This window comes from Anser cygnoides, chromosome 1, assembly GCF_040182565.1.
Source record: "Anser cygnoides isolate HZ-2024a breed goose chromosome 1, Taihu_goose_T2T_genome, whole genome shotgun sequence".
Classification (NCBI taxonomy): Eukaryota; Metazoa; Chordata; class Aves; order Anseriformes; family Anatidae; genus Anser; species Anser cygnoides.
In genome coordinates this window covers 100517192-100737768 of record NC_089873.1, presented here as the reverse complement: position 1 = coordinate 100737768, position 220577 = coordinate 100517192, and the positions used below count along the sequence as shown (strand labels likewise).

Below are 220577 nucleotides of genomic sequence, written 5' to 3'. Positions count from 1 at the left end.
TCCCTGGTAGGAAGGATGTCACAGAAGTACTGAGTATGAAAATGATACTATGTTTTTCATGTTTTCATTCTATCTGCTCTTCTATCCTGACACATCTCTGATACCCTCTCTTTACCAAACCTCAATTTTCCTTTCTTTCTGCCACCTTTGCAATAACTGCCTTTTTAAGAGTAAGTGAAAGTCGTCATGAGATCGTAGAAGGCGGTTATTCATGCCCACCACGTTGACTGGAAACAGGTCTCTCTCCTACTTAAGAACACTGTAATTTGTTAGGATAAACAGGGAAAAATCCTCCCTTTGTCTTGATCATCTAATGTCACAATTCTGTCATGTCACAATTCATGACTGAAACTCAGAGTTATGGCTTTCTTGTGTTAGTACAGTGAAAGATGGCCCATACTGAGTTTCCTTTCTCTCCTACCTTGGCCTCCTTTTGGCTTAATGTTGTGTTTATACTCCACATATCCTCAGCATGTTGGTATGTCGGTTACAGATGAAGATAATAACTTGGCTGGGGTTTAATAGTCATGCATATACAACTTAAAAGTGGTAATGCTCTTTAAGTGGCCTCCAGGGTCTTTATGTGATTCCATTATCAGATCCAAGGTGTGCTGCTAAAAGCTGGAAACTGTAGCACAATGGAAAACCACTTTGGTGTTCATACTTAGGAGCATTTCACCTTGTGGTCAGTTCACATGTGCTTCCTTCGGCACTTTTCTGGTGTTTTTTAAGACAAGGAAATAGCAGCAGTCTATATGGAGCAGCTACAATTTGTTCCTACCTCCTCTTTTCACCTAGCTGTTTACAGCTGCCCTTGCCTACTGACTGTTTTATAGGCAGCGATGAATTTTCCATGCTCCTCTAACGATTTGTATAGCTTTCCGCCCCCATTAACCATCTGCTGTTTTTCACACCCATGGCATTTTCACCAGGGCTGTTGCAAAATAGCTAGTGCCCACTTAATAGGCAGATTAAAGGTGATTTGGAGCATATTGTGAAAACAGAACTCGGCTTCATCGGCTTTGAGGTGGCGCCTGTCCCTGTAGCTCACAGATGGCTCAGAGTCATAAAACCTGAACCGTTTTTCTTAGGACTCAGTCTGCACGTTTTTCAGACCCGAGTCCAGTCATTTTAAGAAATTATTTGGCACAATGAAGTGCAAATCTGCCTCCAGAGCGTTTGCAAAGAAAGAAAAAAATGATCTTGGCACTGTGCATCTTACTGTGTATATTTTTCCCTTGAAAGACCTTGCTTTAATTATTTTATTTTTTTTTACCCAAGTCTTGCAAATCTGAGTGGCAAGACAGATCTGCATTGTGCTGCAAAGATCCTGCATTTTTCCAATGAGTCTTGAGTTGTGGCAACTTACCAATTTCTTTTTGCTGCAGACTGTTAGAAGTAACATTCTCATGGGGGAAAAAAGATCAAATCATGGAAGTGGTCAGTATATCCATTTGTAGTAAGGTATTTAATTTTTATATGCAAAAATTTGCATAAACCAACGGAACTGTTTTTGTTTTAGGCTGAGATAAATACTGTCATCCCATAATTAAGGGTGCATACAATGTATTCATCTCAGAGAGGCCCAGGGAAGCAGTTTCAGTATGTCTTAACAATGAGTCTGTTCTAAAAACCTTACCCCGTGCGGTCACTGCAGAATTAAAACTTCTGATGAAAGCTTGATGCTTTGCTTAAACTATTTCACACCATCTGCAGGCTTAGAAAGCGAGTCTCCATAGGGAAGTGTATTAGAGTAATTATGTGAGGGTTGTTGTTACTGTTGTAACTCCCTGTGTGATGCTAATGTTAGACTGACACAGTTATTGTCACTAAAGCTCGTATGCAGCACTTAGGCCACTCGTTTATTATTAGCTACACCTCTTCTGAAAGCATCATGTATTCCTTTGCTGACGCTGTGATTAGAGGTCTTCAGGGCCAGGTTCTGCCAAGCTGATGTCTCACCATGGACAGGTCATTCTGCTTACCTGTTGTCATTTGGCCAAGCCAGAGTTTGAAGCAATTACCAAGGCAGTGAAAGGTGAAGTATTTGGTGGCTCCTTCTCTTCCTGTTGTATTTTGTGCTTGCTTATTAACCAGATCCTGTTGGGAATAGGAAGTGGCAAGAAGTTGTGGACAGAGTCAAGAACGTCAGCTTTGTACAGGCAATTGAGCCAACATGAATTTGCCACGTATGCTTGAAGCTGAGCTCTTCTCTTCCTGCAGTCTCCTTTCAAGATCTTAGAGAGAAAACAGAGCTTCCGAGTCTTTCTGGCATCTTTTCTTCCACTGCAGTAGCCTAAAACCTTGTTTTTTCTGTCATATATGCCTCCACCTCATCTTTTTGCTGAATTAGGCCTTCTCTCTAGTCTGTCCCTGAGCACTTATGTGGCTGCAGTGCTGCAAAGGATTAGCATCCAACTGCTGAGACCAGACACTCCATGTGAAATTAATTTAGATGGCTCTGCTATTCAACGAGCTGATATCAGCCCTTCTCCTTTGTCAAACTGAAAAACAAGAGCAAAAGGAGTTATCCCCTTTCCTTGGCCTCTCTGGGATGAATCTCCTATTACATCTGTGACCAAGCAATAGAAGTAATAGTCCCAATCTGAAACTTGTTTGCACCTCTAAGTATATTACAGACATTCCTGAATATGTTGATTCTGGCTGAAGAAGAACTGATCCTAGTGGCTTCTGTTAGCAAGTATAGTCTTGGGAGAAGGGATGTGGTTCAACTGCAGTTGGGGGAGAAGGGTACAGAGCTCTCTACCTGAAACAGCTCAGTGTGCTCTCCAGTGCCAAGGAGGACAAACACTAATCCTAGCCTGTACTCCTACAGCAACTGGCCTACTGCATTTTCTTCTGTTGTCCACAGGAAAGGAATCAATCCCAAGCTAAAGGGGTGAATGACTGACCAACAGCCTCTGCGCTTAACTGAGGATGGGGATGAGCTAAAGCGGCTCTGAGCTGGAGCAGCGAGAGGCAAGCAAGCATGCTACAGGGTGATGCTTCCTTCCAAACTTGAATGAGAGAGAGGTGTTTTATGCCTCTGTATTGGTATACAGAGCCCTCCTAGCTTGTATGCTTAAAACAGGAGCAAAGGGTGTGGGTTGGTGGGAGGGTGTTCCTCCTCCAGTCCCAGAGGTGGCAGAGTCCTTGCCGCTGGAAGAAGGGTGGAAGTGCTCCATAAAGGTTAAGGATGGCAGAGATTGAAATGCTACAGCCCCAGGCCTTTTGCAGGATGGAGTCCGACTCCTTTGGATACCAGGTGGCTTTCTGATGAGCATTCAACTACTTGACTCTAAAATCCCTGTAAAATATTTTAAATGACAAAACCATTCACAATATGTATAACTGGAAAAAGTGCCAAGATTCCTAATGCAGTTTAGACATAGCTATGGGGGAGGTGGCTGTGCTTGGAAGGACATTATGTACGAAAACGAGGGGAAGGGGATTGTATCAGATGATCCACAGCAGCCTGTCTGCCAGCACAGCATCTGTTTTTAATTGGCTAATCAGATCCTGTTTGAAGCCTTTCTCAGCTGTGCTTCCCTTGAAAACCAGATTCCTTGTCCAGATGAGGCAGGACTGTTTGTGATTACAGTGCGGTTGGAACAAGAGCAGCAAGGCTCAAAACATATTGTGTGCTCAACACTTTCACCAAAATTTCATGAGAACCTCTTACTCTAGCAGAGATGTAGGAAGCAGAGTCTCTTCTTCATTCCTTCGGTCTATCAGAGGAGTCTGTCCTATGCTTTTTGGGGTTGGGGAGGAAAAGGAAGATAAATAAAGGTCTATCGCTGTGCTGTGAAGGGTGGACCATCTGAGGCATCAAGCCTCAGTTCAGCATCCTCTAATACTGGTGCTTCTGGGTGGAGACATTTGTAGGAATGAGATCTGGCTCTGTAGCCCGGAAGTCAGCAGTGGCACAAGTAGCCTGGGCCAGGCCTTGGAGAAGTCATCTGCCTAGGTTTGAGAGGAGAAGGGACTGTACCTGGACTAGACACGCAAGCCAGCATCCACACCGAATGTGTACTGTCTACCACATTAGTCATTGTGGCCCTGACTCATCTCTGCCTGCTGCTTGCAGTTGAGCTGCTATCTGCATATGTCATTTTCAGATCACCCATCAAGGGAGCTGTGGGAAAATATGAAGCGAAGAGCTTAATCTCAGTCCTTTGGAAAGATCCTGTAACTCACTGAGAACACGAACAGCAAATGCTTAAGAGAAAGGGTCAGCATGATTATTTTGCTCTTGCTTGTTTGCTGTTTTTTTTTTCCAGAAAGCAATGAAAAACAATTTTTGAGTAGTCGATAAGGAAAATGACTGATTTAATCATTGAACCTTCAATAAAGACCTGGGATGATACACTCAGCATCCCTGCTGGGACCAGCTGTGTGACCCATCACAGGGTTGCACACACACTCTGTGCTGTGCATACCTACAGCAGCAGAGACCCTGCATTGTGCATCTTTTCCTCGTAGACACATGTGCCTGGTACCTTCAGGCAAGGGGGCTTCCTGCATGACTGGAATGCTTTGCCTGGGAGGCTACTGAACTACTTCATTGACAGGATCATTCACAACTGAGTCTTGCTCACAGGACTGCTTTGGTTTCTCTTGTGGCGTCAGGAATGCTAACAAACTCACCTACATAAAGCGACACTGCACAAAACCAGGCGGATGTATCAGTAGGATGGTGTCCTGTTCTGGGGCCGGGTGCACATCCTGCAGAGCACGCTAAGTGTTGTCCATTGGGTTTACCATGTTTATTTCCTAGAAAGAAGTAGTTACAAGCTCTATTCCTCATCCCCACCAGAATGTTTGCAACAACAAAAGAGCACGTAACTTACATGGTTTAAAAGGTTAATATCAGCAGTTGGCTCACATAGCGACTTGGACACACTTTAGCCATTGCTAATACTTTGGCAGAAGAAGCCGTATTTACATGATCTGAATAGGTTTGCTTATTCACAAGCAAGATGTTACCCTGTCTGCCCAGGAAGGGCATTTCAAAGGTGTCTTTGCTTGCTGAAGGCTAACAAATTCTGTCACGAGAACAGGGAAGGTGCATTGTGGCCCCTTGACTGAATTTGTACTGCAAGAAAAGGAAATGCCTGCCTGGCATTTGTTAGCTCTGCTGATTCTCCAGCTCACTGATCCAATGGTAAACTCTTCACTGGATCTTGGTGAGGTGAGTTTCTACTGGAGCAGTGAGCTGGTCTGACTGCTGGCTACCATGTACCTGCTGGACTGAACATGGGAAATGGCAAAGGAACCATTCAGGGCAGGTGGGTTCATAGTGAATGGACCTCTTCTTCTCTTTAGCAGCCAGCAGTAACAACAGGCTCAGCATAACCAGACTCTGCTCTCAGTCTCATACATCCTGTGTGGATTCAGGAGTTCCTAAAAGTCTTCATGACACCCCCAGTAAGCTGCAGGGGCCCAGAGATAAGCCACTAAACAGGAGATCCCAAAAGAGAATAACTGAGCCAGCCTGGCAAGTGCTAACCCAAGCACAGAAGAGCAGAGGAAAAAAAAAAAATCAGACCCCAAGGCCACTTGAATCTGTTGCTATCAGCCTGTAATGAGACCAGTCCATCAAAACCTTTGAGTCTGCAGGGGGGGGAAAACTAACAGAAAACTGCTGGGCATAGCTGCAGCTCTCCAGATCTCCCTGGTCATGCTCTGCATTGCTTTCTGTTCCCAGAGAACTTCAGAAAGCTCCTAAAAATGCCTTTCAGTGTCATTCTGAGCTCGCAGGAAAAAGCCTCTCTGGCTTGTTATCAAAATGCCTCCAGAAGGCCTTGCACGTGGTATGAAAGGTGAACCTGGTGAAAAGTTACTGAGCAAAGACCAGCTGGTGATTAACAGCACGGGCAGGATGGTAACGTTACACAAATTAAGAAGTTTTAGAAGTGTAGAGACATAAGAAAGACCGCTGAGCAGAAGAGCTGCTCTGTTACAAGAACAGACAAGAGCATTGTAGACCTGGATTTCAAAAACGCAAACATGTTTTACTGTAATGGTAGGACAGCTGTATTGGCAGAGCCAAATTAAATAGTTACATTAGAGGGAAATACTGCTTGTCCTGTTTCAGAAACGTTTGTTTGCACTTGAGAATCTCTTTGAACTTAACTTTGTTATAGCGGTATAATGAAGCATTTTCAACGGACTGATCCGGGAATTTAAATATAAATAAAATAAAAAGTACAACCCAACAGTTTACAACCCCAAAGCAAAACACATAGAAATGTTCTGCAGTCTGGCTAGCGTGGTAGCAGCCATCAGCAGGATTTATGTGCCCGCCGGGGACAGCTAAGCCCAGGGGTACAGGATGGGCACTCAGTACACAGAGAAGATGGGGGGATTTATGCAGATGGAGTGGCCCTGAGCAAGATGCCCTTTCAGACATTTCCGGAGCCACTGATGCAGCTAGGCAAATTCTCTGCTGCATCACATTTAAATGTTTCACTCTATGCTCCGTGATCATCATTGTTATCATCAGCAAGCAAAACCAGTTAAATAGTCATTACAGAAGCAACGGTGAAGGAAATATTTGACAACTCGCAGTGAGCTTTCGAATCCAGTGACTAAAAACAGACTCTGGGGTTGCCCCCTGCGAAATCCCCTCCTACCCCATCCTCTGGTGGCACATTTCCAAGGGGACTCAAAGTGTGACAGACCCAACAGCGGGGCTGGAAAGGTATTGCTTGGTGTTTGCTGTTGGATGCAAGTTATTTTACTAATCCATGTGGGCAGTGAGCATTAGAACTAGAAACAGTCCTTAGACCTGTGGAAAATATTACATTGCAGAGCCGGTAGCAAGGTTTTCTCCTTAATGAAGGACTCCTTCATTAGCCTGGACTTGGGCACACGCACTGCCCGAAGCAATGCTCATCGGCTGTCCCACGGAAATACGCTGCAGCTCTGGAGCACCAAGCAAGGACAACATGGGCAGCAGACCACTCCAGCGGCATCCCATGCCACAGCACGGCTTGGTGTAGTCTGAATCCATCGTCATTAAATTAAGCATGCTGACTCCAGACACTTCTCAAGGTTTGGGTTTGATCATTTTTGGTGGGGAGGAACAAAGCTGTTTAGGAGCCCCCTGGATCCATCAAGCACCCTCTGACATGCCAGAGGGTCCACGAGCTGCCCCTTGTGGGAGTGATGGGGCCATGCCCATGGCATTACTGCACCTCTGGGAGCTCACGCTGCTCCACACCCTCCATTTCAAGCTCCCAGCACCCTGCAGAGTCTGAACAGCACAGGGTTTGCTGTGCCTGGCAAATCCCAAGAGAGGAGCAGCTCCCAGACGGCAGTAGAGGCATGTGCGCACAAAGCCAGAGAGAAAGTCTTTTCTCTTGGCACCGTAACAAGCCCTAACGAGAAGCAGCCCACCCAAGCGTTTGAAGAATGAACTCACCAGGAGACTCCTCGGCTCTGATCAGCCTCCAACCATCTCATCCGCTTGTGAGAAATAATAAGCCAGGGCATACGAGTTACTTTCATACACGCAGTTGAGTAACCTCACACAGGGCTCCTGGGAGGAGAGGACGGGACAATGGGGGGGCTGCTCCCCCAGGACCAGGCAGTTCAGCAAGGAGCCTGGAGGGCCCACAGAAACCCTCTCTGTCCCTTTGGGAAGATGTGGGAGTGGGGTAGGGACAAGGCGACAGTGTGCTCCACTTCCCAGGGCCCAAAAGTCTATTATTTTTAACATGGACACAGGTTAAAACCTTCATGAACTCGGTTTATTGTCACAAGGCGCAGAGGAGGGCACAGCAATCTGCAGGCTCAGTGAGTGGCTTTACTCTGCTGCTCCAGCAAAGCAAGCTGATCATGTCACAACAGCAAAAGAGAAAACTTTCTCCTCCCAGACCCTTGCTGTTCCCCACCAACAACAACCTCGGCTGGCTGGGCCTGCTGCTGCGTCCCACGGAGGACATGCGCCTGCCCCTCGTTGTGGGCAGCTGCCTGAGACCACTCCGAAAACGAGCTGGAAAGCCCAGGGTCACTACCTCTTTGCCAAGAAATTGCCACCAAACCATTTGTTTACCCAAAGTGCTATAAAGACACCAGTTAGAGCGAGTGGCAGCTCAGTGAAAGGAGAACTGTTACGGTAAGCATACACAGTTCCCAAATTCAGTCCTTCATCCCTCCCATGGCACCGAGCGGCCTGAGCTTCAAGAGCTGTCGTGCCTGCTTGGGATGTGCTTTGCACCATGGTGCTGCTGTTCCCCGAGGTCCCTCTGCTGATGGGGGACCTGGCCCGAGCTCCCACCTGACCGCAGACCAACATTTTTGGCACAAGAAGGGAGAGCCAGGCTCCCCACAAACCACATCCAAAGCGGCCCACTGGAGCACAAGCACCGGCGTTGTTTGATGCACACAGAACACAGATGCCTTGCATTTAATCCCCTTGTAGCATTCCTTCCAGAAATTTTCCAGAGATTCCTCTGTGCTCCACCATGAGGATACAACAAAAGCTGTCAAGCAGGAATGCACGCAGCAAAGGAAAGCTGGCGAGGGAAAGACTGGCTGTGCCACCTGAAAGCGAGCATCCCTCTCCCCAGTGCTGCCCCAGCACTCCCAGGCATGCAAAGCCATTGGCCAAGCAGGCAGAAGGGTTTCAAAGCAAGTTTCCATCCTTCCCAAGCTACAAATCATAACAGCTCAGCCTCAGCGTCCTCCCTGGGGAGAAAAAAAGGCTTGTGCTGTGGGGTGAGACTCAGCTTTTCAAAACATTGCTCCCAGGGGCAAAGGTGGCGATTGCCGCTGCTTTGTGATATATTTGCTGTAGGACTTTTGCTTTCTGGTCCATAAAAAAAAGCAAAAGTAACCAAGAAGAGTCTTACTGTTGTTCTGTTGTTGCTGTTGTTGCTGTTTTCTCATGGATTTGATTTTTGAGTCCTGAATCAGGTTCTCTTTGCATGACCTGCTTTCCCTAACATTTCAGTCCTCAGCCCTGTTTTCTGCCGGAAGATGGCTAGATAAGGCTAATTAGAGATGGAAACTTTCTCCATTTCTAACAGAAACAGCTAACGATCTTTGACTTTTCACATAAAACACCTTCTTCCGACAACTCGTCAGACATCTGGAGACAAACAGCTGCTAGGAGGAACCAACACAAAACACATATGTTTTGAATACTTCAACTGACTGAAATGTTTTTGCCTCTTGGTCACCCCTGTTTTCCCCTCTTGGTTAGGCCATGTCAGATCCATGTTCTACATGGCCACTTCTGGTCAAAGTCTTCCAGGAAAAAAGAGCAAAGAGACCTAGTTTCCTACCCAAAAAAAAAAAAAAAAGTAATTCTCCCCCCCCTCCTCATAAGCAAGGACAGAAATCCACCTCTCTGTTTTAATGCTGCTCTTAAGAGAAAAGGGACATTTTCAAGTTGTAGATGGAATGAAACAAGGTAATTTATGCTGATGTTTTTGAAAGACTTTAGGACACTGTCTCAGCAAAATGCAGCCCCAGCAGGCTCGTGCCCTACCTGGGAAACCGCAGTATGTGGGCAGCAAAGCAAGGTGAGGCCGAGGCACATTTCCCACACCACGCTGTCGCTGACTACAGCCAGGGGAAGCTCCACCAGCTCACCAGCCCAAAGGGATCTTCAGCTCAGTCAGTCCGAAAGGATCTAGAAGGGAATGAGCTGGCATTCACCTGGATTTTTCAAAGGATTTTATTAAGGTCTGTTGGAAGATAATTCACAGACAGTGTATGGATACAGCGTTGTGTTTTTTTTTTCTTTCTAGCCTTTCTGCCCAACAGTGTTTAACCTCAAGATTATTACAATAGATATTGAAATGCCTAGCTGTTAAACTGCCACACCTTCCCTGCTGCTACAAAGCCACAGAGGCTTCATATGCTTGTTCTTGAACTGCATGTGTTTAAGGAAGAGCAGAGCCCCGCACGTCCTGCCCCACACGGCGCCAGTGGAGCAGTGCTGCTGCTGACCAGAGCCCGGCAAAGCAGCAGGAGCAAGGCCAGGACCGTGTGGTCAGCCTTCCAGGGCAGAAGATTAGCCAAGACTGAAGATGGGGCTGACTTGGGCTGAGCTGACAAATGGTCTCAAGCACAGAAGGAGTCACACAGTGCTTGGGAGCCTGATGAGGGACTCGGCCTGCCATGAGAGTACTGCATGCGGTTCCTCTCCAACAGCACAGCTTCTCCCAGGCTCACACAGCAACTCAGTAGAGCCCCTTATTTTATTTTGTCTCTCTTGCATGACGAGCAGATGACACAGATGACAGCTGCCTTGCAGAGCCTCTCTTGACCAGCCATCAAGGTCTCCTCAGGATCCTTCCCTCCAGAACAAGGCCTCAACCTACCATCCACAGTGCGCCTTCCTCCAGGGACTGCACTCACCCATTTTTCAGCTCAGCCACTGATAAGGACCGTGAATAGCTTTGAAACTCCCCAAGCTGGTCCTAGGACCCACGGCAGAGTCCTGTGCCAAGCTGACACAGGCTGCCCTGCAGCCCACAGAGATTGCCACTGGGTCTGCTCACATCCACACATCACCCCTCCATGGAAAGGAACATCCCCACCTGCTCATCACAGAGTGCTCGCATGGAGCTCTGCTCAAGCATGAGGGGCAGCAGGACACCCCAAAGTCATTCAGGAGCATGGTCCCACCAAACAGCTCTCCACCGATGGTTTTCACCATCCACCACTGAGCTGCTGGTTTGCGCCTCCTGGGCATCCCAAGCACACAAAGGTGGCCCCAACACCCTGCACAGACGTGACGGAGAGGAGGAGGAGGAGGAGGAGGACTGAAGCAGCTCACAGAAAGGGGGCACCTTGTTCCTGAAGCCCAGGAAACACCTGGCTCAGATTCTGGGAGCCCGAGTGTCCTGTGCATGCAGTGGGATACGGCTGGTTTCTCTCTTCTTTTCTCCCTCCCCTGTTCAGTACATTATTGCCACCTGGCATGCTAATAAAGGTTTTGTGTAGGCTGCACCTGGCTCTCTGGCTTTTGTCCCCTTTTGTGTGCTCTTTCAGAACTGCTGTTCTGAGTCAGAAAGGACACCAAGAGGGAGGCTATTTCCAGCCACCAGCCCTGCTGCACCATCCTGTGTCAGAAACAGCCAGTTCCTGTCCATCCTGGCTAAAACTCGAACAAAGCCACTCAGAATCCTTCAACAGCTGACATCCCTGTAGCATCCCAGCTTCAGTGTAACCAGGAAGCCTCCATTACTAAATGCTTACCCTTTGGGCTCCAGCTCCCCAGGAGACTTGGCCCCTCTTCAGGGCCGTGGCTTGGTCACATTGGCCCTGGTACTTGCCAGCCCATGTGGTCCAGCAAATGTGATCCCTTGGACAGACAGGACCTGCAACTCGCTTCACGCTCTGCAGCTTCATGTCCTGAATGATAAAGGAAGAAAATCAAATCAGAACTGCATGTTGTGTCTTTGCAGGGATCATTTCCTGACACTATCAATGCTCTGGAGGTCCCTACTTGAACACTAGCCAGCTTTTGCCTACATGCAGCCCTAGGACAGCCCCAAACGTGGCCCTAGGGTCAGAGGTTCCCCGTCTCATTTCCTTGGTACTTGTCTGCCTCACCCCAAGCTATGTCCAAGCCTGCAGAGAGCCTCCACCTCCCAGGGACTCTGCTAGCGGCATCTGGACATGCCACCATGCAGGGCACTGTACGACTCCTGCCCTGCACAGCAACAAGGCTGCCCGTGACGTGCTGCTTTCTTGTAGGTTGTCTAATTTGGGCCCTGGGGCAGGCACCAAATTCATTACTGAGAAGCCAAGGTAGGAGGAAGTGAAAGCCACAAGGGCCATGACACCTGTTCTGCCTCTTTGTTTCTCTTGTCTCTCTCTCTCAGGAAACCTTGAGTTTCTATATTTGAGCACTGATTACATCCTGAGTTCGTCCTTATCCTTGTTTGTGAAGTTTGACTGAATTCACACACTCCTGTGTACATAACAAGCTGCCCCAAGGCTGCCAGGGTGTTTGCACACCTGGCCAGGCTCCCCCAGGCCACAGGGACACACACCCCTGGGTAGGAGGCATGCAAGGCAAACACTGGGCTCTGCAATGCTGACATGCAAGCAGACACGTGAAGCCAGAAGGGATCTGCTGGCAGCACAGGCTGGGCATAGGAATGGCACAGGCACATTATTTTGGCCCCCACACTGCTCTGCTTCTGCTTTGTCACTGTGCCAAAGGGTCCCATGCACTTGCTCTGCCACCACGCTTCACATCCCACCCCTCTCTCTGCTGCTCCCAGGCCTTCTGTTTACAGGAGGACACGGTCCTAATGCAGAGCATCCAGAATCACACAGGTTCTTCCCAGCAGATGACAAAGAGTTTAAAAGAAGGGACAGGTGCCAGAGGAAAGTGAGGACGGAGCATGGGAAGAGGTGCCCAAGGATGCAAGATATAGGTCCTTGCCCTGGAGAGTGGAGCAAGAAAAGGCAGGAAAGCTGCAGGGGGGGATTTTCAGCTGACCACAAAGAGGAAAAGGCTTAAAGTCAGCCCAGCCTCGGAGCAGCTCCTACAAAGGGGTGTGAGGGGAAAGTTCCTGGGGAAAGTCTTGGCGGTACAGGTAAAGGGTATAATGGTTGGGGGTCTGTGGGAGAGAGTGGAGAAGAAAGCTCCTCCTCCTCCCCCCCTTCAATAGTATACCACTGAGAGTTTTTCCTTTTTCCTTTTTTCTTTTTTTTTTTTTTTTTAATTAAAAGGACATTTAATTATCACATGAGCTGAAGGTTACTCAAAGAATCACAGAATGGCTGATGTTGACAGGAAACGCTGGAGGTCATCCAGTCCAGCCCCCTGCTCAAGCAGGGCCACCTAGCGCAGGCTGCCCACTCACACCCACTTAGGATTTCATGCCAGCCCCCAGCCCACTCACCTTTTTTTCTCCCCAGTCACAGGGGGCACACTGGAGAGAGGCAGACAGGGTGGGCAGCTGGATCCTCTTTGACCAGGTGCACCTGGTCAAAGGCACGTGTCCCAGACAGAGCTTCCAAGGGCAGCAGAAGGAAGGTCGCCACTGTGTCCTGCTCCTTCTTCCCATTGACATTTCCGTGGTCAGGCTGAGCTAGTCCTGATCTCTCTGTCCTTAGTGACGTGTTCTCCCTTCTGAGATTTCCTGTCCTTTGCACACAAGTATCACACTCATCCATACAGAGGCCTATGTAAGAACCCATACTGCATGGCCTGCCCAACTTTTCTCTACTCCATGTCAAACAGACAAGAAGCTCCTTGTTAAAAGTGCTGCCCGAATGCTGCTCCGAGCTAATATGTGGTCTTCAGCCCAGAGAGCAAGCATGCTGAAACAAGGCTGGGAGCTCACACTGTAACACCAGAAGAGAAGGGAGAATCTACAGAAGGGAAAATCTGCTATTCAAACCCAACACCCAGGTGAGTGTGGCCTTTAAAATGCTCTCAGTTGTCTGGAAACAACTCCCTAGCAGCTTTTGGCTAGCACGCACTGCTGGGAGCAGAGGTGGGAAGCCACTCTTCTCATATTTGACCTGCTATGGTCTACTCTTGAATTATCTTTTCTGTGCAGCTGTCTCCTAAACAGGATTTGCCTTAAGACTTCCTTATGCTTGTCTGTGCTTCTTGAGGCGGAAGCACAGGAATCTGTGCAAGCCCACGCTGCAGCAAGGAGTGTTTCGTAGCAGTTAGCTGGAAGGGACACAACACCGTGTGACTATTTCAGTTTTCATTTCCTTCTCTTTACAGGTCTCCACTAACAAAAAAACGGGGTTAAAACTCTTTCTCCCCCCGCGCTGAAAGGCAAATCAATTGACCCTCAGCAGACCCTCGCAGCGAAACGAGAGCGCCTCAGAGCACCATGCCCAGCCCCCGCGGCCCGCCCGCGCTCTCGCTCAGCCCAGAGCGGCGGGGCGGGACGACGACAAAATGGCGGCCGCCCACGGCGCCCGGCCCGGGACCGGGATGGGACGGGGCCGGGACGGGGCCGGCGCTGTCCGCGGTGCTGAGCGGGGTTTCTGGCCTTGGGGGGCTGGATTAACGAGGTGGGGATGAAGTGTAGAAGCAAATTGCGACTGAACGTTGGAAATCGGGTTTAGGGCATGGAATCGTGGAATTGTAGAATAGCCCGAGGTGGAAGGGACCCACAAGGGTCATCGAGTCCAACTCCTGGAACCACACTGGTCTACCCAAAAATTCAGACCATATGACCAAGAGCACAGTCCAAACCCTTCTTAAACTCCGACAGGCTTGGTGCCGTGACTATGTCCCTGGGGAGCCTGTTCCAGTGTATGACAACCCTCTCAGTGAAGAACCTTTTCCTGATACCCAGTCTGAACTGCCACTGATGCATGAGTTTCTCCACCCTGTACCAGCTCTGAGGTACCATCACCTTACAGCCCTACAGATAGAAAATAACTAACACCCAGTCATCTGTGTGCTTCACAACATAATCCACGTTCCAAAACAAATTTCCTAAATGCTGCAGGAGAGGGCCTCTTGCTGAACTTCACAGCAGCCTGAAGTCTGGGGGAAGCAGAGAGGCTGAGGAGTTTCAGAGAACGACTTCTGTAAGTACACACAGATAACTGTCCTTTCAGCAAGCCTGCCTCTACACAGACACTATGAGAGTCCCTCCAAGCTGTCTCTGACCTGAAATTAATACAAATCATAAAATGAGACTCAATGCAGAGGTGGCCCATTTATCACTGGCCCAAACAGGCACATGCAGCTGCTGAACAGGTGTGTGATACATACAAAATATGGCAAGAAGCAACAGAAAATGACTGAGGGATTTACTCAAAGAACACAGCAAGCATGCACAAGTAGAACAAGTCAGTGCTCATTCATTCAGACAAATAATTAGAGACAGAACAGAAAGGGGAATGACTTGTCTGAGCCTAAATACAGGCATTGAAATACCTGCTTCTTTTCTCTCTCTTAATTGTAGAGCCTGTGTTTCTCTAAAATGAGAAATAAAAACCAAAAGCTTTCTTCATTAGCAATATTTATTTAGGGTGAGCTGAACTGGTTTGCAGATAACATGAACTATCCTAGAAAATTTCAGAGAATAAAGGTAATTGGCTAAATTGGGCAGGAATTAAATAAAAAGATATATATCCACTTTTGCAGACAGGATCGGGGTCTGAACATTAGTCATCAGTAACATTGCCTTGTTTTCTCTTTAAAAAGCCTACATCAACAGTGATTTTTAGTACCCACAGCACTGAACACATAGTCAGGAAGAAATCTTTTGAAGATTTTGAAGTCAGGAAGAAACTTTTGAAGGCAAAAGGTTCAAGAACAAATTACGTCATGTGTATTTCCTAATGGGAACATTGCCCTCGCAGTATTGAGTTACTTTCTTCCAAGTACTACGCAGCCAATCTGAAATACAGGTAGTTTGTATTTGAAGCATTTACAAAGACCCTTGGCTCACAATTTTATTTTTTTAATAGGTTTTGCATGGCCCAAATCCATTTTATTTCTCAAGAGAACACCAAGTGTGTAAAATGAAATCTCTCTCTTGTACCAGCCTCATTGCTCAGTGCACACTACATCAACCACCTTTCCCCTATGTGGATCAGGGAAAACAGGAAATGAGAAGAGGCAAAAAGGTGACATCAGAAGACTAGGGTTCAAACAGTCCACCACAGTTTTAAGCTTTGAGGCCAAGAAAGCTGAAAGTCAAGAAACTCCAGTAACACTCTCCACCTCCTAGCATACATCATGACTCTCATTTTCCTTTTCCTAGCACCAAAACCTTGTTGTAGGGGAAAAAAAAAAAAAAAAAAAACTTAGATATAAAAATGGTTCTAGAAACCTCCTCTGTAAAGCTGCACTCACTTAAAGGTGTCGGTGTGAAATTGTTTTAAGGAGCACATACCCATTTTTTTATACTGTGTAATAAGCAGAAAGCATGCACAATCACCTTTTCATTGTCATAAAGGAAGATGACTTCTTTGGCCATGTGAATTTGCCAAGCTATCCCGATTACAAGCCACATTCAAAAACAGAATGGTCATAACTGGGCAACAAACACTACATGAACACCATTCTCATGTGAAAGTCTGGCCTCCATCAAGACACTTGTGAGGGGGCTCAGATGTCATCTTTTCATTCAGGAGGGTCCATCTGAAAGACTTTCATTCTGTATTGTCCGTCAGGATGGTTTTTGGAGGGTAGGGTGAGGACACCTATGTCTTTCCATGAAGATCGGGTGGCTGATCTCCTGAGTACTATTGTCCCACTGTCAGAGAAATTATTTTTTGTCTCCACAAAAGCCTGCTGCCCTTAGAGTGGCTCTAAGGAAGGGAAAAGCTGCCTTGCACTCAGCAGAGGCACCGTGCACCTTGTGGTGATCACTGGGACTGGTGATGCACTCTGTTGTTGAATGCATCCTAACTGCCACTGCTGAGTGGGACAGGAGTAAATGTGGAGCAGGCTACTGTGGGCAAGCCCCTATGGCCAAGAAAGACTATGTGAGGGTTCTCAGAGCTGACACCAGGCTTCCAGCCATACAAGGTGTATGATCTCAGATTTGAGTGGACTGACAGGATTGTTTACGAGTGCAAACTGGGGCGGGATGGGGGCTTACGCATTTGCTAGCTGAAACTGGAGAAGGCCATTTGTATGTAGTTACCTGATCCCTCAAGCTGGTGCCACAAAATGAAGGGACATAACTCGTATCATCTCTCCGTAGCCTACTTCCAGTTTCTCTCGTGTGACTTAAGCGAGTGGGGATGGCTCTGTTGCTCTGTAGTCACAGCAATACCTCAATACCTGCAGCTGCTAATCAGAACCTGTATTACCCTATTCTCTGCAATGACACAGCAAACTCATTGCCCTCACCCACAAAAAAAACATCCTGAAAAAGCCCGTGTACTCCCTTACATGGACAAGACATTTATTCACTAACCTGTAAAACTGGAGTCAGAAATGAGGATTTATGTGGCTCTTCCTAGATCCCCTCTTAGAGTACTGGAATAGAGGCCATATACTTTCATTCTTCTGGAGTTTACCTTGTACTCCAAGATTTAACATTAACATCGGCAGACCAGAATGCTCTCCAGCCAACTCCTATCGCAAGCTGCTGTTTTCTAACAATCTCCCCCCATTACTAATGGGCTGAAGAGCAGTTTGTCATTGAAGCAGAGCACCTTCCCTTCCAAACATTTGTCAGAAAAAAATATTAAACACTTCCATTTTTTGAATCTCTATTAACAGACTTACCCCCAAACAATAAAAGGGTGCGTGCCTTCAGTACAGTAAGTTTTGTTCCAAAAATGAAATATCTTTCTATTATCTTCAAGGAAAATTCCTCTTTAGTGTGGAAATATAGCTATTTGGCTATCTAATATGTTATTCCTAAAGAATTTTCCCCATTTGAAAGCTTATTTTTTCTCCACAAAGTTTTCTTCCCATCTGTTTTACTCACAATTTCCTCCTGTTGGGATATTAGGCTTCTAGAAACATGCCACAACATATCAAATCACGTTTTCACATCCTAAACTTGGAAATGTGTTTCCAAACCAATTTCCAGACCCCTGCACCCCTGCTCTCTGAACCAGTCTCGTTTGCACAGTCCCCAGCCACTTCTCAGCACTGACTGAGTAGAGAGACTGTCAGACTTGTTTTAGAGAACAAGTCTTATGAGGAGCAGCTGAGGGAGATGGGGTTGTTTAGCTTGGAGAAAAGGAGGCTCAGGAGAGACCTTACTGTACTTTACAATTACCTTAAAGGAGGTTGTAGTGAGGTGGGGATCAGGCTCTTCTCCGAAGCACCAAGTGATGGCCTCAAGTTGCACCAAGGGAGGTTTAGGTTGGGTGTTAGGAGAAATTTCTTTACTGAAAGGGTTGTGCAGCATTGGAACAGGCTCCCCAGGGAAGTGGTTGAGTCACCATCCCTAGAGGTCTTCAAGAAACGTGTAGATGTAGAACTTAGTAGCATGGTTTAGTGGTGGACTTGTCAGTACTTGGTTAAAGGTTGGACTAGATGATCTTAGAGGTCTTTTCCAACCTGAATGATTCTGTGATTCTATGACTGGTTTTCTCTTGCTGGCTCCAAGATGTTCTGGAGTCATTTTGTCTAACTTGGGAACAGGGAAGTCCTTGAATCCACAGGACTGACAGTGATTTCACTCGGACCATAGCTAATAGGTGAAAATGGCTAGGAGAATGGGTTAAACATAATTGAAAGATGTGAATCTTTCCCCTTTGACAAAGCTATGGTCTCTGAGTCAGACTTAGCCCCTGAACACTGCTGCTGTCGTCACAGCAGGGCTTCCTGGCACATACACAGAAGTGAAGGGAAAAAAAAAAAAAAAAAAGCAGAAACAAGCAGGTCACCAGACTTTAGGGAAGAGTGGATGTCAGACAGTGCAAAGGCATCTCTTCCCTGAATGGGACTTCTCCGCCCTGTTCCCTGCAGACCTTTGGCTGAAATGGCTCCTAACACCCAGCTTGACATGAAATGGAGGAGACTCAAGCAATCTGCAAGAACGGACCATGAGACAGAAATAAATGCCTTCAGTGGGCTTGAAAGAAAATTCCTGGTGTTTTTGTCTGATTTCTGACTGCTTGAGATAAGATTCTTCTTGACCCTTGTCAGCGTAGATTTCTGAGACAGTCACTCCAGGATTTCTTTATAGCCACTGGAGACAAATTGGCATTTTAGAGGCTGAGTTTGGACCCCAGCTAACCTGAAGCCAAAGCCTCAGAGAGCAAAATGCCCCAGACAGGCTCTGCAGCCCGGCTGCCTGTTCTCACAGTGACTCCCCGGGCTCAGGACACATGCTGCGTGAAACGCTATAAGCAACTTATTTTAGGTGGCTGCACATCAGGAAGCCTTGGCCAAAATAAACGCCAAGGTTTGTTCCAATGCATCTATTTTAGAAAAGAATTTTTATAAATGATCTTTCCTGAAAGAAAAATATTGTTGCAAGCCTGTGCAATATTTCACCCTGATTTTTCAAAGAAAATTTGATCTTCACTCTGGAGCATAAGTAATACATTAGCCTGAATACCAGTCAGAGCTACATTTTGCTGTCCTTATCACCTACGACAGGAATATCGAAGTAACATCTGGGAGCAAGGCTACAACTGGTACCTACCTGAAGAAAAATTAAAGTAGCAAGTATGTAATAAAACTAAGATTTTTGTTCTTTAAAGATATCTTCAGTAATAGATTCCTCTGACCTTTAAAACAGTTTTTTAAAGTTTCTTTATGACATTTATATGGCAGTTACACCTTATTTTTAAGTTCTTTAGTTCTCTGCTGCTCTATACTGCGAGAATGAAGATTCGGTTAAAGTCTAGATAATTTGCCAGCACTCTGGCATGTCTGGATTCTCAAGAATCCATCGCTACGGAAATAAAAAGGAAATTAAACCACTAGAAAAATAAAAAAAGTATGTTAGGTTGCTATGGAGCCTGATTAACAAGAGCAAGGAAATGTGAAGGTAAGATTTTACTTTATGCTTAATTCGCTTCATTATGCAGTGGCTATGGCAGGAGATTCAAGGGCCCCGTGCCACCGCTCTGCACTCACCTGAGTGCCAGGTCCTCTCCAAAACCCACCAAGCACCCAGGTCACCTCCTCAGGAACCAGACCGAGCGCTGCCAGCTGCCAGATTCCAGGCAGCTCTGGGCACCTGAACCTTACATTTATTTTTGCAGGTTTAGCCATTTATTCAGACTGTTTCAAACAGCTCCGTAAGCCAGTACAATTACATCGCAGCCTATTTTTGATCTATTACAACTGCAGCAATGGAAGGCCTCCTCTGAGATGGCCCCTCACACAAATTACACATCGTAATTTATTAAGCATGCCTGGAACAGCCTTGGGAATCATAAAGAAATTAAACTGCTTTTCTGCAGTTTTCCACTATTCAAGTACAGACTAATATAATGACTTACCACAGGACTACTACTTTTCAATGAAGTCTGTGATCTAGAGTTTTTGTCAGCAATGGATGTGCACTATTTGATAACAAGCAGGTATTATAATACTGCAAGAAAAGTCAAAAGATCTGAGATGGACTGTAGCTCCTTTCACTGCTCATTCTTTATGAGCAATAAGTCAGGCAGTGTGGGCCTTCAAAGTAAAAGCAGGTGTTCTGGAATTTAAAGTCATAACTTTACAAGCAGTTTCGCAGCTAAGGACAAGACCACTTCCATCAAATACAACATTGTTAGTTAAAGAACTCTCATTTCTGAATTACGTTTTTTTTTATTAAGTAAATGCATGTTTTCAACTGATATTTCAGTGAATCTGGAATTCCAACAGTTAAAACAAAAAATCAGGTTCTAGTCACACAAAACAAAAAGCTGAGAATACCAAAGGGCAGAGATGACAGCATAACTGCTGAGAACAGCCAGGTTTGTAACACATGATAGCAGAGCAGTGTGTTAATCACCATGATTTTATATTATTATTGAGTATTGCAAGAAGTTACAAATCAGGAGGGTCTACAATGAATACCTGCATGTGAACATGGGCACAATGTGGGCCCCAGCGAGTCTCACTGGCATGTTGCTTCCACTGCAAAAGTCAGATGTGTCTGTAAGAACATGTATCATGCAGCTCTACCTCAAAACTACAATTCCCCAATTCATCTCTGTGCTTTAAATTACCATATACTTCTATTCTATTTCTGAAATGAATGAAACAAATGTCCCAGTAATTTCACCCTTCCCTCTCTGCCCCATCAATATGCAGGGCTTCCAAAATATCCACTCCTGGCCCTGTCAGCAAGCCACTGGGTTACCTAACAGTGCTGCTTCCCCTCCTCAGGGCTCGTTTTTTGTCTGTGAAATGGTAGTAAACAGGAATCCTCCTGTCACAGAAGTGCTGCGAGGAAGGAAGCTAACGGCTGGTGTAAAGTGTCTATATGCTCAGCTAGAGTATCGCTCCCTGTTCAAAGCTTCCTCCCATCCAAAACAGACACCATTTTTTTTTTTTACAAGCAGACAAGTATTCCTCTGGAGTAACTCCATGAATTTGATCCCGAAGGCGCAGCCCCATCTGCATGCATTGCTTCCTTGGGTTGAGCAGAGCTGCAGAGACACCTTCCAGGGCAGCTGGCAAGGCAGGAGCCCCGGGCACGTCAATCTGCCAGGCTGTTAGCAAATCCATCCTGCTTTTTGATGAAGTCCCTTAAGAGCAGGATAGTGGGACTGACGGCAGGCTCTCTTCCCAAAAATAGCTTACTTTCCCCTGGTCTTGAGGAAAGCTGCCTGGGAGGAGAAAGCAGAAGGCGGCTCGTGAAGTCTATAAAAGCTACATCAGCCCTGGCAGTTATTCAGTACTACACAGCATTTGGGGAGCCCCAGATGAACAGTAAAACAGCCCGGCAGATGACATGATGACTAACAGATGTAACAGCAACAGCAGTTCAGTCATGTTGCTAACTCCTGCCCCTGGGATACTCATCACCGCAGTATTTTAGATGTAGGGGTGCAGAGGAAAGGACTGAGGAACTGCTGTTAAGCACAGTGGCAGAATATAGGCTTTGTCTGCTGTCTGTACATTGTATTTGAAAAAATAAATAAAAAATCCCAAAATAACCTGCATTCTGTACCTTTGTGGACGTTGTGCTGACATTGTTTTTAAACCACCTGCAGGTTTCAAAGTGCCCACAACAACCTCAGGTACTCTTCAGTATGCAAGAACAACTCAAAACTGTGACTGCTTCTGTCATTTGCAGGCATTACACAACACTTGTAAGTCGGTGAGCTCGTGAACAATGAAGTCGAGTTGCTCTGTCCATCTACTTTGTCAGTGTTTGACCACAGGATTCAGACAAAATGTTTTTCTAATACCACCGAATGCAAAACGCTACATCTGGAAACCAGGAACACAGATGTTGTCAATACCAGATGGGAGATGGAGCTTTGAAGAGCAGCAGATGGACTCTGAACTCGCTGCAAATAACTGCCAGTAAGAGCACTCAGCATGCCATAATGCTATGGTAAAAACAGCAAGCACAACTTGGGGACACAAGCATCAAGAAGCTGAGAAGTAATCTTAGCACTATATCTTTTCTGTGGCTACGTGGAGCACTGGGCTAGCCAACTGGTGCTGGTTCATTAGATACACAGGAACAGAGTTCCCAAAGAAAAGGTTTCCAGCTTCCAAATCCAATACATACAATATCAGGCTTCAAGGGCTCATTTTCCTCAGTTCATCCACGAGCTGAAAGGGATTAGTGGATAGCATGAGACAGACTGGAACTTTTCAGCCTTGTTGATAAGGATGCAGCAATACCCAGGTCAAAGATTCTCGAGAATCCATCGCTACAGAAACAACATAATTCTCAGTAAGGACTACAACCAAATATTAGAACAGGTTCTCAGAGCACACGATAAATTTAAGGAAAGCACTTTAGAAAGATTGAATAACTTTCCAGGAGTTACACTGAGATATAGCTTTCAGAGTAAGTAATTCAGATAAGAGATATATAGGGGGTGGAGAAGGGAATTGCTGCAGGTGGCAGGTTGATTTCGAAGTGAGAAGAGTGCCCACAGTGAGACTGATTCGTGGGTGCAATTCACATGTTTCACATCCGACATGCTCAGGAGACTTGCCTTGCAGTTTGAAGGCAGCAACCGAAGCAGAAGGCTCACATCGCAACCGTTCTCTTGTAAGGAAGACAATTTTCACTCTGCCTGGCATACAACCAGTATAATCTGTAGGTTTCACCATTTTCTGAAGCAGTTTTGCTGTCCAAGCACCATATGAGTCCGATAAAGAATAAAGCTAACATGTTTTGGGGATAGAAGTGAAAGGGCACCAAGTGTCCCCTGCACCACTTAGCACCCATGGAGACTCAGTACAGCATTTTGCTGGATTAACCAGCCTAAGTAACTGGTTCCTGCTGGTTTACCAACCCCCTCAACTGAGAGCAAATGTGGTAATGCTGCAGCGGACAGTATAGCTTTCCTTAATTTACATAAACGAACTACCAGCTTCGGATCTAGCAGCTGCTTTGCACATGGTTCTTGGCAAGACTCTGTTTTTCCAGCACGATGACTCAACTCCTTCCTACTAGGAAAATTACTAAGGTTTGGGAGGTTAACTACTCCCTTCACTAGGCAGTCTTGCCTATAGGATACAGAGCTTATCTTTTTATCACTGAACCAAACCCGACAGATTACAGCACTGCTACTACAGCAAAACATGTCTGGTATGTCTAACACCCACACTCAAGTGGTGCATTGCATCCTTTGATATATCTCCCTCTTTAATGTCTGGATAAGTGCAAACCCTGTTTTATTGCTGAAGACAACAACTACCCCTATTCAGTGTATTAATGCACTAAATATAGTAAATATGTTGCAAGCAATGTTCAAAATAAGCAGGCACACAGTCTCTGTTTCTCCTACAGAAGCATCTGCTCTGTCTGCATGAGGGCACATTGAACACTGACTTCAAAATATTAAAACCAACAGGAGCCACCATCACAGAAGGCAGGCAGGAAATAATTACATCTGCCAGAACAGCGGTGACAATTTGGAGTACCAGTCCTCTCATTCCTCCTGCTCCCCATCACAAAACCGAGCTCATCTTGCCCAGCATGGATAAGACCGGGTTCTGGCAGTACCACCAAACAGGATGCTTGTTTTCACTAACTATGTGGCAGCAATAGACTAGAGCGACTCACTTCTTCATTTACTCTCACAGTTTTGACCGTGCTGGAAGTTCCTTATGGAACTGAAAGCATGCATACAGCCACTTGCCTAACCATGGCCATCTTGCTGTCGCGCTGTCTGACCCTGCATATTTAAGCCTGGTATTCTAGAAACCTAAGGGATGTTACCCAAAATAACTCTGAAACTTTTACGACAAGATAAATTGAGGAGTTGAGGTAAGGGAGTTTCAGGTGACAAACAGATGGCTTGTGTCATCCAGCTTTTGTGCAGCTGCATTACCAGTTCTCCATTTACGTCCATAGGGAAGCAACTACACCTTGAAAGGGGACTACACAGGCTTCATGATTGCCTTTGTAAGATCTCAGTGCTCCTGCTAGCCTCTGCAGAAGTTCCCCCTGCAGTTGTTACAGGGTCCTGAAGGGTGGACTTCTGAGCTCTGGGAGGGATTAGAAGGGGGCATGCTTTTTATAGTACATTTATTTTTGATTCTAGAGCAGGAAATATACTGCCACACATCCCTATCTTTTATTTAGCTTTGACCTGCTCAGCCTACATTGATGATTAAGTTCTAGCAGTTCACGGCTTACAGAAGCATCAAATCTTAGGACACAGTAAAAGCACAAAGACTTTCAGCTTGTAGGTATCTTAAAATGTACTTGACGACTTCATTTCTCACCTCCCTGACTCAAACTGAGGTACAGAGGGGCCACTGGAGCCCCTGACTTGGAGTAGCATTAAGTTGAAGCACAGCACAGAACACACACAGCCTCTAGCTCAGAGGGTTGTTGCTGACAGGCCTAGGAACATGCTTCCACATGTTTCAGTCTCAGACCAGTGGGAGAGGACAAGTGCTTCTTTAAAAAAGATCACTGTAATCTAAGTGAAAGATGAATCACTTACCTGTCTCATTTAACTGACTCATCCTCAGCCAGTTAAGAGGCAGATCTGTACAGTAGTGATAAAAAAATTCTTGAGGAAGATCTAAAAACCAAACATTACTGTGTACCCCACCACTATTTCTTCCCCTCCACCAGTGTATTTACACACACCACTCAATAAGCTCCGAAGACTTCCAGTCAGCACTACTTAGGTGCAAGAATAACTCGAGGCAAGCAATGTTTAGCATAAGTTTATTTGTACAGGAATTGCAGTATCATTACGGTCCAAAACCCAGTTTCCAAGGGTGACAAGTGAATACCACAGTGCAGAACAGTAGATAAAGTTGTTGTGACCAATCTCACATCCGGGCTCGTCACAAATCCAAGTACTTCTAGTATCTTGTTCTGCCAGCTTAAAGGGAAAACTCACTTTTTCGAACAAGCATGAGATTTTCCAAGAGCTGACTTCTAATAGTAAAAAAAAAAAAAAGAAATAAACATAGAAAAAAGCCTTCAAATTTCAACAAAAAGTGCAGTTTTAATCAGAAAGAAAGACAGACAAGCCCAATGCAGATACTCCAGTGAGTGGCCTTCTCTTCCAATGAAGGAGAAAAACTGGAGTGCTCCAACCATTCCCACAAAAGCTTCTACAACTATAGCCCGGCATCCCACCTTATAACAAGTTTCAATGAAATTAAAGAGCACATATGAAACACTTCACCATATTTAACAAATCATTGACAGCAATGGTTTGAGTAAGACTTAGATGCAAAAGCTGTAAGTATCACTATCCATTTGGCTCTCCCAATGCCCAAATTAGACCAATTTGCCAGTAACGATGGCCATCTTATTGCTTATTTCTTTGCCTAACAATTATGGCACTCTGATTCAACAAGTTTAATAAGAGGGACAGCAAACAAGTCCTATCAGTACACTGAATTGAAGCAATTTGCCCAAGTTATTTTCTAAGAGGCCTTTTCCCAACCAATCACACAGTAAGAGATCACTACAAACATTTGCAGTAATTCTAGCAATCAGAAACCCACAACATCTAGGCACAAAATATACCAAGTGCTTAATTCTACAGCTCAGTCACAAAAAATGTGGGGTTTTAAGTCTCAAAAAAATCTCTAGGTACATGGACTAGATTTAAATACTATCTTCTGCTTTGTAGAAGAGATATTCATGTTAAAGCAAAAGGTGAAGAACTTTTGAAAAATGGTTACTCAAAAGCAGCCTCCAGCTTAGTGACTAACTCAACAAGCTGAGGACAAGCACAGCAACAGTTAAGTCTTGAGCTGGGGGAGCATAAGACATGCTTTACTTTGTAGCTTTCCAGAATGACTGTGGATCAGCATAGGGATTTCAGGGAAGTGACTAAAACCCACCCTACTAGTAGGTCTCCTTGGTAGCATCTTTATCAAATATAAGATTTCATCTATCTTACAAATGAGCAAAAATATTAATAAACTGTACGTTAAGGAGGACTTGGTGATGAATATTCAAAACAGATGCTTAACCTCAGACTGACGTAGCCCCGCAGAGTTTAAGCTACAGGAAGAAGAGAGCTATTTTAAACCATATGGTCTAGTTTCCTAGAAGCCTAGTCCTTAGGAATGATGCACAGATACAAGTCTTGCAGTCCAGTATCGCTGTAACTTTGCTTTGATGCTGCTGCCTTGAGGGAATGCATTTGGGTAATAGCCTGAAGTGTAGCAGCCTGTCTCAAACCTCCACTTGATACAGAAGCAAGCAGAGGAGAGTGCAGGTTTGCATCACTTAGCACTAAAGGGAGACTGAATCATGCAGGCAGCCTAAACTTGGCCTAAGGTCATTACTTTAACCTAGCACTTATTCTCATGTTACTCCCAGCTACAGGGCCCCCACAAACCTGACTCCAAACCAACTAGCACGCACCAGATTAAGCTGCTGCTACCTGTGACATCAGGCTGCCAGGACAGCTTGAAGTCAGAAAGGGGTAGACTGCTGGCAGCACCATGATGAAAAGCTATTCAGTATTTCAGCTCCACCTAGACCACCAAGCCAGGCTTGTTTTGAAGGCAATGAGACCCAACATTGTCCCAGCAATCCCTTATATATTAGTGCCAATGCAGTAGGTAATGTGCAACTTCAGGCTACAGTTTAGCTACTCAAGACGTTAACAATCCAGACTAAAAAGCATCAATTATTTGTTATCCCAGAGCAATTTAAGATGCAGACAAGGAACACAACAGTCCTGCAAAGCTTAAACCAAGGAAGTCAGACATTCAGAGAACAGCCATTCAACTTTTAAGAAAGCTTCCTTAGAATCCTCTGTTACAAGTTACATTAGCAGAAGCACAAATACTTTTGGCAGGAAGCTTGAGTTCTCCATAGCTCTGCCCCAGCATAAATCCAGGAGAGCTTTTTCTAGCACTTTCTTTTCCATTAGATACATCTGGCCTGATGCAGAGCAGCCAAGGTATTCAAAGACTAGTAAGAAATAAGTCAGCTTGCTTCAAGCTAATGAGGACTCCCTCCTGAGCATGGACTACTTCCACATGAGCTGATGCACAGAAAGTTCCTAAAGATAAGCTGTGAGATCCTGTAAGACATGAGTGTAAGCTATTTGAATCGAAAAATCAAACACGTACCTCTAGGCACTGGTTTACTTCTGCAGTGGGCATAGCTTTTTTTAAAGCCAACTGAAGCTATTTAAGAGATGAGAGCAACTAAACTCTTAAAAAGACTTCCTCCCTTCTGGTGATACTCTGTACTGGTCCAAGTATTGCTCCTCATGCAGAAGTTACTCATTCTGGCAGTAAGCTTGTCTAAGTTTGACACACATGACAACACCAGCAATGTTAGTTTTTTTTAAAAAGCCTTCCAACTAGTGTCTTGGGTGAGATGTACCTTGCCTGTATGCTACTCCAAGTCCAAGCCACAGTTTATATAAAAGAATAGATTTACTTTTAAATTCAACTACTTTGGCAGACTATTCAAGAGCCTTCAATAATAGAAAAGCCACCAAACTGTCTATTTGCTACTGAAGATGTTTACAAGACTGTTCAAGAAATTACCCTAAAGCATACCTGGCTACAGCCTGCTTCCTCAATTGCATCCCTCCCTGCCTTCTTAAGCTAAATGAAGGAAACAGTAGCTCTGCTGCTGTACTAATGTGGTCTTCATGAATCAGTTATGTTGCAAATTGTCCCACTTTTCATAACTAGAAGTCTTTGGTCCTACCAAGAATAAGCAGTTTTTCACTGCCAGGTAAGTGCTGCACTGCTACTGTTTTCTACTTCTATTATCAGCTATAGGAGTTTCATCTGCTTTCTGCTTTACCTTCTACACATAAATCATTTGTTTGATTCAGCACTTTGACTTCTAGCTGTCTGCATGAGCTTGTGAGACCAAAGAAGGGTTAGCAATTAAGTATCCTTAAACATTGCACCAGTACATATTAAGTATCTCAACAGTTTGCCTTTCTAGTTCTATACCTCTTTCTGTTTCTAGTACTTCTCTGGTTAAGCAAAGGAACCTCAAGATCATTTACTATATGTATTTTTTTATTGCAGTTCAGTGAAAAAGTCTTCCAGTCAGTTTCTAGTACTGCTGCATACAGAACCGTGGAACTCTCAACCATCCTTATAAAGCACAGGAGCATCAAAGCAGGAAGTTCAGCACATACCCTTTAAGAAGGTCAGCCTCCAAGGGAGTACACACTCTTTCAGAGGCTATTCTGAAAACAGGGGTAGACTTTCACTACACACAGCCTCTGTGGAAAGCTCTGCTTAGGGTTTATATACATGAAGCGAAGGTTAAGACTGCTAAAGACAAAGATCTTGACTTTAACCTCCCAAAATACTATCTCATACAGTGACCAAGTGATAGTGATAAGCCAGTAAGCTTAACCCTTAAGAAGAGATAAAGGCAAGCCTTCAGGACCTCCTGAATTTGTACAAGAAAAAAAATCCTTAGGAGGCACTTCAGGAATTTATACTGTGACAGACGTGCACATCAGACTACAAGTTAGTGGTTTGTTTTTGTTTTTTTTTTTTTTTTTTTGCCTGCTGTGGACCCATGAGGAAGAAAGTTAAGTCACACTTCAGTGTAAGAGCTGCGCTACTTTCCAACTGTGCTAACAACTGTTTTGAAAGATACAAAGACTTTATCTTAAGCCTATACTTAATAGTATTTTCCCATCTTCACCATTCAAACAGCGGTTCCAATTTAAGGTTTTAATGCCTTATTCCAAGGACTTAGTAATTTTTTAAATCAGGTTTTGGTACATGTTTAGACAAGCCACCTTCCATCCCTTTTTGTACTCAGGAAAAGTTTAGCCAGCTCATGCTTTAGGGACAGATTTACTAATTCATCTTCAACTTCCAAGATGTTATCTTGAACTTGAGGCAGGACCACACACACCCATGTACTACAGGAAAGAACCTTTAGGCCCTCTACAAGAGGGACAATATCCATACCGTTATCAGTTCTACACAGCCAGAAAGTAGAAGCAGCCCAAGCATGACACAAGCCCACTCTTGCACAATTAGTTCAATAGAAAGCTGACTAAAAATTGAACTGAGGAAGTATAAAGTAATGAGATTAGGCAATAGAAAGCAGAGTTTTGGATCAACTTCTGCTCTGCACAAGACATTTTCCAGTCTTTGCTCTATTAACTAACCCAGTTTACTGAATACTCCACTTAGATGACATGTTAACAGCTATTTCCAAGACTGGTACCTAGTTTTGTAACTGTTCCTCTAACATTTGGCTGCTGGTTCTCTTCTCCCAGTGAGGAGGTAATAAGGCTTCTTGGCATTTGTAGAGATATACTGAAAAGGTTCTTCACACATCACCTGGCTGTGTATTCCTACCGCACACCAGGAAATGGATAGTCCAACAGTCATATTTATTAGAAAGCCTCCAACCGGCAGTCATTACTTGTATATATACACTCGGCAACTTGGCTTTTAGTAGCCTCCACTCAAGAACGCTGGAGTGGAACGATCAATTGCAAGGCAACCAAGTCGGGTAGGACTGGCTATATGGCACGGGAGCATTCGCAAGGTAGTAGTTGCTGAAGTTCACATCACTAACATAAGGTGCTGGCTGGTAATAACAGGTAACAGTAGTGGCATTAGGGATGATGTTCTGTTCTGCCAGTACTCTGAGTGCCAGCAGAGAAATCAAGTTGAGAGTCTGCCTTCGCTCATGCCCCATGAGACACACAGTGCTCTCATTCACCACTCTGCGCAGAATCATGAGGTAGTCATATTTGCTCCTCTCTTCTTTGGAGAAGTGGTTCTGGAGGTAGGTCTCTAGTTTGCGCTGCTGATCCAGGATGTCTGGGAAGTCTATGAAGAATCGGGAGCACATGTAGCGCTCCAATGTTTTGATCTCATCTTTATCCATGGGCCTGAAGTCTCGCACTAAGAGGTTACTATACTTCAGAAGTCCACCACCTCGGATCTCTTCAGGATTTTTGGTAGCTATCAGCTTGTTCTGGAGGTGATCAAAAGCCGCTTCGAAGTCTCCATACATACTCTCCCCAATCACAGTTGGATGGAAGTGCTCTGACATGGGGTTTTCTGAGTAGTCATAGTAGAAAAGCAGGGAATCCAGTATGATTTGGAAAGAGTCCACACTGAACTCGAACTGTCGTCTTATACAGTCCACAAACTTCAGCTCCACGTTCCTACCATGTTTGTTGGAAAGTGATATCAAGCTCCAACGGTCCGATTCTGTTGACACTTTAACTAGCTTCTGGATGTAGGCTTCCTTCAGTGTTACTGGACTGATTTTTAGCTTGCTTACTCCTTCTGGTAAGAAATTCAAGAGGGAGCGCAACACCACATCTCGAACTAACTGAAACTCTGCCTCACTTGGAAGAGAAACTTGAAAAATGAGATCCAGGTCTTTGCATCCCAGACCATTATCCTTGACCAGGACGTGGCCAGCTGCAGAGCCATTCAGACGGACATCATGTACTGCAATGCCTGCTTCATTCAGCCTACTCCGAACAGTCTGAACAATGTCCTTCAGAGTTATCTTCAGCGTCGGGAAGTTACCTCGTCCATGGATTGGGACCACCTCTGTAAGAACCTCATGCAGACGGCTGACCTGCTCCCAGTTCAGTACGCTGCATGACATGCAGTCTGTATTACTTCCTTTGCTTGCCATGTTAAGGTTTTTCTTCTCCAAAGAAACTGTAAGGAGGTGGGGGAGGAAAAAAAAACATAAGTTAGACTTTTGGTTTGCACTTCCTAAATATACATCCTATGCTCTGCTTGCTGTCTACATATAGAACCTAAAGAGAAATAATTCTACCGACTAATGATTATCAGCAAGCCTTTCACCTGAAATGATCCTCTATTTCCCTACTTGTTCAGGCAAAAAATTTAGTTGTCTGTGTCCTTCTTGGTGATGGAGAGTTAAGTACTGCAACACAGCAGTACATTTCAAAGGGAACTTTTTAATGAATAATACAAATAAGCTTTGCCCAAGTTTCCAAGATCTGCAGTACCAGCTGAAGCCAGTGAGAACCATAAGCACAGAACACTTTCAAAAGCTAACATTGAACTTGTTTCATTATAGGTAAAGCTCAAACTTCTCTTGAACTAACACAACAGTGGAAAACACTCAGGTGTTTTAGTTCCAGGGCTTATAGATCCAATTCACTGAGAGCACTTCAGTTATGCTAGAGACACAAGATAGTTTTTCACAGAAGTTTTTTTTTTGCTTTCTTAGCCATCCAGTATCTCCCTCTTACAGGCTAAGGAAGAAGTCCACCTTGCTCCTGCAAAAACTATAGAACTTCAGCATCTTGGACAGAATTTCAGCTATAAAGCCAGATAACAGAACTTTTAAATTTGCATTCCAGTCTGTAAGCTATTCTTTTTCAGATACACTACATAATCAAATTACCTTTTGGGCAATATTCCTACTTTCCCTGACCTTTTACTCATTTATGGAGGGAAAACAAGCTCACAAGAGCTGGCATATATTCAGATGGGATTAAGGCACACATGTCAGCTTTACACTAAGGACTTAAGAACCTCAATGACCAGATTTTGTCACAGCCTAGTCCAAGCTTTAGCACTTTAAGGGGAGCTGTCACAGCTCTTGTAATGGTTGAGCAGATATTCTCTTGTACTTCAGTGGCTTGTTTTGAAGTATGTCAGTACTTCTGTAAGCTCTACAGTCATGCAACTCCAACTGGAGTTAATACACTTTCCTGTTTTAAGTGTTCCAGCTTTCTATTGTGGCCAGGTGCTCCCTGACAGCTACAGACTGAGGTCTCACCTTCATCTGCCCCAAGTACTTGTGAAGGCTGCACTGGCAGCTGCCAAGGTCAGACTACTCAGACTTAGCGCGGTTAACTCTTGCCTACCATGAACTGTTTAAAAAACAACCATACTGTTTCCCAACATGAATCAGCACTGCTTACGGAACACTTTAAGCAAGATTCAAGCAGCAGCTATTGTTATCTCTTGCTTGTCACCCTCCACCTTTTAACTCCCAAGAAGCTCATTTGATCTGTCACCTCTAAGAACACAGTCAAATCCTAAAGCAGACAAACAGCAATGTAAAAGTGCTCCGGGGGAAGCAGTTTCTGTCCTTGGGCATAAGCGGCTGCATATCATATCAGCTTCAGTAGCCATGAAACAAACTTGTGATTCATAAAATAATTAATCCAGGACAAAGCAAGGGTTTCTTCAAACTCAGTACTTAAAGCTCCAACACAGCATAACTCCAGAGGCATCAAGGCTGACAGGAGTTGCCCTCAAGGACTTCAGGCATATTAAAATACACTTTCACCTTAAAACACTATCTTCATCAAAAACTTCTGCTCGCTACACAACATGGGAGTCTCTCATGACTTCTGGCTCACGCTGCAAGTGCACAGGCTCCTCCTTTCCATCTGTGGGCTCCTTAGCAGCTAAGGCAAGGCACACAGCACACCAAGCAACCAGAGAGGACTCCTCCAGCAGAAGCTTTCCACCCCACCGCCCGCGCTTGGTTCTGCTTGAGCGTTTTTGTGCAGGGGCATTGCGTGCATTGCCGTCCTTGCCAGCACCTGCTAGGGAAGATTTCACCTCCACAGTTCAGGGGAGAGTTTAATTATTGGGCTACCAGCCTAGGAAACCTCTCACTCCGGAATCGCTCGCATGCTTTTGCCTACTCTGCGAGATTTAAGTTACTGACAACAGGAGCGAGCGGCTGCCTGCAGCCCCGCCACCGGCTGCGCTCCCCGAGCCTTTATTAGCAAAGAAATAATGAACAGGCCTGCCCCAGAGGCTCGCACAGCCTCGCCCGGCGGCCGCAGCGAGGAGCTCCGCGCTCCTCCCGCCCCGTCCCGGCCCCGCTCACCTCAGCCCGGCCCCGCCGCGCCGCCCGGCCCCGCTCCCGCGCACGCCTCCCTGCCCCCTTCGCCCGCCCTTTATGGCCGCGCCGCCGCCCCGCCTCCGCTCCTCCTCCGCCCTGAGGGGCGGCACGGCGGCTTCCAGCCGCACACGGGCACACGGACGGACACATGGACGCGGTGCCGAGCCCGAAGAGAGGGGGACCGGCTGCCTCAGCCACGGGGAGCCCAACGCCCCAGCGGCTGTCCTGAGGAGACCCCCTGGGCAAACGCCGCCCCCGGTGCGGGCAGGGCGAGGAGCGAGCCCCCGGCGTGAGGGGAGCCGCGGGGCGCTGGTTTAATCGCTTTGAACGCTGAATATGGGGTGGTTTTCCAGCGCCGGGTGGGTTAATGGGGTTTGGTTTATGTTCAACAGCCCGCACACAGGAGGGAAAGTGACTGGAAAACACGGTCGGGAGTTAGGGAACAAAAACTGCACTTGCTGGTGGAAACCCTCAATATTTGGGCAAAAGAGGTGAAAAGGGATCTGGGATGTTTGCTGTGCACCTAGCAGTGCCACAGCAGTGTTTGCAAAGCATTGGGAAAAACACATCTGGGGTGCTCTTCTGTCATACACGCCAAGGAAAGATGAATTCAAACCTGAGCGCATGCAGAGAGCTGATCTTGTGAGAGGAGACTGAAAAGCTCCTCTTTTCTCAGCAAACAGAAACAGGCTTTCAGCCACCAAAACAAAAGCTGGGCAGGAATATGGGTGGGTTTATTTTGTTTTTGTATTTTTCTCTGTGGGCACACTTGGCATAAGTAACAGGAAACAAGAAGAGCTATTTGAATTAAAGGATAACATCGATTCGAGAATAACAATCAAGACAGCTTATCATCTTTTTGTCTGATGACATCGTCATCCCTTCAGACTATTGCAGTAGAGAGGAAGGGGAGTAAAACTAACTCATTTTAAGATGCGGCTAGATAACAAAATCCATAATACAGTTGTCTGTGGAGTTACAGGGTTGAACTTCTGAATCCAGGACATCTTTTTCAACATTTTTTTTCCTGTGCTTCTGAAACAAGAAAGAGAAATAGGGAACTCAAAAAGGAGTAATAGCAGAAATGACGGAGGCGTAACCACCGGTAAGGAAGTGTCTCACTTGGAGGTTAAAATACTGAATGGTCTCCCCTTTTAAAAAGGTGTTTTCAGCAGTACTTCTGCCTCAAATGCCACTGTCTATTTTGGATGGTATATTTTCTGTTCCCTCTTGGGCAAACAGCAATTACATGTTGAAAAAATATTGTTTGTAATACTTATTTGATATCAATAAAGGCAAAGACACTTGTAGTACAATGATACTACAGATGTTAAAATACTGATAAAAGGTTCGTACTTTATTGTTTAGAAGTTCTTGTTTCACAAAAACGTAAAAACAAAGAGGTGTCTCAACCATATCTTAGACATTGAGTATGCTTCAGTGGAAGTGCAGAGCTCTTTGTAGTGAATTTAAACCTCCTGACAATACGCCTGCTCTTGTCAATTGCTATCCATTGATCATACAGGAAGGCCAGGGGGACTGGATTTTGAAACGCTGTTTAAAACCTGCTGGGGCAGACTCTTGTGTAGGTTGCAGGAGGCGCAAGGAATGCATCTTTGAGTAATGGATGTCTAGGGGAACGAGCCCATTTACCCCTGGCAGGAGCCAGCCTTCTGTTATCCATCTGCATCTGTGCGGTGGATTACGTGAGGATGGAAAACATGGGAACGCACAGCCCACTGGCAAGACGAGATTAAAAAGCACGGGCTATCGCACGAGTGCTGTGGCTGCTGAGGGAGTTCTGACCCCGTCCCAGAGCACAGCCATAGTGCCTGACATTTAGGCAGGACTGACTTTCCCACTGTCAGCTCTAACACCAAGCCTAGGGAGAAGTGACAGGAGACAATCGCAGTCTCAGCAAACCCTCCTTTCTTTGAGAACAACTGGGGGACAGATTCTTGTTGAGAGGCACCATCTCCCTCTGCTCCTGGACAATCACCCTCTTGCCCTTCTCCCACAGCTGCTCTGTCCCTCATCTCTGCCTGCAACCCCAGTGCCTCCCCACAGCTATGCTTGCTCCTCTCCTGTCCGTAGCTTCCCTGTGGTGGGTTCCCCTTTGGGACACACTCTGTGGGAACCATTTCAAAGAGTTTTCAGAGAGGATGGGGAAGGAAGAAAGACCAAATGGGTGCTGAGACATTATTGTAACAGAGGGAAAAAAAAAAAAAAGTCTGGAAACCACCAAAAAAGAGGTAAGTATGAAGTTTTATAAACACGGAGCAACTTGTTCATTTTAATCTAGTAAATAGGGCAGCAAATTTGGCAGATGAAATGCACTTAAAAACTTGTAAGTCAGCTCAGTGACCTGGCACTGTCAGATTAGTTTCCCTTCGTGATGCATTGCCGAATGTAATATGTCACTATAAATCTTGCCAGCTGCAACTGTTAAAGCCATAAAGTGAAGTAGGGTTATTAATACACACTAGTAAAAGCTGTCATGCTCTATTCTGTAATTGAGCATCAAATCTGCAGTTGGAAAACATTCCGTTTTGTTTGACATGTGGGGTAACTGTATGTCTGCAGATACTGAGAGCATGGAGACAGGTAAGAACATCCCACTCATGTGGGGTTATTGTGAAATCCTTCTTCAGAGTAACAGAAGCGAGCTCCTCTCTGTGTTAGTAGCTGCCTTTACAAGTCTTTGAGGTTTCCTGTGGGGAGACGCAGCAATCTTTCCTCCTGATGAACAAAAATAGACATGTAAAGTCCTGTATAGACCCACAGGGTCTAATGCTGGGAACAGTAGTGTTTCAGAAATCTGAGGTTAAATTTGCCACTAAAAGCACAGCAACAGCTGAAAGGTTGTCCAAGGAATGAGATGCTACTGTGTAGGGCTCTCCAGCTCCCACCAAGTTCCCAAGCTCAGCAAAAGCTGAGAGGCACTTCTCCAAGAGGCAAGAAATGCCACCAGGGTGCTTCACCAGCAGGACTCATGCAAAGCATGACCTTCAAGTGCCTGCTACATTGAGACCTGAGGACACAGAAACTGAGTCATTGTCTCTCACAAATGTTTCAAGATGTGTTCCCACCTGTTGGCCCTTTCACACACAGCTTTGCTGTGTGCCATCTGTGGGCTACAGACTCTTCTTCTCATGAACTGTCTTGTGTATACTCAAAAATCTGCTTAAAAGCTTGAACGAACAGAGATACTTTTAAGCATGGTGACAAAGTACACTGGCCACATACTTCTGGTTGGGCAGAGACACCTGTGCCTTAATTTGAGCCCCCGGCACTTTTGCTTCTGCAGTAGACCCAGTTTTGCTGATCCGGTTGTGAGGCTCTGGAGTGGGAAGCCCAGGGAAGCCCAGCATTTTCCTTCCCAGCAGTGTTGAGATTTCTCCCACGTCAGCCCTCCCTCGCGATGCATGCTGAGATGGAATGCACTTGCTGGAGCGAGTGGGCAGTGGTCCGTCATCTGAGTTGTTTTTCCTTGCACCTGAGCTTGCCCCAGCTACTTAATTAGTCACACGGTTTCCCAGAACCCGGGGGAGAATGAACTGTTAAAAATTTCGGTGGCGTAGGAGAAGACAAAAGCTGAAGAGGGGGAGGAGAAGGGGGGGTTTGCAAATCAAACTGAAAAAAATATTTACTCTATTTTGGGAGTTGTGAGCAAACTCAGGATACATCACCATATGCTCAAGCTGCAGGTGGCAGACAGCAAAGGGGAGTTCACAGAAACAGTGAAGCTGTTTAGGGAGTGCAGCCTCAGTCGTGTGAAGCTCTTGCACACGAATTTTGTACTTTCCCTCACCACAGATTTTCACTTTGAAATTACAGCTTTTTCACATTCCTTCATCATCCATGGCTCTGGGAGCTGATGTACAGGAGTGTAGTGGTCACACCACACCTGTACCAACCCCACAGGCATCAAACAGCAGTCTTCTGCATGTGAGCCCAGTCTGTTGCTTCTGTCACTGTAAAAACAAATGCTACTGGTCACCCCTACAATTTGAAGGCTAACAGACATGATTAACTATCTCTTAGTACTCATACAATACTGACATAAAACTCACAGCCCCTTCAATAACATGTACTTGCCTGCAGACTTTATTCAAATCCCTCAAGAGCTGGATAATCCAGTGTTTTGCCATAGTAGTTTGTTGCAACTGTTAGTTACTTTCACAAATAAAGGTCCACAAAGTTTGATCTGGTTTTAATTTTCACCTATCTTTATTTTCAGTATGCTTTTTTTTTTCCATGCTAGGTTATAGGGTCTTTTATTGAAAAGTTGTCTGAATTCTTTCTTTCTTTCTTTCGTTCTTTCGTTCTTTCGTTCTTTATTTTTCCAACAAACCCTTTTCTTCTAGCTGGTGGTAACTGGAAAAGGAGGTTTTGTGCATAATGTAGTTATGTAGTTTAAAATAATCTAAATTACAGCTATCAAAGACTCTCCTAACCCATGCTCAGAGGTCAGGTTTATGCCACTGGGCAGTGAGGCAGCTCAGGGAACTGACCCAGCTGAAAACTGATCCAGCCAAAGAGGTCAAATTCAGCTGGGCTAGCCTGCTAACAGGGCCACCACGCAATCACGTGGGCACCAGCACAAGCATGGGAGGTGAGGCAGGTTGACAGCAAACTTTAAGCTGCCATGGACTTGCACTCTGAGAAGCCTTTGGGCTTACCTAAAGTACAGACACATCTTGGTCTACTCCATGGGCCACCAGCGCTGTGCAGGGAAACTCTACAGCCCTGGAAGCTGCTGTGTCCCAGCACAAGGCTGACAACCAGTGCATGATCCCCACTGGCATGGGTCAGGGAGTCCTTGAAGAGCATGTGGGTGGGTAGCATCTCTGTCAGGATTTCTGCTGTGGCCTGTCCTGCAGCGTGACAGCTGCTCCTCCAAGCCCCAGCTCCATCCATGTCTCTTGGTGGATGGGGATAACAATCTCCCTTCCCACCAGGTTTAATCTCACCCTATCAGGTCTGAGGTGACTGCCAGACTCACCCCCTCCGTGGCCAGCTGGCATCCTACAATGATCTGAGGGGCCCCTGCAGACTGTTTTTGCAGCAGTTCAGCCTACAGCTGTCTCATACAGAGCTGTGCAAGAACAATCCTCCCAGTGACAGATAATCGGGGCTTTCAGGCTCTCTTATCTCATACAGGGCAGGTAGGGTAAGGTTTCACATCTCACTCTGGGAAGACAGCATTACCATACCTCTTTCTAATGAAACCCAACATTTTTCTTCTGTTTAGAAACTTGCCAAGCAGTCTATGGGCCTTTCTGACTATGCTGGGAAAAACTTGCAGCTACATGCGAGAGATCACTTTAGACAAAGTTTGAGGAAGTAAAGTATCGGGATCTTTTGAGATAAGGAAAGGTTAAGGCTGTAGATGTGTTGCATGGTAATGTTTTCCACAGGTGTTCTGCTAAGACAGTGCATCTTCCTCTGTGGGAGTAAAAGTGAGTGCTCTGTCTCCTTTCATCATACGGCAGGTCTGAACCCTATGCAGGGCAGAAAAAAGTAGCTGCACCAAGATTTCTGCATTGCTCCATAATCTTCCATGGCTTAACTTGCAATAAATCTTGGAATCAAGGAAGACATGTTGCCTCTGTCTACACTGTATCAGATTTCAGCACCAAATGCAAGTCATGGCCTGGTTAACAGTAAGAGATCAGAACAGAAATCTGGAGTTAGTTAGAACTCTCTTGCAGTTTAAAATCTACTTGTTGCATGAGAACCAGCACAAAACAGATAAGCGTGACAGGTTTCAAGCTGGGACAGGCGTTTGATTTTTAGTGGCAAGAAGCTACTCAGAGGTTTTATGCAAGGCCCATGAGGAATTACTTGGTCTGGATTCAGTTTTAGGTTACAGTGAGAAGCATATTCAGTCCATAAGGTGTGTAACAAAAATGTTTACAGGAATGCAAAATCTGTGACAGTAAAAAGGTGCTTATAGTTTGAGTCCCGAATGAGAAGCCTCAGTCTAGAAAGAGTTAAAGCTAACTGCTGGTAGTTTTATTCTGTAAGTCAATTTTACTCCTGCTTATGTGGATGTGATTGTGTAACAGATTTTACAAGTGCACTGATTTTGTTTCCCAGCAGATTTTCTCTGTGGCTGATTTCCTGTAGAAGAACTCAGCTCAGATAAAGAACCCTGCTCACTGTGAGTGCCCTACAAAAGTAACGCACAGGGAATGAAGGGCCCTCACAGCCCTACGGTTTGTTTTAATCTCCAAGCCAGCAATTCACAAACACAAACCTACATACCAGTGTTGGTTCCAGAGGCTTCCTAGATAAATACTCCTCCAGGTCTCCTTTCCTCACTGAATGTAATGGTTATATCACAGGACTACTTTGAGGCAGGATAGCAGAAATCTTAAAAAGTGTAGGTGCTAGGCTTTCCTGCAGTGACTGATCTCACCTTTAATCCGTTTGTCCACTCAGACCCCATTGTTTCAGCAATGTATCAGGAGTTTTATTAATGATGCCTGTTTTCTGAGTATTTGTAAGACCACAATACTTGATGCTTTCATGGTTTTCTCTGTAACTGGAATTCCAGAGCTGGAATGTTCACAGCCTCATCGTAGCACTTGAAAGGCTGGCAGCACTGAACATGTGCCATTTACTACTTCTCGCCTTACAACGCCTTATAAATACAGGTTTAAAAAAAGGGGGGGGGGGGGGGGACCTGGGGTAGAAGAAGGAGTGCCTCCTATGCTTCCCAATGCCACTCTGTGCCAAAACCCCTTTGGGCAGAAAGGGAAAATGCTATCTGTGGAAAACCTCTACCAAACTCTGTGCATGCCTTCTTTATCAGAAACCATCCTAGGCATACGGAGACCATTTACGCTACCACCACGGCAAAAAGAACCACAGCCAAACACCGAAGCGCGCCGCGGTCTCCGACAGCTGCCAGCCGCCCCTCACACACCCGCACAGGCCCCACCCCGCCCCCCTCCGCCATTTTGTGGGCGGCCGCCGGCGGATGCCGCCATCTTGTGGGCGGCGCCGGGCCGCGGCCATGGCGGGCGCTGCGGGGGAGCCCGATGTCGGCGGCATGGTGGCGGTGTCGGCGGGGCTCTACGTGGGCGGCGCGGAGTCGTGCTCGTCCCCGGCGTCGCTGGCGGCCGCGGGGGTGGTGGCGGTGCTCACAGTGGACGCGGAGGAGCCGCCGGCGGTGCCGGGGGTGCGGACCCTGCACGTCCGTGCGCGGGACGAGCCCGGCGCCGACCTGCTGAGCCGCCTGGACGAGTGCGCCGCCTTCATCGGCGCGGCGCGGGCGGGCGGCGGGGCCGCCCTCGTCCGCTGGTGAGGGCCGGGGCCGGGGGCTCGGCGGCGGGGCTGGCAGCCCCGGGCGGCGCCGAGGGCCGGCCTCGCCTCGTCCCGCGCCTTCCCTTGCAGCCAGGCCGGGGTGAGCCGCAGCGTGGCCGTGGTGACCGCCTACCTCATGAAGACGCAGGGGCTCGGCTGGGAGGAGGCGTACGCTGCTGTCAGGGCTGCCAAGCCCGATGCCGAGTGAGTGCCCGGCCGTAAGGGCGGAGTGAGGGGCGCTGCCCCCCGCCCGGCCTCAGCCCGCGCCCCTCTCTCTCACCGCAGGGTGAACCCGGGCTTCCAGGGGCAGCTGAAGCTCTACGAGGCCATGGGCTGCACGGTGGACAGCGGCAGCGCCCTGTACAAGCGGTACCGCCTGCAGATGCTCAGGGAGAGGTACCCCGGTGAGTGGGGGAGCCGGGGGGGCTGTGGGAGCGCCGCCCCTGCCAGTGGCGCTCGAGCTGGAGGTGAAACTTGCCGCTGTGGTCTCCCAAAGGCCTGGGTGGCTGATGCCGGGTGATCACAGCATCATACGGTTTTTCTGCTCTCTGCTTTTTTGCCCCACGGACCGCACCAGGCATCCGGGTGGGTCTTTCTGATGTGTGGTTACTTTAAGTTACCGTTGTTAGCAGTTTTAAGTCATGTGCCCCCATCTGTGGTTTCTGAACTGTGTTGCTGTGGTTTGTGACTGTCTTTAACTAGCTGTGCATCAGGAAGATCTCATGTGTCTTGTGTGCTGTAGGAGGGCAGCATATGAGTATGGTGGTGGGACACGGTTCAGAGATCATTTAAAAAAAAAACCACACTAATTTCAGAGCCTGTTTGATGTCTTTCTGCATGGACAGCAAACCAGTGGATGTCCTTCCATAGAACATCTCAGGTGGGACGAGCATCTGTCCTTAAATGCACACAAGCACATCAGAATTACGCCACTTTACAGACTCAGCTCAGTGTTTGTTGACTGTGAGTACTGCGCTCAAAGTAGCTGGGCATAGTAGTTTGTCTGGCCTTGAGTTGGCCAGACAAACGTTCATATCATATTGTCTCATCAGTGGGAGAAAACAGGGTATTTGAGGTGTGTCTGAGAAATGAATCTGTGATGAACTGTTCTCTAACAATTCCTCCTATGCTTTTATTTCCTGTTTAAATGAGAACGCAGAGCAAAAGGCAACTAATTTACCTTTGTTAAGGCCACATTATAGATTCCATTTCACTGTGCTAAGTGAATCCCAGTCTGACTGTGGTGGGATGAGGCTGTTTTAGTTTGAGCTTACCTAATGGAATGGTTGAGTGAACAAAGTAATGTGAAGAAAGTAGCTTTTACATACGGTGACTGGGGCAGAGGCATAGTGCTCTCTTCTCCCACTGTAATGCGTATCATGGCTTTATTGATCTGATTCGCAACTTAATATTGTCTGCTTTGCAGAACTTCAAGACTTACCTCGAGAAGTCTTCGCTGATGATCCAACCAATATGTGTCAAACACTGAACACAGAGGTTCTCTACAGATGCAGGAAATGCAGGTATTGAACCATTCATATTTCCCACAACATAGCATTTTGAAATGATCTCAAAAGGAAAATAGCCTGTGTAAATCAGTGGGTATGTCATTATTGTTAGAACAGGGATAAGATCTTGCGTAAATTTCCATATAGCATATGCCACAGAAATTAAACAGAAGTAAATTGTGAAATACAAAACTTGAAGTTGAACAGCACTTGTGCAGCCTAGCTCATCACATTGTACGGGAAGGTATAATTCTGCTTGGCTTTGTGAAGTTGCTTGCTCTGAAACTGTAATTTCTAGTTTGTTTTTGAAAATCATGTTCTCCAGAAAAAGACTTGACTCAATTTTAACTACTTTTTATGGATTATAAAGTAAAATACAAAGTCCTGCTGCTTCTTAGATGTAGATTTTTTTCAAGCATATGAGCTTAGATTTTAAATTTCAGTAGGTGGGAACTATTTTAAAAAAGATATATGTCGGAAACAGCATATAGCTGAAAACTACACAAATTGTAAGTTTTGCTAAGAAGCAGACCTAAACAGAGTCAGTACCTCCTGACTTTTCAGACTAAATGAAAAGAATGTAGGATATGTAATCCTATTTATTTACATATTGTCAAAAGGTTTGTGTACCTGTGCTCCACTGTCTGTAAGTTTCCCCAGTAAAAACAAGCATTTTACTTTTTCTTGCTTTTTCCCCCCTTCTGTCGTGGAGGACAGGCGCTCTCTATTCCGTAGTTCCAGCATTTTGTCCCATGTGGAAGGAGATGGACCAACAGCCTTTGTTCACAAGAGAATAACGGAGTCAGCGCAACTTTGTGGTGGTGGCCCTGATAAGTGTACCTCTTACTTCATTGAGCCCGTGCAGTGGATGGAGCCAGCGTTACTAGGAGTCATGGAAGGACAGGTGAATGTGCTTTATTTTTGTTTGTTTTTTGCCAAGACAAAACAAACTTGCTATTCCCTCATGTGAAGGTCCCCACCCACTGTCCTAGGTCTCCCAGCCTCTCCTGAATCAATTTTGCAGATTACAGACAGATTCTCAAATGTGAAATATCCTTTTATAAGGAAATGAGCTAGAGATCTTGTTGGCCTGAGAACACTAGCAAGGGTGTTGGACAAGGATATTCTGGTGTTTGCTTTTAGTATGAGAACGGGTTTGTGAGACTTACAAAGCCTGCTGTGGTCTCAGGCTGACTGAGGCTTTCTGATGTCCAAGAGACTGGCATAACTCCTGGAACCAAACCAGGTCTGATTAGCTGCATTTCCACGCCATCCCTTCTGCCAGCACAGCTGTCTCCTGCGCCCTAGGGCATGGCAAGCACCAGCCTATTTAGCTTTCTTTTTTTGCCTGTTTTTCAGACTGTTTTTCTGTGAAATGATACATGGGAAGGAGCTGGCTTAGTGCAGGTTGCCATAACTTAATGTACCACAGAATTACATTTTACATAGAACTACATCTGAATGCAGCTTATAACAGTTCATTTGTTTTTCTTGCAGCTTCTGTGTCCCAAATGCACATCTAAGCTGGGCTCCTTTAGCTGGCGGGGTGAGCAGTGTTCTTGTGGCCGCTGGGTGACTCCTGCCTTCCAGATTCACAAAAGTAGAGTGGATGAAGTGAGAACGCTGCCAGTTGGTAACCTCCTCACTGCTAAAACCTGAACTCATCATGCCTCTTGATGGACTTCTAAACAACCACAGAGAAATGCTGGGTAGCCTGGGATTGCCGGAACTGAGGTTGTGACTCGCACCCCCTTTGTAATACAATGGAATTACTTGAACCTCCTCAATTCTCACTTTCAGTATCTCTAATACATGATGTATATGCATGTGTATATATGTGTGTGTGTATATATATATATGTATATATATGTATAAAGGCAAAGCATGTCCCTTAAAGAGGTGTTGCAGAGTGGTCAAAGATGTACAGAAATGTGCATGTGAGTGAGAATATACTATTTACAGAAGGTCTCAAATCCTTATATAGGAAGAACATTACCACGTTAGTTTAAGGGTGTGGACAATAGCGCTACTAATCTGATACAGGAGTTCAGAACAATTTACCTAAAACAGGCATCTCAGATTTTAAGAGGGATATATTCCACAACATGATGTACAAGGCATGGAGATACTTCAAGGCTTAGTAATGGTGCCAATGTTAAGGCACTTCACAAGGTGTTGCATTAGCATGTGTCACAGCAAGATCACAGTTATACTTCTATTACAATAAAGCACATACACTGCAACATGACACTTTTCAGATGATGTCTGAGGAGATTGTGTAAGCTACTGGAGTGGGGGAACTGAGTAAAGTGCCCCTGCTAAGTTTATTCCAAGTTGATTTAGAAAGACCCCAAAAGTAAGATTTTTAAAGGAAGGTGTATGCTTTGCTTATGGTATGCTGTGAACACCACTGTGGCACAGCTTTGGTTTGACATCAGAAAATGGGATGGGTAGGAGCTACATTAAATCCATTTTATTCTCATTGACTTCAACAATTTTTTAATCTTTTTTTACACAATTTCCAGCAACATACATTATGAAATATACAAGATAAAGTAGGCGGCTGGGTTCTGCCCATCATTTCATTCCTCCCACTTCTGTGGAGGGAAGACTTGCAGTACACAGTGAACATCAGAATCTCAACACTGAAAACTGAGACACAAAACAAAAAAAAGACAAAAATATATATGAAACTGTTTGAACTGGTCACACGTCAGGGCCAGGTACAGCACAATAAATATTAGAACTGCATTATCTTAGACATCTTCTGTAAAGTTTATAACATCCTCTATTTAAAGAGATAAGAACATCTGTTTTCTAGCATGAAATGCTACATAGTACAGTGCTGAAGGGTATGAACAACGAGGAATCCAGCAAGAGCTTGAGTGGTGACTACTCATTCACACATGCTCATTGTTAAAATAAGCAGCACTCATTGAAAGTTTAGTGAACTGTAAACCTAACCATTCACTACCAGAATACCAGCTGTAGTAGTAGTTTATTTTTGGAGAACCAAGAATAGTAAATCCATTTAAGTTTCGGCTGGGCTTTCCATGGCAAACAGCGAGCTGATACCGTAATGGAAGTGGCAGCATTTGGTCCTTAGCTCCAAGATCCCTTTGCACCATTACTATTCAAAGCTGGCAGCTGGTGGAAAAACACTTCAGTGCAGAATGAACGTTTACACAACCATGCCACTACCAGTGTCATCCACAACAGTTACTGTTTCGTGACCATAACAAGTCAGCAGATGCCAGCCTGGCACAGTGTTGCACGACAAAGAAGTGTTAGATGCTATGTGACACAAGTGAGAGTTCAAAGACTGGAGAAGATGACAGCATCTTTTTCCTCTCTCTGCAGCAATGATAGGAGTGCTGGCACTTGAAGTTCGACAGGAAGGCTGCTCTATGCTCACTCCTCATCTCAAACTAGTTTTGCCAATAAGCAAGCCCAAGACAAAGCAATTTCAGCTGCTTGACAGACTGTGCTTCCAGAGCATAGTGCAGAAGTCACCAGTTTCTCTTGCATCATAATCAAGAAGGCAGAAGTAAATACGCTTTGTACTGTTGACCTTCCTCCTCCTTACCCCCTATCCCCAGAAGCTTAACATCATATAATATTTTTATGCAAGAACTGAGGACCTGTGCCACTGCCAAACAGGCCAAGTTGGCAGAGGTGGAGCGGGAAGGTTAAGCACATGCTTTTCTTTTCCTAAAGACGACCTGGACACTGCACTGGAGGCAAGTGTTGGTAGAGAGCACCACCTAGGAAGGACTGTATTCCTGGTCCACACGTGGAATCACCACAGCCTGTTATGGCCAGTAGTACGAAGCAGCAGTAACACGCTTCACAAACTAAAGCAGCTGAGTGTTGTGAAATTTTATGGGGTGAGTGGGATGCAAGAAGGCAAAAATCTGCTGGAAACTGAGCACCTATGGCTTTGACTTTAGCTGATGCTCAGTCCAACAGTCCCATCTGTATTAAGTAGGAAAATAAAATTGTTTCTCCAGTGTACAAAAGCATACTGGCTACTTGTACACGCTCATCTTCTAGTCAGTCCTTTCTTGGAGAGAGCCAGAACTACCACAATTCGATAGCGACAGGCTCAGTTGAAGGTCGCAGAAAGGACAGGGTAGTGAAGAACTTTGGTCATCACAGTATGGTCAAAAATTCTGTTTAAGAATAGGGAGTTTCATAATAGTCACTTAGCAAAGTGCTAGACCTAAATGCCCTTACCACTGCCAGCTCAGACCGTACCACATGACTGCATTAAGATCTACACCTCCTCTGCCAGTGCAGCTCAGTTGGTTGGGTCCCAAGGCCAGAGACTGCTTACCAAGAGAGCTGGGAGAGGGCAAGCTGAATTTTTTCCCGCCCTAGAAGTGTACAACAGCATTTCTTCACTCAGCCGGGCCCATTCGCACGTCACTCACCATTTCAGACACACAAAGCAATGCTGAACACAAACTAAGAGGAATGTTTTGTAAAGACACTGAGTATGAACAGGGAAACATAGGGCTATTTATCAACTCAAGTACTGTTGCATCATTCTTGTAAGGTAGGGAAGCAGAGGAGTTGAGATGAGGAATTCAGAGGACAAAACGGAGTGGTCGCAGAGGCCGAGTCTAGTCTTCCAGACTGCGAAACGCATTCTGCATATCCTCAAACAGTTGAGCATAGTCTGCCTTGATTTTTGCTTCACCATCTTTGACAGGGTCCTGGAAAACAACATAGTGGATGAACAGATCAGTCCTGAAAAGCCTCCGGTACTCAAGACAACCCTGCTTTGCCAGTGCTATAGTTTCTTGACCTCAGCATTAACACCTGCTAACTACAGAGCAGGCATTTATAGCTCTGTGTCTGCTTTCTGTCAGTCCTTTGTCTCAGCAACAGCCACAAGATTTAAATCTCATCCACTTTCCACATTCAGCGAGCAGGCAGAGTGGATACTGAACAGAGAATTACTTGCATGAGCAGTGCTTACTTTACCTACTGAAAAGGAACTGATTTGGAGAGGATCCAATAACACTTAGCGTCTTTTTTAATACTGTGTGATCCAAGAGCTGCAGTAATTCATACCAGCTCCTGTCCCGAGAGCAAATGGAGTAAGGTTCTTGTTACTCAGAGAAATGCTCTGCTGTATTTTTTGGGGTGCATTCCTTGTAAATGCAAGAGTTACTTTGCTATCACTCAGATGTTGATCAGTTAATTAAAATGGCCTTGTGAAATCATAACAAGCTCAAGGACATCTTTGAACAGCTGCATGTTCCTCAGAATACCTTTCATGAAGGACAAGGGCAAATACTGTAACAATCAGCCTTGTTCTGAGGCTGCAAGGCCTTCCCTGTAAGAAGCAACAGCGGTCAAGCTATGAAATCTGTTAAATGTCTTCACCATTCTCTTCTCAGCATTATGTTCCTCTAGGTCAACTCAGCTATTGGTAAACACAGAGCACTTACAGCTACGGATTGCATTACCTATCGCTCCAAAGTACACAGACAGCAGGACATTTAAATTCACATGCCTTTTAGGCTGTTGCTCAGGAAACACATTTTTTCTTTCATAACTATTACTGTATTAGAGGGCCACCTCCACATAACATTTTAATTCTACAAATTGCATTTTTCAGTCATGCCTATCCACTGCTATGCTGTATGCCAGGTGTCTTCTAGTGGCCGGGGTTTGTAAATGAAAGTATTACTTCCCCTATTTCCACATAACCAGCTCTCAAGCAAGCTCACATGCCCAAGTGTATCTTGTTACGTTCTTGATGTTTTCAGAATATATACCAGGGATCTGCTTGTTGCAGAAACAAGCCAGTACCCTGCAGGAATAGAACACTGGCAACACAAGAATGCTCAACTTTAAACATAATTTTATTTCATGGCATTAATTCTTGAAAGATTTGTGATACTGGCTCATAAGAGTTTTAAAATAAGCATCACATTTTTTACAGAATATTGCTTAGCTACTTCAACATCAGACAGCGCCACAGGTTACTGTCCTAGCAGTAAATGCTACTACCAGCATGCTATGCATGAGTTTTAAGAGAGGAGTAGGAACGCTGCACTATAAAGGATGGATACCGAAGTTACTCAGAGGGTAACCCAGTGAGTAGACCTATATCTAAGACAACCAATGACCACGTTCGAGTAAACAGCTTTTAGAGGCCCTGGTAACTCCCGATAAGGAGTGCAAGCCAGTTCCTAACAAACATACCTTGAATTTCATGGAGGTAAGTCTGTAGAGGATTTCACTCATGTTCTCTCGGATGATGGACCACGTGATCTTATTGTCACTCTGGGCTGTGGTTTCTACAGCACGGCGTGCCATGTCATAAAACGCAATCATATTGGAAAGCATTCCCACTGTTTTATAGAAAGGGCAGAATCTGATGGAACAGAAGAAGATTCATCAGGCATCTTGGAACAACTAACAGGACTAGCCTTTGCTCCTGCCTTCACAACAACTCTGAATTCTCACCTGAAATAACAGCCTGCACTACTCCACAGCTTTCTGATACATGCTGTCAAAGGAGACAGTGAACCTATGATTCACCTATTCAAAAATGTGGGACCTATTAGAGGCAAAGGCAATCATCCTAAAGTGAGGTTTCCAGAACACCCAAACACTGAACAAAACAGGAGAACAGTAACCATCACCGTACAAGTCTCACATTCAATCCTTCTTCCTGTTTTGTCCATTATGGGATTAGGCTTTCTGCAAGCAGCCTGGGAGAACCCGACAGTTCCGCAAGTTTCTTTGCTCACAGGAACGGGAGTATTTTTATGATAAGAACAATCCAGAGGCTCCACGCACAGAAAATTCCTTTTTTAATGGACAGATGACTGCCACAGAAGGTACCTCATTATTATTTATACAATACATCATGGTAACTCCTGTGCCTCCCTGTCACACACAAGCATACCTTGCCTTAGCAACATAACCAAAAGGCACACACCATTACAGAACGTGTCTAAGTTTTTAGTGATTTACAAGAGAGCTATGTAGCCATTCAGATCTCACCTGTCATAAGGCGTATAACCATTCTGTTGCAAGAAGTCATCTTTTATCAGCTTGGCAACCTCCAATGTAATTTTGTCTGTTTCTGCCAAAGAAGCCTAGAAAGTAAGGTCCACTGTTAGTTTAGTACTCAACTCCATTCAAATCACAGAATAGTTTGGGCTGGAAGGGACCTTAAAGACCATCTAGTTCTAACCCCCTGCCATGGGCACAGACTTCCACTAGACCAGGCCAAATCCCCATCCAACCTGATCTTGGACACTTCCAGGGATGGGGCACCCACAGCTTCTCCGGGCAACCTGTTCTAGTGCCTCACCACCCTCACAGGAAAGAATTTCTTCCTAACATCTAATCTAAACCTGCCTTCTTAGTTTAAAGAGTTTAAAGCATAGTATGTCCTGGCCAAGAACCATTATCTTTCAGTACCTTCTTTCCTTTGGATGTTTCTCACTTCCTGCTACAGAAGAGCCAATTCACTTAATAGCCCAATGGGCCAAAAAGTCAGTAATTCTACTCTAAGCCTACCTGATCATAAACAATGAAAAGGAAGTTTCCTTTAAGGTAGGAAAGAGCCACCAAAGAAAACACACATGGTGCTGCTATGAGATACATTGAAACATTACCTTCCTACATGAAGAAGTAAAATTATTCGCCCTTCCCTAAAATTCTGATATCCATGGAAGAAAAGCTAGATCTGAGCATTTTAGATCAGTAAGTAATATTAAGGATTTGATATGAGCCTCCACAGCTAACCATGGGCTTTCCCTTTGTGGCATTCAAGAAAAATAAAGAAGTTGATGACAACAGTATGTCGTACTGTGCAGGACAGACACAACCCTGCTGCACAGTTATTACTGTTAGGGCACTCTTCTCTACTAGTCCGAGTACTTCTGTGGTGGGAACAATACCCACAGTTACAACCACTGGACTCGGTATCACTTCCGTGCCAAGGAACTGATTCTATCCTGTTCTGTAAAGTAGTCTTTTAGAACATATTTTTGTAAATAAGAAACTGCAGAAGGCCCTTTCCTTCAAAGGCATATCTAAAGAAGAGAGCTCTGCTAGGCAAGATCTAGTGAAAAGCCTCATCTTAGCTGGGCTAGAACAGTAGTGAACAGGGCTAGCACCAGGACCAAACTTTCTTCAAACAATGGTAGTTACAACATGTTACCAAGCATTACCGGTACCTTGTAAATCAGCATAACTCACCTAAACATCATGGAATTAAATTACTCTCAAGTATGTGCTGGGTACCTTTCAATTATCATATTTACAGTGCTAAGCTAAAACCATTTTCAGTAAGGTCCCTTTTGAGAGCTCTCAGGGGAAATTTTGCTGTCCAAGTTCAGCACTCCATCCAAAATAGTGAAGTGAAGAAAGGAAATTAAAGAATGCCTGTAAAATGGAGCCATATGTAACGTCACAGGTTTCCATAAAGAAACTAGATAATCGCCAGTTTTAGAAAACGCAGACCACTTCTGTTTCTGCATACCAACTTGTAAATACCAGCACCTCTCGTCTGCTGCTGGCAATATGGTTTCTGAGAAATTGTAACTCTTCAGGCTACTAAAAATAAAGATCAGTCTGCATCATCTCTCTTACAAGGTCTACTTCCAGCAGAGTACTATTGCAGTTTGCAACAAAGGGGACTTTAGCAGGACTTAAACACTGGAGCGAAGTTTCTTAACTCCACCTATTAGATGCCCTGCAATTTAATTTACATGAGAAAAGTAGCCTCAAGCCAAGGTTTACCAAATCTAAAAAAGTGTTTGTCATTAGAAGTCAAATAACATACAAGAAAGCTTCACTAAAGCACAGTTAAATGGAGGAGGAGCCTGGCATCTCCCAGTGAACATTTGCCTTTTTTTCACAATGCAGTATCCATCAAGTTTAGTCTAGGATATGGTCAAAAGCCTGTGCTTGCAGTAATGAAATGGAGGACAGCTCACAGACCTCCTATTTCCTCACAGCTGGTTACTCACCTTCCCCACAAGCTGCACAATCTCCGCAAGGTCCTCCTCTTCTTGCAGGATCTCTTTTGCCTTCGTCCTGAGAGGGACAAACTCTGTAAAATGCTTGTCATAGTACTCATCCAGAGCACGTGTGTATTTGCTGTAACTGATCAGCCAGTTGACAGAGGGGAAGTGTTTGCGTTGTGCCAGCTTCTTATCCAGGCCCCAGAAAACCTGCCAGAACCAAACAGATCAACTAGTCTTCCGAATCGAAAGCAAAACAAAATAACTGAAAGCAAAATGAAAACACACACATAAAAAACACAATATAACAAGCAAGTCTGAGCAAACAACACAGCAAAGGCTATCACAAAGAAGCCTGAGAAAGAAAAAGAAAACCTGATTTATGCTAATTTAACTATAGTAGTGTCTTTCAACTATGTATCTCAAAAAATGATGAACTCCTTTAAGCTGAATTTAGCTTGAGACTCCTCATAAGGGAGAATAAGCAGTAACAAAGACAATGTCAATAGTGGAGTCTAGTTAAGCAGAGCCCTATTTAACTCAGCTCCTTTTCCCAAAACAGGGATGGGCAATCAGTTGCAAGATATTCTTCTCCCAGTCACCTGCTCTGAGGATTTTTTCCTGGTTTCGATGTACCTATTAGAAGTGCTTCACTTTCCATCCTAGCCAAGAGTGGCCACACTTCAAGCGCAGCTCAAAGGGATGCAATCAGGAAGCACATGGATATTCCTGAGCAGTCACTGTTGGCAGGAATTGGCACCTCTTCTTCCTCTTCCAAAGGCTTCTCAAACACATCAGTTCAGAGACCATCTCATAAGGTCACCTTTTAACTCTGTTAGAACATTTTCCAAAGCACCCTACAAAAAGTTGCCTGTATCAAATCAAAGCTCTCACACAGCCACTGGCACAAACGTACTGAAGCACAACGATTTTGAGTCTGACAGTATGGGCAAAAGAGCTGCAGCTTGAGGGACATACCTGCACAATGCCCAAAGTAGCTGATGTGACAGGATCTGAGAAGTCACCACCTGGGGGAGAGACACTGAGCAGGAAGACAGAAGGAAAAGTAATCAGAATCACTGTCACGGTTTAAGCTGAAGTACCAAACGTGACTATACAGGTCAGTGATCACAGAAACAAGAAAGGCTAACACCATTTCACATAAATAATAGGTCGCAAGCTTCTGCTGCGGTGATAGTAGCAGCATGCCTACACAGGGGTGATATCAAGGGTACCATGAACTATAGTTATTTCAGTAACTGATTGGCAATATCAAGGTATGATTTTAGTCACTTTAGCTTCAGGTAGTAACTCCAGCTTGGATTACCAAACCGACCTCAACAGGAACAGATTCAATAGGTGTGCCGATAGGGCAGCTTGAAACACAGTGAAAAGATTATTTTACAGAAAATATCCCACTTTGAAATTATTTCAGGTAAATATCACGTATTTATCTATGCTATTACCAATTCAATTTCATTTGGGCTTGACATGCCTTCCCAAACAGGTAAAAATCTTCCAAACTCAAAAGCAGATGCATTTGTGCACTTATGTTGTATACAGCAGAACCAAGCAGAGCAAATAAAGGACTTCGGAGTAGTTGCAGATGCTAGAGGCTCTCCTGAAGACCCCATGAGGAAAAGCCATTTTACCCACAGTACATTATACAAATAAATACAGCCTACAAAAGGTGTCTGCCTCGTGTATAAGTTTCTAGTTCATACCACTGCAAGCCACCTATGACATTTTATCAAAAAAGAAAGTGGTGATGGCCCATTTTCTCTTCTCTCACCCTGAAAATTTCAAGTGCCTCTGGACTTGCTTTTTCGTGTTTTGGTCATTCTTTCAGTACAATGCAGTAACTGGTGAGAAGGGATTCAGTACTGTCACCACAGCCTAGGGTACACAGGAATGCTTTTCAAAGTTCTCATCTAACACTTCAGCTGAAAATTTCCATGTTCTACATGATGTCTGGGCACCACATACTTTTCGCAGCCCATCACAGCTTGAGATATGCTGTTCCGTGTATTTCTACTCTTCAGCAAGAGAATCATAATGAATTACGTCCCCGCACCGCTGCTCTAAATACCCCTTCTTTTCTTTTCTGAGCGTGGTTTGACATACTTTGCAGTGACAGTGCTAATGACACTCTTCCTGGAGCCACTTACTCTGACTGCTGTGACTGTGATTCCACACCTCACAGAACTAGCGTCCACATTCATTCTTTCTGCCCCTATGCACAATTTAGCGTTACTTAAGGCTGAACAGAGACTAAGCATCTATTTACATATCTGTAGTTCTGCAGCTGCACAGAGCAACAAGGCCTTCTTCTTTGAAAGTACTTTGACTTGCGAAGATATACGGGAAGAACTGCAGCCAGTGCAAAGCAAAGAAATGCAACACTCACGCTCCGACAATGCTGACGCTGCCTTCCCTTTCAGGATTTCCCAGACACTTCACTCTGCCAGCTCGCTCATAGAAAGAGGCTAGACGTGCACCAAGGTAGGCTGGATAACCACTGTCTGCAAGTATCAACACAAAGGAATCAAGTCAAAGGCTCTGAGTTTAAAGGATGTATTTACAAGACTGGATTGAGAAAAGGACTACTCACCAGCTGGCATTTCAGCCAGTCGTCCCGAAATTTCTCTGAGGGCCTCAGCCCATCGGGAGGTAGAGTCTGCCATCATACTGACATGGTAGCCCATGTCTCGGAAATACTCAGACAGGGTGATTCCTAGAACAAAGACAACAGCACGCTGCAGGATACAGTTCAGAAAGGAATTCTACCCTCATGTGTTGTCACTAAGGGGCAAACAAGATAAATAATTTAAGTTTACACTCTCATGTCAACAGAGACTGAAAGTCTTTCTTCCCACAAGATCATGTCCATGCTGCCTTTTTTTTTTTTTTATTTCATTTCACTCTCCCCATTTTTGCTTACAAACCTCTCCAGCCCATCTTACATTTCTGTGCATTTTTTTGAGGAGACAGGGCAATACCATTGACAGTATTCTTTGCCTCACTGAAACCATGAACACAGCCTCTTCTTACTGTAAAATGTCTCCTTCCTTTCTAAGCTACCAGAATACAAATGTCAGAAAAGACGTTTTATCTGACAAATTTTAATTAAAAAATATTAAAAAAACAAACCTCTAAGAGGCTGCAAAGGAAAGCAGGCGACTCAGAGAGCCCTATTCCTGCCCACTGAGTAGCTGTACTTGTCAGTAAAAAGCTATTCATGAAGAATGTAAGCTTACATAGTACGTGGGGCAAAACTAGATGAGACCTGGTGGGGTAAGTTCAGCTTATAAGCAAGAATTAATGTGTGGAGATCATAGTTATATACAAGCAAGTCAAATTCAATTGTGATACTAGGACTTTACACAGACAAGGCCTGAAAGAGTTGATTTCTGTAATTAAGCATGTTTCATGGTACCAACCATCTCAGGAACGGAAAATACTAGAGCACAATAGCTTGCTCTACACACAGAACTTTTTTCAGCCTTCTGCAAATCTCACCAGTGTAGATAGAGGCCTCTCTGGCAGCCACAGGCATGTTGGAGGTATTTGCTACCAGAGCTGTTCTCTTCATGATGCTTTCTACCTTGCCATCAACTTCCATTGTTAACTAAAATGCAAGGGGAAAAATAAGACAAAACGATAACTTTAGCTAATTATTTAATCTGTAGTACTCACCTTATATGAGGACACTGTCCTCACAGCCAGTCTAACGAAAGCAGTGACTAGATATAAGATTTCAGGATGCTATGCAGTTTTGCCATCCAGATTACACACAACTTAGCCCTAAATTACACACCTCAGCCTCATTTCACCTTCTGCAAGCGCCAATCCCTATTAAACCCACTTCTTACCACAAACAAATGAGTAATGACAAATCCACTGCATCAGGAAGTACATTATCTTCTTTCAGCCTCACTTTACTAGGCCAGAAGAGGCAAATATCTTGTCCTCCCCTCCTAAGTCTATGACGAAACAGAGTGTTTTTTCTCGCACCTATACCAATCTGAGATCATTTTTGACAACTGGACATAAACCCACATACATATCTCAGATGAAGTCTCACAAGCATGTGAACAATAGAATGCACATCCTGACATTCATGCAGAATTCTTTAAAATATCCTGGGATCTACCTTTTTCATGGCCACTCCAGCTTGGCATCATCATCTTGCAATTGACACAAGCAAGACTTCTACCCCTTACTTCTAACAGTGGAGTTTCAACCTAACAGTTCAGACTATCTGCTCTTTCCCTTATTTTACAGAAGGCTGTGCCACAACTAATCCACTAACATATAACAACAGGCAGGGCAGAACCTGTTGCATCTTTTTTTTTTTTTTTTTTTTAAAGTAGGCATTTTCTACTGTGTCCTTTAAATACAAATGCTGCATTTGCTATATGTGCTAAAGCTAGAAAAGTTAGAGAAAACACCAATAAAAGGTAATATCTTTATAAATTATACCCAGGCAATTCATGTTGGCTTTATTCTAAACAAGTTAAAAAGTACATTCAAATACTAGCCCAGATGTTTCTTGAGGGGCCACTGAAGTCATTCCTGAATGAGCCAAAAGTAATTTATGCTACTACAGTCAGAACTTACAGCCAGGAAGATCTTTTCAAGTCACTATACCAATAAGAAATTTTACTCAGTTACAATACAGCATAATAGCAAGTCTTTCCAAAATGGTTTACTCTCCATGAATTCTCCATACTAACCTCAGGGAAATCTCTCAGTACTTCAGACATTTCATTTCCTCGTTCTCCACAGCCTACATAAATGATGACATCACTGTTGGAGTACTTTGAGAGAGACTGTGAAATTACAGTCTTCCCACAGCCGAATGCCCCGGGAATCGCTGTTGTACCCCCTTGTACACACCTGAGTAAAGAAAAGGGACTCTGATTTGCAAGGAACTCAAAAACAGCTCTCTCCCATCTCAGAATATACTTTCTAATAAAGCTGTCTAATTAAAAGCAGAACGACAGGAGTAACATTCTCTGTTCTAGGTGAGAAGCACAGAGGTATTTCACTAAACCAGAAGACTGAGGGAATAAACTACACTTTTCCTTCTACTGCCCTTGAATTATGTGAGTTATGCTGGTACAACAGCTATGCTTTCAGGCTTGAAACATGGTTGTTTTCACAGCTGGAAGCACTGACGGAATGCAAACGTCAAGAAAAGAATATCAACTGCACTTAAGTGCGCATTATAAGAATAAGCAGCACAATATTTTAGGACCAAAAGTTACCAAATTCAGTGCCTTGGAAGTTAGCCATTTAAAAAGGCATTTTGAGTTACAATTCTGTGTGACAGTTTTCGTAAGTAGTGATTCTAGAAATGCACAACCTCAAGACCACGGAAACAGATCCTACTCATGTGCTCAAATGGAGATATCCAAGCTTGAAAGCTATAGCCTTTCTGTAGATTTGGCATGATTAAATTTAGACTTGTCAATTCTTTACTGGATTAATGCACAAGAACTATCTTGTCAAACTAACTTTTTAACCTTTTTCCACTAACAGATTCTCCTGGCAGATATAGATATATTATCAATCAATATTATCAGCTAGATGTGGGTGTTTTGTTTTTTTTTTTTTTTTTTTTAGATTTATGCTGAGGTACAAAGTGAAGGTTTGGCGTCCGTTTGCCCTTTAAAAAATTAACACCACCCTCTCCCCTAAAAGAGATTTCTTACATACTAGAAAATCAAGGGTAATACTTACGGGAAGAGGGCATCCAGCACTCGTTGGCCAGTTAACAAAGGATGATTTGCTGGTAACTTTTCAGTAACAGGACGGACTTGACGTACAGGCCAGACCTGGACCATAGTGAACTTCTCCTTCACACCTTCAAACTCCAGCTCTAAGACAACATCCTAACAAAGAGCACCAGACATCTGAAGTAAGCAAACAGTTGCACACTGGATCAGCATGCAAATTTTCATCTCAGATCCTCTGTGCTGCTAGGTCTTCGACACAACTTCAACACCCTATCATCCCTTCCAGGGGAACGCACTTTCACATATTTAGAACACTACTAGGAAAAAAAATACAAGATGGAGCTTCAACTAAAAATATGCATTTAAAGAGGAAGTGAACTTTTCATATTCATAGGATACTGTAGATCCCTAGAGGATAGCAAACATGGCATACTTAAATGCCACTGGTAAGTCATAAACAGAGAAAGTAACTGTACAACCATGAAAACCCTGCTGGCAGGGTAGCAGATGTGATTGTCAACTCTGACATTCTGTTGCATGAAAGGCTTTGTAGCTTCATACAGAACAGAAAGGGTACATCAACCCTATGAAAGAGATATGGAATATCCTGATAACTGCTGTTTGGGAGACTTACTGAAGTGTCATAGTTTCCCGGTGGAGCAATGTATGTAACTGTACCCCTGTTCCGTGGGGGCAGCATGATTTTGTGCTTGATAAGGGAATTTTCATTCACTATGCCATAAATATCTCCACCCGTGATGTGGCTGCCAACCTGAAATCAGAACAAGTCTATTAGTCATAAGCGAGAACTCTAGTTAAAAAAAAATGCTGACAAAGAATCATATAACCATAGCTATTAAGTCTAGCACCATGATTACTTCTTTTGTAAATGCATTGCTACAGCACAGTAGCCCATTTACATAACTCATTACTCTAACATCACAATGCTAGCAATACTACGTGTGTTCAGAAGCATTTCAAGGCTTGGACTGAATCAATTACTGACTGGTGCAAGGAATTCTCCTTGTTCCTTTTATACCTCTCAGCTTAATGTGCTAAGTAGAGGAAGGACAGCATATACTAACCTGAAGGACTGGAATAAAAATAATAATAATAAAAAAAAAGCAGATGCCAAGGGCTAAAGCTATGATATTTTCCACTTCTAAGGCTACCTTCACTGTGATCAAAATGTGTGCTGTTGTTATTCTTTTTGCCGAGGTAGCACCTGCTGGTGTTTAGTGCAATTCCACTAGGCTCTTTATAGTACTGCAAACACATTAAACCTTTGAAAGTTTTCCATATGCAGCAACAACACACAGTAAGTCACACAGAGTAAGTTTTCATGATCCTTGTCTAGTCCTCACTCTCATATATCACTAACACCTCCTCGCACCCCTTTTCATGAACTTAATTCATTGTAACCACAGTTACCAGCAGTCACAGACTTCACAGTCTGCTGAGGCTCTATACTCCAAGAGCAGAGGAGCAAGAGAGGACGACAGGCTTACCAGAACCTACCCGCAAATTTCTAGAAGGTGTGAAGTCCCATTTGACATCTCGGCTCAAAGCTGACACATTGACACCTCTAGGGATATAGATACTTTTGGTCAGAGTGCTGATGTCTGACAGAGGCCTCTGGATACCATCAAAAATAGCTCCCATAATGCCAGGTCCCAGTTCCACTGAGAGGGGTTTGCCAGTACGCAGTACAGGATCTCCTACAGAGACACCAGCTGAAGATTTGCTGAGGAAAAGTTCATCCAGGCAAAGGACAGGGAAGAAGGCATCACATTCACATCATCATACTCTTAAATCATCTTTCTAACTTTAATGCGATACTTTTGTTAGTATGTTATGTATCATCATTTGAGAAGCGTGTAGACTTTATACTAAACTCAAGCTGAAAGTGCTAAAGCAACAAAGTTGCCCATCCTCCAGAGAGGCAAAGCGGGGAGTATATATTCTGCTTTATGATCAATGGTTCAAATCAACTACATGCATGAATTTAGCAGAGTACAAGGCAGCACGATGGCAACGCATCACGCATTTCTTAAGTCTTCAAACCTGCTTTCTAGGTTTATTGGTAAAGCCAGACGATGCCGTGAAAATATATAATTTTTTGCTTCATAATTTGTTATAAACACAGCACAACTGTTTTGACTGTGAGCGTTGCAGAGCTTTTTTGTCAGGAGTCTTATTTTAAAGAGCATTTGTCTTAGATTAGCATTTCCCTCATCTCTAAAATTGAGCTGTCTAGTCTATGCACCACCTGAGCTCCAAAGATGCAAAAGGCCAGCAGGGCCTTCACAAAAGGCCCTACTAGAATATAAGAGAAAACCCCAAAAGCCTATGTAAGACTTGAGAGTAAATGCAAATTGAGTTCAGAAAGCCTTCATTATCCTCTCATAAGAGATCTAAGAATAAGATATACTTAAAACACTGGATTTGTTCAATGTATTGATGGAAGGGTACTAAATATTACAATGATGAGACAACTAAAATCACAAATTATTAGGTACAGACACAATCTAGTAACCAGTTTACCATCCAACTCCCCAAAACAAAACTTTGGGAGTCAGCACAGGCTTTTTCCTGGCCTTTACACATAGGCAGAGCCAACTCTTCAGTTTAAAAGACTTAGAAAAAAAATCTCTGGCTTCAAGTTTAATGAATTGCTCTGATGTTCTCTTTTACACTTGCAACAGGAAATCCACTTTAAGACTAGATTTTAGAATACAGGCTGTGTCTTGGCTGGACACAGATTCTGCAAGCACAATACAGAAGCAAAAAAAAAGAATTTATCACATCTGTTGGAATAGTTCGTCCAGAAGAAATCCTGCCCACTTTACATTTCCTTCTGAAGTGTGATAGAAGAATTTTCAAAAGCAAAGAAAAAAATATGACAAATACTACTGCTTGGTAGTCTTGCCAATCGTGGTTGACATTTGTCCAACAACTTTGTTAGCAAGGAGCTGTAACACTTGAATTCACGTGAACTTAAATATATATTACTTGGTTTTCATGTAAAACAACAACAAAAAATTATTTGTCACACAGCCAAGCAAGGTAAGATTGACCTTGGAAGTGTCAGAATTTACAAAAGATGTGGCAGAACAGATGCTGCTGCCTGCCGGCATTGGAAGTACCAAGCGCTGGTCCCAGCCAGCTTTGTTCATTGCCTTTACCATAACCACCGCTGTGTTCTGGACTGAACAGTCTGGCTGCTCCAAAGGGATCAGTGAAAAGGATACACGTTTCTTCATATACCTGGACGGTTGCCAAATCACCTTCCAGTCGGATAATTTCCCCTACCAGTTCACTGTGGCCTACTCGTACCAGTTCATACATAGCAGCACCTGCCATGTTGCAAGCGGTGACCACTGTAGAAGACAGACACACATGTGAATATTTTTCCTATAGTTCAGCAAATTAGCTCATCAGAAGCCAGTAAGAATTGGACAGGATAAGCCTGGTATTCACCCAAATCAGAAGCACATCCTTGATTTAACAACGGGATAACTTGGCTGCCACAAGTCCTGATATTTTTAGTTTAAAAGCAAAAAAAAAAAAAAGGCTTTCTTTTACACACACTGTTCCTTTATGTTCATAAGACAATACTATCAGAACATAGTACACAGACAAATCCTCTGGTATATCCTGACAGATGGTGAACGTTAAGGGTTTTGGAGGTACCGTGGACTTTGCAGACATCATATTAAATAGTCACTTCTCCGTTTAAGTTAGCTGGGCCACTTCCCCATCTGATTAAATTAAAACATACAAGAAAATGTCAAAAGGTCACCTGACACTTTGTAGTTACAGCAAGATGTGGCTGGGAACTCGCATTTTCAAGTTTATAAATTTCTGTTTAACTCGGTAGTGTTTCTCAGTAACAAACTACTTCCATACATAGATCAATTTTGCGGTATTTACTAAAAGCAATGCATATCTTTATGTCTGAAGTGGCAGACATTTGCACAAGTTTAGGGAAACACTATTCTGATATTTTATTTTGTAGAAAAGGGATGTGTATTTCAAGGCATTTAAGTTAACCTTCTACAGATGAAGTCTACTTGTTTTGGACCTGCAGCCTTCTACCATGTTGACTTCGATTTTAACAGGTTGCACATGGACTACTACATGAGGTGTTGCTGCTTTAGGACAAAATTTATCAAGTCTTTTATAGCATCCCTTCTGCAGTTAAGGAACTGGCATTTTTCTTTAGGTAGGTACAAGCCATGGAAGTTTCTCAAAGCAGCTCCACTAACAAAAATACATGCCCTTCTTCTGTTCTCACATTAATATCCTTTCCTTCATCTCTTGAAAACAGTGCAGGAGGGAGAGGAAAAGCCAGTACAGTCTGGATATAATTCAAAAGCTGTTAATATCAGAACCCATATAAACCATTTAAGGTGATAAAACAGGAGGAGCAGTCATCCTTCTCCCAGCTGTAATACTACCACGTACTGCCACCCTCCCTGACACCCGCAGCACACACACTGTGCAGTAACACAGGACAGCCTGACAATGGCAGAGAATTGAATATTACAGAGTCCAAAGGGTCAAATGGGTTTGGGTCTGGAACACAAGCCCTGTGAGGAACAGCTGAGGGATCTGGGGTCGTTTAGTCTGGAGAAGAGGAGGCTCAGGGAAGACCTTCTTGCTCTCTGCAACTACCTGAAAGGAAGATGTGGGGAGCTGGGGGTCAGCCTCTTCTCACAGGTAACTAGTGATAGGACTAGAGGGAATGGCCTCAAGTTGTTCCAGGGGAGGTTTGCATTGGAAATTTGGAGACATTTCTTCTCAGAAAGAGCAGTCAGGCATTTGACTGGTTGCCCAGAGAAGTGGTGTTGTCACCATCCCTGGGGGTGTTCAAGGAAAGGTTGGGCCTGGTGCTTAGGGACATGGTTTAATGGGTGACATTGGTTATAGGGGGATGGTTGGACCAGATGATCTTGGAGTTCTTTTCCAACCTTTATGATTCTGTGATTCAGTGAGAACAGACTAAGCATCACATACGTTTATAGAGAAGCTTAATGCAGTTTCCTGAACAAGTGGCTTTATCTCACTGAGAATGCTTGCTAACTTTTTTTTTTTTTTAAATATTATTCCTCAGCCTGCTTACTGGTCATTATATCTTTAAATAAAACTAATTAGCATTAAACCTTGTTAGTATATTTCTTAATCTTTTATCAGAGTAAAAGGCAGCAATCCTTCTTAAAAATGAAAAAAAAATCCCACCCAGAACTTTATTATACTTCTTCCAAGCTAACAAGTAATAATACTTCTCGATTAATAATAAACTAGATGAAACAGAAGCTATGATTTTCCTTACAAAATACCTACCAGGTCCTGAGACTCCATGGACATAGCCAACAAAAGCCTCTCTGTCCTCATCACGGATTTTGGGTAGCTTGGAGAAGTCCATTTTGTCTATTTAACTGTACAGAAGGAAAAAGAGAAAAAAGTCATTTCTAAACAACACAAGCATATGCAGGAAGTTCATCCTCTCCCTCCCCTCTGCACTCTTTTTTTCCATTTAGAAAAAACACTGAATAATTCTGAACTCATACAGCCCGAAGCACCTTAACCGCTCTGATTTTAAAGCAATAAAACGTTAAAAAGTAACTCATTTAAGCAAACAAGAACTAGCTTCCACTATTGCAGAAACACATGGCGGAACATCACTCCCCAATATGCTCCACAGAAGAGACACGCTCCAAAAATACCCTAAAACTGCTGGTCTTCTTTCAAGCCAAGGAACAAGATATTTAAACAGTGGAGAACCTCTTCTGCCATCCACATCTCATCTAGCCGCCTTCAAAACACAGAGTTTTCCATGACTGAGTGATTTCTAGTCTACTGTATACAGAATGTTCTGGTGCTGCTTTACCACCACTGTTCTTTAAAAAGCAATAATTCAAATATTAGTTGTGGAAATTCAATTTTTGCTATCTCAGATTGCTGAATCAGAGTGTTCAGAGTAAAAAAAAAAAAAAAATTTAAAAATTGACAAGCACCAGCACTCAAACGTGAAAGTCTGTTCCACATGCCTCACAGTTAGCAAAAGGAATGAGGCCGTCTTTGCTCTTGGTGAAACCTGTGGAGCATTAGAGAGGAACTGTGCTGAAAAATGGCCAAAAAACCCACCTCACAACAGTTAAACAACAGACTCACATCTCTTGCCATTTATTGACTAGAGAAGTGAAACAAGGAAAAGCTCTTCAGAGACAGACCTCGTAGATCCATGTTTGTCCTGTAATTGGCGGTTGGGCTGTCCTGCTTCTGGTGCTGGTAAGAACATTTAAGGGTTTTGCTTTGTCAGCCCTTATCATGCTTTGTGTTACCTTGGAAACTGATCGGTGTTCAAGAACAGCAAGGCAAATGTCTGCCCACTTCTACCTTACTGACACTTTTACAGTGCTGGTGGAAGGTGCAGTGTGGTAGCCCCAGCACACGACGTGCTCTGCTTATCAACAGGGCCTATCCAGCACTGCTCAGTGATGCGAACCTTGCGCTGCATCTGTTCACACTCACAGTCCCCGCGAGAAGCTTGACCTGACCCAGCGTCATCTGCAAGGCAGCAAACAGAAGCACACACAGGCTTGCAGCCTGCCATGTATACAGTGAGTAGAGGACAATTAAATTGCCACCCCTTCCACAACTGTTAAAAGTTGCTTTGCCGTCTGCTCTTCAGGAGCCATAGGTAGCTGACATTTGCCATCCTTAGATCTTATGACCGTTTCCATCTCTTTAACGCTATACTACAGATCCTCTGCCCCTCAGCCTCTTTACCAATACAAATGTTTTAAATCGGTGGCTCATCTCTGTAAGAAAAGGACCTCCAATGATTCAAAACTCCTATTTGTCCCAATGAACAGCTTCTTCCAGGCTCCGTTTCTCACTGGAGTGGGTTGTGTAACATGGCTACCAGCGGTTCCTCTCACAGCAGCCACCCCAACAGTTGATCGTGACTCAGTTGCTAGCAGCCTGGAGTAGAACTGGTAACTCAGAGCTCAAAGCTTCTCTAAGTGAGGCATCTGTTAGATCCCCCTACTCTCTAAAATGACAATTTATCCTTTAAGCTGCCTATTGTTTAGGCGCTGAAGATGACTTTAATTTCACTGCTTATTTTTCATAAATTCCCCTCTGACAAGTGCAGAGGGAGGGCCTCACAAAGCAATCTGCAGTTCCTGAGCAACTGGTAAGAGCTGGTTCTAATTGGACCAACACAATTGTCTCATCTTTCTTTTTTTGCTTCTGACAATTAAAATATTGCAAAACTTGAGCACAATTACTATTTGTACTGAAAAAAATGCAGCTGGTCTTATAAAATCCACCCAAAATGCTCACTTCAACACACCACACGAAACAACCTCTAGAGTCCAAATACCAAACCTTCTAGAGGAGCACAATGAAGAAAGGGTTAAACCAATTTTTCCTAAGTGAATTATCCAGTTTGGCAAATAGACAGTACATGGTCCCCTAGCAAAGACTCAAATTACCAAGGTAAGCAAAGGTGGGAAGAATACTGGCCAGCTTCAATTTAAATTAACTTTTCATATCCAAGTCAAAACCTGAAGGTTGGCTGAAGCTGCTGCTTGAAGCAACTGTTTATTTTTCAGGGAGGCGAAGAACCACCTCAAAACTGTCATTCTACAGTTAAAAGGCAACTTCTTCACTTCCAGCATCGGCCTCTCTTGTTCCTGTGGCTGCTCTTCCTACAGCCACCTTCCCCACTTACCGTCCAAGCCAACTACCAGGGAAGGATCACCTACGGACAGGCCAGCGAACCCTGGCCCTGTCCTGACCATCAGCAGCTGTACCGACTGCTTTGAAACACAAGTATCTGCTACTGTTCCAAGTGTAAAAGAAGCCGTGAATTCTTCCTCACCTTTGCTGACCCATTCTTTAAGGGGCTACTAATCTTTTAACCTTGAGTGCAGATTAAGAAAAAAATGTTATTTGTCTCTACACTGTTTTCTCGTCTTTGCATATCAGCATTAGGTGTTTATTTTAGATGGAAAAGTCTTAGAGAGCAGAAACGTTATCTACTTACACTGTTACATGTCTGCCTTGTCAGTACTCAGATAAAATGACTTCCCTAAAGCATGCCAGAATTTGCTGAACATCACTTCATGTGTGGGCAGACAGTACGTACTGACCCCAGAAGCCAAAGCAGCTAGCCATTTTGGAAATCTACTGATTCTTACAGCCCTTCAGAGGCCTCTCGCCAGCACAGGATATGCAGTTCACTCCAGCAAACTCCACTAGCACACCTACACAGAGTATTAGCTTAATTTTAATCCCCATATCATAAAAAAATGCATCTTGTATCCTCTACAACTTATAAATTAGTAATCTTCCTTCTGTTAAACTGATCAACTATTAATTTGAAACATGCTTTAAGCTCTAACATGGTCATATCCTGCATAACAGTACCAGAAATCAAAATACTACTTGCTGCAGAAACATCTCAGACTGAAAGGTGCTTTAAAGTAACACTATAGTCATCCTTAAACAAGAAGTGGCCAGCAAACCTCATTTTCTATCTTTATTTCTCCCCAGCACAGCAATTTGGCTACACAGTAACCCCCCATAATGAAAGTATCCTGCTCTCAGTGCTGTTTTCTGTTACCATTCCTTGGTTCTGCCTTAAACATCTGATCAGTCCCCAATTTACACAATGATCTGCCTAACCACAAAGATCTCTTCAAAATTAAGACTCTGGTGAGATCTTTAGAAGGAGCCTCCTTATAGCAAGGAAGAAAATCTGTGACTATTTACCAACATAAACACAGATTCTTACCTTATTTTGCAGAAATACAGAGGAACGCAAATCCCCGAAAATGAAGCAGTGCAAGAATTCAGCAGCTAAGCATCACCACTTCAGAAATAATTGTCCTTCTAGTGCCCCTACACACAGGGATGAGAAAGCCTGCTGCAGAGGGGAAAGAAATTTCTGACACACAGCAGAGGCATAACCACCTGACTTGATGAGTCATCAGTCTCTCTCCCACCAGCACTGAGGAATGCCGCAGTAGCAAACCAGCTACCTAAAGCCCAGCCGAACTCCCATCTGTGCCCTCCTTAGTGCCCAGTACTGAGCCCAGGAAATTCAAAGCAGCAGACATTGCTCACAGCAAGGACCTCCTGCAAAGCCAAGGATCCCAAATGCTCCAAGGGGTGCATAAAAAATCCTGGAGAAAGAGAGAGACGCCTGCTTTCTGCCGGGATCAGCTTGCCTCCAGTGTAACATATCCATGCCAGTGCACTCCGCTCCCCACCAGCTTAACAGCACGACTGTTTAACAACAGACTGCACAGGGAGACGCTGACAGCACTGCAATGCTAATTGCTGGAGTATTTAGAATAGGTATTGATTCTTGTCAAAATAGTCTTGTGGGGCTTACCACTGCTAACATAAAAGCCCTCCCCCTAGTTGGCAGAAGCATTGATGCAGCTGCATGATATCCAACACCTCAGCTACACAGACTGATGATCCACACTGAGTGACGGCCACATGCATCCGGTGCCAAAGATCAGCAGGCACTGACACTGTCCTGCATATCGCACAAAGGACGAGCAGCTGTGGGGTCTCTCCCCCAAGAAACCGCATGATCCAAAGTGCTCCCTGCAACCGTCACAACTTCGTGAGATTGTCTTTGCAGGTTCTAGGATAAGCAACATGTCAAGTTGGCACAAATGCTCAAATACGCCAACCAAAGCAGTATTAAATAGCACAAGACTAGCAGTTCAGAGGCAGCAACATCATGTTAGCAAGTCAACAGTGCTTGGATTCATTCTGCTGGAGTAAATTTGAACTAAGGTCACAGATTTTACTGTATCCGAAACAGAGTAATGTGTTTTGACTTCTTGGGTAGGAAAATGTAGTTAGAATACAAGCCCATACATTCAATATCCAGGAAAGCTTAACAGGCCTACACAGTTAAACCCAGCCAAATAAAGTTTTCCAAAGAAAGAGGTACAGGGCACAAATCCCACTATCCAGATGCACGAAGATGTGTTGCATGGGTCCCGTAAATATGGTAATCATTGACGTGGATTTGCTGTAAGTTGGAGACTTTATACTTCCCCTTTGAACAGATGATATTTTTAAGAGGAAGTATTAAAAAGTACAGTGCCTGAGTTACTAGACAAATGCAGAAGTTAGGCAGCATTTCTGCATCTACAATCCGGGATATTTTCCCGGAAGGAACAGCATGGCCAGAACTCTGACACAGGTCACTGGGAATGGACAACAAATAGCGTTTTCAGGACATTTGCTCCTTCACACTACACGGTTGCAATTTTACCATAATACAGCAAGGAAAATGATTCCAGGTTTCTCAGGCACCGAATAACAGAATTACTGAGGTTGGAGAGCACCTCTGCAGATCGCCCAGCGGGGTTCTGGTTACCTCCAATCATGGAGACTCCACAAACTCTCTGCACAACTTGCTCCGGTGTTCAATCACCCTTGCAGTAAACAAACAAACAAAAATCATTTTCTTATGTTTAAGGGGAACCCTGTGAATTTCAATTTGTGCCCATTGCTTCTTGTTCTTTCAACAGGTACTGAGAAGAGTCTGGCTCCATCTCCCTTGTTCCCTTCCATTATGTATTTATACACTTTATGGTCAGGTTCTCCGAGCTTTCTCTTCTCAAAGCTAAATAACTCTCAGCCTCCCCTCTTAAGAGAGATGCTCCAAACCTTCAACCAATCTTTGTGGCCCTTTTCTGGACTCACTCCAGTAAGTCCACATTTTTCTTGCCCTGGAAAGCCCAGAACCAGGCACAGCACTCAGGACAGCATATAGCTGGTTCAACTCGGTGTCCACCAAGACCTCTTCTGCAAAACCACTTTGCAGCCAGTCAATTGCCAGCCAGTACCAGGGCATGCGGTTATTTCTCCCCATGTGCAGGGCTTGCCATCTGCCTTTGTTGAACAGCATCAGACTCCTGTCAGCCCATTTTTTCTAGACTGTTCGTGCCCCTCTGAATGGCAGCACAGCCTTCTGGTATGTCAACAACTACCTTCCAACTTTGTATCAGCTGCAATATAAGAAAATCATGCAGGATTTTCCTGTAACATGCCGTAATTTTCTCTTCAAAAAGAGCGTCATAGCATTGAGATACTAACTGTACCAATCTTCTTGCCATAAGCCCAGAGGTATCATTGTTTCTTAAACTCAGCAATACAGACAGCCTCCCATTTAAATATTCATACAGTTCCACTTGCCACAGGGCACGCTGAGGTTGTCTCCGCTCTTGATAGGTCAGGAATTTGTGTAAATAATGCTCACTTAGAGCTATGGAACCACCTGCAACCATACAACACAATTTGTCCTTCATGCAACTTGTTCGTGGGTGCTATAAAGCCACTTCCTCTCATGTGAGGCTTGCTACTTAACACATGTACAGTTAAATCCAGGTGTATTCCAAAGAGAAACAGACACAGGCTGCCACTGTCAGCACAGTACACTTCTCCTGAAGTCTGATGCCTTCAGGAAAGCCAATGGCTACAAAGTGCAACTGTGCAACACAGCAATTCATTCACAAATTCCTACTGCCTTCTTCCTCAAACACATGGGGACTCACTGGTGGGCAGCCAATACATATAAGCTTCACACTTCAAGCAAACAACATATCTCACACACAAGCCAAGTATGCATAAATTCATGAATATATATGTAATAAAATAAACATGAGACCCTCCCCTACCACAAAGCGGGGCTGTGAAGCCTGTCCACGCAAGAAGCACCACCAACCATAAATTACCTTTCAAGCACCCAAGCTTTGGGAGATTTCTTCAGTTAGAGCAGACCTGGACTAGAGAAAAGCTGTGTTTGAACATGGCCGAGAAGTTAGCAGAGCAGAAATCAATCCAGGCAGAAAGGCAGGCAACTCATTCACTGTGTAACTGATTTGACCCACTGGAGATTTGATCAGCTCAGTAGATAACCAGCCTTCTGACTTCAAATGCAGTGGTCACACTGTGTTTAGAATCAGTAAATATCCCAGTTTTGTCAATTAAAATATTCCTGTTTCTAGAGAAGCCACTTTGTCTGTGTGAGTAAATCTTCACCACCTAAAAAGCCACCCAGCATTCCACAATACATTTTTCTACAGTGGTTCTTTCCTCTCAGCCCAGAAGGCTTCTCCAGAAGAGCTTTAGAGGTTGAAATGGATGAGCTTCCCCTTATTTCTGAGCTGTTACATTGCTTTACTAACTTCTGACTGTGAAAAATTTGACATTCCTTTCAGACTGTAATGCCTCCTGCCCCTTCTTTGGCTTGATAGACTTTCACACAGAATAAAGATCTAACACAACAGAGATCCAAGCTATAACAGAGAATACCAATACAATATTCATTTCTGTGTCCTACAGTGACCATAGTTTCTCATCCTGATCCTGTCTTCTAACTGCTAGGGCTGAGAAGTTCTGCAGCCATCTGCTTTGTGCAATGCTCAGTCATTTCCCCTAGATGAGCAGTAGTTTCATTAACCTCACTAACGTTACTGCAAAGCTAAAGTATCCACTCTTGTTTTCATAAAATAAAACCATCACTCAGCTTTTAGGCGCATTTGGCCTTGTTGCTTGAAATATTTCTTGTTGCTCTAGCCTTTAAGATGACAAACAGCAAAATGAGATGAATGCAAAGCTGTAAGCAATTACAGCAGCAAGCTTTACTGCGGTTCAGTAGAGTAACTTCTGAACAGTCGAAGATTCTTAGCTTACATGACAAAAGGTGTGCAATCTCACAAAACAACTACTGCTAGATTTATAGGTAGGGTCAGGTATTTTATACAACAAAACATATGAGTAATTTGGGCCCGTTAAAACATACCAGCTCCTCTGTGAACCTTATCACTACCCAACCCCTTGTCCCTAAGAGCGATAGCCAAAATACTGGCTACAAATTCACAGGAAGCATTTCGCTACCCTTATTTTTCAGAGCAGTCTTTAAAGTAGGGATATTATGGAATCTTCATTTTATTATGTGATGTATTTGACAAAGCAGCTAGCTTGAAGAGCTGAATCAAGAATGATTTTGCATGAAAGCCTTTAAAAAAAACCTAATACACCTCGGAGATAGCAGCACTCTTTTCCAGCACTTTGGTATAATGAAACACCTGGTTGGAATCACAAACACACATATTCGCATGGGACTCCCGTAAAAAGGAAATTAAATTGAGGTTGACTTTTCCTGTAATGGAAAACTTCATCTTTATGTTTTAAAGCAAGTTAAACCACATTTGGAGATTTTATGTTCAATTACCTAAGTATTTACAGATTCTTCAGAGTAGCCAGAGCCCCTCCAACATAAACTATGTATGGTGGCAGTTGTCTGAATATCTACTAGGTGACGCAAATTTGTCACAGTAACAAACCCCTCAAGATTTCATGGATCTAGAAGAAATTCATTAAGCAAAATTTACTTTTAAGAAGTCCTTATCAACGCTGTTTGCATTTAGCCACAAAACACCATATTAGTTTTTCTGAAGAGCTGCTTTTAAAACTTTCTATTACAGTAAGAAATGAAATACTGATGTAATGATGAGAAGGACCAATCGTTTGTCCCACTAACTGAACTTCTTGGAAGATGCAGTATTATTTGCTAGATTAAAATATTAAAAAAAACAGGCAAGTAATTCTTCAGGCCCTTAGGAAACTCGCACAACTGAAACCACAACTGAAAGCTATACTAAACTTTTCTAACAAAGGCACAGTTCAGTGCCCATAAAACTAATGCCTTTACGTATAATCTTTGCATCCCTCATTGCACCCTACCATGATGATGACCTCAGAAGTACCACTGCTCGTGCTTAGGGCACAGAAAGCCAATCAGTGTCAGAGATGTTCAGACCACCTATCTTTTATGCAGTCTTAAACAACAGCAGCAACCACAGCACTCCGTTGAGCACAGCTCACAGCATCCCAAAGATGCAACACAGTGAAGGAAACACTACATCTCTACAGGGCAGATTTCTGCATTTTTCTTGGGATGCAGGCTGGAAGGAAGAGTTAGTTGGAATAAGTGATTCCCTGAAACTCATCAATGCACCAACATTTCAACTTGGCCACAAAACTCCCATTCATCTGATTAGGAAGGACAAAGATGGAATTCCACATTACAGAGGCACCCTCTAGGAACACCATTGTCCCTTAGGAGCTTGCATCTGCAACAGGTCAACTTTCAGCACGAGTTTCAGTTCGTTTAACAGTCTAGCAGGAAAAATCTCAGTTGTTAATTGATGCAGCAGTAGTCTTCAAAATTATCCTTCTCAGTAATGCAAAAAAGCAAATGCTAATGTAAGCGGCCCAGTGCTTTGGACACATGGTCATGACTGCATCTTCTCATACTAGTTTTAGTACTTCTTGATTACAACATTTTAGAACAGCCACAATGGACTCTCCAAAATGATGTGAACAATGACAGAAGAACTGTCGACAGCTACCACACATGCATTAGATCACTGTCAGACAAACTATTTCTGGAGTGAGCAGTGACACTGAAATTTACTGTCAGACAAGCTCAGTGCAGTAACCAAAGTGATGACCTAGGAAATAAATTCAGCAGCTAAGAGTGATTTTCACCTGCTATTTGGTTAAATGATAGTAATAAAGTCAGCTAGACTATGACTTTCAGGATTTATCCATATATCTCTAACCAGTTTCAGAATAAGTGTATCACTTCAATACAGAAATGATGCTAATAGATAGCAGGTAAATTATATAAAGAAGTCTAAAGAGCTGTCAGCAAAAGGTCAGTTGTTCTAAGTGGGAGGTGTTTAGGAGAATCTGACAGAAGCAGGCGAAATAAATGCATGCAAAGATGAGATAAGCTAGCCAGAACAAAAATAACATATACATTGTAGAACTTATTGCAGTGAGATACAACCAAATCCAATAGCTTAGTATAAGCTCAGTCTTCTGCTTTCAAAGGTGGGGGGGACGATGATGACAATACACATACAAAAAGCACTTTTTCATAACAAGGGCAAGATACAGTGCTGCCATCCAGAAGGTCCAACCTAAGCCAGTTTTGCATGATGGATCTGTAGGTAATCACCTACTGAAGAACGAGCTTAGTCTCTGTACAGACAGAAAGGGTTGATTCATTCAGCTTCCCTTGCTGGAGCAGATCCCCATTTCTCTCCATCCAGCTGGAAGGCTGAAGAAGTCACATGCCTGAGGACAGTGAGTAAGAATGAACAAGCATGATATCCCAGTTGTTCCAATCACCTGTTTTCCTTGACTGTGTTCCATTCTAAAAAATCATGTGGATACCATTGTTCAAGAATACCTCAATAGTTCCAAATCTAAAAAAAAAAAACCACCTTTTCTTTGTAAGAAATGATACAAGTATTGGGGAAAGAAAATCCGTTTCAGTTCATTGCGATAACTTCTGTGTAAGTTCTAATACTTTTCCATGCAATTTAGTTAAAAAAAAATAAATAAAAATTAAAAAAGGCATGCTATTATTGGCCAGCAACAGCATGCAACATATTTTGGTCAACACCAAAGTAACCAAATAGATCTACTGAGCTCTCCTGTAATCCTTTCAACTCTTTCTAAAAGGCTGGGGATGTCTAATTAAGAACATAGCTTCAGAACAAGCAAGCATGAGGGAAAAACACAAGCAGGAGTTTGGCAGGCTTGGGAACTCGAAGAGACAGCATCGTGATATCAAAACACAAAAGGAGGACCAAGGTGCATCTAAATGTATCTCCTCTAGTAATCTGCTGGTCTACAGCTGTTTCAGATGACCACGAGTAATGTTAGTACACATGTGCATCTGGAAGATAAATGCTGCAAGTCATACAAGGAAAAAAAAGACTGAAGCACACTGAAGCCTACAGACTTTGCAAGTTTATATTGAGTTATAAAGCAGTTAACATATACTTAGATCAAAATAAAAGTTAAATGTAAGCTAAGATGGTATGAAAATTAAGGAAGTAGTACTAATCACTCATGGATGAACTTTAATAGCAGCACTATCTGTAGAAAATAGCTCTTGATTTGGAAAATTGAAGAGTGCATTTTCAGGAAACTGAGATCTTGTGTTACTATTGCAACACAAGACTTCAACCCCCATTTGAAGAGTCAGCTGATGTCAGCTGACATTTTCCAGCCTCGTCTTAATTTCTCCTTCCCCACTCTATCAAATTGATGCTTGTGGTTGTTTATCATTAATGCCACGCTTTGTCTCCTGATTATGGAATTAATACTAGTTTTTTCTGCCATGCAATAATACAATAGTTGTCAAGAAGACATGACTTAATAACCTGAAAAGCATAGTAAAAATAATCTGCAAGATTTTGGGGTATTCAAAGACCTGTAGACATTGACTTCAAGTCACATATTCTTAATTAGAAAATAATAAAACATAGATACCATTAAATACGTATGCTTGATATTCATCGAAAACACCTTTAGAAGTACGGTGTAGACAAGCCAAACCTTCATGTGCTGCAGGTCTGTGGAGTGCTTAAGTCAGTACAAATTCAGCAACTGACACAATAATTTAAGGGTCTGCCTTGTAGTTGTTCAAACTTTCACTTGCCAATGCCAACCTACACTTGGCACATGCTCCCTGAGGCGCTACAAACGGGTGGGCCCATGAACCAGCTTTAGCTTGCTGTCAGCAGGTTTTCCTCCTTTTCCCTCTCCACTTCATCAAGTAGCATTAGCATTTTAAATACTGTGACAGATCAAATGACTGGTGTGCTCTGCTGAAGTATTGCATTACAACGAATAAAACGATCACCAAACTGCTTTTATTCCCCGCTGGAATATGAATTCTGTAATTTGTAGTAGGAGAAGCTAATAAAATTGTAGAAGAAATCACTTTGAACAGATATATCCTGACACATACGTGTCACATACCTGAGGGTCACGGCTAGCGATGTGAATGTCACCCGGAACAAAGCCACCTCAGACCTATCTTACCTTTAAGCGAGTTTTACGGGCGGATCACCTCATTTGGGCTCAGATTCCACCCCTGGCTCCAGGAACACAAGCCGCCCTGGACTCACCAGCAGCGTTTTCAACCAGACCACGACCTTCGGGCCCTGGCAGCAGCACTGCCGTGCCACAACGCCCTCACGGCGCAGCGGGGAAGCGCCCCGGGCACCCCCGTCGGGCCGGCGCTGACTGGAGCTCCACAGCCCCCACACGCCGGGCCGGGCCATCATGGCGGCGGCGGGCACCGGCGGCCGTTGGCGACCGTTGGCGGCCGTTGGGGGCCCTGACAGGGACCCCCCCCCACACACAGACCGCGGGGGAGGGGAGAGGATTGGTGGGGGCAGGCGGGAGGGGGGTGTGGGGGGGGTGTGTGGGGGGGGGGCGCGATCCTCACCTGCGGCGCCCCGCTCCCTGCAGCGGCCGCGGCCCGGCTCAGCTGACAGCGGCCCGCGTGCGCATGCGCCGCTGCCTCCTCCCCTCCTCACCCCCCCCTCCTCCTCCTCCCCCCCCCCCCCCCGCCCAGCTCCTTGCAGGCCACGTGATCCCCCGCACGCGCGCGCGGCGCCAAGCGCGCTCCTCTCCCTCTCCCCCCCCCCCTCCCTTCTCCTTCTCGTCCTCCTCCTCCGCCAATCACCGCGGGCGACGCGCGAAAGCCCCGCCCCCGCCGCGCACGCGCCGCGCTAACGGCCGGAGGTGAGGGGGCGCCGGGGGCGGGCGGCGGCGGCAGCAGCGGCCCATGTGGAGCGGCCGCGGGGCGGGGAGGCGACGGGCAGCGGCCGGGGCAGCAGGCGGCAGCGGCACCGGGACGAGCCCGGGACGAGGAGGAAGAGGAAGAGGAGGAAGAAGACGAGGCCCGAGCCGCGCCGCCGGGCCCTGCACGCAGCCAGCGCGGACGGCGGGTAACGGCCAGGCCCGGCCGCGCCATGAAGGGGTGAGTGCGGGCTCCCTGAGGGAGCCGCGGGCTGCGCCGCCGCAGCCGTTAACGGCCGTTAACGGCCTCCCAACGCCCTCACGGCTCCGTCGGTTGGCTCCCGGAGTGCCTCTCCGCCGCGGCCCTGCCCCGCTCGCCCCTGGCTGCGGGTACCCGAGGGCCTCACCCGGCTTCTCCCGGCCCAGCGGCCTGAGTGACCTTGCGTAGGGCTTACCTGCTTGGGTGCCGCCTGCGGTGTGGGGCCGCGAGCCTTCCCCTCCGCTCCTTCCCGTGCGCGGAGGAAGTTTCCCGCAGCTGTTTCTTGAAGCCCGCGTTATGCAAGGCAGGGTGTTATTATTCCAGTCTGGCGGCTTAAGGCAGGGTGAATGGAAGCTGAAGCTCTTAAGCTTTTGCTAAGAAATGATAAGGGGTTTACCTTATTAGCAGCGGGGGGAGGTCACACAGCGAGGCTGCTTGGTAGCAGGTACTTTGCCATTTCTTACAGCTCATAAGCAGCTTCAGGTGTCGTGAGTGACTGGTGAGTATCAGTAGAAAGGCTTAGCAATGACTGTGCTGAAAAAGTAATGAGCCAGCTATGTTAGATAGCTGTGCTTGGAGTCCTGGGAAATCCTTTATTCACCTGGGTGTCCTAGGTGAAAAAGGGCCCTCTAACAGCTGGAATGATGGGCTTCATGAAGAGTGCAGCAGCACTGCTCGGTGAAGACGGTGGTGGGGACATGATCCTTGCTCAGCAGTGCTCCTGACACAAGAGATGTGTTTTCCTTCCACCCTCCATCAGCCAAACAGAGTGGCTGAGCCGCCCAGGCCAGGCAGCAGCTTCTGAGGTCTCCTGGCAGGTTGCAGCCCGAGTTGCCTGCTCTGCTGTCGTGCTCCACTAGGGGCTGGGGCCCAGCCTTGCTTGTGCTGCTCAGGACTTCTTACAGGGAACTTCTTACTTATTTTTTTTAAATATGAAAAACTATGGAAGTAAGGAACCCACAGCCCTCTTCTGCTCCCAGAGCTGTGCTTAAGTTTTTGTTTTCACTTAAAGGCAGCTTTATCACTAGTGTGGCTTGAGAATGAATCCCTTAAGGTTCCATGCTTGCATATTTCTGCTTTTCTGGTATTCCTTCATGTCTTTGAAGAGCAGAGCATGTTCCCATCTTGTCAAAGCACTGTTAGCACCATGCAGCCAGTTCTTGTGTGGGATAAAATCTTAATATTGAGTCCAGGTGTTCTCTAAAAATTCAGATTGAGGCAAAGGGGATGATAGAACTCAAGCTGAAAAATAACTGAGTTTCAATACAATGAAAGGGCTAGACGAGCATTGCAGAAGCAACACATTAAATTACATAGGGATACTCTGGAACAAAAGCAAATTGTCAAGCTACAGAGATCAGAGGAGATCTCTAAAAAGCAAGTGCTCTCAGAAGATAGATCCCAAAATAGATCTAAGGCTTCAGATAAAGTTTCCAGCTTATAGAAACTAATGTGTTGTTTGAAGAGATCCGATCCTGACTTGAGTATTTAATCCAAAATTGTGGACCAGTTCTTTTGAACAAACTAACTCCATCTGAGCGCATTTTCTCTGGGAGTGCATATGTTGCATAGTAACACACACCACAAAGCACAGAGGTAATTTTGGGAGCACAGAGACCCATAACATCAGCTGTAATTATGAACAGTCTACTTTGGCAGAGAAAGAATTAGGAAAGCAACTAGCAAGTTCACTGACGTTTTTGAAATTTCAGATCTACAAGAGACCATGTAGTCAGCATGTGTTGCTTGCAGCCCTCTTTGCTCTCCAAATTCAATGTAACACTGTTAATAGCACAGAGCAGATTGTAGTGTTTCTGTCATCCAGGTGTGTGAGATTAGGTGACCTCTTTTACAGAGGACCTCTGAGTTCAGGGAAGGTGAAAGTTTTTGTTTCATTTAAAACTTTCTCAGCTGCTTAAGATTTTTTCTTAATTGATGGGCTAAATACCAGCTTCTGAGCTTGATAATTGCTATTATATCCCACCTGGTTTTGTGTTACTTGGTATTATGTTTGCTCTTCTCTCATCTTTTGAATGATTTAGGAGGAGACTTAGGTTTCCCATTTTTTCTTAGACATGATTTGGAAAACTGAGATAAATCACTGTTCTGTTAGTGAACTTGATGAATCTCTAGAGGTCCATTTCGTCTTTGTCGTTTATTCATATATGTTGTTATTGTTAGTTCTGGAATTTAAAAATCTATTTTAGAACTGTATTTGCATGAGGAAAAATAGCAATGGTAAGGATTCAAGTTTTACTGCCTGTAGTAATTTGGCTCTTTTTGTGGAGCAGATGTAAATAATACTCCCTGTGCTTTATTGGTTTTGCAGGGCTGATTCAGTTGTTGCTCAATAGTTTTGTATTTTTGTTACAGTTGTTATGCTGTTCCTTTTAAGGACAGAAAACAGAAAATCTTGTACTGATTCTTGAGCTGGTTGCTGTCTGTGGCCTTTCGATGCCTTTATTGTCAGGGTGCTTTCCTGACCCGTGTCAGTTCAGGCGAAGCCAGTGAGGATGCCCTCCAGCCTTTCCCTGTTGCCCTTCTCTCAAAGCCATGCCACCCGAGGGGTGCAGTGCATGACACGTGTGCTCTGTCACGTGCTTTTACCGGAGGGAGCATCAGCTCACACACAGCATGCAGCGTGTGCTATGAGCAGGGCCCCAGGCGCGTGTTCCCATGCAGGTGTCGTTTTGTCCCGTGGACCAGAGTGCTCCCTGCTTTTATTGGGAACCACTTGTGGTGCTGCCGTGTGCCAGCAGGCGTTGGCTGTGTGATGAAACTCCTGCTGAAGTAGGGAGCTGGGTGACACGTGCTGTACCGCTGCTTTTAAGAAATATCCAGGAGACCGCTCCCAAACTTGTGGGTGCTGCAGTTCAGTACAGTTTATAGTCCCTGAGGGTCCCGTCTCGGTGACTAGATGTACAGAGACGGCAGCTGCTGCAACAGGGAGCTGTGTAACTGAGAGGCTTTGCGGGCTCATGCTCCTCTAGCTGGCTTTGTGCAAGTGGCACCGCAGCTGGGGAATGCTGGGCATAACAGAAAAGTATCAATAGTGTATATATAAACATGGTGAACAGTTCTGGGTGAGCTCTGATATCAATGCTTGTTTTGCCTGGATTCAAGCAGCAAACCCTTCAAGGCCCTGAGGCTGTACGTGTTTCTCACAAGAACAGGGAATTCCTCCCCCCCCAAGTTAACATTACAGAGTTCGTGCAGAACTGTTGACTTGTTTCCATTTGCAAGGCACAGCGCTAAGCTTAACGTATACGGGAGGAAGTTCCAAGTTTATGAGAAAACTGCTGAATTGTCACGTGTACTGGAGGCAGGACAAAAAAGGTAATTGAGCTTGAAAATCAGTGTTTGGTTTTGGGATTTTTCTGAACCTAGAAACGTCCAAGTGTGAGCTGTATTTTCTGCACTTAATTTCTTCGTTAGTAAATGTAGACCTTGCCTAGAGCGTGCTTACAATCAGCGTAACTTCTTCTAAATCAGCTTATTGAAACTCTGCAGTTTACTATAGGTTCTTTAACTGAACTTATAACTTTTACCACTTTGAATTTAATTCCTTAACCAGGTTAAGGCTCTCCATGAAGTAGGAAGCTTTGGCAGGAGAAGAAAGAGTTAGGCTTGTAGTCTTTTTATGAAAGCATCCTACAACCTAATCACTGTTCTTGAGTGGAGTTTGACCATTCAATTCTTTTTATGTGTATGTATGGGCTTGCTAGTTTGGGACATGTTGGTTTGGGCAATACTCCTGTGAAAAATGTATCTTTAGTTAGTCACCAAATGCCACAGACTCTGCTGCCATCTCCTGAAGACAAAAGAAATGATGCATCCTCCTTCCCCACTAAAATGGGGAATAATGGGTGATGGTTGAGCCAGATAAATACTTTTATACAAGTGGAAATGATTCAGAACTTTTAAATCCTGCCCATTTGGCAAATACTAGAAGTGTTCAGACCAATAATCTGAGAAGGCACTAGATATTTCTTCCCAGAAGAGGAGGAGGGAAGGACAGGAGAAGTCAGATCTCTGTATTTGTTTGGGAATCAATAAAAGAGAAGTGCAGCAGTCCCTTGCATCCCTTCTGCTTTAAGTGGGGCAGGCGATGTCAGGGTTACTTTCTGCTTCCTGCTGAAAGAGGTGAAGGGAAGAAGTGACCCATGTGTTCTTCCTGGGAGCTTCAGAGGAGCAAAAGTTTGCCAGGAGGGAGATTGGAGGTGGGGACGGAGGGGAAGAAAAAAGAGAGGAGCCGTCTATGCATAGAAGACTTGCTGGTTATCTGGAGGCTCCTGGACTCGAAGACCTGAGAGCAGAGAAGCAGAGCATTGAAATGGGGTAACTGTATTTGTATCGAAGAAAGCATATTGAATTAATTCATTAAGGGAAGGAAATGAGGCTTTGTAGAAAATAGAACCAAACCCGCTTCCACAACAATCTCATTAGGAGACTAAAATTAAGATATTTGAATTTTCCTGGGGGCAGAGTTATTCTCTGGGTTGAGAACGCCGTGCAGTGCGGTAAGATCTTGATGTATGAAATGCTTCCTCAGCTCATGTGACCTTCCTCCTCCCTCTTCCCTTTCTTTCCCAAGCTCTATTTGATTTTTGGCCCTAGCAGACTTGAATCTCAACCACTGAAAAGTTTTCCCATTTCCCCTATCTCACCATTGTATTATGTGCTCTTCAGAGTACAAGGGGAGACTCAGGGCAGCAACTCAAGGCTTGGGACACTTTTCTCTACTTGGTGCTTGAAATTTCTCACCAGTAAGGATCACAAATTATATTAAAATTTGCAGTTAAAGGAGATTGTTTGTTTGTTTTTAATAAGTGGCTCTTAAGCACAAGCTTTTTGTTTGAGACCATTTTATTCTTCTTGAAAATTAGGAAAATGAGAGAAGAAAACAGCCTTTTGTGCTTCATAAGTTAGGAGTTTATAATGATTGTTGCCTTAGAAATATTGAAGTTAAGCACACAAAACTGATAGCACACTCTGTTAGTTTTTCACAGTATGCGTCTATAATATGTGATTTGAACACCTGAAATAACTATATATCCGGGATTAAAATCCAGATTATGGGCAGGAGATCCACAATGAGTTGTCATGTTGCCACAAACCATGAATGGTTTGTGAGGAAAGGTATTTTGGCAACTTACAGAAATAGTTTGTCTGATAGTTCTCTGTGGAGAAGTTTGTTACCTAATAGAAGTACAAGAAGCCTCTCTGAGGTATTCAGTTATGTAAATAAGGCACTTTGTGAACCCAGCATCACTTCTGTTTTGAATCTGAAGGTAAACCTCTGTTCTCATCTGAGGATCATTAAGTATTTCATGAATGTTAATTAGCGGAGGCTTGTGATTTCTTCAGGCATGTAAGGATTATAACTTTCATAGCCAGGGATATTGATGGTATGGAAAGGGGCTGTAATTTGTAAGCAGTCCCAGGATATTGGTAGTGGAGCCACAAAACTAATTTTAAGTTATTCCAAACTGGTGAAGGATTCCTGCTTTGACTGGAATCCTGGTTCAAAATGTGGATGTGGTTGTGAGCTTACCTGACTAATGAGGAGAGTGGTTAGACCAGCAATGGAGAGTTAGGATTTCTGGCAGTTCTTTATCTGCTGTGTGATCACAGGCAAGCTGTTTCCTCTTTCACCTTACTTTGATGCACCTGGGTCAGGTAACACAATAAGCCTTTACCTCATGAGGTGCTTTGAAGAAGCAAAGTGGTTTGGGCTGCTAAGTGATGTATGCATGGCTGCTTCTCTGTTCTAGACCAGCTATTAATTATTGCTATTATTTTGGAGTTTGGAAGTTCTGCCAGCTGTGTGTGGCGATTCCTGTTCTTTGTGTCCAGCTGCAGAATGAAAAAGCTTTTAATTTTCTTGGGAAAGTTTATTTTTGACACTTGTTGACATGGCCTTATTGTCTCCTCTTTGCTCTTGCATAATCAGACAGCTGAGACTCTTCATGATTGTATTGCCACTTTAAGGGTGTTTGTTTGCTTTTTTGGGGGGATGGGGACAGGGAGATCAAAATGTAGATTTGAGCTTCAGTACATCAAAGAAAAGAATTAAGGTGGGAAAATTGTGGGCTATTTTAGCACAGCTTTGTTTCTTGCATTGGAAGACCAGCCAGTCCTCTGTACAATGGTCAAATTTTCTAGATTGAAGCAGAGCAAATTGTCCAAATATAATGAAGAAAAATGGAGTGAAATGCACTGTGTATTTTTTGTAATAAATGAGAGGGGACAGGATGGTCTGGAGTATGTCTTGTGGAATTGCATCATGTCAGTGAAATCTGTTCACATCTAGATCCATTTGAATTGCACATCTTGGGCAAAGTCTTCTGTTAATTCTGGTTCTAAAACTACTTAGCTTTCTTGTATCTAGTGCTGTCCCTTTTTACAACCCAGCACCCAGCTGGGGGTAGCTTCCAGCAAGGTATCAGGTGTTGTGCGAATACGTGGTCTCAGTAGTAAGTGGGGCTAAAGAAGACCAGGGGCTCAGAAGCAAATCGGTAAGAAATTTTGCATGTTAGGTTTCTACTTATCCTTCTGGTTTTCTGACAAGTGAAGTAGAGCAGATTTACAGCCCGCAGATCTTCTAGATAATTGAAAACATACTGGTCTGCCCACAAGAACTAGACTAACTTGTGCGCCTAGCAAGACAGCTCATCTGGTTGGTTTTTTGTTGCTTTTTTTTAAATCTAGAGAGGCTCTTTTGGCTTTGGAGCTGAATCTGAGCAAAGCCACACCCTTCAGGTCTATAGCTTTCATAGCTCTGGTTTGGTTTTATTTTATGGGAGTGGATTATCCTGTCTAGACTCCTGCTTTGACTTGGAAGCCAAAATAGAAGCAATAAAGCTAGTTGGCTGCTTAGTGGGTGACAAGCCTTCTCTGAAGTCCTCTAATTTGTTCGGGAGCTCTTCTTCCCCTGCTCCCTCTCCTGCCTCTTGCACTGTACCTCAGTAAGTTTTGTGAGTTGCAGATATGGTTCTGCTAAATATAGAGTGCCAGATGCTTTAAATAAGCCTGAGCCCAGCTATCAGTTACACAGAGATCTGTTTCAGTCAAGCACATCCCTCTGGGGAGGGACTTGCACTATTTAAAGCTGAATGAGACTGAGATTTGCACAGCGTGAAGAAACTCAGATTTTCTCCCTTTTTTCCCTGATGCCTGCTCTAAACTGATGTCCAATGCATGCTGTTCCCTGTGACTGAATTAGTTTCTCCTCACAAACTGTAACTCTGGAAACTGACTTTTATGAGCTATCATCCTCTATAGCAGTTCTGCATTACTACAGAGCCTTACAGCATACAGAAATGCTAATGTCTTGCTTAACCTGTGTTACTTCCAGTCTGAATTTAAGCCACTATCAGAAAAGTAGACTCTTTGCAAATCGCAGCCACAAAGGCTGTGGACAGAGGCATGCCGCTGCAGTATAATTAATTGGATTGCATTTGGTCCTGCAAAAAGTGTTGGTTTTTTTCTGGCAAGTGCTTGAAGGATTTCAGGGCAGTGCATGCAAGAGCAGGAGTGTTGGTGCTTATGCTCTGGGCATGGATCCAGTTTCAGTAACTACTCCGTGTCACCTCTCTTAATTCCTGCATCCACTGGGATTTTGTGAATCACGCTTCACTCCGCTCTGACGTAGTGGGCGGCGTTGCCGTGCACCAGAAACCAGCTCACCTCACCAGCAAAGTCTGGGTGTGTGTCTTCTCGGCAACTGAACTGCAGTACGTTGCAGTTGGGAGAAATGCAAGTGTAGTCCTAGGATATGTCAGGAAAAGACTTCCAGTGGAGACAGGGAAAAGCTAGTGGGGTTGTACAAGGTGCCAGTTTGCATTTAGTTCTGTGAGCAGTTTTGGTCAACCGTGTTTAAGAAAAATTAATCTGAAGGTGCAGAGAAGAGCTAGGATGACAATAGAGCAATAAAGGAGGAGGCTGGGATCTTGGCTTTAGGTCAAGATCAGGAAAGTTGAAAGAGGGCACAGTAGCTGTCTGAGAAGCCAGGCGGTGGGGTGGGGTGTGTTGCCTCACATCAACTGCTGAAGCAAATGAGCAGTGCAGAAGAGCATATGGGTAGGACTTGAATACATTCAGGGTGGAAATCAAAAAGACTATGAGAATAATGATGACTTGGGAACAGCCTTGCAATGGAAGATGTCTAAGGCTCCAGGGGCTGGTACTAGATGAGCACTGTGTATAATGAGGCCTGATCTGATGAGCCACGAGTCCCTTGTTCCTCCCTGTTAAAACTAATTGAATGGGGTGTTGGGCCTGCAGTGCTCCAGAAGCTGTGACACTTAAGATGGATACCGTTGACTGTTGCCTCCTGCATGGGGTGTTGTTTGAGATACAGGGTGACAGTAATAAGTCTGTATCTTCTTAAGAGTATTATTGGAATAATAGAACAAAATAACTTGTTAAGGAAGGGCAGGTCCCTTCTGAGTCCTTCAGGTTCTGTCATGATAATTTGAGCTCATGATGTATTTTTTTTTTCCTTGCAACAGTAAAGGATAGGTATTTGTGGTATGGCCTGTGCTGAGCTGGAATACACAGAACTGGCCTAATCAAACTGTAACTGATACAGGGAATTTGTTACTGGTTTGATTGAAAGTAACTTGAGAAAATAGGTCTACTTGTAAGTAGCTTTCAAAAAAAAAAAGGTAATAGAAAAGCTACTACCATTACTCTAGAGGAAAGAAAGGTGTGGCCAAGTGGTGTACTTTGAAACTAAGGACTTAAAACAACCCCAGCCTCAAAAGATCCAAGACAAAGTGCACACTGTTCCATACATGATAAGGTAGAGCACAAAATCATCTACTCACTGAATTATCCCTGTGCTCCTCTTGCACGGCTCTTCCAGAAGCAGTTTAAACTGGGGTAAGCTAGCACTTCTGCTCAAGAAGCAGTTCTGCCTCTGGCAGATTTTTTCCTCTATGTTGGCAGAAGACTTTGTGTGGTGAACCCAATCGGGGGACTGATGTGGGTTAAAACTAAACTTTTATTTCTTTGGCTAAGTTAGTTTTAATTGGGGTTGGTTCACCACATTGTTGCACAAACCTTTGTGCCAATAAAAGGGTGGAAATGAGTGGCTTGGGGACAGCAAGAGCGCTGCTTTCAGCAGCAGGGAAAGCTTTCCCTTGTTTTTACTTGAGGCCCCAGTGGCACTTTTGCTGTCCTCCAGTAAAGTGAACTCTCGTGATGTGGGTCTTCCTTTCCATTGGCTCATTTAGTTTACTTACTAAAGGTGTGTAATAGATGTGGTGTTGATTTAATCAGCTAGTGCTATACATTAATGTAATTTATGGTTGGAGTACATAATATTTAAACAGATGTACTTAGCATACTGATTTATGCTTCCCGTGGTGGTTCTCAAACTTCTTTCATATTATCCTCCAGGATAACTTGCTGGCCCTGCCGCAATTCTCAACCCAGGAGGAAACAGCTAGTGACAGAGCAGAGGAAGTAGGCAGGAGGAGATGGCAGGAGGCAAGCGGTGACAGTGGGGTGGGGAGCCCAGGGGCTATAGGAAGGAAATTGGTCAGCAGCACACTTCAGCCACCTGCTGCTGGAACTGTTTCTCTGGCCTGACCACTTGAGAGGTTATGTCTTGGTTCAGGTGCTATGAGCAGCCTTAAACTCTCCTTCTGCCTTTACTTACTCATTTTTTCCTGTCTGGAACCTTCTTGGGGAAGGCCATGTCTTTCTCAGACATCTCAATCCTAACTGCCCTTGATAAGATATCCTAATCCTTCTGTGATTTCATCAGAAATACTTCACAGTGCCTGGCCCACTGTCTTCTAATGCTTGATTTCTTGCTTCATCAATGACTAATTTGAAAGTAATATCAGCAAGCACATGCTACCTGCTAGTAGTCTGTTGGAGACTTGCCAAAGTGTGAAGTGGGAGTTGCTCTGCAATAACTTCACCATGAATTCATTGTAAAAGCTCAGGCTAGTTAGTGTTAGTGATCTAGTGAACCTTGGATCTGCTGGTTAACCATGGCGATACCTTTTTATTTTTAATGTATTATTCAATCTTTTGGACAAGTGGTCTAAGCTTTCAGGGGTTTGAGTGTGAATGAGGTTTTTTCTTCTCTTACTGACCATCTACTCTGCAGCTAGTCTGATCTAGCCAGGCAGGTGGGACCTGCTCTCTTTGGTTTCCACTCTGATGCAGGCTGCAGCAAAAGAGGCCTTCTCTTTGCACCTAGAATGAGATGACTGAGGTGTTCTACTTGAGCACAGCACTCGTGGACACTAATACACGTGGGAACCTCACATGTTCAGGTTTAATTCCTGCCCTTTCTGAGAAAAGGTGGCAGCACTGCTGGCTGGGATGAGGCAAGGATGAAAGTTGCTTTCTGTGTGCCTGAAGAAACCCTGCCATGCTAGGCTGAACAGCTGTGCCAAGCTGGGTGTAAAACAAGTGTTAGTTACCTCACTGTCTAATAACTTTGCTATCATTTGATAGCATGCTTGTTTACCGTGCGGTACTTCTGTGCTGTGAGGAAATCATCCCTTACGAGCTCAGCGCTTCATGTTGGAATATAATTCTCAAAAGGGCTTGCACAAGTGATGAAACATGAAGAAAGGAATCTTACTATTGAGAGCAAAATAATCTAGAAGGTGGAAGAAGTTGTAAAACAAAGGGCTGGTGGCAGTAGGAGCCATGGAAGATGGATACTGCTTACTATTTGAGCAAAGCATATTGGTTTGTAGCTAGAAACTTCAGTGGTATATCCCACTGCTGCTGCTTTTAGTATGCCTGGGTATGTTGGCATAGGTAAAGTGTAAGATTATGGAGAAACTCTGGTTTCTTCTGTCAATCCTGAGATCACTGTTGGAGAACATACGGTCCAGTTCTGGTGAGACGTCTCTTGAGAGATTTCCATGCAACAGGGCAGAGCTCAGGGGCGAACTACAAGCATTCATGCTTTAGAAATTGCTCTTGTATTGAGGAGGGGGAAAGAAATTCACTCACCTGTTCATCTGTAGGCACCCATACTTGCACGAGATGCTTGACGCCAGAGGATTTTTAATCTGTTTGGTAAATACGTGATGGAATGTTAGACTTTGCTGAATACAAAGTTCAATATGCAAGTACCATCATTAGTTCTTTGTGGTTAGGATAATTAACTGGAACACACTAGTCTGATGGAGAACTACACACTCCTCCTTAGTCCATTAGTTAAGGCCAGGTGGTTCTCCAAAAGGTAAGCCTTGCCTATGAATTGTTCATCTTTTGCAGGGCTCACTAGGTAGAGTGAGATCTGTGTCAGAGTGGGCAGTGGTGGTCCTTGGTGCATGAGGCTGAAATAGCTTTGTAGAACGGGAGGCTGTGGTTCTTGCTGTAAAAGAAAAGGAGAGAGGTGGGTGTGAGGGCAAGTTAGGCTTCTTGAAGTAATTGTTAAACTCTCTGTTCCTGTAGCTTTTTTTCTGTTAATTGCTCTGCAGCCTGCATAACTGCCTGGAAAGCATTGGATATCTATCACCATCATTGGTAGTGGCAACTAAAACGGATATGGTACCTGGAGTATTAATTGTTTAAGGTGTTTTTTGATGCATAATTGAGGTCAGTTAATAAAGCAGACAAAGATTATGCTCAGCATTGTTGGTACAGTTCTTAAAGGAAAAATGCTGTTGGTTATTATCTCTTCTTTGCTTTACTGTATTATGTAAATTAAACTGAGTTGTTGTGCCCTAGGCATCAACCTATTTGAAAAAAAAAAAGCTGACTAGGCACAAAAGGCGTTGGAGATGGAAAGCAGCTACATGTTACTCGAAGTAATGTTGAAGACTGGCATACAAGGATCTCATAAAACTGCCTTTTTTTTGAAAACACGTAAATTTTTTAAAAAGTAGCAAACAGTGTCTTTAACAGTGTTTGGGCAGAAAACAATCTGCCTGTGTGTTTGGTAAAGCAGGGTTGCAGATGAACCTAGAATTGTGTATATTTCTAACTCTGTATGCATTGGGTTTGTTCCTGCCTGCATCTTCTGATTACTATTTCAGAAAGATACTGCTTAGTTTCTTTTATTGTTCATTCTAGTAGTCCTTGCTAAAACTGACTACCTGCCCCCCAAAGAAAGTGGCTTTGGGAATATGAACTATTTTTTTCTGCAATATGCTTCTGGATATGATGCAGTGTTTTTACCAGGAAGTTAGCCTCATAAAAGGGAAAAGCTTGGAATGCTTCTTCTCAGCATAATTCATCGCAGTACTGGTATTTCAAGTCTGTATTTCTCAGTCAACAGGAAGAATGACTTTGGTGATGATAATAATTGATGCGTGTGCCACCCTGAAAGTGGCACTCTTACATATTAACAGGCTTAATAGGAGTTTGCTGCTGCACACAGTATTGCTGCACTTTAGAGACAGATGTGTAATACCAACTTGTCTAAGCATAAACTTTATATTGATAGGTGGTAGAATTAAGGCTGTCTTTGAAGCATGGGTGAAGACTTCATTACTTCATTTTCTTGGTATCTATCTAGCCTCTTGTCACTCCCAAGATTTATTTCTCTATTGTAATGTTCCTACAGTGGTAAGTATTCTCCTGAATGTTTTGCTGTCTGCCAACCGAATAAAACACACACACTATATAGTATGTGAGTGTTAAGTGTGGCCTGAGAAACTTATGACTGTATAGCACTTTTTTTTTTTTTGAGTTAAATCAGCTACCAACAAAAGAGTTGATTGTATGAACACTGTAGTTCAGATATGCATTGAGCTGATTCTTAGGACAGTTCTCTTAAACATAAAGTAACTCATTTTTGGTGTCCATAGGAATTCTGGAGTGTGTCAGATGTTAAGCATGTTTTGGTTTGTTCCAGTAGCCGGATCGAGCTGGGAGATGTGACGCCACACAACATTAAGCAGCTGAAGAGGCTAAACCAGGTCATTTTTCCTGTGAGCTACAATGACAAGTTCTACAAGGATGTACTGGAGGTTGGCGAACTAGCCAAATTAGGTACAAATGTTTTTGCCAGTAATTGTGGGCTGTGGTGGCAGAAATGCTCATTGTTGCTGTCCTTAACGGTTTTGAATTGCAGATCCTTCTATTTTGTTGTTTAACATAATGAGAAATAACTGTTTGGGAACCTTAAAAAGCTACAGTACCAATCTCAATGGGTTTGTATTCTAAATAGCTTACATTTCACTGGGAATAGACATGTTTTCTGTTACAGCAGAAAACTTGATGTTTGCAGCCAGCTTACCTTCTGAAGTCATTGCTAGTTGGTTTTAACTGAAATAAACCAGCCACTGTGTCAGAGCACCGCTGGTAATTTCACTCGGTGTCGACTACGATCTGATTTTTATCTGGGTGGGGGAATTAGCAACAGGGAAAGAAGGAAGATAAAGGGCTTAAATGAAAGAGTTGCATGTGTAGTCTGAGTCTTGTGACTAATAATGCTTTGTTTCTCTCCCGGTAGCCTACTTCAATGATATTGCAGTGGGAGCGGTGTGCTGTAGGGTGGATCACTCCCAGAACCAGAAGAGACTGTACATCATGACGCTTGGATGCCTGGCACCTTACCGAAGGCTAGGAATAGGTAAGGAGTTCTTTTGTGTCTGAGTTTTCAAAGAAACAAGATTTCTGTGCAGCTACTGAAATTCCTCTTTCTAGTTTTTTCTACTTTAACCAAGATAGCCCAAGATCGTGCACTTCCAGAGCAATGATTTCTTTAGAAGGAACATTGGGGAGAGAATGATTTATGACATACTCTTGCTTTCTTGCCTTTCAAAAATTGACTTTATTTGTAGAACTTTCTAATTCAGTGCTTCAGATTCTTTTAATCACATCATCCTGTGATGTAAACACTCAGCTACTATAGATATGAAAATTGAAGCATAGAGATACCATGAAACAACTTCTCAGAGGTACGTAGCCAATATGCAACTCACACAGAACATCGTAGTTCAGTTGGAAGGGATCTACAAAGATCATCTAGTCCAACTGTCTGACCACTTCAGATAATCAGAAGTTAAAGCATATTGCTGAGAGCATTATCCAAATGCCTCTTGAACGCTTGACAGCCATGGGGCATCAACCACCTCTCCAGTAAGCCTGCTCCAGTGTTTGACCACCCTCACGCTAAAAAAGTTTTCCCTAACGTCCAGTCTTACCCTCCTCTGGCACAGTGGTGTGCTGTTCTCATGCATCCCATCATCGGTGACAGGAGCAGAGGCTGCACCACCTCTGTGCTTCCCCTCCTCAGGGAGTTGCAGAGAGCTGTAGGGTCGCCTCTCAGCCTCCTTTTCTCCAAACTGGGCAACCCAGGTGTCCTCAGCCTCTCTTCACAGGACATGTGTCCAGCCCTTCTACCAGCGTTGTTCCCTTCCTCTCAACACTTTCAATTATGTTAACAACCTTTTTGTATTGCTGAGCCCAGAAACACAGCTGTCCTTCATTGGGTCACTTCTTCAGTCTTCTAAATGAAGGCTTTTTGCTAATTTTTTATATTCTTCTCCCAGTGCTGATTATTGCTACTCAGGGGTAGTACCTGATTTCTGTCTATACAGCAATGAGTATTTCTCAATGCTGCAAATCTGCAGGCCAAGTTAATCAAAACCTTATGGTATTAGCTACTTGCTTTGAAAACCTGAAACCAAGAAAACTATTTTCAATTTTATTAGGTTTTTGTCAGAAAAACTTAGCAGTGCTCTCACGAGTTTATACATTGTTTTGACCACATTTTATCCAAGTTTGAGACCTTGAAGCTTGTATTTAGATAAGGTGCTTTATACTTGTGCTTATGGGCTGTTTTTTTCTCCAGAGAAATAAAGAATAAAGTTGAGTGGAATTTTGTGTACAGAAAGATGAAGTACTTGTATACCATATTTTGCCTTTCCTAGTTCTAGTAACCTCTTCCTGAACGCAGCAGTGGAGAAAAATCATAAGCTATTTAGAGAGTTGATTTATTCAAACTTGGTGCATTTATAATTATAAGAGTATCTCATTCACAGTGATGGCTTTGCAACATGTATTTCTTACAACTGATGTTTTTTCAAATTTTGGTGCTCACAGAAGACATCTCCATGTTAAATTTTATTTTCTGATTTTAGAACATAGTGCCAATGTCATCAGTGCATGCTCTTTAATTTTAGCCTACGTATGGTTAACCTGCCCCTGCTCAGGAAAGCTCTTACTGATTGTGCGCTTCTGGTTTTGTTAAGTATTTCTTTACCTTTTGGCAGGAACTAAAATGTTGAATCATGTCTTAAACATCTGTGAAAAAGATGGCACTTTTGACAACATCTATCTGTAAGTAAATGAGTTGCACCCATACATTCAAGAGAATTTGAGGTGTACTTGGGAACATAGGAAGGGAGATCCAAAAGCATTTTAGCAACTGTTTCAGTGGGGTCATGAAACATCTTTCTTTGTAAATGCTAACAAGAAAGCGGGGGATTGTATTCTGAGCTGCCTGTGTGACGCAGAGAAAACCAAGAGCTTGCTTGCTTTACAACAGCTTCTCTAAATTTGCTGAATTTGAAAGTAGTTTAGTTATAAAGCAATGATCTTTAAAAGAATTACATTGCATGATTTGAAAAAAGTGATAAGTTTTCCATTTGAGGACAATGCTACAGTAAAAAAAAAAAATGCAAGTCTTGCATGTAGTTTTGAGGCATTTGCTGTCTTTTATGATGTTAATGTGTTAGACCATCAGCACAGGTGCTCGCAAGCCCTCTAGGTTCATACTCAGTAGTAAGCCTGACTGTTTATTCCCATTCTTGTGGTGTGACAGGTCAGCTGTTTGTGCAGCAACACAGTAAACTTAGTCAGTGACCTGACCCAGCTGGGGAAAATTGTTTTTTTAGCATTTTGGTTCTGGGGTTGGTTGGTTTGTTTTAAAAAAAAAAATCAGCCACATATCTACATAAGCACTTGACATGATACCAACATGTGGGGTACTACGGTAGAGGACTGGGCTGCTTGAGAGGGCACTGCCATCCTAATAGATCCAAATGGAAATAGAGCCTGAAATCCATGGATGCCAGAGTTTTGCTTCCCCTCACTGCTGGTTGCACGCTTCTGCTTCTTCCTGTGCATTGGCATCTGTTTGATTACCAAGTGAGCCAATGCATTTTTGACCAGATCACTTCTGAGCCATTTTTTTCCCTGCCCGTCACTGCCTGGTTGTATCAGCACAGGCACTGGGCATTCCTGGGGGTAATCCCACAGCAGCCGTGGCTTAGATGCACTTAAGCTGCCACAGAACTGCACCCTGAGCTCTTGCCAGGACTGAAGATGTGCGGAGAGGAGTGTTTCATACACTGATATCAGTGTAAATAGAGTGACTTTCTCCTCAAGCTGAGTCCTACTCTGCCAAGAAGGTGCAAATCCTCTACTAGTGTAGCTCTGTGTCCACTCTGTAAGAGGAGAAGGTATTTTAAAGAGGAGTTTGATTAAAGCTGCTTTTGGCTTATATTTCTGTTCTCCTCTCTCAGAGGAAGTGGTAATGAATTCTCTCTCAGATGCCTGCTAATTGGCACAGGCTTTCTTTTTTGCACATTACTGTGTGCACAGCAGAGGAACTATTTGCTGTTTTTAATGAAAAAAATCCTTCATAATCCTTCTTTCAGTTTGCCAGAGTGGGATTCTGGGATGATAATAAATAGCTCCCACAGTTGGGCACAACAAAATTCTTTGATTGGCCCATTGGTTTTACTGCTCTCTGTTGCCTGTGCCCCTACAGACAGAATACTTATCAAATTGGGTGCCCACACTGCATATCACTGGCTAAATTTTTGTTATGAAATTCACTTTTAGGTACTTGGTGTTTATTGGACTTGACACTAACATCTTTTGTTTTGCTCTGCTGTTACTTCTGGAGTTGCTTTGGTTCTATGGTTATGCAGCACGTTGTCATGACAAAGTGATTCATGAGCTTGTGCAGTGTCCATGGAATTTGGGGAGTATTTGATGAATACCTTTTGCTGAGCCAAGCTTTTTTTTTTTGGTAGAACTTGTGTAAATAAATGCCCTAGTTGCTTAAAGGGAAGAACTAGTAGCTGTTTTTTTTGGAGGCCTTCAAATTCTGGGAATACACTGGAGCAAGATCTGTAAAACCTGGGGGGAAGGGAAGGGAGGAGGAATCTGTAAGTCCATAGGGCTGCTTTGTACTGACTTAGTTTTTTGTGAGGAGAGAAGGGCAGTAAGCAATGAGCAAAGAGTTAAAATCGTATCAAATGACATATTAGTGCAATCACTGGTTGGTTTTGTGTTACAGTGTGTAGGGATCATCACTCAGACAACTGTTTTGGGCCATTTAAGAAGTGTTTCTAAAGGAAGCTAAAAAAAGTCTCAAACTTTTTTTCTATGTATTTCTACGAAGTATCTATCACTTCTAAATTAAAAGTTGGAATTACACAGTAATACAGCAGAGTTTCTCTAATATCTGTGTTCTTTAAAATGGTTTTACTGAGGGGAAGTATTTGCCAGTTCTCAGAACGATTGCCACAGGTCATCTAGGAGCTGTGTTAGCTCAGGATTAAATTGAGAAGATGAAAACTTTGAATCCTGAACTACACAATCATTTGTCTCTGTCTAGATAGCTCCTTTTCTTATCTTGCTTGTGTTCTTTATCCTTTGTTCACAGTGTGGATGTACAATTTTATACCGCAGAGTTCTGATATGTCTGTCTCCTCCTTTCTGTCCCAGGCATGTCCAGATCAGCAATGAGTCAGCAATTGACTTCTACAGGAAGTTTGGCTTTGAGATCATTGAGACGAAGAAAAACTACTACAAGAGGATAGAGCCCGCAGATGCTCACGTGCTGCAGAAAAACCTCAAAGCCCCTTGTCTTGGCCAGAACGCAGATGTGCAAAAGACCGACAACTGAACAAAACCCCAATGAACACTTTCTTGCACTTGCTTGTCGCCAAATAAGGAAAGAGAGGCCTATTGATTTTTTTATTCCACCCCTTCTTAATTTTTTTATCTTGACCTCTCTCCAACAAAATGTAATGCTTCTTCCAAGGATTGTCAGATCACGGGGTTTTTTTGATCTTTTTATTTTTAGGGGTGGGAAGAGGTGTGCAGATCTCTTTAGTCTGAGGTGCGGAGGGCTTGAGCAGGTTATCCTGATGACAAGCTTCCTTCAGAGAATTAATCTCTTTCAGTAAGCAGAATGTAAATCTGAGGCGGGGGAAAAGGAACAGCAATATCTTGTCCTTTGATTCCTACATGATCGTGTTTTTTATAACCTACAGGGTACTTTACTCCCCCCAGCCTTTGAATGTTACTTCAGTACTTCCCATTCTTCCTCTTAATTCCCCCCACCTCAAAAAAAAGTATTTTTAGTTTTTCCCAATATTTTTGAGTATGGCTTTTTCCTCCATCTTTTGCTGAGAAGGGCGGGCTACTTTACCATACCTTTTTACTCTGCCTGGGCTGATCTTTTTGAATGCGCTTTTTTTTTAAATAATCCTCACCCAAGCTGGTGCTACATTTCTTAACTGACTAAGAGGAGGGTTTAGAGTGGTCTTTGTTTTTTCTTATCTTCACTTATCAAATTCCCAGCAGACTTCTGTCAGAGTAAGAGCTATAGCTGCTGTTGGCAAGAGAGAACTTTTTTTTTTAAAAAAGGAAAAGAATCCTGAGGCAAGATCCTTGTTCTAAAAATGGGTGAAACGCTGTCGGGCTCATTGAAAGTTAGTTTTATCTGTGTTGTTGGAATGGGAAAAGTGATTGTGACCATCTTAGTCTCTTTGATCACATAAGGCAAGCACCTGTCTCCAGGTAAATTTGCTACAGATACTAAATCTGTGGTGACAAATCTGAGATGAGGAAATCTGAGGCAAGGGTTGAGGAAGCCAGGCAGCAGGGTTGAGAACATAAGTAAGAATCTGACCCTAATCACATAGCTTTGCATGGGTCTCCTGGATTTGCTTGGGAGTGGCTTGGCTTGCTGTGTTTGTGCTCCTTCGGGAGGAGGTGGTTTAAAAACTGCACGTTTTGCTCCTTTTGAAGATTCTTTTCCCCTTTTCCCCTTCAGCTGTAATAATGCAGTTCTCCCCTCATGAGAGGGGTGTTCATGGAGCACTGGAGAAAGCAGCATATTCTAGACCATTTTGTGGGTTTAGAAAATAAACCGAATGGCTTCTTCCTAGTACTGTAACCTCAAAGCTACAGTAAACTCTATTAAGCTCTGCTTTGCATCCTTTCATGCTTTCTTTGTGTGAACATCAGTGCTCCTTTCTATGCACTGTTGTCAGCAATTTTACGTATGCCAACACAAATACCAACTTGAGCTTGGACTCTTCACCAAGCATTTGGGAAAGTGCACTGAGCTGAGACAACACCAACCTGCCCCATTCCCCAAGTAGATACAGAACTGCATTCCTTTCCTGTTTGAGTTTTTTTTTAAGTTTAATCTTGCATCTTGAATTCATCCACTTTGAAAGCCTCCAACCTGTAGTGTGCACTGCAGCATACATCTTGTTAGTAGGTGCTGTCCAGTCGTTTGAGGGTGATTTGGGAACCAAGGATTTCAAGATGGGAGCTGTCATAAGGGAAGGGATGGTACCCCCTCATTGCACACTGTGTGGTCTTTGATACCTGAGGGGTGACTATACAAGCTGCTCCAGAATTACTGCTACTTTCCCAGAGGTGTGGAGTGTTTATTGGCGTGCATCTGGACAGACCTATGCTGGGAAACGGCTACTCTCTTTGCTGGGTTTGCACTAATTGAGTCTTGGTGATGGGCAGATGTCTAACAACAAAAGCCCCTCTGCATGGCCTGGGCACCTGTGTTTGCAACAGTTGGTAGCAGACTCTGGCCAGGAAGCTGCGCACCAGTTTCTTTGGCCAGAGGCAGCCTACTTTTGACAAAAGCTTATTTTTAGGACCTGCTTGCACTGGTTATGTTGGCAGTTCCAGCATCTTTCTAGAAGGGGGATGTACTGAAGCACAATTAGCTTGTCATATGCCAGCATAGTTTCCCCGGCCATCTGTAGACCAAATCAAGAGAAGTATGTGGCAGGAGAGAGAGATAGTATTGTACTTGAGGATGTTTGCGCAGCACAGCTGTAACTCAGACCATAGCTGCCTCTGGTGCCAAGCAAAGTGCTCTTCATTCTTCTAGAACTAAGTGGTAAGTGTTTGGGTTGGGTAGATGGGTGTGGGGATATGAACTCTTAGGATTTGCTGTTGTCGTAGGCTTCCACAAATTGGTGTGTTTCACAGACAGTTTTCCTTCAGGTTTAAAAGTACGAGTCTGATGTCTGAACTTGCTTGGATTAACCTTTGTTTCTGTCTCTTTTTGCTTTGGGCTGCCATCGTTCTATGAATGTATCCCTGAAAACGATTCTTAGAGCTCCTATTCCACAGCAAACCTGCCTCATTGTAACTTCTGATGAAATGTATTGTAGGAGGTGGAAGAAAGAGTAACCACGCATCTAAGACTCCTTTTCCCAGGCTATTAATCCTGGAAAACGGTTGTTGAATCTTGAATACAAGGTTTAATCTAAATCTCTTAGAAAGCTGTGTTCCCTGTACATGGATGAGAGTGAAGGTCAGTAGTTCTGAATGACAAACAGTTGTATTAGTGTATCAGCTGTGTGGCTGTAGGAGGACAATGCTGTAGTGCTGTTTTCCAGAGACACTGAAACTGTGTGAAGTATGAGCTTACTGCAGAGAACTTCAGTTACTTTATATTTTGCTGCAACAAGACCTCCTTTTAGCTCAAAAGTGATGACTTATAATGGCTTATGAACAAATACATTTTTTTTAAGTTAGGAGTTTAAGTGGAGAGAAAAAAAAAAGCCACCAGCATTTCCTGTTCTGGATGAAGATGTAGCAAGAAAAAGGTATGCAACTAGCAGCCTTAGAGCATAAGGTGTGTATATAAGTGTTATTCCTGAACCTCTGCAACCTGTTTTGTCGTACATGGATTGAAGAATGAAGATGATACCTGCAAAGAGACTCCTACTAGAGGACACCATGGTACAGGGGAAAAAGAATCATCCAGGAGAGATATCCCTCATTTTTGGGAGGGGGAAGGGAGAGAATTTATTTTGTGTATACAGAAACTGGCTGAGTTTACATGATGCAGCTAATGGTTAAACCTGCCAACTAAATATGACGTGCTGTTACAATTGAAACAAACTTATGTGATATTTTGTTAATTCTTGATGGTGCCCTGTGATGTCTAGTAAAAATTTGATCCCCCAAACATCCATTGTTATATTCTCCCCTGTGTTGTAATCCAGGGTCAGCTGCTATCCACAAAGTCTGTGTTTTGTAAAGCGTTTGCTGACTTGGATGTTTCTTTTGAATCTGCGACTGCTTCCTGATTAATTTGGCTGAGACCACCCCTGGTCTCTTGAGTTTAAATTTAGTTAAAGGTATGCTGTTTGCAGTTTACAAATGCATTCTCAATGTTACAATTTAAGTTGCAGGGGGAGCAAATTCTTTACAAATAAGATGGTCCATTTTTAATCTATATCATTGCCCTTGTTGTACATCAGGAGCATGTTTTTGTTTTTTCTCAAACTCTTTAGAAATACCGTTCAGAATAAACGTGCACTATTTGAGTTATGTCACTTATGACTTGTTGTGCATTTTTTGCAGCCCAGCTGTGTCCTTCTGAAATCAGATACAGAACATTCTTCCAAAGCCTCACAAACTAACTGTGAAGATTTCTAACATAAACTGTAAATTAGGCTGCTGTGTGATGAATGCCATGTGTGTCTGATGACTGAGAAAAGTGGGAGTTGTTTATTTTCCCTGAAGTCATGAGCCTTTTCTCAGAAATCCTCAGCCTTGTGGGGTAGAGGGAAGGAGAAGAATTACAACTCTCCTGGACTACTTTTGCATCAAATAGTGAGCGGCCTTGAAACAAACAGACCAGGCATCAAGAGCCTAGTGTTTTATAGTTGTTATAAATAGTATATAATTAATAATTCATCTGAGTTAAACTCAGGCTTTTTATAGGCTAAGTATTTTGAAAGTATTGAAATTAATTGCTAGCTATCACCAGTTAGACAATCTTTGAAAAAAGTCTGTACACGTAAAGCAATTTATTGTAGTATGTGGTGAGTTCTTCAATACTGACCTTTTAGAAAGGTGCTTAAGTAAAACTCACCTCTTCTTAACTATTCTAGTTCCATCTTCTCTTACAGATATTTTAAAAATAATTTTTCAGCTCCTTTCATGCTTTGAAGTGCCATTTATGGAGTGATATATTGTGGTACACTTTTTCAGGGGGGTGGAATGTAACCCCAAATATGTTACAGTGTATCTGTTTATGGAGATTGCCTTATCAGTGGTTGGAGTCTGCATCTGTTAGGATACCATGCAAAAGTAAAGTTCAGACTGCAGACTTGACTGTATTCTTGAGCTGCTGCTAGCAGCTGTCTTCCCTGACCTCTACTGGAGGGCTTAGAAGGCACAGCTGGAGATCTGTCTGGAGAGCAATCTTCATCCACTTTAGCCTCACAAGGCAGCTGCAGAAGCTGGAAGACTTGCTGTACTTCAAATTGCCTCAGCATTCCAAACCATTCCGCTTATTTTGATCTCTTCGATGTTTCTTTCCTTCTCCATACTTGTCCCAATCACCTCCAATCAGTCTGTAAAATTTCAGACAACTCAGTTACTCCTTTACAGGGAAACTAGCAAATAGTCCGATTGTTCATGTTGCTTTCTTCTATAGATTAGGTGGCTCTGCTACTAGCTGAAGGCATGCAGTTACTTCCCCCGCAGTATTCAATACTCAGGTATTTACATGGTCCTTGTAACAACTTGTGGTGTGCTATGATCTCTTTTAGCACTTTGCATTTGTTTGTTACTGAGGTGATGTATTCAAAGAACAATTATAATGTCATTATCTAATTGAGTATCAACTCATTTACTTCACATGGAAAAGTGGGATTTCTTTCCTATATTGTGTATGTAAGCGTATGTGTTGGGTGTACTTTGCTTCTCTGACACTTAGTATTGGAAGGTTCATCTGTCATTCCTCATTCTTATTACCCTTACTAAACTTTACCTCACTCTACTCCCTTTTTGCAGTACAGTAGTGTTGAGGAAAGATGGACCCCCAACATAGACTTTTGTGGGACTCCACTGTTGGCTTCCCACTGACATGAAAACTCATCTCCTATTCCATACGTTCTCATTTCTGCCTTTTCATCAGATTCTAGCCCTGTGAGGATACTATCCTCTGATGTAGCTCTGATTATTTAAGTGTTTGGACAGGCATCTCTTACTTTAGGGTTCATTTGTAGTCCCTTTGGATATCCACCAAACAAATTTCCATTGCCCATGGGTTGATCTACTCTTTTTCAAGTAATCAAGTATGGTTTGGTAAGGCTTCCTTTACAAAAATGCTAGTAATGGGCATAACATACAGAAAGGCTTTGCTGGAGCTCCTCAGGGTGAGCCATTGGTAGAGTATTGTAATCTGTTCCTTGCACTAATACTTTCTCGTTCTCCAAATGTTTTCAACCCATGTAGTCCAGATGTTTTATTTTCATCCATCACCATAACAGCAAATCATCTCATCCTACCCCATGTGCAACTTCCTGAATATTTGTGCAAAAATCTATTGTTTTAACTAACAGATGTTAACGGACTGCTGATCCTAACTAATTTCCTGCTGCATGTGATTTCACCTGCGACTTTTTGCTGGCTTCTTGTAACTGTACATCAAGCGCAGAATGCACTGCACTGATGATGTGAGGATTTCATGGAGCACTCCAGGGCACTACGGGGTAGCAAAAAGTAAGCTCGTTTTTCCTGGTTTGGACGAGGGCTGCATTTTTAGGGAAAATCCTTGTTTTAAAAAAAAGCAAGGTAAGGATGTAACATATAAAGGGTAAGTGATGGGTGTGTAGGGCAGCTAATTAGGAGTGCTAATTGCAGGGGGCAGTGGGGAAGGGTAAGGAGGCAGAGGCTGGTGTTTAGTGACAGAAACAACATTTATTTTTTTTATTTTATTTATTATTTTTATTTACTTTTATTTATTTCTTTATCTCTGTCACGTAGGTATTCTGTGAACACAACGTTTTAAATGGGAGAAGAAAACAAAATTTTATTTTAACTTTGCCAGCCCACCGGCTGTGGAAGCGCTCGGAGCCAGCTGTGGTCCCGAGCCCCCCTCAGGGCCCTGTGGGGCCCGTAACGGCCGCCCGCCGGGGCGGGGCCTCCCGACAGCTGCTTCCCCTTTAAGAGCTTCCGCCCTCCCCCGCTCTCTCATTGGCCGGCCGGGGTGCCGATCTGCGGCAGTTCCTGTTTCGGCCACCTTAACTTGTTGACGGCACGCGCCGCCAGCCTCGACCCCTCCGCCCGCCGATTGGCCCCGCGCCGCCTCCGCCCCTCCCACTCCCAGCGAGCGACGCCTTCCCCCGCCCACCGCTCTTTGATTGGCCGCGGCGGCTAGACCCGCGCCGCCGGATTGGCTGCGGCGGGCCGCGCGTGCGGGCAGCAGGTTCGGGTGCGCGGCAGGGGAGCGGAGCGGAGAGGAGGCAGCGGCGGCGGCGCGGGGTGCCCGCACGGAGAATGGTGCCCGCCGTGGGGGCGCCGCCGCCCAGCCCGCCCAGCCCGCCGGTGAGGGAAGGGAGGGGAGGGGAGGGGGAGGGGAGGGGAGGGGAGGGGGAGGGGAGGGGAAGAGGGTCGCCGTTATGCCCCCCCCCGACCGTTGCCCTGAGGGAGGCGACGGTTGGAGGGCGCGCGCCGGGCTTCGGCCTGTTGCCATGGCGACGGCGGGTGCCCCCCCCCCCCCCCCAACCGGGCCCCTTTGTCCGTGAGGGGGGAACGACCGGGGCCCGGTTGTGTCCGGGGTTTATTCACGGCACGGCCCTTGGAAACCGGCCGTTCCCCTCGGGTGTACCTTCGGCTGGGGTCCTGAGGGAAGGAGGCTTGTGGGCACACCCCGAGCCGTGTCAGAATTAAAAATTCTGGCCGATTTCAGTCGGATTTGGCAGTAGCAGAGGCCTTACGGAGACGCGGGTAAGGCAGAAGGATGCGTTGGGTCACTGGCCGTAAGTACCTAGAAAATTGCGTGTCTTTATTTTTACTTTTCACATAATAGCTTAGCTTTTCTATTATATCGCATGCAGATGCGATTATTAAAAACATTAAGCAAAAGTAGCATAACGATTGCACGTTAAGCAGTCAGAAGTAGGTGATGTAAAAGCTTGGTTTGGAAACATGACTTTAGTTTCTTTTTCTCCTCCATATCCAGTGCGTTGGAGCAATGTTGCTTACGTTGATTACGTTATACGGCACTTTAACAAACCGCAGGGTGTTACTTGGCACACGTGTGCAATAATCAAACAAGCAAGAAGGAATAAATATGGAGAAATGGTCCTTAGTATTATTATAAGGATTTAGAAGTTTAATTCTGACTTACAATTACTGGTATAATAATGATCGTGCTATAATAACGATAAGTACTTTTTGGAGTGAAGTAGGTTTGACAACTGGAAATGCGTTCATCACTTAACTGGAACTAAACTTGGAAACTGTTTGTGTTCCAAGCGTGGCTTTAAGGCGGGTATGTTCAAAATAACATATCAAGTGTGTGAAGCACCATGAGAATAGATGCAACCCATGTAGTACTTGGATATTGTTTACTGCCTTTCAGAATAAGGTTATCAACACCTGGAAGGATTTTAAGAGTGGAGAGAAAACTGGTGCTGGAGCCTGGAGGAGTCTGACAGCTGTAAGGACAGAATTAGGTTGTGGGTGCGTGCTGGGAGCTTTACTCCTTTGGTTCCTGGCTTTCAAAGCAGTAAGTGTTCCCAAGAGCTGAGCGGGGACGGACTGAAGTGTCTGTTAGGTGTGTGGCGTTGTGGTGTGTGTCTGGCACGTGCCTGCTGTGTGCATCACGGGCTCGACTGTTGTAGCCGAGCGTTAGCCTTAGGCTGCGATTCCGAAGACAACACGTGAAGAAGGTGGCAAAAATTAAGCGGCAGTGTTCTGCGGACACCACGGACCGAGCTGCTCCGGCCTTTCCCCTTTCTCTTCTTGGGTCAATGTAGAGGGTGCTTCCAGCTTCTTTAAGGGGAGGAATTAAAGAGCTACTTCTGTGTGTTGTTTGTTTGTTATGATTTCAACATACTAAGAAAACAAACAACACCTCAGGCTTCCAGGTATTGAAGTCTGACAAATTAGTCAGCAGGGCGACTTGGAATTGAGCTCTATTCGCATGCACCTTTACTTTGCAAAGCGGGTTGGTGCGAAGTGTGTGGCATTATACACAGTCATCTTCAGTTTTGGCGTGAGTTAATGTAATGTATGGATTGAATTTGGATTCTAAACAGGGTAGAAGTTAAATACTCATGGAGGACATGGGTGGGGTCATGCTGAATTTGGCAAGGACAAGTCAATTGTTTAATTTTTGTATGAGTGCTTGTGTTGTTACAATAACCGTTTGGATCCAGGATGGTCTTAAAATTAACTTTGTAAATGATACATGCCTGGGGAGAAGTATAAGTAGCATTTGGTGTGAAGGGATCCTCCATGAATCACGGCTGTTTACATCTGAACTTTTAAATATATATATTATTACACTTTTGTGTGTGTGTGTATATATACTTACTGTGAAACCTATGCCACTTTGAAGGGTAGTGAATGAGTGTCACCGCACAACGTTTCAGCTGACTCTGTTTTCTGTTAAGTAACATAACACTGAACATTGTCCATGAATACCAAAATCCTGTTGGAGATGCGTGCCTAGCTGTGTGTACAAACCAGATGTTTTTAGGAAAGTGGGTATATAAACTCTGTGTGTATGTGCAGCATCTGACAGCATTAATATCTCTAAGAGTTTAATAACAGGTTGAGTTACAGTTTTTGGGCCTCTGAAGACACGTTATGCTTGTCTTCAGCTTTAAGGACTACTCGATCCTAGTATTTGGAGTCCCTTTATAACTTATTTCCTGTGCTAGCATTCTTTATCTCTGTTATATTTGTGACTCCAAGTCAAGTTCCTCAGGAACATATTTTCCTATTCTGAAGGGTATTGATCATAATGTGGTTCTGAAAAGTCGAGTGAAAACATGTTGGATTGAACCACTGAGCGGTAGGGCTTCCCTTTTTTCAGAATGTAGTAAAGCTTGTAAAGATCATAGCTCCCTGATGAAGCAACACTGTGCAGTGCCACGCTTATATAATGGCAACGTAACTCCATGGTTAAAATACAATTCCAGCTTTTACATGTGCACTTCATGTATCCAAAGTGTGCTTTGTTGTGACTTGACAACTGTAGCACTGTTGTCATGCTCTGAGTAAGCACAAAACTGATTCTGCTACGTGCACAGGATTGACAAATCTTGTGCAAACAAAGTTTGTTTCCTGTATGAAGAGCAGTGGCATCACTCTTCTAAGATGAATGAGTTACTTCGCAGCCATGACATGCGATAGCAATCTTTTACATCAGCCAAGCCGTGTGCCATTGTGCTTCAGATGAGAAGAAAGTAGCAAGCTGTTAAAGATGTTCTGTGCTCCATGTTAACAAGTGCCTTTCTCGCCCAGTTACCTGTGCTGGTACTTCTGTCAGGTTAATTGGTTAAGAGGAGTACCATTAAATGAGATCGATTCCATCTAAAAGCACACCCCGATTGTGCTGGTACTCGTGTACCAAAATGAGTTTTTTGGGGCCCTCTCTAGTGAGACTGGAGAGATTAGAGCTTGGATCTAGTAACTTACAAGTCTAGGTGCATGTTTCTCAGATCTTAGGATCTGAAAGTCATTGGGATGCCTGGCTGTGTCTGTAGTCTGTAACGAGTGGTTGGCTTATGGGACATTAAATTCATGCCGACCTTCACCCTTTGGTACAGTTGGACCCTGCCCTGCTTTCCTACATCAGTGAAGTTAGCTAGAAATTGAACGCTAGTCGTAGGTTGTCTGCAAACTGCCTTTTCCTCAGTACTACAACTCTTCTTCCTCATTTACTACAATAATAAAGTGTATCTTCCTGTGTCTTCCTCTCCATGGCTCAAGTTCAAAAATTCTCCTGCTGGAGGGGGCTTAGCTTGTGCCTGTGTTTGGAACGGGAAACTTCCAATAGTTCTTTCCTTTGTTTAAGTGGAAGTAGAGAGATCTGAAGGCTTTGAGGTTTGTCTGTTCGGTTTTTAAGTCTGAGACCAAGGGTGATGCTCAGTTCCAATACCTGACGATCTGGATTGTTAAGGATTGCCTTTGTCTGAAGCAGTAGTGTATATTTTATGCTTGCTGTGGTTGGCAAGGTATAAAGAGTCCCACCTGTAAATTGTTTCAAGAGGCTTTCCAGTCCCTCTTACTCATTTTGTGGCTTTTTTTTTTTCTGCTTGTTTTTTGTTTCTGTTTGTTTGTTTGTTTTTCTGTTTTATTTTGGCAGGGCAGGGATGGGAGAACCTTGTTTCTTAGCTTGGAAAAACTAATGCATTTGGGCTATCCCTTGCTCAGGAACACAATTGGGGATCTCTCCCTTCTAGTCTCACTTTAAGATATTCTTGCCAAGGTAGTCTCAGGTGGCAACTGGGGGATAATTTCAGACAATTATAGAAAAAAAGAAGATGGAAGTCAAGCATTTTCGTTTTAGAGAAGGGTTTTCTAATGAAGTAAAACTTGCAGGATCATGATATTAGTCTGTCTGTTGTTCCTGTCCCTTGCCATTACCCATTTCTTTCAAACTTCCACAAAGTAATAACTTGGAAGTCTGCTTTTAGCTTCTTCTCCATTACTGGTGGTGAATTTCTGTAATAGTCCTGTGTGATTTTTCTGGTGTTCACAGAACTACTTACCTCTGGATAGCTCATGTACATTTATTCTCCCAAGCTAAATAACTAGTTCCTAAAGTTAACAAATTAATGAATCCAGGTTTCCTATGGATTTGCATCTAGTTGTTCTGTTTTTCTGGTGTCTAACATATACTGATCTTGATTTTAAATTTCTTTTTAAATGTGGCTGTTAAGACAGTGTGTCTGTCCTAGTCACCTGGTCTTAGGTATCTTTCATTCCGACCTCTCTGTTACATCTAACTGAGATAGTCTGCAACTTTATCCCTGCCAGTAGTACACAAAACTATCTGTCAAACATCCAGACCACAAGGTGAGTTCCTTATTCTTGGAACTGAAGAAATTGCCTGTTGGACCCCTTTTATCTGGAAGAAAACTTTGAAGAGCAAAGGGGAGAAGTGGCTCTCTTCCGGCTGCTAAAACCTTTTGTTAGGAGCCTGGAATGAAAAGGATATTGCAAAGTTCTGGGGTTTTTGCTCGTTTTTGTTGGGTTTGTGGTGGTGGTGGTTGATTTTAAAGCTCGTTACAGCTGATGGTAGTGAAAGTACCATTTCTGGAATCCTGTGCTGACCTTTTCTGAAGGACATGGCCGTATGCTCTGAACAGGTGCTTTGGAAGCACTTTCACACAGTTGCTGTTTTGCAGGGTTCTGAAAGTTGAAGTTTCATTAACTATTTCTTTTAAAATCAAGGTACTCAGAAATTACATGTCTTAAAGGTGGTGTTGGGGGTTAAGTTAGATTAGCTTGTGTGATAAAACTACGTACTGTTTCATGGTACCTTCTACCTCATCCATTTTTGTGTTTAGCCCCGTTAAGATTCATAGGGAAAGCTTTCCTGCTGGGAGGCCAATGTTTGTAACCAAATCTCAGGATGGATCTCTTCTGCATGGTTTAAAGGAGATTTGTAGTGAAGACCTACACAGTACTGCTTCCCGTAGCATGAACGCGTGATAAGTTCTTGGTTTGTGTCATGTTTCTTAACCCCTAACCTTTAAAACATTCAAAAACTTTATTGTGTAATCCTTTGTACTTAATTACTTATCTGAAAAGATGGATAAAAAAAAAGTTTGCATAAACGCTGTGGATGCCCTGCACATTTCAGTTCTAGGATATTTTGCACTGCTTATTAGTTAGGGACTTCAAGAGAGAGCAGCAAGTTGTTTTAGCGAGTGCCTGTGCATCTGGCATGGCTACAAGGGGACGGTCTAACAGCTAACCTGATACCTCCTCAAGACCTTATAAACAGGCTTTGTGAGGATCATTTGTAGTGGCACAACAGGTCAGGTTTAAACCAAAAAATTAAGTGAAGAGTAGTATCCTGGGTGCGGTAGCGAAAATAAATGTTTCTGTTTTGATTTTAAATCGATTATTGAGCCCTGTAACAAAGTACTGGTCTTTAAATAGAGATTTCATTTGGTGGCGAGGTCATATCAGAAAGCAGAATCAGATTAGCTGTTGCTGAATCTGTAACTTCTCATTTGTTCAGTCAGTCTTTAATGTTTTGGATACAGCTTTCCAGTGGGGGGCTTCCTCAATTACAAATAATCATCTAGCTTCCACTAATCAGAGACCAGGAAGACTTGCATGTTACAGCTTTTTCAGGAAAAATAAATGGCTTGTTCTTTAGGTAACATCCTACTAGAAAGGTTTGGCTCCCTGGTAGATGCTATTGCACCAGAGTGGAAGTGCACTCACAGCCACGGTACAGGCTGCTTTTGTCCTCTGCTACAGGTAACCTAGCCCACACAGGGAATGATGGCCTGTCACAGAAGGAAGTTGTCTGCACGCCACTCTGCATCCACTTAGCCTTCCCCCTCAAAAAAAGGTCTTTGATGCCTTTTTCAAGCACGATGTAATTATCTATGTCTTCAATTTGAAATTAATCTCATGTCTTGAAGTGCCCAGTGGATCACTGGACATTGAAAACCAGGGAAATGAGCAGTGTCTTGCAGCTTAAAGTAGTGCCTCATTTTTTCTCACTTCTTTCATGAAATTGGTATGGGGTGACTTTTGAATCTTAATGAAATATCCAATGAGCATGGTATCATGAGGATTTCCATGTGTGGTTTTTTTTTTCCCTGATTTCCCAATAAGAGTTCTGGTCCCTTTATTTTGATCTAAAATAGCTGGAGACCCTCTTTAGGGTGACAGCTCTGGTCTTTGTGATTTTAACTTGTGTGCTACTTGTGCACTTATCACTCTTTGCCCCCTGAGTGCCTTCTTCCATATAATAGTTCATCCCAGTCACAGGAGACAGTTTGTGTAGGCATTTTCCTTTGCTAGCATTTCATGCCACCTCAGTCTGTCTGTAGTACCACGATCATCCACACAATGAGTGAAGGTGGCAGCAGTTCGCCTCTGGATGCTAAGGTCCAGAGGTGCCTCTCCAAACAGCTTTCAGAACAGCAGAGCAGGTAAGAGATTCGATTCAGTGAAGCAGTAACTCCTCTCTGTCTCCCACAAGGTTTAAGTGAATGAGGTTGTAATCTAGGAGAGCTGGAGGGGCAGCAATGGCAGAGCAAGAAGAATAAACAGGACAGGTGGATCTTCAGAAGTTTCTTAAGCAGATTTGGTCAGGATTTTGCAGATGAATGGCTCTACAGCAATGCTCTCTTGAAACGATGTTTTAGGAAATGGTCACAAGCAATTATGGCTTTAATATTATGGAATTTGTAAATATAAACCAAAATGACTGTAGGTGTGAGAGAACGTTACTTGAATGATAAGCCAGCTTCTTCCTGCAATGTAGTTATAGAGGGAGAGAAAAAAGACCGTCTTTCTAGTTCTCTTGCGTGACCTTATATAACATCCTTACCGAAACTTAATTGCTGTAAGTCAGTAGGAGGGAAAATACCAACGTCTTTGAGGTTACATAGTACAAACAGAAGAGGTAAAGAAAAAATTCTCTAAAAGCAGTGATTTTTTTTTCCCCCCATCTGTTGTTTCCAGACAAGTTAAAAGAATGAAGTGGATTGTATAACGAGCTGTAGTTTGTTGGCATTGGTTTGCTGATAGTAACTTTTGCAGAAGCTCTTGGAGCAGCCCACTTGCCCAAGGAAATTATCAGCTGGTTTGGATCGGGAACGTGTGTTCTGTGAGAAGCTGAGATAGCTCTCGCCTGCCCTATAATCCCCCATACACCCACCTAGACCAACCTGACCCACCCTGGCCAGCCAGCACGTAGGTGCTGTAGAGTTAGCTGGTCGCAGAGTTGGGCAGGATCCATCTGGTCACAGTCAGTGTCAGCACCGACCTCACCCGTTCTTCTCTGCGCAGTCTTAAGTTTTTTGGTAAACAACTGGCAATTTAATGTCTTGGATTTCTTTTAGGTCAGTCAGTGGGCCCGGCCATCATGAGCATGCAGGTGAATAGACACAGTGCAGTAACAACAAAACCTTGGGTTCTTCAGAAACCAAACTAAAAGATACCAAAGGTAATTTTCCTCTTGAATAGGACTGTTTTTCCTGCTGGTTTCCTGTACAGTGGTCTTAAAAGGCTACTTCTAGTAGCAAAAGTAGTTGGTAGGTAGGAAACAATCACAAAGATAAAGTTTCAAGTTAAATTTTCTGCAACTGAGAATGTAAAATGAGCATAGAAGCGTCTCGAGGGGAGAATAAAGAAAAGGCAGTAAGTTGTGGCTTTTTATCTCAAGGGCACCTTGCTTGTGATTAAAAGCTTGAATTAAGTCCCTGCTTGAAGCTAGCCTTGTTATAAAACATGCATGGAAGACTGGAAAAATAGTCACTTGAATGAAGAGGACACTGTCTTGCTGGAAAAAATTAGCATTTGTGTAGTAGATACCTATGCCTTGGAACTGATCTTGGCCATAAATCATGACCTGAGGTATGAAACTCCTAAGAACTGCAAGACTGTAGCACTGATTAAAGTGCATTAAACTTAAATCTCCAGAAGACAAAGTATCTTTTCATTTCTGGGGATGGCATTGCATTTAAACTAAAAGCAGTATTTCAAGTTGACGTTGTAAGTGCTATAAACTACATAAAGCTTGTGAGTAAATAGCCATAAATGGCCAATTGCATCTCCTTGATCTGTCTAAAGAATTTATAATTTGGTACATTATTTCTGCAAAAGATATTCAGCTGAGTCAAGTGAGCATGTTGCATGAGTGAACTTAAAATATATTTGCCCCTGAGCTTATAAAGCAAATACTCGTCTTCTGCTGTGCTGAATCAGAAAATGAATCTCTCCTGGAAGTATTACTTGACATGGAATAAGTAAAGAGAAACCATTGTTCAAGCTCTGGTGTGGTGACAGCTGCTAGGAAGAAAAGGAGGTAGGATAAACATTATACAGCAGCCCACAAAAGTCTCTGCCTCGGCAGCTATATTTTAATTTTTAATTTTCAGAGTCTGTGTTTTCAACAACTCTTTAGAATACCACCTGCCTACTGTTGCCAGCTCTGTTTTGGGGTTTATCAAATAAAATGCAAAGGGTTTTGTCGTTATAGGATAAGAATAAGAAAAAAATCTTCAGTTCCCCATCTGTCTTTTCATACAGTCTTGAAATAGATGCCCCAGGGTTGTATACAAGTGCTGTTTAATACATCTAACCACTTCTTTTCAAGGAGCAAATCGGAACATGAAATAAACTAATAGGTTAATTAGGTAATGCGTACAGCTTTGTTTGTTCTTATCACTCCTATAAAACTGCTTTGAAACTTTGGGGGAAACATTGTTTGAATTGTGTGAATCTCAATAAGCTTCTGGCTTGAAGTAATCCCACAGTAAAGTGAAGTTAAAATAACACTCATGGCACTCCTGTGCCCTCTTCCTTCGATAGGAAATGAACTGTGCCTCCCAGCAGAATGAACCATATGAAATGCAATCTTACTAGTTATTTATATTTGATATTTTGTGAGGCTAATACACTCAATGTGGTGGCATCTGGCTGGAAATATGCAGGGAATGGCACTGCTTAGAAGAAGGTTGTTGACCCTCATTAAAAATAAATAAAAATTATAAAACAAAATGGACAGAGGAGGATGAAACAGGGAGATAAGATGTCTTTGACACTTTGTTATAAGAACTCTCAATTTTCTCAGGATCTAAAAATGTTTACAAGCTTTATTAATAAATTTCAACACAAACTTCCCATAAGACCTTGCCTTTCTTCCCAAATATGTAATGTATTGCTGAATCATTTAAGGCATCTGCTAAGGAGGAAGGAATAAGGCCGGTGGAAAAATACATAGATCTTGATTTTATTAAATGGGGAACCTGGTATTAGGAGTAAGAATTGAGCTGAGGGAATGCAGACAGAAGCAGCTTTAGTGTAGGAGCATGGAGAGAAGATGGGAATGCGGATGCGATCTGGACTGTGTGTAGGGAGAAGCAGGTGGAGTCAGAGCAGATGTGTCTGGTTTGGGAGAGGGTTGGTTGTTTTTATACCCATTAGCTCTGACACATCTGTGCTTCATCTCGCATAGTAACTGGCCATCTAAATTCATATTAATGCTTTCTACATTAAATACACTGTACTTCAGAAATATTCCTTTGGTTCTGAAATTGTATAAATTTCAAAAAAAAAAAAAAAAACAGAGCTATTTGGTAAATACTTAGTCTTTTAAAAATGGTAAATTCACCAAAATGGAGACATATTTCATCTTTCTGTTGTCACTTCTAGTGTACTTGACATGGTCTAGTAATGTCCAATAACAGATGCCAACTCTGCCCTTATGGATAGCTGCAGAAAAGTCAAGAAACAAGGTGTATGGCTATCACAGGATGCAATCAACATCTTCCATCTTTTAAACATAATGTTTGTTTGTGAGTTTTTCAGTACCAGAACTATGTCCACACACTCTGTTGCCCACATATTTACCCCACTACATAGAAACAGCACAGCATATGCTAAATTGAATGTTCCCTGTGCCCTCTTGCACAGCAAGTTCACCTGGTACACAAGGTGCGGTCTTAAAGACGGATAGACAAGAGTGTACCATTGCCAGCCAATGAGTCCGCTTCTCATGCCTTTTCTGATGGCCTCAATGACAATAGATATTGCTGTGCTGCTTTTACACAACTGAAACATCAAACACTGAAATGAGGTGTACAGACCTCAATCCTGCAGTGTGTATGTGAGCATCTCTCTGGTGGCCAGCAGTGTAAAAGGTGCCTGGGGTCTGACCAGATTTACTTTTATAATCAGGATTGGACATCTGCTAAACTCTCCCAGTCAATCCCTTCATCATTCAGTGTGGCCCCACCTGCCTGGTACGATGAATGCAGCTAGGATGCGTGTAAGGACTGCTGACCACCACCTCAGGGGAGAGGTTATAAATGTCTTGAGTGTGGAGCTGGGTTTTCTGGCCTTCAGAGTTTTGAATTTTCAGTAACTTGAAGGACTTTCCCACAATAAGAGACTACATTAACTCTCAGTTTTTCTCACACCTTAGGCAGAGCATGGCTGGTGAGAATGGAGAAAGCGAAGCCTGTCAAGAAATAGAAGTAGGTAGTGCTGTGCTCCCTTTGGGTGAGTTATGCCTCAGATGGGCTGTACATAATGCCCAGCGGAGTGGTGTAGTGCTGTAACTCATCTTGCACAGCGTTGTGTCTGACTTTGTGTTGGTGTGCATGCTCTTGTGTCAGGTGGACTTAGGTTCTTGAAAACTTCACGCACTTTGTGTTTCCCGAGCTGGACCTATCTGCAGAGTACTGCCTGTTTGTTTTATTTCATTGTTTGCCAACTTTTCCTCTATCTTCCTAGGAGTAGATACAGTGCTTAAATAAGAGACTGTGGTAAATGGCATCAGCTGCAATGTTAATCAATTAAGGTTTACTAAGTGAGAGTGTTACATTCAAGCAAACTTTTAAGGGTGTCAAGACTGGAGAGCAAACCCAAGTTCTGCTCTGGCCCAATAGGGAATATTTCTGTTAACTTTACACACATGTGCACGCATACTCCCTTCCGAATTGTGTGCTTCAGTGTTCTGGGAGCTCTATAGGTGGCTGGCTTCCTAGTTCATAGGGCTTTTTTTTCCTCATCTTTTAAATGCCATTGTCAGTAATGGTAGACTCAGTTTACTGAAGAACAGCTTGATGTTGAAAGTTGTATTAAAACCTACCCGCACTTCCTTACAGTAAAAACAAGCAAGCAGACAAACAAAATACCCTAAAGATACAAAGCTTGGTAAAAGAAGGTGATAGGCTTTCCAGGACGAGCCAAGGAGAGGTGAAGCCACCAGGAGTGTGGGGGCCCATGGGAAGAGTTGCAAGAACAGGTTGGTTGGCGAGAGAATGAGCAGGAGCATGAAACTAAATACAGACCTCTGTCTTGTCAAAAATAAATAAATAAATAAAAAATCCCCTGGTGTCATCTACAATATACTTCATGTTACTTGGTCTATAAAGCTCCTTGCTCTAGTAGAAATGTGTTCGATCGTCACTCATTTAACCTTATTTTCTGTTCTCTTTTTGTCATGTTTTTGTTGTCTTAATACAGACTACTCATGAATCAGGCTGAGGACCCATGCAACATACTAGGTCATCACATATAACTTTATTTCATAACTTTATTTTTAACTGAATTTTATGTATCTGAAAGCATGAATGTAGGGTGTCGGTTTGGTCTGTTCTAAACTGTACATTAACTCAGTAACAAGCAAGTTTTGTAACTTTCTGCATTATGAGGTCATTTCATTAGAGTGCTATTACACAGTCACATAATTAATGTCCTCATTGTAGTTTGTATTTTGCTTAGCATTCAAACTTTATTTAGAACTGAGAATTGAAAGCATATTCAGCTAGGAAGTGCTGATGAAAAAGACGAGTTCAGCTGTACCTCCTCCCATTCAAAGAAGCAAACAAAAAATCCAACAATCATATATTCTAATTTTCCTTTTTGCTTTCTTTAAGTAGTTGGGATTATAGTTGTGTGGTTTTTTTTGTTTGTTTTTTTTTTTTAGTTTAAATTAACTGAGGAAACAGAAACCAGTTCTTCACAGAGAGCAGTGGTTCTTATAGCACTCGTATAGGTAATGTACTTCATTTTTAGTGCTCACATGACTAGCCCCTCTACAGCAAGGTGATAGACTTCTGCGTACTGTGTAGTGTGGCCCTATCCTTGTGGTCAAAGGCAAAATGGTGTAACAAATGTGTGCTAAGAATTCTGTAGAGTGCAGTTATTGTTAATTCCTTCCACAATTTTCTTCAGGCTCTCTTCTCTGAAACCATGCCAGAGATGACAGAGAATGAGACACCTACTAAGAAGCAACATCGGTGAGTTTCTGTGGAAAAATGATTTTTGTAGTTCTGTAGCCTGTGGTCATATTGCAGTGACAAAATTTCTAGTTAAAAGGTTCTAAGGGGTAATAAGGGTACTAATGAGAAGCTCTGAGGGTTGACCAGGATTGATCCAAAAGTCTGGGAACTATGGCTACAAACCTGCCTCTCTCTCTTCCCCTGTCTACAGTGAGTTATTTGTCAGGTGTGTCTACCTTGGCCACCAAGGCAAAGGAGTTTCTTTATCACACAAACCAGCCAGATGCATGTAAGACTGTATCACCACCTAGGTTAGACTGCAGCCTGTATTATTGCAGAGACTCCTTGCAGATGTTGGGGGAACACTATGATCATTTTGATGGAGGAGTTTTTATCTCAAATCGCAGTGAAATCTAAGTCTTCTCAAATCTCTGGTGGAAGTCAAAACACACCCGTAGGTTGAATAGCAAGTCTATAACCAAAATTTGTAACAGAGGGACTCAAAATTCATTACAACCTTTCCAAGTCTTCATTCCTGTGTAGTAGGTTATTGATCTAACACTTTATGTGGCAGGGCAGTCCTTCATTCCCTAGTTACAGCATCCATCTTATGCTAGCTGGCCTTGTAGGATATGATTTATGATAAGAATGACAGATGATTGTTTTGTATATAAGTGGGAAAATTGTATTTTATTGTAAATTGAGAAACCAACGATCTCCTGCTTGCATTTTAGTTCTGGTGGTACATATTTTCAATGAACAGAAGATTCATCTCTTCTTGAATAGCTGTAGAACAGATGTGCAGGCTTCAGTGGCATTTATTTGACTTTAAGATGTTCATCTTTAGGCATGATTTCTTAGCAAATGTCTCCAGATATGGCCGTCTGCAGTAACAGCACTGTCTTGTAAAGGTTGTCTGAGTTACACACTGCTTTTGGTGAGTTACCATAAATAAATGCCAACTCAAAGCACAAAAGGGTACGTGGCTGATAATAATCACACGTGTCATCCACATACATCTTGCCTTCTCACTTCAGATTCCTTGTTATGTCTGGACTATGCCTTAACAGTGAGTGGAGAGCAGAAAATGCTATTCCCTTTTTTGCAACTAGACTAAGAGGGCGCTGCTGGACAGAAATACTTTTGAATTTTTTTTTTAATGAAACATTTCTTTTTCCATAAGACATGTGCTTTGCTTTAGTAGATTTCCTGAAAGTATTTGCCTTACTGCATGAATAAGCAACATTTGATTTATATATGGAGAGTACATATTTAGGATTTACTGATTTCCGGCAAAGCAATTTGAGGCTTTTCACAGTGATCGTGCTGGTAGCTGTTGGTCCAGAAATCCCAGATGAACATATGAAAATAAAGACAACCATCACACCCCAAAAGCATAGACAGAATTTTGAGGCAGTAAAGAGGAAAAGTTGCAGAAGAATGGTAATTCAGGCTTCTCACACAAAGGAAATGTTTGATACTAGAAGGTATGATGTTTGAAGGTAACACATCTGAAAGAATCAATTTGTGTGGTAATATTTTCTCCTGTTACATTGATTCTGTGAATGTAAAAGCAATATTTCAAACAAACAATTAGCATTCCTGGTGCTCAAAAGTAGTGTTTTTTTAATAATTGGCTTTATTGAACATTGGATAGTGTAATAGTTCTTGCTGAAAAAAAACATAAAAATCCTGCCCTGTAAATATGTAACAATAACCAAATTGAGTATTACACTATGCTTTGTTTTGCTGAAGTTGATTTAAGGCTGAACACTAATGATTTTTTTGTTAGAAACTGTTTAGTACCAATGTCTAATACCAATCCTTTTGAGTGTAATTTCTGCCGTGTTCTTGTTCAGAGCAGAATACAGTATTTAGTATTTTTAACTGTAATTAAAATAAGAAAATAAGAGAAATTTGTTTGTATGCAGATTTTTTTCCCTCTGTTTCATATCACTGTTTTCCCTTTATGCTTAACAGAAAGAAAAACCGGGAGACACATAACGCAGGTAGGAACACAATTTTTGTTTTTTTGATCTAGAAATAAGCACATATTCTTTGAACTATTAAAACTTATTTTGCATGGAGAAGGTTGCTTCATAGGAGTTTATTACATAAAAAAAAAAACACCCTAGCAAAAGCATCTTTCTGTGGTCCTGCTTAGAATACCTATGCACAAGTGCCTCTTGATTGGTCTCTAGGTTGCTGTTTTCCACACATGTCCAAGTGTGAAAGTGTGACCATGTAGCCAATCTTACCATTGCCATTAAACTAAAAAGTGAACGATCTCTGTTCAGTTATAAAGGAAAATAAATGCACAGGCATTCACTCACAAATAATTATCACCTCTTTTAAAACAGAAGTAAACACTTAAGCAAATCAGAGAGAGGTATCTCATCCAAGCGCTTTAGAGGTTACATGGATTAGAAATACTCCTACAGCCTGTCCCTTGGGCACCCACCAGTAATTGTGTGTGAATACCATCTGTGTGTTGTAGGACTTACATCCCTCACACAGCATGCAGTCTTTTGTCTCTGTCAGATTTTAGCTTCAGTGTCATTTGATAGGTATCAGCAGAAAGGCTTTGGAAGAGTCTGACAGGTTTATCTATATAGATAAGAAATGCTAGACCGTGAATCTGGTTCTCCCTTCATCAAACAATTCAAATGTGTGGTCTTTACAAACTCAAATGGAAAAAACACTGAGCAGTTTCCATGTGAAAGCTGTGGAACATAAAGCTTGTAGGGCTGTACCCAGGGTGCAGCTAATTTCTTAAGGATTAAGAAGTATTAGGAAATAATCTTATCAAGCCTACTTTTAAGATTGCCAAACTCATTCTAATTCTCAGTTCCTGTTTTGCTTGCTGATAGCTTTCCAAAGTCTTCATCTTCTGGGCTGAATTCTGCAAGATGTGGGGACCAGCTCCCTCCAACCCTGTAGCTTGCTTAGTCATTAATATCTGGACAATCTGAGTAGAGTGGATAATACTATCAAAACAAAGGAATAGCACTTCACAACCACTGTGATATCTGTATGTATAAGTAACAGTAAGAGATACAAAAATTAATTCCCAAGGATCGTGGGTTTTAATGTTTATATAGCTGCTCTTGTGTGACTGACCACTAAGAATACTGGTGAAACTGGTATCCATTAATGAGCTTTTAAATTCATATGTGGTTTAATTGGATAATATTATGTAAAAGTTACAGGCTTAACTCTTCAGAGCTGTTAAATTGCTTTAGAAGATAGGCTATAGGATTTCTTTAAATGCTGAATGCAAATGTCTGCCTTGTCTTTAAATAATAGTATGAAATGCAGCTTTAGTTCAGAGTAACTGATTTGATCAGTTTTTACTTCTTTGAGGAGTCTGTCGTTCATTTGTTCTAAAGGAGAGTGGCCTTTTGCTGTAGACATGTTAGAATGTCTAACATGGGAGGAAATGTCTAACACTGGGAAGAAGTGGAATGATGTTCAAACATTGCCCCTGCCTTAAGCTTGGCAAGTGACTTAGTCCTCAGAGCAGAGAGGACACCTTGTGGATATACTTTAAATGAGGTGTATGTGACAGATTCCCGCGTGCTTCAGTTCCTATCTAAATGGAGACTTGGGGCAATGCTTTTTTTTTCTCCTTCAGACTTTGTCTTTGTTTTACATCATAAATTTCTTGCAGAAGATGCTTTATCTTGCTGTATTAGAACAGCATTTAGTGTATCTAGGCCTGTCTCTGTGAACACCTTTCAGTCTGTCCTGAAATAATAATAATAAAAAAAAAACAGTAATTTGAAAAATGTAAATTGAAGTCACAGACTGCTGAAATAAAACTGCTTAAATCAATATATTCTTTGTAAAGGAGTACAAAGTAAAGCATTGTTTCACTTGTTGAAAATGTACATTAACCTTTGGGTTACTGTGGGTTTCTATATGCCATCAAAACAGCCCTGCTGTACAAAACATAAGGCACAGTGAATGACACATTGATTCAAATCTTGACAGAGCTATGACAGAACTTTATTCAGGCTCTTGTGTAAAAAGAGCTTGCAGAGAAAACATAAAAATCTCAAAAAGAAAAAACAACAACAAAAACTTACATAAGACTGAACTATGTGGGAAAGAAGCTGACTATGGAGGAAAACAGAGATTAATATCTCTGAAAAAAAAATGCCCAGAGGTACTAGATATGTAGCGTATACCCTTTTTGCAAGTGTTTAGGCCTCATAAAGAGATAAATCATGTTACTAGAGGACTGTAATTTAAACACTTTTTGACCTTCTCTAAATAGGTAATTCACCAGAAATATTGTTCATTAAATATTTTATTTAGTCCCAATTATAATTAGAACTTGCACAACAGTTATAGCTTTGAACATAAACATGAGTAACTGATAGTTCCTGGAGCTAGAGATAGATTCTGTGTCGGCTGCTCCATCAATATGAATTTAACATTCAAATCTGATAAAAAAGAAATAATTTCTCTTTTGGTGCTAAACTTCACATTAGGATTTAAGAGACCCAGATTTTGTTCCTAAACATGCAACTGATTCTTTAAATAATCTTGTTTCATTTGTTTTCTGTATGTATAAAGTTACTCTGTCTGCCTTTTGAAAAGGGTTTCATAGAAATCAGCTAAAAAACATTATCAAAACCTGAATTATGAGTTGCAATAGCTCTGCTTTTTCCACAAAGGGGTCCTGAACATGCTCACCTTTTAAAGATACTGCTTCTTATGTTACAGCTCTTAGTGTCATTGAGTGCTAATTCAATAACTGAGCTTTACTTTAGAGGATTTTTTTTACACTATCATATTATTAAGGGTCCCAATAGCTCAGGAAATAATGTATTTACGAGCCCTTACATTGGTATTAGTTGTCCTGCTGTTGACTTGTTCAACTAGATGACAAAGTGTGTATTACCTTTACTTAGTGGAGAGACATCGCAAGAAGAAGATTAATGCTGGGATAAACAGAATTGGAGAACTCATTCCCTGCTCTCCAGCACTCAAGCAGGTAAGTGTTCATTCAGAGGTACGTAGAAGTTTCCTGTAAAATGCTTGTGTGTTTCCTTGTCCATAGAAGTATAAATACTTATTTTGCTATTTGTCTTACAAAGAACACGAAACTGTCTGAATTAACATGCTTGAAATCTTACTAGGTCTTAGTAGTATTTAAAAAAGATATATGTAATAGAATTCCTTTTTAGAAGTACAGGGCCACATTAATGTAATTGTACAGATTTTGAGCTTCATATCTGAAGGTGTTGCACATAACTGTTGAAGGAATGAGTTGGACATGTGACTGACCAACTTTCTCTTTGATTCACATTTGCGGTATTTTTGAGAAGGCATAAGACAGACTCATTTGCCCATAGCCATCTAGTCATCTTGCTGATGTCTGCCTTTCTGTCTGATCCACAGCTTCCCAAAGTTCTCATTAAGGGCGCCTGAACATTACTAACAACAGAAGATAAAAAAAAAAAAAAAAACTGTCCCAGCTGCTGCCTTTTCTGTGTTGACCAAATACCTGTTCACTCTCTCCTCTGATGAAAGGGTGGCAGGATGGACAGAAGTAGGTTGGATCTGGCCAGTGGGTTGCAGGTTGGATTGTGCATCTCCTGTTTGCCAAGTTGTTTTTTACTGTTTAATACAGTCTTTACAATGCTCAACTAGTGAAAGCTATGGGTTAAGCAAAATCATTTTTCAGGTCATTCTCCAATCCCTCCTCTGCCCTTTGCTGGTGATTGCTTAATGTCCTAAGATGTAAATTGAATTGCATGTACGTTTATTTCCGTAGTCTTCGATATAATGAGATGAAAGCAATTCTGAAAGTTGAATGCTAATAGTGAGGTAAGACAGTGTCCTTGTGAGAGATGAAAAGACAAAATGACAAAGGCTGACGCACAGAAGCATCTTTTTCCAGACAGAACAATCTACAGCAGAGACTATTACTACAGAACAGCAGAACAAGAAAGAAAATGAGAAGTTTAGCAGGCAGAATAAACATTATCTTACAAAAAGAAGATGGTGGAAAGGTTATGGTATGTTTATTCATCCCGTATTATCCAGTATATTAGTTTCAAAATTATGCAAACGCTTCCCTGGATAATTGTTCTGTGATTGCTTCTTTCCTAATAAAATATGTATGAAGCAGTGTCCTGGAAATTTCAAGTGGTGTATATGTTTATTAGTGAACAAGAATGATGCTTGCTGCTTGGATTCTGTGGCTTAGTATTTAGGTTTTGGCATCAGAAAAGTTTCAGCTCCATCATGAAACATTCAGTTCTTTAAAAACTCACAGCATTTTAAGGTCAGTATCACCCATGAAATTTCTGGTTCATCTTTTAAAAAACAAAGAACGAAAAAAACCTACATTCAGAGAATCATTCAGGTTTTTTAAAAATGAAGACTGTTGGAACAAATGCAAGATCTATTATTGGTAGATCCAATAATGATGAGGTTTTTCCTAATTTTTTCTTTGTTTTTCCTTTAAAGAGCAAGAACATGATCCTGGACCAAGCCTTTAAGTATATTACAGAAATGAAAAGACAGAATGATGAACTTCTGTTAAATGGAGGGAACAACGAACAGGGTAAATAAAGATTTCACTGGAGGCTTTAGAATTTCTGTCACTTCTTTCCAATGTGTGTCTGTTAGTATTTGCTAACAATGAAGCCCGGGACTCAACAGACTTGATGAATCCCAAGACATGCATGCAGGAAAAATACATCCACTTAGAATAACTTGAAACAAGACGTAAAGAAAAGCCCAAGTGCATGTTCTTGTACATAGCTATGAGATATAAAGAAATCATATTGTGATGTAAAGTAAAGAGCTCACAGATAATGCAGTATGATCTAGCAGATTCCATCCTGATGTATTCTACTGTAACGCGCAGAACAATTTCTGACATTGTTAGATTTTTTTTGTTGGAAAAATGGGGTTTCCTTCATGCATATTCTTTTTTTCTCCTTTCAAATACTTTGAAGGTAGTAACAATCTACTTTATAAAAGTATAATATATCATATAAATTCTTATTTAACAGATGCATAAAAATACAGTGACGGAGATATGACAAATAATCTCAGAGCTAATGTTGTGGTTTGTAGTTTTTATTTCTCCACATACAATAGAATTCTATTAAATAGTTCATCTTGTTGATGTAATTGCATTTGACAAGCCTAGTTGATTTTCCTAGATAGGTGAGCTGTCTCCAAGTGCTGTTTTTTGTGGCTTTACATAAGTGCATTGTATTTAGTTTTGCATATCATTTTCATATATAATGAAACTTAGTGTCCTGGAAAGTCATGAGATTACCGATTCAATAAAACTAATTTTAGTGCCTGCAAAGGATCAGGAAAAAAAAACAAGATAGATCACCATGTTTGTTTTTTTTGTTTTTTTTTGTAATTAAATGATTAGTGTTTGTGTTTTTTTGTTTTGTTTTTTAACTAATTAACATATTTAACTATTGGTAGTGGAGTAGCCTGTGGGTTTCATTAGTTTCCTGCTCAGTTGAAGGGTTTACCAGGATACTCTTTTAATTTACATTATTTTAACCATTTGAAGTTATTATTATAATCCATACATTGTTAGTAATGTATTTCAATATTGCATAGAACTTACTCTCCAAATCATGTGGTAGTATTACCTGGTATTTGCACAGGTGCTGAAGTAATGGATTGCTCTCACTGTTTTGTAGCTGAAGAGATAAAAAAACTCCGGAAACAATTGGATGAACTTCAGAAGGAAAACGGGAGATATATCGAACTACTGAAAGCAAATGATATTTGCCTGTATGATGATCCTACAATCCACTGGAAGGGGAATCTCAAAAATGCAAAGGTTTCAGTTGTTATTCCTGGTGATCAGGTTCAAAAGAACATCATCGTCTATTCAAATGGGAGTCAACCCAATGGAAATAACCAGGGAGCATCTGTCCAGGGAATAACGTTTAACGTTAGTCATAATTTACAAAAACAAACAGCCAATGTTGTGCCAGTTCAGAGAACTTGCAACTTAGTGACTCCTGTGACGATTTCTGGTATTTACCCTGCAGAAAACAAGCCACGGTCTCAGAGTACGGTTTCTCCACTGGCACCCACTCAGCCAGTCCCAGCAGGGAATGTTCTTGAGCTTTCCACCCTAGAGAATGAGCAAGGTGTGCTTGCTACTGCCAGCTCACAGAGCACTTCTCAATCTGGAACAGAACAGGAACTACAGAGTTCTCTAAGTAATACATCACAGAATGATCAAAATCTCTCCAAAAGTAAAAATGATGAGGGGTGCCCGAAATTAATGAAGAAAACACTCCTGCAGGGAATCAGCCTTCCTTCCAGTGCCTCCACGGAAGCCTCTCAAGTTCAACAGGTGAATGCAACCTGTTCAAAAACACCCAATTCTAGGAATGAATTTCAAGAAGGCTGTGTAATTTCAAACAGTGACACAGCTTGCGTGCCATCTGTGAGACTGTCTAGTACAGATAGCTTTTCCTCTGTAAATATCCTCAAAAGTACAGACTTGGTAAGTAGTGCTGGAATGCCTGTGACTTCTGCAGCAGAAGGAATTAAGGCTGTAACGGCAATAAGCACTCTGCCTGCCAGTCCCCTAGAGAACTGCTGGTCTTTTTCAGGCTCTACAGGTGTTGGTGCTTCAGACTTGAAAAACATGAGTAGCCTTACACGGATGCCTTCAGCTGGAAACACACAGACCACGTGGACAACTTTGCAGCTAGCAGGAAATACTGTTCAGCCACTAAGCCAAACACCATCCAGTATGATGACTGCGCTACTAAATGAGCCAGTTAATGGCGCTGGTACTGTATCTCCTGCTCACAGCAGGCCTTTGACTACAAGCATTAGTCTAAATACTTCTCTGCCTGGAGATGTGCAGGCAGCTGAACAAATTGTAGTTACCTTGCCCTCATGTCCGTCCTTACCTATGCAGCCATTAATCAGCCAGCCACAGGTTAAAACTCAGGCTGCAGGAAATATCCTTTCATTAAATTCAGCTATGCAGGTAATTCAAATGGCTCAGCCAGTTGCGTCAGCCGTAACAGGAGCACCAGCCAACCAGAATGTCATAATTCTCCAGCCTCCAAACACCACTCCATGCCCTCCAATCGTGAGAGCAGAAGTTCCTAGCCAAAATGTCAGTCAACAAATTGTAATTATACAAGCTGCTAGTCAGAATCCTCTTCCTCTCCTCTCTGCCCAGCCTTCTGCTTCAGTAAGAGTTCCCATGAATGGGCCTACTGCAATCGCAAACTCTAGCAACTCTGTACAAAATTCCCCTCTTCCACAGACTTTTGGAGGGAAACACCTTGTTCATATATTACCAAGACCATCCTCTTTGCCATCTTCTAGCTCTACACAAACATTTTCAGTTACAATGTCAAATCAACAGCATCCTCAAACTATCTCATTAAATGGGCAGCTTTTTGCATTGCAGCCTGTGATGTCTTCATCTGGAGCTGCAAATCAAGCCCCTATGCAAATTATTCAACCCACCACCAGCGAAGATCCAAATACCAACGTTGCCCTCAATACATTTGGTGCTTTAGCTAACCTCAATCAAAGCATATCACAAATGGCTGGACAAAGCTGCTTACACTTGTCTCTCAGCCACCCTGCCAATCCCACAACTGTCCATAACCAGATCGCCACAGTTAACTGTGTGTCATTACCAACTTCGGTGGCATCTGCAATATCTGCAGAGGGTTCAGTATTAACTAGTGCATCTAATTCAATAAATGCTTCCCCCAAAAAAGCTGCTGCTGGTTTGCCATCTAATACAAAATCAAAAAGGACAAACAAAAAGCCGAGTACTAAAAAACACCTAGCAGTCAACAGTAAAGTTTCCTGTCCAGCAATTCCTTGCAAAGATGCGGGGAAGGTAGATTGTGCTCCTGTGGAAACTGTGTCAAAGCATGCAAACGGTGAGGGGCTGTCTGAAAACATGCCGGCAGCATCGCAAGCTTTAGCTACGTCGCAGGCGAGTGGTGTGGCAGCACCAAGTGGCACGAGCATTTCTGACTGTCATTCCAAAGAGTCTGAGTGCTCTGAGCAGGCAGCCGGATCCTGCCCTGTGCCAGAGCTGCCGTCGGCAGAGCTGCCGGCTTCCTCGCCCCTGCAGCCCACGGTGTCTGAACCATTGGTGCTGGACCCGCCGGCTGCCAAAGATGCTGCTCCTCTCCCGCAGGCGCGTCGGTCTCAGAGCAATCCACCTACTGCCTCTGCCTTGTCAGAGTCTTCTGCTCCCTGTGAACCCCCTGGAACCTTAATGACTTCTCGTACTGAAGCACATATGACAAATTCTCAGGTTGCTGGGATGACAGCAGCACAGAGCAGCGCAGCAGACCATACTTCCAAAGCAGGAGCAATTTCGGAGTCCTGCAATGTTGCACAGGATTCTTCAATTATCATGCAAGATGCAGACTTGTTAGAGGGGCAGGGTCTAACCAAAATGCTGTCTGATCTCACAAAAGAAAGTACAGCTGAGGAAAAAAACTCTTCTTTTACGGTTCAGGGGGAGCATTCTAATTTTCCCATGGAAAACTCTAAATCAGCGGAATCAAATGTTGATTTGCCTGAGAAGCAGGAACTTTTGTTAATGAACTCAGAGGGAGATTCTCTCTCCCAGCATCACACCTGCATTTCTGATCAGGAAGTAGTTAGTGCTTCCCTAATTGCCAGCAGGCAGGCAGACTCCCCAATGTCAACCAGTTCTGGTAGCAGTCGAGGCTTCTCAGTGGCGTCGATGTTGCCAGATACCACCAGAGAAGATGTTACAAGCAGCACATCAACCAGTACATGTAACAACTGCACATTTTCAGAACAACCCGACATTGTAGCTCTTGCAGCAAGAGCTATTTTTGATCAAGAAAACCTCGAGAAAGGTGGAGGAGGAATACAAGTTAATATGAGGGATGCCATCTCTAAGTCAACTGAGGTTGCATCTTTGGAGAGAGAACAACCGACTTTTAAACCTTTACCAGCGAAAGAAAGCAATGCAGGGCCATTAGAAACAGCATCAAACAAATTCAGTGCTCAGGATACAGTGCAAACAAATGTTGATAGACAAGTTGAAAAACCAAGCTGTTCTGTAGGAGGTGTGGAAACCTCAAACACTTCTTTGCAGATTTCAGCCTCCCAGTCACCAAGCATAACCAGTTTAAGCGTGAATAATCTAATACACCAGAGTCGCATTGTCCATCCCCTTGTGAGTTGCTCAAGTTTATCCCAGCCTTCAGAGCCACCAAGTGTTCCTGCAACGGTGAGTCTCTCCCTTCCATCTAGTTCATATGTCAACCAGTCTCCAGGACCAGCTATGATGAATGAATACGCTCAGGAGCAACTGAATGCTATTAGGGCAAACACCATGCAGGCTCCCCAGCTGCAGGAATCACACTTAAAGCAGCAAGGCCATGAAGGTCGCAAAGACTCAGCCAAGCGGGCTGTTCAAGATGACCTTCTGCTCTCTACAGCAAAGAGGCAAAAGCAGTGCCAGACAGCACCTATAAGGCTCGAAGGCATGGCACTGATGAACCGAACACCAGAGAGCATTGCTGATCAAACGCAGATGCTAGTCAGTCAGATTCCTCCTAATTCATCAAATTCAGTGCCGTCAGTGAGCAATCAAGGGCACACGGATGGCCTTAATAGGTTATTCCCATCAAACAGCAACTTTGTAACACCAGCTTTGAGACAAACTGAAGTTCAGTGCAGCTCTCAAACATCAGTTTCAGAACAGCAAGGTCAAGCAGGGCAGCACTTGCAGCCGATTCAGCACGGTCCTTCTCAAGGCATATCTCATCTTCACAGTAATCATCCATACTTAAAACAACAGCAGGCTGGACAGTTAAGAGAAAGGCACCACTTGTATCAGCTGCAGCACCATGTCACTCATGGGGAAAACTCAGTCCACTCTCAACCCCACGGTGTCCACCAGCAGCGAACAATACAGCAGGAGGTGCAAATGCAAAAGAAACGAAATCTTATCCAGGGAAGCCAAGCCACACAACTTTCTCTACAGCAGAAACACCATGGAAGTGATCAGACACGACAAAAAGGTGGTCAGCCTCATCCTCACCACCAGCAAATGCAGCAGCAGATGCAGCAGCACTTTGGAGCTCCTCAGCCTGAAAAGAACTGTGAAAATCCCGCAACAAGCAGAAACCACCATAACCACCCTCAGAGCCATATAAACCAGGAAATTATGCATCAACAGCAACAAGATGTTAGCAGCAGACAGCAAGGTTCAGCTTCTGAACATGTGTCAGGGCATAATCAGATGCAGAGGCTTATGACCTCGAGGGGCTTAGAGCAGCAAATGGTGTCTCAGGCAAGTATTGTAACCAGACCATCAGATATGACTTGCACTCCTCATAGGCAGGAGAGAAACAGAGTATCCAGCTACTCTGCTGAAGCACTCATCGGGAAGACACCCTCTAATTCAGAACAGAGAATAGGAATATCTCTTCAAGGCCCTAGAGTTTCTGACCAGCTTGAAATGAGAAGCTATCTAGATGTTTCTAGAAATAAAGGGTTGGTCATTCATAATATGCAGGGCCGTATATCTGTTGATCATACGGTTGGCTCAGATGTGCAACGGCTTTCTGATTGTCAGACATTTAAGCCAGCAGGACCCAATCAACAACCAACAGGCAATTTTGATGTACAAGCCTCAAGGAACAGTGAAATTGGTAATTCTGTGTCATCCCTCAGGGGCATGCAGTCGCAAGCTTTCCGAATTGGTCAAAATACTGGGCCGTCTATAGAAAGACAGAAGAGATTGCCTTACCAGCCAGTACAGGGTATTCCAACAGGAAATACCCTTCCATCAAGGGAAAATGAAAATACATGCCACCAAAGTTTTATGCAGAGTTTACTTGCCCCTCACCTTGGAGAGCAAGTTAGTGGAAGCCAAAGATCACTCCCAGAGCATCAAAGGAATACGCAGTGTGGTGCGTCCTCCACGATCGAGTACAACTGTCCCCCAGCGCGAGAGAGTGTCCACATCCGAAGAGATGGTGATGGTCAGAATAGGGAAAGCTGTGACATGTCTATCGGTTCAATTAACACAAGGAACAGTTCTTTAAATATTCCTTTCTCAAGTTCTTCTTCTTCGGGAGATATTCAGGGTCGAAATACAAGCCCAAACATTTCTGTACAGAAGTCCAATCCCATGAGGATGACCGAGAGTCATGGAACGAAGAGTCACATGAATACACCTGTTTCTAGCAACATGCATGGAGTCGTGAGGTCCACTCACCCTCACCCTGCAGTTTCTCATGGAAATGGTGAACAAGGGCAACCATCCGTTCGTCAGCCAAATTCTTCAGTTACTCAGCGATCGAGGCATCCTCTGCAAGATAATGGAGGCTCTAAAATACGTCAGCCTGAAAGGAACCGATCTGGAAATCAAAGACATGGAAATGTCTTTGACCCTAGTCTTCCCCATCTTCCCCTGTCTACCAGTGGCAGTATGATCCTCGGGCGCCAGCAGTCTGCGATAGAAAAAAGAGGAAGCATTGTCCGCTTTATGTCTGATGGCCCTCAGGTGTCTAATGATAACGCAGCCCCTGACCAACACACGCTCTCTCAGAACTTTGGCTTCCCTTTTATTCCAGAGGGTGGCATGAATCCACCAATAAATGCCAATGCATCTTTCATCCCACCAGTTACTCAGCCTAGTGCCACTCGAACACCAGCCCTAATCCCAGTCGATCCTCAAAATACGCTGCCATCCTTCTACCCGCCATACTCTCCCGCCCATCCCACTCTTTCCAATGACATTTCTATCCCTTACTTTCCCAATCAAATGTTTCCTAATCCAAGCACAGAAAAGCCAAGTAGTGGAGGTTTGAACAATCGATTTGGATCCATTTTGTCCCCTCCGCGGCCTGTTGGTTTTGCTCAGCCGAGTTTTCCTTTGCTTCCGGATATGCCGCCCATGCACATGACCAATACGTCACACTTATCCAATTTTAACTTGACGTCTTTGTTTCCAGAAATAGCCACAGCTCTTCCTCCAGATGGTTCAGCAATGTCGCCTTTGCTTTCCATTGCAAACACATCTGCTTCAGATTCTTCCAAGCAGTCATCAAACCGACCTGCCCACAATATAAGCCATATTCTAGGTCACGATTGCAGTTCAGCTGTATGAAGACTGATAGACTGACTTCTAGTCTGATGCGTTGTTTATATATTTAAGAAAAAGAAAACGGATCTTACTGGCATCCCTGAAGAGCCCATTCATAGCATCACTGTTTATTTGCCTAAACGTATGTATATGGGTACGTTTTGTATTTATATACACACTGTATTTCCATCCACCTTACTAACTTTAAAGCACCAGTGCCTATAGTAATGCTTACTTACAAGTAAATGGTAAGAATGCAACATTTAGAGCTGTGCAAATATTGATTGTTGATTTTACAACAATCAAGTCTGATGTCTGATTGTCCCAGGATAATCACCACCTTCAGTAGTACTTGGATGTAAAGAAAGAATTGAGAACATCCGAACGAGAGATAGGAAAAAAAAATGCTACAGATTTCAATTACAATGTGTTTACCTAAAACTAAAGACGAACTTGAAGTGGCTTGGGTTTCTCTTCTTCCTTTGAAAAATACTTTCAGGAGCCTCATAACAAGTCAAGTCTGTGTTAATCCAGCATTATTTGATAAAGCCATTTGTTGTGCAGCTTTTGTCTCTTTGAAGCTTGTCACATACACTTGACTTAAGGCTGACTTTACCTGGCAAAAATTACTGTGTTTCTATGGTCAGCAATTAAAAATACTGTTTTAGAAAATTGACATTTCTTTAAAAAATGACTTTCTGTTTCTAAGACAAAATTTGTTTGGATCTATTTTAACAATGGCATCTGTTACTGCTGAACTTGGTCAACATTTTACTGTAGCTTACTACCCCTGCTGGTGTAGTCAGCAGAGACAGCAGCCCTGTTTGTTGCCATTTCATTGTTCATATGCTGCAAGTTACCTCAGGGTGTTTCTTGAACCTTGTTTAGCACCTTCTTAACGTCTTTTTTTTTTTTTTTTCTTTCTCCTCTTTTGGCCCATGCTCAAACACCAGCTTTCTGGTTTCTAGGAGTGACAGCCCTCTGTTGTATTGAACAGCACATAGGAGGAGCACTGAGCCCATGGCATCCCACAAAATTAATGGGGATCCTCGTGGGCACAGCAGCTACTTAACACTGCCAACAGTGTCGGGGCCTAATTTAATTATCAGTACTTTGCACTTGAATGCACCTTTTGTCTAAACCCGTATGATTGTGGGTGAAGGAAGAACATGAATGTGTCAAGACTGAAATATTGCATACCAGGAAGACGTGGTTTGAGCATTGTGAGGAAGGGGGGACGTGTTTGTGCGTGCATGAGGGACAGAACGAATGCGTGTGTGCTAGCTTAGTCTCTGGTATACTTCCACAGATTTTGATCCCATTTCATTTAAGGGAAAGGGAAGAACTAGGTAAGTTTTATTTATTTAATGGCTCTGCGATGTGATTTTTCTTTTATTTTTAAGTGCATGGAAGTACCATTCCAGATTATATTCTTCAAATAGCATAGTAACTTCAGGTTTCCTCATATGCAATCATCCCACACCTGGCTGAGAGGCTTTAGCATAAAAGAGAATTGGGCAAAATAGAATGTAGTCTACCCTGGTGATGTCTCCATTCTTAAAACGTGGGGTATCACAGTATCACAGTGTCACAGATTTCTAGGTTGGAAGAGACCTCAAGATCATCGAGTCCAACCTCCGATCTAACACTAAGTACTCCACTAAACCATATCGCTAAGCTCTACATCTAAACGTCTTTTAAAGACCTCCAGGGATGGTGACTCCACCACCTCCCTGGGCAGCCCGTTCCAATGCTTAATAACCCTTTCGGTAAAGAAGTACTTCCTAACATCCAACCTAAAACTCCCCTGTCGCAACTTTAGCCCATTCCCCCTCATCCTGTCACCAGGCACGTAGGAGAACAGACCAACCCCTACCTCTCTACAGCCTCCTTTAAGGTAACTGTAGAGAGCGATAAGGTCGCCCCTGAGCCTCCTCTTCTCCAGGCTGAACAAGCCCAGCTCCCTCAGCCGCTCCTCGTAAGACTTGTTCTCCAGACCCCTCACCAGCTTGGTCGCCCTTCTCTGGACTCGCTCGAGCATGTCCATATCCTTCCTGTAGTGAGGGGCCCAAAACTGAACACAATACTCGAGGTGCGGCCTCACCAGAGCCGAGTACAGGGGCACAATCACTTCCCTAGCCCTGCTGGCCACACTGCTTCTTATACAGGCCAGGATGCTGTTGGCCTTCTTGGCCACCTGAGCACACTGCTGGCTCATATTCAGCTGACTATCAACCAGTACTCCCAGGTCCTTCTCTGCCAGGCAGCTTTCCAGCCACTCATCTCCCAGCCTGTAGCGCTGCTTGGGGTTGTTGCGCCCCAGGTGCAGGACCCGGCACTTGGCCTTGTTGAACTTAATGTTTTGATGTTTTCCTGCAAAGCTAAGTAAAATGGTTCTGCTTCAAACAGGGGATCACCTTTTAATTCAGATGGGGAGTATCTTTAGGACACTAAATGTAAGTGGTGGTTCACTATTTTTGTGTTTATTAAAACTAACTGATGGAATATTTATTTTACTTCAGAGCAAGCCTGCTTTACTGTACTTGCCACAGAACAGTAGCATGTGGTCCATGCAAAGCAGTAGCCTTAGGAATGACTGTCAGTCCTCAGCACTGACTGAGCAAACTGCAGGTCTGCGTTTTGTCTGATTGGACCAGACTGGTTTCCCCTAAATTCTGTAGATCCCAAATGGGCTGTGTCAGGTGGTGGAAATGTGTTCCCTAACATGTCATGGATCCATGGGTTGTGGGTGCTAGAGACAGGAGGGTTGTCTCAGCAGTGGCACCGTTTGTTACTGGGTATTCTGTGCAGAGGAATGCAAAAGAGCCATTCTTATTCTCTTTAAGTGGCATTTGTTATGAGTAAGCGTATTTGGCTTTCAAGACAAAGTAGTGAGAAGTTAAGCCCTGGTTTACAGGACTTTACTTAAAGATGTTAATCCTGCTCATCCCTCATGTCGTACTGCATTAGTTTCCTCTGCTGGAAAAGCTCCACTGCTCCATGATGTCTTTCAAAACTGGAGAGAGCCTGTAAGCTTACATGGATATATTTCTTCCTTTATATTGATTTCACTATTAATTTCACTGGTGTTGTATCAAGGTTTAATGCGATCATGAGTATTCAGTATAGAACGTATTGTTTGTGTTGGGTTTTAGTGTTTTTTATCTTTTGTTTTTTAAGGTGTGCATTGTTTTCTGAACAGGCAGTAACTGCATCAGGAACTTTCGTGTGCCCCTTTTCTGTGTACAAAGATGACCAAAAAAGCAATCTTATTCACAGGATACCTGTAGTGCAGGCCATTACCACAGAGGCATTTCAGTGGTGTAAAGACTGTGATTTTGCAGCAACTGCACAGTTTCCTGGTGCGTGGCTCAAAACTAATCACCGTATCACCTTCATTCTTCTCTAGAGGATTGTACCTTGTGTTGCTGTTGCAGGGTGCGGTAGTTCCCATACCATGCTGCTTCACGGTCCTTCTCAGGGCTTTTTATGAAAGCTGCTGAGACCAGGATGGAGACCAGTTCACTACCCTCATTGATGAGGGCGATTTCTGTTGACGTTCAGCCACGTGCCTGTAGGAGTATTTTTACATGCCATAAATGATGCCAAACAATCCTGATGTCATTCACGTGGAATGAAAGAAAAGGTAGGAAGACCTAGCCTGAAGAGCTTCATATAAATCTGTTTGTCCAAATTCTATTATCTTCCCCCAAAATTCTATTATTTTCACTGTTGACTGGCATTTAAATCAATTCAAGAAAAATTGGCTCTAATGCATAGTGGTTTGGTCTAATTGACAGTTGGGGATGGTCTTTGCTCTGTCTGGCCGGGTGCCCTGGTTTGAGAGTGACTTGTGGGCTTGCCATGGAGTTCAGTTTCTCACGTTGGTGCTCACCTGCCTGTGGGAGGAACGTTTGATGGACTGGATAGTTTGCATCAAAAGAGGGGAAATGAGATGTTGAGTACTTTTGTTAGCTTTTAATTATGGAATTGCTTTGTTTTCCTCTTCACTGTAAACTAATTGCCCCCGCCTTTCCATATGGACCAGGCGGCGACTCAGCTTCTTGCATTTTTTCCGGAGGCTGGTTCGGGCCTTTGGCACGTTGGTGCTTCAGCTTTCTGAGTGCTGGCCCTTTGCAAGGGCTTTGCTCTCAGCATGAGCAGTGAGGGGAACGTCTTTACTGTTGAGTTGAAAGAATATTTTTCTTTTTCCTCTTCCCCTAACATTGAAACCGTTTTGTGTATCAGGTTGATGAAATTTTAAGGAAGGCTTACCTTACCTCAGACCATGCTTTTTTGGGGGAAAAAAGTGTGTGAAAAAGGAGCTTCTGTAAGTTTTGCTGATGAAATAATTGCTCTACTTGTTGTCATAAGAATTCTATAGGCAAATGCATTTTATTCAGCAAACTTCTATAATGCCAAGAAGAATGACTTGGTATTTTAAAGTTCTCTTGTTTTTAAAAATCTATTTGGAAAAGGTTTCGTGGTTTTAATTGTAATTTATTGTTCTGAGAGTGGAATTGTTTCTTCCAGAACGGTTCCACTGTATCTTTCTGAAGGCTGCTTACTCTAAGTGGGGGTTTGCTTTGTATTTGAAGAGAGGAAGAATACTCCATATTGGTTAATTTAACAAAAGTAGTAGCAAAAGGGAAATGTTCAGAACTACCTCTGGGGTGGGACTGCCACAGTGAACAAGCATTGTGCATCTGTGGCTTTCAGCTTGTCCTAAACGAGTTCAACAAATGATAGCAAATGGGCATAGGGCTGAATTGCATGTATTTTAATGTAATCCTTGATTAATCCCTTAAGAAACCTGGGTGAATACGAGCAGAATCAGATTAAGTTGAAAGCAGGCAATAAACAAGTAACGTATTAACATTTATGTAAGTTTGATTGAGAGAAAGGAGCTCATTTAAGCGCAGCTAAGGAAACAGAAATGACTTGAGTGTGTGTCTGAGCCATACTGGAGTGTGTCTGGTAGCTCCTGCTGCAGTCACTGGACTGCTGCCCAGGGGCAGAGCACCTCTCTGAAGAGAAATGCGCTGTGCTAGTACGGGGCCACCACAAGTTTGCACAGATTGCCTACTGCACTTTAAAGCTGTGCTGCTGCTGCTGCGGTCGGTCACTATTGTTGTTGCAGAAACTAATCGTTTGGCAGGGCAACTGCAAAGGGCATTCCTAGAGAAAAGGCGTCATTTCGTTATTTCTGATCTCCTGGTGTCTTTTTCACCTTGTTCAGAGGTACTTGTGCAGCCCTGGCTCAAGGACTTTGTCACGAATGCATGCAGCCATCTGTTTCTGGATGACTAAGTGTAGTCAGAAGCATTAAGAGCTGGGACCTTTCCCTATTCCCCAGATAACTTTCATGCTTATCACTTCAATAACAATCTCACTTTGACTTGGAAAGAAAGAGTAGAATTGGATCTATTTATACCAAATCGATCAATCTTTGTGATACAGTGATGTAAGAAGCTCCATTCCCTATCACCTAACCTGTGTTTTCCTCTTATTTTCCTTTCTCCCACTGCCACCGACCCAGCACTGCCAGCAGCTGTGAGGACAGGCATGCCCGTGCAGACACAGGTTTGCACAGAACTCTGCCTTCAGCCTCCTGCTGCCTCTGCTGTCCTTAGAGTAGAGATAAGACCAACACTTTATTCCCACTTGTTACACTGAGAGCAAATTATTCTGTGAAGCAGTGATTTACCGGAAATGTTTGGTCATGATGATACAGAACAGTCTTCTCTCTGCTAAGAATCCTTACTTAGTTACATGAAAGCCACTTATTAGTTGCTGATACCAGTTTTTATACGATAATTTCAGAAGAAACCTAACTGAATTTTTACAAGTAGGTTCCAAGTTTGCAATATGCTGTGCAGTTTCAGCAATCACAAACGTGAAACAACCAAGACAGCAGTGGGTTGTACCCATGTTCCTGCCTGCTCACTGTGAGAAGGAAAGCAAAGATGGATTTTGCCACAGGAGATTAATCAAAGATGCTGTTGCCCTCCACAATGTAAATTATTTATATTCAGTCTAGAATTTTCTGCTGTGCTCTTGTTTTATACAGCTGTAAATTACTTGGATACAGCGCCACTGGAACGTCCTTACTATTTTGTAATGGAAAAAGGAAATCTGCAGTAGAATATATAATGAATGAACAGGAACATCATCTTGCAATTGTAAATAAGATCTTGTTCTGTTTATTTTGACATCTTTTTACAAATGTGTTGCATTTGGGTGTAAATATCCCAAACCATGACCTTGTTCAGAGTTCTGAGATTTCTATTGTTAAATGTAATACTTTGTTTAATAGCTGTAATAATTATTTGTATAGATATGAACATGATAGTATTTTATTAAAAAAAGGAAAAATGTTCTTTGAGTACTGTATTCTTTTTGGTGCAGCTTCTTTCCCTATTTAAAAAAAAAAAAAAAAGTGAGATGGAAGGCTTTCAAGGTAAGTAAAAGTTTTGCTTTGAGAGTAGGAATTTACAGTTAGGCTTTTCCATCAATACATATTCACTACTATACTAGAATGATGTACCACTTTATTTGGATAGATATAAAACTGTTATCCAGAAGAAATGTGTATTCAATCTAAGTAATGCAGGGCAAATATTGTCCCTGCACAGGTGGCAGTCATCAGTGTCTTAAAGCACCTTCCTGCCCCTTGTGCTTGCCGGCCTGCTCTGGGCCAAAGGCCCCTGTCCTGCCGGGCTCATACAAGTGCTGCGAGTACAAAAGCACAGCTGAGGCTGGCTGGAGCTGGTTCTTCCCATGCACCACCCAGAAATCACTTGACTTAGTGACAGCACTGCGCTGGCTTTTACTGAGGAAGATGTTCAAGGCCAAGGCAGGTGCAGCACTGAGAAAGGTGTTGCAGGAGATATAAAAAAAACCTAAGGCCAAAAGTTAGTAGTGCTTCTGCTTATTAAACCAGCAAATACTTATACTATGACTTAGCAAATCAGCACGAGTTGGTATTTAACAACCAACTGTTGAAAACAGTATCAGTGTAGAAGTGGAGATAGCTTTTTTTTTTTTTTTTTTTAAATGCCCTACACAGTCTGGCAGCCACCATTTCCAGCTGGGGTAGCTTCTGCTTCTGTTATGCTTCTCAGCCCCTCGTGAGCCATGTAAACTCACCGAGTGAGGGGAAAAAAAGAAAAAAAAAAAGAGAAAGGATTCACTGGGAAACTGAAGTGTTTGTTCCTCTTCTCAAGAGGTGTTAGAGCAGTTTGTGCTGAGTGTAGGAGGGATGAGCACATGGTAGTGGATGCAGGGACCACGCGACCAGCCCCTATCACACAAGGTCTCCACAGTTGCTGTTCTGCTTTTCTTTCCCTGTACCCCCCATCAAATGCTGTTCTGTTCAGAGAGAGATGAAACAACAACAAAAAGAGATGAACTTGCGAACCAGAGGAGTTGCCTGTAAATTGGGGAACACAGATCCTCCCACCTCCCCAAAAACTCCTTCCCCAAGGACATTCACCGGCTAAGTGCTGCAGGACCAGCGGCAGGAGTTGCTCTGTAGCTGCTGAGGGCTGCGCGGCCCAGCCTGGCCAGGACAGGCAGTGACACAGAGCTGCTCAGGGGCCGAGCCAGAGGCTGAGCCAGAGGCAGAGCCACTTCTGCCAGTGCCGGGTCTGAGGTGGGAGAACTGAAGCACGAACAGAAACCAGGGAGGGCAAAGGCAAGAGGAAATTTAAGTCGTCGCATCAAGCTGTAGGCACAGAAGCAGCAGGGAGATGATTCCAGCTCCTCCTCCCCCGTCTTGGCTTGAGGTGCCTCTCCGTGTATTTAGCTCTGTTTTTCTGCTCGTTCTGTGCCAGTCGCTCCCGCGCTGCTGCTAACACCTTGCCGTGTGCATGCTGTGCTCAGCTCTGTGTAGTGCTCAGCACAGCGAGCCCATATGTTGCTCTCCTACCTCCTACACTGACCCTTCCAACTGCTGTTCAGCATTACAGTTTCTTCTCGCAGTCAGAAATGATCACCAGCTTCTTGGTCAGCAACAAAAACAGGCTTGGACCAAGCTCTGAGACTACAAGAGAAGAAGCTGCCACTTTTTCTCCCCAGCTAAGCACAGGTTGGGGCAGTCCTGCAGGGCAAGAGCCCATCCTGCACCCGGCTGAGCGGGGGGCAGGGGTGTGAAGGCAGCACAGAGAGCAAACAGGACTTTGGATCAGACCCACAAACAGCAGGATCCTGACACCCTGCCAAGATCAACAGGTTTTTAAATTGACGTCACGCCCCTGCCCAGCTCTCTGTCTCAAGGGGTCCGAGGGAGGCAGCACCTGCTAAATCTTGTAAGAAACTGCACTGGATCCTCTGGCCAGACTTGCCCACTTCGTATAAAATATTCAGCGTGCCCTTGCCTGGTGCGATTGCTGCTGCACGGTGTGACAGCAGCACGGGCACTGAGAAATGGCGTTACAAAAACACAGGTTGGTGGAGTTTCTGCAGGGGGCAGAGGCTCCAACCACTGAGCCGCCAGCAAATGCAGGACACTCTCTCCACCTCAAGCACCTTTACCACCTCAGCAATGCCTCCCACCTCCAAGAATTTCCCACCCCAGACAAAGAGACACATCGCCCTCCAGGTCCCAGCAGGGTGGGATGGGCCTTGCCTCAAGGAGATGCTTCTTCTGGTTTACCACTCGGCAGGAGGTGATGCTGCAGCTGTTGGTGTTGACAGGCCATGTTCTCAACCCCCCTGTGCTCCCAGCACCAAGGATTTAGCCCATGCACTGCCCTGCTGCGGCACCTCCCCACACAAAGCCACGTAACCCGCCACAAAGGCCCTCACAGGGCTTGGCCTGAACTTTTCCAGGCACTTGCTAGAAAAAGAGACAGCCAGCACAAGGCCCACGGTGAGGACTCCATGGGGAAATTTTCTCCCCTCTTTCTCCTACATCTCCAGTCCTGCCCCCAAAGTGCTGTCCTACTTGCTCACCTCACCAAGTGATATGACCATGTTGTGGACTTGTCAGCTCCGAGCAGCTCTGCCTCTGCAGTTCTTCACGCAGCCTCAAGGTGCCACCACACAGCCCTGCCTCAGTCCTCTGCTCCTGCTGTTGGAGCCAGGAATAAAGAGGCAGAGAGGAGAGGGAACAGAAGGTGCTGGCAGCACTCAGTGCCATCACTGAGTATTACTGTGTGACCTTAAAGCTCCAGGAAGAGCACATCCTGCACACCTCAGCTTCCTGAACATGGGCTCCTACAGCAGCCCTCGCATTTGTGGGTAGCAGGACAGGGTAGCACAGAACCTGCGTTGCAAATATGTGTGTATACACACACACATATATATATAAATGTATTTAAATATATATACACATTATATATATATATAGTCAAACATTCATACGCTTCTAGGTACAGAAACCCAAGTGGCTCCATCTGTACAGCAAGCTTAGGGTTGTGCTGAGCAAGATGGAGCTCCACAGCTTCACTACGAAGCCCTGATCAGAGTGGCCCAGTTTGCTGCACTCAGCAGTAAGGATTTGGGGTTTCTGCAGGTCAGGCTTCCCTGCAGTCTCTCCTTATGGAGAAGAAAAAAGAAGCTGCAGGCAAACCTGTGTAGTTGGTATTGGATTCTGTCACTTTAGCTAGACCAAGAACAAACGGCAAGGCTGCAGGGTGGCTGAATAGAAAGCAGGAACGCTCCTCAGCCTGATACTCCTCTGCTGGCACTTCTCAGAGAAAAGCAAGTGGCTTTTTTTTTTTTCTGCAGCACACGCTGATACCTTGAAGGAAGAACAGCTCATGCTTAGCAACAGGTCTGAGAAACCTGCCCCTATTCATACCTATTCTGCGTACTGAAAATATACAACTCCATCTGCACAGCAAACCTGCAAGCAAGCCCCAACAAGCCCAAAGCATTATAACCCAGCTCAGCACGCTGGGACCACCGCTGCCTTCTGTGTGCTCTGCCTGTAATGCAGCTGCATCTCGGTGCAGCTAAATGATGTCTGGCAGCCTCCCATGTGATTCCTCCTCCATCCCACTCTGCACTCCCTTTCTACACTTGAAGGGGCTACCATGCCAAAGAAAAGCCTCTGTTCCCAGCTGAATTGTCCTCATGGGGCTAACTGGAGAAAAGAGAACGAGCAGGTCATCAGTCCCTCTGCTCAGGAAACTTTGCCAGGGTCACTGTTTGCTCTTAGTGACACCTAAGGATGACAGCAGCTGGCTAACAACACCGGGTGTCCCTTTGCCCCGAGCACTCCCCTTGCCATTGCTGAGAGCTGTAGCAGGACGAATTCAGATCAACCTGCAGAGCAGGGAACCAGGAACATTCATTTTATTGACCATCTTGACAAACTTCAACTTAGAAAAAAAAGTAAAATAAAAACCCGTTAGTGCAAAACCTTCCTAGGAGATACAGACTTCTCAGAGTAGAAAATTACTAGTCTTCTGTTTTGGTAAACACAACCAGAACGGAGCCGTTGCATCACTGAATACATGCATATACACCAAAGGAAAAAAAAGTCAGATAACAAAAATAAGGACAGCAGGCCTCAAAGAATAGTTTTTAATCCAAAATTAGCAAAGCAGGTCACATTTTAGATGCACCACCTGCAACAATTCACATCTCTTTCTTTTTTTCTCTCTCTTTTTTTTTTTTAAATAACTGATCATTCAGGAAGAATGTGAAGACATTAAAAAACTTCAGATGCAGAAAAGTTGAAGAAGTGGGGGGAAAAAAGTTTGGTCCAGATCTCTAGATAAAGAGCTCAACCCCAATGTCCCCAAGACCTCCTCTGCACCCCAGCAATTATGGGAACCTGCTTTGCCGAGTTTCCCAAAGCTTGTGGGAAGAGAAAGCCTGAGGCTGCTGGACAGCTTCCCTACTCTCCCCTACCCCTTTAGTGAGGCTCCTGGACTGGGCCATGGAGCAGGAACCAAGGAGCGACCCAGCACGCTGGGCTGCGGCTTCACCACTCCGTCTCCTTCATGGTCACAGCACGTTTGGTGCTGTTAGGAGACCATCGCACTGACAAGCGGTTGCATAGGAGCTGCCAGATAAGGGACGGGAGGCTGTTTAACACGTGTGAGTGAGAGCGGCTGCAATAGCAAGGTGAGGCTCTGCCTCTGGCAGAGCACTTGTGAGCAGCCCTAGTCCACCATCCACATCCAACACTGACTGCAGCCCCTGGACGTGTTCCTCTTGTTACTGTAGCCCCCACCAGCTACAGGAGGAGCCCCTCCCGCAGAAGAGAAAGCAGTCCCCTGCTGCCACCTCAGCTTGGAGGCCTTTGCTCACTCGGCAGCTGTTCTGCACGCTGGGGTGGCGGTGGGACAGAAGCCAAACGCTCCCCCTGGGCTGCCAAAAGGGACCCTCCAAGGGCAGCAGCCTGCAGGGAACAGGCACTGGCTGCCGATGCAGGAGGAGCTGTGTTGCACTTCTCAAACTCACCGGAGAGGAAGCAGAGCACATCGGCAGGGAGAAAGGGAAGCAAAGGTGTTACGTACACCTCCTGTTTCCTCCCTCTTCACTGCCTCCAGTACCTGCCGCGCCCACGAGACAGAGGGCTGCACGCTGGTTGCAGCTGCTGGGTTGTACCTGCCCCAGAGGGTGCGGTAGCAAAGGAGCAAACATCATCTTCCCTCCCGGTCCTGCCTCAGCTACCGCAGCACCCCTTGGTGCTTGCTGTGGGATCCGGCTCCTCCGCTCCCACGGGGCTGCAGGCCACTGAAGCAAGCCCATTCCCCACAGACACCAGTGCTCCAGCGCCTTCAGCCAAGGGGCCTGAGGACGCCCCCACGCCTCCGTCCCCCAGGGGCTCAGAACACCGGGATCTTGTCCCTGCGCACCGTGTCCAGGTCATCATCCAGGGTCAGCAGGACCTAAGGAGGGAAACGCAAGGCTGCTTCAGGTCTCGCTGGCCAGCCACAGCTGGGGGAGAACAGCTGTGTGACCCACAGCCCCAGAGGGAATTTGAGGCAATGAGGCACAGGGAGGAACAAGGCAAATGAGGAAGCCTGATTCCTGATTCCAGTGGCAAGGGAGCATCCTACTGTGAAGGATGTCTTGAGGCAGAGCCAAGAAGGGTTGGGGTACTTCTGTGGTGTTGTAGGGTGGCTGCAGCTCCACACGCACATGGAGGGACAAGGAAAAGGAGGAGAGGGTGAGGCCATATGGCAGAGCTGAGAGCAGGACTTACCAGAAAGGAGAAGAACAGAGCAGCTGCAGAGAGGAAGTGCCAGACATCATGGTCATCAAAGAAGCCTAGGAGGATGCACGGCCGGTTCTTCTCCCGGGACTCTGCTGGAGTCTCCTAGGGGAGAGAGCAGGTGGTCAGGACCTGCTATCTGCTCACACAGGACCACGCAAGCCACTTTGAACCCTCCGGAGAGCACCCTGCTCTAACCCTCCATGAGGAAGCAAAGAAAAAGCACTGTGTTGACAGGACATGAAGCAAGAACATGGGAGAAATGCAATGTAATGCTTCACACCTGGGCAGAGACCTGGGACCACAACCCACAGCTTGGGTTGGGTTAGTCATCTCTCCACAGGTGCAGGCAAAGTCATTGTTGGCTCAACACAGCTTCTCATGCTCCCTTCCCAATCTGCTAAAGGAGCTGAGCCATTTCAGTTCTCCATGAGCAGACCAAAATTTTTGCCCATAGTATTTTATTTTATTTTTTGTAGAAAAAGAACAACAGGAAGGAAAGGTGACAAGAGACAGACACAGGCAGAAGGATGGCAAAAGGGAAACATTACCTCCCAGCTGCTGAGGGTCTGGAAGAAGAAGTAGAGGGCAGCCGCCCACACCACTGCTGTGGCCACGATGCAGAACAGAGGGATGGGCAGGAGCTTCTCGGAGCTGCGGAGCTGCAGGGAGGGATGCATCCTCACCACGGGGGCTTCCCATGGGCCAGAGCCACACATGGGGCCGGCCTGCCAACCTCCATGAAGGGTCGCCCAATCCAGGGAGATGCAGTCCAGTTACCCTGAAGACAACCACTGCACAGCATCCCCTTCCCAAAGCCAGCCCCTTGTCCCACCCCAGGCCCCACAAAGGCCTCCCCATGCCCCTCTGCAGCACTGCAGGAGTCCAGACTGCAGCCAAAAGGAGGCCTATTCCTTCCCCTTCAGAGGCAGGCAACCCTGAGACAGCTACATCTCCCTTTTTTACCTTCATGATGATGTAGAAAGCCAGATACAGCAACAGGTTACAGATAAAGATGCCCAGTATGTAGGAGGCAAAGTCTCTGGGCCGATACACCAGCCCAAAGATAGCACTGAGGGGAAAGAGGGGAGAAGAGACATTAGACAGCTTCTTCCATTGGAGACAGGGTACATCCCCAAACTGATCAACACCTGCATCTCCCCCCAGACCACAGGACACAGCAACATTGCTGCAGCCTCCCAGTTTCCTGGAGAAAAAAGTGTTCAGCCCTGTTCCCCGTTGAAACGCAAAGTGAAACAGACTCATCCATGTTCATCCACTGAGAGTGACCAGAGATACCAGAGGAAAGGCCTGGGTTGCTTCCACCCCATGGCCAAATGCATCTCACTCAGAAGGACTTGGCCCCAGATCTCTGTGTTTAGCACAGGGCGTGTTCCTGAGAAGCAGCTTTAGAAAATAGCAAGAGTTTAAGGCAACGATTTCACATCTCATCCAAGAGCTGGTCCCTCCAGCCATCCCGTTACTGCCGAGCTGGGCTCTGCTACTGTGAGTAGTTAAGTGTCTCTGTCAAATCTCCTGCACCTGGGCTGTGCTGGAAACCTCCCAGCTACAAGGGACATGTGCATAGCACAACAGAGCACTGTGGTGGCAGACCAACCCTGGACAAGCTCATCAGACACAAGCCATGAGACAGCACCAGCTGAAACACTAAGGATGTCTCAGGTATCTCTGTAGTGCCCTGCAACCCATAGACCTGGATCCATCTCTTTGCCAAAATGTGTCAGAAGGGCTCCGGGACAGGACTATTGCAAGGCACTGCTGCATTTCCCCACCACCACAGACCACCTGCATGTCAGTACTGAATCCTTCTGCCCACACGCACAAGTACACAAGACACTGGCAGCCCACTACTTACAAGGACCAGTTGACCAGGTTTCCAACGATGAGCAGCACCATCCTGTCCTGAAGAGAAGACATCAGTGTTTGTATGAAAGCAGAAGGAAACAAGAAGAGGCCTTTGCCTCAGAAACTCAGGATAGCATTATCTGAGGATTTGGAGTCTGGTTCCTGTAAATGTGTATGCACCCGGCTCTCACGTTTGCTCCACAGTAGCGCGTGTCAGATGAACACTGCTCTGGCCCTCACAGATTTGAGGAGAGCATTGCAAACTAGAGACTAAACATCTACACAGAAGGACCAGCCCATCACTTAAGAATCAGTCTCGGGAGGTTCATTTGTCTGTAAATCCTTCGACTAAGTTTCCACTGTTTTCCTCGTTAGATTCCTCTCCCCGCACCAATTTACATGAAGTTTATTGCACAGAAAAAGGACGTTTGAAAGAGGAAGCTGGAAAAAAAATTGATAGCTTCCCACACATATTCACAGAGCCCTTTTTCACCAGTCTCACCATTAGCAAGGGAAGAACTTTAACTGTGGCAGAAGGGTTACATCTGTGGGGCATGTGCATTTATGCTTACACAGCTGCTTTTATGACTTAGCTATTTCAGGCCAGCCAGGCTTATTTTATACTTGAGTGCACCAAGTTTGCTTGCAAAATTCAGTCTGAGGCTTATTGTGAAACTGGGGAATTAAAAAAAAAAATGTAGCCCATAAATAAAAAACTTCATTTGGCTTCAAACACTAATTAATGCTCTCTGCCCAGGGGAAAGCAATCAGTGGGATACGAGGTAACAGCTACTGGTTTTGTTGTTGTTGGGTTTTGTTTGTTTGTTTGTTTTGTTATTATTATTTTTTTTTAAACACTGCCAGCCCCGAGGCGCTGTGGTAGCAATAGCCATTGCATAAGCCACACAGCCATGGTAGTCACTGTATTCCCTGGAGAGGCTGTGCTGCACAGAGCCTTAAACCAATTCCTTTGAAATGATGTCTCCAGAGAGAGAGAGAGCAAAGACAAATACTATCATGTTTGTATCACCTTTGCTTTGATGTTTTATTCACCAAGCCTTAGATCTGAGAAGTTCTGGTGGGGTTAAACAGCTCCAGCAGAGATCTATAATTACTTATACATTGGTGGGGCTAGGGGGAGAGAAGGGAAGCAGGCAGCATCACTTTTGCAGATAGTCACAACCCTTTCTTCTGTACACTGGAAAGTGACCAAATGCTGAGGGAGGTGCTGCGATGTGAGAAATCACCTACCATGTACATCGGCCGACTGCACTGCTGGATACAGTCTGTGTACAGCACCATCGCTGCCCGACGAAATATCCCCAAGTCTGCCAAAGAAGAGGACAGAGAAGTCAGTGTAGCCAGCAGAGCGAGCTCCAAAGTGCCCACAGGAGAAAGATGCAGGCACCCACTGGCTAACAGAGGATCCAGAGTGTGGAGGTCAGGGTGTCCACAAATTAATTTCTTGCCCTTTGGGAGCAGCCCATGCTGAGCAGAAGGGCAGCCACCAGGGGATGTGGACAGTGTTTGGCGAAAACAACAGGCTAAAAACCAAACAGCCCCTTGACACTGGCACTGCCCAGAAATCAGATAGGCCCTGCCTGTCCACTTACACAGGTTGGCTTTGCAGCCATTTCTCTTTAGGGCAGATGCGTATGTAGGAAGGGGAAAAATGCTTTCCATGGAACAAGCTGGCAGAGCAGGAAAATGCAGCAGACACTCATCTGTTGTACGAGGGGCCTAGAGAGGCAGGGTGTACTCAAGCCATTTCTGCTCCCAAAAGCATTGTGAAAACTTCACTGGAGAGCCATCAGGGGCAGTGGGGATGGACAGACATGCACGCACACAAACACCCCTCTTAAGTCACAAACGTGGAGCTCAAGAAGGCTCCCGAGCCAAGATCAGAGCTCTCCTGTGCTACACCGTCCCCTTCCTGCCAAGGAGCAAGCAGCACAGCTGCTGGCAAACTGACTTCACTTCTCCAGGTGGCACACAAGCCTGCCCACCCCTCACATCCATGCATCCCCAGCCGCTAAGCTGCTGTTCAGTCTGTTCAGAGAAGAATGGGAGCTGCTCCCAGTTACCTGAATCAGGGCCATCTGAGGCAGACAGGAGCAGAAGAGGAAGGAGAAACATGTTTGTAAGCAGAGCACGAGAACCAGGATCCCCACCAAACCTCCTCCCCCTCTCCCCACGAGGGGGGGGTTATCTGGCTCACCCCTCTGAGTACGGCACAAGGGAGAGCTGCAGCTGTATGGCAGACTCCCTGGGAGCCCAGGTCTTTTGGCACCACAGGGCAGACGGGGTCTGCTGATTCCCATGGTCTGGGAAGCAGCAACATGAGGACTTGAGAGGCCAGGAAGAGCAACAGATGAGGGAGAGGACAGGATAACCCAGAACACAAGAGCACACTGCAAGGCTGGCCTCACAGCTGCACCAAATGCCACCGAGGTGGCTCACATGGCTTTGAGCAGGAGGCACCTGCACGCCCCAGGGGAAGAGGGCTCAGCCACAGCACTCACCAATCTTGAAGCGGCCCATGTAGTAGATCTGGGTACTGAGAGCCAGTGAGGCCAGCACGTGGATCATCGAGAAAATGACCCAAAACCACATACCATTTTTCCCAAACACCTGAAAGCAAAGACATATGAAAAGCAAACTGAGCCCTGTTACCAGCAGGATGATCCTTTTCTCTCCTGTATCACCACGGTGCATTAGACAGCCCCACTGAGCATGGAAGAGAAACCCCCAAATCCTCCAAGCCAAAACAGATCTATAAATCCAAACATAGTTCAGGAAAGCAAGAGGAGCTCAGCACTTCTGGAGGATGGACTGTTCTTCCCAAATGTCCCTTCAGACAAGGGTGACAGCTCAGAAGGACTGCAGCTGGCTCAGGGAGCAGAGAAACAGGGACTCCCAAATCAGGCAAGCTCTCTGGTCAGCAGCTGGATTTTACAAAGGCAGTCAGAGAACCAACCATTACTTTACCAAGTATACTACTGCAATCCCAAAAGAATAAAGCTGTTCTGCGGGTAATTGTAGGCTTTTGGTTTATTTAAAGACTGGAAGTGACCTATTAAAACATTAATATTTCAGTTATACATTGAAGAGTCCAGAAACTCCAGTCTGCTGACAGGCTGTGACCACACATTCCCCTCCCCTGTGGCCACAGCACATGCCTGAACTTTTCCTTTTGCATTGAGAAAAAAAGCAAGCTGAAAACCTCTGAATGAATGGAGCAAGAGAGACGTGCAGCTTATAAGCTCCACCCTACAACTTCAAAATATCTCACAAAAAATCATACAGCATCCCATAATAAAAGTGCAGTGTTTTGAACCTGTTTTGAACAGTGTTTGTGCAAATCTAGCACAGCTATCAAGAGATTCTTGGAAATCCTCGAGTTCACCAGCTATTCCTTCTTGCCTTATCCCACAGACAGCCTCTTACCTTCATAGAATCAATTGGCATTCTGCGTTATGTGGGGTAGAGTTTGGCTAACAGTCCAGCTGGGACCCAGCCAGTAGTTCAAAGCAAGAATTCAATGGATTTTGCTTGGTTACTGCTGAATGAAACAGTCCTACAGTCCTTCAAATGCAGAGAACCAGAGACCTCCAAGGTAAAGAAAGCACAGGCCAGGGATTCAGGCAAACCCAGCTCAGCACTTACAATGCTATATGAGCAAAGAGGCAAAGCTCTGTACCAGCCTGACCCACCAGTGTCTGCTGGTGTCAAAGGGTGACCCTCTTGTGACTCCCTCTGCTCCAGTGCCCTTCTGTAGGCAAATATTCCAGAAACTTGCCTGGGACCCTACCAGCCATTATTCTCACTGTGTATTTCTCCAAAAATAGCAAGGCCAATGGCAGGAGATGTGGCCAGCGCTGCAGATTTTTCCAGACGGGAGAAAGAGGCACAAGCAACCCGGTCAGGACACTTGTCTGGGAAGCTCAGCCAGCCTCACCTTCCTCTTCCAAAGTGGGTCACCCTACTGGGGGCCAGCCATGTGCCTGTACACAGACACCTTGGTGCACGAAGGAGGGAAGGAGGGCATGTGGTAGGCAAGGCCTGAAAAGGAGCCCACCTACGGAAACTCTGCCCTTCCCATCCCTGTGAGATCAGGGAAAGGAAGGAAGAAAAAACCAAAAGCACCAGAAATTCAAGTTCTAGCAGCTGCTTAACACGCTTTTATCCAGCTCTGCTGTTCTCCCCTGTCCTTTGCCCACTTAAGCCATATTTCCAGCCACACCACCTGCTTCCCAGAGAATGTAGGTAAGAGAGAGCCATACCACTCCAAGGACAGCCAGACAGATGACCACAGCAAACGAGGCATAGGCAGAGTAGGCGCTGGCATTGATGTCTGGGTGGCGAGTCTGGTAGAGCTTAAGCATGCACAGTCCTGCGATCATGTACATGAAGGAGGTATCTATGGAGGGAACACAATAAAAAGTAAAAGCAGGTACTGCCAGCAGGCTGAGAAAGCTGCTCAAAGTATGTACAGAGAAATGGGGCAGCAGGGTCTAACTCAAGGCCAGCTGGCACAAATCCCTGATGCTGTACTGCATCGTTCAGCAGCTTGTGCTTTGCTATCTTGCAGCACACCTACCATGCGCCGGGGCAACAAAAAAGAGGCTCAGAAGAAAAGTGCCCAAAACAGGACAGCACAGAAATAGGCAAGGAAATGCAGAATGGCTGAGGTTAAATGGGACCTCTGGAGGTCATCTGATTCCACTCCCTTGCTTAAGCAGGATCAGCTGTAACAGGGTTGTTCAGGACCGTGTCAGGCTTTGAATACATCTCCACAGGAGATTCCACAAACTCTGAGCAATCCATTCCAGTCTTTGACGACCCTCCCAATTACAAAAAAAAGCATTTTCTTGTGTTTGAATGGAGTTTCCTGTCCTCATCCTGTCACTGCGCACCTCTGAGAACAGCGTGGTTGCATTGTCTTCATTCCCTCTCATCTGAAATTTATGCATGCAGGCAAATTTCCCCCCTCTCCCCGAGCCTCCACTTCTCCAGGAAGGTGAAGGGGCTCCACAGTGGAAAGTTTCCACTGCAATGGCAGACAGAGGCTTCCTGGGCCTGAGCACTTGGCCACTCAGGCTGTACACTTGCCATCTTCAAACTCTGAGCGGCAAAGACAAAGGGAGTTCATGCCAACAGCACACTACCAGAGTCTCAAGGTCTGGAGAGGAGGCCAAAATACATCAGTCCCCATCATCCAAAGCCTCTCTACCTCCTGACTGAGCCCTGGAACAGGCAAGCTCCAGGGAGCCTAGCAAGGGTAGGGGGGTGAGAAACACTGGCAGTTCAGCAGGAGACAGAGCATGGCCTATCCTACTTCCAGCACAAGAAGAAAAAGGCAACTCAGCTTACCAAACTGGAAATTAGAGTAGTTAGGGCAGACATGGTAACAGGCACTGAGCACGCCTTCCATCATCAGAGCGATGCCCATAGCATAAAAAAGACCAAAATGCTTTGGGATCCCATAGTCCTGGAAGAGAACAGAGCTGTACAGAAAGTGCCCTCACCGTCCTGATTACAAGCAAACTTTCATTCTCCATCAATTCACCCCTCCTAACCCCCACACATGTCCTTCAGCGTGTGTGCAATTGTAGCCATACTGCATGGCTGGTAGAATCCACAGGCAGCGAATCCAAGTTAACTACACAAGCCTCTGGTCTAAAGACCTCAGATGACCTTGTTACTGACATCTGGAGACCAAAATGTCACTGCCCTGTAGCTGTGCTGTGCTACATCCTGCACAAAACAGAGAGAACAACAGGGACCCAGAAGAGCAGCCTTGCTCTTGTGGTCACTGAGGGGTTAAAGGCACCTGAGTAGCAGAGTCCATCAACACAGCTAAGAAAGCGTCTCCATCAGGATCTGGCTGGGATCTCATCTGAAAGCCCATAAGCACCAGAACCCTAAATCTGCTAAGGCCTTTACTTGCTACCAAGCCGGTTAAAGAGCTGCCTTTCTCCAGAAATCACCAGCATGACTGCCCACAGGGCTGCAGATTTCCTCCATCATCTCCCGGGAGATACTGAAGAGACCGTAAAGGTTCTGACTACAACGAGCTCTGCTTCAGAGCTCAAAGAGCCAAATTCCTCTGGATTATCATACAATGCTTTGTGCCTTCTTGCTAACAAGAGTAACAAGAAGAAACTCTTGGCTGTGTTGTACAAATCAAACCTCACTACTAACAAAAGCACTCTCCAGAGGAAGAAAAAAAATTAATATTTCAGCAACACCACATTTAGCAGGATGTTAGTTAAGGCTGCACTTTTCACAAACCCCATTACAAACCTATGTCTAGCTTTTTGTTCACAGGAACATACTGCTTTCTAGAAGACAGATGCTTCTCCCCACTGCCACGTCATGGGACAAAACAGGGATCCAGATGTGCTCCCAGACATCTGTCCCTGTTCTTCCACAGTGAACACCAGAGGAAGAGACAGAGCCACAGGAGTTGTTCCTCTACTCATCTCCCTGTCTTTGCAAGTCCAGGCTGGGTAACCAGAGCAACACAGACACACTGCAAGCAGCAAAGTGGTGGGGTGTGCAGGAACATGTCTCACCTCCACCATTTTTCAGTGAAGGAAAAAGAGGAGAATTCAATCCTCCAGCAAGGAAGGCAAATTGAAAACCACTGTGCATTGCTCTGGTTGTCAAATTCACCCTGCCTTTCCTCCCTCTACTTGGTCCCATGCAACCATGTTCCCTACCAGGGTATAGACATCTTTCATCTCCATGGCCCGACGGTGGAGGATGTCTCTGCGCAACACAATGAGGAGGAAGAGAAAACCCAGCAGCGTGTGGCCCACATTGCTGAGGATGTTGTTGAAGGCACTGCAGGAAAGAAGGAAGTTTACGACAAGGGCAGCATAGCAGCAGGAGGCTGAACTCCAAGCCACAATAAACTGAATCCATTTTGTCCCCCCTTACCTCCACCATCCTCCACCTCAACAGCTGCAAAACACCTGCCGTTTTTACACACTGGACTACAATTTTAGGTTGAGTAGTTCATCTGCCTTGGTAAATTTAACACTTTTTTGTGAGATTCCCAACTCTGGGTTCTTTTTGCAGTCCAATATTAGGTCAGAGAAGTGCTGCACTGAAAGGACTGATCTGAACTGCTCTTCAGAGCTGCTTCTCCTTGGATACATGTGAAAGTGTCCAAACGAGCACGAGCCCTTCATTGCTGCCAAGCAGCTTTGCTGGGGCAACCTAAGTACCACATATTCCTGGGTGCATATCTGACTGCAACAGAAAGCCACTGCTGAGCTCAACAGAAACCCCAGGAAGACTCTGCTCAGAGCCCTAAACTATCAGCAGGTCTTATCAGCATGGTTGCTGTGAACCTTGTAAGGATAAACCCCCAACCTGGACACAGCATGAGCACCCTGGATGCATAAGGCAGTAATGCAGTGACCACAGGGCTCACTCACCTCAGCACCCCGAGGGGATGAGCACACAGAAAGTTGTAGTAGCAGATGTCCTGGTTGCCTGTCACATTCACTACCTGGACAGAAAGGAGGTGGGAGACCTGATGTTAGCAAATCCTCCCTGTTTGGAGGCATTTGTGTTGTGGAAACACAGCGCATTTACAAGGTGTAAGTGACAAACTGCATGTACAGCACTTGAGGGGTGCAGCTCTGCAGCCACTACACTCTGCAGCTTTTCATGAGCCACTGTAGCTCAGGATCCACAAGGTCTTGAAAAGCAGCAAAGCTTGTGGCAGCCCCTCAGAGTCCTTCAGACAGGATTAGGGTGAGCTGCTGTTGGCTGAGCCCTTGACTGGCTTGAAACCCATCTGGTCTTTTTTGTTCTCTTTGCCTAGCTTCAGTACTTGGGGCAGAGCAGGGACCAGGTGCCAGTGTTTCAGAAGAAAGTCACTGTGTAGTCAGATGCAAAGAGGCATGTAGGGACCAGGAGGCAGCCTAGCAGTAGCACTGGCATGGGGAGTACCAGCATCTGCAAGCAAAGCTTTTATGGGGGGCAAGATATTGCTACAGGCCACAGACCTGACAACGTTTTTTGGATAAAACAGTGTGTGTGCTCTCACCCAACAGCACTAACAGAACTAGGATGAGAAACAGATCTGCTTGCAAATCTTGGAATAAAAACAGGATATCAAGGACTGGAAGAAATCACTCATATCATAGCAAACCGTACTTGCTTTTGGTTGTTTTTCAAAGATCACAGCAGGTTCCTCCTGCCTCTAAAATGAAATAAGCCCTAAATGAGGCATTGGAGGATAAGGAAAACAGAGGTGTAGGGAGCTGCAATCCCTGCTTACCATGCAGAAATAGCAGAATAGCTGCAGCAGAATAACAAGCTAGCAACAGTGATCAAAACCTGATACAGAGAGCAGCTAAAGTAAACTGCTCCTCAAAGACAGAGCAGGATTCCTCGGGGACCCCAATTTCACTGCAACTGTCACCCTTGCACTGTGCAGCCACAGATCACTTTTAAAGACAAGATGACCCCAAGACCTGGAGACAGCCCACAAAGGCCAACGCACCGTCTGGTAGGTGATGACAAGCTGGATGACGGGCAGGGCATAAAACACTGCGATGGTGATGATGTTCCTGCAGAGAGGAGGCAGAAGCAGCAGTTACACACACCAACACAATCTCTGCACCCCCAGCATAGAGCCTCACAGGGCTGGTGGAGGAGCAGGAACACCCCAGTGCCTAAGGGCACAGGCCCTTCTCTCCCTGCCACTGCTTTATACCAGCTCTGGTTGTGATCCCCATGAAGCAGAAGAACAAATGAACTAATCCAAACAGGAGGCAAATGCCATGGGCACAAGAAAAGCCAGGATGTGCACCACAAGCTTGTGTGTTTGGGTTCCAAATCATTGAATGATTTGGGTTGGAAGGGACCTTAAAGATCTAGTTCCAAGCCCCCTGCCATGGGCAGGGACACCTTCTGCTAGACCAGGTTGCCCAAAGCCTCATCCAACCTTGCCTTAAAAGCTATTACCCCTTGTTTTATTACTACATTTCCTAATAAAGAGTCTCTCCTCATCTTTCCTATAGACCCCCTTTCAGTATTGGAAGGCCACTGTAAGGTCTCCCTGGAGCCTTCTCTTCCCCAGCCTGAACAACCCCGACTCCCTCAGTATTTCTTCATCGGAGAGGTGCTCCAGCCCTCTGATCATTTTTCTGGCCCTCCTCTGGACCCACTCAAACAGGTCGATGTCTCTCTCGTGCTGGGGACCCCTTCCTGTAGTACTCCAGGTGGGGTACCAAGTGAGCAGAGCAGAGGGGGAGAATCACCTTCCTCATCCCGCTGGCCATACCTCAGTTCCCCCTTCCCCACTGTGTTCTAGCACATTGCTTGTTATCACACTTTAAAGAAGTTAATGCAAACCAGTGACCATTGCCAGGATCATGTGTGCACTGGTCCACAGACATCCTCATTTGAGGTACGTGGCATCTGCAGTTGCTGCTTAGAAAAGGGTGTAATAGGACAGCTCAAAGAATATCCTCAGGCCTAAACTGTGGTTCTAAAGACAAGCATGTGGACACAGATGGAGAGTCCACAACCAGAGACTGGGTCCCAAGCTTGGGCCTTGCCAGTTTGTCTTCTCCTTACCAAAAATAAATTTTGTATTTTTTGCTGACAATCCTTCGGTCCTTCCTGGACAAGTCTGAGAGATAGAGGAATACCTAAAACATTAATGAGAGAAGAAAGAGGGAAGAAAAAAAAAAAAAAACAGAAAAGAACTGATGAAAAAGGCAGTAGAAAATCTTGATGCACTTAGAAAACATGCAGCTTGGTGCAATTTACACCATCTTTACATAGCAATGGAAGAGCTCATTTGCTCGTGAAGAATCCCTTGATTCTGTGTTGAACAAGTTCTACAAAACCCTCAGACCTCCAGGAATGGCTCTCAGTTGTCGTCCCACACAGAGCAGTGCAGGGCAACAAAAGAAGGCAATTTCTGAGAGCTGATAGCTTAAATCACAAAACATGTCAGTCGCTCTATGCATCTACTGGAGTCACTACTCCTACCAGACATCGTTGCATGTTATTTTCTCTCTCTGCTTCCTTGGACTTTCTGGGACACTCTGGGATTCCTTCATCTTTCTCAATAGTTCCCAACACATTCTGATTTTCCACTTTAAGTCACTCATTTCAGCAGTGCGCTTAGCACGTCAAGAAAACATCCTAGACTCTGAAAGAACACTAAGAAGCATGTTCATCCATATTAAATGAAAACCACCCAAGAGGGAAGTGGAAACTTAAAATTTCTGGAGAGTGACTAGTATTGGTCCTAGCCCAGCTGTGTCCACGGCCCCAGCAGCAGCCGTACCTTAGTGCGGATGACATTCTTGTCGCTTTCAATTTCTGGCATGGTGTCAAAGTCGCTCTCCTCCTCCACAGAACTGTCTGTGTCAGAACCAGCTGGTGGCCCACGCTCAGGGGAAGACAACTGCCGTCCACCACTGGAGCTAGACTCATCTGGAGCACAGCAGGAAGAAGGAAACACGCAGGGTAAATGCTAAATCCCTCTATGCACAACAGCAAGGAGGATGCCCAGATATCTGCAGCAATACACTGGGAAGAGCCGATGTGATTATTCAGGGAACACACTTTTCCATGATCACAAAGCTTCCTAAAAGTCTCAGATATCAGCTAAGAGCACTTTCAAGGACTATCTCTATTCTTCCTGTTCCTTGTCCCTCCCACCTCCTTCCCTCAGTATTTTTCTTTTTTTTTTTTTCCCTGCTTTTACCCTACTACTTTTCATCTCTAACATTATCTACTCTTTAGTAGCCTGGGCTCTGAAAACTGGAAGTCTGAGACCAACCAGAAAGCTCTAAAAATACAGGCAGGCTGTTCAGAGGTCAGAAACCGGGTGACATAGATAAACTCTTTGAGGCTTGAACATTTCCAGTGCCTGAGACTCTCTGGGCACCTCTTCCAGAGATTTGGCACTTTTTTGGTGGACCCCTCCTTATCCCCCTTCCTCCTTCCCCCTGAAGTGTAACCTGGCTCTCCCAAGCTGCAATTTCATTTGAAGTAGTTGCATGCAGCTACTAAAGCAGCTCGTGGCTTTATTCCCTTCTGGCCCTAAAGCACCAAATCTGTGCCTTCCCCTGCACCAGGAAGGGCACTCCCTGTACCCTCAGTTCTGGAAGACACGGTACCAATAGCACCATAGCTGCTTCCCTCAGGGGTGCTGGATGTGATGGGGTGCGAAGACGTCATAATCCCAGATCCTGCAACAAGAACAGACCCAAAAGAGCCAGTTAGTTCCACATCAGAGCTTCGAAGCATCTCTCTGAGGAGAATGCAAACAGCTTGAAGAGTTGGAGGGGCTTGGGAAAAGCGGCATTTCTCTTAACAGATGGCACCCTGTCTCCCTCTAGAGCATACTGTGCAAAGGGGAAACTCCAGCTTTGCAGTATGAAACAAACCCCTTCCCTTCAGCCTCCCCACAGAGGCAGCCAGTCTGACTCACAAAAGTATAAGCCTCTGTCCAGCATCCCATAGAGATCACATCACCGCAAAACTTGGCAAATACTATAGCAAGTCTCATAATATTCAGAGCACCCTTATGAATTTTCTATTTTTCTCCTTCCCTTCCCCATGTATTGATCTATTCAAATATCACCATCTCCATTTATCCCCGGGAAAGTCAGACAGCCTTTGGCAAGACAGCTACTCCACAGTTTTAACCAAGCAAAAATGTTGCATGAAGAAAAAAAAAAAAACACAAAACAATCTTGTGTTGATGACAAGAGGGACAAGTCTTTGAGGACTGAGAAGTCCTTGCCTCCCACACACACACACCTGAAGCACAGAGGGCTGCACCTCCCAGTCAGGTTGCACTGGGACTTTCCTCCCCTGGCTCCACATTCTCTCTTTTTGCCTGGTATCTGTTTGATCCCTGTGGTATGGCTTCAGCGGCTGAACTGGCTGCAGACAAACACGGCAGTAAACCCAGCATGCTGAGCCCCTCACAGAGGGGTCAAACGCCCCTATCGCAGAAGGGAGGAAGTAAGAGCAGTGGGAATAGGACCGCACCTTCCAGTGGTGGCAGCCAGCAAGACTGGCCCAGCTGCCCCTAAAGCTTCGCCCTCACAACGTTGTGCATCCAGTCAGCAGCAAAGGGATACAGGACATGGGATAGCATGTAAAGCCTGGCAGCCTTACTGCAGCCTGGCAATGACCCCTGTCTTCCCAAGCTGTGCCTCCAGCTTCCTAGTACCTGACCTCCTCCAGACTCACAGGAATAGGCAGACTCCTCTCTCCAGATGGCGGTTCCAGGCACCTCTAGCACCTTACGCAGCTTTTCATACCGTTTTGATTAGTCACATATGTAAAAAGCCCCAGAACAACGCCTGTGCCTTATTCCCAAGCAAGTGAGCACCCACACAACAATGACATTTGATCTTTCAAGCCCAAATCACTGTTTTCCTTCAGCATGTTCACAGTGCTCGTTGCACTATAGGCCAGCAGTTGGTCTCCATTTCATCTTCTTTACCCTCCTGCCCCATCCTTCTGACAATGCAATGAACAGCTCAGAGGGGCTCTAAAGTGGACAATGTAGTGTGAACTGATCACCCAAGGAAAGGTTACGACATATTGCAGCCCCCCACCCCAAGATATCCATTCTGCTCTGAGCAGGAATTGCCAGGACATCCTCATAGGTTGCTGCAGGAGCAAGCAAGATCTGCCTTCTGCTCCTCATCTGCTGTGCAACACTCCCTCTCTCGCAGCACAGCTCTTCCTGTTGCTGTAAAGTAACTTGGAAATCCAGATCACTTGGAAGAGTGCAAGAAAGGCATTTCTCCACGTTCACAGCACTGAGACACACAGACATCCTACTCCCATCAGTCCTGTCCCATAGGGATGCTCCCCTTCTTATATAAGGGCAGGCTGTATGTTCTCAAATGACACGTCAGCCTTCTCTCCCAAGTAACCAAGCTTTAAATCTGGACAAAGCAGGTGTGCCAGGGAGAAGAGGCACCCTGCACTGTCTCTAGCAGTCACTTTGGACCCAGCTCACCCACTAATTTCAGTCCCATTTCCCAGTGTGTGAGTGAGTCAGCAAAGTAAATGCAGTGTCCTAGGTGTGGTTCCTCCAGCTATTGTCTCCTCCAGGCAGCAGTGGTGTGGGATGGGAGGTGTCCCAGGGGATTAAAAAAAAGAAAAAAAAAGTTAGCCACGGAAACTAGGTATTGGCTGAGTGACCAAAGGGGCATATGGAGTCAGGGGATATTCAAAGACAGTGGGCAGAGACAGGTTGTTCAGCACCTCTATCCACACTTTCTTCATTGGGAAGGGAGTGATGGGGAAGACAAGAGCCAGGGCCACCACAGTAGAAAAGAAATTCCAGAGGGTGGGAAGAGGAGAAAAAAATAACAGAAAGCCAGCATGTCCTGGGTGATCTGGAGGACAGGGAAGATGCAAGTTATCAGTTTATAGGCGTCAGTCAGACACACACCCTGAAGAGACAACAGAGAAAGAAATAGCATGTAGGCAGGATGTCGTTCTGTAGAGAAAAGGATGTGGCTGTGACATGCAGTACCAGGCACGTGAAGGTGACATGGAGTACAAGAAAGAGGACAAGTCACAGAAGGAGCAGGTGCTCTGGGGAGGAAACCCAGAAATGGTGAAGGAATTGCACTCCTTTGTCCTTTCAGCAGTCCTCCCCCTCTGTGAGCCCAGCCTCCCACCCTCTGGGTCTGTGCTAGGCACAGTATGCACACCCTGCAGCTCCTCTGGGAACTTCCCAAACACCAGAACTTAATTTCCACTTCTGGCCAGGGCAGCTTGGAAAGCAGCTTCTCAGCTGCCTTCAGCACCTATACTCACAGCTGCAGCACCAGCAGTGCTCCCCGGGGCTTCTGCACTCACCCTGCTTAGACTGTGCCTCATGGGCTTAGACATTCTTCCCTTGCAGCCAGCCTGGAAACCTTCCAGTGCCTTGGCCAGGTCCCTTGAACTTCCCCAAACTCCTCAGCACACATGCCTTTCCCACTGCTCCAAGACCTGCTGTTGTCTGACAGCAGGATCCATCCCCAGTCACTCAACATTAGAATATTTTTAAATCACATTTTTACACTCCCCTGCTCATGTGGTTGTGAAGACCACCTTTCACACACACCTTGTGTCATATAGCAATGCATATGTGGATCTCAGTGGCTGAAGAAGCCACTCTTGAGAAGCCAAACGTCCTCAATTGCTTGACAAAATATTAACTCAAATAATGCCAGGTCAGAGTGAAATTCCATAGCTGATCCTCTAAGCACAACTCAGTTATGCTCATGGTAAGTAGTAAATCTAGGAGACTGAAGGAGCTAGGGAATTTAAAAAAAAAAAAAAGAGAGAAAAAAGAGAGAGAACACACCAAGAACCTTCCAAGTTCTTGCTGCTAAAATGTAAAGTCCTCTCATTCCCCAGGAGAGAGGTGCAAGTGATGTTTCTTTACCCTCAGACCAATGCTTTGAACTATTTTTAAGGCACTAAATATTTAAACAAAACAAAACAGCTGACCTCCCACACCTCACCAGGAGGCCCAGTGCCACCCTGTCTTCATGACAAAAATGTTCATCTTTCACCAGTAGCTTCTCTGATACAGCTATGTTTTTATAACACAGAAATCTGCAGTATGTAGAAATGTGGGTGCAGCATAAAGTAAACAGAATCCAATACCAAAGTAAATAACACAAACAACACTACCTAACTGTATTAGTCATTCATTTACTTGGTTCTCTGCAACTTCCAGTTAAAAACAAATTAAAATTTAATTTGAGAGAGAGAGAGACTCCATTCTTAAACCAGGCAGAGGAAATTTTAAAGCATAAGAGCTGAAAAAAGTAAACCAAAAATCAAACTGCTTTATTTAGAAATGAACAGACGTGGCACTGGGAACATTAGCCTGTAACTAGTTCTAGCTAAGGCTTGTCCTTCCTCCACCCCTCCAAAAGCCAGCTCCTCAGAGCAAGGGTCCAGACCAGGGTTTGGTGGACCCTGCTTCAAATGCCTTTTCTTGCAAGGGCAGAGAGGAAGCTTTAATATCTTTCATTATTACCAGAGACTGTGTGGAACATGTACATGGAAGGAAGAATGGTTGAAAAGAGAGAAGGTACTTGACAGACAGCCTGTCTCCTGCCTTGCCTAGGACTTGTCTTGTTCACTTAAAGCTGTCACACAACAGAAAAGAGAGCTTACCATCCTCAGGACTCAATCTTCCAGATGAAGCCTTCCTCCGAACCCTGAAAAGCAGTAGACGGCACTCATGAAACAGCCAACAAACCCCATTGCCTGCTAGCCATGGCAAAATTATCTAGACTGCTAATAGGCCAAAATGCTGCAAGCTTTAAAACCAAGAGAGAGCAACAAAAACCCACAAAAGAAAAATTAAAAAAAAAAAGAGTACTGTTTTTACTAGAAATGGCTCTGCCATGACTGCTTGCTGGCTACCTCTCCCATTTTCAAAGCAGCAGAGTTTTTTCCCCTTACACATGCACCAGGGTCAGGACAACCAGTTACGTTATTATCCTATCCTACACTGCTCAGTGTATTGGGAACAGACTCTTGAGTAACCTTCTGATACCCAGGTGCCCCACTCAGGGGACTGGGCACATGAGAATCCACTGTAGCAGGAGCTACACACACTTAAGTAACTTCATTGAACTGTTCCAGTGAGATGTTCATTGAAACGTCATTGAAGTTAGGCCAAACCCCCCATCTTGAAATTGTTTTGTTTCAAAGCACCATACTTTTAAGATCGTTTCTTCTGAATCAGTGGAAAAGTTTGCCACCTTTAGTCTGAAAAGCTCCATGATAATCATTGTTCATGTAAAACCAGTCTGCTATTTGCCAAAGGCTCTCCTTGGCTCTTCTCATGCCAACCTTTGCCCAGTAGGCCAGGGAGGAATGCAGAAGAAACCTTCTTCCACACTTTGGACAAAGGATTTGCTTAATCATTGTCACTGACGACACAGGCAGCAGTGACTGATCCCAACAAACTCCACCATCCCCACTACCTTAAGAGCACCTTCCTGCTGCCCCACCAAGGCTCATCATGTGCTAGTGGTTACCTGCCCTACAAGGGCAAATCTTACCTCTCCTTTGGGCTGCTGTCCCCTTCCTGCCCCTTTTCACCCGAAATGCCATGCAGGATGAGGCACTTCTAAGAATAAAGAGAAACAAGAAGGCTGTTCTTGTAAAACCCCTTGACTCACCTGATATAGTGCACAAAAGCAACAACCACTGAGCCCAGGTAAAAGGAGAGGAAGCTCAGGAAGCTGAAGAACATGGCCTGGATGTAAACAGACCCTGGAGAAAGAGAAAGCAGCAGTCAGCCCACAGAGCAGGGAGAGTCTGCCCTGCTCTTCCCAGCACCGCCTGCTGATAACACCCAGCCCCAAACAGCTCTCCAGACCCATGTGCTTTCTTCAAGAGGAGATGACAAGAACCTTCTGCGAGGTCTCTCCCCACTTTCTTTGTCCCCAGTGCTAACCAGTCCCATGACACCATCCCATGACAGGGCTGCCAGACCAGCCATACCCTCCTCCACAGAAGCACCAAGTTCCCCCACCGTAAAGCTGCACTGCTCTGCACAGAGACACTGACTTTTAATAGAGGGCACGATCGTCACTTGAAGGTTCTTTGTCCGCTGTAGGTTCCAGGTACGGTTGACATTTCCTGTGAGATGCAAAGTGTACAGCAAATGTAAAGATGGTCAAACATTAATGGCCTCTGGCCCTGATCTCAGTTCTCTGCATTTGCAAAAACAGGGTCTGGCTTTTCACTATAATTTTTGCATGGCTTTGCAGAAACCTTTCCCAGACTTGCCTACATAGTGTTTTGTTTTGTTTTCCTTTTTTCCCCATCCAGCCACAACTTATTTTTCAGACTTAAAAAAAAAAAAAACCTATGGTTGAGCCTTCCATAAGTTGGTCGACTCTGCTGACAGCTTTAGGATAAGACACCCAAAATGTGACTTTTTTTTTTTTTGAGGGTCAGCGAGAGGGGAGGCAGGGGACAGGTAGTGTGGCAGTGGTGGAACTACAGAAGTCAAGTATATCTGCTGATTGAAATCTTACTTTTCCTACAGAGAGAAAGCCACCCAGCTTTGAAGACAGGAGTGTACCTGACCTGAAATAAACTCCACTTCTTATGAGGACAGCTGCACCCTCGTTCCAGTTTCAGACATCATAGGAGTGGTGATGACTACTGCCCAGGAAGTGGATATATTTGTTTTCTGACTTGGGAAAGCATTGGAATCAGTCTCATAAATTATTTCTAAAAAATTATTACTGTTTCCTGCTCCCCCAAGTCATAGATCCCAAGATAGCAATGGGAGAAAATGCCTTCTGCAGGAACTGCTGTGGGCCTCCATGCAGGCAGGAGAATAACAGCGAAACAGGAGTGGGGGAAAAGAAGGAAAAGAACAAGAAAAAAGCTGCATCCAGTAGCGCCTAGATGTCTCCATTATCTCCCAAGACACCAGTCACTCCTCACAAGAGCATATAACCCCAACAAGCCAGGTGCTGTTCTCTACAGACATTTCCTGGATTGATAAGAACTTGTTAGCCTCCCTGACACATTTTTGCTTCAACCTTCCTCACAGTTACCTGGATAAGATACAGCTATATATTGCCATCCCACAGGCAGGACCCAAAAGATTTCTGCTGTTCCATCACCCAGATCGAACAACGAAATCCAACCCCCAGCTCAACTCACCGTGGATGGAAGAAGGCACAGAACCCCCACAGGCATAATCCTCTGGCTTGATGACAAACACAACGAAGAACTGCTCACCTGGGAAGTCCTTTCTCTGCACAGAGAAGACAAATCCATGCGAAGTGAAGGAGCCTCTCCCTCCATACAAGGCCGAGGTGATGCTCCAAAAGGCTAGATATAGGTTTTAATTGCTACACAGACAGCAGCCCCACAGAGACCTGCCTGGTCTGGACAGAGCCTGGCTTCTGGCTCCCCTCATTCTTGCTTACAATAAGATGAGTTCACCAGCATTCATTACATTACGTCCCAGTACAAGCAAACCAATGTTGAAGCATTTATTTTAATTAATATAAACCATCTATTGAAGCTTTGTTTATTAAAAGGCCCTATCATAATCGCTCACTGTAGAAAAGCCAAGGTTCAAACAGAAGACACCTGCTCACAGAAGCTGCAGCCATGCTGACCTACGGTGCCAGCACCCAAGGCATAACACATCTACCTAAACAAACACAAGCAATGCTTTGTAGTCAAGGTAAAATCCCTCCTTTCCATTGTAACAGATGATCTAATGAAAGCAGACACCCTTCCTGGAATCAACAGAAGAGAACTAGGGATACAGAGGACAAGCCACTGAAAAACATCACTTGGACAAAAGTCAGTCTCACCTGCACCGTGATGGCTGCCTGCTTTGTCATGGACTGGTAAACACCGTTGAACTCCACGTTATGGTCCAGGTCATACACTGGGCACTAAAACAGACAAGAGTCAAGCCAGACACACAAGTAGATGTAGGGTGACAAAGGGAACAGGACAACAAGGACCCATTCAGAAGTTAGAAAAGCTGCTCTGAAGATGCAGTTTGCCTGAACTCACTACTGTTGTCATCCTCTCAAGAGGGCTATGATTAAATTCCAGATGAGGATTCAGTCAGATCAATCTCTCTGACATTCCCAAAGGGCAGCACATACACTCAGCTGTACACTTAGCATGTTGCATGCTTTGTGGTCTGTACCATAAACCAAGTGCTTGGACTCATTTTACTCTTTGCCACTACAGTTCTTAGTTCTTTACCTGCTAGGCTGAACAAACACCTGTCACTCTCTTGTCTCCTGCCCTTCTGCCACTCAAACACGGGGATGCAAGCAGAAGTTGATGTTACCCATTTCTTTCCCCACCCCAGGTATTAAAGGCAAATGCTGGGACTTCAGAGCCGGTAGCCAAGGCATCTTGCACCTCTCACTGCCTTGTTGCTCCCACAATGCTGGTCCCTGCACCATCCAGGGAGGTGGGGAGTGAGGAGAAATGGGGGGCTATTTCCCAGCTGCAAGTTACAGCCAACCTCCCTTGGCAGGGAGCAGCTGTTCTCCTCTTTCAAGGAAAGGGAATGAATAATTGCAAGAGGGAAGAGAGAAGATTGAAATGGAAAGGAGGAGAGACCTCATGGCTGGAAATTAGAAGTTCCCCATGCTGCCTTGAGCCAGGGAGAGTCAAGGAAACAGCACTATCCTCCTACTCAGCTGCCAGCATCCCAGCCAACACCACCCCACAGAGAGACAGACCTGTGCCACAAGGTAGTAAAGAGCTAAACCTCATGAGGAGAGCATGATAACAAATGCCCTCTAGGCAGACTGTAGAGGAACAACTTGCTCGCTATTTTGCCAATAAATAAAATTCTCAATAAGTAAATATCAATAACTAAAAATCTCTGGATAAGCTGCTTGAACTCAGCATTTGTCTTTGCCTCCTTCCCACAGGACTTTCATTCCTCTTTAAGGTATTCCCTTCACCACCATTATGATAGGGTGAAGCCCTCCTTAGAGTCATGCTCTCTGTTGGGGCACATAGGTTTTCACAGAAGGACAGCAGACAGCTCCTCACCCTCCTCCCCTCAGACTTACCACAATATCCTGGACAGAGACAACTGAACATGGGTAGACTGCATCAGACACCACCTTAATGATAACTGAATCAACATCTTGAGGAAACTTGTATAAAAAGTACTGAGGAGAAAGCAGAGTACTGAGAGTTACAGTCCAGAAATCACCTCTGCCAAAATAGTTTCACAGCTTCCCTAAGGCACCTGCACAGCCCAGTCTGGACTTTGGGTTGGATGTAGTGGGCTTACACAAAAATTCAGATTTCAAATATTATGACCTTACAGTAGAGAAGACCAGATTAAACAGGTACAGATCACTTTTATCTCCCTGCACAGCGCACCACTAGACAGACATTTTCAACATGCAAGATGCAGCATAGCTTTTGTTCCCCTTAAGCTTTTTTCCACCTGGTCAAGCTAAAGCAACTTCATTTTTATAGTCTGCTCCATTTTATACTGCAAAGAGCAATTTCCAGATGTTTCTGTACTACTGTTGGGACATTACATATGGAGCATGTCATGGAGTTTTATCTCAGATGGGTTGGCTCAGACAGTGACAATGAAATGTATTAGGTCAAATGGCTGAACTCAATCAAGAGTTTCATAAATGAATGCTTGACACTGGACTGTAGGATATGGATTTTTTGTTTGTTTTCAAGGACAGTTGGGGAAGCAATGGAGGCATTGTCTTCTCACTTCAGCTTGGAAAATAATTCAGCTATAGCTCTGGAAAAACTGGGAGAAAACAACACCTGCTGATATTCTTACTTTCCCTTCTGGAGAGAGGGACATGTTTTGAGCAAGTCCACAGGACAGTCTGCGGTGTCAGGAGATGCACTCCCCTGTCCCTGCAGAGGCCTTTTCAGATTTGGGCAAAAGATGTCCCAGGGAATGTGATTGTATATTTATCCAGTAAGAGTTTGATGTACTACCATTGCTAGCTGCTGGGTGAGGGTTTCTGTGCTCCTGCCTGTGGACAGGCTTGCTGCAGAGGCTCCCACCACCCTGCTTGGAGCCCAGACCTTAAGAGTTCAGGCTCACCGACACGGCTACCACAAGGGGCCCGATGGGCACCTCACCCCATCCTGGAGGGGATGCAAAGCAGAGGACTCCCACCAGCCACTTCCCACCCTTCCTTATGGTCACCTTCAGGAGCTGCTGCTGCTGCCCCAGGGCAGGCAGAGCCCATGGGGAGGGGAGCTACCCCAGGCAGGCAGCTCCTGCAGCTCTCTAAGAGACACTCTCACCTAGAAAGGTCCCTTTATGTCACATAAAACTCAATAACGAGCTGGATTTCCCTGCCCTCTTCCCAGGAAGTAGGACCCCAAATTGGAAGGACAGGGATAAGTCAGAAATGACCCAGGCTTTTCCCAAGTTTGTCCATTTCTACTAAAGCAGGGTCCCTCTACTCCTAAGGGAGCACTGGCTCTGAGGCCACAAGTCCTCTCAAACTGAAAACTCACCAAGCCGGTTTCTTTAGCAGACAACATTTTATCTCAGCCAAGCAATGACTCCGACAGTCTGAGTTCCCTGATGACCCAGGTGCACTACCCTTGGAGAGCTTCAGATACTTGAGGAAATCACTCATGAGAACCCCTCTCTTTGTCTTCTAAAATCATGCTTATACCAGAGTGCAGAGTTACCGTAAGGGGCACCAAGACTGACAGTACTCTCCTGCACAGACAGCGAGTGTATAAACGCATCCTGACAACGCTCCTGACCTTTACAAGTGTATCTAATTTCTTCTTCCACCCTCAGGCATGAGCTGGGTTCTGGGTGACAACTCAGCAATTGTTATGCCTGTCTTTTTCCAGTCTTTATGCTATTACAACACTTGTCTAGATTTTTCTTTTCTTTTTTTTTTTTTTTTGGCAGATGATTTAATACTTTGATTTACAAAAAAATAACAGCATTATATCAACTAAGAAACACTCATCTTGCACTCTCTACATCTGGCCTATAATTAAAGTCACCAATCTCATATTATTCATCATGACAAATAACAGACTGAAGTCACAATGTTAATTCCCAGTTTAGATCCTAAACACTCTGCATTCAAGTTACAATCCTAATTAGTGAGGTTTTACAAAAGAACCGTCACCTCATGTGCTTCTGTAGTGCAAAACATTGTATTCATCTGCAAAACAGCATAAGACACTTGAGACCAGATTAACTGGTTTGCCTGATTATAGGAAACCTAAAACTAGGTGATGTTACTAACAGTGATTGCAACAGCAAAAATGGAGTACCAGGCAGCCTGGGTAAATTACATACTTTCTCAGCTCCACAACCTGCTGTATTACTATAGCTATTACTATATTATTGTATATGAAAATGCCAACAGCATTTTTATTCAAGGGAGGACTTGAAGTTTCTGCAGGGCTCTAAACAAGGCTGCTCAGCAAGATGTGCAGCTCTCTACCAAACTAATAACCAGATTTATCAGGCATTTCATTTATCACCTCACACCTTGACTTGCTTCCCTGAATAAGGAATAGGGCTTTGAGCTCTGCTGTACCTTTACAGCTCATTTATTGATTTGGATCTCTCTGATGAAGAACTGCATCTTAGCAAGTCTTTCCAGGGCAACTGAACCAGTGCTGGCTAGAACAAAACATTGGTGCACACCATCTTACTTCCAAAAAAGTGCAATAGTCCAATGGTCTTTGGACTTCTCTACACATTTCTGGAATTTCCTGAACTGTATGATACCATTCATTTGTTCTAGTCATACTTTTTGGTGCACTCAGTTGTTTTGCAAGAGGATCCAAACATGTCAGTCAGTGTATCTGAGACACTGCTACCTCTTCACTATATCTACATAAAAAAGACCAACAGGAAGGAAACTTCCTCGCATCCTAAGTGGGAAACAACGCAGCCACATAAGGCTTTTGCCATCTCTAACAAAGGATCATGTGAGCCATTTAGATATGAGAAGACATACAAGCAACACCATGCAGGACTCCTCCTTACCTGGGGCTGGGAAGGGCTGGCAGTGAAGTTAAAGGGCTTGTTGGTCCTACAAAAGAAACGCCAGCGTGTTGAAGTCTAAAGCTTTCAGAGTTGGAATATACACAGAGCACTTTCAGATTAAGCAAAAAAAACAAACAAACAAACAAACTCATTATTTTCTGGGAAGGAAAGGGAACGTAAAAGTATGGACCAAATCCCTGTATAACAGATGGATGAAGCAATTGCATTTGCATTCACTCATTCCAGCTTACTCAAGTTGGAAGCTCTCAAGCCTGGTCACTAGCAGCTCATACGCAATATTAAATGGTGCCATGGAAGCAACGTCCACAAATATAATCTGTTCAGATGGTCCTGTCTCAGGTGCTGGCTCCGAGGGACAGAGGGTCCGACTCACTTCTTGGTAATTGTAGGTCCTCTGGTAGCTGTAACAGCCAGTGGAAAGACAGAAGGGAAAGTTAGGTGGAAAGACAGTAGTTAAGACATTGTTCTGCAGTTTTACAAATTATGTGATTTTTCCCTGCCTGCATAAATGAAATATTGGTCTTGGCCTTTCAGATTGTTCTGCCTTTTATTCAGAGCTCAAACTCCATCTCTGTTGTTGTTTTTATGGTATGCACGTGGTTATGCTGGCCATCCTCAGCATTTCACTTCCCTCCAGGCTGCCCGTGCCAACCGCTGATCTAGCACATCTGCCATTTGACAGCTTCAGAGAGAGGAACAGCTCAGAACAGGTGTTGTTGTTACCACCTCCTGCATCAGACAAGACACTGCGGGCTTCCTGCTGCCAGGATTTCAGCTACATGATGAAGCTTCACATCTCAGATGGTCTAAGGTGCCTTCCAAGTCTCAATACTTGCAGTGCCACTAGCTCTGGGGTTGCTGAAGCTACACAACAGGATCATGTTCACAAAAACAAAGAAAATACTCCAAAACCAACCTCAGACTCAACTGTATCTGGCATGAGAAATAGAATCTTATCCCCAAAATACACTGTAACCCTGCAGTTAGGGGGCTCTTTCAAGAGCTTTTTCAAACCCTGGTCCAAACTAGAGGCCTAGAAAAACTTGCATACAACATAAGCAGCTGTGGAAATAACAACACCATTTGGCAGACTCTGCTGACTGGTGACACAGGCAGGTCCAAAGCAGACATGTCCCCTGGTATTGTGTGTACATAGCTGAGAAACCAAGCAGGCTGCCAAATATGAGGTTACCTCCCAGATCACAGTCATCCTATGTTCAGCTGAGAGTGACCAAGTATGCTTTGTAACCAAGCTGTCCACACTAGTGGACAGAGCTAGCACCAGAGGAAGGCTGTTGCTGGATATAACTGGTAGACCAACGTGTTACAAAAAAGAGACTTCAGTACTTACAGGCCTCGAAAAATTAGTGGGACCTGCCATGACAATACTCCCTTCTGCTGGCGAACTACAAACAGGACAGGATATTGGAGGTTCTCGGAGCTGCTGTTCACATAAACGCGCACTGCATCTACCTGTGTAAAGAGAAAGGAGAGAACAGGTAGGTGTTAGCAGAATGCAACAAACAAGACAACTCCAAACCCAGGTGAGAGGAACACATCCCTGTCCTTAGACTGACATAGATGTTGGCAATATCCACAGATGAATCAGTTTGTCACTGAACCAGTTGCTCAGATCCAGAGGTCATTTAAGAAGCACCTCATTCCTGCTGCTCTGATCCAGAATCACAGCCCTGTTTCTAACCCAGAGTTGACTGTTAGACAAGACACAGTGAACAAATGCAGTAGATAAGAGGAAGAAAGTTTAGTAGTTTCTGCTTACCCAACTAGGAGCAACCTGAGTAACTCCCCCTTAATTTTATAACAACAAAAAAATCACCCAAGGTTACAAACTAGGATTTCTTTGCTTGAACTCTTATGTCCCCAACTCATTCAACTCTACTGGGGAAGTCACAAAAATTACTGAAGAAGGCATTAAAAGTCAGGGATGAAAAAGCAGGTTAGCAGTCAGCATCTATCTCTGTTGTTACAGACACTCAGATGATCATAACCCATATTTACACCAGCTAATAAAACAGAAATACACTTCTGACTGCCCTCAATGGGCCAAGGAAGGATGCTTTGGTTTATGAGCAAGGCTCCCAGCATAGCCCACTGTACCAGCAGCTGAAGTCTTGCCTTATATTGTCTAGCCACCACACAGTGGCAGAGGTAGGACAGCTGTGAAGAAGGCAGCCCTCACTTTTCTATTTGCTTTGAAAAGCAGGCAAGCAGTTGGTGTGGCCATGGCCCCATTTCCATTTCAAAGCAACACCTTGTTCACCTCCCTCTCCAGTGCTGCATGAATTGCTCACGAGTTGTGCAAGCTCATGCCTTGTTTTAGTCAGAAGACAGAGTACATCTTGATTGGAGGCCTTTAAGTCAATGAAAACATACCAGGTAGATAAGAAATAAAGCCACCACATCTTGCCTAGAGAGAATCCTTTTGAACTTTTCAAGTGGAAGTCTCAACATACCTATCTCAACTTTCTATCCTCCATGCATAGAGAAGGTAAAAGGGGGTGACACCTTCTGAGAAAACATACAGAGCTGGCCAGACACCAGCAAGGCAGCTATGCTTACACTGAGGATACCAGAAATAAGGTTTAGCAGAAGGGTTTTGCAAATGCGATCACAAGTCTAAAAGAATAAAATTTCACGTTTATTCTTGTTTAGTCATTCTAGGATCACATGGGAGTTTTATTTACTGTAGCAAAACACTTCCCTCTTGAAAGCCATAATCATTATCAATTTTCCTGCCATCATCACAGTAATGCAGCACTGACAACCACCAATTCCTAAAAAATAAAGTCTTCAACAACAACAACAATCACAAATCATTTAATTAAAAATCCCTTGAGACTGAAGTACAAACCAGGAACTCTTTCCATCGCCTTCTGGTTTATAAATCTTTGCAATACTCTTTTGGCATGCCTTCCAGCTTTTTCTTCTGACCAGAAGAACTGCATATGCAATTTCATTTCCAAGTAGAGAGAATTTCACACAAGGGTGCTAAAACCAAGTTAAGAAAAAAACACCACAAAGCAATACTCACAGGTAACACCTGAAGGGCCAACACAGCAGGCCATTGCCAATGGACAGCACTGGAAGATTTCTCTACAGCTTCCTTGCTCTCTGTAGGTGCCCTGCTCAGATGGGAGCCAAGCCAGCACATGTTGGTATAACTGGGAAATGAAGGGAGTGGGCTGAATGAGCTGCTGCTCTGTTCGTAGGTGTTTGCTGTAAGTGAACTTTGTGTAGCTGTAGTTGCCATGATGAAGAACCCAGACCCAAATGAAGGGACAGTGGAACTGAACAAGAAAATATAGTGAACACATGCAGCCATTCTTCATCCACAGGGAAGCCAACTGTTAGTTCAGAGAGATCACATTCTAGCTACGTCAAGAAGCTTTTTGCCCATGAAATGGTTCAAGCAAGCCCCCCTATGCAGGTGATTTACACCGCCTCTAGTTAGACATCACCCCCTATGAACTCTCCAGAGCTCAGCACATTAGCACAGCACAATAGGAGCACACACCAGACACTCTGCAAATAGTACTGCTGGGTTATGCATCCTCAACTGTTCACAAATGCAAGCTAGACATTAGGAAATTGTACTTTCTGGGTTCATAAAAATCAGTGCAGAAGACATAGTTATGCTTATGTCACAGGTAATTGGGTTTACTTGAAGTGTGTACGATTCATTGGTATTAACTGGAAGACTTTAAAATCTGCATCTGTACTTCTAAATTCTTAATTTAAGAACTGGAATAGCTGTTTTAAGTATATGCTAATGCTGAGTTGTATTAAAAAAAGAAAAAGCTACTACTTTCACAGTTTGCCTAGGCTTTGGACACAGAAGTGAAAGCCATACACAGATGAAAACACCTCTTCTTCCCACTTGAGATCTTCTCTTTCAGCAAACCAAACGTTTTCAATATTGATTCTAAGAAAAAGAAAATAAAAAGTACATAAACAGAAGTTTAGAAGCTGTTTAGAAAAGTCAGCCAAAAGAAAAAACTGCTCTGAGGTGTCCTACAAAACACGGAATGGAGCTCTCTCTTTCTGTCATTAAAAGGTACAGCTTTTGGTATCCACTAGGATACATTTGGGATAGTTCTACGATTTAGGCTTAAACTCCTTGGAAATGCCAGCTCTTCCCACTGTTACATTACAGTGTAGTTACAGCAAGTCACTTATCTCCAGTGGTGCAGGATATTTTTCAGCTTTATTAACGTCTCATGACATTTGGCTTACACAGGTAAGAACACATGCTACCTGCATTCTGTCATGTATTATCTGAGGAGCCATGGACATGCAATCAAATACAGCTTCATAAGCAGACAAGCACAACACTGCCAACACAAGACCAAAGAACTATTTTTAATACCAGAATTTCATAATCCGAGACCTTCACTAGACATTTTGTGGGATCTTAAATGTCCGTTTGGCCAATTTGCTGAATTCCTAAATATTAATAAGAGATAGGAATACCATGCTAAAACACATCCCTGAACATTTCTACATAAGATGCAAAGAACGGCTTTCATAAAATGTTAAGAAACCAAGCAAAGCAGGGCTGTCTGAGTCCTATCCAAAACAGAAGGCATTTCTTCCCCAGTGCAGTTTGCAAGGTATCGAGGTATGCCGTCGCACCCTTTCCCAAAAGTGAACTTCACCAGACACTTGCCTGTGGAGCTCCACATCAGATGTGGGGAACCTGCTCTGCTTCACAAATGACCCAAGTATCGCATGGGCAGACAAGAGTGACCACGGCCTACCCCACAGCTCATACCCAAAGAGAAGGATGGGAGAGCAGACTTCACCTGCTTAGGGAGTCAGGAGTGCATGGTGTCAGGGGCTAGATCTTACTGAAGATCCCAGAACCTGGGAGCAGCAAGTACCCTGCAGTGTAGCTCACTGTTGGACAAGGCAGGGCATGAACCCAAAGAGTAGAGGCAGGTGTCAGAGCCTGTTCCCCTTGGGAACCTCTATCAAGAATGCTATTTGAAATAACAATTCCTGCCCTTGCAGGAGACAGTAACTCGCAGTGCCTAACAGGACATATGCTTCTCATCCTCGCCTTCTGCAATATTACCACATCTTACGTGGTGAACCAGCTGGGCCGATGGCTTCCCTTCAGGCTGCTCCAGCTCAACCACCCCTCACTGTTGCAGGGCTATCAACAGACAACGGGCCTTAGTCTAGGACCAGAGGCAATATCCTTTCCTCATATGAAATGACCCATATGAAATGCACTCCAGACCCTTCGTTATCTTTGTGGCCCCGCAGTAGACTCACTCCAGTAAGTCCACACTTTTATTGCACTGTGGAGACCAGATCTGGACGCAGTACTCCAGGTGTTTGTAACTGCCCAAGGCAACTCCGCAGAGCATAACCCTTGCAGTATTTTACAAGATGGAGTCACCTATGTAACAGCTGCCTGGACAAGCCCAACAGTAAAACTGCTCATACAGCGACTTATTAGCACTCCACTCACATTTTTACCCTGACACCCTCCTCTTGGCCTCAACGTCCCCTGCTGAATCTGGCCAGATTTAGCATTTTATTTTTCTGTGAAAGGAAAGCTAATTAAGACAATGGCTGCAGGTACAATAACGCAGCTGACAAATTTTTCAAGCTGGGTCCACATTGCATTTCAAGCCCCTGATTCTCCTTGCCTAGGGTGGCTGTAATATCCCTGGGCAAGGGTTACTGCCCTTACTTGCACAGGGTTACACATCGCCTCCTCTTTGCTGCCAACACTAATACTCTTTACTCTCTCCTTCACCTACAGGCGAGTGCACTAAGCATGTCTTTTTTCAAATCTCAAGGCTCTTCCAGGTTAAATGCCCCATTAGTCTGAAGATCAGACAAGTTTCCACCAAGGAAACAAACAAAAAAAGGGGGTGTGGGGGAGAGAAAGTAGAAGGAAAAAAAAGACCTCCCTATGAATCCAAGGCTGAATCCAAGATGTTTACTTAACTAACAACCAGCAATGCCAAGATTAATTCATTCTGTTAAGGACTGATCATCTGTTTTCAGGCAGTCCTGCTGTTTTGGCAACTGCCATTCCAGATGCCTGGGGGGCCTGCTCAGAGAACTGAAGACTTTTGCAAGTTCTGTCTTCTACTGTACAGTTAATGTACAACTTCTGAAAAGCCTCTAGTGTTGCAACGACATGCTATGTGCCCACAGCAGTCACCATCTCCATTTTACAGATGCAGAGACTAAAGTGTGCGAAGAGAGGCAGAGGGCCACAAGCAATGAGCTTGGAGCTTAGCAGGGGATAAACAACTGAGATATTCAAAGCCTGAGACCTGCTCCCTGTACAGTTTCTACTGCACAACTCTCAGAAGCACCAGGTGAAGAGAGACCAGCCTATAAAGCCTGCAGCTCACTCAGCCTCATGTTTCAGTACTAAACAGCCAAGAAGCTCCCTCAGTTTCAAGTATTTAGGGGTGCATTCACCTTGCCACCCCAAGTCACGTCCCTTTCCAGCAGTTGCCCAACAACGCTTTTACTGCCCAGATGACAGATGTGTAGCTTTCTTCTGGGCAGCACTTAAGCATCGCTCTCTCCTCCTCTTTGATGCTCTGCTGCTATCTCACCTCGAGTCCCTACCCCAGCCTGTTTTGTCAACTGCTGGCAGTCCTCAAAGTCTCAGCCTTTGCAAACAGACCTCGAAGCAAGTTTGTTTACATTTACAATTACAGATCCAAAGGTTTTGACAAAATTAATGGAGCTGACCTCCCCCAGATGACACCTCCATCTGGCCTACTCACTGATCCTTACGACCAAAGCTTGGCAAGCTGAGCCCTAGAGGACAAGCGCCCGGGTTACCTGTGCCTTCTGTACCTTTTGCTAGAGGAGGGCTGCAGTGTTTCCCCCAGGGTTATGAAGAGCAACAGCTGTCACAGAGCAAACACCAAGGCCTAGGATGCACTTTCTGCTCTGCATCTAGGCCAGTATCAGGAGGTAAATCCTGCAGCCCGCATCCTGATACAGGAAAGGTTTAATTACCCCCATGGTGTGCTGCCTGCTCGCTCTCCCAGAGCAGGGCAAGGGAAGGGAAACGAGAGCTTTGGTGATTAACGCTTGGAAAGGGAGAAGCCTGCGAGGGGAAAGAAAGTCCCTCTGCAGCGATCCAGCAGTCAGATCCGTCATTCAGTTTCCCTCTCTTGACAAAATTAGGCTGAGCATACAACACCTATAACATTTAACCAGTTTTGCTCCTATTTCTATGATCCTGTATTATTGCTAGCACTGTACTAGTAAGAAATGGGATTACTAGGAAGAGGGAGGCAAGATTCTCAAGTCTAAATATTCTTTAAAATCTAAGCATTCATTCTCATTTATTACCCACATAAAAAGTGGTATATGCTATGTAACATGTTCTGGTAACAACGGATGTGGAGAAGGCTGAGGTACTCAACAAGTTCTTTGCCTCAGCCTTCACTGCCAGTCAGGCTGCCCACGTCTCTCAAGTCTGACCTTGTGACCCTGTAGATGAGGGCTGGGGGAGCAAAGTCCCTCCCACTGTAAACAAAGAGCGAGTTCAAGACCACCTGATGAAACTAAACACGTACAAGTCTGCGGGGCCTGATGAGAGGCATCCCAGGGTCCTGAGGGAACTGGCTGATGGAATTACCAAGCCTCTCTCCATCATATTTGAAAAGTCCTGGCAGTCAGGTGAGGTCCCTGGTGACTGGAAAAAGGGAAACATCACTCCTGGTTTTAAAAAGGATAGAAAGGAGGACCCGGGGAACTACAGACCAGTGAGCCTCACCTCCGTGCCTGGGAAGATCATGGAACAGATCCTCCTGGAAGCAATGGCAAGGCACATGCAGGACAAGGAGGTGATCCGAGACAGCCAGCACGGCTTCACCAAGGGCAAATTGTGCCTGGTCGGTCTGGTGGCCTTCTGAGATGGAGTCACTGCATCAGTTGACAAAGGAAGAACAGCCAATGTCATCTACCTGGACTTCTGCAAGGCCTTTGACACGGTCCCAGATGACATCCTGGTCTCCAAATTGGAGAGAAATGGATTTGAAGGGTGGACCATTCAGTGGATAACGAATTGGCCTGAAGGCTGTGCCTAGAGAATGGTGGTCAATGGCTCTGTGTCCAGGTGGAGGCTGGTGACCAGTGGTGTCCCTCAGGGGTCTGTCCTGTTTAATATCTTTATCAATGACATAGACAGTGGGATCGAGCGCACCCTCAGGAAATTTGCAGATGACACCAAGCTGAGTGGTGCAGTTGATACAACAGAAAGAAGGGATGCCATGCAAAGGGACCTGGACAAGCCTGAGAACCTAATATGGTTCAACAAGTCCAGGTGCAAGGTGCTGCACCTGGGTTGGGGCAATCCCGGACATGAGGACAAACTGGGAGAAGAACTCATTGAGAGTAGCCCTGCAGAGAAGGACTTGGGGGTTCTGGTGGATAAAAAGCTCCACATGAGCCAGCAGTGCACACTTGCAGCCCAGAAGGCCAACTGCATCCTGGGCTGCATCAACAGGAGAGTGGCCAGCAGGTTGAGGGATGTGATTGTCCCTCTTTGTTCTGCCCTTGTGAGATTCTACTTGAAGTACTGTGTCCTGGTCTGGGGCCCCTAGCCCAAGAAAGATGTAGATCTGTTAGAGCAGGTCCAGAGGAGGGCCATGAAGATGCTCAGAGGGCTGGAGCACCTCTCCTACATAGAAAGGCTGAGAGAGCTGCAGCTGTCCAGCCCAAAGAAGGAAAGGCTCCAGGATGACATCATTGCGGCTTTTCAAGATTTAAAGGGCACTTATAAAAAAGATAGACAGGAACATTTTGCTCAGTCAGATAATGACAAGACGAGGGAGAACAGTTTTAAACTAAAAGAGGGGAGATTTAGACTATAGGTCAGGAGAAAATTCTTCACGCAGAGGGTGGTGAGGCACTGGCACAGGCTTCCCAGAGAAGTTGTGGATGCCCCATCCCTGGAGGTGTTCAAAACCAGGTTGGATGAGGCCCTGGGCAACCTGATCTAGGGGATGGCATCCCTGCCCATGGCAGGGGGGTTGGAACCAGGTGATCTTTGAGGCCCCTTCCAACCCAAGCCGTTCAATGGTGTAACCACTATACACGACTTCTCTCCACCTTCCCTCGGTTCAGCACTTTGTATCTACTCCATGCAACAGGCGTTCAGGAGCTCAGCAGAATTTAGGTGCAATTACAGGGAAGCTTGGGAACGGAGAGAAAGGATTAATATTGAACTGCAAGCAGAGATTCTCTCATTTGCTGTCAGCCACTGACTTTTTGTTACAGAGTGTAAAGAACCCTAATTAGCAGAGGAAGACATTTTGCTTGGCAGGTGATCTGTCTAGCAAAAGCATCACAAGGGACGGGAATAACAGTGTAGTACCTACGAACAGATGTTTGTGTCGTGTTGGGACAATTAACCCACCTCAAACATTTAATCCATATTTTGCTTCTAGATCCTATTGTCTGGATATAGACAATAAACACATTTGTATGCAACAGATTTCAAAATTTGACCACTGAGCCAGCGCGAGCAGTCGCATCTCTCCCTTTGAAATTCAACGTTCGGCATTTGCCTCAAGGGTACAATCTCCAGCAAAACATGTTAGAAAAAAAAAAAAAAAGGCAGGAGGGGAGGGGAAAACAAAGTGTTTTATCTAGTTCAAACATCATTCTTCCTGCATACCTCTCCAAAGATCATTTCATTTTAAGAACAAGCAATTCTGACCCAAGAACTCCTCTCTGCCTCAGCTAATCCCACCGCACACACCCCTCTCTCCCAACACAGAAATAAGATCCTAGCTATGCTGCATGCAGAAATAAGGGGGAAATCCAGCTAGAAAGCGCAATTTTTGTTTCTCATAATAACAATCCCACACGCTAGAACAGAAGGATCTAGTTCAGAGCCTCCTCTGCATCCACCCCCACTCACTCAGCACTGATGAGACGAAGAGGAAGCTTTGCCTGGGCAGCAAGGTGGTCAGCCAGCTCACCGCCTCTGCTGCAACACCACCACTGCTGAGGGGCTCCACTTTGGACCAGGAACCTCCAGCGCCACAGAAAACCTCTCCCTTCCACATACTCCTTCTCATTGCCAAGCCTCTGCCACGCACATCTCTATTCACCAGCCAAGTTAGCGACAGTTTTGTTTCTCAGATGACTGAACATGAACTTTTTTTCCTGTGTTCCAAGGTGGACAGAGCAGTTAGCTGAAAAGAGAGGGAGCTTCCAGCACTACATTAAAATGTGTTAGACCAGGAAAGACAAATATTTGCACTTCAGTTCTATCACCCTGGAGATAGGGGGAGAAAAAATAAAAGGAAAAATTAAAAAAATGCAACTGAATTCCATTCTTTAGATGGGAACAGGCAGAAGGAGCCGGTCCCAAACTCACACAGCTGAACAGGACCAATATGGCTGCAAACATTAAGCAAAATAAACTGGGCTCTTGTTGACACGAAAGAGTCCTTGGATTGATTATTAAGTCTACATTTCCCACAGAGATTACACAGCAGCTTAAGACTGCATGGATGTGAATTTATGGGCAAGCAGGAGGTTGCAGCAACTGCTTCTGCTGCAAGTAAAGTGTTTTGAGGACGTCGAAACCCTTCTCACCATCTCACGCTAGGCAAAACCTTTGAGTCACACCGGGGCTTTGCCACATTCCCCACGGCACCCGTACACAAGTCTTTCCTTGCAGGGCCTTTGGGGATTATCAGTCCACGTTGCAACAGCCCTGGTTGTGGACCTGACCAGGCATTGAGCCAAACCAGTGGGCAGGGAACACATCCGGCAAGCAAACACGCAGCCTGGTGCTTACAAAGGAAGGTCTCAGTGCAGGATGCATCTACAAAAGCCTTTGACTGCTGCAGTCTGCTGGTGCGCAGGAAAGAAGCGCTTCGTTTTTATATAAACCCTGAAACTAAGTCAAGTTGGATTCAGCCAGGTGGGCGAGAGCAGTCGAGGCCGGGAAGCAGCAAGTGCCCATTAGCGCCCAACTCTTCCCATGGCCAGCGCGACAGGGGGAGGCAGAGACCCTGAAGGAAACTAATTACGGGTGAGTGACTGGAGTTACAGAACCTCTTTCCTGCCCTCTTATGAGACATGAGCATTACTCCTGTCTGATGGCAAAAAACAGCGTGGAGCTCAAAGAGCATTCCCTTTCCATCTGACGCTGTGCCCGAATGCCAGTAAGTCTTAACTGCTGTTTAAAGCAATCTGCCAAGTAACCTTGGTCCACAGTTTTCTTACAGCATCTCTGCCAGAAGTATTAAACACCCAAAGCAGCATAAACCAAGTGAGAGATTCTGAATATTTCAAGCACAGCCTCAGTCACACTGTTCCAGGATGAATATTTTCATTTAAAAGTTCCACTTTGTGCAAATACACTCAGCGTGGACTTATGGCCTGCTACAGACGTTCCCATGAGTTCACTCGCTTGTAGCAGTATCTGTGCAGCATAAATGGAAGAAAGACAAATACAAACCATACTAATATTTTGTTTTCCTTTTTTAAAAAATTATATCCTGAAACCAATGTCAGTAGGGAGACTCTAGGCCAGACGGAAAGAAAAACTCGGAGTTGCCATGCTGTGTGAAGTACATACCTGTTTCTGACCACCCTGAGAATTCAGGGTGGCATTAAATAAGTAAATAAATAAGTAAATCCCTTTTTGAACAGCTTGTTAAGGAATGAACTGTTCCCTAACAAACAGCATCATCCTAACCCCTACCAGCTGGAACTCTGAGCTAGGACAACCCCTGAAACCAAAGGAGTTTTTAACCTTCCTAAATTCTCCCCCACCCCAAACTCACAGCAGTAACTCTGGGATGACCATTACAACACAAACATCTGGTTCTTTCTTGGATTCCAAGTTCTTCACCTCCGTCACGCTGGTGTGGAATGAATTATATCTCCTACATGTTTTCTTCTCATTTAACCGTTGTATGTTTGTTTTAAACCACCCTGAACTAGTTTATTTCTATGTCCAAAGAAAAACATCAGCACAGATAGAGCAAGGAGGGCTGTTTCTGAAGTCCTCTGTGTTTCTATAAGTACACGCAGCAGGAAACAACGTTTGCTTATGCAAGCACACTAAACTGTATTCTCAAGCTGGGCAGATGGCACACCCTTGCAATACAGCTTTTACAGGCTGCACTTTCATTCCCTGAATATCCACTAAAATAGCAGGCGAGGTCTGGGTAGGAAAAGACATACCTTCCTACCCAACAACTTCTGCACAAGTTATTTAAGGACATTTCAGCCTCCACTTACAATGTAAATGTTTGTATTATAAATCGCTACACTGCTCTTGGAAAGGGTTCAAGCCCAGCAGAGGCGTTTTGATGAAGTTGCCCTTATTCATATGCCCTTTCTTTTTGAAATCGAAACACTGGGGGGGGCTATCCATATGCAGGCTTTTTTCATAAAGCCTACAAATGGATAGTCTCCTTCACCCCTCTAAGTAGAAAAATAAATAAATAAATCGCAAAGCACAAACATCTCAGAAAGCCAAAAAAATACTGCAAGTAAGAAGGGATCTCAGGTGGGCTCAAGATCCAATCTCCAGCTTGAAGTGGAGGTGGGTCCCCACCTTTCTTTCACTTAAGTTACCCCATTTTTGCCAGGGAGCAGGGGGTTGCTCAGTTTCTTACACCAAGCCAAATTATGCGTGCAAAAAGTGTTCCAAAGGAACCCTGTCGAACCTTGCTAGGCTTCAGACACCACACGTTGTAACTTTCTTTGATTTTACTAGCTTTGACACCGTGCCTACATTTCTGGCTCATAAGACATCTAATTTAACATTAGGCTCCAGAAATGGTGAGCGGAGGCTCTTCCAGCATCCTGTGGTGAACAGGCTAGCTTCAGCAACCAAAATGCAACAGTGTTCAGGCCCTGGATGTCCTGCAATAGCAAGAGCACTGCTGACCTTAAGAGATCTCCTTCTTACTTAAAAGCCCACAGTCTTGCCTATTGATTTGATTTTTACCCGTATCTCTGTGGCTAAACTGGTGAGCTTCCACCCAGCATTGAGGAAAGACAGAGCCTAACCTGTTCTGTCTCCCTGCGGCTCAGGTTTGACCATCTCCAAACAGGAAACTGAAGTCTTACTGCATGCACAGTATAGCTGTGGGCTGAAACCTGGGCTGCAGCCAAGACCAACATTACAGAGAAGACATGCGGGAGAGCACGGGAATACTCTGAGGTAGTTTGGTTCCAGCCCGCAGAGCCCTACACACGCAGCCTAAGAACAGCCCGGGAGCTAGAGGTGAAAAAGCGGCTCATAGATTTGTTGCAACAGACACGGCGGCTGCTGCTGGAGTGGGACCAGCATGCACGTGAAACAGCAGAGGACAGCAAACACGGATCTGATTGCCGGCAGTTATTAAACCACGTTGCCCTGCGTGGCACAGCTCAGTTTCCCTGTAGCTACAACAGATGGCTTTGGTCTGAAGAAATGACTCCTCACACAATCTTAGAGGAATGCATGGTGGATTTCAGTTCTGGCTCCTCAACCAGAGCAAAGTAAGTGCAACTGCCATCCACACCAGGATACAGAAGACTCTTTCACCCAGAGGCAGGGGAACCCAAGAGCATCGCACTCTTTGGGTTGGAAAAGGCACCTGGTCTCTACCTGAGGGCCACACAACTTAAGGCATCAAGCTGAAAGACTTCTGTCCTTCTCACTAGCATTGCTTCCCCTCTTCCCTTGGGTTGGCCAATTTCTTCCCCACCTAAGTCATGAAAGAAGGAAGGGCCGTGATGTTAGCAAGTCTCATGGCAGCACACAGCCTCCCTCCCTTGTTCACTGCAGGTAAGGTTTTACCTCTCAAGCAGGCTCCACGTAAGAAACAGTCACTCCAGGGCTGCACATCCTCATATGACACGATTGCTAAGAAGAGAAGCCACAGCCTAATCTGCTGCCAATGACGGCTTACCGTGAGGCTGGGCCATATGGGAACCGAGAGCGGGACTCTGTTCTTACTCCTGGCAAGGGAGGAGGAGGAAGAAAATATCACCCACTCATTCCCCTAGAATAGGTGCAGCCTACTGCTCAGCTTTTGGGCTCGTCGTCACCAAAATGCATGAATGTCCACGTGCTGCATCTAGATTGCAGCAGTTTTGCCTAGAAAAGGAAAGCTGGAAACTTGTTCTCCTGAGAGATACTTGTTTTTCTAAGTATCCAGGTATCCTCCAAAACATGCACTCAGCTGATTCTCTGATTAGGAAGAAATTGTAGTGTCTCCAACAGTCTTGTTCCTCAAGATACTCCCCAGCTTCACTTTGAACCTGGCAGAGAAATAACCCACAAGTACGAGTGCCATTTGTGTTTCCAGCAAGTTAACCATTAGTGACTGCCAGAGCTTGCAATGGAGGAGAGAAGAAGCTCACTTTGAATTTCTTCAGTACTTTGCCCCAGCCTCCCTCATCTTTTTGGAAGCCCTTGTATTATTGCAGTTGAGGAACTAAGCAGGTTCTCTCGCTTGTCACATAAATCCTTCTCTAGCCAATGGCACATCCAGCAGAAATACTCAGCGGCTCTTGTTCAGCTTCCCAGACAGACACACTGCACAGGCAGCTCCAACTTAACATACTCTTCCCTCCCTCCCAAGTAGGGATATGTTGAGTATTTGGAATTTGAGACACTCAGGAGTGTGCCACGTTCACTCCCCTTCCCTCATCTCCCCCCATCTTGTTTGTCTCCAGTTTAAACAACCCAAAAAAAAGATAAACCTGCTTGCCCAACTAATTGTTCATTACTATAGCATGTCTGTGTTTGTTGTTAGAGTGCATATCAGCAGGAACAACAGCTGGTTTTATTATTTTTAATATTTTTTTACACTCATGGTTAAACATTAAACAATTGTGCAGAGAGGAAATTTTCAGAGTGCAGCTAGGAGAAGAAAAAGAACCAGAAGAGCAATAAAAGACCCCACAATAAATGAAGACTTTCCACCATGGAAGACTGAGGAAGGAGTTCCAACCATGGAGGGATCAAGGAGGGACACACGTGCAGGCCAGCGCTAGAAGCTCCTCACAGCAGAGGTAGCTGTGCTCCTCCTCCTTCGGCACAGCCCTATTTTTACAGCTCCACCTCAGGAATTAAGGCCTAAACCCTAGCTGCCAAGTACAGGAAAGCCTGAAAGCTCTCCTAACTCCAGACACAAGGTGAAGTATTTCTGCACAGCACCTAGGAGGTTCACCCCCACAGACTAGCAATGTATACATACGTAAGTTTCATCCAGGTGACCAAGTCAGCACGTAAAAACCCTTCTTGTCATTTCATACGCATAGAAAAGGAGATGCAAAGAAGTGAAGCGACTTGCCTGGCTCAAAGCAACTCTGCTCCACAACCCTGAATTGCACTTTGCTCACAAGTAGTTGTATACAAGGCAAAAGAATCCGATAAGGAATGTTTTCCCCTTCCCTATGGCGTGCATACCTGTATCCCAGAGAATAAGGAGGACTACATGGATGAGGATCATCCTTTGAGATCAAGGAAGCACAGATTTTCAGAAAGAGATAGGTCTCTGAAGCACCAAACAGGAGCAATGGCCTTTTTTCCTCCTTTCCCTCATCCCTCATTCAAGCACTGCTCTATCCAGCTGCATTTTCAGATGTGTCCTGGCAGCCACAGCACGTGAGCAAACAGAGCATTTGCAAAGAGCCGATGGATCACAGGCTAGCCCTCATGCCTTGTCTTTGGCTCCAAGTTGTCCCCTGCCTTGAAGGCCTGCCCTCATGAGTGAGAGCACTGGGGGGAACAGCTGAACCCACAGCATCAGCAAAACAAATCCTTGTTTCAGAGCCAGATCACTCCAGACCTGGCTGTGCTTCAGAGGGAAAGCAATTAAACTCACCCACTGCAGCCCTTCCTAGTGGAAAAATGCTCTTTTTATTCAATTAAATCTCCTGTAACTAAGGTTAATGTTCCATGTGGTATCTGCCTCAAGGTATAAGAGGCTTCTGGCTGACCTGCCATCAGCAGAGACAGGAGGAGACTGAAGGGATCAGGAAGAGCAGAGCTTGCACGTGGCCAGCAGTTGACTAACACTGGCTGATCCTCCACTCGCTAAAAGTTGGAGTCTAAAGACTCCAGTGAAAAGGAAGGATTAGTACACCAAGTTTTTGCAGGACTTATGTTCCTTCAGAAGATCCAACAACTACTGAGTTAATAGCATGCCCCTAAGCGTCTTCACCACTCTTTGGCAAGCAGCTTGCCCACAAGAGCATAGTCCCTGATTAAAGTCAAGGTTCCCACCACCCAGCTTCCAAACTTGAGCAATCACCACCACCAGGGAGATGCAGGACCACCGGGACAGACCTACCTCTAGCTCTGACCAGGCTGGCAAGAGGAGACCCAGTCAGGTTTGTGCCTCATCAGTTCAGGGCCACAGCCACACACGTGCAGCCAGTTATCCTGGTTAGCCAGCACCTTCCTGCAGGCTTGGCTTAGCTCAGGACTGCTGTCTGTAGGGCTCCTCAGGATCTCTTCTGGGCACCCCTCACCAGAAAGTCTCCTAGCACAGTTCACATTTAAGTGGTTCTCTCTTTCAAATTAGTTTTCCTAGCCGGAGCCATCTGTATGGCACTGTTTAAGTGTGTTGATGGCAGTTTTTGGAGAGTTCTGCATTCAAAAATTATCAAGCCTCAAACCTGAAGTTTCCTTTCCTAGATATGCTCTCAACCAGCTCGACATCACTGCAGAGATTTCAGAGTCCAGCATATGGGGATGTAGAGATTAGCACCCTAGGGTTTCAGCTTAAATATGGCAACAGTCATTGCACATTGTCTCTGCCAGCAAGCCCCAGACACTATTTATTCTGCTAGCAGCCTTGGTTACAGTACCCAGTACCCGTAACACCACAGGAAGCCCAACTTACATTACCCTGAGCTTTTACAGCAAGGCTCATGTCCAAAGAATGAATTTGGCCTTTTGTGCTCTGTGGTGACACCCAATAGTTAAATAAACCTGGGCTGGCTCACTTGCATCAGCCCTGAAACAAAATTCATGCCCCATAAATACCAGGTGCATTTTACTACACTGTAACACACAGAACAGAAGGAAGACAAGTCTTTAAAGGTCTGGATTTTGCAGGGTAAACCAAAGCCTTATCAAAAAGTTCCCCCCCCCACCACCTTTTGAAAAATCATGCTCTTGTCAACTCCCTTGGTATAAAAAAATAAATAGAAATGCAGTGTGGAAGGATAGACGTTTTCCATTTTCTCTTGTTCTGTGCAGCTGAGGACAGGAGGGTAGGTCCATTTGTACGGTTCACCATCTTTTGGAAAACCGAAGCGTTTTACCCAGTAATTAACGCCCGATCCAAACAACGGGGGCAGAGTTTCCAAGGTACCACTTAGCTACTTGATCTAAACACGAAATTAAAAAATATAAATAAAAAAAAAAAAGGGGGGGGGGGTGTATCCGCAGTAGCTAAGCCTGCATAAACGCCGTGCTTCCTCCCCCATCGCGCCCAGCCGTGCCTTTAGCAGCGCTGCCCCGCAGTCCCCTCGCCCCGCGGCTCACCTGCCGGGCTCCCGGGGGACAGCCCCGCGATCCTAGAGAAGCCCCCGAGCCTCAGAATGGTATTTATAAAAGGCTCATTAAGTGCGGTTCCCGATCCCCCCCCCCCCAGACTTCAACCTGCCTCGCCGCAGGTGCTTGCCGGGGGCTGCGGGCGGGGGGGGGCGCAGAGCCCGGCCGGGTCCCGCACGGCAGCGGGAGCCCCCCGGTGCCCGGTGCCCCTCTCGGGGGGGATCCCGGCGCCTTCCCCCCCCACGGCTCCTACCTGCCCGGGCTGGCTGCGGTAGGCGAAGGCGTAGAGCCGCTCGGCGCTGATGTTCACGGCGCCCCGGTAGAGGCGGCCGAAGGCTCCCGGAGCGGGGCTGCCCCCGGGGCCGCCCCCCGGAGCCGGGGCCGGGGCCGCCGCCGCTGCCCAGAGCAGGGCGCAGAGCAGGGCCCCGGGGGCTGGGGGCGCCCCCCCGGCCATGGCCCCGCCGCTGCCGGCCGCCCGGCTGCCTCTCCCCGGCGGGGCGGGCGCCCGGGAGCTGGGTTTGCGATTTCAATAAATCCCTCGGCCGCACGGGGGTGGGGGGAGGCGGGCAGGCAGCGAAGCCCGGGCCCCCCCCCCCGAGCAACTTTCCTGGGGAAGGACCCTCCGCGGGGAGGGGACAGGGGAGGGGAAGGGAAAGGAGGGAGAGGAGGGAGGGGAGGCCGGCGGCTGGCCCCGGGAGGAGGGTCTCCTCCGTGTGCCCGGCCCCAAATTCTGAGCCGGCCTTCGCAGCCGGTTGTCAGGGAGCTATTCCCCTTCGGGATGGGGGATATGGGGTTAGGGGCGTGCAGGCGTCATCAGGAGTGTGGGGACGGGGGCACGGCTGTGGCGTCTGCAGGGCTTCGACGCCTCCGGCCCACCGAGTCACGGGTGCCCTCGCCCCACGGTCTGTTGGCTTGCTGGAGCACGGGTTCGTGCCTGTGACACATCTCACACAGGGGCCATCCCAAACACCTGGTTTTGGCTGCTCAGAGGTGGGGGATAAATGCCGTCAGTTTTTAGTTCAGCCCAAAGGTGTGAAAGGCTGCAGCACGGTGTCGTTCCGTCAATTCAACTGTGGCTCGGTGCTTCTTATGCTATTTGAGGTGTTCGTGAAACTGCTACAAAAGTCAGTGATACTCTGAACCTTTTCAGCAAGATGAGAGCGATACTGTTGGGCTGCGAAAGGGTCAGAGGTCTGTCTCTCACTGCTTTCCCCTCCTATGCTCTTTTGTTGAAAACATGCCTGGGAAATGTGTCAGATCCCATGGCAGAGGGATGCATTTTTAACTCAGAGAAGGTAGAGTATTACTGAAGCAACCTGAAAGGCTTTTCAGACTGAAGGCAAACTCATAGAAGCCACGATTTTATAAAGCCAGCCTGCGTCCTCCAACTGTGTTATCTCTGGCCAAAGCAGCTTTCCAAGCTGTGGGGTTTGTTCTCAAGGCTGAGAGATTTCCCCGGAGTTGCTTTTGTTTGGAGGAAAAGTTGTAAGGCTCAGCAAAATGACTGAGCTAACATTATGCTGCCATTTTAATCCTTGGGCCTTCGTGCGATCTCTGCCAACAGCAAACAAACAAGACAATTGTCAGTGACCTGTGTTAGTGAAGCAGACCACATGCAAGTCACTCTGTCTTCTGTCAGAGCCCTAAGAAGGGGCACTAAGGGCAACCCCCCACATGAGGTCTCCTGGAAGATGGGCACTCCAACACCAGGAGTGCCTTCCAGCCTGGAGTTTCATGCAGTGCAGACCAGAAGACCTGAGCAATGTCACCTCTGAGCTCTTGCAACTCTGTCTTGCCTCTTACTGGGACACAGGATGACCTGTTCTGGGGGACTTCGAGCAGTGGTGGCACTGGGAGACTTGTGGCTTCCCCTCAGCATTCTGTAGAAGCCTAAACCACACAGCTCCTTGCTCACCCACTGCCTCCTTCAGCCCCACATACCCCTCTGTGGCTGCCCTGACTAGATGTATATTTTGGTATTCTACAAAAGACTACTAATTTTTTCTTCATTTTGAATTTTAGAATTCAAGTTTTCTTTCCAAAATACCATACTTTGTGCTTGTCTTTATTGAATTTCACCTTACTGTTTTGAGGCTCTTTCTGTGATTCAGCAGCGTTGTACTTTTGTTCAAATCCTTGCCTCCAAAGTGCTTGCGGTACTGCCCAACTTGGTATTATTTAGAGAAGTTTGAAGTCAAAGGTCAATTCCATCACCCAAGTTACTAATTAAAATAATCAATCTTAGCAGACAGATCAGATCTCTTATTTGAATATACCTTCCTATTGTCCAGAAAACAGCCACAGCTACATTTTGGGAATTGCTGTTCAATCACACACTCCTTTCATGTTAATTCCAATCTGAACCCTACTTGCCTTTATGAGGATGGTGTTCAATGTAATGTCAAAAGTCCTGCTGAAGTCTGAATGTTTCATCTGTTTCTTTCAGCACTTCCTAAGTCAGTTATCTCTGCAAAGAAATAAATTAGGTTACTTTGACGTGATTTGTTCTGGACAAATGTGCACTGCCTGTTTCTCATCACTGTATTGTTTTTTAGTTGTTTGCACCCTGACTGCTGAACAGCTTGTTTCATTATCTTTCCAGATAACAAATGGAGGTTGGCTGATTTATAACTCCTCACTCAGCCCCGTTGGTAAAGATGAGTAGCCTGTTTTCCCTTTTCACATCCACCTAAATCTTGTTCTTGAATGGCAGCATGTATTTTGGAAGAAAGAACAGGGACACTGTAAGAGAAAAGATGCTGATCCAGAGAGATCATGGGTCTGGATCAGAGGAAGTGTTCTCATGCGTGCCACAGCACTCTGGCATCAGGGGATGGCAAAGGCTGGCTGCTCCCTAAGGCACAGGGAGCCAAGCGTGATAACATGGCCAGCAGGGCAGGGGCTTCACCAGCCAGGGCCCCATCCCACCGTACCCAAGCAAGACCAACAGGGCATGCCTGGAGATGGCAGCTGGGGTCAACAGAGAGTCCGGATTGTCAGGCAAACCCCGAGCAAATTGTCAGGCAAACACCCGAGTCAGGCCAGGAAGTCCGTCACGGCTGTCACACAACTGCAGCTGTAGTGCAGGCAGGGCCCAGCTCCAGAGCCCCAGCTTAAAAGCGGCTCCCGTGGGACGGAGGAGGTCAGCCCTCACCGAGGCCTCCCTGCAGCGTGCCCTCCAAGGTCACTGGAGCGAAGGGGGGCAGCCCTTGGCTGTGCTATCTCTGTGCCGGCGCCGAGCCCGGGGTGCCAGACCTGCAGGAGGGGGGATGTTCTCAGGGCCCTTTCCTCTGGATGTGTTGGGGCACACATCTCCTGACACAGCCCTTGTTCCCAGGATGAGCAAAGCCCAGGGTTGTGAGCATCTTGGGGGAAAGGAGGGATGATACTGAAGCAGAGGCTCACAAGAGTGCCTTTTTTTTTTTTTCCATAGAACAGAGGTAGAAAGTCACATTGCTGCTGGAAAAAACACTCTAAGGAAGTGATATTTCTCCTGGTAACCAGCACTGCAAAAATATCCAGGACAGGAGAAAGATCTCAATTACAAAGGAATTCCCTGAATCATACTAATTTGGAATATAAAAGAAAAAGAGTATAAACATAACCAATCAAATTGTTTGGAAACTTATTTTGGAAAAAGAGGGTTTTAAATGTCTGCCATTTGGATATGCAGTCTCTACGTTACATAAGCTCCACTGTGAGTAAATAGATGCTGTAGATGTTCAGCTGGCTTCTGCAGAGATAATGGATCATTTTCAGATGCTGCTGTAAATGTAGTGTGAAGCACAAGAACTGAAGGGTAGACAGGCTTTAAGATAACTGATAGAAGCACAGTAACCTGCTCCCCATTTTCTGATATGTGGCTGAAGTGTTTGAGACTAGAGCTGGCTGAATAAGTGTCTCTGGCTTGTAGTATATTAGCTTATACGATGTACTTAACATTTATATTTGATTGTAATTAATAGTAGCAGAGAGGTTTATGAGATTTCAAAGTAGATGATATATTGATCTAATTGTGCCATGATTGCTTTCTTCTCTTTCCGATAGACCTTGTTCTTCAAGACAGTTTTAAGCTATTCTAGGACAGAATTCCAGATGCGTCTTTAATTTATGCTTTTGGGTTCCAGATTTTCAAATAAACAGAGAGAAATGAATCCAGTACATTGCCTTACACATATCCCTAAGATCAGGTGGTTTTTTTTTCTTTTTACTATAGGCTGAAGTCTGATGTTCAGCTTCAGGTTGCATATGGTATATATGTAAATGGAAGTTCAGGTGCAACCTACAGCATAAAAAAAAATGACTCAGGCACATTTTTCAGCTCTTCAGCAAAGGCAGTTGCTGCTAGTGTTTTCCTGTCACTTTTTTTTCTCCCTTCATAATTTCCATCTTCTTTTTCTTTAGGTATCATATGCAAAGCAATTCCTTCCCTCAGCACATTGACCACTACCATCTGCATCTTTGCACTGCTGTTGGTTAAGCCAGAGTTAGATTGATAAGAACCATCAGGAAATCATCATTTCTAAACATCATCACTTCACAGACATCAGGAAAATAAATCATCATTTCCTAAGCATCAGGAAATCTGGGTGAAAGGGAATTTTTCTCTTCAAGGCATGATTTTTGAATGAGAAGCTGATAAACCTACATCTTCACTTTTCACCTCCAACAGACAAAACATTAAGCTCACATTGTATTATTAGAAAGCGTCGACTCTAACCCTTCGAAGTAGTTTACATCTCTACATATGTGACCCAGGGAAGAGGAGAATCTGCGGTGCACTTGTGGGGCAAGACTTTAGGAGGTCGGTTTGTTAAAACAACCAAGGGTCACCTTTTATCTTGATTTAAGATCTTGTGTGACATCCTGCTGTTAGTTCCCCTTAACAGGATTTGGAATGCGTTTTCGCATGGGGAAACTGCCAAGCCTTCCTCACGGGGACACGGAGGGCTGGCTTGGGACGGCAGGAGCACCGAAGAGGGGTACTAATGAAGTTAATTAAGGGGACGAGCAGCCACCTCAGGGGGCAGAGACACCCCCCCACAGCCCCAGCAGTGCTGGATGTGGTCAGTACGTACCGGGCGGGCCCTGAGGGAGCCGCGAGGGGCGCGAGGCGGGGCCAACCGCCACCGCCTCCCCCCTCGGGCGGGGCAAACGGACCCGGACCCGTAGCAACGGCTGCGCGCGCGGCGGCGGCCATGTCGCGGGTGCTGCTGCGGGGGGCACGGCCCCGGCCCCGCGGCCCCGCCGCCGCCGCCAGGAAGGGCCCGAGGAAGGCGGCGGCCAAGCGGGACTGGGACGTGAGTGCTGCCCCTGCCAGCCGCCCGGGCCTCCTCTCCCTCCTCTCCCTCCTCTCCCTCCTCTCCCTCCTCTCCCTCCTCTCCCTCCTCTCCCTCCTCTCCCTCCTCTCCCTCCTCTCCCTCCTCTCCCTCCTCTCCCTCCTCTCCCTCCTCTCCCTCCTCTCCCTCCTCTCCCTCCTCTCCCTCCTCTCCCTCCTCTCCCTCCTCTCCGCCTTGATAGGGATATCCTTTTTGCTCACCGATAACCTCGCTAAACGTGGAATGCTTTCGATGCTATGAAAGTGTACCGTTGTATAATTTTATGCTACTTACGTTCTGTTCTAGAGGGATTGCTTTTTACTGAAACTTAAAAAATAAATAAATCCAGTTCCTTCTCTGTTCTTGTTTTTGATGTGTTCTCGTGTGCCTTTCTGCAGAGTACTGTCCATGACCTGACAGTCCACCGTGCCACTCCTGAGGACATTGTAAGTTTCACATTTGTCATCGCTCCTTTTCCATAACCACGAGATTTATCTGATTATCTAGCATAAGTGCACACTATACGTACTGGGATAGTTTTTTGCCAGCAATTACTCTCCCTTCTTAAGCCTCTGAACATACGGTTCTTTTACTGTTAGTTTTTTTGTTTATAATATGTCAGGAATCTGCAGCTATTCCTCTGGCAGTCAGTGTTTTTTCAGTTCTCTGTTTCCATTGGGAAGCAGTAACTATGTTTTTATTTCAACATAGTGTATCCCATCATAGATAAATAAAAACTCAGTGGAGTAGTTTGACATTAAGCCTCATCTCTGCGCAACAGACCAAAAAAATGTGCTTTATTTTGGAATTTTCTATAATTCTGAGGGTGTTCAATCTTCATTTAAACAATTTTACAGCACTTCTTTACATTGAATGGCTTGTTCATTACAAAATACATGAATTCCATTTCTTTTTCACTGGTAACACTGATCACCAGAATGAAATAGACAATAAGAGCTGTTGTTGATTTTTAAATTTTGATGGACTAGTCAGGATGGATAGATACAATAGCAGAGATATATGTGGTTATCTTGATGTTCTTTGGACACTTTAGCAAGCACTTGACACATTTAATTTCTTTAATTTGTATTTAAACTGAATATGTATGTATCACTGTTAGAAGAAGAGCGAGAATTTTGCTGGTAATTGACACTAGTGTTAAGTCAGGAAAATATATCTTCTTACGCTTATTATAGGTGGGAGTGTTTATGTTTTTTGCCTCCATTTACAGCTGAGAAAACTCCTGCTGAGTCAGCAGATGGAAAATGAGTCTCCCATCATTCACCTTTGGAATTGCGTTAAATGTGGCTAGTACTGATGGGATTTGACATTTGTGGATGTTTGTGTGCTGTCATTGGCACTACCATGAAAGTAAATTAAACATCCAATGCATGAAGGATAAAATCAAGAAAAAGGGATAGTTATCATTGTCCTGCTGCTTTTGTTTTTAGGTTGTACCTGGATTTTTAACTGGTCTCTTTTATGTTTGTGTAGCTGCGTCGCCATGAAATACATAAATCAAAAAACAAAGCACTGGCCCATCTAGAACTGCAAGACAAGGCACTGAAAAGAAAATGGAAGAAACAAAAGCAAATGGCCCCTGATTCTTTGGAGAAGAGGAAATTGGCTCTGATGCGTGAGGTAAGAGCTAAATCTGTGCTTTTCAGCCTGTTGCGGATGATTTGTAGTGGGAAAACTGCTCTTGCACATAGCTGAGAATTTGTTCCTCTTTTTGGATAGTTGGACTTACTGTGTGTATGCTTTCTACTTGCAGTGATAGGAATAGGCTGCATAACGTTTTAACTGCTGCATAACATCTCAACTTATCTGTGCAGTTGAGCATTTCATCCTTGTTCCCTGGCTATGCCATCTGTAATGCTTCAGGCCTCTTTGAATCTGAACATCTAAATTTTAATGTTTGCGATGGGAGAGGTTGCCTGCCTGAAAATCTGAAAGAAGATATGAGTTCATCTCCAGCTCCACATGGATGGTCCTATAACAGCGTATTTCTAAAATACTGTTAGTGCGTTACACTGAATGGTAGGTGGTGAATGGATTAACATAGTGGGGATGGTTAGGATTAGTCCTGTTTAATTATCTTTAGTAACAATCTGAAATGGGAAGGAAGATTAATTTAAATGAAATTCATAGGTGATACATGGGACAAGGTGCAGCAGTCAGTGAGTATGTTGACAGTGTGTAAATGGGCCTAGAGGGGTTAGAAGCTAATATCACTTGGTTTTCTGTTGACCACAAACAAATGTGAGCTAATTTACCTTGGGAGCAATGCTCTAAATAATGCTTATAACATGTTCAGCAGGTGATTGAAACTTAGGGACCTGCTGATTCTGATCTAGTAGGGGAGCATGAAAACATTTGTCAGGATAACTTTTGTCTGAGTAAGCACATCAACTTAGTTTTAGTTGCTTTAGGCAAAGGATATCATGTTTTGGAATAGGTAAGCATTAGCATTTTTTTTTCCTCTGTAGATCTGGCATAGCATTGTCTAAAAACCTGCATCAATTTGACATCCGATAGCTAAACGGGGAGTTAGTATCAAGGATAAAAGCTGAATGGTGATTTGGAGAAGTGAATATACAAGATGATTAAGAGACATGAATACTCTCTGATTTGCTAAATTGGTTATGAGTAAAAGTGATCTATTGCAGTGTAATTCAGGCTCAAAAGTCTAGACAGACATGGAAGTGAGGTATGTAGGGAAACTGCAAGATGAGGGGAAAAAAACAGGTGAAATGTCACTGAATTATTTTTTTTTTTGAATGAGGCTGAATATAAAGCATTAGCAAACTTATCAATGGGCACTGAAAGAAACTCTGGGAAGATAATAGCATGTAGTGCTCTGAAACTGCTGCATGCCAATTTTTCTTATGATTTCCAGGGGATCAGAAATTAAATCTGACAAAAGAGGCATAGTGTACGAGGGCATAAGTAAGCCTGTCTTTCTGTGGGATCTTCTAAAGTACTTTTTCTAGCTAAAATTGAATAACTATGATAAAGTGGAGATCACTTGCATATTGTGTTAGGTTTACGTGGCAAGGGTTTGGCAGTGGGATGGCTGCAGGGGCAGCCTCTGTGAGAGGAGTCCAGAAGCTGCCCCATGTCAGATAAGGGCCAGTTCCAGCCAGCTCCAAAGGGACCCACTGCTGCCCAGAGCCGAGCCAGTGAGCGACGCTGGTTGGGCTGCTGTGAGAGCAGATTTAGTTCCATCTAAAGCAGAGTAGCTGAGTGCCTCCTTAGGCATGGTTCCAGTTGACATGATTCCAGTCATGGACTTCAAATACTGGGTGAGAGAGAGACTGAAGCTGTATCTTGTCAGAAATGTGTGGAGATGGCCGAATCATTTTGCGTTACCAGGTGCAGTCAACTGTATTTGTGTCCACTGAAGCTTTTATGAAGGCTTGTGGCAGGATTTTAAGGCAGGATTTTCAATAATGAAGGATGAATGAAACAAGTCTGTCTGAATTGGTTTGTATCTAATCAAATAGTTCATTTTTTGGGTGTCTGTCAGATGAGACAGTGTTTATGGGGACCCCAGAAGTGATAACTACTTAACGTTTCAGAAAAACAAGGTGAATTCTAGTCACTCAGAATGAAGTATGGTCTTCTGATTTGTCTTAATTGGGATCTCGCTGTACGGTACCAGCTCTGTAAACATTGCCTTCTTAGCTATCCTTTTGCTAACTGTTTAGAAGCTAACTGTACTGTTTTGCTAACTGTACCTGAACAACAAAGGAAAAATCAGTCTGCACCGTATGAAGTATTTCCTTATATGCTATACTTTCAGATTCTCTCTGATCAGTACCATTTGCAAGATGTATTGGAACGATCTGATCAGGTCATGGCTGTGGCAAAAGACTTGTTTGGGGATGCTCCTCGCACACGAACAGGTAGACCATCTTATTTCTATGTGATAGTACATTTAAGATTATCTTCCTGCTTTTCATAAATAGTCTTATTATACAAAGTATTCTTTTTAACCGTTTTCATCTGGTGTAACACAATTGATTCTGTTTGTGTTGGATGAAACACAGATGAGGATAACACCTAATGTGGCAGGGAAGAGAGAGCCATGGCTGGTTAATCTGCTGTACCAGTCTGTTGTGGAATTTCTGGTCACTTACTCTGAAACATCTGATGCTGACCATTTCTGCAGCAAAGTTACCAACCTACACAGAGTGCCAGTTTGTGTACCTATAGTAGTTCTGATTCTTGTTGCTACGTGGGTTGCCTGCTTGTTCTTGGATATTGCTGGAGATTTATCAGCATCTTGTGAACATTGCTTTTCCATTTCTTATCCTGGTTTATGAGTCCTTATTCTGTTTGCATATGAAATCTTAAGTTTATTTTTTCTCTTTGGGCTACCATTCTCTTTTGCTTATAATGATGGTTTCACCCTATATGCTTTTTCTGCACAAGTTTATTTACACAGGACAGAAGCTTGATACGTCATGGCTGAACGTCTTGAGATAATTCTATGCCAGTTAGTCAAAATGACAAACCCCTGTGACTCCTCTTTATACAATGTACAGGAACTTGCTTTTTGGTACTAAGTCCTGTGAGGTACTACAGACTGAGTCCTCTGAATTCTTCCTGATATTATCTGATTCCTTTAGGTTTCCCTAATGTAACAGTGGCTCCTAACTGTGACCTAGAATCATCTCAAGGACCCATCATACAAAAACGCGATCCTCCCACTGAGCTTTCTATCCTTAGTGAATCTGTCATGGATTCCCAGGTAATGTATATTGAGTTCCATGCATGTCCCACGTTTCTGGGTTACACAAAATAAGAATATTCAAAGGTAGTGTATCCAAGCAGACCTAAACCTTTCTTCTGTGTATGTTGTGGCATCTTGATAACATACAGAGAAAACTGTATTAAATTGAGATAGAATTAGTTTTGCGAGAGTCTGAGAATCACGATTTTTGGATTTCTCAACCTTTAAGTAAGAGAAACGCCAGCTTCTTATGTCTCACATTAGCATGCTCTCCCTTTTAATTATTGGATAGAGAACAAACTAATTACAAACTTACTGAAATATACCTATGATTTTTCAACTGTCTGTATACATGGGGACATAGCCAATTGGGCTCCAGTTTATTTCAGATCATGCACATATGTACGTACCTCACTTAACTCCACAACCTTGATTAGTACTACAAGTTTTTTTTAATACTTTACATTATTATGCAATTATTTAGATTTGTGTAACAACTGTAATGTTTGTATAAATTCATTTAAATTTTTATTTAGATTGTGTCAGCATTCCATTTTCTTCTGATAGCACGAATTATACCAGGAATGCTCACTTTGGTTTGAGAAGTGTCATATGACACCTCTGAAAAGTAGCTCGCTGCTGAAGACCATAAGGGCTGTGGAACTGAAAGTGATGGTGTTATATTCTCTTGATTCCCTAATTCTGTTTCCTATTGTCTTGCACAATTGTCTGCAATTTGAGTTGCACTACTGCTCTGTCCATGCATTTCAATGTGTGTTTTTTTTTTGTTTTGTTTTTGCTTTGCTTTTATAGTGAAGAATTAACTGTAGCATCACTGTAAGCCACATCACTGGATGCATGTGGTAGGATAGGCTTAGATTTTTAGAAGAAACTAGTACTGATAGTTGTCAGCTGAGTTCTGTGAGGTTTTTTTTTCTTATATTCCTATGAAAATCACAATTAAAGGTTATCCGGTGGGGCATACCCAGAAGGGCAGAAACCTGATAGATTCTTTTTTTATCCTAAGTGTATGTAGTATGTAGTTCTTATTCAATATGCATTGTTGAAATAAAACATTGAGTATATATATCACTTGCTGTGTTATTTTCCAAGATAATAGTCAGTATGAATATTTCTCATATACTAAAACGTCTCCCAAAACCTTCCCGTGGAGATCTGTGGGGTTCTTTGTTCTGTTGTTGATTTGTAGTTTTGTTTTGGAGGTGGGGATTGAAACAAATTAGGGGGAGAGAGGTGGCTTTTTTTCTTGAGGCAATTCCAATTGATTTATAACTTCTTCTTAAAGACAGCTTAATATTTCTCTGAGGTTCCTTTTGTTTTCTTTGTCTCCTAAAAAGGCTCTTAATGAAGTGCAAGAAGAAGCATTATCCATCTGTCAATCGGAAGATGGACAGCATGAACCTCTGAATTTCAAATCCAGCGTCAATGCTGACAGGTCAATGCAAATATATCTGTTCAAGCTTCTACTTCTTTAATACTGGAAATAGGAGTTTAAAGGATATTGTATGGAAGTAGTTAAGTTAGTTGTGTGTGGTCTTTTTTGTTGTTTGTTTGTTTGTGTATTTCCCTCCCTGCTCCTTTCTTGACCTTAGAATTCTAGAGAAGGCCTTTGTTGTAATCTTAATACTGGGAATGAATGTGAATAGGGAACTCACCTGAGTAGTTACAGGTATTCTAAAAAGCTTTTTCTAGATTGCAAAGGTTATCTAGAATCATGCTATTATATTACAATTCATTATTACGCTTGTTTTGAATGTAGGCTGCTTCAGATACTGAGAGAAGAAAATTCGTCGGTGAATTCTCGGTTGTGGGCTGAAAGGGGTATGAGAAGAACTACCTTATCACAGGAAGTACCTTTGACTCCTCCAACAACTTTTTCTCCATCATTGGATTGTTCAGGTTGGATTTGCCAAATCGCAGACTATCGAGGGTTATTAAGCTGTTAATAGGATTCTAACCAGAATTCCTGTTCTGGGTTGGGGTGAGAGAGAGAGACTTGTTAATTTGGCTCAGATGATCTTCCAGTCTAAAAAGCCGATTTTTCTAATCTTTCTAATAACTTTGTAACATACTACTATTAAGAACGTATCTCCAGTTTCATGTATTTTTTGTTTTGTGTTTAAATCAGCCCTCAATGCTACCAGTGTAGTCAAGAGAATCCATTCAAGACTTCAGAATGAAGACGAAGAAGAGACAGCAGACTCGACTTATACTGTGAGACAAGTGCTGAACCCGAACTCAGGAAAACAAAAGCAAATTTCAGCAAAAAGTTTAGTATTTTTAAAAAATGACATACCTTCTTCTGACTAAGGTCCTTAATATCATAGCGTGAAAGGGATCTTTGGAAGTCATCTAGTTGTGCTCCCTGCTCACAGCAGGGCGAACTCCAAAGACTGATTGAGGGCCTCAGCCGTCCAAGTCTTCAGCATCTGTCATTCCACAGCCCCTTACGTAGTGTATTCTGGTGACAAAGCAAAGTCTGTAGCAAGCACGGAACCACCAATATGATTCTGCGGTGCAGCCCCTTACCTTGCTGGCTATAGAGTTCTCCCTCCTGTGGTGCTTTTCTGTTTCTAATACAGCATTTTGGTCGATGCTGTACAGCTTTATGAAGAATTTCAATCTGCATATTCTACATGTAGTTTATACCCGCTGTCAATCCCCTTAAACAGCTGTAACATGTAAAGATAGTTGTAAAAGAGTCACTCATTAAGTATGAGACCTGAAAACAGCTGAAATTTTTCACTGGCTGGTCACTGGCAAATTGTTTCTGTGCTTTTAACTGAGAAGAAAAGTATGAATAGGTTTCTAAGATAAAAGCACCAAACAGCAACGCCAGAGAGGTACTAATATGGTGACAGAAAATGGGGGGTTTGATTATTGAAAATGACTGGAGTGACTAGGGATGTTCTCTTATCATCCATATGATGTTCTCTTATGGACCTCTCCTTTGATTTATTTCAATAAGCAACATAATTTCATTCCTATTGCAAAGCTTTCTATACAAATTGAAATTTCAATGACTTTTTTTCTCCCCCCAGTGAAAAGAAAACAAACTGTACAGAACTCAGCAAGACAGAGGAGAGATGATTCTCTTGCTAATTCAATCCCTGTTGACCTTCAGAGGGACAATAAATCCAGTCTAGATGTTCTCAGCTGTATGTTACACGAAGTGGAGCATGAACTGGAGGAATATGAGCGATGTACAGGCCGTGAGGTTCAAAAAGCCCAGAGAAGTGAAGGCCTCACCGGATTTACCTTATCCCTGGTGAATGCTCTCTGTCGTTTGATGCGCTACCTCAAAGAGGTGAGAAGACTTTGAATTCCATCTGTAGAATGAAAGAAAAAGGATATAAACTTGCATTAAAGCTGTCAACTTTGGTCTTTCCTGGCTCCCAATCAGTTGACTTTGAAGTCTAATTATCATTACTTATTATTTGCATTGCATGCAGTTAGGAGATAAAATTTAATTTGTTAGAAACAGGTATCCCTAATGAAAAGGGAAGAATTCACTGCAGTGGAAGTCTCCAAGTCACTATTTGCAGAAGGTATTAATCAAATTACTTTGAAACTTATTTTTTATGTATGTTCAGAGCTGTAGCAGGGTATTAACTACAACCTTGTTTAGAAGTTCATTTTCTTCTTGGCCTTCAAAGTTGATGCTATTGTCACTAGAAAAAGAGTACCCGAATCTTCAGTTTTCTTTGAGGAACTCCTTAGCTTTCTTCTTCCATCCGTAGCAGCAATTTCACCTTAAACAAAAACGACCTGAAGTGCTTACTATAGCAATGCACAGCTGCAGCTCAATGGAATTTCATAAAGACAACTACCTGTAAGCTGTGTGGAAATAAATACTGTTTTTAGAAGTTTTTATTTCATCTCTAATCCAGAGCTATTCAAGATGCAGCAGTGGCTCACAGATTCATTGAGCCTTTGTGAAATTGTGAACCAGATTATGACAGTTCTTGCACTCTTAACAGATGCAGAAAAATGTGCTGTCTAAATACCAGTGCTCTATTTCATAGCAAGGGCAATAGATTCCTAATGAATGTGGAACTGTCCTCTTTTGGTTCCTTTTCAGAGTGTATAACCATTGGAAAAATTACTTTAAAAATCTGATTTGTTTTATTATTTCGTGTATGGATGCATAACAACTTATAAATTGAATACTGGGTAGTACAGGAATATGAAAGATTCTCCTTTAAGACCTGTGTTGGAAGCAAACAGTGAATGCTCAATTCAAGATTGAAAAATTACTACCATCAGAGGATGGACTTTGGCTGAGGTGTTAGGTGTTATGTTTTAAATATTGTTCACAGCACGTGTTCTGTGTTAAAGTTGCAATGCTAAAGCAGGATATTAAACTTGTTTTTTTGTGTAATTATAGGGAAGGATTTTTTGGAAGTCCAATGAAGTGGTTTCCATCTATTAGGAAAATGTCAATAGCATGAGATTTGTCATAAATGTAATTGGAATCATAATTTTAATTACTCTTTGTGTTCCACAGAAATGCACGTTCTTGAGCCTCTGAATTCCTTTTTCTGTCATTTTTTTCTCTAAGACTCTTTTGTCATTTTTTTCTTTAGTTGTTACATTCATAAAGAGGAGGCACCATCCAATGTATCTTAAGAGCTTTTATGCTATTCAAACAGAAGGGCAAGGAGTCTTGAGTATTTGTTGAGACTACATATTGTGAAACACATATCCCGACTCTTGTATTCCCAGTTTTAACAGAGTACCTCTGTGATGCTGTTTTTACTTGAATAGATGTGTTATCCTTTCTTCCTTCAAGGAGCTGATTGTTTGTTTGTAGGATCATCTTCAGCTTTTGTGAATTTACTACTTAAATTCTGAAGTAGAAATATGCAGAAATCTCTCAAGCTATGAAATGTGATTAATTGTATTCAATGTTCCTCAAGGTAGACAGTACACGTCCATAATCTTCACTGACTTTTCCTCTTTTGTGGAGCTTTAATTAGTGTTAGAATTTGAAAATTCACTGGGAAGTACAGCTTGTCTGTGTTTCTTCCTAAAAACCTAGTGCCTGTGATGCTAGGAATAAATCAAGTCCGTGTGTTCACCATCTGTCTTACCTAGCCAGTAGTGCTAGTGAAGTTCCGAAGTTTGAATTACAGCTGGCAATATGTTCCAAGAAAATGAATTTGCAGTGGCTATTTAAAAAGCCTCTGATTTCAGGAATTTCTTCCTTAGTGGTTTTTTACTTCTGGTTCTAATGCCAGCAGAAAAGAATCTACGGTACATGATGGACTACTCTTGCTATAATTTCATCAGTGCAGCACAAAAAAGATACCCAAATTGCTTTTCAGGATCCTTTTGGAGATGGGAGGTATGTCTTTTATTCAGGGGTTCCCTTGAATAAATGGCAGGCTACCATTTGGGGGAGGACCCCGTTTCCGAATTCTGTGGTGCCTGTGTAACTCTTGATAAGCTCTGCTCTGCTAGCTACAATGGTCCAAAAAGTGGCAGTTGTGTAGTCTATTTGCCCATTAGAGATAGAAGGGAGTCTCTGGTGTTCTGTCTTGTACACAAAGCCTGTCTGCTGCTGTAGCCTATCTTAAAATCATAGATTGACAAAGTCTTGTGTTCAAGTAAATTACTCAAAAAGTACACTCTTTTCTGTTTAAAAAAAAAAAAAAAAGAAAAGCATAGATGCTTTCTAGAACTTTTTCTCTCCATGGGAGCAAACATGAGCATGTACTTTCTTTATTTAGTTAAATCTGTCTTTATTAGCGTATTAAGAATGCTGAAGAACAGGCACAAGTAGCAAAGGATACTGACAAACATCAGCACACCTGGAATTGTTTCATTACTGTATGGAAAAGAATCAGTGTCTTAAAAATAAATTATGTCAATGCAGAGACAATGCTTGTCATTTCTTCTCTTGTCACTGCAGTCTGTAAAAGTTGTAAGGATTTATAGGATTCCCTGCAGTGTTGTGGAGTAACAAACAAGGAACAGTAAGCAATTTAATGAAGTTCAGTGAAGTCAATTTAACAGTAGTGGGAAGAGCTTTTACGGTATGGTGTGATGTTGAACCATTCCTGTTTTCAACTATGAATCTGTATTAACTATAGTAAGTTTTAAACTTTTTCTCCCTATTTAGAGTGAAATACAACTGCGTGAGAAAGAGTTGATGAGGCAACGTCACGAGGAGATGTTGAATGAGCACCGAGAACTGATCGATGCTTTGACTGCAGAAATACTCCTAGTGAGGGAAGAAAACATTACTATACAGGTACTGAGCCCCTTTCCCCAACTTGCTACGGAGTTTTGCTACAAATGTGGTCTGAGATGCATTGTCCATATGTTCAGGAAAGAAAGTGATAAAATGGAATGAGGAGTCTGAGAACAGCAGTCGTGGGGTGTGGGGAAGGAATGTTTGTGAAGTCAACGTTTTATTTTATTTTATTTTTTTAGTTTGTGTTTAACTTTAAAGCTTGAGAAAGTGCTAGTTCCTTGAAACTGGAAACTGAGCTTTATTATCAATCTAATTACAATCTAATGGTTTAAGCACCTGCCACTATTGGAGCAGTGAAGTGGAATAGATGTAATGCTACATTTTCATTTCTTCAGCTTGTGGTGGAAGTAGATTTTTATTATTAGTTACATGTGGCAATGAAACAATAAACAACCTTGGAGAGGAAGTGGGATGATAAAAAAAAAAAAAAAGAAAAAAAAAGTGATTTTTTTTTGAAGCAGGAGAAAAAATAAGTAAGAAACATAGAGACATGAATAATATCAGTGGAATCTCACAAATTCATGCAGTGGTATTAAGAGGACAAATTTATTCTCAGTGCTGCTTGTGGTGTATAATTTTCTAATCCATGTTTTCATGTTGCTAGAATAAAAATATTTCTCTCTCTTTCTCTCTCTCTCTCTCTCTCTCTCTCCCCCTCTCCCTTCCTTAGAAGAAACTTCAGCAATACAGGATTGTAACAGATGAACAGATGACCTCTCTCACTCAAGCATTTAAAAGTCTCCCTTTGGTAGAACCTAGAAGAGAACAAAGTCCAAACCATTTTGGAACTGCAAGCAGAAGTCCATCAAATGGCCAAGGTATGTGTATGTGTGTGTGGAGAAAACTGGAATTGTGGCTACTTTATTTCTCTAGTAGAAAATCTGGTATTTAAGAGATGTCTCCTCGAATAAACACCTCTTGTGAGCCTGAATCTCGCTTCTGGAAATTCATACGCCATGGGTTCCACTGTGAGCAGAAGGACTTTGCTACAGACTTTTAAGTAGTCCTATAGGCTGAATTCCATCCCACTGGCTTTCATATATCTGGCTCTGGGCTTGGAAATTATCCATAAAGACAGATCTTGGGCTTGAACTTTTTAAGTGACAAGTCATTTTTTTCCTGAAAAAGAAGGCGGAAGGAGAATAGCCTTTCCTCACAAATGGGAGGCATCCTTCTGTTCCTTACCCTGTTAAGATGTCTTACAAAATCAAGTTAATCCTGGAACGGGTTGCCTAGGGAAGTGGTGGAGTTCCCGTCCCTGGGAGTGTTTAAGGAAAGGTTGGACGTGGTGCTGAGGGACATGGTTTAGGGGGTGACATTGGTAGTGGGGTGATGGTTGGACCAGATGATCTTGGAGGTCTCTTCCAACCTTAATGTTTCTATGATTCTATGGATTCTGAGGATCTTAGAAATAAAATTAAATTTAAAAAATTAAGAATTGTCCAACTGAAGCAGGACCCTGCCTGTCTGTTGCCGAGACATAGTATGAGATTGGTTCCTCCATTAAACACTGGAGGTCGCTGCTGACCAGAAACAACAGTTGTTAAGCAGCTGGGCTAAGTTAACATAGAACATCTCTGGAAAGAGGGAGAGTGGCTGAAGAAGAAGTTGGAGGGGGAAATATCATGACAAACAGCATGTGGGGAGGATGCTTTGGAAAGGCAGTTCTGCATGGTGAAGCAGAGGAGGAAGATCTTTCTCACCTCTTGCCAGGGTCATTACATAAGGGGTGTAAGGTCTTAAATTCCATCTCAGTAATGTGAACCACAAACAGTATCTTAGGCAAACAGCCTCTTTTGTCTCTTTGCAGAGTGTTTTTTTGTCTCTTGTATTTTGGGATCACATATGTTCTCTCTAATTTCCTGGTAACTTGCTTTTGGGAACAAATATCCTGAGCAGAATCATTAAGAGTGAATTCAAAGATAGCACTAAGGAAGCAGCGTATGCAAGCATATTAAAATTACTGTGGTCTCACAGCTAGTTACAGCTTTGACTTCATGCTTTTCATTTTTTGCCTCCCTGGTAATCTGTGCCTTACAAGTCTCACGTCTGTGTGCCTTATGCACGGGCTGCAAACAGTTCTCTTAACAGTATGCTGAAATTGTGAGCCTATGTATGATAGCTTTCTTTGCTCTCTTAAGCCCAGTAAAGATTTTTGTTATGTCTTAGTGGGAGTTTTTTACTGGGGGACCAGAAGGAATTTAGGATTATGTGAGGAACATATTGTAGTCTGTCTTTTTAGATATCTTCTACATAAGATATGTAGATATTTTAGACATAAGAATTGTCACTGGCACTTCTTTCTACACTGCTTTTGCTCTAAAACTATTTTTTTTATTCTACTCTTGCTTTGTTTGTCTTTTAGAAAAAAATGATTTGAGCTATTTTGAGCCCAGGAGCGATGAAAGCAACAGGGAAAATATGCTGAAGTTACCACAAGAAGAACTGCCTTTCAAGTTTCCTCAGAAGCCAAGTGCCTCAAGTGGTGTAGGAGCAGGCAGAAGCTTGCCGGCTCACATCTTCCAGCCAGCTGTACTGTTGTCACCACCCCGGCAGAAGAGCAATCAGGAGTTGTCTCCCCTCCAGAATGGTGAGATCTCTGGACAAAGTAGATTTTTACTATTTCAGTCTCTCGGGCTCATATTACTTTTGGAGATGTCTTTTCTATGAAACTTTAAATCTGAATGCCTAAGCGCCTTGGCCCTGTAGTTGGAACATCCTGCTTCTGCACTCAGATATGCGTTTCTTTTCTTTTTATGCCTATTGCTAGATTTCTTTTAGACTTTCTGACCCCTGCAGTTCTCCATCTGTAGTCCTCTGTCAGTGACAAACCAGACTGGCATTTTTAACTTGTACTGGTTTTGATTGTCACTGTTTGCTGTAGCTCTTTGTCTGCGATTTACAGCACGTCATCTGAGCTCTCCCTCCACTGAGGGTGTAATCCAGCCTCTGTCACCTATAATGGTGGAACCACTGAAGACTGGAAACCTAGGACCTTAGCAGCCTGTGCTGCAGACAAACAGGGATGTCTGTAGGCTGCATACTCCTTGAGCTAATCTCCCCAGCAGAGATTTTTTCCAAAAAAAAACTGGGAGCAAGTTTCCGTATGAGTTTCATTTAGTAGTACACAGGAAGTGGTTGAAGAAGTTTGGGGTGAAATTATGTGGTACCAGATTAACTCACAGTCAGTATTTGTAGGCTTTGGGAGTGTTTCAGGTTGCTGAGTGTGATAGGCCCCTGTAAAGCTGTGTTGTTGAGGGACAGATAACTCTCAATTACTGGTTTGGTTGCTGACAGGAAACAGGCCACAGCACTGAGGCTTTATGCCTTCTCTCCTTTCATCCTACTCCTGTCATCTGTATTGATTTGTAACCCTTTTTTTAGTTGGAAAAATGACCAAAAAGTCACTTTAATTTTAACAATTTACCAGGACAAGACAATTGGAAATTTATATCTAGTTTAAGCTTTTGGTAGTATGCAGTGCTGTGAGGAGGCACATAATAAATAAGGAGGAAATGAACTAAAGATAGTTTTCTTCAAAGAGCATCATCTGGCATCGGTCCCATTGAGAACTGTTAGACATGGTCTGCCATTTGAAACAGGAACGTGAAACCATACTCGTAGACTTAGCTATAGTTAGGTATGTGAGAAATGCATTGTTCTTTTGAGACTGTGAAGAATGCTAAATGGCTCAACAAATACTTTTTGAGTATTTCTTTATAAAAAATGGTTCATAGAACAGTAGATGTAGGTTTAAATTTTTGAATGTCATGCTCTGCTCCAGTGGCAAAAGCTAATGCTTGGGAAAGAATGGCTATTTGGTATGTAAAACATGGAACCTCTGGTTTTGATCACAAAATCCAAGTTGGACTTTGCGGGTGACAGCGCTGTAACGTATTTGGTCGTGTGTGGTGTGTTACCAGTTTGCTAACAATGACCACAAGAATATTTAACTCTTTCTGTTGGCCACAGTGCTTCAACTTCTTCTTAGGGAATAGGTAAATTATTATTCCAGAAGTGTTGTATTGTACCATTCCAAAAGCTTTGTTACCAATCCAATATAAATAGCAGAAGAAAATACATACTTACAGTTTATTAGATAAGGTAATTGGTTTTGGGAAAATGGAGGACTTACGCAGAAGCAGTGGTTGATATATCAGCTAAGACATTCAAAACATTTCTCTTCTCCCTGACTTTTCTCTCAAGCTCATGTACAGTGTAAGACTATTTGCAGTAGGAAATAATGCTGTTGAGTCCTTGCAGCAGGATCTTGCATAGAGTGATTTGGATCAGTAACATACGCCATTTAGGCTAGATATTACAATTCAAATTCCTGCTTGATTGTTACTAGCCTGATGCAATAAAGTTACTATTTGTTTTCCTTAAAAAAAAAAAAGTCTCTTTCATTACTGATCATTTATTTTTTGTTTGTAGTATTTACAACAATTTCTCAGTTTACTGAAAACACTGAGAGAGAACCAGGCAAAGAAAAGAGCTCACCTTCCTCCCTGAGAACACAGAGCACAACTGAGGAAACCAGTCTCATCACTCAAAGGCAACCAATTCCTACTGCAGACAAAGACTTGGAGAGTTCCCAAGAGAAAATCAGTCTGTCCTGCACAGCTGATGCCAGAAAAAACAGCGCAGTTGAAGAGTTCTCTCAAAGCAGTGATCTGTTGGGACAGATAGCTGAGATCACACGGCAGAACTCACTAATTAAAACTCAGCTGAGCAAATTGAAAAGCTTCTCAGAAGACAGAAGTACCTGCCTACATCAGCCAGACTCAATGCAAAATACAAATCCTAGTTCAGACTCGTCACAAGGACAGGTGAGAATTTAACAGAAGGCTGGACTCCCTTTTTTGCTGGTCTGCTTTCCCATAACTTACTGATTCTTTTAGACTGTTTCCTACCCGTCAGTTCCTTTAAGAAAAAGAGTAGCAAAACAGATATTCTTTTCATTCATGTGGACTTTGATTTTACCATTCCCTTAGGAGGTCAACAATAGTTTCTCATATTGGGTCTATGTTGTATACAAGTGCTGAAAAGCCCCATATGTGCAGCATGTTTATAAACTTTGAGTATGGTTGTGCTGCAAAGAAAGAGGTGATTGCAATAGGCGTATCTCTTGTAGCTTGGATAATACTATCAGTGAAATAAGTGAATAATCATAGAATCATTTTGGAAAAGACCTCTAAGATCACCAAGTCCAACCATTAAATATATTAATAGTGAAAACACTGCACCAACCCACAGGTTCTTGTCAAGCTTTTATAATATGTATTTAAATCCATGCCATGTGTCTCTTCTGCTACTCTGACCCAGAAGCCCATGGAATTTAAGATAGTTTGGGTACATCACTTGCAAAAAAAATGATACTAGGGTATGTGCTAGTTGGATCTGTCTTGGCAGTTTTACTGTGCAGTGAAAATCCCCAAATCTTGGAGAAAGAGAGAACTTCAAGGCTTCAATTCACATAGAAAATCTTTAGTCTGCAACTAAACAGCTATTCAGTGGCACCCCAGCGAGTGGAGTTAACATCACAGAAATGTCTAATCCCTGCCCTCGCTGCTAGCTTTGCTTCTGTTCCATCACAGTGGCTAAATTACTGTTCAGTTAAGGATACTAAAGACTTTAAATTCCCTCATGTAAATGTAGGCTGAGAATGTGTGGTTACCATCCTCATTGTAATACGTATAACATTGAGTCATGTAGTTGTACAGGATTATGCAAACTTCTTAAATGATCTTTTTGTGAAAATAATTACTGGTGCAGAAGGTGTCAAAATGGATGAAAACCTGGTTTAAAAATGAGTTCCAGGATAATTCTGCCACAAATGTGCTTTTGCTTCTACACTCACTCCTGAATGTGTGTCTTTCTGGTTAAATATTTTCTTAATTATGGTTAATTGCTAGAGGGTTGAGGGGGTGCTGGTGCTGGTACTGGTACTGTTTGGAATAATGCAGATAAGCTATTTTTCCTATTTATAGGAAGACCTATTTAAAACATTGTGTTTAGTCAATTAAGGACCTAGACAAAGGACAATGAAAGGGACCAAATCAGATTTCTCACAGAAGGTGCTATATAATTAAGTTTACTTAATTTTTCGTTTGAGAATTAAATGTATAGAAGTACTTGAAATATATTGCATGCTCTCCCTCAAGGTGCAAATTTAAATTTTTTAATTGGAAGTATAATTATCCAATTATCTAAGTAGACTCATCTTGTGGTAACGAAGAGCTTGGAGGAAAGAATAGCAGAGTTGAATCGTCAAAGTACAGAAGCACGTGATAAGCTGTTGCAGCTAATAGATCAGCAGAAAGTAGCTGCTGCTGATCTGGTCTCTCCAATGATATCTTCTGTTCTGCCCCCATCCCTAAATTATACTGGTAAGTACCCAAGTTTGGGAGAAACAAAAACTGGTAAGATGATGTTTTTCCCCTTTTGTGGGTGACCTGTCCTGAACTGATTGTAGTTGTGGTCAGCAGTATACTTTCTGTTAATGCCTGTGTGGTACAAACACTCCTTGGTTTTAGAGGTGGAGGACTTCAGAGAGCTTAAAAAAATCTATCAGCTAAAATTCCCCTAAAATTAGTTTCTTAGTAATTAGTTACTTTGCTGCAAATATTGTGTTTCGTGGTAAATTTGTTCTTTGCCGTGCCCTTGTCTGCAGAACAGTTCTGCTATGCAGTCACTGAAGGGCAGAACTAGGCTTTGTGGCCAGCAGATGGCAAGGGAGATCCTTGGTGTCTGAAATTCCCAATATTTTCATTCTTCTTGCAGCACGTTAACCAGTCCTCTATGATGGAGAATCTTTTTTGAAAAGACTAAGTATTTACATCAAGCTTCTACAAATGTTATCTGTATCTCAACCACATTTTTGAAGTTTAAGTCTTTTGAGTGCTCTTTCCATCAGACTACCTTGCTGAGTTATTGCCAGTCCTAACAGAAAGAAGTAACTGAAGCTTCCAGTTATCTGAAAAGATAAATTATTGAAGGGGATGTTCTTGCCAACTCAAGACCCGTAGATTAGCTGCCATTTGTAACTATAAACAAAAATACTTTCCAGCAGATGAGGCCTTCTTAATCTTTTTCGTGGAGTTACTGCAATTACAAGCAGAACTGTGTGAGCAAGTACACACATGCTCTATCTAGGACACCCACCCTTTCCCCCTTCGTAAACCGCAGAAGATATATAAAGGGAAGTACTTGAGTGGGGAGAGGAAGGAGGAGGAGGAGAGACCGCATGTGTGCACATGCATGCAGGTGCATACGCAGTGACTCACAGAGTGGGATCTTAACACTTTTAGCACTTCTATGGCTGTTTTAAGATAAATTCAGTGTGAAAAGTAAAATCTAAAGGAAAAAGTCGAGAAATCTCGGGTTTCTAAGTCTCCGATTACTTTAAAAAAAAAAAAAAGTGTTTATCCAGGGAACAGACATTCTGTTTCTATGCACATTGTCCATAGTTGCTCTGAATAACTGCTTTTAATATCTGTCATTATAAGAGGACGGATATTGGGTTGAATGGACCTTCAGCCTGAAATTTTATGTCCGCATGAATATATGTTTATATATTCTATGGAATTGTGAAGAGTTATTTGGTGGTCCTCAAAAAAAAAAAAAGTGAAAATGAAATGAATATTGTGAAATGCTGCTGTGTTCTCATCAAAATCAAGCTATTATTTATTTCATAGAAAATGCAAGGAAGACGATTGAAGTGTCTATTCCTGTGGCAGCTTCTATGGACAGCTCCAAAGAAGATAGCGTTTCCCCTGCCAGTATGACCAGTGTAAGAAGGTAAATGTTGACCCTTTACTGTTTTATTTTTTGTAGTGTCTTGATCGCATGCACAGCAGAACTGTAACATGATGGAAAAATCACGATGTCTTTCTCTTGGCTTCATGAACTTTCCCAGACTTCATCAAATTCTGCTCTTTGGAAATAGGACAAACATTCAATAGCTTCTTCAAATTTCATTGTTTGTATTTAAAATACCTCCACTGTGACATAAAACTGATCACGTGAGATCTAAGATGTGATTTCAGTGACTACTTCCTTTTTTTTAAATGTCATCTTTTATGTTTACAGGTCTGTAGGGGACTCTAGCAAACCTTGTTCACCCCTAAGTGCCACATCAGAAATCATGAAATTAACTTCTGTCAGTCAAAGGCCAAAGGTAAGACTGAAAAATCTTCAACGAGTAAGTTTGATTGCCGTGTCATATAAAGAGAATGCAAGATAGATAAAGAAGGGGGTAGGGAGCTCAGTCCTACCGTAAATCTGCTGTGGTGAAAGGTAATTGACTCATGTCAGTTTAGATTCTGGACAAACTGAGCACTAGTGATGTTGATTGTTTGCTGTCACGGGGCTGGTGTTTACAAGCGAGTATTCCTGTAACTACTCTTTCTGCTGTGGCATTTATTTCTATTTGTGTTTAGAATGGGGAACCTCTTTCAGGCTTTCACTGGTGGTTCCAGAGAATTTCAAGTAGCCTTTATGATGTGGAGTGATGTGTAAGAGAAAAGCAAGCTTTCACCTAGCCATTGCACAAGTGCTGAAAACTAAGTAAATCTGAAAGTAAAGAAAAATCACTGATCTTGATTACTGATTCCTAATATGCAAAAAGAATAGACTACAGAGATGCTTTCACATTGGAATTCCAGACAGTAGTGTAGTCTGGTAAACCATTCATAGATCTGTTTGTAGCAACCGTGAGAAGATACTAATGCTGTCTTTCCAGATATCCAAAATAACTGAACTTGGGAGTCCAAGACTTCCTGCCCTGATAGGGAAGTAAACATCCCCATAGGGGAAGTTCAGAATACTTAAGGTAGATGTGACTTAAGCTAGGTGTCTATAGTTGACAGTGTGATTACCTCTGTGGTCCCTGTGGCAGACAATTGCTTCATATCAGGGAAGTGGATAATCCGACACAAGCCAGCACTGACTAGCAAGTCTGTGGGAAGCTTATGATATATGACTTTCAACTTGTTTCCTCTTTTGCAGGCAGAAAAACAAAAAGAAGAAGGTTGGTTTGCATTGTCAACGCATATTATGTAAAGGAAGCTGCGCTTGAGTCCTTTTTTTATTTTAATTTTCTTATGAACCGCAATTTGGATCACTGTAGTCTCCCTCTCCAGATGTACAGTTTAACTCTGGAGTGCTTTCATGTCAGTATAAAAAGGTCAATATGGTATAATACTCTGTATGGCACAAATACAATAAGGAATTCCTGGGAATGAGTTTCCAGACTGGATGCATTGCATCACCTGTTTTCAAAGAGGCTGCTGTAGCAATACAAACGGGCTGCACGCCTATCCAATACCTGTATTACATATGCTGAAGAAAGAAGGATCTAGAAAATGTATGTGGAACTTAACATTTCTGGAGCATGTATTTGCACATGACATGGGATTGAAAAAAATCCAGAAAAACTCAGATGACGCATATGCACATACGTTCAGAAACAACCTGGAGATTAGGAAGCCAGTCTATTTCTGCTGGATGAGAATTTGCTTCAGAAATAATTCCTTCTGTGTTTTAGTTACCCCCCAAATTTGTATTTTCTGTGCAGTTAATATATCAAGGATTGCTTCTGGACTTGGGGATTGCTTTTTAAATATATTTTTTTACAGTAAAAATAAAGTGACTATTGGAAGTTGAAATCAGAATCTCTATTTGTTATATACTAAAATGTGATCTTTGATACAATAGAAAACTGATGTAAGTTATATTCAGCTATCCTAATGTGTATGTTTGTGTGTGTGTATAGTACTCTAATGACCATGTTTGCACATTGATTTTATTTGACTTTTTAAAAATAGCTGTCATTTTAGATGATTGACAATAAAATACATTCATTCCTTACATTATAGTAAACCTGGGCAAAAACCTTTACAATTGCAGATTTTTTCTGTCTTAAAAAAAATCTCAAGTCTGCATTTTATGAGTAAAGCATCCCTTTAAAATTATTATTTTTTAAATTGACCTGGTCTAACATCCCTAAAGATATTAGTAGAGTGTGGTATAAAAAGGGGCCAGTCCCTATCCTTTCAATCAGTTCAGTTTTAAGAGAATGAAGAAATTTTTTTTTCTATTAAGAAGGGAGCAGTTGCTTTTAAACACACTTTCTGAATATAAAAACTGTGGGATGAAAAAAGAACACCTGTTCAAATATTCATTGAAATCTCTGCAATTTATTATTCAAGTACTAACTTTGGGCAGTGAAGAAGGCCCATAGTCCTGTGTTTTGTGAGGCAACAGTTAAAACTGCTTGGAGGAAATAACTGCTTCTGCACGAGCTGTTCAATGCCAAGGTTGGAAGGGACTGCATAACCATGGTGCGTGCACATTAATGCTGTTGTTGCTGACTTCCTCTAAGTTATCAGTTAGTTATCAGTTGCCACACATGCTCTGTAATCAGGGAAGAGATTGAATTATCATCTTCCTAATTCATGTAGTCTGAGATTTTGTTTAGGAATAAAAGAATTGGAATCAACCTTTTGAATCATCAGCTGGTGTCCTTGAATTGGAAGCTTCCTTTATCAAATTATTTGTTTTAAAGCTGTCATCTTAGCTGTATGCCAGGCTTGTAAATGCTTACTGAGAAGTACTGCTGGCTTTCCTTTTGATTGCTGAGAGTAAGATCCGAGTCTCCTTGGAATTGGTAGAGCTCAGGTTCAGGAGGACCACGGGGGTCCTGCTTCAGAGTTGGGACTACTGACCTTTTGCTACATAAAATGGCATTTGGGGTGCAGAGCCCGTGGCCATCTGAAGCAGTAGGACCGTGCAGAACTACCGCCCGGGTCCCAAAATCTGCATAGCTGTGTTAGCAAAGTAGTGAACTCCAACTAGTCACTCCTGCCTCTCAGCACAGGCAGCTGGCTCAGCTGCCACCCTGCACTGATGGGGCTAGCCAGGTGCCAGAGCTTGCTTTCAACGTGGACTAAATGCTCTGTGCTATTTCAGAAGGCAGGAATGTGCTACTGGGCGTCTGTAGTTGTCCTCCCACAAATTCCTATACATCATAGGACTGGGGGAAGGCAGCGTCCTACTGCTCAGGGTCACACAGCATTTTATGACTAAAAACAAGCTGCAGCTGAGGTGTGGTCGAAGTGCATATGCTGGAAGTCTGTATCTTACTACACTATTGATGAGAAACTGTATTACTGATTTTTTTTGCCTGTTCTAGATAATGTAACTGCAGTTGCTAGTAACACCTCTGATTTTTCATATTTGGTAAAGGAGAAAGTTTTAGGCCTTCATCTTTGTTTTTCAGTTGTGTTAAAACATAGACACACTGGTGTCATCCAGTCCCAGAGCTCAGTGCAGTGTTTTTATTGCTAATGATTTTAAGATTTTGCATGGTAAACATTTTACTTGCATTGCTTCCTTTCTTCCAGGTGTTTCATGTTCCTCCTTTTTTTTGTCTTAAATGTCAGCAGAAGGACATTTGGCCACAGACCACAGTAAACACAAAAGTAAAAAGCAGGTACAGAAAAGCACTGCAGTCTTTGCTTTTCCTTGTCATCCTCATTTAACAGGTGTTCCAAACAGAGGTTGGTTTCCCTTTGAAAATGTTTCAGGGGAAAAGCATGAGAAAGTTTCCTACCGATGTTTTGATTGCAAAATTCCAAATTAAAATCTTCATTTCAATTAGTGCTTTCGTTTTAGTTTTGGAAATGGGAAAACTGTTTTTCTTGGGTTTTCAGTTCTTTCCTCTTTCCTAGTCATCAGTCCTTCTGCAGTTACATGAAGGAGGCTCTGTGCAATGCCTTGCTTGGGTTTTATTTTGTTTTTGAAATTTTAGATAGCTGATAAATAGCTGAGGGCAGGGAGCAGAGAGATGAAGTCCAGAAATAGATCTTGCTTTCTGCTTTACGCTTATGCGTACTTGCTGTAATTTCTGGGAAACCAAAAGGTTTCTAGGACTGATACTTTAATCTTTGTTTCACATTAGACTTTAGGAGGACATACAATGTCCATAAACCCTTTTTAAATGGAAAAAGCTCCAGTGAGAGTACTTCCCTCTGAAACCTTTAGCTGTACAGAATTGCCAGCACCATCAGGAAGGTGATCTGGCACTGTTGACTCAGGTTGCCTAGGTGGGTGTTAAGATGACTATCCCTAACGGTAGTGATGTAGCCCTGTAGGTCTGAGGTGACAGGGACTGAGTTGCTAAGATTGATTGCATTGCAGTTGCTGAGATGCCTTAGTCTTTTTAGCTGTGGAAATAAGGAAGTGTCACTTGCAACCTGAAGAACCTCTGTAATGACAGTAGAGAGAGGGGAAGGCTACCATGACAAAATAAGGTCTAATTTAAATGTGCTTTTAGAGCTGTGCTGTTACCCAAAGGGAGAGAAAAGCACAGAGCTGTGTAGCTCCAGAGTTTTGGAATATTTTACTGCTGAAAGATGCTTAATCAGTGTAATTTGTTAAGAAAAAAAAAAACCAAAACAAAACACTATTTATTTGAGAAAGTGTACTGAAAAAAAAGGGCTTAAATATTTTTTGTGTGATGGATTTAAATGCCTTATGTTAATTGAACCCTAGGGGATCTGAGTGCCTTGCTTTTGCCAAAGTCTGCGATGCTTTATCGGTGACTAGTCCCTCTGAGAATGTAAAACATAAGAAGTTAAATGTGATAAAGGAACTTCCAGGCACACAGTTTTAGAGATGCTCCTCAAGAGAGCTGAAGTACGGTATCAGAATACTAAGATCAGCTGTGACACACAGTAACTATACTATAAAATGATTATTACATTGTAATACCTGTATGATGTTATACTGCGCGCTAACAAAGCCGTTTTTCAGAGGTTTATCCCCACGTTTCTGCAGGCACAGCTTATTTTGTGCCTTTGAAAAATATTGTCGCAGCTGTCAAAGCTATTTGAGGAATTCTATGCAGCAGCACCGCTCCACTGTCTCTCTAAACCTAGTCTCTGCCCAACCCTTACTGAACCCTACAGGCTACAAGCAAGACTCTTCAAGAATTCAGGCTTGCACTTTGCCCCTGCTACAGAGATAAAGCTACACCTCCAGCGACACAGACAGATGGATAGACCAAGTTTGAGAAACAGATCTACTGGATGTAAAAGTATTTGTCTTAATGCATCCACATACAAGTTACCCTGAGCGGGGTGCAGGCAGTGCTGGGCTGGCCTGCAGGTACAGCCTGGCCTTCACACTGTACAAGCCCTGTGGCTGCAGGATAAACGCAGCTGGCTTGTGGTAACAGAGGAGCCTGCAGGCAGCTCCCACTCGGTACCAGAAAATGTACCACCTGCACGGCCTTGCCTTCATCTGACAAGTGCAGCAGGAAGGCCTCTGAGGGCTTCTCTTCTGTAGAAATGATTAATAGAATTGTTTACTTGCAAGCAAACAATGTGTAATAGCTTGAATGACCAAAAAGGAGGAGCTTCTCTCCGTGGATGGGATCTGTGCCGTGTGCTGTGGGAGTGTTAGTGTTGGGGAGAATCGAATGGATGTTCTATTAATGTTTCTCAGGTGATGGATCATACGGTATAATTAAATATTATTAAATGTACTTACATTATCAAGTAATCTATGTATACTGGAAACCTAGGGAGTACACTGAACATTTAAAGGAATCGTTGAAGGGGAACCCTGGGAGGGAATAGGTGCAACCTGACCTTGGATAAGGGCCTGGAGATGATGAAATGAGTTGAAGCAGAATCAAGGAGCGAAGGGAGCATGCGTCGAGTGAGAAAGGTGAAAGAGTTCAGCGGAGAGGAAGACTCCTTACTTCATCTGGACGACCACCTGGACGACCACCAGAGTGCGCCACGCATGTGCAAAGGGGAGGGGAGCTAATTAGAATGAAAAGCGAGGCTGATGTTGCAACCTGTAATGAATATGTATACCTGACGCAATATTGTATGTATAAATAATGGCTGGGAAGTAACGGGACTTGAAGCCAGATTTGGGCACCTGCCCCGGCTTCCAGCGCTGAATAAAGCACCTTCATATAATCACTTGGTGGTTATGTGGTTGCTACGCTAACATTTTGGCGACCCAGATGGGACAGCGTGGGCACTGCTGAGGCGGATCGTGTCTCGGTTTCGCTCCAGCCGGCACCGAGGGATTCTCGGGGAGCAGTCGACCACGACCGACCTCCGCTGCTCACGACGTACCACTGGAGTGGTAAGCAAAGGTGCTTTCAACTTTGGGTATTCGGTACCGATTTGGTTGGGAAAGCCTGCCGGTCAGACGCGGCGAAAGCCACGCTCGGTTGGGCAGGGAGCTCCCGGGGTAAGCCTAGGCGCCGTCCGTTAGACAGAGCGAAAGCTCTGCAGGTTCGGCATTGGTAACTGTATTGGTTTGTGCTGAAGGGTCAGCACCAGGTATTATTGGTATGTAGAAAGCGTGCTGCTGCTGCTCCGGCAGCTTTTTTGCGAAAAGCACGCTGCTGCTCCGGCAGCTTTTGGGAAAGCACACTGCTGCTCCGGCAGCTTCTGGAAAGTGTGCTGTTGCTGCTCCGGCAGCTTTCGGGAGAGTGTGTTGCTGCAGCTTTCGGGAGAGTGTGTTGTTGCTCCAGCAGCTTTTGGGAGAGTGTGTTGCTGCAGCTTTCGGGAGAGTGTGTTGCTGCAGCTTTCGGGAGAGTGTGTTGCTGCTCCGGCAGCTTTCGGGAGAGTGTGTTGCTGCAGCTTTCGGGAGAGTGTGTTGCTGCAGCTTTCAGGAGAGTGTGTTGTTGCTCCAGCAGCTTTCGGGAGAGTGTGTTGTTGCTGCAGCTTTCGGGAGAGTGTGTTGTTGCTCCAGCAGCTTTCGGGAGAGTGTGTTGCTGCAGCTTTCGGGAGAGTGTGTTGCTGCAGCTTTCGGGAGAGTGTGTTGCTGCTCCGGCAGCTTTCGGGAGAGTGTGTTGCTGCAGCTTTCGGGAGAGTGTGTTGCTGCAGCTTTCAGGAGAGTGTGTTGTTGCTCCAGCAGCTTTCGGGAGAGTGTGTTGTTGCTCCGGCAGCTTTCGGGAGAGTGTGTTGCAGCAGCTTTCGAGAGAGTGTGTTGCTGCTCTGGCAGCTTTCGGGAGAGTGTGTTGCTGCTCCGGCAGCTTTCGAGAGAGTGTGTTGCTGCTCCGGCAGCTTTTGGGAGAGCGTGTTGCTGCTCCGGCAGCTTTCGAGAGAGTGTGTTGCTGCTCCGGCAGCTTTCGAGAGAGTGTGTTGCTGCTCCGGCAGCTTTTGGGAGAGCGTGTTGCTGCTCCGGCAGCTTTCGAGAGAGTGTGTTGCTGCTCCGGCAGCTTTTGGGAGAGCGTGTTGCTGCTCCGGCAGCTTTCGAGAGAGCGTGTTGCTGCTCCGGCAGCTTTCGAGAGAGTGTGTTGCTGCTCCGGCAGCTTTCGAGAGAGCGTGTTGCTGCTCCGGCAGCTTTTGGGAGAGTGTGTTGCTGCTCCGGCAGCTTTCGGGAGAGTGTGTTGCTGCTCCGGCAGCTTTCGGGAGAGTGTGTTGCTGCTCCGGCAGCTTTTGGGAGAGTGTGTTGCTGCTCCGGCAGCTTTTGGGAGAGTGTGTGGCTGCTCCGGCAGCTTTCGGGAGAGTGTGTTGCTGCTCCGGCAGCTTTCGGGAGAGTGTGTTGCTGCTCCGGCAGCTTTTGGGTCCGTATCATAAGCTCAAAATGAAAAAGATTAAAGAAATTCTGGGAAAAGATGTACCTATCCCGTGGACATCCCCGCTGGGGTGTTTGCTAGCACACTGGAAAGAGGGAGGTTTTGGTCAAGAAATGCGGAAAGGAAAGCTGATTGATTATTGTAATATTTGGTGGCCACAGTATAAACTAGAGGACCAAGAAACTTGGCCTGAGAATGGAACATTGCAATATAATACAATTTTACAATAATGCTATTTTGTAAGTGGGAAGGAAAATATGATGAACTGCCGTATGTGGAATTATTCTTTTATTTGCGCCGAAAGCCTGAATGGCAGCATGCTTGTGGAATAATGGTGCTTGAAGTTTAAACTGAGGAACGTTGTTGTGCATGTACTAAGGAGGGACGCTGTATACAGCATCAGGCAATAGAGAATAATAAGTATTATGGGAAATAATATAATATAATAATATAATAATGTATATAATAATATAATAATGTATATAATAATATAATAATATAATATAATAATATAATAATGGAAATATTGATCTGGAAGTTGCGCCGTCGGCTCCGCCGGAAGAGCCAGGACAGGGAGGGAAAAGAGAAAAGGAAGATAGCAGTAGTGATGGAGAATCCCCGACTTTAGCCTCCCCCGTGTCACATAGGACCCGGCAACAGCGAAGGGCAGGAGAAACTATAAATGAAGAGGGAGGGAAAATAATCGCTCCCCTCAGGCAAGGAGTGGGGACAGAAGGACCGGTATATGTCAAGGTGCCTTTTTCAGCTGGGGACTTAATGATATGGAAACAAGCAGCCGGCACCTACAGGGAAAACCCAGAGCCAGGGTAATGAAAATGATAATTAAAACCCAAAATCCCGATTGGGATGATCTCCAGGTGATCCTGGATACTTTGATGGACTCGACAGAAAAAGACATGGTATTGCGGGCAGCCAGAGAGAGAGCCCGAGAAGATATATGAAATGGATTAGTGCTTGGAAATCTAGATCAAAACTTCCCCACTGAGGATCCCCAATGGGATTATAACACAGGGGATGGAATAAGGAGGCTGAAGAGATATCAAGATTGGGTACAAATCGGGGTATAGAATGCCATGCCCCGGACCATAAATTGGTCAAAATTGTATAATGTCAGGCAAGAAAAAGCGGAATCACCTTCCGCCCTTTTAGAGAGATTGAAAGAAACTGCTAAGAAATATACAGATTTAGACGTAGAGACTGAGCAAGCTAAAGCTCAATTAGCACTCATTTTCTTGGGACAAGCCCAAGAGGATATTAGGATGAAATTGCAAAAGTTAGAAGGTGCAGATTTGAGAAATTTGGATAGGCTGTTGGAAATAGCCTGGAAAATCAAAACTAGCCCAGCCAGTAAAAATTGAACTTAAGGAAGGGGCCCGACCGGTACGGATTAAACAGTACCCGTTGAAGCTAGAAGCTAGGCTAGGGATAGTAAAGATTATAGATAAATTTCTTAGCTACCACATTCTGGAGGAATGCAAATCTGAATATAATACCCCAATTTTCCCAGTAAAGAAACCTAATGGGGAATACAGGCTAGTGCAGGACCTTAGGGCAATAAACGAAATAACAAAAGATATTCACCCAGTGGTGGCTAATCCTTATACATTGTTAACATCTGTAAAAGAGAAATATAAGTGGTTTACGGTAATTGATTTAAAAGACGCCTTCTTCTGCATACCCATTGACAAGGAAAGTAGAAAGCTTTTTGCTTTTGAATGGGAAAATCCACGGAACGGACGAAAGATGCAACTAACCTGGACAAGGTTGCCTCAAGGATTCAAGAATAGCCCGACCCTCTTCGGCAGTCAACTAGCTAAAGAAATAGAAGACCGGATTAACCAAGAACAGATTCAGGTACCAAAGGACCGATACTTGCTGCTACAATATGCGGACGATATATTAATAGCTACCGAAGGAGAGTCAGAATGTATTCAGGTAACTATTGATATTTTGAATCAATTGGGACTAAATGGGTACAAGGTTTTTAAACAAAAGGCACAAATCGCGTGCACAACAGTAATTTATTTGGGATGTGAAATTTCTCAAGGACAAAGAAAATTGGGAGTTAACCGAATACAAGCTATTTGTGAAATCCCCGAGCCGCGAAATCTGCACGAACTACGGGCTTTCCTAGGTATGGCCGGGTGGTGTAGACTGTGGGTAATGGACTATGGACTCATAGCAAAGCCCCTCTATGAAACCCAAAAGGCCTGTACATTTACCTGGGGAAAGCCACAACAAGAGGCCTTTAAGAAATTAAAAGAAGCCCTGATAAAGGCGCCTGCCTTGGGCTTGCCGGACTTATCAAAGGACTTTCAGCTGTTTGTGCATGAGAGACAACGATTGGCATTAGGAGTACTGACCCAGCGATTTGGGAGCTGGAAAAGACCTGTGGGGTATTTTTCTAAACAATTGGATGCGGTAAGCGCCGGATGGCCCTCGTGTTTAAGGGCCGTGGCAGCCACAGTCCTTTTAATACAGGAAGCCAGGAAGCTCACATTAGGGAAACAAATTGAAGTGTTCGTGCCACATATGGTGACTATGGTATTGGAGCAAAAGGGGGGCCATTGGCTATCGCCCAGCCGAATGATGAAATATCAAGCTATATTAACTGAGCAAGATGATGTAATCTTAAGAACTACTAACCTATTGAACCCAGCAGTGTTTCTAGGAACAACTACGGAGGAAGGAGACCTCAGTCATGATTGCGTGGAGATCATCGAATATACCTATGCCAGCAGAACAGACTTAAAGGATCAGCCTCTGGGGAGACCGGATTGGGAACTTTTCACGGATGGAAGCAGCTTTGTGGAAAATGGGACTCGTTATGCAGGATACACGGTAACTACATCAAAGGTAGTGATTGAGGCAAATTCCCTACCTCCGGGGACTTCAGCCCAACGAGCAGAAATAGTCACCCTGACGCGGGCCCTGGAACTAAGCGAGGGTAAGAATGTGAATATTTGGACAGATTCAAAATATGCATTCGGGGTAGTCCACGTACATGGGGCATTATGGAAAGAAAGGGGAATGCTATCCTCATAAGGGACTAATATAAAATATCAGGAAGAAATATTGAAATTAATAACAGCTGTACAGAAACCCCAACAGGTGGCCATAATGCATTGTAAAGCTCATCAAGGAGGGATGTCAGAGATTGCAGAAGGTAACAGATTGGCAGATTTGACGGCCCGGAAGGTCGCGCGTGAAGTACAGAAAGTAATGGCTCTAATTCCATCGAAGGTAGGCCTCTCTTGTTTCAAATTACCTAAAAACCCAAAGTATTCAGCAGAAGATGAGAGACTTGCAAATTTGATGAAGGCCCGGAAGAATCCTGACGGATGGTATGTGACTACGACAGGACAACTCATAGTGCCTCCTATAATAATGCGAGAAATCTTACAAATAAAACATAATGAATGTCACTGGGGTGCAGGAGCAATGGTGACCTATTTGAAACGAGGTGTCATCTCGGTACACATGTTAACAATGGCAAAGTCAGTAATGTCAAAATGTGAGCTTTGCTTAAAGAATAACCCGGTAGCAAGGAAACATGCTGAGATGGGGAGAATTAGAGCTGGAATAGAGCCTGGAGATTACTGGCAAATAGATTTCGTGGAACTGCCTAAAGCAAGAGGTTATAAATACCTATTGGTAGGGGTTGATACTTTTTCAGGATGGCCGGAGGCCCTTCCCTGTCGCACCAACCAAGCAAAGGAAACGGTAAAATGGTTACTACGGGAAATAATCCCTAGATTTGGTGTACCGTTGGGTATTTCTTCAGACAGGGGACCACATTTCATTGCCAATGTGGTTAAGGAGGTTAGTAGGTTAGTGGGAATTACCTGGAACTTACATACCCCATGGAGGCCTCAATCTAGTGGTCAGGTAGAGAGGATGAACCAAACTTTAAAAGGACAATTAAGCAAAATCTGTCAGGAGGCTAAGATACAGTGGCCACAGGCCTTACCGATAGCTTTGCTAAGAATTAGAATAAAGCCAAGAAGTGGGATGTCAGTAAGTCCCTATGAAATCATGTATGGAAAACCTTATGAGTCTCCTGAACCGAACCCGAATATGCATGTTACCGGTAAACAGGATGTATATAATTATGTTTTAATAGTAATGAAAATACTTGCTCTTGGTATGAGTGAAGTATTTTCAAAGGGGGGAAATGTTAGTGTTGGGGAGAATCGAATGGATGTTCTATTAATGTTTCTCAGGTGATGGATCATACGGTATAATTAAATATTATTAAATGTACTTACATTATCAAGTAATCTATGTATACTGGAAACCTAGGGAGTACACTGAACATTTAAAGGAATCGTTGAAGGGGAACCCTGGGAGGGAATAGGTGCAACCTGACCTTGGATAAGGGCCTGGAGATGATGAAATGAGTTGAAGCAGAATCAAGGAGCGAAGGGAGCATGCGTCGAGTGAGAAAGGTGAAAGAGTTCAGCGGAGAGGAAGACTCCTTACTTCATCTGGACGACCACCTGGACGACCACCAGAGTGCGCCACGCATGTGCAAAGGGGAGGGGAGCTAATTAGAATGAAAAGCGAGGCTGATGTTGCAACCTGTAATGAATATGTATACCTGACGCAATATTGTATGTATAAATAATGGCTGGGAAGTAACGGGACTTGAAGCCAGATTTGGGCACCTGCCCCGGCTTCCAGCGCTGAATAAAGCACCTTCATATAATCACTTGGTGGTTATGTGGTTGCTACGCTAACAGGAGAAATCCATCCAGGGTCCAAGTGATGCTGCGTGAATTTGGGGTTCCTTGTGTCTGAAGGGACATAAGGTTTACTTGCTATTGATATTCCTCTTGTTGTTCTAAGTAAAACAGCTATTTTATTAAGCTGTTTGTTGTCAGTCCTTTCTTGCTGAGATCCATAAAAAGCTCTGCACCAAATCCAGATGCAGCTAAACATGATGCATGTTTTACATCTTATATAGCGTTTGTTACCTAAAGAATCTGAGAGAATCTGAAAATGGGATTTCTTACCATTTTTTCAACTGAGGTATGGAGCAAGCTATGGAAAATTCCAAGTTTCCTGGTCCTAGCACAGCACTGCCTTGGGCTGGGCTGGGCTCAGAGACACGCTGCCCCTGCACTGTGAAAGCTGTGCCTCTGAGTGGTTGCATGACTGCAGAGTCCTGAGCCACCTGTGCTCTTCAGAAGCACAAGGTCTGGTCAAGAACGATTTTATCTTCATCATCACGACTTTATCTTCTGCTGTCTTTACGTGTGCACAGCCCAGCCTGGCAACTGTCTTGCGTATGGCTCTATCCCATGACAGGAGTCACAAAAGTTCTTCTGTCCTTTCCTTCTGTGGCACCTGAAGGGTGCGGGTGGTGGTGGTGGGAGAGCAGGCTTTGGACAACATGGAAGAGGAGCCTGTAAGTCTCAAAGTACTAATTTTCCATCCTAATAACAGCATTAAGACATATATCCCTTATATTTCTTAATTGCATTTCCTTGGAAGCATTTCTTCAGTCACAGAAAACACAGATATTCTTACACGTCACTTCAAAGCCACCAATTCCCTGGGCAAGAGGAGCAAGACGGCACGAGGTGGGCATGGAAAGGCAGATGTAACTGGCAGTAACCTCCGCTAACTGCAGACAAGAAGTGGACTCCAGCAATGGGTGGGGTAGAGCTGGAGGGAGCAGCTGCCAGGCTTGCGTGTCCTGCCCTCCTTGAAGTTGTGCAGCACAGTTACTTCACCGTTTATAACAATTAGTCACAAGCTCCCGCCCAGCCTTCTTGAGAACTGCCAAGTGCAACTGAGACAGCACCAGAGAGGAAAAGGGCGAGTGCCTCTTTTCAGCCTAGCAGGCTTGCCAGCTCTGGTGACCAAGCACAGTTTCAGCAGAAGCTTAGAAACAGGAAAAAAAGACGCTTGTTTCTGACACAAAAGCTTTGCCTCCTCTGTAGTCCCTGCACAGCAGCTTGGTTGAGTGTCTGAGGTAGGAACAGAGAGTGAGGTGCTTCGGAAGAGCTACCACAGAGAAGAGAAGTGGTCCCAGACAGATGAAGTTCTTGCTGGGATAAAAAAAAAAAGCCTTTATATTCACCCTCCTTCCCTGATCCTCTCTCTCTCTCACCCACACACCCACACTATATGCACCCATGAGAATAAAGCTCTTTCAGGTCTCATACTGAGCACAAACCTTATCTGGGATGCTGTCTCGAAGTAACGCCACCAAATGGTACATTTTGTTACTTCCCACTCACGCCCTGGATGCTCTTTGCTCCTTCCACACACATACACCTCCACTGCGTGATCTGTAGTTGCTCTGTGAGGAGCAGAATTAATTCAGCTTGCTCTTTGCTGAATTGCTGCACCATTTTTCCAGCTGCTACCTGCCACCACCATAATAGCTGCATCCCCATGGAATAACCTACTGTAGGTAATACCCTCATGACCCCCATGGTCTGGGCAGTGAAGAGAAAGGGGAATGGCTCTGTTGTCTTCTCGGTGTGAGCATTAAGTGTCTTACTTATCGATTTTCTTTAGCTTATAGGAACTTACTAACTTTAAGGTCAACTCCCCTGTCTCAAATATGGCTGAAGGGGAGGTTAAAAAGCTCCCGGCAAGGCCCAAGAGGTCGCACAGAACTTACTTCCTTAGAAAATCTGGCTTGAAAGAATTCCAGTTTCATCTTCCTTTCCAAAAAGGCAGGCAGGACACAGGATAGATTAAAAAGAATATATATAGCTGGCAGAAAGCTAGAAGTGGCAGCAGGTGGCTCGAACGCAGCAGGGTGGAGGGGAGAGCAAGAATGCCCGGTCAGAAGCCACAGCAGGGGCAAGCCTAAGCAATGCCAGCGCTGCTGGGTGCATCAGCTGCAGCTGCTTTTGTCTTCAAAGAGCCACTGCTGACTGAAAGGGCACTGCTGACCACCTCGATCTTGGTGTTTCCTGTTGCAAATCAGGAAGACATGAGAGATCAAGCTTTCTCTTTTTGCTGCTTGCTTTCCGTTTCATGTGTTCACAGATCTCTGTACCCTATGCTTCCTGTTTGCTCTTTCAGGATCCAGAGAAGCACTCGTGCATGGCGTCTGTGCCTCTTCCACAGGTTTAGCCTGCCGGGTGTGCTGTTTTGCTGCCTTCTTCCTTCACCTCTCCCATATCACACTGCAATGCTTTATGTATTTCTGCTGCAGTGTGGGTTGGATGTGTGACAGCAGCTTACAGAAATGTACTTCAGAGTCATGCATGATGAAGAGACTTGGGCTTATGTTAAATAAGGCTCATCAGTTTCAGTTTCTTTTAGTCCCTCCAACTCAACACTGGCCTGAAAGGAAAAATCTGCTAGAAAATTTGAAAGAGAGTATAGGTGTGCACGTGTGAGGGGAGATGTTTGGTAGTGAAGGTGTTTCTCAGAAAAGCAACTACTCCCAGAAATGCCATGTAGTAACTTTGTGAGGGACCCTAGGGCAGACATCCTCCATTCTCTATCCCAGTCAGTGACCCAAGCAGGGGATGGGTGTAGCCTTCCTGCAGCAGCTGTCACATTCCCCATGCCTTCAGCTTCCAGAAATTGTGTCATGTGAGACTTGGCCTGGAGGAATGCGCTCATGTGCCTTACAGGCCCAGCGCAGGCAAAGGTCAAGTGGTACCTCCTTTTTGGAAGGCAGACTTACTAATCGTGGCCTGATTCTGCCTTGTCAGAGGGCAGTCCTACTCCTACTCCTGGTGGGAGTCATCTCTGTCACGATAAAGAAGAAAAAAAAGACAGCTGTGTGGCCTCAGGAGTTACAGGGCACTGCCCAGTAGCAAGAGTGCTGCAGAGTTAAGGGACGTACGTACTCAGCTCGGAAGTTCAGGCTGGGACAGGGACACATGAACTCACCCTAAGACATTTTATCAGGAGTCTTCTGATGCTTCTTGTGGGATTTTCCCAGTGACCTTTGTTTGAAAATCCGTAGCCTGGGTTACATGTGGCAACACCAGCAGCAAAAAGCGCTGTGCAGTTTCAGTTTGAGCACTTGCAGGCCCTGATGTGTCTATCTGCAGGCTCAGAGCGGATATTCAACAAGCAACTTTTGGAGGTTGGCTTTGAAGTTTGGTGCTTGATTGCAACAGGAACAATCCAGAAATATGTGTGGGGTGTGGATCTGTCCCTCAGTTTTTGTTATAACTAGGCACACACAAAAACTATGTCTGAGATCATATACACACAAAACCTGGACCCAGCAGGAGGGTGTCATTCATAGAAGACACACTAAAGACCTTTATATTATACTTTACACCCAACCATGCCTGCCACCAGATCTAAATTTGCCTCACACCCTGTGCTGAGGGACAGGCTTGGATGAGCCTCTGTAAACAGACTGATAGAAACAGACTCCTCAGGAGCCTAATGGAAGACAATTTGGATTCCTTGTTGAACTGGGGATTTGGATATTCCAGGTGAGGTTGATATAAACAGGAAGAGTTGTTAGCTGTGTGGCTAGGGAATAGACAACAAAAAACAGTTTGCATGGAAACAAGCAATGGTGCCTCGAGTATTCCCAGAAGAGCCGTGTGGCTGGTTGGCACGTTCAGAGAAGCCTCCGAACCACAGCAGCTCTCAGGGCTGACAAACCCACAGTGGAGCTGGAGCTGCTGGTCAACTGGAAAGCAGCCAATGGTCTGTTCCACTTCTCTTTTCTTGTAAACTCCCCAGATAAGCTGCTTTCCTCCCTCCTTTCACTGACATTAACCCAGGCCTTGGCATTTCAACAGCTTCTCCATTTTCTGTCAATGAGATCTCTTTCTGAGCAACTTTCAGAGGTTCTTTTTTATTATTATCAGTCATCTTTGACATTTCTGCAAGCCCTGCTCCTTGCTCCTGTTCACTAATGACTTTTTTTTTCCCCCCTCATAGCAAGATATTCAGAAAGAGCTCCCTAAAAGTAACAGAGTATGTAGCAATAGGGAAGCATGAGGCATCCCATTCCACATTTAACATTGCTTTGTGCACACACTACTCACAAAGATTCTA

The 220577-nt window shown here is 44.1% G+C and overlaps 7 protein-coding genes and 1 long non-coding RNA gene across 30 annotated transcripts; 4 read left to right on the top strand and 4 right to left on the bottom strand.

The window, feature by feature from the left end:
• Positions 1 to 4410: 4410 nt before the first annotated feature.
• Positions 4411 to 14504, bottom strand: LOC106045735 (uncharacterized). 2 transcript variants are annotated; one of them, XR_010834343.1, is made up of 3 exons: positions 12879 to 14504; positions 11218 to 11373; positions 4411 to 4773 (listed from the first exon to the last, which is right to left on the bottom strand). It is a non-coding gene; the product is annotated as an uncharacterized lncRNA (long non-coding RNA). The 2 variants fall into 2 exon arrangements; XR_001212938.3 differs by lacking the exon at positions 12879 to 14504 and adding an exon at positions 11575 to 11824.
• Positions 14505 to 24732: 10228 nt separating this feature from the next.
• TENT5C (terminal nucleotidyltransferase 5C) lies at positions 24733 to 32955 on the bottom strand. Its single transcript, XM_048047634.2, has 2 exons — positions 32853 to 32955; positions 24733 to 30688 (listed from the first exon to the last, which is right to left on the bottom strand). Exon 2 carries the CDS (start codon positions 30660 to 30662, stop codon positions 29490 to 29492), a length of 1173 nt encoding a protein of 390 aa, XP_047903591.1. The 5' UTR covers positions 30663 to 30688; positions 32853 to 32955; the 3' UTR covers positions 24733 to 29489.
• A 6664-nt stretch (positions 32956 to 39619) lies between these two features.
• DUSP12 (dual specificity phosphatase 12) lies at positions 39620 to 43521 on the top strand. Of its 3 annotated transcripts, none has more exons than XM_066990420.1 (6): positions 39620 to 40178; positions 40272 to 40385; positions 40486 to 40585; positions 41608 to 41704; positions 42407 to 42593; positions 43187 to 43521. In XM_066990420.1, the coding sequence occupies exons 1-6, from the start codon at positions 39636 to 39638 to the stop codon at positions 43346 to 43348; spliced, it is 1203 nt and encodes a 400-aa protein (XP_066846521.1). In that variant the 5' UTR covers positions 39620 to 39635; the 3' UTR covers positions 43349 to 43521. The 3 variants fall into 3 exon arrangements, with proteins under 3 accessions (XP_066846521.1, XP_066846522.1, XP_066846523.1); XM_066990421.1 differs by having other exon boundaries at positions 39856 to 40178; positions 40467 to 40585; XM_066990422.1 differs by lacking the exon at positions 40272 to 40385 and having other exon boundaries at positions 39856 to 40178; positions 40467 to 40585.
• Positions 43522 to 44171: 650 nt separating this feature from the next.
• On the bottom strand, positions 44172 to 74564 carry ATP6V1A (ATPase H+ transporting V1 subunit A). 4 transcript variants are annotated; one of them, XM_048047630.2, is made up of 15 exons: positions 74546 to 74564; positions 61776 to 61870; positions 59681 to 59809; positions 57948 to 58162; positions 57064 to 57201; positions 56434 to 56585; positions 55425 to 55587; positions 54208 to 54316; positions 53300 to 53422; positions 53096 to 53210; positions 51667 to 51730; positions 50695 to 50898; positions 48716 to 48810; positions 47909 to 48080; positions 44172 to 46407 (listed from the first exon to the last, which is right to left on the bottom strand). In XM_048047630.2, exons 2-15 carry the CDS (start codon positions 61855 to 61857, stop codon positions 46315 to 46317), a joined length of 1854 nt encoding a protein of 617 aa, XP_047903587.1. In that variant the 5' UTR covers positions 61858 to 61870; positions 74546 to 74564; the 3' UTR covers positions 44172 to 46314. The 4 variants fall into 4 exon arrangements, with proteins under 4 accessions (XP_047903587.1, XP_066846520.1, XP_013051819.1 ...); XM_066990419.1 differs by lacking the exon at positions 74546 to 74564 and adding an exon at positions 73795 to 73917; XM_013196365.3 differs by lacking the exon at positions 74546 to 74564 and adding an exon at positions 73386 to 73409.
• Positions 73953 to 111323, top strand: NAA50 (N-alpha-acetyltransferase 50, NatE catalytic subunit). 3 transcript variants are annotated; one of them, XM_048047635.2, is made up of 8 exons: positions 73953 to 74331; positions 87191 to 87327; positions 87791 to 87910; positions 89556 to 89622; positions 92023 to 98910; positions 106416 to 106519; positions 109502 to 109578; positions 111259 to 111323. In XM_048047635.2, exons 1-5 carry the CDS (start codon positions 74324 to 74326, stop codon positions 92201 to 92203), a joined length of 513 nt encoding a protein of 170 aa, XP_047903592.1. In that variant the 5' UTR covers positions 73953 to 74323; the 3' UTR covers positions 92204 to 98910; positions 106416 to 106519; positions 109502 to 109578; positions 111259 to 111323. The 3 variants fall into 3 exon arrangements, with proteins under 3 accessions (XP_047903592.1, XP_047903595.1, XP_047903594.1); XM_048047638.2 differs by having other exon boundaries at positions 74086 to 74331; positions 87194 to 87327; XM_048047637.2 differs by lacking the exons at positions 106416 to 106519; positions 109502 to 109578 and having other exon boundaries at positions 74087 to 74331.
• Positions 98783 to 131815, top strand: USF3 (upstream transcription factor family member 3). Of its 11 annotated transcripts, none has more exons than XM_048047623.2 (8): positions 98783 to 98910; positions 106416 to 106450; positions 109502 to 109553; positions 111259 to 111323; positions 113286 to 113314; positions 116225 to 116307; positions 117789 to 117885; positions 118997 to 131815. In XM_048047623.2, the coding sequence occupies exons 3-8, from the start codon at positions 109509 to 109511 to the stop codon at positions 125458 to 125460; spliced, it is 6783 nt and encodes a 2260-aa protein (XP_047903580.2). In that variant the 5' UTR covers positions 98783 to 98910; positions 106416 to 106450; positions 109502 to 109508; the 3' UTR covers positions 125461 to 131815. The 11 variants fall into 11 exon arrangements, with proteins under 11 accessions (XP_047903580.2, XP_047903576.2, XP_047903581.2 ...); XM_048047620.2 differs by having other exon boundaries at positions 98876 to 98910; positions 106416 to 106519; XM_048047624.2 differs by lacking the exon at positions 106416 to 106450 and having other exon boundaries at positions 98814 to 98910.
• A 3907-nt stretch (positions 131816 to 135722) lies between these two features.
• SIDT1 (SID1 transmembrane family member 1) lies at positions 135723 to 184748 on the bottom strand. 2 transcript variants are annotated; one of them, XM_048047607.2, is made up of 27 exons: positions 184686 to 184748; positions 181981 to 182074; positions 179861 to 181161; positions 163414 to 163535; positions 162293 to 162463; positions 162042 to 162087; positions 159091 to 159192; positions 157858 to 157941; positions 157193 to 157286; positions 156080 to 156151; positions 155689 to 155782; positions 154673 to 154716; positions 150640 to 150711; positions 149802 to 149950; positions 149081 to 149154; positions 148002 to 148068; positions 146926 to 146999; positions 146203 to 146326; positions 144851 to 144968; positions 143761 to 143897; positions 142000 to 142108; positions 140729 to 140805; positions 139488 to 139534; positions 138578 to 138683; positions 138163 to 138273; positions 137603 to 137716; positions 135723 to 137285 (listed from the first exon to the last, which is right to left on the bottom strand). In XM_048047607.2, exons 3-27 carry the CDS (start codon positions 180059 to 180061, stop codon positions 137223 to 137225), a joined length of 2472 nt encoding a protein of 823 aa, XP_047903564.2. In that variant the 5' UTR covers positions 180062 to 181161; positions 181981 to 182074; positions 184686 to 184748; the 3' UTR covers positions 135723 to 137222. The 2 variants fall into 2 exon arrangements, with proteins under 2 accessions (XP_047903564.2, XP_066846519.1); XM_066990418.1 differs by lacking the exons at positions 179861 to 181161; positions 181981 to 182074; positions 184686 to 184748 and adding an exon at positions 165115 to 165256.
• A 2-nt stretch (positions 184749 to 184750) lies between these two features.
• Positions 184751 to 209940, top strand: SPICE1 (spindle and centriole associated protein 1). Of its 4 annotated transcripts, XM_048047602.2 has the most exons (17): positions 184752 to 184907; positions 185324 to 185371; positions 186420 to 186566; positions 188731 to 188833; positions 189560 to 189681; positions 191022 to 191119; positions 191444 to 191583; positions 191813 to 191953; positions 192726 to 192991; positions 195809 to 195940; positions 196614 to 196761; positions 198309 to 198533; positions 200378 to 200772; positions 202161 to 202332; positions 203641 to 203743; positions 204035 to 204122; positions 204953 to 209940. In XM_048047602.2, exons 1-17 carry the CDS (start codon positions 184806 to 184808, stop codon positions 205004 to 205006), a joined length of 2484 nt encoding a protein of 827 aa, XP_047903559.2. In that variant the 5' UTR covers positions 184752 to 184805; the 3' UTR covers positions 205007 to 209940. The 4 variants fall into 4 exon arrangements, 3 of the variants coding, with proteins under 3 accessions (XP_047903560.2, XP_047903561.2, XP_047903559.2); XR_007158103.2 differs by lacking the exon at positions 202161 to 202332 and having other exon boundaries at positions 184751 to 184907; XM_048047603.2 differs by lacking the exons at positions 202161 to 202332; positions 204953 to 209940 and having other exon boundaries at positions 184751 to 184907; positions 204035 to 204123.
• Positions 209941 to 220577: the final 10637 nt, after the last annotated feature.

Coding starts and splice junctions, on each gene's coding strand:
- TENT5C (XM_048047634.2), bottom strand. CDS start 30,662: ATGGCAAGCAAAGGAAGTAATACAGACTGCATGTCATGCAGCGTACTG.
- DUSP12 (XM_066990420.1), top strand. CDS start 39,636: ATGCTATCTGTGGAAAACCTCTACCAAACTCTGTGCATGCCTTCTTTA. Junction 41,705..42,406: donor TACAGATGCAGGAAATGCAG/GTATTGAACCAT, acceptor CGTGGAGGACAG/GCGCTCTCTATTCCGTAGTT. Junction 42,594..43,186: donor TAGGAGTCATGGAAGGACAG/GTGAATGTGCTT, acceptor TTTTTCTTGCAG/CTTCTGTGTCCCAAATGCAC.
- ATP6V1A (XM_048047630.2), bottom strand. CDS start 61,857: ATGGACTTCTCCAAGCTACCCAAAATCCGTGATGAGGACAGAGAGGCT. Junction 55,588..56,433: donor GTGCTGGATGCCCTCTTCCC/GTAAGTATTACC, acceptor TTCTTTACTCAG/GTGTGTACAAGGGGGTACAA. Junction 54,317..55,424: donor TACTGAGAGATTTCCCTGAG/GTTAGTATGGAG, acceptor CTTGCATTTTAG/TTAACAATGGAAGTTGATGG.
- NAA50 (XM_048047635.2), top strand. Junction 87,911..89,555: donor TTACCGAAGGCTAGGAATAG/GTAAGGAGTTCT, acceptor ACCTTTTGGCAG/GAACTAAAATGTTGAATCAT. Junction 89,623..92,022: donor ACTTTTGACAACATCTATCT/GTAAGTAAATGA, acceptor TTTCTGTCCCAG/GCATGTCCAGATCAGCAATG.
- USF3 (XM_048047619.2), top strand. CDS start 98,863: ATGGTGCCCGCCGTGGGGGCGCCGCCGCCCAGCCCGCCCAGCCCGCCG. Junction 111,324..113,285: donor CCTACTAAGAAGCAACATCG/GTGAGTTTCTGT, acceptor TATGCTTAACAG/AAAGAAAAACCGGGAGACAC. Junction 116,308..117,788: donor GCTCTCCAGCACTCAAGCAG/GTAAGTGTTCAT, acceptor TTTCCTTTAAAG/AGCAAGAACATGATCCTGGA.
- SIDT1 (XM_048047607.2), bottom strand. CDS start 180,061: ATGGCCGGGGGGGCGCCCCCAGCCCCCGGGGCCCTGCTCTGCGCCCTG. Junction 163,536..179,860: donor ACCGCAGCCAGCCCGGGCAG/GTAGGAGCCGTG, acceptor CTCTTTACACAG/GTAGATGCAGTGCGCGTTTA. Junction 139,535..140,728: donor GCAGTCGGCCGATGTACATG/GTAGGTGATTTC, acceptor TCTTCTCTTCAG/GACAGGATGGTGCTGCTCAT.
- SPICE1 (XM_048047602.2), top strand. CDS start 184,806: ATGTCGCGGGTGCTGCTGCGGGGGGCACGGCCCCGGCCCCGCGGCCCC. Junction 192,992..195,808: donor TGATGCGCTACCTCAAAGAG/GTGAGAAGACTT, acceptor CTCCCTATTTAG/AGTGAAATACAACTGCGTGA. Junction 200,773..202,160: donor CAGACTCGTCACAAGGACAG/GTGAGAATTTAA, acceptor TTATCTAAGTAG/ACTCATCTTGTGGTAACGAA.